Genomic DNA, 288,358 nt, shown 5'->3' with positions numbered 1-288,358 from the left:
TTGGAGCTTTCAGGTTTGTGCATTTTAGGAATACTCTATACCTGTTGAGGACCTCCAAATAAAACAGAAATCCTTAGCTTTGAGGAGATGGCTCTTTTGCCATAGGATAAAAAGATGCTCATTGCATATAGCATTAAGGCTACCAAAATGGGGAAAAAATCAAAATATAATCATATGCCTTGGTCGGCAGATGTTTTCAGCCTCTTTAAGTTACGCTGCAACCTCCCACTGTCTTTACTATTGTCCTGCTAGCCAGCCAGCTGCCGCCATTAACCTAAAGGGTGAAGAAGACTGAATTTTTGTGTCCCTAAGCTCAATTAAAACACCTGGTACAATTAACTGATGCGGGCCCTAGAAACTAAAGTAAGACTCTTCAATTATGACCTAAAATTGCTTTGAAGTTAAAAGGGAAAAGATACTGGAAAGATAAAATACCCAGATATGGTTAAGGGTGCAGCTAGAGGAGATGCACTTTGTTTTGTTTTTGGTCAACCCTCGCATACAAGCCCACAAAAAATATTGAAAATAGAAGAAATGTATACAGCAGGTAAGTTCTCTCACAGGACCTCCTGGTTCTTCAAGGACAGCATTGGTAAGCATCAAGACAAATCCTAGTTGTCTTTTAAAGCTCCAAGTTCATTTTGTCCTCTGTGTATTTTTCTCTAACTACCTCTTTGGGGAGTGGTTGGTTTCTTGGTGTGGGGGTACCTGCTCTTTAGGAAAGTTTTAGATTATGTGATTATATAATTGTATGCTATGCTTTTCCATGTAGTGTACATTGATATAGTCATTTGAAAGTAAATGGAGCTTGGGAAAATAATTTATTTCCCAAGCCTCCCAATCCAAATGCTTAATGCCAGTAAGGTAAAAAAGGTAAAGGACCCCTGTATGGTTAAGTCCAGTCAAAGGCGACTATGGGGTTGCAGCGTTCATCTCACTTTCAGGCCGAGGGAGCCAGCATTTGTCCACAGACAGCTTTCCGGGTCATGTGGCCAGCATGACTAAACCACTTCTGGTGCAACGGGACACTGTGATGAGTGCCAGAGCGCACAAAAATGCTGTTTACCTTCCCGCCACAGCGGTGCCTATTTATCTACTTGCACTGGCATGCTTTCGAACTGCTAGCTTGGCAGATGTGAGTGGTGCTGTGGTCTAAACCACTGAGCCTCTTGGGCTTGCCAATCAGAAGGTTGGCGGTTCGAATCCCCGCAATGGGGTGAGCTCCCGTTGCTCTGTTAATGCTAATATGATCCTTAAAACACACAGTAAACAAAGGCACTTCTTTTTATGAGTAATAATATATTACTCTATATAGTCACCAGGATTATTCAAGAAGCATTTACTCAGGCTTTATTCTTAATTTTGCTTGTTGGTGCTCTTGGCCATCACTTAATAGGCAGAAAGTCCACCAGCGAACCTCTCAAACAAAACTTTATATTTTGTAAACCGCTTTGAGGGTGTTTTATTTTACAGTCAAGCGGTGTATAAATTTTATGAAATAAGTAAAACAAATAAATAAAACAAGGAAGTAGGACCAAGCAACCAGAACTTGGAGGCCAGTTTTATCTTTACCTTTGCCTTCTGCGGGTGCCATTGGCTGTTACAACTCAGGTAGCAGAATATCTTGGGCCATCCCTACATCTCAGTGCAATTCAAGAAGTTTTCAAAAGTCTGGATTAGTGAGCATTAGTTGAGTTCTCAAAGTTTGTGCTGTTTCTCTGTGGGAACCATATTTCCAGTTATCAGAAATCCAGCAAACAGCTGCTTTGGCTCCCTCTCAAGCTTCAGTAATAGCACTGAAAACAGAAAGCACACAAGGAAAGTGCCATTATGCTTTTCCAAAGAAGTCATTATTCTCAATGTGCTATATCAAAATGTGCTGCTTAAATAGAATTTCACAACGGAATCAAGAAACAACAACCCCAGACCCCAGAATGCCCTTTAATTCCTGAACAAATGGAGAGGCAGGGATTTTCACATCACACTGTTGAAATAATCACTGCAACCCAATTCTCACATTTATTTTTGATGTGGCAAGGTCGCTGCCATGTGTCTGGATTTAGCCTCAGTTGACTTGTGCTCTTCCTGTTCCCTTAAATGTACCAAGGTTGCAGACTCTGGCCAACTGAAGAAAGGGAATGCTCAGGCTGATGGCACCTTAGTCCAAGCTTGCATGCCATCTTCCTTCCTTAATTTATTTTATCCATTCATTCATATACTCTTACACAGAGTTCAACGCACAACATGAAACGGCACCACAGAAATCCTTTGATTGGCTTTATAGACAAGCTTGACATGGGGGGACATGTATCACCAAAATAGTTGAGGCAAGATTGGTGTGGTCTTTGTAAGATTTCCCCGCAGAGCAAATAGAAGTTTGGGCAGAGCTGGGACAAAAAGCAAACAGACAACAGAAAGGTTTCCAATCTGTCTCTACAGCTGCTTTTAATCCTTTCTATTGTGTGGCTGGAAAACAAAACACCCCCCAAAATTCACTGCTCCATTTCGTGCACTCTTTGAGGGGGGTTTGGAGATAAGGAGGAAATCTGGGGTGGGGTTGAAATGCTGGTGGCTGCTGGATGGCATCTGCCTCTCTTCTACCACCACCCATACAGATCAGCACTGTGTGGTGACATAGAGGGGTGAAGCTACCTGCCCTGGCACCCGGAGCGGTGTGGGGGTGGGGCTAGCCAGTCTGTGCGGCAAGTGGGGGGGGCGCTGCTAGCTGCCCACAGCAGCATCGTCCCTAGTGGTCCGCCGCTCACGCAGCGAGTGGGGGGCGCCGTCTGCGCAGCAAGGGTGGTGGCACAGCGATGTCACCCACTCTCACAGCTGACACCTGGTGTGCACCACACACCTTGTGTTGGATTTTTTGAATAGTCAAGTTACTTTAGAGCTGGTCTAATATAAATACTGTCTGTTTAAGAGAAACAGGTGCCGGTGTTTCTGTTAATTGCCCACAGGCGTGGGCTCTGCTTCTTGTATATAAGGCTCTGCCAGAAAGCCTTCTGTATCTCTTAGTTAGATCTTTCGGTTTGATTCATCTCTAAGTAGATCACTCTCTCAGTTGTTCTCAGTTTAAGATATTCCAAGTTGAATCTTAGTAAGAGAGACTCTCAGTTTAAAAGATTCCTTAGTTGAATCTTAGTATTTAGAGTTGCTTAGTTATAATGCTAGTTTGCTGTTAATTCTCGGATAGTTTAATGGGAGTTTTGTGGGAGGTTTGGAAAGTGGGTAGATAACATTGCTAAGAGAGAAAGGATTTATCTTTGGTTTAAAGTCTCTTTAGAGTCAGTTTGTTTTTCAGTTAAAGAAACCCAACCATTTGTATTTTCATCTGCATACTTTTACAAGTGTGCAGCTAGTAAGGGGTTTGATATAAGGGAGATAATTCCCTACGCTCTTGGTGGTGTTTTCTTAGCCAGGTCAACTTCTGACTGCGTATACTCTGTGTGAAGCATACTTTAAAGGCCCGCTGTAAAACTGGGATATATGATTTAGATTAAGAAAGTTTCAATACCCAGTTTTCTCCAATATTATTCTTATCATATATATATTATTTCCAAGACCCCGCACCCGCCTTCCTGTGCCAGTGGTGACATAGCATCACTCTGACAGGACTTCTGGGTTTTTAAAAAGTGTTGAGCCACTGCACTGCAAAACATAATGTGAGGAGAATGCCTGAGACAGTGGAAGCCTACATGGGGGGGGGGCAGGGCTCCTGATGTAGACAGTTGTTATTGAACTGCAACTCCCATCAGCACTAGCAAGCATGGCCAATGCCCAGGGATAATGGAAGCTGCAGTTCAGCAACACCTGAAGGGCCAAAGGTTCCCTACAGCTGATGTGGGTTTTACAAGACATGCTGCCAAATCCTTCACATTTTGCATCTCCCTCTGGCTGCAGCTACATGGACAAAATTGTGCTTAGCTTGGATGAGCCTATGTATAGGTGCTGCTTCCCAATGGTGGTACTTTCTTTAGTTTCCATGCTCACACAAATCATTACTAGGAAACAGCAGTGTGTGTGTGGCAGGCTCTGAGTGCTACACTCTGCTCTCTTCAGACCGTCTTTACCCTTTTGGACTGCAGGGTATAGGACAACTTAAGCACTATGATTCATAGGGCTGCGCAGAAATACAGAAGCTTGATTCCTAGTTACTTCCCGGAAGCCCTCTGTAACTCAAGAAAGTTTCCTTTTCTCTTGTTCTTCTTCTTGGTGATACAGACTGACATAAGGCAGAGACCTACATCAACTCCAGTCAATGGCAGACTAACTGGGCAACTGTACTGTTAAAGTGGTGGCACACAACATCCTGACCTTTCTGAGAGTTGGCCAAAACAGCTGTTCTAATCCATCACAATTTCTAGTCTGTGGGAAATACTTCCAGCTCATAGATTGTTCTCTAGTTCAGGTGTTGGGAACTTCTGGCTCTCTAGATGCTCCTGAACTACAACTCTCATTGTTGCTGGCCGCTGGCCATGCTTGCCTAGGGCTGGCTGTTGCCCAGAAATATCTGAAGGGCCACAGGTTCACATAGCTGTCAACTTTCGGATTTGAAAATAAGGGATCAGCAGCAGCCTCACCTGTCCCGGGGACAGTCTACGGTATATCTAACAATCCAGGATAGCAGCGGGAAACGGCGCTGTAATAAGGGAATTTCCAGCAAAAAAAGAAGGAGGGTTGACAGCTGTGGCTTGGAATAATGGAGTTTCCCACAAAAAAGGGAGGGTTGACAGCTATGCAGGTTCATTATCCATGCACTAGAGTAGGAGTGAGGAACCTTTGACTCCCCAGACGTTTCGGAGCTACAAGTTCCATAATTTCTGATCGCCGGCCTTGCTTGCTGGGCCTGATGAGAGTTGGAGACCAACATCTGGAGGACAGCAACATCTAGTTCCTCTGAGGAACAGTATGATCACTCCACATGGACTTCCCTGTGGAAGTGCTAAGTGTTCCCTTGCATCCTTTCTCATCTGGGTTCTTTCTGCCAAGTCTCGGGGACAAGCATATCTTGTGCAGCTCTCTTGCTGCTGGCAGGATCAGAGTGCTCCTTAGCTTTCACCATTGTCCAGTCTCCTCTCAAATTTAATCCCCCAGAAGCTGGAGCAGCTGCTCGCTCTCTCTCCCTCTCCCCCTCTCCTTCTCCCTTTCGTCCTGTGTTATGTCTCCAGAGGCTCTTCCTTCTCCAGCTGTTTTAACTCAACCCCCCCCCAACAGTTTGCATAGCTCCCTATATCTTTCTGTAGCTAGAACACCAAGCTGGATTGAGTGGACTGTATAACAGAGACTAAGCTAGGTTGGCGGAAGAGAGTCCAGGTGCAATCACCAACCTGTAAACATGCCTTCAGTGGTTTGATGTTGCTTCCACTCTCTGGATGTGCCCATGCTGGAGGATTTTCCAGCATCTGTTGATAACTCAATATGAACAGTTGCCTGATCTTCAGCTGTCTGCAAAAAAAATAAAAGTAAAAATAAAAATCTCCATTTCCCAAACTCTGAACATTTGTTTTCCTTGGCGGAGTTGATCATGCAGAATGCCAGAACTTGCATTAAAATGCTCCATGCTGACAGTGATTTGGTTTTTTAATAATCCAGAAAGGTACATTAGTTTTCAGAAGAATTTGAGGTAAGAACTTATTTAGTGCTAAATGGACCCTGTAAGAAATTAAGACAATTTAATCAATTATGTAATTATGCACAGGGAGAACAAAAATTCAGGGAAGTAGCATTCTGACCAGTATAAATATTTACTACATACCTGGAATATATTTGCTAAATCCTACTCCCAATGAGTTTGACCAAACTGCGGGAGGCAGTGCAAGACAGGAGTGCCTGGCGTGCTCTGGTCCATGGGGTCACAAAGAGTCGGACACGACTAAACGACTAAACAACAACAACTCCCAATGTAGCAGTGCACAGAAACAATCAATGTGTGAAGGCTAAGGGTGGGGAGATAGCAGGCGTAGTCCTGCTTCCCCACCCAATATTTTGAAAATACGCGTTTGAGGAAGTCTTCAAAGGTACTATAAATGTATCTTGTTAAATAAGAAAACAGTAGATGGGTTGATAACCTAGCCTACAACAAAGCCTAGGTTGATGCAGACAGACAGTAATGTGGAATCCCAACAGCATTGACACTTGGCCTTCAGGTGAAATGAATTTGTCGCTACATTGCAATCAGTTTGAAACTTGAGCACTGAAATATAGCACATCCCGAAAGAGATTCTCAGTAGAACATTGATTTCCTGTAGAGAATATACTACCAGCAGAAGCTGAAATGGAACAAAAGTGATTTTAAAAATGGGTTCGTGAAGTAGGTATAATGAAATGGTGGTATGTACACAAAGTTTCAGGCTAGGTAGTAGAAGTGGGAATAGTTGGTAGGCCAGAGTCCATTCCCCGACAGACTGGGAAAATAGAGAGGAGAACCATGTACACCCGCTTTTGAGCTCCTTGGAGGCGTAAAGGTAAAGGGACCCCTGGCCATTAGGTCCCGTTGCAGATGACTCTGGGGTTGTGGCACTCATCTTGCATTATTGGCCGAGGGAGCCAGCATACAGTTTCCGGGTCATGTGGCCAGCATGACTAAGCCGCTTTTGGCGAACCAGAGCAGCACATAGAAACGCCGTTTACCTTCCCGCTGGAGTGGTACCTATTGCACTTTGACGTGCTTTCGAACTGCTAGTTTGGCAGGAGCAGGGACCGAACAACGGGAGCTCACCCCATCGCAGGAATTCGAACCGCCGACCTTCCGATTGGCAAGCCCTAGACTCTGTGGTTTAGACCACAGTGCCACCCGCGTGCCATCCTTGGAGGCAAAGTAGGATATAAATGTAGGGTGCATCAGGGTCCCCTCAGCAAAAGGTTTAGTCATAGTGAAACAGGACTTTCCTCTCTTCCCTCAGCCCCACATCTGTTCTAAGATTTCCCCTAATTCCCCAGAGCAGATTTGGGTAGGGTGAAGCGTATGCAGGAAGAGATGAGATGAGGGAAAGTCCTTTGGTGTAGTGGTAATCCTTGCACTGACAGGACAAGTTAACAGAATAACACACACACACACACACACACACACACACACACAATCAATCACATCATATCTGATATGTGTGTGTGTGTGTGTGTGTCATATCTGACTCTAGACCTTGAAAAGGTTTGGCTACCATTATTGGAGAGATAAGTAAGAGGTGATAATGTAATGGGGAAGGGACTCACTGGTTGAGCTTGCTATATGGAAAGTTCCAGATTCGGTTCCTAACATCTCCTATTAAAAGGATCTGGTAAAACAGGCAGGCAGGGATAGACCCGTGCCAGAGAGCAACTACTGGTCTTAGTATACAATGCTCATCTAGAAGGACTCTTTGTTTTCTAAGAAGGCTGTGCAACTCTGCATTGAACATAAAATTAGGTGTTCATTGGAAATTTAGTGAAGGTTGGCTTTTACATGTGAATAATAGCATTCACTTTGTGTACATTCCTGCACACCAGTTATGCCCAAATAAATGCTAGACTGACTTTCAGTTAGATTGACTTTCAACATTCATAGCTCCATTTTTGCATTTTTACATGTTACCAAATTCACCCGAGATTGTTGTCGTCTACCTAAATTTGGACATTTGCTGTAACGTGATATAGTATTTACCCAAACATGCCTTGCTACAGATTATTTTATTTTTTTAGATGTGTTACTATTGTTGTTATTTAGAATTTGAATTCAGCCCTTGACAATTGTATCTAGAGCTCTTTGTGGTTCCTGCTAGAATGTCTGTAGCACAGACACTGTAATAATAGCACTTGTATAGGATATTGGAAAAACAGATGCCCTTCAGTCTGATCAAAATTAGGATGCAATGTGTTCCAAGAGGATTCCAGTAGGAATAGCTTTCCTTGCTCAGTTGATAGAAAACGCAGATTTCCTGGTCTGATGTTACTTTAGAAATGTTTCTACTAATCCTCTTTTCTAAACCAGTAGAGCCTGTGCATCTGTCTGTTAGGTGCTTACAGCATGAATGAACGCTTGCCAGATGTTACACCAAGTATGAGGAACGCAAACTTTCTGAAGGAGAAACATCTGCTTTAAAGTTACAATTAGAAGATCTGTTCAAGACATCCTTCATAGAAGCAAGCAAAATGTGGTTTACTGAGAAAAGGATACCCATCTCTTAATTTGGGGTACATTCACAGTAGGAAAGACTTTGTGGAAGTAGAAGATCTTGAGAAATGGTCAGGTTTTATGCATCAGGGCAGATGCATAACTTGCAGGCTACAAAATATTCCCAAACATGGCAATTCTATTCTTGCTATTCAAGACAGGCAGCAAGGATAGGAGATTTAGCCTTGGCTTGGTAATCATATATGGCTGGTGGGCCACATGTTGAGCAGGCCTGCACTGATGACCACCATGTGGAATCACTCTAAATTACTCCTGTTTGCACTTACTGAGCTCTCTGTGCAGCTGCTTGCCATGTGGATCATCCAGTCTTCGTCACACCACTGCAAAAGGTCATAACGAAAGGTCTGTGGTGCTCTGGTGAATGTTCCTTGATCCTTGCGGTAAGCTACTGCACATGATTAGATCACACCATACAAGAACCTTCAATTAACTAACTCATCATTTGATGACTTATCACCGAATGCTTTGCAGCAGACACACAAATGGCTTCTCCTGAAAATAGATACGCTTGTAAGTATGCAAGTACATTTTTGAGGTCATGATGTGTCACAAAACCTCTCTCTTTGGTATTTATACCTCATGGCATTTTCACAGATCCATCATATTTGAGTCATCACTTTGTTTTTTGCAACCATGAAGCAATGAATATACATGCACAAACTATCCCTGTTAAACCTGAATTAGTCACATCTAGGTTCTTACGGCGGGAGTGGAATATAGCCCATTTATTTCAACAGGATTATAGACTCACCGTCGTCTCATGCGTGGGACCCTATGCTGTATGGGAGTGCATGGGAATTAAGGAACCATGTAGATTAGACAATTCACATGACTCTTTCCCACATGTTTGGCACTGACCCTCTGAGTGGAGTGTCAACTGAATTCAAAACACTGACACAATTGCCTCTGTCAACCATGCAATTTTAAAATTCATTTTTGTACTCCTGTGTGGAGTACAAAAGAAAGAAAGAAAGAAAGAAAGAAAGAAAGAAAGAAAGAAAGAAAGAAAGAAAGAAAGGGGACTTGCGTTCTCTGCATTTAGAGGGGGCATAAGTTTGCCAGTTTAGAGTTTTAGAAACTACTGTAGATATATATGAGAGAGTGGCATAAATTATATGATATTATTTATTGTCTCCAAGACTAGTATCAGAGGTCAGCATCACTAGGTACCTGCTGAGGCCCAAACTCTCCATTAGGAGGCCCAATCCTGAGAGCTTTCTAGCCCTGTTTTTCCTCTTCCTTGTGACTGCTACCTCTTCACCTGCCCTCTCTAAGCAACCCAGTAGTAAGAGGAGCAAGGAGAAAACTTAACCTTTGAATGCCTTGTCCTTTCTCAGTCTCAGAAGTGGTGCCTACTGCAAGAGGAAAACAACTGGATGGTAGGAGTGAGGCGCACTCATGAGGATGGCCCACTGAGAGCATGTTTCCCAAATCCAACAAAAAACAACCTGGAACCAGCAGTGGTTGTTTCACTTTTGGCTTCCACATATTTCTCAACCATCTTGGGAAAACAGGGACATCTCATTTTTTTCCACACAAGAGCAACATTTTGGGTGTTGTGATCTTGTGTTGCAATCTTGACCCACACCCCCGGTACTTTTTTCAGGCTGCAATCTCACACAGCCCCCCAAAATGCATGGTTTGGGGTGCCTTGCTTATGTGAGCTTCCCAAAAAGTGCTATTCCAGGGCCGCAAACTCATGCCAGTCACATGACTCATGCGGGAGCATGGCCCCAGAAGACAGGATCCTGATTTTTGCCTCAGTGTGTTGGAGGGTATGCTTCCATGACTGATTATAATGCCACTGGTTCATAAAGCTGGAACGCACCTGATATTTGTATAACCAAAAGCAGGAAAGCAGAAAAAGAGGATATTTAAATGGATGACTATTACTTCATTTGCTGCTTCGTTTATTGCAGGCATGTCCAACAGGTAGATCGTGATCTACCGGTGGATCACTGGACAATTGTGGTAGATCACTGGCAGATCACTGGCTCCCCCCAAACAGGCCTTCTTCCTCCCTAAAAAGCTCAGTAACTTAGCCCTGAACCCCAAAACCAGGGCTTTTCTTCCCCAAAAAAGCTCAACAACTTTCACCTGAACCCCCCCAAAAAGGGGGTAGATCACTGCCAGTTTTTAACTCTGTGAGTAGATCGCAGTCTCTTGGGAGTTGGCCACTCCTGGTTTATTGTATAAATAGCCTAGCGGTTTTTGTTCTTGTTTATTTTGAACATAGGCAAAAACATAAGAACACACAGTATATACTTTTCTTTATTTAGAGCATTTGTACCCTGCTCTTCAGCCAGAAAAGCTACCAGAATGGATTACATATGAACAAAAGAAGGCAGTCCCTACACACAGACTTTTAATCTAAAATAAAATAAAAATTCAAAACTCAGGCACAGATTTCTAAACAGTTGACTGGATGGCACAGTTCAGGGGCAAGAGTTGCCTGATGGAGGTGGGCTTCCAACAAAGCTGATACAATGGGCCCTGCTGCTTCCTCAGACTCTCCCACTGAATCTGTCTGATAGAATGGCTGCCCCCTGGTGACACTTAAGGGCAGAGGAGGCCTGATGGAGCTGGCCTGCCAAAGCACAGCTGATGGACGGAGCCCTGCTTCCCAGTACTCCCCGCTGAGGAAGTCTGATGGAATCTTCAATGCTCCCCCCCTGCAGGCTGAGGAGAGCATAAGATAAGCCTGCTGGATCAGGTCAGCGGCATCCTGTTCTCATGAGTGCAACAGCACTCTCACCACCTGTGATTCCCAACAACTGGTATTTAGAAGCATTACCGTCTCCAGCTGTGGAGGCAGAGCATAGCCATCATGGGTTCTCCATGAATTTGCCCAATCCAAGCTGGAGGTCATTACTGCCTCCTGGGGGAGCAGGTTGCATAGTTTAACTATGCACTGCCTGCAGAAGCACTTTCTTTTATTTGTCCTGAACCTCCCAACATTCAGCTTCACAGGATCTTAGGTTATGAGAAACGGAGGGGGGAAAGTTTCACTATCCACTTTCTCCATGCCTTGCAAAAAAATTTAAAAGTAAATTTCTATTGCACCATCTTTTTTCTCTAAACTAAGAAGTCCCCAACACTGCAGGCGTTCCTCACAAGGGGAGTCATTCCAGCAAAGAGTTTAAAACTTGCAGATCACTCTGAGAAATTTAATCATTACATAAAGTTAATCACATGACTGGCTTTTGAAGGACTTTCAGTACAAATATTTAATGCCTTGTCCTTCTCATGGGAAGATCCAGGAACCATTTCCTTTTGTAACTAAAGGGATTTCTGGGTTCTCAGATGGAAGAGTGAGATTTAGAACTCTGCACAAGCCCTAATGGGACAACATGGCTTTTCCAGCATTAAAATCTATCCTGTTTTATTAAATTAACTTTGCTTTGGATTTTGAGGGACAAGGGCCCATTGCCAGAAAAAATAAACAATGTGCATGCTCCTGTTAATGGCTGACTGGAAAATCTCTCTCTCTTCAGCAAAGGTCTGCCATTTTTCATTTTAAGGCATATGGAAAGATAATTAGGCTGGGTTTCTCATTAATAATAGAGTATTTGAAATGAGAGAAAATGAGGCCACCTTCAAATTGTTATACTACAACAGTCATGATTTGAAAATTGGTGCATTTGTCTCCACACACACACGAAATAGAGGAAGAGAGAATGAGATCCAAGAGTGAGGTAAAATCATTTGGATTAAATGCACTCCAACTGTTAGGCATATTAGCCAGTCTCTTTGAGGCATATTATACCCCCCCTCCAGAATTCCTTTTAAAATGAAGAATTCTTTGCATTTCACCAGCAACTTTAGCCACAACTCCTGCCACCAGAGGCCTGGTGGTAGTTCTGACTGCTGCAGCCGGTCATCAAAGACCACTTTGGCTGAGGAGTAACTTGGGTTTGTTGTTGTTTAGTCGTTTAGTCGTGTCCGACTCTTCGTGACCCCATGGACCATAGCACGCCAGGCACTCCTGTCTTGCACTGCCTTTTTAAGCCAATTTTAAGCCAATTTAAGTCAGCAGCTTAGTTTGTGAATCAGGCAGCTTGTAGAAAACACCATCCTATGTACTTAAAGGCACATCCTGGAAGGTTCCACCTGATGGTTCTCAAACAGGGACTTCCGGCAGCACACAAGACTGGCAGACTAAGCTCCATGTTGTGAGTTGGAGTTCATGCATATTGGCATCTGCCATCAGTCAGGGGGCCAAGAGTCACTGGGAGCTGTGCCCTCTGCCTGCCAGGAAGAATACCATGGCAAGAGGGAGACTGATCTGGTCCCATTAATCAATGAAAGAAGGAATAGCTGCAGGGGGCTCACTATCTCCCCCACCCGTTCCCTGCTAGAAGGAACACTCTGCTCCAGCTGCTATTTGCCTTGGGACTGCAGAAGGCAAGGGGAAAGGACACTCTGGCCCCACCCATCAGTCTAAGGAACATAAGCCACCAAGACCAGCAGGGGAAAAACATAAGAAGAATGGCCCATGGTTGACCAGATGCCTATCCAAAACTAGCAAGCAGAATTTGAGCACAATAGCACTCTTCCATCCTGTGGTTTCCAGCAGTTGGTATTTGGAAGCATTGCTACCTTGAGCTATGGAGGCAGAGCATAGTTGTCATGGCTAGAGGCCATTGATGGGCCTCTCCTCCATGAAATCGACTAATCCTCTTTTAAAGCCATCCAGTTTGGAGGCCATCACTGTCCCCTGTGGGAGCAAGTTCCATAGTTCAACCATGTGATTAGTCCAACCACCTGCAATATAGGAATGACAGCTAAAGAATCTGACCTGACAAATGGTCATCCAGCCTCTGTTTAGAAACCTCCCATGTATAAGTGTCCACCACCTTCCAAATCCTACACCCGCAGGGATCTACCTGTGGGGAACCTGCACATGTACACCGGGCTCTATATTTCAGAACGTCCCTCCAAAATGTGGATGGCAGAATGCAGGGCGAACAAGGATATGGTGGAGGAGGTGGGGCCAGCAAGTGTCACAGCATGAAAGGAAGATGCCTGAAAAGTGCTTCTGAGATACTCAGATTCTTTTGCATGATGCTCAGCGGATAACCTCAGACAAGTCAACGTCTCTCAGTCTAATCTACTTGACAATGTCATTTCAAAGAAGACATAGACTGTAATCCAGCCTTAGGGCTTTGTGATGGTGGAGAAATATCAGTTTGCAAAGTAATGAATCTAGCAAGTATAAGGATTGAGCCATAGGTCATATGCCTTCGTGTATGTTAGCATATATTTGGGGATCACTTCCTTCCGAAGAAATACGCTTTAAAGTGCATTTGTCTCATTTGCTTTGCTGTCACTGATGCTTATGCTCTCCTTGAGAATGTCTTCAAGCTTGCACATTTCCCCCCATCATAGTTTAACTAAACCTTAACCACATCCACATTGCACCTGCTTATTTATGTGAGGCAATGCCAAACTGAGATTTATTTTTTTTGCAAACGCAATTGCTGTTCATGGAGCAGACATTGTATGGAATACCATACTAAATGCCCTTTGTTTATGGTGCGAGTCCCTGCTGCTAGATGCCCCTGGGAAGCACAATAAAAAGTGGGAGGATCTATGTGATGTTTGAAATGTCTAAAAAACCAAAGAAACACAGACACAGACCCGCACATTGACACTTGCACAGGAAGCGAGTTTTTCTCTCCGCTCTGGTCATTTTCTCTCATCCACTCAGCTTCAGAAATGCATTTTTGCTGAATCCAGACATGCACAACACTTCCAAAAGAACCCTGTGGGATTGTCTTCACCTTGTACAATGTCCATTCCTCCTTGGTCAATAAGTAACACCCAGGCTGTATCTGATTCCCACCCCAATGGTCCCTGTGGGAGCCAGCCCCCCCCCCATCCAGTAAAAATGCACAATGTGAACTCCACACAGAATGAGTGAATAATTCCTGTAATGGAACTGAAATGGTCAGAAGAGAGTTAGGGGGACTGTGAGTTACAATAGTAAAGGCAGAAGCAGTCAGCTATATCAGAGGCTTTTAGCAGACCCTTCACAAGTTCCACTGTCCATTCCTGACACTGAGAGAAGCAGAGCATATACAAATGTGAGTCAGAAAAGGTACACCTTGAATGCACATAGGCCTGGTTTTAATGGAACACTGAAACCGTGAGGTTGGGTTGGGTTTGGCAGGTGTAATGCTGCTACCTTACCTGCATTGATTATTTCCAGTGCAAAGATTATCAATTATCACGGAAAGGTCTGTTTCCCATTCACAGACGAATTTGCTCTGGTTCTGTGGGGGAATTTCCACACACAAAAGGGGCTGCCCAGTGACTGTTCGATTTGGGGTCACAGTCATTTCTCATAGGTCCACGAAGAAAATTCTCAAAGGTGCAGTGAAAGTTGTTTTGATCCAAAAAAAATACCATAGCAAATCCACTCTCCGTAATTCAGTGCTTGTAGATTTCTTTGAGGGCAGTCAAAGTAGCACTAAGCTTCTCCAGTTGTTTAATCAAGGGAAAGTGTCTGATGTTGATTTCTTATATTTAAGAAAAAAGGGGCATTTTGTGCTTATCCAGCTGCTGCTGCTGCTGCTGCTGCTAGGATTCTTTTATGCTAAGTCAGCAGGCCTCCAAGCAGTGCATCTTCTTAGTCCCTGACACAAAGTCCTGTTTCTTGCCCTGCTGACTCAGCGCTGCGGGCTACAGACATTTCAGAAGGAGGCGGAATTTGTCATGCAGTTGGCAGTTCAGGGGATTCAGATTAAAGTGTTTCTTGGATCAGAAAACTGAGAGCAACTGACTCATTTAGGCTGAAAAATGCATGTGTAGCTTCCTTTCTCTTCTTGTCCTTGCTTATATGGTCTGCATATGTGTCTGTAATTTCTCCATTAGCAATAAGCAAATGCATCTAGCTGACCTAGAGTCTGCGGCTGGGGGACAGGGTGGTAGAACTTTAGCATATGAATCAAAGCTATTTGGAAATAGTATTTCTTAAGGTGTGCATGTACAAAAGCAGCTTGTTGCATCCATATCCATGTCTGCGCATGGCCAGTAACCATGCATGCAAAGAGGTGCTGTGTGTGTGGTTCCATCAGTTAAGCATTGGCTTGACTCCAAAGGCATAGGGTCCAACTAAGTTTAAGAACATAATAAGAGCCTGCTGGATCAGGCCATTGGCCCATCTAGTCCAGCGTCCTGTTCTCACAGTGGGCAACTAGATGGCACTGGGAAACCTGCAAGCAGGACCCGAACACTAGAGCACTGTCTCTCTGACTGGTGACAGAGCATAGCCATCATGGTAAGTAGCATTGATAGCTTTTGGAAACTGGAGGATGGAAATATAAGAATAAAGAAACAACAACACAACAAAAGAAGTGCAACTGTTCCCTGCTAGCTGCATCCTCACCACTCACCCTTTCTATGGGCTATTTGAAAAGGGCTAAGGATCTTGGCAGATAAAGATATTTCTGTCTGTTGTAGCAAGTATCATACACTGTGCAACATGGGCAGGATATAAATAATAAAATTATTTATTATTATTATTATTATTATTATTATTATTATTATTATGGCTTCTTTTATTTCTTGCATATTTTATTTTTATTTTAATATAATAAAAGAAGCAATGAAAATGCAATTAAAGATCAATAGATATTTAATGGATGTCCTGTTTCCAGTCTCCTACCACAAATCCACAGGTGTGCTGTGGGTCATCTGAATGAAGCAGTCATTCATGGAGCACAGTTTGGGAGCCCCAAAACAATCAGGACAATGCAATCAATGGAACAGTAGTTTTTGTATTGCTGGATAATTCACAGCAAGACAAAAGCTAATTTTAGCCTTTCTAAGTGAGAACAATGAATGCACACTGAGGTGGGCTTGGATGAGCAGTCCAGTGACAGGCTGGACAGGACCCAGACGCTGCAACCATCATCTGAGGCCCTTCTTTGTATGCCTGCTTCACACCCTTCAGCTAAGACTCATCCTGGTCATCCTTGAATCCCCTAAAGCATGGGTTCCCAAAAAATTTTTCTCGAGGACCCCTCATCGAGCCGCTATTGTGACAAGGACCCCCATTAATTCCTAATCCTAAAATTAAAAAGTGAGAGCCAAATTAAGAGTCTTTTTATAAGAGTCCAGGGAGGAGGGAGGGGAATGGAGAAGACAGGGTACCTGCGCAGTAGCGCACAAATGAAGCCGACGCGCGCAAAGCATCTTGGGGAGGTGAGCGTTAGTAGAATGCGCGCGCTGCCTCTTTGCAAAACAGTAGTGTTTGTAAAGCGCCACCTAACGGCATACAGCAGAACTACTGCCTCATCTAATTCTAGTTTTGCGCTAGACTCTGCTCATGCAGGAAGCGGCCAAAACAAAAAATCTGTTATACGAAATATATTTAATATATTTTTATTCTAATAGCATCTTGCGGACCCCTCTGGCATAGCTCGCAGACCCCTGGGGGTCCGCGGACCACCTGTTGGGAACCACTGCCCTAAAGAAAAAAATGGGGGGAAATGGAGGAAGATTAATGGATGCCACAAATGACTGGTTCATATCTTCCTAAAGAAAGATATGATGAGTGTCACATCCTGAATTGTATGTGCATGCTCAACCCAACCCAGCCTAATGCACACTTTCAGATGAATCCACATCCTACTTAAACCAAAGTAAGCTGATACACTCAGTTCATCATGCCCAATACTTTCATTTCATTGTGGGCTGGGCTGCAATTCCCTTTCTCCTGGCAAGCTTCCTGCTTCACCTGCAAGTGCCCTTGTCAGGAAAGGGTAGAGAGGTGTGAAGCTGTGGTCTAAAGCACTGAGTCTCTTGGGCTTGCTGATCAGAAGATCAGTGGTTCGAATCCCCACGACAGGCTTAGCTTCCGCTGTTCTGTCCCAGCTCCTGCCAACCTAGCAGTTCGAAAGCATGCCAGTGCAAGTAGATAAACAGGTACCACTGCGGCAGGAAGGTAAACAGCATTTCCGTGTGCTCTGGTTTCCGGCACGGTGTTCCGTTGCACCAGAAGCGGTTTAGTCATGCTGGCCACATGAGCTGGAAAGCTGTCTGTGCACAAACACCAGCTCCCTTGGCCTGAAAGTGAGATAGTCGCCTTTGGCTGGACTTAACTGTCCAGGGGTCCTTTACCTTTAGTGGTGAGGACTTGAGCACCAGACCAGCCAGCTACAATAAAAGCGGAGCAATGTTTGGAGAAGGGTGTGTGACTATGGTGGTGAGAAGGAGTTTCATCAACAGCTGGCACTAGCAGCAGCTACCCCCCTCTCCCTCTGGTCTAGTTCCCACCAACAGACCCTAGCAAAGTGCAGCTAAACACCAGTGTGACTAACCTGTTATTGCCATGAGCTGAGGTAGTTGTGTGAATAGGTGCTTATAGAGAAGAAACTGAATTTTCAGAGCAAGAGAACAGCACCCAGTAGAGGTTGACAAGTCAGAATTTAAGACAGAAGGACAAAGAGGCACAACTAGGCCCAGTCACTTGAAGCCATTGTGGGAGTATTTAAATACTTTGTCTAGAGTACCAGAACGCTTAAAGCTGACCCTGCAATGCTTGTGTTCCAACTGAAAAAGCTCACTTATTGCTACAAGCTATAGCAATAATACACTCTAATGCATTTCTCCTGATTTCCTCAGTCTTACATTATTCTATTGCATATTTTCAAGGCAATAACTAAGCGGACCATGAAATTGCCACTGTAATGTATGGTCTTGATACAAAGAATGTTGGCATGCTCCCATGACATAGTTGTTAAAAGATGGATGTTTATGTTTTCACCAGTGGGGTTTGGGAAGTAGGGCTATAGGCTGGACTGGATGTAAGGAGCATGGTTGTGAAAGGAAAATCGAGGATAGGGAACAAATCCCAACTGCAAGCTGTTAAGAAAAAAAAATACCACCATTTATTTGACAACTGGGGTCACCATGCTCTTGTGAACCAAGAGACATTCTTTAAAGCAGATCATAAGAAAACACAAGTCTGAAAGGAAAACACTTTAAATTGTGGAAGGGGGTCTAAATCAGCCAATCATGCAGCACTATTGGGCTGTTGAAGTCAGCAAGGCTGAAATGAGTGAATAGGCAGCTATCAAGGTGCATTTATGCGAACCTCACACTGATGTGAAGATGGATAATATATCCATGAGATTACTATAGTGCCAGTCTTCATTGTACCCTTGATTGACTGCCTGGGTGGCTAGCTATTCTGATCTGCCTCTTATCACATACACCATTCGAGCAGCAGGCCTGCCAGTGAAAGATGGATTATTATTTTTGTGAGCCAAACCAGTCATTTGTGGCAATAAGAGATAAAGAATCCAAATAAACAGAGTTTGGGATACTTGGCCTTAGCGGTTTTTCAGCTCTAACAAGAAGCAGCCACTATGGAACAAAATCAGAATTTTGTCGGAACATTCAACACACACACACACACGCACACACACACACACACACCAGTCATCCAGGCTACCCTGTCCCATGTTGCAGCTTGATATGATAAGCAAGGAATGGAGATCCTGTGGTCACTCTGCCTGTATTTGCAGGCTGCAGCACTGTTTCCATTCCACTGGAATCAGTCTCCCACCCAAAACCATGTGCTCTGTCTCACCATCTGCTGTGGAAGAATTACATAATTTATATTCTTAACTACCTAATTACATAAACTATGTTGCCATTATGTTACTGCACCCCATTCATTTCTGTGCAATTCATTTCAGCATAGTATGCTTCTGTTCAGGGCACCAAGCAAAACAGTGACAAAACAAAATTATTATTATTTATTTAGTATCTGAAGAAGTGTGCATGCACACGAAAGCTCATACCGATGACAAACCTAGTTGGTCTCTAAGGTGCTACTGGAAGGAATTTATTTATTTATTTATTTATTTTGTTTCAACTACGGCAGACCAACACAGCTACCTACCTGGAAAGGTAAAGGTAAAGGGACTCCTGACCATTGGGTCCAGTCACAGATGATTATAGGGTTGTGAGGCTCATCTCACTTTACTGGCCAAGGGAGCTGGCGTACAGCTTCCGGGTCATGTGGCCAGCATGACTAAGCCGCTTCTGGCGAACGAGAGCAGAGCATAGAAACAGCATTTACCTTCCCGCCGGAGTGGTACCTATTTATCTACTTGCACTTTGACGTGCTTTCGAACTGCTAGGTTGGCAGGAGCAGGGACTGAGCAACGGGAACTACCTGTAACTAGTGACAAAACTGTTTTTAAAAAGGGGCATTGACGTTAGCATGGTACTGGCAATTGCTCTTACACATAGCTGCCAAGTATCCCGTATCCGCCGGGAAAACCCCTTTTTTCTTACTGTTTCCCGGCGGTCTCCCGTTTGGTGATGAATCCCGGCATTCTCCCTTAAATTCGCTTCTTCCCGGCGGCCATTTTTCTGGTGCCGCTTTGCCCTTCTATGGGCACCAGAAAATGGCGACGCCGGCGCCGGAAGTCGCTTCCGCGCATGACCGGAAGTTGTGTGACACGACTTCCGGTGGCGCTTCGCCCTTCTATGGGCATCAGAAAATGCCGGCGCCGGTGCCGGAAGTCGCTTTTACGTGTTTCCGGTGATGCGCGGAAGCGACTTCCGGCACTGGCACCGCCATTTTCTGATGCCCATAGAAGGGCGAAGCGCCACCGGAAGTTGCGTCACGCAACTTCCGGTCATGCGCGCGCTGCCGATCCCGGATCTTTACGACCCGGACTTGGCAGCTATGCTCTTACATGCTGGGTACTGGCACCAGGTCTCTGTGTTCTTTTGAGGATATGATTGGAACTATCGTCAAATTGGGGGGGGGGCAACTATACGAGTGTCAAAATTTGAGCGAAGCTTTGATTGAACCTGGATTAGTTGCAAGAGTTTTAAACCCACCAGTTTCATTCAAGGTAATGAAAAGTGCTGCAATTAGAGCTGGAGGGAGTGTGAATCCTTGCTGTCAAAACAAGAAGAAGACAAGACAAGATAAGGAATGTAACATGCACTATTCCTGCCCTAGTCTCTTCTCTCAACTCCTCCATTCAGAGAAAAGACAGTTTCTGCAGCCCAAGAACTGTGATTGCCTCATGCAGGACTGCTTTTACTGATAATACTGTGATAAGATTGGCATGTTTCAAGTCTAGAAAATGAAAGATTTTACCCAGAAGGGAAAGTCAACATTTGGGGCAGGAAAAATTGCATTTGTTGATATACCGTGCTATGATTAAGACCTGAACTTCTTAATGAGATCTCAACAGAAAGCATTAGTTTTACCCATTTCTATTTTGTGTGTGTGTGTGTGTGTATGTGTGTGTGTGTGTGTGTGGTTTTTCAGTTAAAAGTTTTACAGTCAGTTATCCAACAACCAACATAAAAACAAGATTCCAAAGAATCTCCTGAACTTCCCTGCTCCCCTTTGTGGGTCCTTTGGTTAACCATTTCCTCCTCAATCTTTTATAATAATCCAAATCTTTTACATCTCCGTTATATCCAAAATTCACCATTAAACTACAAGTGATATTCCAATCCTACTAATGATTTTAGCTGTTTACAATGGTTTTTAAGATAAATTATAAATTTTCCCCACTCCTTATTAAAAATTTGGTCTTCGTGATTTCTAATTCTTCCAGTCATTTTTGCCATTTTGTCATAAATTGGCAACTTATTTAGCCAGTCTTCTCTGGTAGGGAATTTGTCTTCTTTCCATCTCTGGGCCATTAACATCTGAGCAGCTGTGGTCACTACATAAATAACCTTTTCTGCTCCGTTGGGATTTCAGCACCTTACTTTTACCCATTTCTATACTAAATACTCTGTAATGTTGGGGAAATCTACCCTAAGTGTAAACAAACCAATTATTCAATGGAGTATGAGAATGGAAGCTGCCTTAATTCCCAATAACAAACACAAGCTCCATTGCACTCACCCTCAGGTAATCAACACTGGTTTCAGGTTGACCTTCCCAAGGGAGAGATGCTATGCAGATGCCAGTTGTGGGCAGCATTCCTGACCTGTCAGTACATTTGTGGGTGTCAGTAGGGCTTAGGCAAAAAGAATGTTTATAGACCAGAGCAGTCACAAGTATAATTAGAACCTATGGAGCAGTCTACCATTCTTTGGCAAAGCAACCCCACATTATGTACCTGCTGTTTTGCTGTGATCAATCTATGTAGGAGGTTTCCCCCCATTCATTGATTGCAGTAGGAGGTAATTTCCTATGCCAGTCCAAGGACTGGCACAAGGCATGCCCATTTTAGCACATGTCAGGTGAATGAGCAGCCTTTGGATTTGAGTGACCCACACATTGCCCACGACACCTCCTTTTAAGTTAGCTACTGAGCCAAGTTTTAGGTTTTATTGCACATATATAAAGCCCCAAACAGCCTAAGGAGAGACCACCTTTCCCCAAGTCTTCCTTCTTGAACACCCTCTTGTGGGTGTTACACTTTGTTGAATGAGCAGCCAGTTAGAGCATTGAGTGTAGTAGCACCCACACTTTGGAAACTTTTTTCTACACCACCATAATGTTTTCAAATGTTGGTGGTTTATATATTCTTTAAGTAAATAAATATGAAGAAATAATGGTTTGGAAGGAGGAAAAAAGCATACTCCTTGGTTTGCGGATGTTGTATGCATAGGTTGTGACAAGGGCTTTCTTAATGGTGGCATTCTTCCTATGTGTGAGAGAAGGGTAAATGTTTCTTCAAAGATATGGTCTGCTATCAGCAGTTTTATTAAATGTGTTGCCCTGATGAGGGTGCTTTTGTTGGTCAGCTAAAACACTTAATCCAGGGGCAGAGATGGGGTAAACATTTGATTCGGTTCTCATTTAACAGTGAGTCTACCTAATGCACACATTTTGAAGCCACATGCAAACAAAAACACTTGTCGCCCTTCAAAATTCACATTTCTCTGAATTTTGCAATGCAGTTCTCCAGAAAAGTAATGTGTACAAAAATGCATATAGTAGGGTACAGTGTGCACAAAAGGTGTGCATTTGTGAATATAATGTACAAAAATGCATTATATTATGGGGAATTGCTTTTTTTAAATGTGCATATTGGGCAAAATCATATACACAAATGTCAATTAGGAGAAATTGACATTAAAATTCTGATGAATTTTCATGACTTTTTCCAAAAATAGCAGGCTGTAGAGGACTGAACTTAAGTTTGGGAAAAGGAGGAATTGTGAGAAACTGAAAGTTCACCCATTCCTATCCTTGTGTCATCAATATGGTGCTTTCAGGATATTGAACCACAACTCCCATTGCTCCTGTCCATTGACCATGCAGGCTGGGGCTAATGGGAGCTAGGAATCCAGCAACAGCTGGAGAGTAAATTCTAATCCAACTGATAAATTCATAGTAAGTTGCAACCCTGCTTCAAACTTGTAAAAATGAACATTGTGAAAGAGGCCACATAAAGAGTTAGTTTGGAAAAGTAAAACAGTTAAAGTGGATGGGTGGTGAATAATAAAGAAGAGAAGAGAAGAGAAGAGAAGAGAAGAGAAGAGAAGAGAAGGAAAGAAAGCATTAATGCGACAGGAAGGATGATAATGTCCTACAAGCAAGAAAGGAAGAGGGACATAATTCACATTTGCTGAGGGTACATGGAGCAATTACAAAAGGAAAGAGACTGCCAAAAGATACTGAGTAAGCTGTCAGTCAAGGAAGCTAAAAATGTAAAGGGAAGCATCAGAAATACAGCCTGGAAGCCAAAACACAGAGAAGAATGGGATGGTGCAGGGGAGGCATAGCTAAAAGAGGCTACAGAAGGAGAAGAGAATTGTGAGCATCATTTGAAATGATAGTGATAACAGGGAAGAAGAAAGTATAGAAAATGTCTAGAAAATAGCAGTAATAGTAGAGTAAAGCCTACAGCAATTGGGCAAGAATAATCTCATCGAGGTTGTGTGGAATATTTTTATACGCATATTTTAATAGGTTTTTTTTTAAAGTACAGTACCATCTTCAGAGCGAGATACAGTACATACAAAGGCCCTGAAATGTACAACATCCCATCTAGTTTCCAGGCAGACTAATGCACATTGGGGTGGAGGGTAGGGTTGGTGGTTCAGTATTAAAGAGAAATTACATTTTCTGTAGAGGGTCAGATTGCTACAGACCTATGGACAAGGACAAAAACTGGTGTTTTGAACAACAACAGCAACACAAACCTCTTTCTTTGGAAGTTTAATTGTTACGAAAAATTAATAGATTGGTATATGCCAGGTTTTGTGAACTTTTCTCCTATAAGCAATGAGGTGGAATGATTGCATATGTTTCCCCCCTGCATGTACAGATAAGGAACCTAGTACCTGCCGTGCACATCACTTTGCTCTATGTTTTCTTGCATTGCAAAATGACATGGAAATGCAGAAACATGCACTTAAGATTTTTCTAACCTCAGGTTCATTTGTTTGTTTAAAAATATCTTCACCAGAATGTTAGTGCAAATTTCTAATATACATATTTTTGTATGCAATTTTCCCCAATAGACAGATTTTTTTAAAATTTCCCTAATATGTTATTTTTCACCAATATATGAGTTTCCACACACAATTTAGCCTAGTATATGCATTTTTGTGCACATTACTTGGCAGGAGATATGCATTGCAAAATTCAGAGAAGTGCAAATTTCAAACGATGGGTGTTTTAATTTGTATATATTGTTTTGAAAAGTGTGTATTCAGAATGTCTCCCACATCTCTACTTCGTACCAATGGTGGGAAGTGTTCATGCATGCCTTCTCTTCCACCATTTATAATAGGATCCCAGCCAATGATTATGGCAGCTAATCTACCGTTAGACCCAAAGCTTCCCTTTCCTTAACAGGAGGAGATTGCCCTGTAACAGAAAAGTTCTCTCCTTTGGAGGAAGAGAACATTTGGATCCAGCTCTGTGTGTTCACAATAGTGCCACCATGACACAATGCTTTCATGTTGGTGTCTCCAGGAAAGGGCAATGCTGTATTCTCACTTGTATCTGAACCACCAGCGAACCTCAGTAGGAAGTCTGATACATTCCAGGTTTTACAGTTAGTCCAGCATTTAATAGCAGCTAATTACTTATGACATGAGCTTGCCTGATTTGTAGTTAAACTTGGAAAATTCACTACTCTCCGTTCATTCTGGAAATATTACTTGATTAATCAGCAACGAATAAACTCGTTTATTAACTTTGCACAAACAGTGGGTTGCTCTCATTAAAACAGTAGAAACAGAGCCAAACCGAAGTCCTCTTGGAGAGCATTTGAACTACTGTTGCCACATCAAACCTCTCTTGATTCTTCTCATGTTGACAAATTTGTGCATTCGGAATCTTAACCGGGGAACAAATTCTACCAAATAAAGCATGGCAGTTTTGTTTAAATGAGAATTCATTTGAACAAGGGTTTCTTTTGCAGTGGTATCTCTACCATGGAGGGTAACACCCAAAGTGGACTCTGGTGTGCAAGCAAACAAGTTTGTAACAGAAAATGTAGAAATTGCTTTTCTACCACAACCTCATCATAATCCTCATTAGCTTCCATGGATTAGAAGGCAATTGCATGGAGCCCTGATTTTAAGCCCAGGGAATCTCCACAAGTAGAGGAGGCTCTCTGCTTCACACAAGTTGAAGGGCAACAAGTTAACAAGGGGCGGTGATGCTACACTTAGCTCTGCAACAGCCCCATGTGTGACTGTTCAATGCAGATCAGAATATGGTTGGTGTTTGAGGTGTGATACAAGTACAAGGCAGACACCCCAGATCCTAAAGCCATTCCAATTACCACAGAGCCTCCGGTGTTGCAATGAACTCATGAATCTGCATCTGTTCATCACAAATATTGTTAAGGAGAAAATTGTAAGTGCTAATTGTGGAACAACAATATGAATTCATAGAGAGGTTTCCCTCTCCTAAGAGTAAAAAGGAAATTTCTGGTGGTTATTTTAATGGATACTGAGAAATGCTGTTGGCAGAGAAATGAAAACACTGCGTCTAAGGAAGAGCAACGAACAGAGTTCAAGAGAAGGAAATGCAATAAATCACTTGAGCTAGATGGTAATCATCCATATGGAGCTCTAAAGAACCTGGAAAGCAAATAAGCTAATGAAAGTGATGCTCCCAAATCCTGGAAGAGAGCCATTATTGTGCTTATGGAATAAAAGGAGAAAGGTGATGCAAGGATACCAGGCGAGAGGACTTCATTACATTACAAAAGGTCTTGTAAAACCCGAGAAAGAATTCTCTGTATCAATGCAGTCTTATAAATGTTTGTGCAGCAGTAAGTCCCATTGTGTTCCATGGATCTTACTTGTAGACACTCCTTCTTAGTTAATTTATAATGACAGTGTCTTTAATCTGCATTTTTCACACACACGTTTACTGTTTCTGCAGAAAAGCAGGGCAAAAATACATTTGAACGAATAATAGAAGTTTGGGACTGTTAACTCAGACTCTGGCGTTTACAGTACCTTAGTATTGTATTTCACATTACCCCTTTTTGCTAGTAAAGCCCCTGAATTTTGAAAAAGAGAAATAAACTTAAGCTCACATTGCCTTTATGCTCAGGAGCAGATCCCCTGATGAGAGGAGTGGCTCGCCTGGTGAGGTAGAATTGCAACAATAGCCTTCTGGCAACAGTGCCATTGCTGCTTAGTGGGAGGGGGGATGAGTGAGGAGGTACTGAGACTAGGGCCATGGGGATGTGCCGGTGGAAGCGCTGGATTGGGTCTTTCAGTGCATCCACACAGTTCTGACTTCTCTGCTGCATTGTCCCTCCTGGTATACAGCACACTGCTGGGAAGCTGTTGCTGTGCCTTTGCTCCACTAGGCTTGCTGTAACTATCATTGAGGAGCCAAATGATTTTTACAAATTCATCTGGGCAGCTATTTTACACCTCACTTGGGAAGACAGGCGAACTAATATCAGTGTACTGGAAGAAGCAAAGATCACCAGTGTTGAAGCAATGATTCCTCAACATCAACTTCGTTGGACTGGTCATGTTGTGCGGATGCCTGATGATTGTCTTCCAAAGCAACTACTCTATTCTGAGCTTTAAAATGCCAGTGTAATGCCAGTGGTCAACAAAAGAGGTTTAAAGACTGTCTCAAGGCATTTTTTTAAAAAAATGTAGTATAAACACTGACAACTGGGAAGCACTGTCCTGTGAGCGCTCCAGTTGGAGAACAGCCTTTACCAAAGGCGTCATGGGCTTTGAATACACTCAAACTCAGGACGAAAGGGAGAAATGTGCTAAGAGGAAGGCATGCTTGGCAAATCCACACTGTGATCAACTCCTGCCCGGAAACCAATGTCCCCACTGTGGAAGGACATGTGGATCCAGAATTGGTCTCCACAGTTACTTACGGACTCATTGTTAAAACCGTGTTTATGGAAGACAATCTCAGCTATGAAGAAGACGAAGAAGAAGAAGAAGAGGCTTGCCATAAACTGCTTTGAGGGTAGTTAAAAAGCAACAGTTAAAAAGGTAGTTAAAAAGCAATTATGGTGCTGGAGGAGACTCTTGAGAGTCCCATGGACTGCAAGAAGATCAAACCTATCCATTCTTAAGGAAATCAGCCCTGAGTGCTCCCTGGAAGGACAGATCCTGAAGCTGAGGCTCCAATACTTTGGCCACCTCATGAGAAGAGAAGAATCCTTGGAAAAGACCCTGATGTTGGGAAAGATTGAGGGCACTAGGAGAAGGGGACGACAGAGGACAAGATGGTTGGACAGTGTTCTCGAAGCTACGAACATGAGTTTGACCAAACTGCGGGAGGCAGTGCAAGACAGGAGTGCCTGGCGTGCTATGGTCCATGGGGTCACGAAGAGTCGGACACGACTAAACGACTAAACAACAACAAAAAGCAACAACAACCCAAAATCAAGCAGTGTATAAATTTTATGAAATAAAACCAACCAATCAATAGCATCAAACACTGTTTGGAACAATGGGGGAATGTTCCCTGGTCTGCCAAAGACACAGTCAGTGAAAATCAGTGACAACTACACACACACTCACCACATACAAGATGGCAGCCATTGCAACCTAAACCATTTTGCCTAATGGTAGGGCCAGCCCTGCTTTGCACACATTCTATGAATGCATGGATGGAGAAGAGCAGGATTGTGCATGTCCTATGGCTTCATGTTATGCTTTTCTCTATTTGCGTAAATTATCCCTCCCCCTTCAGGACATATATTTTCAGAAGTAGCTATGGTCAGAATAGAGTCGTGTCCCCACCTCCCCTGCAGTATAGACCTAGGGCCTCTGCTTCCACATCTGGGAACTTTGCTACTTAGTCTTACAAATCCTGACAGAGCGTGGGGAGGAAGAGGATCCATTAAAAAAAGAGAGGTTGTAGGTAAGGAGTAGAACAGCCCATGCCACTTATTTATTATATATAATTTCTGTCTGGGGACATCTTCCTTCTTTAGCTGTTTTCACTTTTCACATGTCCCATTGCTTTGCTATCATGATTATACATTTGTGCTATTGAAAGTGGAAACATTTTCAATGACTTCTATATAAAGAGAGAGGGGGGGATCTAAAAAAGTAATTAGAAATAACTTTGTCTTAACTCATGAGCAAAGAGAGAAATACTACAGATTCCTAGAATGTGGTTGTGTGAATAGGTCGCCCTGTTCTTTTCTTGTATACCATTTGCTTGGCACAGAAATATTGGCTGTTTTTTGAATTTCATGGGACTTCACTCTTTATAAATGTTTTTCTCTGTAGCTGTGTACAGTGGTGCCTCACTAGACGAACGCCCTGTAAGATGAATTTTTCACTTAACAAAATGATTTTTCGAGCGGATGTTGCCTCGCTAGACGAATTCGTTTTATGAAAAATTCATCTAGCGAATCGCGGTTTCCCATAGGAATGCATTGAAATTCAATTAATGTGTTCCTATGGGCAATTTTTTTAAAAAAAATTCAATGCATTCCTATGGGATTCGCTAGATGAATTTTTCGTTATAAGAATTGACCTGTGGAACGAATTAAATTCGTCTAGCGAGGCACCACTGTACATAGACTATCACAAGGCACATTGTGAGGATGGTTTACTTTACAGCCATCTATTGTAAATGCTTGCAAAGGACAGTCTTCTATTTGAAGGGTCTCTCACTGCAAATTGCAGAGGGCCTTCTCAGTAGTGGTGCTCTCTCATCTGATGTCAAGGAGATAAGTAGATATATAATCTTTGAGAAGAGATTTGAAGCCCGCCCTGTATAGGCAAGTTTTTAAAATGCTTTATTATGTTTTTATATATGTTGGAAGCCACCCAGAGTGGCTGGGGCAACCCAGTCAGATGGGCGGGGTACAAATGTTGTTGTTGTTGTTGTTGTTGTTGTTGTTGTTGTTGTTGTCTAGTCCAGAATTCTGTTCCTACCATGGGCAACTAGACAACTATAGGGAAGCCTTCAAAGAGGACATAAGACCAACATCCCTGTAGCAAAAGAACTATGCACTTAGAAACACAAAGCTCGAATATTGAGCATGGTTCTTTGCAGAAAGCTACTTGATTGCTTGCATTATCCCTTAAAAGTGAATTCTGCAATAGTGTGATCTAAAGGAATAGCATCTACCAGTCTCCCTTGAGACTGGAGTTCCTTGAAAGGGTAATTAGACGTCAAGTAAGTTAATGGTAAATGCAGGCCCTTTTAGCAGAAGGGATGATTTATGGTTAAAAAGGCTTATTTAGCAAAGGGAGGCCCTATAGCAACTTGGGTTTCAGTGTACAAAGAGAATATTGTAGATAAATGCTGCAGTAATGTAAAAGGAAACCATTGATTTCTAATGAATAAAAAAAAGAGGGATTCAGCCATCACTGCAGCACTAGTGCCATATTTTTATGGATAACTGTAAATAAATAAATACTGTGGAATAATCTCGACTCTATGCTATGCATGCACCCAGAGACGGATGGAGACATATTGGTGATTGAGACAGAACATCTAAATGGTGCCCTCAGGTGGTTAAAAGAGAGAGAGAGAGAGTAATAAAATAAATAATTGACATTTCAATTATAATGCTTCTGGGCTCTACATAACCAGCTGGATAGCCAATATTGGAAAGAGAAGGATGGATTGGGTGAGATATCCAGCAGGACTATTTTTATAATGTGAAAACTAGATTTTACAGCTTCAGTTTGCAATGAGATGACTGCCGGATGAGGTCAAAGACTCTTTGGCTCCGCTTTCCCCTTTCTAGTACTGACTAGCCAGATAGTTCTGTGGGCCCCACCCTCACTCCAAAGCAGGGTCTGAACTAGGAAACATCCTTCTTCCATGGGTTAGTCCACAATAGGTTATATTTAGCTATCATGTCTAATAGCATGAGACCTATCCGTCAATGAGTTTGCTTAATTATTGACAGGACTTTCTCAGTGGTAGCACCACTGCTACAGAACTCCTTACCTGGTATGATCTTATAGGTTCCCTTTCTTCACATTTTTAGTCAGCTTTTAAAACTCGTCCCAATAGGAATTTTATGTATAAGTCTTCTGCTTTTTCTTTGCTGCTTTTTAAAGCATTGCTCCATAATTTGATTATTGATAGATTTTTTTGATGCTTATTAGTTGTCACGAAGAGTCGGACATGACTAAACAACAACAACAAGAAGAAGTTATTTTCATATTTTGTGTTGCACTTCAAACACGTCTGTAGAAAAGCAGGGTAGCACTTGGGGAATATATCACTGTCAGCCAAAGACACATTGTGTGGTTGAGGCCTATCAAAATTAATGTGTGATTAGTGTAATTCACATTGGGTTGGATCTTAAGAGCCAGGTTCAAGTAATCCAGTGCACCGGCAGAATCCTGCGTAAGGACTCACACTAACACCATGGGGCTTTCCATCTCCCCCCCCCCCGTGTGTCCCTGAGCCTCCCCCAAATCTGCTCTGGAGGGTCAGGAGAACCCCAGAACACTGCATGGGGAGAGAAGCAAGCATTTCCAGCAAGCAGAAATGGAAGACATCCTTGTGTTCATTGAGGGTTCTGGCAACCAGTGGGAACTCTTTCTGAAGTATGGGGTGGAATTTCTTGTTTATCTCCTCTTCAATCTTCAGCCCCCTGCAGCCTCAGGCCTCACCTGTCATGCTGCTTTGCAAGTTTCCCCAACTGCCCAGAACAGATGTTTTCTTTTGAAAATTGGCAAATGGCCTATGGGAGTAAGAGGAGACCGATAAACAATAACACACTGGCCCATTTTGCTAGCAGGAGAATTGTGTGTACGGAACTTCGGGGCTGGAGAAGAGATTGATGAATATCACCTCCCCACTTTTGCAGGTGGAGCATTCCATGCATGGGACACTGCTGAGAGGATGCGCCCACCAATGGATGGTTTAGGTAGGATCTAAACCATTGAATTAAATGGGTGTGTGCAAGTGGCTATCATACTTTGGATTAGAGTCTTTGTGTAGAGATTTACTGTTTTTTGAAGCAAATTTATCTAGTATTTCTTTTTGATTCCCTGTCTTCCTCCCACTCATTCATGCCCTTTTAAAATGATTTGTTTTTGAAATAAAGAGTTATGGATGCTTTCTGCTTCTCCGGAGCAGCAAAGGTGGCGTCAGAGAATTGCTTACCTCTCCCACGTTTTTCCTGGAAGGATTTGTAGAGAACCTCTGGATTATTGGTTTTAGCTTCTTTTGTAATTTACTTTGTGTTGACATTTCTTTTCCTCCTGTGATTTGAATATGCTATTATATAGCTTCTTGGTACCACTCTCATAGTTTCTTGTTGCAGTGAGAGAAATTTCCCCTGTGCTGTTTGCTTCAAAATACATTTTTGGCTTTTCCTTTTGTATATTTTGTGTGTGAAGAAGCAGGCTATTAACCCTCCCCTGGGGGTGGCATGAAGAATGAGGTTCCAAAACTTTGTTCACAAATTGACATACAGCCTTCGCTGGTCATATACCCTAGACTTGAAGAAAGAACATTATTTAATAGAGGTTTGCAACTGACAAATGCTTGGATCTCCAATGCTGCTTCATACACAGAAATGAACATAAAATGAAATGAAAATAAAAACTGTTGGGCTTCATCTTCCAGTCAGTTTTGCCACAACATACAGGCTTTTTATGCAGTGGTCTGAATTTTTGGCTGAGCATTTTGAGCTAGACAAGAAGAAGCAGGATTCTGCTGGAGATTTCCCCATTGGTCTGGCTTGCCAACAGAAAACCTGAGATATATTAGTATTTACCCTAAAGACTGAACTGTATATAAATTCAAAAGTAAACACTGTTTTAGTGTTTCACTACTAACAGGTTCCTGAACTAGTTTTAGCATTAGGAAACTGCCTATGGTAAGGGGAGAAAAGAGATATTATAGTTCAGAAAAAGCTACTCTGATCTAGGAATGTCAGAGAATTCTGACAGCAACAGGAGTGCAAATGTCCACTTATTCATCCCATCATAGCTGCCAGTATTCCCCGGGAAACCCCCGTTTTTCCAGCTGTCCCCAGCTGAAAAAAACGGATTTTTTTTTTGTTTCCCCCCGGTTTATTCTGGCGCGACGACCATTTTGGAACTGGGCGGAGCATGCTCAGAAGCGACTTTTGATGCTGCTTTGCCCAGTTCCAAAATGGCCGCAGCGCGACTTCTGGTGCGACGGCCATTTTGGAACAGGGCAGAGCAGCATCTAAAGTCGCTTCTGAGCATGCTCCGCCCAGTTCCAAAATGGCAGCAGCGCCACTTCCGGTCTGCTACTTCCGGTCCAGTCCCTTATTTCTCAGGCCGGAACTTGGCAGCTATGCATCCCATGTTCCGAATATAAATAATTCCAGTGAATGAGATTGATATTTGCTGCTGTTGTTTTAAGTCTGCAAATGATATGTATTTGATGACTTCCCTCCTGCCCCCTGACCATTTACATAGAGTTTCATTTGCAATGAAATGAACCTTCCTTTGCATTGAAATGTACGATGTGGAATAATTGTAATGTCAATAATTATAAAATTACATAATATTCCACTACAGCAAACAGAGAGACTAATTATGTCAGTTTTGTCAGAAGCTGAATTGCAGTGGAATGGAAACAGAGCTGCATGTGACATATCTGGGACAGAGTGGAAGCCACAGAATTGAAAGGGACCGTGAGTGTCATCTAATCCAACCCCTGCAATGCAGGAATCTTTTGTATAACTTGGGGCTCAAACCCACGACCCTGAATTTCGTGCTATACCAACTGAGCTAGATGTTTTCTTACATCATTATTATTTATTGCACAGCCACAGACCCACTAAAACAGACCTGTGTTGTTGTGGTTGTTTAGTCATTTAGTCATGTCTGACTCTTCATGACCCCATGGACCAGAGCATGCCAGGCACTCCTGTCTTCCATTGCCTCCCGCAGCTTGGTCAAACTCATGTTTGTAGCTTCGAGTACACTGTCCAACCATCTCGTCCTCTGTGTGCCTTTCTCCTAGTGCCCTCAATCTTTCCCAACGCCAGGGTATTTTCCAGGGAGTCTTCTTTTCTCATGAGGTGGCCAAGGTATTAGAGCCTCAGCTTCAGGATCTGTCCTTCCAGTGAGCACTCAGGGCTCGTTTCCTTAAGAATTGATAGGTTTGATCGTCTCACAGTCCATGGGACTCTCAAAGAATAAGAAACATGTGCTTATTATTTCCAGGTTCAATCCTCAGCTTCCCCAGGTAGTTCTGTGGAAAGACTTCTGCCTGCACCCTGGAGAACTGCTGCCAGTCAGTGTCGAAAATACTGAGCTTGACATACCAATTGTCTGTCTCGGTAAAAGACGGCTTCCTTTATTCCTTGTCACAAATCTCTCCTTACTTGCCAGTGGCTCTGAGAAGCATATATAGTCAGTCAAAGTTACTGAATTCCTATTTGGATGCAGGGTGTCCTGGGGACAAGGAATTGCTCAGAAAACCATGTGGGACATATTGGACAAAATTCATCAATCTAGAAGACTGCAGGTGTAGGGATCTGTTACATAGGTTTCTGGAAGAAATCACTGGAAGTGGTTATTATCTTTGAGGAAGGGCACACAGTGAGCTAGGATAAATTATAGGCAATTGGTTCCAGTCTTGATTTTCTGCTTTGATGACAACTTTTTAATCAGCTGTATCTGAGGGAAGGGTTGGAGAATCCTCCATCTTTTCCAAGTTAATGAGGAAGGTAACAGAGGAAGAATAAAGGCAGGCTATCAAAGAACATGAGATAGTGTCTATAATAATAATAAGCCTCCATTGAAACCATGATGTCAAATGGTGATTTCAGGAGAAGGGATTGTTCCTAATGAGGTGCCACCACAGTGGAAAGAGATAAGAAAACAAGGAGGGATTTGACATCTGCGCATCTGCCAAGGAGCAGCACGCGCTGTGCTGAAAATAACCTTAGAAAGTGGGTGAGTTTATTATGCAAGTATAGGGCTGTGTAAGCAAGCATGTTATAATTCTCAACCCCAGTAATTGTGGAGGAACTGGACATGTTGTTGACAGAGGCAAGCAGGACGCCTCTATCAACAGTTTTTCGAATAAAGCTAATCATGCTCTTAAAAAGAAAACAGAGGCTACACAACATTTCAGAATACTCCGTCGGGATAAATTTTATGAGTAACAGACATCAATAATGGCCAGTAAACAAAGTGCAATAAGAACATAATGGAACCATTTGTGGTAATTTGGACTTCAAGGCAACCATAATTATACCCAAAGGCGTCTCGCTGTGAATTGGTGCATCCAAGAAAATAACACTGTATCCTAGAGTTGACCCAAAACTTCCCAGGATACTTTTTAAAGAAAACGTCTGAAGTAAATTAATCAACCCAGGCTCTCCATCCTTTTGCACATTGGAAAACCAGATAAACTGTTGTGGACACCACATACATACTGCAAACAAGCACACCTCACCATGTATTCTATTTGCTAGAACGTAAAACTTCTGTCAAGCTTAATTTTAGGAAATGGAGGGTACCCTCTGGGCACTACAGTAGATGCACTTATGGGGGTCTTGTTTTTGACCCCTGAAATAGGCAGTCTAATTAGAGGATGTAGCAGGAGGAAGTCTTCAGTATTCACCCTTCCCTACATTCAGTCAAGGAAAGTGATTTGAGCACTGGTGCTCATCTTGTCCACAGTGCTGATTTTATTCAAAGGAAACCAGTAAGATTTTAAAATCAAATTCTTTGATGTCTATACTTTGTATTACAGCTTAAAAACAGCAAATGCTCAAAGAATGCCTTCTATTGTGTTTGCTTCCTGCTGAGACTCTTTATGAAAGAAAATGATGGTGATACTCGGAGCTCTCTTTTCCCCCCAGTGAACTATTTGGCTGAAGGTCTTGTCATGGGGAGACCAAAGCAAAACAGATGGGTGGATGAAATAGTTCTTGGACAGCAGTATCAGTAGACATGGCTTTGGATTTGCTATTATCACTCCTCTTACTAGATCCTGATGATCAGATTGTGGACACTGTTGACCAGAGGATCACATCCAAGAGACAGACATGTTCCAATTGATGAAATGTTTCTGTCTCTCTCGGAAATTATGCCACTGTGGAAACCTCTCCACAAATACTAAAGTAATGATTAAGTGTGAACGGAAGAACAGCTATTGAGCAGGTAAATTGCAAGTGTATGAAAAATGTCCCAAATGGGTTATGCCTGTCATTGGAGAAAGCAGTAGCTCATTGGCAGGGCATGTGCTTTGCATACAAAGTGTCCCAAGTTCATATCCTTACATCTCCAGGTATAGAGTTGAGAAAGATTCTTATCTAGAATCCTGGAAAAAACAATGGGCATAAACAAGGTATAAGATATAAGGAGACCTTCTGCATCGCACCTGGGGAAGTGAAGCAGCGATCCTAGCATCCTGGCAGTGGTGTCGCTGTGGCTTATTTCTTGCAATGAAGCTAGCAATAACATAACATTAAATCAACATATAACAACAATATATAAAGCATTATAATAAAATACAGAAAATCAGTACAGGGTGCTCAAGAGCATAATACTGGGACACAAAATTAATGTGTGTTTGGCTGCTACTGGGTTGCATGGTGACTAACCCTGAATGAAAGGATGCATTTCACATACAGTGGTACCTCAGGTTACAGACGCTTCAGGTTACAGACACTTCAGGTTACAGACACCACTAACCCAGAAATAGTACCTCGGGTTAAGAACTTTGTTTCAGGATGAGAACAGAAATCGTGCTGCGGCGGTGCGGCAGCAGCAGGAGGCCCCATTAGCTAAAGTGGTACCTCAGGTTAAGAACAGTTTCAGGTTAAGAACGGACCTCCAGAACTAATTAAGTTTTTAACCCGAGGTACCACTGTATTCTTTTCAAACTTACAAAATAATTATACCATCCGTATAACTACAGACAGCATTTGACATGTCCATCCTAGTGGGGCGTGTATGCTAAATATAATGTAGACTATCCTAAGAACACCCTACATAAATGAATAAAAGTATGAAAAACAAAGAGTGTCTTTTAAAAAATGTAACCAAGGGGGAAATGCCACCACAAGAGGTACAGAAAATGGAAATTAACATTTGAAACCCTTTAAGTAAAACTATCCCAAGCACCTGAGTTATGGTGTACCTCTTCCTTTAGATCTGAATTCCTAATCTCAGGAACTTTCAAAGGTATGAGGAAATGTTATGAGCCTCAGTACCTTTCTATCATCTCCATGACAAATGAGCATAAAGGGCAACACAAATGGAGCTATCTGAGTTGACCTTCCAATCTGAGTTCCAATACCGTACCAAGATGTTGCCCCTCTCAGTAACCAGCCACATTGCACAGCACTGGGAAGCCAGGTCAGCTGGCTGCCAAAAGGGCAGTCATATTAGTCTGTTGCGCCAAACGGAGCCACAAATCTTTGGCACCTTAAAGAATCGCACATGTACTATGGCATAAGCTACCTTTCAATTATCCCCCCTTCCTTTTTTATTGTTCTGAATCGTCAGATAAGTAAAACATAGTTGTGTCATGGAAGTGCCAATCTAATAAAAAAAAAGCCAAAAATAAAAGGAGGGGGGAAGAGATAATATTAAGTAAAGGGGGTAATATAAACAGGTATCATTGATCCACCTGTTAGTAATATATACCTAATGATAACTGAGCAAAGTATAAAGATAAACATGAAAAAGAAAAGAGGGGAAGAAAGAAAACCCATCGAAATCAATTATTTTTCACTTTGGTATAAAAAATATGTGGTATTCAGCCTTAGCTGGAAAAAATAACTCATAAATTCTCTGTTGCTGTTTGGCGGGATTTATGTTATATACAACAAATACAGAACTCCCCCTCCACAATATAACATGAAATATGGCATTCCTAATGGTCAACCAACCTAGTATTAAGTCCTTTCCATACGTACTGCACTGCTTTCTTTGTGAGTCTATTACTTTCTTTTATTGATTTGTAAACATGTTTTATAAATATATTTAGATCTATAGATAGTCTAAAAAGAAAGTAATAAAAATATAGGGAGAGGGAATTTCACAGCTTTGGGGATAACACAGAAAATGCTCTCTTCCAGGCCACCAGCCCTCCAAATTTCCAAGGGCAGCAGAACCAGCAAGAGCGACCCACCTGCTGATCTTAGCACCTGAAAGCCCATCAGTTATTTGCTCAGAAATGACAGAAACTTGTCGGATGGACTTGATTGCTCTTCCGCTCCCCCTCATCATAGACTTACAAGATTAATAGATGGAAGGGAAAGCAAGGTTATTAATGCATTCAGATCTGCATAAAGCATTTGAAAAGGGAAATAATTGGAGACTTTCATGTAAAGCTCATCCTAATTGCTGTGGATCGTAGAGCACTGTGAGGCTGATTGAAAAGTGGGAGATTGTCATAAACAAAATGTAATGATGAAGAGCAAAGTATCAAGCAAGGTGGAGATGGCCAGTAGGGCGCTGATTGAATCAGTGTTTGGTTGCCCCAGTCATATTTCACATCCTCATTAATGTTCTGGCAACCAGGAATGAATAGCACATTAAATGGGCATGCATAGCAGACAACAGCATTGTAGCTTAAAGGTGATCTGGATGTGTGTGTGTGTGTGTGTGTGTGTGTGTGTGTGTGTGTGCGCCTGTCTGTCTGTCTGTCTGTCTGTCTGTCTGTGTCTGTGTCTGTGTGTCTGTGTCTGTCTGTGTGTCTGTCTGTCTGTCTGTCTGTCTGTCTGTCTGTCTGTCTGTCTGTGTCTGTCTGTTTGTCTGTGCAATCTGAAGCACAAGCAGAAAAACAGGGAAACATTAGCTTGAAGAAAATGCAAACCATTATCAGAACAGTAATCAGAACACAGATTTACCGGAAAAGGAAAGAAGGAAGGTTCAAGGAAAACCTGTAATCACATTCAATTTGCATCATATTCCTAGGGAGAATTGTTTTATTTACAAACTGAAAAGAAGGAGCTTTTTACAAACTGAAAAGAAGGGTATAACCAGCATGACATTTGTGTTGCAGCTAATACCATTAGAATCACTGTTACTTTTCTAGGGAAAACAATAGATGCCGGAACTCACCATGAACACCTCCCTTGGTCTCTTATAATGGCAAATGGGATCCTCCTTTTTGAGGGTCATGGTTGCGCAGGGGCCCCTAGAACACCCCTGCAGGGTTAATTTTGTTAGGGGTGTAGCCTAAGCCTTAGCTTCGGCCCCGGGATCACGCCAGGCTGTTTGGGCCAATTGCGTGAGGCGGCGTGATTCCCGGGGTCTATAAATGCGGCAGCGCGATGTACTTTGGGGCACTTGCTTCATGCTGCCGGACACCCTCCCTCCCTCCCTAATGTTAGGCAGTGCTGCTTTGGCTGTGCTCTGGATTGGGTCGCCTGTTTTGGAACAGGGGCTGGGTAGGAATTTTTCCAATTGGCAGATTGGCTTTGGCCACTGGTTTTCATCTGCCCCCTAAGCAATCATCACAACTTGTAAGGTTTGGCCGTTAGGCATTGGTTTATTGAAATGTGGCGGAGGTGCAGTGCAGTGCGGCCATCACCTGCCCCTCCAGGAATAGGGTATTCCGGTAAAGGAATCTGGGGTCCTGGACCTCGTCTGAAGCCCACTTGAGGGGCTAGGGCCATGCCAGGACCACAGGAATCCTGGGGTGAGCTTGTGGCCTAAAATTTGCCCAATAACTTAAGCTAAAATTTATGTGCCAGTGTGAAGTTATTTTAGGGAAGGGCTTGGGGGCCTCGAAGCGCAACATCATTTATTTGTATGCCACCTCAACCATGCTCAAGGCAGCTCACATGGACCAGTGCAAGGGCTTCCATTAGAGCAATGGGGTTCCCCGCCCTACTAAAATACAAGATTACTGAGACAGACAAAAAGCTTTTGTGCAAGAAAATAGATATATAAGAGGGCAAAGGATGAAAACTATTAAGCTTAGTGAGGGCTTAGCATGCTTAGTGCCCACAGAATGCTGTGTGCCTGTTGCTGGGGATGGAAATGGAGTGTCCTCAAAGAAGCCACAGCTGGCTGAATCAGTGATCAGGAACACTCTACTTGTTTATCACTATGTATTTAGCAGCAAGACACATTGGGATAAATATACACTGGGATACAGTTTAAGTCCATACAGCATTCCATGGCACTTTGTGGTGATCAGCAATGGCATGTACATCTATATATAAATTGTAAGCATATCACTTATCACTGGCCTTCAAAGAGATAATGGATGAGTGATTAGACTGCAGCTCTTTTGAGTCTTTCCTCTGATATCCCGAAGGATTCACAATGATGGAAGAATTACCACAGGTCATCTACTCCAATCCCCTTCCATATGGCCGGATACCTTACAACAAATAAAAAGCCATCTCTGTGCAGCCTTTTCATGAAAATCTCCAAGGGAAGAGTTTTCACAACCTCCCTAGGCAAGTTGTTCCAAATCTGAACTGCTCTTAAACATCTGGGAATTTATTTCCTGTAATTTAACCTAGTTTCATCTTCCTACTGGCAACAAAGCAGAATACTATGGAAATTATGCTGTAAATAGACAAGAGAGAGAGAAAGAAAGAAAACAGTGGAAATTGTGAGAATGAGCAGAAACAGTGGGGTTTTGCCAGCTAAGTTTTATTCAGAGTAGACCCATTAAAATTAATTGACCTAAGTGAGCCTTTCCAGTTAATTTCAACGTGTTTAATCTGAATGTGACTAGCATTGGATACAAACCAGTGTACTCTGTTCCCATTGTAATCTAAACCAGATCATAGCTATTCTTCAAAACTAGAGCTGAGCCAAAAATTTCTCCAAAAAGGGTTTTTTCTGATTTCTTTCTTTTTAAAAATAAATAAAACCATTTTCAAACTTTTCCTTCACTTGCTGGAGAATTTCAGTTCTTCTCTGGAAATAGGTTTACAAACACCATTTTCCTCTCAGTTACCGCTACCCCTACTTGCTCAAACTTCTGTCCTTATTTTAAACCACCACTTTCCTCCTCTCACTGTCCCTTTTTTCTTTGGGGTTTTCATTTTTGCTCAGTTCTGTAAAGCCATTTATAACACCATCTTCAATATACGCTTCACAAATAACCCAAATCACTGCCAGCTCAGTGCCAATTGTAAAATGCATATTGTAATCATCGTTGTTTTTTTCAGCCAGAACTCACCAGAACTCAATTCCAGCACCCCTCAGGTGGCTGCCATTGCGCTTCGAGGCCCCCAAGCCCTTCCCTAAAATAACTTCACACTGACACATAAATTTTAGCTTAAGTTATTGGGCAAATTTTAGGCCACAACTTTATTGATTACAACAAAGTGAGTGGTATTGGCTTAGGCAGTGGCAACAGACCATAACTGACTCCTGCCTCTCTGGCTGATAGTCTGAAGGGTAAACACCAAACGAGGGAGCAACATTGGTGAAGATCAATCAAAATTCACCCTGGGGTTCCTGTGGTCCTGGCATAGCCCTAGCAGACTTCGGATGAGATCCAGGACCCCCAGATTCCTTTACTGGAATACCCTATTCCTGGAGGGGCAGGTGATGGCTGCATCTCCCCTCCTACACATTTCAATAAGCCAATGCCTAACCGCCAAACCGTACAGTTGTGGCGATTGCTAAGGGGGTAGGCGAAAACCAAGTGGCTGCATCCAATCTGCCAAGTGGAAAAATTCATACCCAGCCCCTGTTCCAAAACAGGCGACCCAATCCTAAGCAAGGCCAAAGCAGCACAACCTACTAAAATTAGGGAGGGAGGGTGCGTATTCGGCAGCGCAAAGTAAGTGCCCTGATTGTGTCATGCTGCCGCTTGCCACGATTGGCCACAAAGGCCTGCACGATCAAGGGGGCCAATTGAGAGGGGTGTAAGAAGCCTGGGAAGCCTAACTTGATGGAGGGGGGGTCTCAGGGGCCCATGCGCAACCAGCACCCTCCCTAAAGAGGATCCCATTTGTTGTTGTTGATGATGATGAAGACAGCAAACACATTAGTTTCCCAGTTATAGGTATGGAGCACCATGTGGTCAGATTGTGAGCATAAAGATGCACAGTAAGAATTGAGTTACTTCTTAGTCATTCATGTGTACTTCATTTGCTTTGCAGAAATGATTCTTTAGCTTCTACAAGACGATAATGTGACAAATTATATATGTACATATCTAACATAGGATATGTAATAGCAGACTTGGCACCTTCCCAACTCTGTGGGCTTTATGATTGTATGAACAATGTGCAATGAGAAATCTGCTTGAAATTGCATCCATATGGCAGCAGTTCCATGAGCTAAACCATTTGCAGTCACCATGTGTTTTCTCATTTTGATCTGGAGACGGAACATATGATAGGTGGTGAACATAGATAGGTTGTTGAATCGTGATGACGTGGATGCAGTGTCAAGCATTTTTCATGGCCCCATTCGGTTGTTCTAGAGTGAGAAAGAGTGTGTTAACCTCTGCCCCCCTGACACTCTACAGGTTTCCTTCCACAAATTGGAGGGCTATCTTCTGCGATGGGAACCTTTTCTATCCATGTAGGCTTTCCATGTGTTTTCGGTCCTGGTTTTTCTAGGTTCTGAATCATGTGGGAAGCCTACATGAGTAGAGCCAACTCCCCACCACAAAAAGTATACCTACAACTCATGGAAAGTGGGGGAGCCAAAGGAGGCTGAAGTTAGTCTCTTTCGCGCATCCTTTTAGTGGTGGTGGGTTGAGTTGAATCTGGCCTTTTCTACGTAAGGGTTGGCTTTTTTACTCTTGTTTTTAATATTTTTATCTGTAAACCACTTTGAGTCACTTCTGGAGGAAACACAACTAATACAGGCTACCAATGACAGGAAAAAATGAGGCGGCAATACTCTATACCAGTGAGTGCCATCACAAGATGATGATAACGGTGATAGGGTCATCCTCATCATTTTAAACAATGAGCAGAGCCAATCCTATCAAAGATCCTGTGGGTGTTTTGTAATTCAGTCTATTTTATTTGCAGCACAAATACCAGAAAGAAGTTCTAGTTACTGGTAGGTAGCTGTGTTGGTCTGGTGTAGTCGAAACAAAATTTTAATTTTTTTTTTAAAATTCTTCCAGTAGCACCTTAGAGACCAACTAAGTTTGTCATTGGTATGAGCTTTCATGTGCATACCAATGACAAACTTAGTTGGTCTCTAAGGTGCTACTGGAAGAATTTTGTAAAAAAAATAAAAATGTTTCGACCAGAAAGAAGGTGAGAGGGATCCTAGTAAATTTATATAAGAAAGGAAGGGAGCTAGAAAGAGGTTTGGGCTGGGCATTCACTGAGCTTAGACAGTTAAAAAAAAAATACAAATTAAAAGAGCAAGATGGAGTACAACTGAAAATACTTCCCTGGAGATTGAGCGTGTCTGTCTGTATAATGGATATCATTTGCCTAATGGCTTGTCTTGAAACTCATGGCTCAGTTTCAGGCAGTTTTAATCAGTCCTTAGTGAAATTTTGCCAATCTTATTTGATGCAGGTTGCAGTTCTTAGCCCTTCATCTTTCACCACACAAAATCCCTGTTGCTTTAAGGTCTCTGCAGTGACTTTGCGCCAGTTGGGAGCTTATAAACAAGTAGGTGGAAGAATATAGCATTGAGGTATGCATGCTGGCTTTTAATCATGTCAAATATCTTGTGGTAGGGAACTGACCTGGTATCCAAGAGGGAAACAGCATTTAAAAGAGTGCTTTAAATGTATTGACACCACAGAATGCTGACTTTTGGGGGAGAAGGGACAGAAAGCCGAATGACTGGGGCAATAAATTGGACTATCCTGGGGGAGGACATGACTGACTAGCTGGCTGAATCCTTGAACATGAGCACCCCACACTTCAACATTTTGTACAGGCCCCACACAGAACATTGCAATTACCTATCTGTAAAACTATTTGGTGCCTTACTGACCTTAGCTCATTTGTTCTCTCAACAAAACTTACAAATCTCTCTCCCTCTCCCTCACCCCCTCTTTTACACACCCCTCCACATGTCCAAGGTGAAGTGGACACATGAAAGTGTCTCCCATTCCCAAACAAAACACATTCTTTCTTACAGCATAGTAGTATCCCTGTTTCTGACCTCACAATAAAGTTGCTGATCCCCAAAAGTACCAGACTGACAAGCCTGGGGATGAGTTTAATTTGTGTGTGTGTGTCTGTGTGTGTGTGTGTGTGTGTGTGTGTGTACGCATGCACCATGGCGATTCCAAAGCAATCTGTATCATTCTGTGGTTCTTTGTCTGTCCCCCACCCCTCCGCCTTCCTCTCATCCTTCCACCCACTCATCCACCTTGAAGTGCAAGCTCTTTTAATCAAGAACTTTCTGATCTTTCCTCAGCTTGAAAATTCTCCTTGTCGCTCAGTGAAAAATAACAGCTCCTCTCAAAACACATACCTCATTCCATTCCATGGTCTTGGGTCTTAAGGGGCGGCTAGCTCCTAAACCTCAGTAATATCTTGGTATCAAGTGCAGTTGACAGGTAATGGAGAACTTGAAAGAGCTGCTGATATTATACACTGCAGCTCTGTTATTTACGAAGGCACAGTTATCAGGCTGACAATGAATGGAGCAGAAGGAAGGAAAAGTAGAACCTCAGCTCCTCAAGGAATCTTTTAACTGTTTTCCACTCCTCTGGGTTTGAAGAAAGGCAGTGGAGAGACAGCCGCAGAGACTAGCCCTTTATAAGACATATTTTAATTGGCCGTACAAAGTGTGGGGAAAGAAAGGGAAAAGGCGAAAGAATGAGCCCTCAAAGGGTACTTTTGTGGTTTTGTGTGTTGGAGAATTTTTATTTAGACTTGGATATTTGCCAGAGTGTTCCATCTGACACCTAGTTAAAGCTCCTTCTATCTCTGCATTGAACTTCACAGCCTGAAATATTTGTTGTTATATTTCTCGTACAAAATAAATATGGCCCTTAAGCTTGATTTTGTCTTAAGTGAAATGCATTTACAGTGGTACGGGATATGATCCATTCCGGGGTGCTGTTTGCACCCCGAAAAGTCTGCAACCAGAGCGGCACTTCTGTGCACACATGAAGCGCAATAGAGTGCTTCTGCGCATGCACGAAGTGTGCAGAACGCTTCTGCACGTGCGTGGCAAAACCCGGAAATAAACACTTCCGGGTTTGCCGTGTTCGCAAGTTGAAAAAACACAACCTGAACCTGATGCAACATGAGATAGGACTGTAGAAGCAGAAGTTCTAGTGAAGGCTGCTCTCTACTCCTTTGCTCCCAAAAATAAGGTGGGGATAATTGCTCATGCTCAGCAAAAGTGGGACCCAAATGTCACTTGGCTAATGTATTCATATGAACTTATCAAGACACCTGGATTCAAAGGGAATGTAGGAACATAATAGGCATCCTTATCCCGAGTCAGTCATAAGAACATGCTGGATCAAGCCAAAGGCCCATCTAGTCCAGCATCCTGTTCTCACAGTGGCTGACCAGAAGTTTGTGAGAAGCCTCCAATATGAACCTGTGATTCACAGCAACTGGTATTCAGAGGCATAATGCCTCTGATGGTCGAGGCAGAACATAGCTATTGTGGCTAGTCCATCTAACTCAACATTGTCTGCATTGAATGGCAGTCGCTGTCCAGGGTTTCAGGCAGAGGTTTCTTCCAGCCCACCCTGGAGATACCAGGGACCTTCAGCATGCAAAGTAGACATTCTCCTATGGAGCTATGGCCCTTCTCCATAGGAAGCTTCCGCCTCCTATCAATGGCTACTAGGCACAATGGCTATCCTCTGCTTCCATGGCCGGAGGCAGCAATGCTTCTGCATATCAGTTGCTAGAAACAGCAGGAGGAGACAATGCAAGCTGTGTGAGCAGGAGTAATCAAGGAGAAGGGTGTCTGCAAGGTTTTCAGAATGCCTGGCTGCAGATAACACTGGATTACGGGGAGTAGCACACACCACATAGTGGTGCACACCACATTCTTTGGACAGAATGCCTGGCAGTTTTGTGACAGTTCTCCATTTAGTTCATTTCAGCTGGGATTCCAATTCCAACCTAAACTACGTTTTGTTATTGGCGGGCTAACATGCAGTGACAGTTCTGTAACAGTTACAGATCTAATCCTCAAAGAGTAAAAGTAGCAAAAGAAGATAAAGTGCCTGCAATCCTGGCAAACTGCCTCAGCTCATTGGAAAAAGAATCACCTCTCTCTTTTTCTCCTAGAAGGCTGTCAGTGATACACATTGATCCTTGGAGATGGATTGTGGGTCACTAACAACTTCAGTCTCTTGTTTTCTGCCCAGGGGGACATGGTTAACCCTATGTGGCACGGCATGGACAGAAGGGCCTACAAAACAAAACAGTGACTAAGGGAACACTCCAAAGAGTGAACTGATGTCCCTAGGATGCTTCCTCAATGTTGCTGCAATCAGCGAAGATAGTGCACAAACAGAAACAGCAGGAAATGCTGCAGAGTTACTTCCTGTTGTGGTTTAAAACTACCTTGCTTTGTGCATTAAAGGTCCCAGCTTCAATCTTTCCGCATCACCATCTTGAGGTGGGGCCAGTGTAGGCAGCACTGAGCAAGATGAACCAATGGTCCCATTTAGAATAAGATAGCTTTCTGTGTTTCTTCACTGTTTTGGTGCTTTGGGTCCTATGTCTATCCTCCTAGCTGGTCCATCTGGGTATTTATTTTCTGAAGATGTGATTGTTGCGAGTGACTATATCACAGCTGGGATTGCAACCCCACGCTCCACTGCCAGCCTTCTTGTATTGATTGGCTTTTCATAATCCCCTGCCACATTTTGATGCCAAGCACAAGTCAGAAAATGGCTAAAATAGACTAGTCCTCAGACATTTTCTAGCTGCTTTGCCTACATAGCAGAAGTGAATTGTGTGTGTGTGTACTCCCACCTCATTGTTTAGACCAGAGGTGGCCCTCCAGATGTTGCTGGACTCGCAATCAATCAATCAATATACTTTATTCGACCGATAGTCAGAACAATGTTGCTGGACTCTAATTTTCATCATCTTTGATTCTGCCAGTTGGGACTGGTGGGAGTTGGAGTTCATCAACATCTGAGAGACCACAAGCAACCCACCCCTGGCTTAGATGGGAGACTACTGGCATGAGGCATATTGTCACAAGTCTTTCTTCTACCCTGAGGGAAAAGAGCAGCTGCTTTAGAAAAGTCAAACTCCTCCTCCTCCTCCTCCTCCTCCTCCTTCTACATAAACCAACAGGTACTATACTTTGGTTCCAATCAATAGCTTCAAATCCTTCTGTGTAGGAAAGTATAAAGGATTTATTCTGACTATTGTATGAGACAGTTGCCTCAAACTAATTTGTTTAGGCATTGGATTCTCTCACAGGAGCAATGTACAGACAATCAATAATTAACTCTGTCAGATGGCTAGAGGCCAGAACCAATTATGCTGCAATGCAGACATGTTCAGACTCTTATAAATAAAAAGCAAACCTGGAAAAAGTAAATTAAAGCATTATTTACTAACATGATAAATAACCACTCTCTATTCAGCAAGCTTTCACCTACACTGTGTTGTCTTGCTGATTGCAAATAATCAATAAAATAAAACAAGAAAAACAAGACAGGATGGCCTATGCTGTATCTCATCTATGTCTATGGTACACTGATCTAGTCATTAAATATTTTCTCTCATCGGGCTTTTTTTAAAAAAGCTTTTAATGCTTTCCCCATTTAACAATAGGTGATAAAAACCTCTTTATCATTGTTTGGGCTGGAGGTTGAGATTGGGCCTATGCTACAACCCTAAAACTGATAAATGGCCTACTGATGCAACAAGTGATAATTCTCATTTTTCATGGAGCACCTGAGAAGATCAGGGGCAACAAGAAAAAAGATCTCTCTGCCCTCCCAAAGTATTGATAAAACCTGAAAAGATGTATTCGATGGAAGAAGGGAGAGTTCTATATTATATCTATGCACATGTGAGAGAAAAAGGAGGTTCGTATGTCAGGTCTGTGGTGGTGAGAGAGCTGCACATGGACAGAAAGGGAGAGATGTGTGGGGTGGGGGGCTGTTTGTGTGTGAGTGAGGGGGAGAGCTATGTATGCATCCGCAGTGTGTGAGGAAAGGAGAGATGCACCTGGGTAGGTGAAACATATATACATGGTTGCGAATCTATGACGTGTGTGAGAGAAACAGGAAGATAATCTGTGTCTGTGGTATGAATGATGAGTACAAGTGTGCGCTGTGTGCATACAACAGAGAATGTGGTTGGCCACCAGGTATATTTTCGCTGCTGACAAGGAATGCTTCTTGTTACTAGACAGTGAGAATTCCCCCTCTCTGTGTGGCTGTCCTCCTGGAAAAAGAGTATTGTTTGAGTTCCACAAACAGCTCCAGCAGGTCTTATCACCGATTTCCCATGGTAAGCCTGAGGTGGGATAGGGGCAAGCACGAATGACTCTATTCTCTCTCTCCTTTTGTACTTATGCCACACCGCAACAACAGGTAGTGTGTGCAAAGCCACACACCCCACAGAGGCCTGTTTGGTTCAGGATATGTGGGTAAGATCTATAGCTGACCTGCTAAAAACAGGACCTTAATTCAAATCAAGACTGGGTATGTAGCTGCCTCTTCTCCCCACCCCACCCCACCCCACCCCACCCCACCCCACCCCACCCCACCCCTTTTTGACTGACACTTTTTTTTCTAATAAGATGTTATTTTGCTTTCCCTGCATGACAGTCTTACTTTTAAAGCAAAGCATGCTTCTTTGCTCAACTGACTTTAAACCTGAAGCTTCCAGCCCATGTTTTCTTCCACTGGGAAGTAAAATGAAGCTCATTCCAGTCTGATTGATAAATAGAATGCACAGGTATTTGAAGCTTAAAGAATCCACCACACATTGTTTTCAGAAAAAGAGATTCAGGGAGAACACACCTATATTTCTTCTATCCATTCAGGCTTGTCTGCCTCTCTCCATTTTTTGATGCTCTTCTCTTTTTTTTGTTCTTGTTCATCTCCATGCCTATTAGGAACCATTGCTAAAAAATTGACTGAGATGGGGAGTTCTTAGAAGAGAGGTGTGGGTGTAAGGAAGATAATTTTTAGTTTAATATAGTATAAAAGCAGATTAAGAATTTTATAATATGAGTTAAATGAAGAAGTATGTTTAAGGCAGAAATATAATATGTAAGGAAAGAGGAGTATGATGTTGTCATAGATGATAAATATGTAATCTATAATGAAAAGGATAATTATAGAATTTTGGTGTAAAATTTAAAAGGTATAAACATGTTTAAGATAGAAAGAAACAATGTTCAGATGATGATTATGAAATTGCCAAAGAGAGTATAAGATGAACCACAGTAAGGGGGGCTGAGGAGGTCAACCTACAATGTCAGAAAAGATGGATGGTTTTTGAACTATATATGTATGTTTATTATTATTATTATTATTATTATTATTATTATTATTTTTAGATATGTTAATGTTTTTATTTGTGTTTCTTGTTTTCTATTTTAGGTAATGCCAGGGTTGGTGTGTGGGTGATGTATGTTTTGTTGTCAAAAAATCAATAAAATTTTTTTTTTAAAGGAACCATTGCTAAAAAATACTCTGCCCCACAGCCAATAGGTGCTCTGCTCAATGTTCGTATTACTCATTATCCTTTCCAGAAAATTAACCAGGAATAGATCTGCCCAGGAATGCAGAACTACCACACCAGATGCTGTCCAAAAAGCTGGATAAGCCTTTGGTTCCTTAATCCTATCATGCAATACAGAAAAAAAAAGAGAAAACTTCCACTGTAAGAAAACCACTGTGTCCAGTACAGTTCCCATACTGTCATTTGGCAGGTAGCAGAATTTATGTTCAGGACAGCATTAACTTAAACACAACAATTGCTCAAAGTGTGGGTGGGGTCAGGGGATCACATGCAAGCCCTACCCAAAATATTGCAACATCTATCATCTCAATTCCTAGCCTTCCCCATCTTACAAGGGAGTTTGTAGAGGGCTTCTACTTGCATTTGCTCCTATACACAGTGATACTGCTTCCTGCAGCGACCCTCTTTATGAGGGTCCTGGATTGCACAAACTTAATGGGGTACAGATGTTCCCCGTGCAACAGGGGTTGCAGTAGGGTTGTGGATGGACTTAATGGACGTGCAGACATTGTGGGTGGGGGTTGCATTAATATACCTATAGTGTATCCACAAAGTCTTCCTGATACTTTGAAAGTGGAGCTGTGAAAAGAAAGAGATTTCAAGAAGGCATGGAGAAATGCTCGAAACATTTTCGTCAATGCCTCCTATGTTGCATTCACTTTTTAGTTACTACTAGCTGGCTCTGCCACATGTTGCAGTGGCTTTTTGTGTTAAATGGACCTTTTTGTGTTAAATGGAGCTTCAGAGTCTTCCTTCAGAGTCCCCTGACCTTCAGAGTCCACCTTCATTTTGCACACGCGTGTTCTGTAAAATTTTGCCCTGTCCCAAACCTGACACCCATACCCACACATGTTATGGGAAATCCCCCCACTCTGCCCTGACACATTTACCCTACCCAAAGGCATGGCCCTGTAAATTTGCTGGAAGGAAGGAAGACAGAAGTCAGAGATAGAAAATATAATTCTGGGTCAGTTAGAGCAGCCACCAGATAGAAACTGGCTCAGTGTAATGTTTGAAATGGGTAAAGCAACATTTAGCCTGGGGATGGGGAATCTGTGACCTTCCAGATGTTTTTAGACTCCAGCTCCCATCTCTCTCGACCACTGGACAGACCAGCTAAGACTGATGGAAGTTGATGCACAGCATCACCTGAAGGTCACGTGTTTCCTACCCCTGCTTTAGTCTGTTAGTATAGCCCTGCCTCTCGTTCCGTCATCCTTGCTATATGAGAAGTGGTCTCTTTCTCTTTTTATGTCTATCCCGGTGGGTGAGGAGCAGCTGTGCCAAACAGAACCACCCCCTCCAGCTGCACACTTTCCAAACAATGTATAAGCAAGCCAATCTGTTTTCATCTCATTTGATTGAATTATTATCAGTTATGAGGTATTGTGGATTGAGACAAATTGCTGTTATCTTTAGCAGGAGATAGGAACTGATACTGAAATCCCGAGGTGGGGTGTTCCAATGAGGCTGAATATTGGAAGATTCAGGACAGGCAAAAGTAATTACCTTTTCACACACTGCATAGTTATGTGAGGAGGTGTGTGTGAATCTGAACTTATGATATGGTTTATCTCTGTAGTTCATGGCATAAGAGTGACATAACTCTAATCTGACATGAGAGCCTCCATGATGAGCTTTGGTGTCAGGAGTGGAGAGTCCTCCCCTCTCATTGGTAACTTCAAAAACAAGAATTAACGAGCAGTTTATATTTATAGTCCTTCAGTCATCTGGTTGCAAGAAAAAATCCACATCTCTCCACAAGGAGAGCAGTTGACTACTCTGAACCCTCCCCCTTCGGTCACCCACAATATCCTGGGTGCCAACGGGAAGTTCTTCCTCCTCTCTGCATTCTCTGTTCTCTAATATGGATGGACCTCTTAGTCTTTGGGGAGGGAGTGTCTTCCACACTGTCCAATGACGTCTCTGCTAATTGTTCCCTCCCTCCTGGTTCTCTTCTCATTATCTCGTAGCTAGGTAACTCCTTTCTAAGCTGCTCTGTGTCTCTCTCCCTATTTCTGAATCGCTGGAGACAGGGGGGGGGCAGGGACGGTGAATATAAGAGGAGCTGATCTGTCTGAGAATGCATTCCCCAATCCTCTGATTCAGACCATTCTCTAACATTTGGTGAACATGGACCAAGCCAGATTACAGCCCCTTGCTGAAAAGCATTTGGGCATATCCAGAGTTCACACATTAACCTAAAATATCAACATGTGCAATTTAGACAGTTGCTAAGTACAGGATACTCAGCTCTTCAGTAGGATCCACCCACCCAATGGTAAGGCAGATAGCAGACAGGGATACCTAGGTTCAGAAGTCTTTCACCCTTTTGTTAAGCAAACAGGATGGCCAGTTTTTAGCATTTCCCACTATTCCGGAAGGAGTTATGGAAATTGTAGAATTCACTCAGTCCACAGCCCCCTCTCCACTGGCATAGCTTGGGGGGGGGGGGAGTATAAAAAACCCAATAGTCCAAAGTTAGTTAGCTCTTCTAACTCCAACAGGACACAACTTACCCAGTGCTCCCCAGGACTCAGCACACTTCTGCTTCACTCCAATGGTTTGACTTCACCCCTGACAGCTTACTCTTCCATTGTCTCTTGAGACAGATGGAAGCCAACAACTTTTGAGTATTTTGCTGCATGCTGTTACACATGTATGCTCATTTCAAACCTCATCATTTTCAGATAGGAAAACTGATATTTCAGAGATAAAGTGCAAGATCTCCCCCAAAGTGCTGAAAGCACAGATGGGCAGATCTGGCTTCCTCTCACAGCATTTGAGGAATTTTACGGAGAGGCTAGACCTTCAAATAACAAATGACAAAAGGGGACCCAGTGGACCATGATTAGAAGATGAAAGAGAGAAAGAAAAAGGTTACATGTTATTAAACTGAAAACTTTCTAACATTTATAGGTCTGTGATGTTAAATCTAATTCTCAGTGTAATGCTGGTCATAGCAGTTCAATTGATATTTCTGGCTTTGTGGGTTGAAATGTAAAATCGTGGGTGAAGAAAAGATCCCCTAAGCTCACCTGATATAACCTTATTTATAAACAAGGCAATGTGGCCCACAAAATAATATTTGTGCAGTCACTCTGTAATAATATTCTTTGTGACATATGCAAGTCCTATTGAAATTAATGGGAAGTGTATGTGGCTGCAATAGTCTTGCATAGTCTATTAATTTCATGGTTATCCAATACAAGTATCTAGATGGCAATGAAAGAATATTGTGCCCATTTTCATCTGTCCATAGCCCCAGTCCACAGCTTGGGCTTCTGTATAGAGAGCTTTCCCTGCTCATTTTGAAGGGAAGAGGTGGCTCTGTGCATTGCCGTCCTGGTCTTCTGCAGCACATCACCAAAAAGAAGCCCATCAGCCAACTGATGAAGTTAAGGGAGACAGAAGACAGCGAAATGAAAATGCTAACATCCACTTTTACTGATCAAAGCTGCTACAGCACATTTCTAATTGTAGCAATGTTAAGTCATAAGAAAATTAGATTTCTTATTTCTAGCTAATGGCTCAGCTCCATAATGTGTTCTAGTTGTAAGCAGCTTTGGTTCCAGCCCATCAATTCCTCCCATCTGATTAATATTTAAATTCAATAACGATTTTAATACTGATGATTTATGAACATTCCATATATCACATTGATTCCCTGGTGTAAATGTAAATTACATGTTTCCCTCCCTATTTGCAAGCCAACCTAATTCATTGGCAAGATTACATAAGCGAAAAGCAGAGACCCAATTTATTAAGCTTTGAAGTCAATGAGGTTTTTTTTAAAGAACAACTGGGCATGATATTTAGATATATGGATAGCTGAGCTGCTGTGAAGATACTCCAGTGTTTCCTTCCAAACAGAAATTCTTTTTCTGTCGAATCACAATGCCGTTTCTTGATGGGCACAAAATCATTATCCCATTTTACCTTTATGCATTGTCATTGTTGCAAAATCTCCATTTTCTGTAATTTCCCTAGCATGCTTCACACATTTGGCTTAAGTAACTGTTTTATAGAAATGCTTCTAATATTCTCCTCCTTTGGATTAATAGAGCGTTGCAAAAAAAGCAATCTATATGTAATCTATGGTTGCAACAAGATCCTCTCTCTGTGTGTGTGCATGTGGAATTTTACCAATGCAAATATCCACTTGTGTGTGTTGATGAACACTGCAAAACAAACAAACAAACGTGATGTGGTTATATGTAGGACTGCATTTTTTAAAAAATGGTGCTGTGTTTTACTGATGGCCAGAGTCGCACCTGCCTACTATAAATCACCAAGCAGTAGTGAACTGAGCATGCTCAGACTTAATTGAGTTACTTAGAGGGATTCCCATTTAAATGTCTTTTGGAAAGTACTTCTCCAAAACCTTAAGAGTTTGCCTAAGCCTGCCAGACATTCTCCTTGTGCATGGGAGGTGCTGTTTTGGCTCAGAGGATGAGTTGCAAAGAGGATACATAAAAGAAATAAAGGAAAAGGGAGTGTGCCTCTTGAGGTAGAGGATTCCATGCTTTCTTCCTCCATCATGCATGCATATGCAGCACTATTAAAAGCTGTGACATAAATCTCTGCAGCTTGTGGTAATGGTAACTCATCGGTAATAGAAAGCAGGAGCATTGCACAATCCACCAAGGGATCTTCCTGCATAATCTCATCATTTCAACTAGATTTCCATGTGAACAACACTCAGCAGACTGAACCAGAAACATAAAGTTGAAGGGAATGCATGGAGTCCAAAAGGCATGTGGGGTAGTGTTCATGTTATGCAGCTACATTATTATTATTTTTTGGAAAAGCCTTTAAATAATAAATTAAAAGTCCAGGCAATTTAAATAGATGGCAATAATTTCTGGAAGTCCTTTAAACTGAATTTTCTACCACTTTTCCTGTGAAAAGTGCCACTTTCAACCTATAGGAAGGCAGTCAGAACTTTCTGCAGTATTAAGAAAGTCTGCTGTTTATTCAAAGTGCTGCAAGGCCTTCTGTGAATTAGTTTTACCTTGCCATGGTTTTAGAGAATATTCAGGAATGGAAAATCATTTGGTAGCTTTGAGGTATGAGTTATGATTCATACTTTTAATTTCAAATCCTAAAGCATGGGAAATTAAAGAATGAATGTGTTGTGTTGGAGAAGATAAGTAGTGGTGAGTGGCTCTGGGTCCACTGCCAGTTGGCAAGGGCTAGATGGCTATTGATCAGACCGGTGTTGTTACAATGTATTATTCATATGATTTGCATCCTCAGTGTTTGCTATGAATTCATTTCCCCCCCAATAAAATGGTGGAAGTGGAGATTTTATAGCTGCCTTTGAGAGACCTAAATTTCAGAGATATGTGTGTGCTCCTCTCCATCCCTCTCCCATACCAGAGAGCCATCTTGGCAGCTTATTGGCAAAAGGCTACCAGTGTGGTCCCCTTTGGGATACATTCTCTCTCATTCATTCTGATTGCCACAGCAGTTGTAGCTTTTATGTAGCTTTTGGCCCTTCCCCTTTTTTACTTATTATATTTTAGAATCTTGACTTCCTTCCAAAAAAAGCCCAAGGTAGCATACATTATTTTGCCATAGCTGCCAAGTTATCCCTTTTTTAAGGGATTTTCCCTTATGTTGAATAGGCTTCCTCGCGAGAAAAGGGAAAACTTGGCAGCTATGTATTTTGTACATCCAAGTGAAGTGGGTTAGGCTGAGAAAGAGTGGTTACCCAGTGAGCTTCTTCTTCTTCTTCTTTTTAAATAATATTTTTTATTGATTTTATACATTCAGAGATAGAAAAAGGAACAAAAAAATACAAACACTATAAAAATATACATAAAAAGAAAAAAGAAAACATACTGCACACAAAAAATAAACACAATAACAATACCTATAATCATTTTAACTTTCTTCTAACTTTCAAACCATTGTTTCTGGGACTTCCCCAAGTCTCCCCTAACTGATTTCCTTTTCGAATCTTCTTTAGCAGTTTCCTAATCATTCTTTTAAACATTTTCCAACGCTATCCCATATCCTTACATCAAATCAACTATATTAAATTCATCTATACTTTCTTTCTAACATCTTCTTTCATCCCTAATGCCTAGTAAAAAAAAAATCCATAGAAATTCAAATTTTTATACACCACAATGTTTCCCTAAATAAACTTTGAACTTCTTCCAGTCTTCTTCCACCGTCTCCTCTGTCTGGTCTTGGAGTCTCCCCGTCAGTTCAGCGAGTTCCGTAAAGTCCATCATCTTCATCTGCCATTCTTCTATAGTTGGTAATTCTGGTCACCCAGTGAGCTGCATGGCTGATTAGACCTCCCTTGCCTTAAATCAGCACTCCAACACTGACTCGATTCTTCCAGAAAGAGCCAATGCATAGATGTGGGTGTCCCCACATCAAACTCCAGATAAGGTTAGGAAGGACTCCTGCCTGAAACCCTGGAAAGCCATTGGCATTCAGTGTCAGTAATACTGAGTAAGATGGACCAATGGGCTGAGATCCTATGTTCCAAAGACTAACAACAAAGGGCAAATTTTGGGAGGACCCCAAAACCAAGAAAGCGGAGACACCCAAATATTGCCACATTTTCATGGGACACATATCTCTATCACATATCATACCCCACTTACCTAATGGAACAGAAACCATATATGTGAATATGAGCAATATGGGTTGCTTTTTGGGGTCTGGAAATGTGATATAAATAATTATATTATTTTATGCATTGTTTTTGACATTTCGCTTCTAATGAAACGTATTGAAGCTAACTATTAAATTATTTAAATTGCACAATTAATTAAATTAGTTTCCGCCATAGCCGATAGAAAGAGGGACAGTGTAGGTTTCAGCAGAAACTGAGCTGTAGTGGAATGGAAATGGCACTGGTTGCGACAAACACGGGACAGGATGGAAATCTTTGCCTCCTTACATCCCTAAGAACAAGACAATGCTTCAAATGGCATTATAAAATGTATCTTTATTGAAGGAAATGTGGAACATACATGAAACAAAGAAAATGTAACAGTTCTTGGGAAAGTTCTGAGGAGTATAAAACAAACTTTGATGAGAAACAGAATAGCATCTACTCTAAGACTCAGTTTTCAAACTTCCTCTGAAATGTGCAGAAGGGTCTCTGTCATTTTTGTTTTTAATGCTCTTCCAATGACTGGCTCCCTCTTGAGACGAGAAACTACATTTTTGGCTAGCTGTAACCTCTCCCTCAAGAGATCAGGCAAAGGAAAATCTATTTTTTAAAAGGATTTATTTTTTGGTTTTATAGGTTTGAGCGTTCCACTAAGGGATTTTCCAACTTCCTCCACTTATTACACTGAAAGCTCTCTAAATATCAGCATTTCCATGGGGAAGCCCAAACCGTATTGCTCATCAGTTCTGGAAAATGGTGGGGCATTTTTCATTATCGGTCTCTCCCTACCATGTCCTCTTAAAACAACATCAACAACAATAACTAGAAATGGCAGAGCTTCTCTAATTAAAACCTGTGGCAACAAGACACTCATGAATGAGAAAAAGCAGAGGCTTTTCTTATCCTAGAAAGACAAAAATCCATCAAATATCCCTTTCCGATCAAGGAGACTAGAAAGATTAGCGTGAAACTAACAGGACAACCCAATATTTTTATGTTACTTTCCTCATCTACATGGGCAGGCTCTGTAGCTGCCAGAACCTCAGGATGAAGTGCAATGTAGGAACCACTTCCCATTTTGACCCCTAGACTGAATTTATATGCTCATTTCTCGCCACTGATGACATTTTTAAGAGCCAGAAAAAAAACTTGCATTTCCATTTTTCTTCTTTCTTATGTTGTGTCAAGTATTTTTCTGCAAACAGAAACAAAGGAGCTACTCAGAGAACCATACTGAGGCCCATTTTTATGCTCTCTGAATGAAAAATAAGACTAATCAAGGGGCTCCCCCTCTTCAATGGGGAAAAAACAACAATGAGAGCAGAATACCCATTGAAACAATTGATTATTCAGTGGCTTGAATCAAAGCACGTGGGGTTTATCTGCAAAGCCATCAAAAAGATTTTTTTATTGAGACACTAAGTAGATAAGAGCATTATTTAATGTCTGAAAATGTAGCAAGCCATTTTTTCTTTTTTAGTGTGTAACTAAACAAACAAATGAACTTACAGCTTGTATAACAGAGTACCTCTGATTCTTAATGCAGACCGAAAGTTCAAAAACAGCTGCTTATGGAATAAATCTAAGATTGCTGTGCCAAACACACTTTATTGGGGAGTAAGCCTCATTGAACTCAGTAGGGCTTAGTTCTGAGTAGGCACAGAGATAGTAAGAAAATAGGAAGTACCCTGCTGGACCAGCCCATCGAGTCCAGCATCCTGTTCTCTTGGTGGCCAATCAGGTGCCCATGGAAAGTCTGGAAGCAGGACCTGAGTACAAGTCCCCCTAATGGACTTCCCATAGGCAGCTGTATAGAATGTATACATGCAAAGTCTGGAATCAGGCCCTACTAGTGCCGTGATCCCCATTGAGATATATTGGAAAGGATGTGTGGCTCCTGAGGAGGTGGGGGGAAGAGTTCAAAGAGTTGGAGCCAGATGACCATGGGGAATGGGGCAAGGGAGATACAACTGGGGACTTGAGAAATGTCTGAGCTGCAGAGGAAGCCAGTGATCAAGAAAGGCAGGAGTTGGATCCTGGGGAATGTTCAGGTGGTTTGTCAGAAAGGTGTTCCGCCCTGCAATATCAGACACTTTTAGTCAGGTACCACCTAAAGGGCCACTGCTGATACCAGCCCCTCCTGTAAGTAGGGAGCCTCCTCCAGGGGAGGGAAAGGGGCACCTGAGAGTAAGTTGAACATGAAGCCAGCACCTCCATTGCCCAGGACATGGAGAGGCCAGCACTGTCACATTCAACCCTCACAAGCCCAGCCCACTTGCAGAAGCATACCATAGCAGAGAGACCTGTTGTTTGCATGGGTATTTGTTGGGTCAGTGTCTCAGCTTGCACATAGCCATGCAATTCACTTGCTGTGCCTTCAACCCTTGCTTTGCCTATGCCTCACACAGATTTATGCATTAAAGAATTTAGCAGAATCAGAAATCCAAGTTTGAATTTTTCATCCACTAGTGAGGAGAATTAGCAGAGACATACAAAGGCAAAGTGCATTCCAAAATCAGGGCATCACCACAGAATGAGCCCCCTTTCCCTTGGGTGTGGAACAACTAGGATAATTTAAGCTGCTGTAGAGCAAAGGACCAAAAAGGGAATGCAGAACATTTCTTGCCCTTGAAGTCAGATCACTGCGCTGTGAGATGGTAATGATCATTGTGGTATCAATATACTGGCTGTCTCAAAACAGAGAGTCACATGTCAAGGTCATCAGAAAAAATGGTTCATAGTCTCTCATCAAAGCTCATTTCCATTCTAAATCAAGGGTCTGAATATTATTCCTATTAGTGGCATTTAAGCAGCAGAATAATTTCTCACGTGTTTGTGGACACTTTTTAGAGACTGTCTACATTCTCTACTGCAACTGTTTTCCCAAGAGAGTCAGAAGAAAGCTGAGAGTGAAAGGAAGGGTAATAGATTGCACTGGTGAACTTGGCGCCCTTCACTTGAGAGAAAAGACTCCCAAATGCTTCCATCCATGGAAGCAGCAACAAGAAAAATGTTCTTTCAATGCAGGGCTATGGCCATTGTGACATGAGTAGCTGGTTTACTAATCCACTCTCACAGCCACCTCCTCAATTTGCATATTTGAAAATTTCAAACTCACTAGCTGGGTCCGTGCTATCTGAGCCAGGCTGCAGAATTAATGTGCCCAATCATTTGGTGAAAATTTCCCTAGTTTATTCTGCTAAAGTTGCCAAAATACTCCTGTACCACTGACCCAATCTTTATTTGCTTCCCAACTAGCATAAACACAATAAGTCAGTTCCTGTTCAGAAAGTTGTGCTGTTTTATGAACTGTCATGTCATGTCTATCGACAGATGGCTTTGTTTGAGAAAGGCTTCATTAGCAGACCTTTCCTATTCAAAAAGTCCATATGGTGTTTTATACTCACAGGGGTATAAAACTTGTTCCCTTTTCATTTTCAAACAGCTCTTCATGATCTTTTTCTATGAAGAGATGATACATAAATCCTACAGTAACATTAAGTGTCTGGTTAACTAAGAGTTTGGGCCTTTAGCAATACAATGATATGCAGCATATGGTAGATAAGGGGACATGCAAAGATATGATATTTCAAATACTGTTGTTGTTGTTGTTGTTGTTGTTGTTGTTGTTGTTGTTACTACTACTATTTCTATCCCACCTCACTGCCCATTTATCACAAAACAGAACAGTAGCATGTATTTTAACACAGAATCACCAGGAACCCTGGAAGTGTTTTTACGGTGAATGGGCTCAAGGCAGTCCAAGAGTCAATTAAAAAATTAATCCAGAAGACAACTGAAAATACACAGTTCATGAATATTATAGGATTGCTCAGTGTTCAGAACTTGGCCTTGCCACTGTCAGTTTCAGCTCTGTCCTGCTGAAGCTCAACTTGGATCATCAAAACACAGCTGAGCTTTCATCCCAAGGCACAGCAAGCTAGACCATGCAGTCAACTGTCAAACCCTAAAAAATGGATTGAACCTCTCCCTCTTCTTTATAACTTCGTTTGACTGCAATAGCAGTCCCCTTTGCCTGATTGTGGCTAGTGGATTCAGCACCACCTGGCCAATTTTAGGAGGGATTTTAGCCCCTCTATCCTTACAGGGCCGTAGCTAGGGGGTGGTGAGGAAGGCCCCCACCAGGGGTGCATGCGAGGAGGGGGCACAAAATTGGCAAAAAAATAGGTCCATAAATATTTTCTGTGAAAGAGTTCATTACAAGGTGAAGCGCGTGAGGAATTGAATGGGTGGAGGGGGGGAGGAGAGGTGGAAAGAAGAGCTAATTTGTCCCTGGCTAGGGGGCACAACGGTTCTGCCAGGGGTGCAAGATCACCTAGCTATGGTTCTGTATCCTTACAGGGTCCCTGAATATTAAAGAACAACTTAAGCACAGTCCCTCTCAATAAGAAGTTATTAGCAAGGTCTTCATGGAAGTTATTAGCAAAGTCTTCATGGAAGAACATAAAAGCATTGGCTAACTTCTTGTTAACAGGTCCGTATAGTTAAAGCTATGGTTTTCCCAGTAGTGATGTATGGAAGTGAGAGCTGGACCATAAAGAAGGCTGATCGCCGAAGAATTGATGCTTTTGAATTATGGTGCTGGAGGAGACTCTTGAGAGTCCCATGGACTGCAAGAAGATCAAACCTATCCATTCTTAAGGAAATCAGCCCTGAGTGCTCACTGGAAGGACAGATCGTGAAGCTGAGGCACCAATACTTTGGCCACCTCATGAGAAGAGAAGACTCCCTGGAAAAGACCCTGATGTTGGGAAATATTGAGGGCACTAGGAGAAGGGGACGACAGAGGACGAGATGGTTGGACAGTGTTCTCGAAGCTACGAACATGAGTTTGACCAAACTGTGGGAGGCAGTGGAAGACAGGAGTGCCTGGCGTGCTATGGTCCATGGGGTCACGAAGAGTCGGACATGACTAAACGACTAAACAACAACAACAACAATTTCTTGAAGCCCAACAGAGACTTGACCTTGTCTCTCTTCCTGTCTCTCTTCCTTAGAAGGGCATGACTTTGCTTGTGCAGTGAGCAAAAAGGGTTTAATGGAGAGATACGTATGGCTTGCTGTGAAAAGGTTTGCTTCCTGATTGTGTCTCAGTAAATACTGCACTCGCTGTGCTCAAAAGAGAAACAAAAATGGATCTTGAAGTCTGCCAAATATAGCTACTCATTAAGAACATTCACAGGGATCCATGTCACTTGTGACGACACATTGCTAGAAAGATGAGCTCTCAGTCAGATGTAAAACGTACCATTTTATTTTGTTTTGTTTTAAAGCAGGAGATGACTTTAGAAAACAATGACTTATTCAAATGTCAGCCTAATTCCAGGCACAAAAGATATTTCCTATTTTCAGGGCAAAAAGAAAAGACAGAACAAGGCAAAAAGGAGAGAAAAATAAAAATAATGAGCAGGTCGAGAGTAGGTAATATATATATGATTAATCTAAAAGCAAAGCAAGAAATAAAGCTGTAAAAATAAAAGTTTCTCCCCCCTCTTTTTAATCATTGAAAATATTAGCTGTTAGACATATTGCTGATGTCAGTTACCCTGAAGATGGAGGGCTGCCCTGGCTGTCTTCAGTGAGCACTTGCTGCAGTGAAGCAGAGTTCATTAGGAGATCTGCCAACCTCACTTCATTTGATCTAAATAGGGATTTATAAGTAGCAGGAAAATGTGGAGGAATCACCCTGAGCAGTCTTCTAGCTCCTCTGTGCATTTTTTTTCATATTGCAAGGTCTCCTTTGGACCACCACCCCACAAAAAAGAAAATGTATGTAAAAGAATGAGAAAATAATAACCTGTATTGTCAGATTTTTGAACCTTGTCAGACAGAATATATTAAGAATGAGTAGGGTGGGAAAGTATGTTTCAGAGCCGTGGGGAGAGTATTTCCACTTATTTTAAAGGAAGAGTAGCCTGCTGCATTTCTCAATGTGTCTTATGGTTTAGGGTATCCATATACAGTAGCTGTGTGTGGAATCTGTGCTTCTATTTTGGATTAATGGACTTCTTACTTTCCTAATGCATGTCATAGAGAAAAGTCTTTTCCTGAACCAAATATGATTCCTTCCCGAAAACAAATACTAGCTTAGAATTTACCTTGCTTAGAGAAACAGCCATAGATATAGTCTCTCTTTCTATAAATATCAAGGCACAGGAGATGGTTAACATTTGCATGAACTACAATATGCTTGACAGATAGCCATCCCACCCCTGCTTGAATACTCACAATGGAAGAGAAACCACCACCTTGAGAGGCAGTCTATTCTCCTGTTGAACAGCTCTTACCATTAGGAAGTATTTAGCTTCAATTTCCACCCTCTGGTTCTAGATGGACCAGGTTCTAGAACTCTGGTTCTAGAGTTAGGGCAGTGCAACTGGTTGTGCCTCACTGTGCGCCAAGCCTAGGTGGTGCCACAGGGCATTGCAACTATGATATAGTGAATTGAGCAGGACAGAAGTTGAGAGGCAGGGGAATGACAAATTTTGGCCTCACACAGAACAACGCTGAAATTTGAAAGACCCAACTCTGTCCCTGTTTTAGACCTTCTTTCTGTAGCAACAGAGGACAGCCCTTCAGAAAATTGAAAATCTTTATCACCCCCTTTTCGCAACAGTATATTTTGATGCAAAGCACAATTTTGAGAGGTCCGTACTACATTAGCTGATGAAAACTGACCTCCCTTTATCAAACACAATGCTCCCCAGGTGTTCTTGGACTTGTAACTCATCACTCTTGACCAATCACCATGTTGTCCAGGGGTGATGTTAGTCCAAAAACACCTTGGAGGGCACCACATGAGTTTAAAATCTGGACGAGTACTTCCATAATCGAGTATCCAAGTAGCAGAATTTTTAAGAGCTAGTGGTTGTTGTTTCATTACTGCCACCTGAAGAATCCAAAAATGGTGCTTGAATGTTTTGTCATAGTGCTGTAAATGCTCTTGGCACTTTGCAGAGTTACACAAACCAATTATAGAGAGCGCCCCCCTGCCCCCATGAAGCTCCCAATCTAAACAGTAGGGAATGACACAAAGGAGGAGAAATGAGGGAACAAGTGTTACGATAAAACTTGGCTTGTAGTTAACAATTTCTTTCTCTCAGACTGTCTGAAGAATCATATAGTGTTGTAGGTAAGTGAACTGACATATGCTAATGCTTAATTTTCCAACCACTTTCTGCTGGGATCTCTGTGGCATTTTGGTGGCTCCTGCACATTAGTCTGGGCTAAACCAAGGTTTATAAATCAAGCAGAGACATTGGCTAACAAGCACCATGGTTAAGCTGTGGGGATGGGGGCATAGCTGCCAAGTTTTCCTTTTTCTCGCGAGGAAGCCTATTCAGCATAATGGAAAATCCCTTAAAAAAGGGATAACTTGGCAGCTATTGATGGGGGTCAGAAGATCTTTTGAATATAAACCATGGTTTGTAAACCATGGCTTAACATGTCATGCAAACTGGACCAATGCATAACTTCTAGACATTTTAAAACCCAGAGTGCATAACCTTAAGCATAAGGTTATTACCAAGCTTAAAACCATGGAGAGACCAGGTCTGAATAAAGACATTGGATTCTTATCTCATGATATATGATAAAGCTATCTTTAGCCATCTCACCCCTTACTTTTTCCTGTAAGACCAATTGCAGTTGTTAACAGTCATCAACAGCTATCAGTCAGTCAATCACCCACTCCCACCACAAGGAGGGAGTAATACCCCTCCCCACCCTCTCACTATATATAAGCACCTGGTGTTTCAGTGTATCTGAAGAAATGTGCATGCACACGAAAGCTCATACCAATGACAAACTTAGTTGGTCTCTAAGGTGCTGCTGGAAGGAATTTTTTTTTATTTTGTTTCGACTACGTCAGACCAACACGGCTACCTACCTGTAACTTAAGCATAAGGACTGCATGCCACCATCAGCCTAATTTTCCATAGCCCTCAGCTTAGTTTTATAACTCCACACACTTCATAGCACCCACTTGGGGCTCTGGCTCCACCCATCTTTGAATATGTTGAATATGGCTCCACTCATCATCAGCTGTGCCCCCTGAAGGAAATGTGTCTCTTATCTTAAGAGGAAAAAATGTTCCTAACTTCTGTTTAAAACCATAGTTGCAAATGATGGTGATGAATTTTAAAAAGTATAAATGAAATCTACAACCACTGGTGTAGTCAGTCTTTCCAGCATTACAAACATTACAAACATGCAAGCAAGCAAGCACCTTGTTTCCTTAAATACAATACTGAAGATCAGCATTCAGACCTTTTCACAAAATTAAGTACTTCTGTTGCCTCAGAACATACAGCTGCTAGCGGCTCAGGTAGCGTTGAGAATTTTGCACAGCATGCTTTGAAGAACACAAGGTTGTATTTACTCAAGATAGGAATCACAATAGAGCTATCAATCTTCAAAAATCTGTTGAAGTAAGCGCATTAAGGGAAATTGTGCTGTATGGCTACACATTTTACTTTCAGAATAATATGAGCATTTTAAAGTTCAGATTGGCTCATAGCATGCCATTATGCTGCTTTTTCTCGTCAAAGTTGCTGGAGCAAAAAGCACATGTTAAAAAATAGAATTTGTAGAGAGATGATAAGGCTCTAGTCTTATATTGCCTTAGAAGGCAAACTTTATCACAGTTAGGCATTTTTCATACCTTCCCAGTAGTTGAACCAAGCCATTTGAAATGCCTAGGCAAGTTTCAAAATATATGTGTATGTCAAAAGGAATGGGAGAGCCAAGTATTTGGGATATAATCAACAAGGCAGCTCAACCACGGTATTCAGGTTAAGGTCACTTTCCATGTTATCATGCATCCAACTCAGAAAATATACAGTTAGGTTGAAGAGTAGTATAAACAGTACAAAGTGCAATGTTAACTCATTATCTTAAGTTTGTCTATATTCTCTCTGTTTATTGTAGGTTTCACGCTATAGATAATATACAGTAGAAAAGGGCAGAACAAATTGATGAGCTGAAGCGTTACAAAAACCAGACATTGTCAGGCATCCAGATAGACAGGCACACTAGTATCTAGAAGTGATTTAATATATATATAAATCACAACATGTTTTGCCTGGAACATGGCCACAGAAGGGGGACCAATTAACATTAATCCTAATCTTCAAAAGAGTGGAATGGGAACGTGTGTCCTCCAGAACTTGTTGAACTTAACTCCAAACAAAATTAAAAAATCCTTCCAGTAGCACCTTAGAGACGAACTAAGTTTGTCATAGGTATGAGCTTTCGCACGCACACAAAAGCTCATACCTATGACAAGCTTAGTTTGTCTCTAAGGTGCTACTGGAAGGATTTTTTTATTTTGTTTTGACGACGTCAGACCAACACGGCTACCTACCTATAACTTAACTCCAACCATCAGCCTCAAGCTAGCATGGCCAATGATAAAAGATGTTGTAGTCCAGCAACATTTGGAGGGCCATAAAAATTTCCATTCCTGGTTGAAAAGTCATTTTTGAAAGCATGGAGAATGGGAAGTGTGCTAGACTTCTTAAAAGAAGAGGTCTCCTATTAACCAGGGGTTACCTAATCTAGTCTCCCTATTTCCCACAATGGCCAACCACAAGTCACAAGCAGGACAAGGGTGTAATAGCCTGGTAGTTGGCATTCAGAGGCATATTGCCTGTAATTCTGGTGGTAGCATATATGACCATGTCAGGGACTGGGCAGAGGAGGAATGCTGGAGACCGCCTCCCCATCCTGACCCCTCCAGGGAGGAGGAAGAGGAAGACGTTATAGATTTACAACAGTGGTTTGAGGGAGGTCACAGCTCAGAGGCAAATGAGGAGAAAGGTTGGGAAATAATGAGAGAGAAAGAGGCAGGACCGGAATGGCAGCTGGCTGACTCGGTGTCTTTAGAAAGCATTCCAAGACCCTCCATCTCCCAGAACCAGGCGGACCTTTAAAGTAGGAGAGCAAAGAGCTCAAAGACAGAGGGCATGTAGCAGCACCCATAGAAGTGATGAATGAAGAAGTGGGAAAGACAGGGAGGGGTGGAGATTCACTTGGGACAAAGCCATTATCCAAGAGGCTGGGTTCTACCATGTTTCTCATATTATAAGACACGTCTTATATTTATTTTTTCCTCAAAAAACACACTATGGCTTATTTTCAAGGGATGTCTTATTTTTTCCTCCTCCTCCTGCCGCGGCCGGCATTGCTGCTGCGCCTATCACTATGTCTTATTTTCAGGGTATGGCTTATATTCCTTGAATGCTTAAAAATCCTGCTATGGCTTATTTTATGGGTATGTCTTAAAATATGAGAAACAGGGTACAGCCTCTCTCTGTAATATTGAAATAAAAAAGGACGGTAAGAAACTTTTTCTTATGTTTATACTTTCCTGGGCAACCAGCCGGGAGCTACTGACAACTTCATAGTCAAGTGGGTATACCAAGAAAATGATGAAGTTATTTCTCTTTTTCTTCTCTAACTCATGAAAAACTTGTTTAACATCTCTCAAAAAGTTTAACGAAATATATGAAATAATGGAAATGAATTCCATTACTGTCTGGTATGGTATAGCCTCTAAGCTGGATAAGAAGAGTCTCCAACGAGCAGTAAGAAATTACTGCAGAGAGGGTAATTGGTGTTAGTTTGCCTCCAATAGAGACACTTTATGGCACTTGAGTCAGGAAGAGAGCAGAGAGAAATGCTGTAGACCCTTCGCATCCTGGTCATTACCTGTTTGATTTACTCCCATCCGGACATCGGTACACGACTCTATATAAAAAAACGTCTAGGCACAGGAATAGCCTTTTTCCTTGTGCCATCAAATTGTTGAATCTGTAGTTGTGGGCAAGGGAGGCCAGTTGGTGGCATGGAGTTTTTTCGCTGTTGTATTGTGAGGGGAATAGTATTTGTATGAGGTACGTTTTTTCTTTACATTGCAATGTAGTCAAAGCAAAATTCCAAGTATGGTTGATACTTGGCCAATAAATTATTCTATTCTATTCTATTCTACACTTTAAAAAAATCAAATAGAAATAGGAAGAACTTTGGTTGTAAACAGCGCCTTCTTTCCTATTGAAATAGCTATTTGTGGGGAGCTGATTTTCACTGGGGAAATTGTGTGGAGGAATTTGCATGCTGAAGTCTGGACCAGAAACACAATCATACATTTAACAGATTTTCATTTGACCCCGACCTTACCATCACAGTGTGGGAAAGAGCCTTTCTGTAGTGGCTCTGATGCTGGGAATGACTCTGGTGCCATAAAAGCATGAGATAGCATGTCATGTAACATGAACCGGGGTCTTCAGTAATAGTAGTTGTTTTTTTCAAAAAGGCAAGCTTTCAAGTGTTGAGAAATTAGTTTTTTGAGTCTGTTCTTGGAATAAAATAAAATAATTTGCACTCAACCATTTATCACATTACCAGTTTTTTTTCCTTCTGGATTCTCCAGTCATCTGTATTATAGCAAGTTCCTCTTCTATCAACCTAACTTTTTTTCCCAAGAAGCCCACACATATGGTGTTTATAAAATAGGTTTCTTTGACTTCATATGATTTCACTTTATTCTGGACTTCCTGCAGGGCACATATTCTTTCTTTTCAATTGCTGAAGATAATTCAATAATGTTGCCTTTCCAAACAATGAGCAATTTATTGCTTAAATGTCAAAAATTGCCAGGCTGACTTAAAGTAGGACATGAGGTTAAGCTTGGAAGATGCTGCTGTATTTAATAAAATAAAATAAATAAAATAAAATAGCGTAGACAGTTTTCTGAGAAAATAAACTTTGCACTGGTGTGGTCCACACGTACTAAAGGAAAGGATACATAATTCTGTATTTAATGGGCTTGTATCTTTTCATGAAGGGATGCGGGTGACTCTGTGGTCTAAACCGATCAGAAGGTTGGCAGTTCGAATCCCCGTGATGGGGTGAGCTCCCGTTGTTCGGTTCCTGCTCCTACTCACCTAGCAGATCAAAAGCACATCAAGTGCAAGTAGATAAATATCGGTAGGTACCACTCCGGCGGGAAGGTAAACGCCGTTTCTGTGTGCTGCTCTGGTTTGCCAGAAGCGGTTTAGTCATGCTGGCCACATGACCTGGAAGTTGTCTGCGGACAAACGCCAGCTCCCTTGGCCTAGAGAGCAAGTTGAGCGTGTCAGGGGTACCTTTACCTTTATCTTTTCATGAACTGAAAAATACCATACTATATTATAGCTGAAAGAAATACGCAAAATTAAAACACATCTAAATAGCAAATGTTAGTTTAACATGTAAACAATTTGCAAGATGCTACGAAAGCAACATCAAAAATACCCAAACCCCGGTCTCTGGAATAAAAATGGAAGCTGAAGTTTCAGAGTGCCTGGTGAGTATTTCTGTGAAGCAGATTCCAGTTACATCACTGCTAGCATAGAAAAGGCCTTTGAGTGTATGCCACAATTGACCTAATTTCCTTGAATAGTATTTATTGGTTCAGAAAACTGCTTTGCTTAATATAACAATTTAAAGACTCTTGAAGTGGTTTACACAGAAGGTAATAGATGTACAAGCAACAACTTTCAATAAAATTCCTGAAAGCTAAGCAAGAGTCTGGAAATATACTACGCCATAACCATCACAACTCATGAGCCACCCCTGGAAGTTCCCCAGATGTGCCAAAATGTAATGATTCCAGTTCCAATCAGCTGCCATTGAGAGGAACCTGACCACCAACAGCAGAGCCCACTAGAGACCCGTGATGAACAAACACTGAGGCATACTAATGAGAAGATTAAAATTCCCAGAACAACTTATAGACACATGCTAATAAGTGCAGTGTAATTAACTGGCAAAGTAACCTATTTTCTAGGGATAACACATTTTAATCAGTAATTTCAAGCTGTGTTTTTCTGTTATCATTTCCCCGTGTTCCCCTTTTTGGGGCTTGAAACAACTTTATACTCCAAAGCCTCTAAAACTTCTGCAACAACTTCTAGGCCTTTGGAACTATCTACCTGGGTCATGTAAACTTAGGGCAAGTCCTCAAGTTATTCACTTTTTAATACAAAGGGTATATTTCAAAATTAGAAACTCTGTCATCTCACAGCCTTTAACTCCTCATAATCTCATACGGAAAGAGTTGCAGAGTGTTTTGGCTTTGTGACCCTTATCTATATGTTCTGTTTTGTTCTGAAGAAGATGGGGCTGCTATTAATAGGAGCAGTCTTATAACTAGACAATTGTCAACAAGGGCAATGTTCTGCACAAGTCCTAGGGTTCTCTATCACAGAGGAACAGAACATAATTTGGGGGTGAATATGGTGCTACAATTGTGCAGTGGAGAGCTGTCCTAAACATCATAGCATTAAACAATATATATATATATATATATATGTACCTCTCGGTTGACTTTGCTAAATCACACATTTTAAAATGGAAGAATAAACTGAAGGAACAGATGGCATAGATGTGATTTTTTAAAAAACTGAAGTTCATAGCAATAGAGCATTTTATAAAGAGAAAAGAAAGCAAAAAACAATGAACAGTAAACCATAGCAATATTATGTCATTAGAGTTTGGGGGGCATTTAGATCTGCAGTAATATGTGTCCTTCAGCTAACAAAAGCAGCAAGGGTAACACATTTTGTACCGGTGGGCAAAGCAAGTGATATATATTTAGCCATCACATTGTGAACTGATGATGGAAGCTCTGGTAGAGATGTCTCATTTACTGGAACAATACTATCAAGACTAGCAGGGATGCCAAGGCAACACAGCTGTGAAACTCCACTGGCACCTTGGAATGATTCAGTCCAAGAAAATAAACCCCAAGCAATGTAGTATCTCAAGGAGTCTTTAAAAAAAGAAGAAGCAACTTTGTAAACTTTTTTTTTCAAAACTAACCAACCAATACTACCAAAGGCTCTTAGGAAGATTGGGGACAATGCTGATTTTTTTAGAACTTTCGCACAAGAAGCAAACAAAAGGTTCATATTGGAAAGGACATGGGAACATTTTCTGCCATATTTAGCTTCTCAAATTCCCACTGAAGTACTATTGATGTGTTCCTTTGCTTCAGAACTAGTTTTGGAAGGAGAACGTCAATTTGAAATTCTGGAACAGAAGATGTGAAATTTGCCACAGTTTGATTCCTTTAATTCATTTGAACCCCTTCCTCCCCTTCTCCCATGTTAAGTGATGTACATGGGCAAAAATCCTATCTTAATATGAAGGTGTATATGATTGCATAAAAATCATCTGTGGACAATGTTAACCAACATACTCCTGTGTTACATGGCATTGTAAGACACCGTATACAAAAGAATCTTAATACAATTATACATAATCCAGGCTTCCTCAACCTCGGCCCTCCATATGTTTTGAGACTACAATTCCTATCATCCCTGACCTCTGGTCCTGCTACCTAGCAATCATGGGAGTTGTAGGCCAAAAATATCTGGAGGGCTGAGGTTGAGGAAGCCGGTACATAATCACATCAATCTTTCATGTTTTTACATGAGTAGAATGTGTCCTTTTATTTAAAATGCATCCCTGGGTTATAATATGGAATTCGTCCATATATTTTTTTTCAAAATATAGTCCGGCCAACCACAAGGTCTGAAAAAGTTTGCTGACCCCTGATCTGGATGAACTAAGAAAACATAAAGCTCCAGGAAACAATAAAGCATGTTTCAATGGAATACTCCTAATACATCCAAGTTTGGAAACAGGACCACACAATCAATCCCTCCAAAATATAGAACATACTTAGTATGTTTGCAGACCATTCCTGGAAGATTTCCAGATTCCATTAAGTCTTCCTGAGAAAAGTCTCAAGAGGGTCAGGACAAGCCATCGTCTGAGCACTCCAATGATCGTTAAGCACTCTGCAAGTGCTCCCATGAAGATTCCCAGGTGCTTCTCAGAACAATGAAAGTGCAATTGTATTCCAACAAAATTTATGAGAATACCCTAGAACAGGCATCCCCAAACTTCGGCCCTCCAGATGTTTTGGACTACAATTCCCATCATCCCTGACCACTGGTCCTCTTAGCTAGGGATCATGGGAGTTGTAGGCCAAAACATCTGGAGGGCCGCAGTTTGGGGATGCCTGCCCTAGAATGATGGAAGTACCCAAGCACTACCAACCCAACCCCCCCTGTAAGTTATGCACTTATTTCCACTCCCCCAAGGATTGCCACCACCACCACTAGCACGATCCTTCTTACCCCACCTCGGATCTGAATATTTCTGCAGCAGTAATGCCACAGCTGGACTCTGGCAATGCTGCACCCACCACCAGCTAGGGAAGGAGGATGGTGGGCCAGTTAGGCAGCGTTTTGAAGCCTCTTTTGGGGTCACGGGGCACTGGTTCACCATCCGATCTTGCGTGAAAGCATTTACCAATATCTGTAAGGGCACAATCTAGAATCCACCCTCTCACCAGCTAGTATGAGAAGTTTTTATCTGCGCCATGGGTGGGCCATAGTGAATTCTTCTACTCAACTATTCGTGGTTTTACCATAATCTCATATTTTCAATGAAGATAGAAACTTGATTCGGATCCTTCCTTCCTTCCTTCCTTCCTTCCTTCCTTCCTTCCTTCCTTCCTTCCTTCCTTCCTTCCTTCCTCACTCTCTCAAACCTAGGTAGCCTTTTGCAAATAAGGAACAGACACTATTTTTTCTCTTATACATTTATGTTAAACAGAAAGCATTCTGATCCAGTAACACATTCCAGTAGGGTTGCTTAAAATCACATATCTCTCAGTTGTTGGGGAACCGATGAAAATGTGTTGATGGAACACCCAACTTCAGTTTTTTTATGTTATATGACAAAGAGTAATTGTCAGTTTTTTTGTCTCTACTTGGAAGACTCAAAAGAAAATATATATGCCCTTGAATCATGAAATATTAATTTTTGCCATCTGGGTTTTGTTCTCCTAGATATCCCATAAGGTTTATAAATCTGAAAACGGGGCCAGACATTTGGAAACTGATCCCTAAGTCAGGGAATGGTCCCTGCATTTTGCAGTCACATAGAAAATGAAAACCACCCAAAACTTGCTACTCCTTGGCTATCGTTTCATGCAGTCAGCTAGTTTGGACACACTAGCCTGCCATATGGATCAATCTCTCCCCCCCCCCCAGAGCAACATTTGTCTTCAAATTGATAACAAACATTTCTGAAAGCTGTATGCATGGAAGGCACACCCTGAGGGCCATTCCATGCAGTGAGAGAGATATAATTGCGCTGCCAAGATATGGCGGCCCTGTTGCGAGAATCGGTCTTTTATTTCATCTCCTTAAGATGAAATCTTCACACCAGATGTGAATGAATGTAAACAAAAATGAGAGGTTGGTTTTTGTAGGACTTCATTAATCATGTTAGGCATTATTAATCTTTCCACATGTGTCACTTGCTTAAAATCAGTATGCTAACGGAATTCTTTTTTTCCCCTTTTTACACACTCCGAATTTGCCTTTTTGAACAAATTGAATGCCGTGTTGTAATTTTGGATAGTTGGAGATCTGGTGGCGTACATGTGTGAGAGCTCACAAAATACTGAAGCAGAGTGTGATGCACACCCACCACCTAGGTCACATCCACACAATACATTTAAAGCTCTCTTATACCACTTTGTTAAGGGGCCTAGAACTGTAGCCCCAAGAGGTCGGCACCCTTAACAAACTACAGCTCACAGGATTCTTTGGGGGAACACATGACTGTTTAAAGTGGTATCGTCACACTTTAAATGTAGGGTGTGGAATTTCCATCTTGGTGGATTAATATATGGGCAAACAATTGTTTTTAGGCTCAATTATCCACTTCATCATTTGATGACAAGATCAGGCCAAACTATAGATAGGGGATTGGACAAGGTTACCTTTGAAGTCCCCTCCAACTCTATGAACCTATGATTCTTCCGCTGGTGTGGAATCTTTGTTGTCAGGCAAAGGTTCAAACTCATGTTCCACCTGGTAAGCTGGTCATGTGCATACAGACATAGGACAAACCATGATTACAGCTTGTAGTTTGTCTGGAGAGAGCTAAGACATAAGCCCAAATTCAGATGGCACGCTAAACCAAACTATGTCTTTGCTCAGAGCAGCAGAGCTACAAATCAACTGGGGAGAGATGAAGTGGATTTCCTCTTCAGAAGCCTCTGCACTCATGCATTCACACTTAAGTCATGGTTTGATCTCATGTGACATGGAAACCTGGCCAATGTCATCTGCCATGGATTGCTAATACACATGAATGAAGATGGCCAGAAGCAAGGGAGGGCAAGGTCCCTGCACTTTCCATAGTTGCCTACCTGCTGAGCTTTCCTCTTCTATGCCATTGTTAATGGTACAGGAGCTGCAGGAAAAATTCAGGGTCACGCGGTTACAAATGTTCAATCAGTGCAAGCATTTCTGTGTGCATGATGGAACCATCTTTCCCGCACACCATTCCAGAAGTTCTTCCAACCATCTCAAGCCAATGGAGGTGGCACAGGCAGAGGAGGAAGAAAGTCTTGAGGTGCTGATAGAAGTCCCTACATGGGCTTTGGCTAGTTTGAACCAGTTAGCTGAATCTGATTTCAGCCCCCTCCCTTTATACATCTGGGGACCCTATAGGAAGCCATTCTTCACCACACATTACAATCTGTGCAGCGAGGCGGGAGGGGGATCACACCATATTTTAATCAAAACGGAGGACACATCAAAAGTGGAGCAACTGTTCCAGTTGTTAAGTTGGTTGCCTGTTTGGCTAGAAGGAGGGCAACATCTGGTTTATGGACACCTTAAAAAGGCCCAGAAGACTACGGTGATGAGGCTTGCCCCTTGTCACAATCCCCTATCATTGATGATGATGGCAACTCTTTGACTGCTTTCAAATTGTATCTTTATAAGGAAAGAGCAAAAAAAATCCCAGCCACAAGGCTGACAACTTGTTGAAGGGAAAGGAACAACAAAAGGCTTTGCTTAATGATTTCAAAACTTTGAAACAGTTCCAGAGCAGTGTTAAAGGGGGGTGGGGTGTCTCAAAAACTTAGTTCTAAGCCAACACAGTATTTTTTTCCAAATGGTTCACACATCTGCAGATCCAATTACGTGAATATTGTTCTTTGTAGGATGCAATTTTGTTTTATTGCCAACAGAAACTGAAAAGCTATTTCAGCTGGGTCTGTATCAAGCAAATATGGGGTCTGAACTCTATTGGCCTACAGAATGGAGGTGTTTATTCCAAGGTGTCCTGTGATGGAGTAGTTTGAAACTGAAAACTATATTGTATCTCTAATGGACACCCCCACCCTTTTTTTAACTGCTTGCCTATTTGGTTTATGGTGGGTGGGAGGGGGGAACCCAATAATAATTAGTTACAACCCCTGTTTAATCATTTTTCAACCCATGACATGCCCTTTGAATCATCATACTCTACGTATCCCTTGGGCGCTTAATCCATAAAATGAAAACAATGAAGGAAATGGAGAAACTGACATAGTGTGTGGGGTGGTTTTTTTCTTTTCTTTCCAGGAGGAGAGACGGCAAAGGAAACCTGGGAAACCAAAGCAGCTGAAAACAAAGGAAGTGAGACAATGGAAGAAACAGTTACTGCAGATATATATAAAGAATGATATGAATATAGCAATATAACCACCTCATATTTACCCAAATTGATGAAGAAAACTTTAGGGTTTTTGTTGGTTGGTTTTTAATTTTTTAAAATGTATTTTTAAAGTGTTTTTATTTTGTTAAGTGTGGCATACAGCTGATCTTCCGTTGTTCTCCACTTGATAAATAAATAAAGGCACTGAACCTGCAGACTTCTTGGGCTTCCAAGAGGCATAAAATGATGACTATTACTACTGCCTAAATGAAAGCATACTTGGGAGGAAGTCAGGCTGGGGAGATCGGAATCAGTGGGAAAGACCTCCTTGAAGGTCTTTGAAAAGTGGGACGTGCTTTGCAAGGAGAGAAGGTGTTCCCAAAATATGTCCTGCTGCTCCTGTTTCAGATGAGTTCCAGTTTCTAGGTCCAAAACTTTGCTGGAGTTTAAGATCGGTAAGTCAGGAATTCAACATGCTTCCTGTAACTTCCTTTTCCACACTCCAGAGCCAGATAGTTGAAAAATCTGATGCAATAATACAACTTAACATGAGGGAGGGCCACACGGAAATGCCAACTGGATCAGCCTTAGGGCTCATCTACACTTCCGCTTGACCCATGCCTAAAAAGCACAGGTCTGAGCAGTTTTCCTCTTGCCCTGCTACTTTCCCAGGGAAAACCTGCTCTCTAGCTCTAAATCAGAGCAAGCTTCAAACCAGAATTGCCCCCCACCACCACCATTGAGTGCTAAAGAGATGTTTTCCTTCAGGGGGGAAGTGGGGGGGGATCAGTGGGACAAGAGGAAGTGTGGCTAAGCCCTTAATTGCCCTTTTAATTGTATCCAGCCTGTTACCAACAATGACTAGTCAACTGCTAGTACTGTAGTAGGATTTGCAAGCAAACATAAAGAAAACAGCGCTCCATATTGTTGGTTCCTAGCATCTGGTACTCAAAGGTATACTTTCATTCCACAATCGTAGGTGATGGCCACGGACCAAACTTTCACTAATTTGTCTAATGGTGACATCTAAGCTGCAGTCCTAAACCCTCTTACCTCAGAATTCAGTAGTACTTACTTCTGAATAGCTATAGTGCTTGGATTGTGAGGTTAAGTCTGAGTAGTTAAACCTTGGGTCCTCATCTGCTTTTGGACTACAAATCCCACCATTCTCTGACAAATTAGCCAATAGTCAGGGATGATGGGAGTTGCTGTCCAACATCTGGGGACCTAAGGTTGAAGAAGGCTTATTTAAGAGAGTGACCACACCATTTGGGAGTGCAGAAACAGTTAACAGGTATATGCTGTTGAAACTGCTGTTTACCTAATGAGGTAGAATTGGAGTACAGTGGTACCTCAGGTTACAAATGCTTCAGGTTACAAACACTTCAGGTTACAAACTCCGCTAACCCAGAAATAGTACCTCATGTTAAGAACTTTGCTTCAGGATGAGAACAGAAATCGTGCTCCGGCGGCGCGGCAGCAGCAGGAGGCCCCATTAGCTAAAGTGGTACCTCAGGTTAAGAACAGTTTCAGGTTAAGAACAGACCTCCGGAACGAATTAAGTTCTTAACCAGAGGTACCACTGTATTGTAAAACTCCCCATGTGGAGTGACCCAAGTAACACATACAAATGGGATCAATGAAGCCTGGCAGTCCTTACACATGTGTAGCCATCACCAGAATTATTTATGTACTGTACGTGCATTTTGTGGTTAAAAAAACATGCTGCTGTACTCAGGTGAAACTGCTGACAGGAAGCAAAAACTCTACTCAGTCATTATTTCCATGTGCTTATGATGGGCCTGAGGCCAGTTGGGCCATTATGCATGCAGTAAAATGGAAATGGCTAAACCCTGAGTATTCTTCATGTGTAACCTACTGTATTTGGTTTTTAAAAAAATCTGTGGGGGATACTACCTCTCCCCCATTGTTGTTCCCATCACCCTCTAACTCTGGAGAGCAACTCTGCGAAGCAGGGAGACTTCTGTACCTATGGACAGTGCCAGATTACCAAATAGGCAGAGAAGGCACTGGCCTATAGGCCCCACACCTTTTAGGGGCCCCACAACAATAGATCAAAATAATATTGATTTGATCTTGAAAGAAAATTACAATCAAGCCTTCTTAGTTCAATGCTATCCCACTAGAGCATGCATGAGAAACCTCTAGAAGGGAAGCTTTCTGGGAATCAGTATGTTGTGAGTTCCCACTGACTCCAGATCCTAGTAGAATTTTCACAAGTATTAGGAGATAATTTGCGAGGAGCCTCTGAGATTTTGACTGCCTAGGGTTTAATCTGGCACTGCCCATGGAAGCTTCACATGCATTTTGGGACCCTAGTTTTTCAGGCTTCCCAAATGTGTTGGAAGCCTCCACAAATACAGCGGACTTCCCACAGTCACCTAGTGTGCACTCACCACCCCTAGCTGATATTTTTTCTGAACCCAAAGAGGTATTGTCAATTTATTACAAAAAGGAAGACCTCCTAAGACTTTGTAAAAGAAGCTAGAGAGATTTCTTGAAGACATAAGCCAAGTCCAATAAGATCTTCAGATACGTTCAGAACACTTTGTAATGGCTTCTTTCCATTTAAGAGGAATTTTTTGGAATTAGCCCAGGCTAATTCATGGGGCCATTTCAAGCAGCATTTACACCTGACTAGCAGAGTGCCTAATTCACTTGGCTCTCTAGTAAACGGCTTACAGTATTGTTTGATACAGTACATTGGTTGGTGCTTTTGAGGACTATGGCATGACGGCTGCTGTGCCTGAATTAACTAGAGCAGAAATTTCCTAAGTTCAATACAGAGCAGAGCAATTGAAACCCACCCTGCATAGCCAGCTAAAAGAGTGTAAGCTCTCTTTGTCTGCATCTCAGGCCGCCTGCTTTGAAGTAAAATCCTATCAAGTAAAGCCCTTGAGGCCTTGTCGACAGAGGAGATCAATTGTAGGCTGGTAGATTAGTTAAAGGTAATTTCGTTGGAAGGAATTTTCAGCAGGATTCATCATGGTACCTTTTATTATGATTATTATTGGTGCTCCAAAATATTTCAACACCAAATCCTTCAGCCACATAACCACTTAATATTCATGTGTTTGTTTGTTTTTATCAGGTTCTTCAGTGGGATGACTACACTGCATGTGAAACATAAATGCTACCTTATATACTACATACAGTAACCCAAAGAGGTAGCAGGTGGGACACTCGGAACATTTTCCCTCTAAAGAACGAAATGCAAGCAAAACACACCTAACAAGATGCTCATCAAGATTAGGCCACATTGTCCCACAAAGTGAATTCAGACATACTCTATTGGAGCAGTGAAACTCATTCAGTCTGTTTTGACCACAGGCTGGTCGGGCATCAGGACTCACCTGTCAAAAGTGATATTGACAGTCTCCTAGTCATGATGCTCCTCCTCCTTCTCCTTGGTTAGCGTAGAGAAATTAAAAAGAGGACAGAGCTCCTACACCTTCAAGAGTTATGCAGAAGAGGGGATTCCAGAAAGTTTAGCTGACTATATAAGTTACAGCTGCTGGATTCCCTCTTCCAGAAACCACTCCCAACAGATGGGTTATTGTTCTTTACTGGGGGTTAGAGAGAGAGGGGGGTGAAGTGATGTGGTGGTTGTCGCAGTGCAAACAGGCTGGCGAGAGCTCTGGATGGGCTTCGCTGGTGCATCTGCACTACAACAACCTCTCCGCCATCTTGCCCCTCCTCCTCCTCAAGAATGGCCCGTTTGCTGGGAAGCTAGTGTAGTGGCTCCATGCCACCCAGCAACCTGTTTCTGCCCTCTTCTACATAACTGTTGAAGGTGCAGAATCCCTGCCCCCCTTTTCTTCTGACTACCCCATACTCCTTGCTCTCCTTGCCTGTTTACTTGTTGTCACCGAGTGTAAAAGGAATGACAAGAGTGTAGGTGTCAATCGGTGTACTGCACTTTCCTTGTGCTCTTATTTTGGAAGGATGTGCCAGTAGTGGCTAGCGGGGAGAGGGGTCGCCATGCACCTAACCTCCTGGCAGTGGAACTGCTGCCATTTACTGGGGTTGGGGGAGGGAGATGGGGGAGGAAGTGGGAAGGACAATGCTATTTAGCTATGTGGACAGGAACATCATATTGGCTCTGTAGGTGCATGTGGAGAACAACTGTCTCCTCACCACCTTCTTCACCAAGCAAGCTGCAGTGCGCTGCTGCTGGGAGGTCAGGTATGTGGTGCAACCTCTCCCCACTGGTCACTACTGTACTGTGCAGATTAGGCTGGGAGGAAGAGTGCAAGCAAAAAGGCACTAGATCAGGCTTCCTCAAACTTGGCCTTCCAGATGTTTTTGAGACTACAGTTCCCATCATCCCTGACCACTGGGTCCTGCTAGCTAAGGATCATGGGAATTGTGGGCCAAAAACATTTGGAGGGCCGAGGTTGAGGAAGCCTGCACTAGAGGGTTGGTTGAAAAGGAATGTGTCCACTTGAATGAAAAAAGCTATCTGTACCTTTGGATGGAATAATTTTGCCGCCGGTTTGAATGTGTATAGAGAACAGGAGGGCTTTGGCGTGTGCAGATCCAAGGTGTCTCCTGTTCTATCCCTGACACAACCATTTTAATCCTCTCCCACTGTCAAAGAAGTGATGGCAACAGAGCTTGTGACCCCCTGCAATAAGCTTTCATAAGAACATAAGAAGGGCCTGCTGGATCAGACCCATCGTCTTCTCACAGTGGTCAACCAGATGCCTATGAGGAGCCAAAAGCAAGAGCACTTTCTCTTGCTGCAGATCCCAGCAAGTGGCACTCAAAAGCATTTCCGCAGAACATAGCTGTCATGGCTATGTTTACGGTTATCTAATCCTCTTTTAAAGCCATTCAAGTTGGTGGCCATATCACAGCCCCCAGTGGGAGCAAGTTCCATAGTTTAACTATGTGCTGCATGTGCTTGAATCGTCCAACATTCTGGACCTCTCCAGGGCTGGGCCCCCTTTTCTGACCATTGGATCTCCTCACTCCCTAATAAGGGAGTTCTGCAGCATCCTGTGGTCATCCTGCTACCCTGAACGTGAGTCTAGGATTCCTCACTATGTGTGCATCCTCTGCTGCCAGGGCTTTGCAGAATAATGGAACCACCACCACATCTACAGCTCATGGTTCTCATGCTAGCTTCAGGCTGATGCAATGATTGAGTCCAATGCTGTCACATGATAGCGGTGAGACCACCTCAGGATCCAGTGCAGCCCAGCCCCTTCTCACCCCCAGAACACACAATTTGGGGGGGGGGGTTCTGCTGGCCTCCACCAACTGGGATACCATCAGCAGATCTTTCACCTGCATGTTCCGTGGGTGATGAGAAGCTGGTTCAGTTTGGAGAGCTAAGGAGGATACCTCGGCTTAGCTCAACCCACCCACCCAGTGCCTGCAAGGTGTATATGGGGGCTGTTTTGAATTGCTCTGTAAATGTGTTAGGAAATCGTGTAATTAGATCACAATGTAGCAGTCAGCAGAAGTATTACCCTCATTTAGAATACGGAATATTTCAAATAGATGGTGTTTTATTGGCTGTGACACTTCTGAACCATAATTCTCACTTTGTGTGGCAAACATTTATGGACATTTATATTCAAGGATTTTGAAAATGACAAAAAAGCCTGATTGACTTTAGAGTCCCATAATTGTATGAAAATTAGTCTGATTGCAAAATACTGGCTTTTTACTTAAGCTGTGTTGATTGCCAGAGCAATTTCTTCAACCCCTTTTGGGGACAAATTGCTTCTCTTATTATAAAAGTAATTGCTTTTAACATGTTTCAGTGTACCCCCCCCCCCAATGATTTTGTCTGAAAAAGATTTGGGACTGAGCTGTGTGATATGTACCAAGATGCATACAGATTTCTGAACATATCTTACATGTTTGCCTCAAATATGCAAGCATGTGCTGACGTAGTGTGTAGCCTTGCTTATAGATTTTATGTTGTTTAAGTGAGAATGTCATTTTGAAACTTACCCAAGGGCTTGAACTTCACAACAACCCAAATTTTATTAAACAGTCCAAATAGGAAGAGAGCTGGACTGGGTGGGATTTATCACAGAAGCAATGAAAAAAGCATGTAAAGGTTAATAACTGTAGGATTACCAATAAAATAAAATTAACTATGGCACTGAATGTAAATCTCAATATTGCTTCCTCTACAAATACCTGTTGGCACTAAATGGCTAATTTTGTAACATTTGCTCATCCCAAGATGCATAATTTTTTTTCATCAGCATAGAATTGTCATTTTAGAGTAGCTTCTTTCTTACTCAGGAATAGAGTATATACCAGTGGTGGCAAACCTATGGCACACGTGCCGGAGAGGGCACTCAAGCCCTCTCTGTGGGCGGGCATGCATGCCGTCGCCCCAGCAGGGCTGTAGCTTCTGTGCTGGGGTGAGGGAGGAGGAGAGGAGGGCTCACGCCTATTGGAATTTTCCATTCCACCTTTAGTTGCAGACATGGGATTCTTCTGTGTCATATGTCTGTTTACAGTCCAACACTGTTTGCTGGAACAAGCAGCACTTCCGCTGTATTGCTTTTGCTTTGAAGACTCTCTCATCGAGAAGACAAAGAGAGAGAGATGACATGTTTCTTTTTTATGATTTATGATTAATAAATCCATAGTAGTAGTATGCTTCCACAAGCCTCACGCCTATTCTGTTTGTGCAGTTTCCTCTGCTGATAAAGTGTGTCCAGTGTCTGGGAGGCCTTGGTCACTGATTTATGTCGGAGCCAGAGGCCGATGTGTCTGGCACAGCGGGACGGCTGGAAGGAGAAGACCCAGCTGGGGGCTAGCCAGCTGGCCTTTCGACCCTCTGCATGCCGACAGCGCCGTCCAAAGCCAGTGGCACCAGGGCCTGGCGAGTGAGCAGGCATTGACTTTTGATGCGCCAGGGCCTCCCGCGAGTCTGTTTTTCCTACTCGGGAGTAAGTCACCTTGAGTTCAGCAGGGCTTAACTCCCAGGTCAGTAAGCATATAAAGATGGCAACCTAAGAAGGGGCTGCTGGGTTTACATGTTTGCTGGGCTTTCCCATGGAAGCCAACAGAGAAATTCATTCCGTGGAGGCTGCGATCAAACGGCAGCCAAAGAAACGGCAAATAAAAACTAAATAAATGAATAAATAATATATTCTTTATGCCCCACCCATCTGGCTGGGTTTATTTATTTATAATTATTTGTATGTAGGCACACAATCATTATTATCTCATATTAAAAATTGGGAGAGGTTGGCTCTTAGTACAGCCCTCCAGTGTACACTAGTGGAACCTTCTGCAAAAAAAATGTTTCCAAGGTTTGATGGCTCATAACACCACTTTGTTTTGGAGTAATACCAGTGCTTTTTTCTGTGGGGACACAGGGGAATGCATACCCCTAAACATTTTGTGGATTTAATGGGAGAAGAAATTTATTTTTCCCAATTTGAACTGTATTTATTTTTCCCAGGTGGTGATTTTCTTGAGTCAAAATGAGAGTACCCCTAAACGTTTTTTTAAAAGAAAAAAAGCACTGAGTTGTACCATAAAATTATATATCAATGGAAAGATAATGTATTGAAGAATGAAATGCAATAATTTTTATGAAGGATTATTTATTACAACATCAGTCATAAAGAAGAAACGTGAAACACACAGAAAAGATGAGCTATACAGGTTAAATTGCCGTGTTGGCACTTTGCAATAAGTGGGTTTTGGGTTGCAGTTTGGGCACTCGGTCTCTAAAAGGTTTGCCATCACTGGTATATACAATCAATCAATCAAGGGTATTAAGACCTCCAAACTGGAAACTTTATATTTCAGAATGTTGGTTTGGCTCTAAAACCTTGAGAGACGTCTCCTATGGAGCAGGGACTCCAAGGGCCCTTTCTGTTAAGAATGGAGGAGCAGACAGCTGGCTATTTTAGTCAGCTCTGCCCTTTGTTTCAGCCTTATTTCCAGCACCCATCCCGAAAGTGTCAACACTTACTTTATAGAGCTATGTAGAATAACACCATGGCTAAGTATTCTTTGAGCACTTCCCAGGCTGCACTCTTGCTGCCTTTGGTATCCAGCCCCTGGTGGTTACACAAACACTTTCCCTTGCATTACAGCAACTACTGCCACACCTTGCTAGTATGTTACCTTTAATATTAGCCAACCACTATCTAATTCTGCTGCATGAAATCCAAGTGGTTTGCCTATTTTGTGTCTTGAGCATTTTTGTTTTCTTTGCAGCTTGGGAATTGATTCATGAATTATGTAGTCACAGATGCATTCTCAGATCACTGAGATAATGGGCAATATCCTGAACTGAATGATTACTTACTGAAGGATGTGAGAAAATTACAGAGGAAAGCTATTTTTGGTTTATAGCTGGAAGGCCATATATATATATATATATATATATATATATATATATATATATATATATATAGCACTGTGTCTGGCCACATCACACTTTTGTCTATTGTGCATCAGCAAGCTTTAATAGTGACAAAAAAGAGCAACCACGAAATATCTTGATCTCCTGATAAAAAGGAAAGAAAATGACCTGAAAACAACCTGACCTGTGAAACATTCATGCCTATCTTGTGTCATTCATCTCCTGCGATCAACATGGCAATGCAAGTGTGCATGCACACGAAAGCTCATACCTATGACAAACTTAGTTGGTCTCTAAGGTGCTACTGGAAGGATTTTTTTTATTTTGTTCTATGCCAATTAGTATGCATATTAACACTCTGTGATTCAGTTGCTTTGGCAGTGATTTAAAAATGTTTAGTTGTTGAGGTCTAAGAGTGTGTGTTTGTTTGAGGGAGGGAGAAAGAACGAGACTTTTCACTTGCATCCTCAGTCAGTTCCCAATTAAAACTTAAAAAAAAAACCAGCACAAAACTGTAAACATGGTAGTTGTCACTTGCCACACTCCCCACAGACTTTTCTTTAATCCTCAAGCTATTTGGGGATGGCTTGCTTTCTCATTGACAGTCAAAACATCTGCTTATCAGTAGCGTATAAAACGAGCAAGTTAAACAGGGCTTAAATTTAGAGGCAAACTAGTGAAAGAGACAAAACAAAAGTGGAAATTGCAAGAAAATGTTGTTCAGATTAATTTAAGAGTCTCATGCCACACAAAGCCTCATTCATCTCTATCTCCCTCTTGCATCCCCTCACCTGTCACTACATTTCTGGCTTATTCGCTACCCACTACACCACCCAGTTTGTATCTTCCTCCTCCTCCACATACACTTGTGCTCCTGCCCCCTCTGTTCTTAGTTGCTCCTTTGCCTCTCTCCACCACATTTTTGCAGGCAATTTCCCCTACTTTAATGCATTCCTGTAAGCAATTTTTACTAATATATACAGTTTTATGCACACTTCCTCGTGTTCTTTGCTTGGGGAGCTGCATTGCAAAATTCAGCATAATGCACATCTCCATTTCTGCTCCTGTATTGTTTCCTGAAGTAGGTCTGCAAAGGAATGCCAAATGAATCAAGCTTCTTCCACATCCCTGCCTCCTCCTTCCTGTTGCCTCCTCCCAGTGCACATAGCCAGGGGCCCAAGCAATGGCTTTAGAAACTCTGCAACACAAGCCCTGGTCCAAATGGATCATTACAGGAATGGAGCAGGTGGAGGTTTGCATGTTTACGCAATGGTGCTGTAAGCCTTTGAGCAGAAATTTGTTGCCTTTGTTTCTCCCACTCATTTTTGATACCACTACATACCTCAGGATTCTCCCACACCCATTGAGACCTTCTCATGGTCGCATTTTAACCCAACCACAGTGGAACTGAGTTCATCATTAGAGGGAGTGATATGTTTATTAATTAGGCAATGAGAATCACGTGGCATCCAAACAATTCTTTTTTAAAAAGAGAAGAAGATATTTCTAAATTTGGCTAAAAAGCTTTGTTGTAGTTTTTGTTCCCACATGAAGCATTAAGCAGCAGTGGGCAGTACGGTAGGGTTGTGCTGTTTACTTGACATGACCTCTTTCTAGCCAACTTGCTGCTGCTTAAAATGATGTGGGCGGGGGAGCAGAGGCAAGTTCAGCTTGGTGCAAATGCATCGGCGGAGCCCATCCAGAGCTCCTGCTGGTATTTTTGCTCCACTCTGACTTGGCCTTCTAAGTGTGCAGCAGACTCCCAGCCAGAGGAAGGTCATCTAAGTGATGCAGTCCCAATACATAATCCACTACTGACATTAAGGAATGTAAAAGGTAAAGGGACCATTAGGTCCAGTCGTGACTGACTCTGGGGTTGCGGTGCTCATCTCCCGTTACTGGCCAAGGGAGCCAGCATACAGCTTCCAGGTCATGTGGCCAGCATGACTAAGCCGCTTCTGGTGAACCAGAGCAGCACACAGAAATGCCGTTTACCTTCCCGCTGTAGCAGTACCTTTTTATCTACTTGCACTTTGACGTGCTTTTGAACTGCTAGGTTGGCAGGAGCAGGGACCGAGCAACGGGAGCTCACCCCGTCGCGGGGATTCGAACCGCTGACCTTCTGATCGGCAAGCCCTAGGCTTTGTGGTTTAACCCACAGCGCCACCTGCCACCTGACTATGGAATGTAGTCAGCTTCATTTACAACCCAACTGCACATTTCTCTGGGAGTAACCCCCCCCCCCAGAAGAAGGTAGGAGCTAGTTCTGAGTTGTTGTTGTGTTGTTGATAACGTTGCACTGCATGTTGCCTAGTTTCTTTTCAGACCATTTCGAAATGCCTCGAGCGACATTGTCCGCATATTTCCTAAGTCACCCTCAACTTACATGAGATCCATCCAGACTATGTGCGCTTCGTGCAAGGATGCAGTTGAATGAACACAAGTTAGACACTCGAGTCTGCCTCCCCCCCCTTCAAAACTCCCAGAGCCTTCAGGATTGTCAAGATGTCAGGACTAGGCTAGACTTACAGAAAAACAATTCTGGAAGCTTACGCTAACAGGAGCTTCCTATTCCGCACAGTAATGAAGGCTGAACTGGATAACTAGTTTCTGCTTACTATCAAAAGCATTCGCACATACGCAGAGAAAACACGAGGACAGGGCAAACCAGAGAACCCAAACACTTACTGGAAAGACTGGATCAAGGGGAAAGACGCAACAGTCTCTTCTCTGTGTGTGAAAAACAGAATATCCGTAAAACAGACTAGCTTTGCTGATGGTCCCAACTGGAGTTTGTGGCTTCTGAAAAATAGATGCCTGAATATCAAGCTGTTGAAATCTTAGCTTTTTGTGGCTAATAGGACTCTAGTGTATCGTGTTACCATTTCTTTTCTTTTTACCTGACTATATTGGGTGGGGGCTGTATATCCTTCCCCTACAGTTGGATTTTTTAAAAAATATATATATTCCTCTTGAACTTGAATACTATTTAGCATTTACAGAGTGCAGTTCAGGTAGGGATGGAGGAGAACTGAAATCCGTTTTGCATTTGAAGGCAAAACTACCTAATTTGCACTTTCCGAAATAATATGTAAACCCAAATACAGCTTTCCTTTGAAATCCGTGCTTCTCCATATTTTCCATCCAAGTTATATGTACAAAAACACATATATTAGGATAACTTGTGCGTAGAAATGCATATATTAATGAAAATAATAAATCAGGGAATGTTGCTTTGCAACAATATGCATGTTAGGCAAAATTGCATATTTTTAATTGCATATAACTGATATGGAAATGTGGAGAACTCAACTTAATATTGGAAAAATGAGAAACTGAAACTAGCAGAGTCACTCATCCCTAATTTCAGGTGATCATGGGACTTCATTAAAAACAACAACAAAGAATAGCTTGTTTGAGGCTGTATTTTCCAGCCAAACTGAACCAAACATGTCATGAATCACCCCATATGCTCTTAATCATTGCTCTGCTTATTAAGAAATATGTATTGGAAAATTGCAAGGAATAATACAACATTACACAAAACATCAATGAACGTGAATGTTGTCCCATCTTAATGGGTTCCTGCTGTTAGATAAACAACAAGGAATCTATCAAAAAACCCAACCAAAGCAAGGCATTGGGAAGCTGATACATTGACCCTGTAACAATGTTTCATTTCAGTGTTTGTTTTCACTTGTGTCAAATGATTGACACCATTTTAATTATTTCATCTGATGGATGGTGGTACAAGGGAATGAAAGTATTTCATTGTAGCATTATTGACTTGCTTCACTCTGATTGGCTTAGGGGGCAGATGAATTAGATGCTTCAGGCAATCAAAAGGCAGTTTTTCATTATAGCTACTTGGGAAGGCAAACAGCTAATTATTAATACAATGGGATACTAATCAGATTGTTACTTGCAATGGATTAATGTGACACTTGAAAGACTGGAGTTCAACAACATTATTTTTTACAAGGCTCGGAGAGCTATTCAGACAGGCACAAATAAAGCTGCCATTCTTTTCATATATTGACTAGCAATTAAACCATGTCCTTGACCTTTAGGGACTACAAGTTGCAACTGCCAATCAAATGAAGCACAAAGACTGAAATCAAAAGAAACCACATCTTGCCTTCCCTAATAATAAACTATATTTATCCACCAACAATACAACACACATACACACATTATACATATTGTACAATATAGAAAAGAAATGAAACAAAAACATATAACATCAAATATTTGAAGGCTGTAACATGGACAATGGAGCAAGCTTGTTTTCTGCTGCTCCAGAGGGAAGGACCCAAAGCAATGGCTTCAAATAACCTGAGGTGGTTGCCTCACCTTGCCTCATGGGTGGGCTGGTCCTGGGAAAGGCACAAATCAGGATGGCAACTGAAAGTGGGATTTCATGCTGATCAAAAGGGTAAGACACTTGACTCTGGATGAAGAGTACTTGACTCTGGATGGGCATGTTGCCATGCTAGTTGATATGAGAACGTAGGGTTCTCAGGAATGGTAAGGTGTTCTCTTCATTGCATTAGGACAGGCACGTCCAACAGGTAGATCGTGATCACTGGACATCTGTGGTAGATCACTGGTAGATCACTGGCTCCCCCCAAAGCAGCTCAACAACTTTAGCTCCCCTAAAAAAAAGCTCAACATTTTTGCCCTGCACCCCCCAAAATGTGGCTTTCTTTCACCCTAAAAGAAGGTCAACAACTTTGACCTGAACCCCAAAAAACAGGGCTTTCCTCCTCCCTAAAAAGCTCAACAACTTCGACCTGAACCCCCCCCCCCAAAACAGGGCTTTCCTTCATAGAAAAAGTTCAATAACCTTGACCTGAAGCCTCCACGAGGGGGTAGATCACTGCCAGTTTTTACCTCTGTGAGTAGATCACAGTCTCTTGGGAGTTGGCCACTTTCAGAAGCTCCTTATCCCATGGCTTAGAGGACCAGGATGTTCTTTGTTCATATCAGAACAATAAGGATGGGGAACCAGCAGCCTTACAGATGTTATTGGATTCCAATCAGCCCCAGCCAGCATGGCCAATGATCGGATAAGATGGGAGATGCAGCCAGACAGTATCTGGAGGGTCACAGATCCCCTACCCCTGTGATAGAGGATGGTGACTAGTCCTGCAAATACTCCCAGAGCACATTTCAGGCCAGGACAAAACACTTGAGGACAGTGTGATGGGTTCAGTCTGGGGAGACAATGTGTCTTTGCAGTCTGGGGAGAGTCCCAACAGCCAGATAGAGGCCAGGAGGCCCACACTCCTGCAGTGTGGGCTTTCTCTTGCACTAACAAGATTCATCACTATGGCCAGGGGCATAGTGACTTTCCTACTCACTTAGGACCTCTCTTGTTTCTGATACACATTCTGCTTCACAGTCTTGCACATTCAAGTCCATTTCCACAAGTGAAGAAAGTGTCAAGGATTGATTTGCCTTGAGGGACCAATAAGATCAACTTAAATCTGCTGTGTTTGTCTCTATGAATAGAGTTGAGAAGGGCGGATAATAAAGTTATTCTAAAAAAATTAGGTAGGGGGGGGGAAGCTGTTCTCGTCTCCATTTCCCCCCACTACATTTTACCACTTCACAAATACATGATAAGAATGCAGATTCCTCATAATATTTCATACATTTTCATTACTTTTTGTATAAACCTCACCCGTTTCAGGTTTTAAAATGACAACACTCTCTCCACTTACCATGGAAGCCATAATATTTTTCTCTGCAATTTTTCCTTCTGCTCCTACAAAGCGTTTAAAGAATTGTGCTTTTTTAATGCTTCCCCTATATACTTACTGTAGGTATATCTAAGCTACTGCAGTTTGCTGAGAGCCACAGTGCAAAATGAACCTTGCGAACATTTCTCCAGTACAGCAATATCAAGGTGGAGAAATCAAATAATTTTTGAAGTCATTATATTCCTTTTGAGAAGTCGTTCACAAGCGTATGGTATGACCTCTTTCCTCAGCAAAGGCTAAGTTGAAAGTCCCTCCTTCAGTCAGCTTGGGCTTAGTTCCAGATAACTTCCTCAGTGCTGAAGTTTTCAGGAATTTTCAGAAGGCCAGTAACCCTGGAGTGATCCTATGGTGTCAATTTCAAACATGGTAAGTGAGACTCTGAGGCTCTACAGACCATTTTATAGTCTCCTTGATCTTTAGAGTTATAGTGAACTTAATAACAGTTGACTGAACAGGTCCAGGAACTTGTTTTTTAAAAGTGTGCAAAGACCTAAGAATTTAGTGAAACTTGAGGCATTAATACACATTGCTTTGCATACAGCCACAATAATTCCCAATAATTTAGTTTCTTCCACTCATTTCCCTCTTTCTTTCTCCCATCTCCTGGGTTTAAGCTTATTTCTCGGCATCTTGGATGGCCTTGATAAGGTTGCTGTATTTGACAATGTCAACCATGTTGGTCATTTCCTCTGGTATGGCCATTCACCTTTTTTTTGCATAGGGGATTTTACATATAAGATGCTCCTCAGCTGAACTACTCAGCTGAACATTGATAGATGTGGGTTGAAGGTTGCAATATTTCTCTAATTCATCAATGCAGATGGAGATGGAGATGAGCAATGACCACTCACTGTGTTCAGTGCACATCACTAGAGTACTGTAATATAAAGAAGCAAACTAACCATGTAAGCCCCAGTTCAGCTCTCACCATCTAGCCTGGGAATGTGCTAAGGAGCCGGATTTATATCATTCTTTTTTGGAATGACCATTTCCCTTTGTTCTGATTTGCTTTAAGGTTATATTCTTTGAAACCATGAATGCTCCATATATCCTTGCTGGACAAAAAGAAAATCTTCTTCCATTTCCTCAGGCAGGAGGTCAATCAACTTCTGTATAGGTTGCTGCAACAGGCAATTTAATAATGCTCTAAAGTTACCAAAAAGAAATGTTGGGTACTAAGGGAATATCTTTAATAATAATAACCATTAAAGTCTCTGCAAACCAAGTGAAATCTAATAAATTAAAGACTAGACTGTGACCTCTCCTGGTTGCTCAGCAGTAATAAGAGCCATTGGACTTCTCTTATTCCAGCTACAAACACCATTTTTATTATTAGATCCATACCACTTTAGAGTGTGTGAACTGCTTTACAGTAATTATCTCCTTCAACCTGCTGCCGTCTGTGAGTGGATCCAGCTTTGCTTTATTGAGTGTGAGATCTGGGTTCTAGCCCCGCTGCCTATTTGTAGGATAATTTTTTCCTACTGCCTTGACTCTTCTGTGAAATTATAATAAAGAGAAGGGTGGAGGCCACAGCTAAGTGGAAGGGCATATATTTTGCATGCATTTGAGGGCTAGCTTCAGTGCCTGTTATATCCACATTGTTGTTGTCGTTGTTTAGTCATTTAGTCGTGTCCGACTCTTCGTGACCCCATGGACCAGAGCACGGCAGGCACTCTTGTTACCACTGCCTCCCGCAGTTTGGTCAGACTCATGTTGGTGGCTTCGAGAACACTATTCAACCATCTCATCCTCTGTTGTCCCCTTCTCCTAGTGCCCTCCATCTTTCCCAACATCAGGGTCTTTTCCAGGGAGTTTTCTCTTCTCATGAGCTGGCCAAAGTATTGGAGCCTCAGCTTCACGATCTGTCCTTCCAGCGAGCACTCAGGGCTGATTTCCTTCAGAATGGATAGGTTTGATCTTCTTGCAGTCCATAGCTTTAACTATACGGACCTTTGTCGGCAAGGTGATGTCTCTGTTTTTTAAGATGCTGTCTAGGTTAGTCATTGCTTTTCTCCCAAGAAGCAGGCATCTTTTAATTTCGTGACTGCTGTCACCATCTGCAGTGATCATGGAACCCAAGAAAGTAAAATCTCTCACTGCTTCCATTTCTTCCCCTTCTATTTGCCAGGAGGTGATGGGACCAGTGGCCATGATCTTAGTTTTTTTGATGTTGAGCTACAGACCCTATTTTGCGCTCTCCTCTTTCACCCTCATTAAAAGGTTCTTTAATTCCTCCTCACTTTCTGCCATCAAGGTTGTGTCATCAGCATATCTGAGGTTGCTGATATTTCTTCCAGCAATCTTAATTCTGGTTTGGGATTCATCCAGTCCAGCCTTTCGCATGATGAATTCTGCATATAAGCTAAATAAGCAGGGAGATCTCCACATTAAAGGCCCTCTAAGAGAAATGGGGATTGCTATTGCCCAAGATTTTAAAAAGCACCTGCCAATCTGAAGTATGTGTATGTGCATGTTTTGGGTGTGTGTGTGTGTGTGTGTGTGTGTGTGCGCGCGCGCGCATGCATGTGTGAGATGTAGGGTGTTCATGTCCAGTCTTGGTTACAACCCACCACTTGCAAGTGGCCTCTTGGAGGGTTGAAGTGATTCAACATGGCTCCAGCGCACAAAAATGTTAATAGCCCCAGCAATAGGCAGTACTGGGCTAAATTGATCAGATAATGTAAAGCAGACATTTGCATCTTCACCACAAATATGTGAGAAGGTCATAGGTTCATAGAATAAAAGAATACAAGGGCCCCCCAGGTCCAACCCCATGCAATGCAGGAATCTCACATTTCTTTGGCAAGGGCCAAAACCACACACAAATACCCACTATTACATAAAATAGTTAATGCAGAAAGAAACACTGGTCACTTAAAATGCCAGAAAAAGTAGGAAGTACGCCACTGAGTGGCATCAAATGACTCAATGTATCTGACATTTTCATTGACTGCTTTTGTGCCCACAGTGACACGCATGATAACCTTAATTCCATGGAACCGGTGAGGTATTAAATGACAAATAAACTCCCTCACTTTTTTTTTTTACCACAATGTGACCTTTTAACACGATCTAAAAGTATCTGATCCCATCTTCATATTTCAGCAGGACTCTCTAAGGCGCACTTTGCATAGCCCAACAATACAAATTTCACATTAAAAACTGACCAATATTACCACTGCTGCTGCTGCTGCTACTCCTACTTCCAATTATTATTACTATTCCACATTGCATAATTAAGCAAAATAAATAAATACCTCAGAACAATGTCCGTAAGTATTTAACTACTTTATGTTACATTGCCAATGAAGTGACTTGGCCCATTTTGTAGAAGTCCCAAATCTATCCCTTTTTCCTACCTCAGGCATAGCTGCCAAGTTTTCCCTTTTCTCGCGAGGAAGCCTATTCAGCATAAGGGAAAATCCCTTTAAAAAAGGGATAACTTGGCAGCTATGACCTCAGGTTGTTGCAACACAGAGTGAAGGCTGGTTCATTTTGCAGTTCCATCCTTTGGGTGTTTAAATTGTTCTAACCTCATTCCTCGACTCTGCACTTAACCCAGCCTTGGGCTGTTGAGTTTCTCTGAGCCTTTTCCAGCCATCAGACAGTAATGGCACATTCACACTATAATCAAGTGTTTCCAGGTGATGGCATACAGCTAAATTGGAGATACTATCTTGCCCTGAAAAAGAAAAAGAAACCACAGGCTGTCAGCTGAGCTATTGTTTCCCTTTCACTCTTTCTCTCTCCCACATCCCACAATGCTTTCCCCTCCTTCTCCACTACTCTCATTCCAGTTCCACTGGAAATCCTTTCTGTACGTGTTATTCTTGTTAAAAGGATACTCTCCCCCTGCCTTCCTGCAAACCCACAGCCCTTCCCCTACCTGAATACAGCAATTTGTTCCATTGCTATGTTCTCAGCGCTCCCTATCTAAATCCAATTTTGTTCTCTTTTTAAAAGTGCACTTCAAACAACATCTTTTATGAACAAAATAAATAAATAAATTTGTTTTGATGTAGAACGGGCAGTGTGCACTCCGAGAGCAAAACAGACTATCAGATGTCTATCTTTGTCCCATCTCATGTACAGGTTGTAGGCTGATCTACAAAGCAGTAGGAACACAGAGTTCAGTGAAAAGGAAACATAGCAGTGCATTCTGCTCCTTGTTCCTACCAGTTCCCATAAGATGCAACAAGGGAATTTGTAGCCGACACATGCATGTTCAAATTGAACCCTGGATTGCCTTATTGTACTTTTAGTTTGGCAGGATTTCTAGTGCTATTGTTGTTATTATTATTATTATTATTATTATTATTATTATTATTATTATTATTATTAGGGCAATGTTTCAAAAGAAGTCTTTTTGCTTTAAATAAACATTTTGCCTTTTATAATTCTCCCATTCAACTATATTGGCATTCTTTTGTTGTTGTTGTTGTTTAGTCGTTTAGTCGTGTCCGACTCTTCATGACCCCATGGACCATAGCACTCCAGGCACCCTTGTCTACAAATTGGTAGTTTGCTGAGATTGTAGAATAGCTAGTCCACTTGAGCCAGAAGGTAGACATTATATTTTTCGGTGTTCTCCCAGCATTTAAAACTCAGTGCATGAAACAGGCGCAATAAGCACTAGAATCAACTAGAGCAGAGGTGGCCAATGAGGTGCCCTGCATCATCCCAGGCCACTGCCCATGCTACCTGGCGCTGATGGGAGTTGTGGTCCAACAACCCCTGAAGGGCTCAGTGTGGGATTTACGTTGCAGCTTTCCCCGCTGCAGGGTATGAGCAATTCTAGTTTGAGCACACCTTCTCAGTGAAATAGAAGCATATGTGTGGATTTTTGTTGATCAATACCGCTAGCAAGAGACTTCCTGGTTGCAAGAGCCACACGATGATAATTTAGGCAGTTTATTTGGCCATGGAATCTATGAATCAAAGGCTAACATAACAGCTTAGCTCCAATGCTGTATGGCAGGCTTCCCTTTTAGCTTGTTGTTGTTGTTTAGTCGTTTAGTCGTGTCCGACTCTTCGTGACCCCATGGACCACAGCACGCCAGGCGCTCCTGTCTTGCACTGCCTCCCACAGTTTGGTCAAACTCATGTTCGTAGCTTCGAGAACACTGTCCAATCATCTCATCCTCTGTCGTCCCCTTCTCCTTGTGCCCTCCATCTTTCCCAACATCAGGGTCTTTTCCAGAGAGTCTTCTCTTCTCATGAGGTGGCCAAAATATTGGAGCCTCAGCTTCACGATCTGTCCTTCCGGTGAGCACTCAGGGCTGATTTCCTTCAGAATGGATAGGTTAGATCTTCTTGCGGTCCATGGGACTCTCAAGAGTCTCCTCCAGCACCATAATTCAAAAGCATCAATTCTTCGGCGATCAGCCTTCTTTATGGTCCAGCTCTCACTTCCATACATCACTACTGGGAAAACCATAGCTTTAACTATACGGACCTTTGTCGGCAAGGTGGTGTCTCTGCTTTTTAAGATGCTGTCTAGGTTTGTCATTGCTTTTCTCCCAAGAAGCAGGCGTCTTTTAATTTCGTGACTGCTGTCACCATCTGCAGTGATCAAGGAGCCCAGGAAAGTAAAATCTCTCACTGCCTCCATTCCTTCCCCTTCTATTTGCCAGGAGGTGATGGGACCAGTGGCCATGATTTTGGTTTTTTTGATGTTGAGCTTCAGACCCTATTTTGCGCTCTCCTCTTTCACCCTCATTAAAAGGTTCTTTAATTCCTCCTCACTTTCTGCCATCAAGGTTGTGTCATCTGCATATCTGAGGTTGTTGATATTTCTTCCGGCAATCTTAATTCCAGTTTGGGATTAATCTAGTCCAGCCTTTCGCATTCTTTTGGACTTATAGTAATAAATTTGCTTTGTCTATATATAAGATTTAAGCTGCCTATTGTAAAAATCAAACTGTCAAGATCTGAATCTCCTAACTATACCTTTCAAGTCACTTTTACAGAGGCTGAATCATGTACACTTTCCTGTGAACAAACTCATTAAGCATATTGGGGCTTCAGTACAGTAGTGGTTAGGGTTGTGGTGTGGGAAGGGTAGCATTGCTCCCCTGGCTTCCCAAATCTGAGTGCCACTTCCGGTTACCAGAGGGAGTGATGGAGGGGAGCTCAGCATCACATGGAAGCACCAGTGAGAGGATCCAATTGGCCCTGCCGCCATGGCCACACAAAGCTCCCTGCCACCTCACACTTCCCCATCTCCCTCTCAGTAACTGGTTGCGATGCTCAGCTTTGAAATGCCAGGTGAGCCTCACTGCCACACCTGCACTGCCCTGCTGACCTTTACTGTCCTCTTTTTAAAGAGCTTCCAGAAGATATTCCTCCATTTGACCGAGTCTGGTCCAAGTCTGGCTTAAACAATTAGATGAAGGTGAGCAGGTGCCTTGAAGTTGCCCATTAACAGTTAGCACACAAACAAAGCCTGAACAGGCAATACAGGTCAGCTGGTCATAATAATAATAATAATAATAATAATAATAATAATAATAATAATAATAATAATTTATTATTTATTATTTATACCCCGCCCATCTGGCCGGGTTCCCCCAGCCACTCTGGGCGGCTTCCAACAAAACATTAAAATACAGAAATCCATCAAACATTAAAAGCTTCCCTAAACAGGGCTGCCTTGAGATGCCTTCTAAAGGTCTTGTAATTGTTGTTCTCTTTGACCTCTGCTGGGAGGGCATTCCACAGGGTGGGTGCTACTACCGAGAAGGCCCTCTGGTCACAGATTCCTCCCACTATGGTGAGACGTATTCTATTTCTATTTAAATCACAGAAATCATTTCTAAATTTGCATCCCTACATATAAACTGACATGTGCAAATCGTATACAGTAAGCCTGCAACTTATGCAAGGGGTTACGTTTCAGGCTCCAATACTTTGGCCACCTCATGAGAAGAGAAGAATCGTTGGAAAAGACCCTGATGTTGGGAAAGATGGAGGGCACAAGGAGAAGGGGACGACAGAGGCCGAGATGGTTGGACAGTGTTCTCGAAGCTACGAACATGAGTTTGACCAAACTGTGGGAGGCAGTGCAAGACAGGAGTGCCTGGCGTGCTATGGTCCATGGGGTCACGAAGAGTCGGACACGACTAAACTACTAAACAACAACAACAACAACGTTTCAGGGATTGCACCTAAAACCTAAATCACATATAGCCAAAACACATTGGGTTCAATGGTGGGTGGGATTGCCAAAGTCTTTTTCCCAAATGGCTACCACCTTTCTGCCCCCTATTTATTTATTTATTTATTTAGCCAAGCATGTAAATCTGAATGTGCATAAGTTGCAGGCTTACTGTACAAATGTGTACCTTCTTTTATTCTCTTTTGGTAATACCCTGTTGCTCAAAAAAATAAGACGTAGCCATAAAATAAGCTGTAGCAGGATTTTTAAGTATTCAAGGAATATAAGCCATACCCTGAAAATAAGACATAGTGATAGGCACAGCAGCAATGCCAGCTGCGGCAGGAGGAGGAGGAGGAGGAGGAAAAAAATAAGACACCCCCTGAAAATAAGCCATATTGTGGTTTTTAGAGGAAAAATAAATATAAGACGGTGTCTTATTTTCAGAGAAACATGGTATATAAGTGGCCAGCCAAAAAATCAGAAGTAGGCTGTAATGGTTTCATTATAATTATAATTATAATTATAATTGTGTGTGTATCCCCAATCCTTTCTGAAAGTAAACGCTACTCTGATGGATCTTTACAACAATCATCCAGTCTCATACATATTTATATATTTAATTTGGTTGTACTGTCACAGCTGAGTGGCTTAGCCAGCATGTCTGTTTTACGTGCTCCATGGTCCCATTTACATTTCCACTTTCTCCTTAGCTTTCTGTTTGATTGCTCGCGGGTGCAATTATTTCTGTCATGCGACACCCCCCTGCCCCGCCCAGGCCTTTCTTCTGCCCCTAATTGCCACTGTCCCAGTCAATCCAATTCCTGTGACTGGGAAATAGTACTTTATCCATTAACTCTGTTTCTTTAAATTTCTGGCCAGAGAAAAAATAACAATCTCGGGGGGGGGGGGTGGATAAAAATCTCCACTTTCAAAAATCTGGGATTCAGGTTTCTTTATAGACAATGCTTAGATCAATATCTCAGCCCTAAGTACATTGTGAGGTCCTTTACCAAGAGCTCTTATTGGCTTGGCAGATTATGAAGTGAACTTGTAGAAAGACAGTCAGCTACTTTTGTCCACTCACTAGAGCAATTATTAAATGACTCTGCTAAACCACTCACTCTGAATGCTAATCTTTTTAATGCTTCACTTGCATTTTGCAAGGCAGCACATTCCTAGATCTGTTGGACATAGGTGACAGCTTCCTATGGAAACTACCTAGACATCCAAAATTGGCCTTTTATTGAAACCAGAGATGGGGAACCACCAGCCCAAGGACCAAATGTGGCCATCTAGCCCTCACTATCTGGTCTGCAGCTTATATCCCAAGCCACGCCCCTCACCAGACTTGATTTGCACCCTCCTTTTGTGTTTGCCTGGCTAGAATGTGGCCTTGAACTGGGACAATACTTCTTTCCAACGAGGAACTGCACACAGAGGATGGAGTCAGGCCTCTTTAAATAGTCAAGGAGCAGACCCAAGTGAAGCATGTATGCCTTCCCACACTGGGACAGCATCTAGGGTGGTGGCAGCTAGCATGAAATGCCACTGATCCTCAAAGGAGTTAAGCATACTTCCTGTCTTGATTCAGCTTAGAGAGTGGTGTGTGTACATATATATATACAACTCTGTTGTACAAAGGTAAAATTAACATTCATTGCTCCACTCACCCACCACCATGTGGCCCTCAGAAGTTTGCCCCAATGGGAATATGGCCCTGAGTGCACAACTCTGATTAATATCATTTGATACTTTCATATTGTGAACAATGTGATAAGTAAAATTTCACCTTTGGTGATTTCATGCAAGTCTACGGATGGTGATCCTTGTGTGCAAGCCTGGATGAATTAATATTTTGTGCATCTGAAGTTATTAATAGTGTAAATTCATTGTCTCAAAGACTGGAGAGTAAGGAATTTTCAAGCAAATGCTTGATGCATGCAGTTTATGTCTGCAGATGCAAAATTGCAGGCTGGGGCTTATAAAAATAACATCTAATTGATTCAGCTGCTTACAGCCATAATATGAAAGGTTACAATTAAATGTCCTATAAGACTTCACCAAAAATGAGAAATAAATCCTTAAAGATCCTCGCGTCAGTCCTTAGCATGTCTACTTGGAAGCCAACAGGACAATCCTATACAAAATCCCTGCTCAGAAGTAAGTTCCACGGAGTTCAGCAAGATTTCCTTAAAGATTCATAGGATTGAAGCCATATTTGCTTGATAGCTAAAAACAGCCCCAATGATAACTTCTTCAAGCACAAGGAAAGCACTCTGCAGTAATTCAGTCATAAAGTAACTAGTGCAGGGACTACTGTGGGCAGCCTCTCTTAGTCCACGAATGGCCAGAGCTGTCACAGCTGCTAAAAGGCACATCTAGCCACTGAGGCTACCTGATATTCCCGTGACAGAGCTGGATCCAGAATCACCTGCAAACCGAGAACCTGATCCTTCACATGGAGAGCAACCCCATCCAGGGTAGGCAACTGACCAATTTCTCAGTCACAGGAACTTCTCACCCATAGTGCCTCCTGTCCTGCATGTAATGCGTGTGTTCTCAGTAAGCAACAGACTTTCACTTAAAACGTAAACTTTCATATGGCCATTCCACAAAAACCATTACAGTGATGTGAATGGACACAGGTGCTGTCTTCCAAATACCAGTAATACCAGTAATAATATATTTTATTTATTCATTCATTAAATTTGCATACCACCCTTCATCAAAAGATCTCAGAAAAAGACTTTTTTAAAAGCAAAAAGCAAAATACATAATAAAAACAAGAACAAAACAAACCCATAACTGTCACCACAAGCACCTTTAAAAGGACATAGAACGCTAATCAGCCAAAGGCCTGGTTGAAGAGGAATGCTCTTGCCGGGCACTTAAAGTTGTTTAATGAAGGGACCAGGCAAGCCTCCCTGGAGAGAGCATTCCACAAAAGGGGGAAGTCACGATCTGTATTCACCTGGTAAAATATTACAATTTCAGAATTAGGCAGTTTTCAGTGCCTTAACATTAATTATTATGATAAAAAAAATTCCTTCAGTAGCACCTTAAAGACCAACTAAGTTTTTATTTTGGTATGAGCTTTCGTGTGCATGCACACTTCTTCAGATACACTGAAGAATGATTTTATTGATCAAAATCATTTCACCCTAGATGATAGATAGATAGATAGATGCATCAGTGCAAAGTTTGTGAATTCCAGATTTACATCTGCATGATGACAGCTCGAAATAAATGTTATGAATACCGTACCTCCACTTTTCAGTGAATGCTGTCAATCACATTTAGCTGGTTGTCACTGCTCATCAGTGTATCACTGAGCTTGGGAATATTGTGGAACTTGTCAACATTCATATGTGAACATCAACCATCATAACATTTTGGACATTCTCTGTATCATAGGACTGGACTGAAAGACATGCATAATAATAATAATAATAATAATAATAATAATAATAATAATAATAATTTATTATTTATACCCCGCCCATCTGACTGGGTTTCCCCAGCCACTCTGGGCAGCTTCCAACAGAAATATTAAAATACACTAATTTCTTAAAGATTAAAAGCTTCCCTAAACAGGGCTGCCTTCAGATGTCCTCTAAAAGTCTGGTAGTTGTTTTTCTTTTTGACATCTGGTGGAAGGGCATTCCACAGGGCGGGTGCCACTACTGAGCAGGCCCTCTGCCTGGTTCCCTGTAACTTGGCTTCTCGCAGCGAGGGAACCGCCAGAAGGCCCTCGGCATTGGACCTCAGTGTCCGGGCAGAGCGATGGAGGTGGAGACGCTCCTTCAGGTATACTGGACCGAGGCCGTTTGGGCTTTAAAGGTCAGCACCAACACTTTGAATTGTGCTCGGAAACGTACTGGGAGCCAATGCAGGTCTTTCATTATGTGGTCTCGGCGGCTGCTCCCAGTCACCAGTCTAGCTGCTGCATTCTGTATTAATTGTAGTTTCCAGGTCAGATCCATAACCCTACATATGCTTTGAAGCAGAAGCATACCTACCCTGCCAACACACACACGAGAGAGAGAGGGAGAGGGAGAGGGAGAGGGAGAGGGAGAGGGAGAGGGAGAGGGAGAGGGAGAGAGAGAGAGAGAGAGAGAGAGAGAGAGAGAGAACCTGCCTATTTATAACATCACCAATGTCCATGCTTGTGTGTAATGTTCAAATAGAGCATATGGTTGTATAATCACATGTACATAGACCACATATACCTATCCCAGGAACTGTGTGACCTGAATCAATGTGTGTTGGGCTTTATTTGAATGTGCCTATAAGAACTTGACGGGATGCATGTGGCGCTGTGGGTTAAACCACAGAGCCTAGGGCTTGCCGATCAGAAGGTCGGCAGTTCAAATCCCCGCGTCGGGGTGAGCTCCCGTTGCTCGGTCCCAGCTCCTGCCAACCTAGCAGTTCAAAAACACATCAAAGTGCGAGTAGATAAATAGGTACTGCTCCAGCGGGAAGGTAAACAGCGTTTCCGTGTGCTGCTCTGGTTTGCCAGAAGCGGCTTTCTCATGCTGGCCACATGACCTGGAAGCTGTACGCTGGCTCCCTCGGCCAATAACGGGAGATGAGCACCGCAACCCCAGAGTCAGTCATGACTGGACTTAATGGTCAGGGGTCCCTTTACCTATAAGAACTTGGCATCCATTTGTGGATGCTCAGTACCATTGGAAGTGGGGCAGATGCCCACACGGGTAAGGCTCCCCGTCATCCCATAATTCTCTCCAAAATCCCATCAGTGTCAGGTCTCAGTGTCCATTTTCATGTGATTTAATTTTGGAGTTGATCATTTATCACTTGCAATGTTGTAAGGGGACATCACTTGGGAACAGTGATACAACCTCGTTTTCTGATCCTTCCTACTATGTTTTTAACCTATCTTTCCATCTCCGACAAGTCTCTCAGAATCCCTGTGAAAGTGGTATGTTTCTTCACACTATTAAAATGAAAGATGCAGCGACTTTGTTAGAATGCGACACCTTTGATTCATTCACTTATTCTCAGCCCACTGGACTATCTTTGCTGAGCCACTGTTTACAAATGTTTTCATTCTTTACAGAAATGATCTGTTTGTTTGCTGCTGTTGTTATGCCTCTAGAAAGACAGCCCAAAATGAATCCTAACCATTTTCTCTGAATTACAAACAAAAATACAATTTAACAAAGTAAGAGTAAAAAAAAGATAAGCCACATTATTAACTAGCTCATTCTGATGCACTTAGCTCTGTCATGTTTGGGGGGGCATAGTCATGCTTATTTAGGTGAACGAACAGGGGCCTCTCAAAAAGGTTTGCACAAGGACCCCCTGATCATAAATCCACCAATTGCTTTCAACTGGCTCATTTAATCTCATGGTTAAGAACCAGGGAACGAAGAAGACAAATAGAGAGCCACAAAGCAAGTACTTCTTAAATGGGACCAACCATGTGGACTTTACAGAACCCTGTTAGAAAATGCCAGACCCCCCAAAAAAGAATGATTCAACAAGATTGGACAATGTTCAAACAAGGCCAGCCAATGAACTTTGGCACAGTAAGAGATTGGATTTTTTTTTTTTAACGTATGATTATGGCCTAACTCAAATGTTAAACTTCATATTATAAATTAAAAATATACAATTCTAATATTCAAATACTGCCCTCCTATCTGCTACAATTGTATTTAAAAGCATTACGTTTTAATTTATTGTTTAATTGCAATAAATTGCAAATTTTATTAAACAAAACCCAATGATTCAACAGAGGGGCAATAACAAGTCATGTCATTGTAAAGGGGTTCCGCTTCTAACGACGGAGATTAAATATTTTAACTGTATCAGTTTCATTTTCTAACTACTCCAAACCCCACCATATAATTTGGCACAATGAAGCCTCTTTGGCAGCAACTGGCTCAGACAAATAACCAGAAATAAAATACCAGGGAATCTTTCAGACTGAGCCTGGGGGTTCTCTGAAATACAAGAAAATTCCTGCTGAGAAACCACAAGATAATATGGGTTGAGGCTAGAATTGTTTATTGCTGTTCATGAGCACTTGATTTTGTCTGATGAGCATTGGCAATAATGCTAAATCAAAGCATTGTGTCAGAATGTCAAGTCTCTCTCTCTCTCTCTCTCTCTCTCTCTCTCTCTCTCTCTCTCTCTCTCACACACACACACACACACAGAGCTATCATCTCTCTCTCTCTCTCTCTCTCTCTCTCTCTCTCTCTCTCTCACACACACACACACACACAGAGAGAGCTATCTATCTCTATCTATCTATCTGTCTATCTACCTACCTATCTATCTATCTATCTATCTATCTATCTATCTATCTATCTATCTATCTATCTTCTATCTATCGATCATCTATGACCTATATCCAGTGCTTTTTCCCCTCAAAAAATGTTTAGGGTTACTCTCATTTCCCTACTCATATCAAAATACTGCCCCTGAATGAGGCCAAACTTAGATTTAGTTTAGGGATATGTGTGCCCCTGCGTCTCCCCCCCCCAGAAAAAAAGCACTATCTATCTAACATGGAAGGTATGGGGTTGTCTGTGTTTTCTAGTCCCTGTATCAGGCTGATTCAAGGTTGAAGACAACAATATGAGGCATTAGACAACGTTTGCATGTTGATGTCACATGATTCCATTATTCCATGTGTACAGTATATAAAAGAATAGCCAGGGGAAGTTGCACAGGTACAAATTGTATTCAGGCCAGTGTGTTTATTGAACGTAAACAAATGTGTAATCACCAACCATTTACCTGTTGCCGTGGCAACCATTTTCAGAGCTTCGGAAGAGATACAGTCAGTAATCTCCTTCACTAGACAATTTAGGAGAAACTACTAAGAGGAAAGCCTGCCATACAGCATTGGAGCTAAGTTCTTATGTTAGCCTTTGATTCATAGATTCCATGGCCAAATAAACTGCCTTAATTATCATCGTGTAGCTCTTGCAACCAGGAAGTCTAAGGCAATCTCTTGCTAGCGGTATTGATCAACAAAAATCCACACATATGCTTCTATTTCACTGAGAAGGTGTGCTCAAACTAGAATCGCTCATCCCCTGCAGCGGGGAAAGCTGCAACGTAACTCCAACACTGAGCCCTTCAGGTGTTGTTGGACCACAACTCCCATCAGCCCCAGGTAGCATGGGCAGTGGCCTGGGATGATGCAGGTCACCTCATTGGCCACCTCTGCTCTAGTTGACTCTAGTGCTTATTGTGCCTGTTTCATGCACTGAGTTTTAAATGCTGGGAGGACACCGAAAAATATAACCTCTACCTTCTGGCTCAAGTGGACTGGCTATTCTACAATCTCAGCAAACTACCAACTCATTCCACTGTGTGCCCCACAGGCTGAGGAGAACATGAGATGAACCTGCTGGATCAGGACAGTAGCCCATCTAGTGTGGCATCCTGTTTTCACAGTGGGCACCAAAGTTCCTATGGGAAGCCTGCAAGCAGAACCTAAGAGCAACAGCACTTTCCCCTTCTGTGGTTTCCAGCAACTGGCATTCAGAATCATACTGCCTCCAACTGTTGGCAGAACATCTGTAGCCATCATGGCTGTTAGCCATGGATAGGTTGGTCCTCCATGAATTTGTCTAATTCTCATTTGAAACCATCCCAATTAAATGGTTGGATTATGCCGAAATGGCAAAACTGACCGGAAAGCTCAGGAACGAGGCAGACCAAAGCTTTAATAAGGAATGGGAATTTTTTAAATTTATATTGGAGACCACTCTAAGCCGTTGATAACACTAGCAGGATTGCAATAACACTTGTAATGTAACAAGAGCTATGGACATAAAGGAGATATATATATATGTATATATATAACTTGGACTACTGAAAAAAAGATGCAGTAGAAAAGGTTAACAACAGAACCCATGGAGGGGAAGGTGGGAAATCCAGAGATTCAGAGGAATCTTCTAATTGTGGATGTGTTATGGCATTACTATAATTTTACTGTAAATTTGTAAAACCAAATACAGTGGTACCTCGGGTTACAGACGCTTCAGGTTACAGACACTTCAGGTTACAGACTCCGCTAACCCAGAAATAGTACCTCGGGTTAAGAACTTTGCTTCAGGATGAGAACAGAAATCGTGTGGCTGCGGCGTAGCGGCAGTGGGAGGCCCCATTAGCTAAAGTGGCACCTCAGTTTAAGAACAGTTTCAGGTTAAGAACGGACCTCCAGAATGAATTAAGTTCTTAACCCGAGGTACCACTGTAAAAATTACTTTGAAGAAACAACAACAATAAAACCATCTACGTTGGTGACCATCAATGCCTCCTGTGTGGGTGAGTTTCATAGCTTAGGTATGCACTGTGTGAAGAAATACTTTCTTTCATCTATATTGAATCTCCCAACATTCAGTTTCATTGGATGTCCCCATGAGTTCTAGGGTTATGAAATAAGGAGAAAAACTTTATTCTATCCACTTTCTTCATGGCATGCATAATGTAATATACTTCTATCATGTCACCTATTACTCATCTTTTCTCTAAAAGTACAAATACTGCAACCTTTCCTCATAGTGTTTGAAGAGAAACTTGTTTGAAGCAATGGCACCCTGCAAGATATCACAATGCAAGTGCTTCCTTCCTCTCAGTTTTGCACTTTCTTGTTGTGTATGTCTGTTGCTGTGCAGGGGAGGGAATCCACCCACCTCCAGTGTCTTGCTGCCCTCATTGCTTCTAGTCTCACTGTTGTCCTCATTGCCTCTGTATTAGGTTTCGATGTCCTGAAGAAACAAATATATATGTATATGTATTTAGCAACAACAAAAGTAAAATACCTAGTAAGGCTTCATTTTTTAATGCATATTTTATTAGGAGTAAGTACACTGAACTCAGTGGGATGGACTAAAGTCTAAAGAACAGAGGATCAAGATGCAAAGTATTTAACACATGGAACTCACAGCCGCAGGACATAGCCACTACTTAGATGACTCTGAAAAGGGTTAGACTTTCAGGGGTGGTGTGGCCCTCCAGGTGTGTTTGCAACACAACTCCTGCCATCCCTGATGATTGGGGCTGACCGGAGTTGGAATCTAAGAACATCTGAAGGCCATAGGTTCCCCACTTCCAGGCTGGATAATTTCCTGGATCATAGATGTTTCGAAGGCTATCAAGCCATGATAACTAAAATGGAATCTCCATATATATTTCTGCATATTGAATGTTAGGGACCTAGAATGGGAAAGAACCATGCCTTTCTGCCATGCCCATGGACTCCCTGGAGGCATCTTGCTGGCCTATGTGTGAAATCCTGAGCAAGATGGTTTGTTGCCTTCATTGTTTATGCAGAATCTCACTACAAACTGAGTTGAAGGTTAACAAACTTTGCTTCTGATGAAGTTTGGGAGCCTGCATAAAGTAATCAACTTCACCAGCCAGACCACACCGCTGAGCTAGCCTCCAGGACCATAGCTATTTCTCTTAAATGCATTATATATGGATGATTAGTCTGTTCCATCAGGTTACTCTACAATCCTAAATCCACTGGATATAGAGTAACTCCACTGAACACAGTGGAATTACCTCTCAGTAAACATTCATAGGATTTCACTGCACACTATATGTTTTTAAATTCTTCTAAATGGAAGATGAAAGAATGGATGTTGTTTTCAAATCATTTCGGAAGATTTAGTACAATGAGCACTTGAGTTTTGGATATGTGAGTTAAATGCAAAACAGATGGGGCAATTTGTATATGGAAAGAAAAAGTGGAGAAAGTGTTACATCTTAGTTAAAGGTTACCAAACACTGAATATGCAAATATTTACCCCAGAAAAGGTTTTAGTTTATCTAATCCAGATGTTTCATAGTTTATGTAGTTCACAAGATATATCAAAGAGAGAGAACATAATTTCAAGAAACGGAAGCAGCGTTTCAGTGGGGGAAAGATTATGATGATGAGACACCATACAAAGTATGGTGTCTCTTTTCTAATGCATAAACAAACAGGCAAAATCTAAGGAATAGTGGCAACCTATTTTGGGTGATGTAAACTCTCACAGTTCTTTTTCTGGTTCCCCAGGAATTATCACTTATGAGATCATAACAGGTGACAATTGGTGGCTGTGCAAAGATTCCCCATAAGTTCTGAATTTGTTTGCTTTTATCAATACTCCCCACCCTGCCATAACATTTTCTACTCATCTTTGATCACATATTCTTCCAGACATGACTGTCCATGGATGGATCTGATTCCCACATAGTTCAAGTTATGACTTGATGCTTTGATTTCAATGCCTCATAAAAAATATTCTCTAACATGGTGTTGTGTCCATTAGTGGTGTTTCACCAGAGCAGGATTAGGGGATCTTTGGCCTCCAGAGGTTTCTGAACTACAACTCCCAACAGCATTAAGAAGGATGGCCAATAGCCAGTGATTGTGAGAGCTGTAATGCAGCAACACATGGCGAACCAAATATTCCTCACATCTGCCCTAGAAGAAAGTACTAGTGTTTGCTACAAGTGGGGCATCTGGTTTTTTTATTATCTCCCCTAGCCACTGTAGCTTAGTATGCCTCCCAAAAAGGACCTCCTGAACTTGGGGAAACCTCTGAAACAGATGGGAGATGGTGCATATGGCTGCAGTAGAAGATTGTGTGAAGCCACCATTGGTCACAACCCAGTGTTTATAAGAGGGGTGGCCCTCCAGATGTTGCAGGATTCCAGGCATGGTTTTCTCCTGGCCCTATCTGGAGATGTTGGGAGTTGAACCTGGCACCTTCTGTATGCAAATCAGAGGCTCTACCCAGCACCAGATTTAGGGAGGTACAGGAGGTTTCCCTGCACAGACCCTAAGCTGGGGGAGGGCATGATGATGATGATGATGATGATGATGATGATGATGATATATTTAGGGAGGGGTGCCAATTTTTGTCCTCGCTCAGAGCACCATATTACCAAAGTCTACCCCTGAGCTCTACCACTTCACCAACAACCTCTGGAGAGCCACATCTCTGGTTTTAAAGGGTGTTAAATATGCCTGTACAACTTTATTCTCTAGCTATTTATCCCATACAAAGCCAGCCAAGTTTTCTAGAAGGTTCCACCAAAAAATCTTCCCCAGGGGGCTGATCACATCACATGTGAAGGTGAGATTTACATTCACCTTTGCAACACTGCAATCTCCAAGAAGATATCCCATTTGATTCTGCAATTTACGACTTGGATTCGGGAGACAACGGAATGTAGAAAAGTGGTTTTGATGTTGCCTGTTTCCTGGACGCTTGCCAAATTCAGAACATCTTTTGGAAGTGCAGTAGAGATTTTTTGATTTCTGCTGCTTTTTATGGTTGGAGTGCAGCTTGTTTCACACATGTGTGTGTCACTGTCCCTCCCTCCTCCTGCTGTGTTGCACCTGTTCTTGTTGGGTCCTTGAGTTAATTAGACACTGTTGCATCCTGCCTTGCATGGATCCAGCCTTCCTGTAGCCAGGCATAAAGAAGCACAGTAGAAGGTAGATGCTGGGAGATGGATCCAACAATTTTTTCCAGCCTTGGACTCCAGTCCTTGCTCTGCTTGACAGTACAGAGTACCAGCACCTTTTGAGAGGCCTCTGGCTACTGTGGTAGAGGAGCATGAAGAGGAGGCAAGCTTTTAATGGGATGGAATGTAATGGACTCAATTCAGCCCTGAAGTATGCTGGGGAAAAGGTATCTATAAAATGATTAAACTTTTATTTTTATTATGTTTTTTATTATCAGCTTTTTAATTAAAAGTTCATCACATATTCAATAGAGGAAGGGCACAGGAAGAGAGGAAGGGTGAGGCATTATACAATGTATCAGTACTGTGCCAGCACCTCGTTTAAAAGATAAAGACCACTGAGCTGCCTTGAACCACTGAGCTGGTTCATGATTTTTTTGGGGGGGGATTCTCCTTTTAATTAAATGTCTTTGCTTAGCCCATTCTGATGGCACATGTCTCTTTGCCCATCCAGCCCTCCTGAAGGAGTTCTTCCTATGGCATACTCAAGAAAGAAGTGCCCGTCCTGCTGACCTAGCACTTTGCAGCACATTGTAGTAATAATAATAATAATAATAATAATAATAATAATAATAATAATAATAAATTTATTCATTCATACCCCACCCATCTGGCTGGGTTTCCCCAGCCACTCTGGGTGCCTTCTAACAGAAGGTTGTGGGAAATTTAAATTTTTATTTATTTTTTAGTACTTGCCACTCATGTTTTAAACCAGAGTTTTCAGACAAGAAGTGTTCCCTTCTGATTTGAAACCTGAAAAAAGAATCAGCGAGCACCAACTGTCCTGTGAAGCCTCACATACCAACCGTACTGTAGGCCTCTTCCTCACAACAAGCAGATAAAGGGGCCGTTCTTTGCAGGTAGAAGCTCACACAACTGATTTTTCCCTCTGTACTCCCTGCAAAATAAAACCCTTAGGCGCGTGCACACACACACACGTGCACACACACACGCAAACCCTAGACATAAAGGTGGAAGGTTCTAACGCTGCTTTATTTATTTAAAAATAATGGAGAATCTTTGGTTCTCCAGACATTCCTGGACTTTGATTCCCATCATCCCTCACTCAGCAGCAGACAGCATGATGGGGCTGCAGGGCTTACCGGACCTCTCTCCATCAGAGGCGCTGCTGCATACTGGGTCAGAGAGTGGAAGGGGTAAGCTGGAGGGGTGAGGTCAGCATGGTGCAAGCACACTGGCAGAATCACTGGATTGTCTCGGCTAGCACATTTGCACCACACCAACCACACCTCCTCCAATTCTTCATCTTAATATGCAGCTCCTTGAACAGAAGGAGATCAGAAAGGCAGTGCAGCCCCACCATGATGTCTGCTGCTGACCTCACCATCTATCATGCTGGCAGGAGATAATGGGAGCTGGAGTCCAAAAACATCCAGAGGCTAAAGGGTGTTCCATTCCTGATTTAAATATTTTATAGCCTGCCTTTAAGAGTAAAGACTCTCTCAAGGTGGTGCCTATCATAAAATACTAAAATACAACATAATATAAGCAAAGTTATCACCGACTAATAAACTAGCAGTAACCGAAATGCATCCAGCCCCAAACTAAATAATGGTGTATAGCTATAACTAGAAATAATCAGCAACAGAGAAGGCTGTGGAATACACAAGAAAGCACCCTCATCCCTGAGAAACTGCTTAATATACTGCTTTTCTATATGTAGGAATGCTTTTGCTTTTTTAAAGGAGGGGCAGGTTAAGTATTCAATCATCTGATCCTGCAGTCTGGATTGGTGCAGTCCAGTAAGAGGTTTGGAACCTTGTCTTGAGGCTGCAATCCTCGCCCCATTTACCTGGGAGTAAGTCACATTGAATTCAATAAAGCCTACAACTGATTAGTCAAGGTTTGGACTGCACTGTTAGTCTGGACTTCTGTGTAATACTTACTTAGGAGTAAGTCCTGTTGAACTCAGCAGGGTTTACTTCTGAGAAGGCATGCATAGGATTGTGCTGCTGTTAATGCCTTGGTTTTTTTTGCAAAAAAATAATGATCCGGACTTTTATGGCTAGATCGAGGCAGAGTCCTGACAACATGCAGTAATTAAGCTTCTGAGGACAGAAGGAGCCCTCAGGAGAGAGGGGGTGACTCAGGTACAGACATGAATCACAATCCCTCACTCACCTTCATCATTGATCCAGCAGCAATTTACAGCACACCCACATACTGGCCGAGATGCATTTCATCAGCTGCTCTTGTAAAATGGAAGGTGTGGGGGTGGAAACATGTCACTGTGGCCAAAGATCAGCAAAGTGTGATGGAGAGCTCAAGCAGACACATAAAACTGTTTGTTCCCGTTTGCTGATGTTCTGCTGCGATTTGTCAGGATACACATATAAACTCTAAAAAGATGTTATAAAAAATCAGTTTCATACATGGGAGGTACATGTACTATTTATTTCAGTAAGCTATTTGTTCTCTATGCATTTGGACACTGTTTAATCTATTGCAATCAAATTTGGTGTGATGGTTCCCGAATTCAATGAGCAGGCTTTTGCCTATGCTTAGAAACAATCGAACACCATTTTGAATCAAGATGGTGGACTGAAACTTTCAAAACGATACTGATTTTTACCACTGATTTCAGAAGTTTTTTAGAGCTTCCAGGGAATGCTGGGCATGAGGCTGCTAGTATTTTATATATCTGAAAATCCTACTACTTGCCCTACCACTTTATCTAGAGTGTCTGACACAAACTGTTCTTGTAATAGCTGTCTCACACACTCCCTCTGAAATGCTCGATAATTCTATTGGTTTTCATGCACAGCATCAGCATACTACAAAGCTGGGCAAATGCCAACCACAGGTCAATTCCAGCACCCTTTTATTTCATTTTTTAAACAAGTGCCAAGGGAGGCAGCTATGGCCACTGCCAGCTACATTATCACTAGTCTCTAGGCACTACCCATAACAAACACTACATGCGGGCATGGCAGCATTCTAGAGGAAGAAAGATGGCGGCGTCTACAGCTACCTTACTAATTGTTTTTCAGGACTGGACTAAGGGAGTCCCAGACCATAGGAACTGTGTTTCTGCCCATCTCTACTGCTATCTGCCATAGCCCAACTCTGCTGTAGGCAGCAGTATCAGAGCAGTGGCAAACGGTCCCACTTGGCTGCTCGGGGTGGCACCCCCTGGGGGGGTGTTATTCCACAGCGCGTATGCGTCGTGATGTCACGGCGCATACGCGCTGTGGGACAGACTGCGCATGTCCGCACATGCACGGTCTGTACGGGTTGACGCTGCTGCTCTGCTCGGCCAGCGTGCTCTGAAGCAGATTTGGAACAGAAATCAATACAGTAAATACAACTGGTATCTGCTTTGGTTGCTTTCAGTCCATAAAATAATACATAATTGATTCTCTCTCTCTCTCTCTCTCTCTCTCTCTCTCTCTCTCTCTCTCTCTCTCTCACACACACACACACACACACACACACACACCCCACACAATTTGCATTGCATTTCCTTTGCACTGAAATGAATGGAGCAGAAAAAAAACATGACAACATAACTTGTATAGGTTACAGAATCTCACCACAGTGGAAAGCGAGGCAAATAACCTTTTCAGTGAAAGAATCTACTGTCCCAATCAAGCGAAGCAATAGTACCTTGGTCAGACCACACCTGGGCTGCTGTGTCCAGTTCTGGGCACCACAATTTAAGGAGGATATTGACAAGCTGGAGCATGTTTAGAGGAGGGCGACCAAGATGATCAAGGGTCTGGAAACCAAGCCCTGTGAGGAACAGTTGGGTGAGCTGGGTGTACTGAGAAGAGGAGACTGAGAGGAGATGTGATGGCCATCTTCAAATACCTAAAAGGCTGTCACATGAAAGATGCAACATGTTTTCTGCTGCTCCAGAGGGTAGTTGAGAATCCTGCATTGCAGGGGTTTGGACTTCAGGGTTGCTTTCTAATTCTACAATGCTGCGATCCTGTGTGGTGGGCTAGTCTGTGAGAGGTCAACCAGTAGTGGCCATGATGGCAAGGTGCAAGAGATTTCCCCAATACTGGTGTCACTACAGCTTACAGGAACAGGACTGAGGCAGGGCAGCAATGAGGTTGGCTACATGGACACATCAGCAAGAGATTGGTGCCATGAGTGTGTTCACACAGTCCTGGCCTTATCAACATCCTGTTTCAACCCTAGCCAGATAAACTGCAGCAATGCCGGTGTTGGGAGAACAGCAATGCCCCATCACACTGGCTGCCGCCTATTGTGATTCACTCAATATGTGGCAAACAATATCAGATCACATATCCTAGCCTCTCGCCTGGCCTATCACACAGGATTATAGTCATAGCTGCCAAGTTATCCCTTTTTTAAAGGGATTTTCCCTTATGCTGAATAGGCTTCCTCGTGAGAAAAGGAAAAACTTGACAGCTATGATTATAGTGGTGGGGATGCTGTTTTTGCTCTGGTAGCCTCTTTGATGGAAAGGCAGGCTTCCTTAGCACAATGGGCTCAGCTCTAACCTCTTAGCTGAACTCCATGTTCCCATCATTCAGCACTTTTGTGGTTGAAAGGATTTGAAGCAAACACACTCTTTAGGAGAGAAAAAAAATTGTGCTCACACAATATGCTTGCCCCTCTTTAAAATATCCTCTGTCCCGTTCATTCTTCTTCTCTCTCCATTCTCTTATTTGCTGAAGGAATGACTCTGCCCTCTTCAGTCATCTCATCTCTCAGTAGGCATTCTCCATTCCCGATAATTATATTGGCAACCAAGCTGACGAAACTACGAGCTCCACTTGCCAACTGCCCAATTTGGGAGCGCTGCCTGACAGTCCGGCAGCAAGTGATACTGCTCTTCCTAATGAAGCGTTCAGCTATAAGCAGGCCGTAAAAGCTGAGGATGCTGTTCTCCTGGCCTTCTGTCCCCCTAGAAAATCTCCCAGTGAGTCCCCCTCAGATGAAATAAAGGGAACATGATGGTCCTCAAGAAAATAAGCATTGGACCTGGTGGAACTTTGATGAGGCACATTCCTGTGTAACATGCTTTCCATAATGAGCAGTAAACAAGTCATCTTTGCAGGAGGGTGATTTGGAGGCAATCATAAAGGTTAATGAATATGCTCAGGTGTCAGCACTCTCTTGCCTTTATCCTGTGGCAAGTGGCCACTCTGTGCATTTGATCAAAATGCAGGGTCTTGTATTGAAAGCACATAAGGGAAACCCATCACCCCCCCTCAAAAGAAACTCTTTGAAAAATGCATTAGCAGACATTCACGGAAACCCCAAGGCAACAGTTTCTTCCTTCCCTCTCACACTCCCATGAACTTTAAAGCTGCCCCAGTAAGTTGCAGGATGCTATCTGCAGCATGCAGATAGACCCTTTCAGTGCCAGTGTGACCTTGCGCAGGGTATTCTTGTCAAAATCCAAGGAGACGTGTGTGTGTGTGTGTGTGTGTGTGTGTGTGTGTGTGTGTGTGTGGTATTCTTTGGCGGTGCTTCGTTTTAATAATTCATAAGATGTACTTAACTTGCAAGATTTTAATTATACCTTTATCAGTTCCCCCCATTTAAAATTCCAATATAGCAGAACAAGGAGACAGTAAACTCTACATTTTAAGCTCCAGCATTCAAGGGATAAAGCCTCTTTGGAAATGGATTTCATGTCCTGGGTGACAAAATGACTGAGATTTTTTTTGTGTGCATATACACGCATGCATACACAGTCTCACGTGTATGTATGCACAGGTTTCTCTTGGTAATATGCATTTGCACCCTTCTCATACAAAGAGTACGCGATCATGTTACCACCCCATCCCACTGACAGACAAAAGGAAAGGGCTGTGACCCGCCAAGGTCACAATAGCTGAACCATAAACAGCAGTCTGCAGTTTCCCACTTCATAGTCCTTATTTATGACAGCTGAAATAAGATTCCCAGGATGTTTAAGACAGTTCCTTTTCTCTTTCTCTTTGATTTTGTTGCGTCCCACCAGCCACAACTAGCCTTCTTTCCTCTGGACATTGATTCTCTTCCCAAACTAGCCTTTATGTTTGTGTATTTTAAAAGAGAGTTGAAAATGCACCTGTTCAGAATTGCATTCCCTGATTGATTTTTCTTGTTTTATCATCGTGGATTTTTTCCCATTTTTTTATGTTGTCAGCCTCTCTCTCCTCCACTCCCCTTTCCCCTTCTTTCATTTATTTTTGCTTTTTAGACTGTAAGCCTGCAGGCAAGATTCATTATCTTTTTAATGTACTCTATAAAGCAACGGTGGGCAGACTTCAGGATAGCAAGACCACATTCTTCTTCTTCTTCTTCTTCTTCTTCTTCTTCTTCTTCTTCTTCTTCTTCTTCTTCTTCTTCTTCTTCTTCTTCTTCGTACCCGAGATCCACTAACTGGAGTCTAGGTGCAAAAACATAACACTGAGATTTAAAGAATATGAAGCCCTGTGAAGGAATTTGCTCTGAGTACCAGAACAGAACTCACAGCACAAAAATCCACTCCACCACCTTGTCATGCCTGCCATATTTCTTCATGTTTTTTGGTGGTTAGAGGGAGTCATTATGTTGCCACCATTGAATAGTAGAGCATTAGACTTAATCTCAGGGTTGCAGGGCAGTCTCGAGCAGGTCGCGCGCCCTGGTGCTGAGGGGCGGAGATCGCTCCGGCGCCCCCGCCCTCGCAGGGCGCAGCATGGTTTCCGCGTGGCTTTGCCGCGTGGCGCCCGGCCTACTGGCCCGGCGCCCTGGCGTACCACGCCACCGGGGGTCTACCTAGAGCCGGCCCTGCAGGGTTGTGGGTTTGAGCTCTACCCTGGGTGAAAGAATCCTGCACTGCAGGGGGTTCGACAAGATGACGCTTGTGGTCCCTTCCAACTCTACAATTCTATGGTTCTATGAATAATCCAGACAGAAATCTGAGCGAATCTATTTCATTTCATTGAGTTCCATGACCACATTGGTGTTTGCCACCCTGGGCTCCTTTGGAAAGTATGGTGGGATAGGCATTTACGTAATCATCGCCCATTTACCAGTAAATCCCAATCTTCTTCCTGCCCACCTTGCTATAAAGCATTTGAATACAAATAATAATAATTTGAAGACTGAACACTTGGCTCACACAGCTTCTACGCAAGCCCATTGGGCTCATGTGCACCCCAGACGCATGGAAGACATGTGTAATGCAAAAGGTCACTCATACAAGTGCACATATCATAGCTGGAGTCATTTTAACCCTTGTTTAAAATCCCATTTACTTCCAGTTATGATTCTACATATCTGTCCTGCGCACTTCCCAGCCAAAGGAATGCATATGGCAGAGAGTTAAGCATTTCTTATCAAAGGTAACACTTATAGTTGCTTCTACAGCTCTGCATATCAGTGCACACCATTCTAATGTCTAGCCAGCTACTCCTAGGTCGACGCTCTGTGGAGCAGTTGCAGCAACAGGGACCACTCCCCTTCCCACCAGTTTGTATGTACCTTTCCCCGATGGGCTGCGTACAAGCAGCCAATACTGCATCTGCACAGAAACTTCCTCTGCTCCTCCCTTTACAATTCCCTCCTGGTTCTAGGGGACAGTGGTGCAGGCAGGGCCAGGGCTGGGTGGCGCAAGGCGCCAGGGCACCTGGCCACCAGGGGCGCGGAAGGGGCGCCAAATGGGAGCAGCTGCTGCCGGCGCCCCCCCACCCCCACGGCAGCAGTAGCACGCAGCCATTGAGCTTCCTCCATGAAGCAGAATCAGTGAGACTCCTGCCTAGAGTGGCACCACACGCCTGCTGCCACTCTAGGCAGGAGTCTCACTGATTCTGCTTCATGGAAGAAGAAGAAGAAGAAGAAGGAGAGGAGGAGGAGGAGGAGGAGGAGGAGGAGGAGGAGGAGGAGGAGGAGGAGGAGGAGGAGGAGTTTGGATTTGATATCCCGCTTTATCACTACCCGAAGGAGTCTCAAAGCGGCTAACAATCTCCTTTCCCCTCCTCCCCTACAACAGACACCCTGTCAGATGGGTGGGGCTGAGAGACTTCAGAGAAGTGTGACTAGCCCAAGGTCACCCAGCAGCTGCATGTGGAGGAGCGGAGACGCGAACCCGGTTCCCCAGATTACGAGTCTACCGCTCTTAACCACTACACCACACTGGCTCTCATGGAGGAAGCTCAATGGCCGCGCGCCACCACCACGTCCCGGAGTGGCCGCTGGAGGGAGGCGCCAATGAGGGGGCAGTTCAGGGCGGGAGGCCGAGCAGCCCCCTCTGCCAGAGGTGGGCTCTGCACCCAAGCCAGCCCCCTGCAAGGTGGTGCACACCATCCAGGCTCCGCCATCCTCCATCTCCGCCCCTCAGCTGTGTGCTACTGCCACCATGGGGGGGGGCGCCAGAGGATTCTTGAACCACGGCGCTGGATATCCTTAAGACGTTACTGGGTGCAGGAATGGGTGGGGAAGCACCTGGTCCTTCATTTGCCTGACCTGCCTCTTCTTCCAACCCATCCTGTGCTCCACCCTCCTGTTCCAAATCTTCTCCTGCTTCTGATTCTTACCCCCTGACTGGTACAGGCCACCACAAACCATTGTCTCCCTCTTCTGAGTCAGACGTCAAGAGCCCGCCCATGTACCTATGATGACCCTCTGAGATTGCAGCCAATATATGATATGGGCCCTGTCTTGATCAGAGTAGTAGCTGCAGCTGGATTTCATTAGCTTCTAGCTCACATAAGAACACCACTACACCTGTGAGCAATAAACGTGTCCAGGAGGAACATATAAAGGGGCTCAAAAGACTCAGCTTTTCGCTTGTCAAATTCAGCAGGGATTTATCTCCAGCAAAACGCCTTCATCTACTCTTGGGGTTATCTGACCCTTGAGCTTAGTTCACAGCAGTAGCCAGATGTGAGCCACAGCAGCGCTGTAGATGAACCTCACACTGCCCAGAGAGCAGCCTCTCCACTCCCACTTCTTCCTGGAAATGACAAATGAAAGAAAACACTTCACACAATTAGGCCTAGGTTTTTTCCTCCCCTCCCCCCCCTTTTTTTTTTTGCTAGACTAGCCTTTCCTGTGAGGTTTTCATCAGCTTGTGGCTTGGGGCTGAACCAGGAATACAGTGAGAACTGCCTCTCTCATGGTTTCTTAGCCAATGCACCAAAGTGCATGAAACAGACTAGTCGGGGTGGGTGGGGGCGGGAGAGTCGAAGAAACAAAAACAGAAGAAGGAAGAAAAACATTATCCAGACATGGCCAAGGCTTAAGTAAAGTTTCAATTCGAAAGAGGACCAAAGGTTTAAACTTATTTGTATTGTACTGGAATCTCTGAGGAATCAAGCTGTAGTTACCCAAGTAGTAGTGCAGGCCAAATTTTGGAACTGGAAAGTAAGAAGAGGAAATGGGCCATAGTTCATAGATGTAGCAAAGTAATATGATATAATTCCCTTTACTGTACATGCTTAACAGCCAGACTTTCCAAACTGGTGTCATCTAGACTACAATTCCCATCAGCCCCAGTCATCAGGGGCTGGTTTTATTCATCCATTTGAGTATTTCTAGCCTTCCATTTTCATATATCCCAGGGTAGGATACAGTGCAGTAAAACATTACAGTTAAACCAATGAGACATTGCAGATAATAATAAAAAGCAGCATATCCTCTAAAACACCGAGGGAGCTCCTCAGTTGCAGCAGTGACAAAATTGCCAATAAAAATAAGTAAGTTCAAGGAAACAGATGAGATTTCACTTATGCAGACATGGCTAAAGCTTTGACACCAGCCTTCTAGGATAAAGGTAAAGGGACCCCTGACCATTAGGTCCAGTCGTGACCGACTCTGGGGTTGCGGCGCTCATCTCGCATTTTGGGGCGAGGAAGCTGGCGTACAGCTTCCAGGTCATGTGGCCAGCATGACTAAGCCGCTTCTGGCGAACCAGAGCAGCACACAGAAATGCTGTTTACCTTCCTGCTGTAGCAGAACCTATCTATCTACTTGCACTTTGATGTGCTTTCGAACTGCTAGGTGGGCAGGAGCTGGGACCGAGAAACAGGAGCTCACCCCATCTCAGGGATTTGAACCGCCGACCTTCTGATTGGCAAGCCCTAGGCCCTGTGGTTTAACCCACAGCGCCACCTGTGTTCTGAATAGTGGTGGCCAATAAGGGAGATACCAACAGAATATACTTCCTAAATAAAAGTAAATTGGCTCCTGTTGTATAACTTGATATTTTTTTTCCCTTTCTCAATGTGCTGGCAAACCAGAGCAGCACATGGAAACGCCGTTTACCTTCCCGCTGTAGCAATACCTATTTATCTACTTGCACTTTGACGTGCTTTTGAACTGCTAGGTTGGCAGGAGCAGGGACCAAACAATGGGAGCTCACCCTGTCGTGGGGATTCAAACCGCCGACCTTCTGATCGGCAAACCCTAGGCTCAGTGGTATAATAATAATAATAATAATAATAATAATAATAATAATAATAATATTATTTATACCCCGCCCATCTGGCCGGGTTCCCCCAGCCACTCTGGGCGGCTTCCAACAAAACACTAAAATACAGAAATCCATCAGATATTAAAAGCTTCCCTAAACAGGGCTGCCTTGAGATGCCTTCTAAAGGTCTGGTAATTGTTGTTCTCTTTGACCTCTAGTGGGAGGGCATTCCACAGGGTGGGTGCCACTACCAAGAAGGCCCTCTGCCTGGTTCCCTGTAACTTGGCTTCTCATAGCGAGGGAACCGCCAGAAGGCCCTCAGAGCTGGACCTCAGTGTCCGGGCAGAACGATGGGGGTGGAGACGCTCCTTCAGGTATACCGGACCGAGGCCGTTTAGGGCTTTAAAGGTCAACACCAACACTTTGAATTGTGCTCGGAAACGTACTGGGAGCCAATGTAGGTCTTTCAGGACCGGTGTTATGTGGTCTCGGCGGCCGCTCCCAGTCACCAGTCTAGCTGCCGCATTCTGGATTAGTTGTAGTTTCCGGGTCACCTTCAAAGGTAGCCCCACGTAGAGCGCATTGCAGTAGTCCAAGCGAGAGATAACTAGAGCATGCACCACTCTGGAGAGACAGTCAGTGGGCAGGTAGGGACTCAGCCTGCGTACCAGATGGAGCTGATAAACAGCTGCCCTGGACACAGAGTTGACCTGTGCCTCCATGGACAGCTGTGAGTCTAAAATGACTCCCAGGCTGCGCACCTGGTCTTTCAGGGGCACAGTTACCCCATTCAGGACCAGGGAGTCCTCCACACCCGCCCGCCTCCTGTCCCCCACAAACAGTACTTCTGTCTTATCAGAATTCAATCTCAATCTGTTAGCCGCCATCCATCCACCAATCACCTCCAGACACTCACACAGGACCTTCACTGCCTTCACTGGTTCTGATTTAAAAGAGAGGTAGAGCTGGGTATCATCAGCATACTGATGGACACCCAGCCCAAACCCCCTGATGATCTCTCCCAGCGGCTTCATATAGATGTTAAAAAGCATGGGGGAGAGGACAGAACCCTGAGGCACCCCACAAGTGAGAGCCCAGGGGTCTGAACACTCATCCCCCACCACCACTTTCTGAACACGGCCCAGGAGGAAGGAGCAGAACCACTGCATAACAGTGCCCCCAGCTCCCAAGCCCTCTAGACGGTCCAGAAGGATGTTATGGTCGATGGTGTCAAAAGCCGCTGGGAGATCCAGCAGAACAAGGAAACAGCTCTCACCTTTGTCCCTAGTCCGCCGGAGATCATCGACCAGTGCAACCAAGGCAGTTTCAGTCCCATGATGAGGCCTGAATCCTGACTGGAAGGGATCCAAATGGTCCGCTTCTTCCAGGCGTTTAACCCACAGCACCACCCATGTCCCTCATTCTAGGATAGGGATGGGCAAATTAGCTGGTTTCTATTTCTCTCAGTGTCTCACCTTTTGCCCATTCTGTTCCTGAAAACCTATCTTCAAGTGGTTATAAAGAAAAATGAGGGCTGCAGGAACTCTTCCCTCTTACAGGAGTGTCTTCTCTCACCAATGACTAGATATACCATTCCTGGTGGGAACGTGATGCTGGCTATACCATTCTCACCTTGAATAAGACCTTAAATAATCCAAAATATGGGCACTTGAGATTCACTGGTCTGTAATTGGAAATAACCAGGTGGTACTGCAATACTGGACAAGCAACAGAAGTAGGATGAACTGGAACTGTTCATACCCCATAGATTCCCTTTGGTTCAAGGAAAGAAAAGATGATCTATTGACATTTGATCTAGGAATTTGTGTGACTCAAAGGCAAAATGACCCTGGAAACATGACATTCATGTCATGTTTGAAAACTAAAACATACATTTTTGCTATATGTTACATATTTAGCACGTGAAAGAAAGAAAAAAATGAAATGAGGAATGAAAAAGGTCCTTAAAATCCATTTTAAATGCCTCAGCAATAAAAAAACATTGAGTGTAGTTGGTATGAACAACAACAACAACAACAACAACCTTTGATGAATTATAGTCACCACTGTTTATATTGTACAGTATAAGCTACAGACTTTTGACAGAGCTAATTAAACATGTTTGAAGTAATGGAGCCATTTCATCTGAGTGCATAATGTATGGCACACAGTTTGTATATTATTTAAAAGTCACAGCTCTAATAAACCAAATTAATGTTCTGACTTATTATATATCCAGTCAGTATATCATATGAAATGCATGCACCATTAAGCCAATGAGTCACTCAGCTCTTAAGCTGCACAAACCTGCTATAAGACTGGTTAGATGTGAGTGTGAGCCAGATCAGAAACACTCTGAATGCTGATCAACAGCTTTTACTTTAACTAGACATTGTCATCTCAACCTATGTTGAATTAAGCCAGCACTGGGCTCCTGTGAAACATAGGAGACCAGTGCTTAAGATCAAAATGCCGTGGCCTTCATAATTTGCAGTAAATGGGCTTGAGCTATATACACGTGCATGCACGCACACACAAATTATTCCTCAATGAAGAAAAAACTAGTACTTACTAATCAACCTCATCTCTACAATGCTAAAGAAAATGTGGGGAAAGACCATAAGAATAGCTCAGATGGATCTCACTAGTGGCCCATCTTGTCCACCATCCTGTTCTCACAACATCCATCCAGAGCCCCATATGTACCCCACCCCTACTGAATAGCCTTTATCAGTCATTGTGGCTTGATTTCTGTTCCCTTCCCCTCCAAGCTTCCAAAGGCACAAGGCCACAACACCAATACAAGCTTCAAAATAAAACTTTGATCAATCAACCAATCAATTAAAAGGTATAGTGTCAACATTCTGCTGCGCTACCATTCTGCGCGTAATTGCAATCTGCTAGCGATGCAAGCTGTAATAATCGTTAGGGCAAGACCCTACCTTCTCAACCATCGAAGAAGAAAAAAAGCAGAACATCAGCATTAGATACACATTTTTTAAAGGATTTGTGTCACTCAAAATTTTGTGTCTTAAATGGTATCCATTTATTCTACTATGAAATTGTAAGCATACATAATTATATGTTTGTGTCAGAGGGCCTGGTATGGCTACTCTAGAGTAACGACTCCAGCATGGTCTTTTAAGGTTTTTATTAAGTGCTGATTATTTACAGTGTTCAGAGCAGTAAAAATGCATCCTTAAGGTGAGGTGTCTGAACTCCCGAATGGCGATTGGCGCGTTTTCTTCCAGCACCACAGCTTTGGCAGACCCAACCTCTTCCCCCTACGTTTGCGTCGCAATTCGGGAGTTGGGGGAATTGGCCTCCCCCCTGTGCGTCCTACTTCCTGTCCCACCTGCTGCCTGGGCTCCACAACCTTGCCTGAGCCTCGGACACCACTTCCTGACTCTCCGCTGGAGGCAGAGCTCTCCTTACTCTCTCCCGCGCTTGGGGATGGGCTGGAACTTAAGATGGGAGGGACTTCCCTGTATCCCTCGTCCCTCACATCCATCCCCCTCCCAGGCTCCTCTCCCCCCCTTCCTAGTGGCTCTCCGCTTGCTGGGGACGAGTGAAACCCCAAGAAGTCTGTGGCATCCGAGCCTGTGGGTGTAAAAATTTCCCCCCAATCCTGCGATCTTTCTCCTTCCCCCTGAGAAGACTGGAATCCCAAGAAGTCAGTGGCGTCAGAGCTGGTGGGAGTAAAAATGTTCTGCCAGTCCTCTCCTGCCTCTGACGTCGTTGACCTCGGTGAAACCCACACCTCTTCTTCCGTGTCCTCAAATTCCGCTTCCCATCTCCATGGAGAGCTGCTGCCTGCTATCCCTTCCTCCTGCCCCTCCCCCTCTCCCTCCCTTTCCATGTGCCAGGGCTTGGGCCTGTGGGGGAACAGGGCGTGGAACTCTTCCACTAAAAATTCCTCAGGTACTTCTGTGGCCGGTATCCACTCATTGTGGGACGGCGGAGTGTCCTCCCATGCTATCAGGTACTCCAGTCCTCTCACCCCTCTCCTTGAGTCTAAAATCTCAGTTGCCTCATTGAGCTGTCGGGCGTCTCCCGTCTCCCCCCCTCCCTCTGGAGGCTGATCGCTGTCCCTGAACCTGGTACTTTCCCTGTACGGCGACAGCAGCGATCTATGAAACACTGGGTGCACTCTCATGTCCTCTGGCAGTGCTAGCCTGAAGGCTACCGGGTTGACCTGTTGCGTGACCGTGAAGGGGCCCAGCCTCCTGGGTGCTAACTTCTTGCATCGCCCCCTGGTGGGAAGACCTTCCGAGGATAACCAAACCTTGTCCCCCACCCTGATGACCTCTCCCGGTCGCCTGTGGCGATCTGCCCCCTTCTTGTACGCTTCCTTGGCCCTCTCCAAGTGTTCTCTGAGCTGCTGGTGCACCGTCTCCAGGTCCTCTGCCCAATCCTCTGCCTGTGGGCCCTCTTCCTCCTCCTCCCCCTCCCTCTCCGGGAAAGATCTGAGGTCACGCCCGTAGTTGGCCTTAAAGGGCGACACCCCTGTGGAGACGTGCACCGCATTGTTGTAGGCAAATTCTGCCAGTGGCAGGCGATCCACCCAGTCCGTTTGCCTCTGGCTGACGTAACATCTCAGGTACTGCTGCAGAATGGCGTTGACCTGCTCCGCCTGTCCATTGGTTTGCGGGTGCCTAGCCGTCGACAAGCTGACCTCCACCTGCAGGAGGTTCATGAGCCGCCGCCAGAACCTGGAAACAAATTGGCGGCCACGATCCGAAATAACCCTTAAAGGCAATCCATGCAGTCTGAATACGTGGTCCACAAACAGTTTGGCCGTCTCTTCTGCCGAGACCGCCCTGGCACACGGTATAAAATGGCACATTTTGGACATGAGGTCCACCACCACCAACACTGCGGTCTTGCCCCTGGACGACGGCAGGTCTGTGATGAAGTCCATGGACACTACTTCCCACGGCCTGTGCGGTGTGGCTAAGGGCTCCAGCAAACCAGCTGGTGGCGCTCTGACCACCTTTGCTCGCTGGCAGGTGTCACATCCCCTTACATAATCCCGAACATCCTCCCGCACCCCTGGCCACCAGAAGTGTCTCATGACTAGGTGAGTGGTTTTGTCCCTTCCAAAATGACCCGCCGTTGGGTTGTCGTGCATCTGCTTGAGGGCCTTACCTCTCAGCTGTTTGGTTGGCAGGTACAGGGCTCCCTTGTAAAAAAGCAAACCCCTCCTTTCCTCAAAGTCTTTGGCCTGCTCCCCCCCCTCTCAGTTCTCTGAAGATGCGGGTGGCAAATTCATCAGCTGCTGTCAGTGCTGTGAGTTCTGCCTCGCTCACCACTGTTGCTCCGCAGGACCATGCTGATGGGGGGAAAATATGCCTGGGTGCCGGTGGCAACTCCTCCTCCATGTACTCTGGCTTGCGGGAGAGGGCATCCGCCCTGACATTCTGCTCTCCCGGGATGTAGTGGATGGAGAAGTTGAAGTTCGAGAAGAACTCTGCCCACCGTATCTGCCGCTGGTTGAGCACCCTGGCAGTTCTCCAGAACTCCAGGTTCTTGTGGTCTGTGCACACCTGGATGGGGTGCTTGGCGCCCACCAGGAAGTGTCGCCAGTGCTGGAACGCAGCGTGGATCGCGAGAAGTTCCCTGTCAAACACTGTGTAGTTGCGTTCCGGCTGGGTCAGCTTCCTGGAGAAGAAGGCACAGGGTCTCCACTCTCTGTTGGCGTCCAGTTGCAACAGAATCGCTCCCAGAGCCTTGTCCGAAGCATCTGTCTCCAGGCGTAGGGGCGCATCCTGCACCACGTGGAACAGGTGCTGGTCTGAAGCGAATACCCTCTTGAGGCTTTCGAACGCTGCTTGCGCCTCTGGTGTCCACCGGAACTTCTGCTTGCCTCTCAGGCAGTCGGTGATAGGAGCCGTGACGCGAGAGAAGTTCTTGATGAACTTCCTGTAGAAGTTCGCGAAGCCTAGTAGGCGTTGGGCATCTTTGCGCGTCCTGGGGCTGTGCCAGTCCAGGATGGCCTGCACCTTGTCCTTGTCCATCGCCAGCCCCTTGTCTGACAGCTTGTAGCCTAGGAAGTCCACTTCTTTGGTGTGAAACTTGCACTTCTCCAGCTTCACATACAGGTGGTTGTCCTTCAGGCGCTGCAACACCTCCCTGACATCCTTCACATGCTGCACTGGGTCATTGGAGTAGATAAGGATGTCATCCAGAAAGACCAAGCAGTTCTTGAAGAGGAGGGACCCCAGGACGTGGTGCATGAAGGCCTGGAAGCATGCTGAGCCCCCTTGCAACCCGAAGGGCATCACCAGATATTCAAAAGAGCCCAGAGGCGTGAACATCGTGGTTTTCCATTCATCACCCTCCCGGATCCTAATCAAGTTGTACGCCCCTCTTAGGTCGAGCTTGGTGAAGATCTTGCCCCTGCGTGCCGCTGTCAGGAGATCATCCACTCTGGGCATGGGGAAAGCCATTGGCTCTGTCACCGAATTCAGCCGTCTAAAATCCACCACCAGACGGCGCTGTTGCGTGTCTTTCTTGTCTACCCAGAAGACCGGGCTGCCCCCTGCTGCCTTGCTTTCTCTGATGAACCCCCGCTTGAGGTTCTTGTCGATGAAAGCGCGCAGATCCTCCAGTTCCTGGTCTGACATGGCGTACAGCTTGGCTGGGGGTATAGTTGCCCCTGGCACCAGGTTGATCTGGCAGTCAAAAGGCCTGTGTGGGGGTAGGTGGTCGGACTCCGCTTCGCTGAAGACCTCCTGCAGGTCCCAGTACGGCTTGGGTATTGCCTCACCCCCCTTGACGTGCATGGTGGCCACCGTGGCTATCGGAGGCCCCTCCCCTGGTTGGTGCTGCATGCAATGTTCCAGACAAAAGTCCGATCCAAAAGTGATGCATCTCTGGTGCCAACTTATGGAGGGGTCGTGGCGCGTCAGCCAGCTCATGCCCAAGACGATGGGGGGGTCTGAGATGGTTGTGACGTTGAAAGCCAGTGTCTCTGAGTGCCTTCCCACCGTCATTCTCATGGGGGGGGGGTTGATGCGTGATGGCCCCTCCCAGCAGCTCTCTGCCGTCAATGGTGGCCACGTGCAGGGGAAAATCCAGCTGCAGAAGTTGGATCTGGTGCTCTTCCGCAAAGTTTCTCGAGAAGAAGTTGGCTGAGGCACCACTGTCAATTAAGGCGAGGACTGTCAGGGGATAGCCATTTGGGAGCGTGAGCGTGACTTCTAGAACCACTCCTGCTCTGGGAGGGGTGGGCTGGCTGTGCTCCTCTCTGTGCGGGTGGGCGGGCGGGGGCTGTTGTCTGCTGACTGTGCCTGGCCGCTCCCCCTTGTCTCCTGCAGCCAGGCTGTCTCGTTTCCCTGCTGTGGTGCTGCGTCAGCTGGGGAAGGTACAACCGTTCCCGCCTTTCCTTGCCACTCTCTGCGATGAGGGCAGTCTCTGACGCGATGCCTGGGGGAGTTGCAGAGAAAGCAATTCCCGCCTCTTCCCTCCTTGCGTCTTGGCGCCGCCGGGGTTTGAAAAGCCCGCGCGCGCGCTCCTCCGATCTCCATCGGTTCCGGCTCTGGGCTTGGCCTGGGCGGGTGTGGGGGCGGGCCCTGGGGTGGGGTTTGGTGATGTGGTCTGTCCTGGGAGCGTGGGAACCAAGGTTTTGCTGCGCGCGTCGCTTGTTTGTCATTCCATCTGGATTCCTGTCTCACCCCCACCGCTAGCGCCGCTTTGCTTAACTCATCCATAGTTCACGGTTTGGGACCTCTTGCCAGCTCATCCTTAACGTCTGCGTGCAAACCCATGTAGAAGGCTGATTTCACTGGCTCACTTTGCAGATCCCACCCCAGTTTGTGCACCAGCATGGTGAATCTCGCCCAGTAGTCCCTAACTGTCGATTTTCCTTGTGTTAAGTTATGAAGCTCCTCTTTAGTGGCCTCCATTTCACTGTCACTAGCGTACATTATTTTTAAAGCTTCTAGAAATAATTTTGCGTTCTTCATGCAAGGATTTTTTTGCGCGATGAGCGGTCTTACCCATTCTCGGGCGGCCCCCGTCAAATGCTCTATGATAAAGGAGACTCTGTGCGTGTCATCTGGGAATTCTGCTGCATGCAATTCCAGCGCATAATTTATTTCTGTCTCGAATCCTAGGTACTCCCTAGGGTCGCCGCTAAACTTGGTGACTAGGCTCTGTCCCCTTCTCACTTGGACTAGCTGCGGCTGGGGCACCCCCCCACCTCTAGCGGCTTTCTCCTCTTCCAACTTCTTCTGTAGGTCCAAAACCATCACCCTTAGCTGTTTCTCAGTCTCCTCTTTTGTCCTCACCTGGTCCACCAGCTTGTTCAGCTCCTCCTGCGCCCCTCGCGCTTCCTCCTGAGCGGCATGCAATTGCTGCTGTGCGTGCGCTGTGAGGTTCTGCAGCTCCTGCTTCGCTGCTTCGGCCTCCAGCCTCCAATGCTCAGCCTCTTGAGCGCTCATCGCTGCACTCCAAAGTAGCCAAAAAAAAGATTCGGGAGTTGCTGTCAGAGGGCCTGGTATGGCTACTCTAGAGTAACGACTCCAGCATGGTCTTTTAAGGTTTTTATTAAGTGCTGATTATTTACAGTGTTCAGAGCAGTAAAAATGCATCCTTAAGGTGAGGTGTCTGAACTCCCGAATGGCGATTGGCGCGTTTTCTTCCAGCACCACAGCTTTGGCAGACCCAACCTCTTCCCCCTACATTTGCGTCGCAATTCGGGAGTTGGGGGAATTGGCCTCCCCCCTGTGCGTCCTACTTCCTGTCCCACCTGCTGCCTGGGCTCCACAACCTCGCCTGAGCCTCGGACACCACTTCCTGACTCTCCGCTGGAGGCAGAGCTCTCCTTACTCTCTCCCGCGCTTGGGGATGGGCTGGAACTTAAGATGGGAGGGACTTCCCTGTATCCCTCGTCCCTCACAGTTTGCTTCAAGGGTACTTAAGGGTATTTTAAAAAAAACAATCCACTAGAACACGGTGGGGGGTGTCTGTGTGGCCCTCCAGATGTTATTGAACCCCAACTCCCATCAACTCCAGCCTGTGTAGGCAATGGTCAAATTATGTGAGATGCAGCCCAACACATGAAAGGCCACAGGTTCCCCACTCCTGCACTTGAAGAACGAAGGCAAAAATCAATGCTAAAAGTGTCACACCATCATATCACAGCACAGACCTATCATATATGCTGTGAATGTGCAACGGTGAGAAATGGTCTTCTGTGCACAGGCCAAATCAGGTCTATGGTTCAGAAAATGTTGGGCTCTTAGGAGAATGAGAACAATGTGTACAGGAAGGTCATGTTTTGATCTGAGCATTTTAATTTCATCTTGCTGGGATTATTTAGGCCCCAGACACTTGGAACCGTTGCATTTCATTTCAAGCCCTTTCTGCTGAAATTTTACGCTGAACAAAAACTAGAGTTGGTGGTATGGTGAAGCCAGCACAGAACAATTGACCTCATTCACGTTTGAGAGTACTCAATGGATGAAGCAGCTCAAGCTTGTTTGGGGGGGGGGGAGAGATGTTATTACATTTCCCCACCCCACTTTTTTAAGCCTCTCATTTTTTCAACTGATGAAGACACTTATGGATCCTTCCCAGCCAGTCATGAAATAGCAGTTACATTCCTACAGATATAGCAGTCTCTTTTGACTTTTCCTACCCATTTTACCACACTAACTCCATGAGAGAACCGATGTAAGTTAATTTAACACTTTTAATGCTACTATACAAACAAAAGCCCCCCCCAAAATAATAATAATAAGAAGAAGTGTCTCACTATAGATATGAAATCCCCACAGCCCAAGTTGTGACAAGTTACTTTACAAACTGAGAAGGAGCAAGTCTCTTGGCCAGATGTCCGACTGAATTCTACCGTCGTCTGCCGCTATCAATCATTGTTAAGACTGCCACCTTTGTTCTAAGAAGCTTGTCAACATCCAGGGTGCTCTTGCAGGGTTACCGTGTGTTATCCTCCTGATGGTGGAAGAGTACTAGAGGGAGGCAAGATGTTAGATTCAATTTCTGAGGTGTGCATAAAACATAATTATGAATATAAATGTTCTTACGCCTACTTAAGCTGTGAACACAATGCCCTGGGGGTGTGGTATACAGTACAGTATCCATAAAAGGATGGTTTGTTGTCCAAATGTGCGACTCTCAATACAAATTAAAATACTCAGATTGGCTGTTTCCCAGGGGTCACCTTTGTGCAATTAATCCAGACTGTGCCCTGAAGTCCTGCATCTGCTGGTTGCACAACTTTACATGGCAATCATGTTTTCTAATGAGTTCCCTGTTTAGGGAAGCTTTTAATGTTTAATAAATTATTGTATTTTAATATTTCTGTTGTAAGCAACCCAGTGGCTGGGGAAACCCAGCCAGATGGGTGGGGTATAAATATTATTATTATTTATTTATTACCATACCAGTGCCATTCCGGTACTTCCCAAAGCAAACATGTAAAGCATGGACAATAGATGTACATGGGATGGGCAGTTGTGATCCAATTAGGGCACTTGGATGTGAGTATATGAATCTGCCATTCGCAGACATGTTGGATATGGGAAATGCTGTTGCCATGTAAGGAGTAGAGCCACTTACAGATGGGCACAATGAAGGGAATCGCAGCAGTATTTGGGTCTGCACTGCCACAACGAATACATCAGCAAAATGTTTTCTCTCTCTTAAGACCTCTAATGACCTAGGTCTGTCACGGAATGTTGCCTTGTTCTGATGTTTGATTCCTTGTGATCCCAGCCAACAGACAATAAGGAAAGATATAAATTAGAGAGCCCAAACTATGCCACATTGCGAGCCAAGACCCCCCAGAAATTCCCAACCAATAACTCAGACAGACACGTTATTTTAGGTTTTTGTTTTGGCATAATTTTGGCCACAACTTTATTTAAAATTACAATTAATTTTGAGTGTTGGCCTTAGGCTTTGGTTAATCTTCTGCCCCACGGTGGGACAGGACCAGGTCTGACTTCCTGCAATAGGAAAGTCAAGTAAACACTGCATGGTGGAGGAGATAACTGAGCAACAGGCAATCTCCCCCTCCAGAAATGTTCCCCAAGGCTCGTGCTCTGTATAGGCCCCAGCCCCGCACCATGCGGGGGTGTAAAGACTAGAGCCCCGGAGCCCCAGGATTCCTTTAACGGAATACTTCTATAAGAGCAACCACTGAGGGGCATGCACCTCCATGCGATGCCCCTCCCAAACTCATCAACCAAAGCCTAACCTGCCAACCTAACAAGCTGTGACTATTGCTAAGCAGTAGGCGAAAAACCAAGTGGCAACAGCCAATCACCCAAATGGAAAAAATTCCTACTGACCCCTGAATACAGGCAGTACCATAGCAAGGTCAACCTAAACCTGCAGGAAAAAAGGAGGTGGGCGGGAGGGAGATCAAATTCACTAGCAGGAATGGAGCTGAACCCCAGGGACGCTGATTATTTAAAAGATCCCCTTGTCAATCAAAATTGGATACATGCCATTCTCCCCAGAGACAGCCAGCCCCTCCAATCAGGTTCTCCCAATTAGCTTAAGCCCACCCCACACACACACCGTCATTTCTGATAGGCCTGTTCGCAACTCTCACTAAATCCCTATGCGGGTTAATGAGTTTTGCCACAGTATTCACTTGGTTCCTGTAGCTGAGGAAAGCTTCACAGCAAAGACTCTGCTCTGCTGCAAAGTGCTGCAGACATAAATGCTCCTTGGAGTCCTCTAAGTTGCTGTGTGACATCACCCATGGAGATGAATAAATGGAAAGCATTTCAACTAGTGGCTGATGAGGTTCAGTATAGAAACTAAAAGAAATGAGCCTAGGAATAGAGCAAGAAAAGGGGGGAAAGAGCAGGAAAGGATGGAAGAAGGAGGGGGGAAAGGGAAGAAGGAAGAAGTTGCTGCCTTGTCGCTATGGAGATGGACTAAGGCAGAAAATGGGTTGCATTTTACTAATTGTTTTGAAATATTTGGCCGGATCCATAGCTGCCAAGTTTTCGCTTTTCTCGCGAGGAAGCCTATTCAGCATAAGGGAAAATCCCTGTAAAAAAGGGATAACTTGGCAGCTATGGCCGGATCTTTTGGATGAAAGTTCCTAAAAGGAAGTCAATGGTGGTGTCACAAGATTCTGTTACTGTGCTTTCTCAGGGCCAGAGGCACTGACTCCTAGGTGCTGAACCCCTTTGGGCCCCCAATATTTGTAATGGAGGGCTGATTCTCCTTTTAAATAACACCTGCTGGGAAGCTCAGGTGTGGAGCATGTTCCTTCACTCAGAGCCAGTTGGTGTGCTTCCTGGTTGGCCACTGTAAGAATAGGATGTTGGATTGACTGGACCTTTAATCTGTTGCACCAGGGCTTCTGTTACGTACACAATATTTAGCAGGGGTAAAATATTTATTTATTTGGTAATCACAATATTTCAGAGGCTCCTCCACCAATATTCCAGATGTCCCTTCCCTTGTTCTCTTGATAAGTGATCATTTTTTTAAAAAAGTGTTGCTTGCAAATGCTGCAATAACAAATCTGGTGAAAGCATGGATGGTAGCAGTTGCTTTTGCAGAGACGATACTGTCTGCAGAATGGTGCCTCTCCTCTCCTTCCACTCTGAGCAGCAAAAGTGGAATAGGCCGTACAAATGTCAGGGGTAGCTGGGCCCTTGGGGGCAGCCAGAAGTCAGTGCTCTAAGTCATGTTTCGGTTGACAATAAAAAGACGTCTTTTCTTGAGCAGTTCATCCAGGTTAGAAAGGACCATACGAGGATGGATTTGGCACAAGGCCTTGACAGAGATGGATTGTGACTCCTCCAGGCTGCTGTGTGCCTATTAATTAAATGGTAAAAGATTTTCCCATGAAAGCTAGTAAAAACACCGCGGCCACTTCCAAAGCAACAGAGAAATAAACACCACAGACAGTGAAATGCTTTTAGCTAGCACATGTGAAAGTACTTATCAAGAGGAAATGAAAATGTATCATTTGATGCCATTCTCTAGGCTTCATCTATGGCTTTGCTGGCAATTTGATGTCAGAAAACACACAATCACACGCAGACAAAAAAAAAAAGGTTACAGTAACGGCTAAGTAGCACGGACCTGACACAAGCCAGAACATCTGTGCTCCATGTGTTTAAACAACACTGTTGGAGGGAAACTAGAAAGCCAAGAACGTTTGCGTCAGAGGTCTTGGTGAGAAAATCTCAGTCCTGCCGCTTACAATACTGTGTTCAGTTGGGGACAACTTTGGGAACAATTTGCCTTAACTAACCTTTGCCTGTGCATTGTGATTTTCTGGGATATTATATATTCAAACCTATTGTTATTGCTGTAAGAAGCAAGGGCTAGGGACAACAGACGGAGGAAAGCAAGTGTCGCTATCCTGACAATATTAGCAATGCATACCCTCCAACATTTCTCCAACAAAAATAGGAACATCCCATTCCATAATGAGAATTTATACCACACATATCTTACTAAATAAAAAAATTCCTTCAGTAGCACCTTAAAGACCAACTAAGTTTATATTTTGGTATGAGATTTCGTGTGCATGCACACTTCTTCAGATATCTTACTAGGTTGCCCCAGCCACTTTGGGCACCTTCCAACATATATAAAAATATAATAAAACATTAAACATTTTTAAAACTTCCCTATGGCAGGATTGCCTTCGGACAGCTCAAGGGTTGGACAATCCCATACCCTCAAATATTTCTCAAATGAAAATAGGGACATCCTAGCCGGCACTGCTTCTCTAAATCAAGGACGTCCCTGGAAAATAGGGGCACTTGGAGGGTCTGGTGCTGTGCTTGCAACTAACTCTGGGCTGGGGCTTGTAACTAACTGTGGACCCACCTCACTCACCTCACTCACTGCCTCCCCACCCTCCACTCACTGCTGCTTCAGCCATAGCCCCAACTACCCCAACACAGGGATAGTAGCTGGTTCTTCTCTCCTCTCCACCCCACTGATTCTAGGGTTATGCCTCCTCTTCCCACCTTGGGAACCCTTGAGAGCCAGCGTGGTGTAGTGGTTAAGAGCGGTGATCTTGTAATCTGGTGAACCGGGTTTGCTTCCCCACTCCTCCACATGCAGCTGCTGGGTGACCTTGGGCTATTCACACTTCTCTGAAGTCTCTCAGCCTCACTCACCTCACAGAGTGTTTGTTGTGGGGGAGTTACAGGTAGGTAGCCGTGTTGGTCTGCCGTAGTCAAAACAAAATAAAAAAAATTCCTTCCAGTAGCACCTTAGAGACCAACTAAGTTTGTCGTTGGTATGAGCTTTCATGTGCATGCACACTTCGTCAGATGGTATTTATGTTGTGGGGGAGGAAGGGAAAGGAGATTGTTAGCTGCTTTGAGACTCCTTAAGGGGAGTGAAAGGTGGGATATCAAGTCCAAACTCCTCCTCCTCCTCCTCTTCATCTTCTGTGATCTTGTCCATTCACATTTCAATCCTGCTGGGGTCTGCTTCCCCAGTGTACAGGAAACACACTGATGAAGAAGACCACAGCAAGAACTGGGGGGTGGAGGGTTCAATTCTTCTCAGTTTGACTGCATGCAAGGAAGACACATGCAACCAAAACACAGTGTGGGGCTGTTTAAAAGCCCTCTTGCAAACATCCCTGCCTGCCACTCCCCTCCCCCCTCCCCAATGCTCTGCCCCCTGACATCCCCACCCAAGGTGTTCCAGTGCTGCCTCAACCTGACTCAGTTGAAGCCAAGATTGGCCTAGAATGTCCTGATTAGGTTTGCAATTTGGGGCGTGGCCAAATTCAGTCAACAGCCTGGATTTAACTGGCCAAATTTTGTTGAAATCAGTGCACTTTGGAAAAGTTCAGTACACAATTTTGATTCAGAATAGTATCTAATGGTATCCAAAAGTAGAGCAAAATCACCCCTTATGTCTAAAGAACCATTGTGCCTAATTGGGTGATGATATTTTCAGAGGTGTCCAAATCAGTGCAGTTTGGAATGGCTTGGTCTGCCATCTTGATTCAAAATGGCACCTGATAGCACCCAAACATAGGCCTAAGCATCCTCCTCCATCACACCAAATTCGGCAACAATATCTTCAGAGGAGTCCAAATTGGCAAAGTTTGGAGCCCTTAGGTCAATTGAGCAACCATATCACACCACCATATTGGATGACAGTATCTTCAGATGCATCCAGATTGGTACAGTTTGGAAATGTTCAATCCCAGCCAAAGCTGGGAATTTCTAGAGAAACAAAGTGCATATTTAAAATTGAACACACAGAGGCCACCGTCTAGGAGAGAGTTATGAGCATTTAAGCCCCATTGATTTTAATTGCTCCTAAGTGTGCACAACAGTGCATGGGATTGTGGCCAGAGGTAATAGCAGAAGTAGCCAATTTCAGAAGCTCAAGATATCATAAAGTTGCTACAAGGGAACATGTGCCAAATTGTCCACCACCCAAAAAGAATAAAGAGGGTGGGCAGGAGGTGGAATAGTTTTAAGAGTTCATATATGAGTGCATTCAATATTATTGCATGATGATCCTGGACTCCATATTCTGAATCCCCAAATGTCAGCATAATGCAGGGGATTGTTTGCCGATCTAACACCAATGTGCTGATTGTTAACTGCATACAATAATGATGATTTTTAAGAACTTGGGATTCATCTTGGTCAGAAAGAAGAGCGCATTTTCACAGTGAAGCTAAGGATGGGCAAATCTATCACTTTCGGTTCTCTTGGTTTCTCATTTTTCCAGTCTTAAGCTCAATTCTCCACATTGCCACATCAGTTTACAAATTTCGTTTTTAAAAAGTCACCATGAAATTCACCAGCATTTTGCTGTGAATCTCTCCTAATGTACACATTTGAATGTAATTTTGCCAAACAGACATGTTTTTGCAAAGCAATTTTCTATAACGAAATGCATTTTTGCATTTCATTTTCATGAATGTATGCATTTTCATTCACACTTTACCTTAATATATGCATTTTGGCTGGAGAACTGCACTGAAAAATTCAGTAAATGGCGAATTTCTGGGGATGGCTGTGTCTCAATTCACATATAGGTTTGGAAAGTGCAAAACAAGTAGGTTCACTTTTAAATGTGAACTAAATTAAATTTCTCTCCTAGTCCCTACTAACAGCCCTCCAAACTCCCTGCTTATGAATGCCAAACTACACATGATAATCAGAAGACCAGCACAGAGGAGAGGGGTTCTCACCCTTGCCCCCTTGTGCTGTTTTTTTCACTAAAAACTACCCTCTCTGTGGGTGCTTCCAGGCTGCCACTATTTTGCAGGAAAGCTTCTATTACATACCAGCAAATTCAGGTTGTGTACGGTAATTAAATTGGACACACGCAAAAACTGCTTCTAAAATAAAGATCAGACTTTTTTGTAGGCAAGAAAAATGGAAGGGAATTGCATTGGAAAGTGTGGGATAACAATTGCTTGGTGCAATGTCATGTGACATCCCTTTACTCAGATTGGGATGAATGTTCAACAAACAGGTCATCTGGAAGCAACCTGTGTCCTTGTGTAACAAAATATGGCACAGCAGAGCTAAAAAACATCCCCCCCCATCATGCAACTGATGGAGCATAATATGTAGTTCAGGCCTGAAATAGCACACAGCCTCATGTATAGAGGTCCATGGTAGTTTGGATAAAGCTCCGTCAGCTTAATTCAAAGTATTTTATTAGAAAAGAAGACAGTGAATGGATTGTACTCGCATTTCCATCTACTTATGTATTGGTTTGGAATAAATGAGTCAGCTTTCAAGGTTATACAGCCTTTTGATCCCTTGTTTTTGTTTTTGTTTTGAGTGTATCATCTGTTCACTGGAGGCACTTTGCAACAGATTGAACGCCAAGTACATCTTGGGATCCTATGTTCCACTAGTCTGAAGTAAGCTGCAGATTATATCATCCTTAGGTCATCATATCAGCAACTGGCCAACTCATACTGTAATATATGAAACGACAGGCTGATATTAAACACACATCCCCAAAATTGAGTCTTTTGCCTCTGTGCATTGGGGTTTAAGTGTCCACAGAGAAACACTTTAAACCAAAACTTTTGTAGCAACTGAGAACATCTAATGAAGAAAACAGGACACCAAGTCTCAAATGGTACATTCTGTTCTCCTCTCCATTTCCTTGTCATTCATGTCATGATACTTGCATTTAATTAAAAGTGCTTATTCATTAGCTCGGTTTCCTCCTCATTCGCTGAATCATCCCATGTTGTTACGACCCCATGTGCGTCATTGTTCCTTATCACTACACTAAATAGGAAAGCAGGGGTGTAAAAGCAGCTTTGGGTGGATGATTTTGAACTGACATGTAATTGGAGGGGGGAGCATTGAGTAACCTTTCTCCACCTGGCACATGGTCTTATCCTACACAGGCCAGTTTCGGCTTATATTTGAATAAACAAATAAAAACACCCTGTTGACTCCCCTCCAATGTGTAAATCAAGCTTTCCAAAACCCAGAGGACATAAGAAGACATAAGAAAGCATCTGTTTCTGTTCCAGAGCATGCTTATTGCATACAGCACTGTTTCCATTCTGCTGCAGTTCAGCTTCCAACAAAAACTATGTTGTTTGTCTCACTGTCCACTGTGGCACAAGTTTACATAATTAATTACATTACTGTCATGTTATTCCACACCCTCAATTCAATGCAAAGGTCATTCATTTCCATGCGAAAGAAATGTGATACAAATGAAAAGAAAGGTTATCAATTACCTATTGTTTGTTGCTGGAAAACAATAGTGAATACTGATCATATTCACTGGATTGCTTCCCAATCGGGACATGGAACATGTAAGTGAACACCAGAAATTTCTGCTTCTATTTCCATTGAAATTATCCATCACCCCCAACCTTGGATGATGCAAGATTTGAAGTGGGACCTTCCTAAATCACAGTTCATTCTGTTAGCTACTATGCTAAACTGGAATTTAAGCACGAACACGTCAGTTACCTTCATCATCTTATTTCTAGACTGTCCTTCCTCATGTGGGCACCCAGAGTGGTTTGCAACAAATAACACATTAAAACAATGAATTTAAAATATGTAAAACTGTATACCTAAAATTGTTTGACCACATAATTTTTATGACACAGGAGGAGACAAAGAACGACAAGTTTAAGGCACAGAATCACTTTCAACCATGAAAAGCCCAAAGATCTATCATTAGGTGATGCTGAAAAATCACCAACAAGGGAGCAAAGTGCTGTTTCACAGGAGGGAATTCCACAAGCAGGGTGCTGCCCCAGAGAAGGCCCTGCCCTGAGTTGCTGCACAAAGCAACTGGGGACCAATAATTGGGCTTCCCCTGCAGATGTGAAAGCATAAAAGGTGGTGTGTCACATTTCACTGCCTGAGGTGAAACAGGAAGGTAACAGCCTACCCTGCCTCTGCAAAACCTCTCTCTTACTTGTGTTGTGTGGTAGTGTCCATGCAGTGATGTTGACAATAGCAAGTTCTGGCAAGATCTCACAGAGCTCTCACGGCAAGATCTCATGGAACACGTGGCATCTTGACGAGATCACTCTGGAAACCACTACCACTGCTAGTGTCAATTTGACAGGGGTAGGGTGGGTGGGGCACCAGCAGGGGCATGACCTCTGGGGCTTCCACTGCCCAAGGCGGCTACCCCAGTCTGCCTCATGGGCATGTTGGCTCTGGGTATTGAAGAATTTTAGCCCCTTCTTATGAAGGAGGAGAAAACAGATATGCAATGGGCTCAAGAGAAAATATGAGTAAGCGTCCATACAAAGAGCAGTAACATGGCTTTGCAGGAGCTAAGGCTTAGTAAAAGTGGGCTAAATTAGCTGTGCTTTAGTTAACCAGAATGTGAGATCAAGATTTGACCCAAGCTAAAATGTGATTTTTGTAAGATCTAGTTCAAAAAAAATCTAATATATTTGCAACGCAATAGTTGTGTACTCGTGTGTGTGTGTGTGTGTGTGTGTGAGAGAGAGAGAGAGAGAGAGAGAGAGAGAGAATGTGGATGGATGGATAGACAGACAGACACCCTCCATACCCAAATTGCCAGTAAATGTTGTAGCACTCAAGCACTTAAGAAAGGCAAAGCTGGTAAACAAGATTTTTGAATGAGTCTAAAGCAGAACATTAGATTTCTGAATAGGGACTTGTGACCTGGCAACAGAAAGCTATTTTCCCTTCAGAGAGGCTGTCTGCATTGTATGCCAATCCATGCCATTTGGGTTGTTTAAAAAAGGAAATTGAAATGAAGCAATTCAATTCTATCAGGAGGGGGAACTCCTCAAGGTAAAAATGCATGGCTTTTTGCTACAAAAACAAGCTTGTTAGGTTGATGTATGGCCAGCAAAGGTTTCAAAGTACCCATTTGACCAGGTTGTTCTTTAGCATTTGAGGATGGATTTTTCTCTCCGTCTCCGGTATTTCAGAGGCATTTATCCTCTTCTTTTTTTTAAGTGAACACTAAAGCAGCAGAAGTGAAATGATCCCACTATTTTGTGCTTGTCTTACTATCATGAGAGTTTGGAGCGGGCCAAGAAGCTTATTCTGTCAGACAGTCTTATGCTTAATTGATCTGTCTGATAGATGATTCAGTTTTGCCATGTACTTTAATAGGATGTGGGTGGATTGCTTTTGTTTGCTGGTATATGTGCAATGGATCGTTACCATGCCATGCACATATTTAGAAATGCCCGCTCTCTCGATAAGCAAGTATTGATGCACTCACTGGAGGAATGAAATGTCCTTCTGCTAGATTGCCCTAGAGGCAAGCTGCCATATGCCACTCAGGGCTTACCTGGAAATAACCAAAGGCACTTATCCCTGAGTTGTGCTCACTTAACATGGGCTGGTTCAAGATATTTTGCTGCCTGAGGTGAAGGGCAAGATGCTGCAATTGAGTCTCACTTCATCATTGTTGATGGGGCAGGTTCTTCCACCGTACCAGAGGGTATTGTGCTAGGATAGGAGGTGCAGAACAGGTTAGCTTAGGGGAGTTGGAGGGAAATGGGGGGGGTGGATCGTGGATGGCCTTGGCATCTGCTGCTTGGAACAGCTGCCACATTTTGTCTAATGGTAGGGACCTGGTTTTCCTTGGATATAGTCACAAGTGTTTGTACACAGTCATTGCAATTAGGGCTGCAAGCTCTATTCAGCTTAACTACTGGTAGTAGATCAATCGGCTTGGTTGATTAGCTTATAGAATTGCAATGCAGGAATCTTTTGCTCAATGCGGGACTCAAACCCACAACCCTGAGATTAAGAGTCTCATGCTCTACCGACTGAGCTATCCATTTGGATTGGTTGATTAGCTTATGAGGTTCAATTTTCACAACATGGCACCCTGTGCGAGGTCAACATTTGGCACCTCCAATCGGATCTTCTCAATTTTGAATTTTCTCGATTTTGTGCCCCCTTGACTCGGTGCCCTTCTGCTAGAGAACCACCTGCACCACCATAAATATAGCACTGAGCCTACGTCAGGCATTTGGCTGAAAAAGGAAGGTTGAAACTGTGTGGAGGAACATTTGGATAAGGCACACAAAGCATGTTCTAAGCGTGTTCACCCAAATGCGCATAGAAGCCCCCTTCAGAACATCATGTGCAAGGTCTGAGAGGAGCCTCCACATGTGGAGACAATTGGGTGCAGGGCTTGCATCCACACACTGCCTTTGTCTATACAGTTTTAACCCTCATGTGCTCAGGCAAATGCTTACAAAGCATAGCATGATTGTAAATCTGTGAGCAGAGACTATCTAAAAGACATGGCACGCAAGGAAAGAGGGAGGGGGAGAAAGGAGGGGGAAACACACTCAGGCACCAGTTCTTAGCTACAGTTGTTATGCCCACCAGCTGGGATGGAAACAGTTCAGGCAGCCTGTTAGAATCGTGCTGTTAGAATACTCCTTTATTTGTTGACAAATGTGTATTATTCATTTCAAAATATGCATCTAAATAAGTAGTTTGATACAAGATTGTGATGAACATTCAAGGATGTGAGAAATATTGGGGGTGGGGAGGGTCATCTCATTATTCCAAGAGCTGCAGATCAGGTCATGTAGGAATTTGCAAATTCAAACTCTTAGTCTCAGTGCTATTCTTCTACCAACAGAAATGTGTATTGTTTTCTCCCTACCATCAATGCCTGTGATGAGAATAGAACGCCTTTACAAATGAGGAGTGAAACAGTTGGGGATCCCTGGAGGTGAAATGTGATTATAACTTCTGGTCCTTAAGGCTAATGAACCCTACCAGTGCCTTTTTATCCCCGCCAGTTTCATCATAAAACTTTCCCTTGCACTCAGCCATTTGTTGAAATTAACTCCCAAACCCTCCAATATTCCATTACATCCCACACGGATGTTTGCTGGCAGCTGAGAGGTATCAGACATATGAGAGGACTAAACCCCACAGGAGATTTTACACCTTAGCTGGAGCTGTCCCTGTTTGCCAAGCAACACATCAATTTCCTCTTCTGTGACAATATGTTTAACCTGTGTTTTTTCACAGTAGGCTTTAAAATAAGCAATTAGAAGACACAGTGTTTTCTTCAGGTTGATGTATTATGTACCAAGACACAATTGACCTTCAAGGCATGAGGAGAATCAGTGAAAACAGCAACTATTCTTAAGCCCTAAAGCACTGTGGGATGATGGTTAAAGTGCCAAATCATTTTTAACTGTTACTTTACTTTGCTATTATGGATATGTTTGCTTGCAACGGAACAACTGAAAGCAGACAGCTTATGATCTATCCATAGTGAATCTGGAAAGTAAGGTGTTTTTATGATAAGACTAAAACTTATGGATTTATGTCCAAGGCTTTTTCATGCCTCCATAATTTATGAAATTCTTATCAGTTTGAAACAATGTTTTCCCTTTCTCCTTCTCCCTGGAGCTCATTTTTATTGACATCTGGGCACTTGTGGAAATGAAGAGATAGTAATGTGAGCCTTCCCCCCCCCCCCAAAAAGGCACACATTTATGGGTAGGCAGCTTTCCAAGAAATTTCATGTCTACATGAATGCCAAATCATCACTCAAGATTATTGGTAGAAGTGCCTATTCCTTTGGAGAAGTGAATTTCAAAAACTCCGTATTCTATGGCTAGAGTAAACAAACTTAAGATGGTGGAGATAGTCACACAAACAGTTTACATAGCCTCAAAGCTCCCAATACTTTCCTTCCTATTAATGGTTGGGGAAATGCTGCAATGGCTCCCAGAGCTGTGAGGATCAGGAGGAGACCTGGCTGTTTTTTTGAGGGGGTTTTTATGGGGGGACTAAGGCCCCCATCTGCAGGATATATTTAAAGCAGTATCATGTCACTTTAAACAATCATGGCTTCCCCAAAAGGATCCTGGGAATTATAGTTTCTAAAGGGCACTGGGGTGGTTAGGAAGCTCCTATTCCTGTCACAGAGGTATAATTCTTAGAGTGGTTTTACCATCAATCCTTCTTCTCAGAGAACATTCATGTGATTATGCTCTCTTACACACATTTAGTGCAACCTCCTCCTTTGTAACCAGCACTGAAGCTGAGGTTGTGTCCAGACAGCCCGTTTATTGAGCATTCATCTTCATTTGTTTGCACAAAGTTTCCGTGGAGGTTGTATTATATCAGCTGTCTCATAAGCATTCACTTTGATTTGCTTGTGAGGAAGTGAGACCATGTCAAGTTACAGAATTGTGATAAATTTCCCTAATCACTTTCCTTACTTTGAAAAAGTATCAGTTTCCTTGGTAAAGACACATTCAAAATGGGCTGGGAGCATAACACTCCTTGCAGCTGTGTTTTCTGTCCTGTGAACTGTTTGCAGCTGTTTTGGGTCCCCTTCCTTCTTTGTGTTTGACTTTGTCATGCGGCCAACTCTGATTAGCTGCATGATGATGTCACTGTTGCTAGGAGGAAGGAGCCTGGGTTAAAAGAAAAGGTTACTCAAGCAATAGCAAGTTGGGCTTGTGTGAACAGCAGTAGAGGCTCCCCCTCCCTGCCCTCCCCCTCCAAAAGGATTTGGGGAGTATTTGAGGAAACATTACAGATTTTTCCCAAACACCTCTTGAAAATCAATTTAGTGATGCATAAGAATCACACTCTTTTTGCAGATGAGCATTTTATCAGTCTCTCAATTCTGTTTCTTCTTCGCTTGGTTTCTATACAAACATAGCTGCCATTAGCTGAGCACCTTTGGGCAGCCTTACATTTGTACAAACCAGAGAATAATATTACTTGGACTTCTCTGTCATTTAACGGTTTGGAATTGGTGGGTATTTATAGAAATCTGTAATAAATCTCCTCTTGGGACCAAGGCCTTTGTAGAAATTGGGCAATAGGTCTAGCTATTGACATACCTATTACAGAATGGAACTCCTGCTGTGTCTCATTACCTCTGATGTTACACTGCGCTTATCTAAAGGGAATGCAATATAATCTGTTTTGCAGGATGGATTTCACATCATATCAGTTGTTTATAATGAAGTTTAGGCCAGATGCATTGTACTGGCGTCATGGTGACTATGAAGGATTTGGGATATCTGATGGAGTATAATCCAGTCATATACACTTTTTCGATCTGAAGTTTTCATTTATACTGTATCTTGCCCTTCTCGGCATTGCATTCAGCCAAATTCCTCAGGAAGCAATTGCTTTGCTTCTTTGGGGATATGCACAATTTTTGCTCGGGTCTGTTTTATGCATTCTCTATACGTTGCAAACTAGGAGGAGTCAAATCTGCAATCAGCAGCTAATGGAAGAGACCTGCTGTCGCAATGTCTTTACAATCAGAAACACAGTAAGTTTCTGGGTGAACAGACATAATAATAATATCAACTATCTTCTGGAGGAGCTTCCTAAAAGTGCTCTCTGTGAAGTCAGTTAAAACAGCAAGGGAGGAGTTAGAAGTGCAGAGAGGTATTCTTGATGCCTGATAACCAGCTTGGGAACTCTCTTCCACCCAAGATCTAAGAAATTCAAAGCTTCTCTTGAGGATCTTCCAGAAGTGCTGCAAGGCACTGTTATTCAGGCAAGCATCATGAGCAGGTTTTTTCTTTTAGCAATGATACTTCTTCAAAAAGGTGGGTTAGCCATGCCCCCATCATGATTCAGGATGAGCTTGGACTTTCTGAGCCTTATACTTCCTCGGTGTTGGTCCCACAGCCTATCAACACATGCTTTTTCTTCTCCACTTTTCTTCAACATGGCTTGTTAGATTATTGGCGTAGGTATGGGATTCTTTTGGAAATCTTCATGTGGAGCTTATCTGCACAGATTTTTTTCTTTCTAATTCCCATTTTACTCTTTAATCTCCATTCTACTAAAAACATGAACAATTCTCACACATTATATGCTGTATTATATACAATCGTACCTTGGATCTCGAACGCCTTGCCAGTCAGACGTTTTGGCTCCAGAACGGCCCAAACCCGGAAGTGACTGTTCCAGTTTGTGAACTATTTTTAGAAGCCAAACGTCTGATTGGCTTCCTGCAGCCAACCAGAAGCCGTGCTTTGGTTTCCAAATGTTTTGGAAGTCGAACGGACTTCCGGAACGGATTCCATTCAACTTCCAAGTACGACCATATATAATACTACAGAAAGAGTATGTGCATATAGGAATTCCTTTTCCTTGAGTTGCTTGGCATCCGTCTGTCTCAGGAGACAGTGGAGGAGTACACCTTTGGGGGTGAAGTCAAACTGTTGGAGAGTTACAGCACCTGCTGTGGCTGTAGAGACTGACATGGGAGAGACATGTCTTGCTGCAGCTGGGGCAGATGAAGGTGTCTGGTTGAGCTGATGCAGATGTACTATGGTGTTTTTCTTCATTCTGTGCGTCTCCCTGTCATCAGGGACCATCTTAATACTGATTTTCATAAGCCTCTCTGAGATCCTTTTTGGTTAAAGGGTGGGCTACAAATGAAATAAATAAATAAATAAATAAATAGACAAATTTCCTAAAGTAACCTAAAGCACATACCAGTAGGTAGATACAAAAATGTATACATATAAAAATATGTAAGTCTGAATATAAAACTATGCTGCAGAAATATAATACAGCATAGGGCTTGAATCTGACTCATTCTCTCATATATATCACATATGCATTAATCCTTTGCAAAATTACTTGCAATTTTTTAAAAAATGCTTTTTTTGTCTCAGACTGCTTTTGTTCCCTCTTTTAATGATGCCCCATATTATTTTATACCATGGAACTCAATGACATAGGTCAGGAGTCACCGACATGGCACTTGGAAGCCCAAGTATCTTCAATGGTGACCACAAAAAGCCCAGTAAATTCCCCCTCAAAAATCCACAGTGCACAAGCCCCCTTAAACATTCCCATATTTCACTGGATGCCAGGATTTGACACCCAGTCTCTCTCCTGTTCTGAACAGAGGAAAGTTGCAAAGAGAATTTTCATCTCATACACTAACTTGGTTCTGTTTCTTTGTCACATACCAGTGTGACAAACCAAGAGAACTTAGCAACAGGCTTATGTATATATTGATGGTTTTGAACATCTTAGAATTGATGTTCTATACTCTGAAACATTATCTGTCATGTAACAAAACAATTTTATGTTGCATCTCTATTGAGCCAATGGAATTAATGGGAGTTGATGTCTATTAATTTAACTGTAATACATGGCCTTGCTACAAGGCATTTTATTTACATCCCTATTACAGTTTCTTCTGCATTAACATGACTCACATCTATGCCATTTCCTAACAGCAATGTCTCACAGCATAAATTAATGTATGATACCCTGTTCCATTCTGCAAACAAGATATGAATTCAGAAAGATATGAATACAGCACTATAGATTATTAAAACATACTTTTGCCTTTACAAATGAAATAAATGCATAATATGGTATTAAATCAGCAATCAATTTCAGCCTAGCAATCTCTAGCCCGTAAAGATTATGAGATGGTGCAAATAAAAAAGGTTCTCTTATATAAAAGCTTCCAAGATTAGATGTCATTTTGAGAAGAGTTGAGAAGACCCATACAATGATAATTTCAGAACCACTTGTTTTATTTAGTGGTTACATTTTCAACATTTTATGCATTATAATAATACTTTATTATTTATACCCCGCCCATCTGGTCGGGTTCCCCCAGCCACTCTGGGCGGCTTCCAACAAAACATTAAAATACAGAAATCCATCAAACATTAAAAGTTTCCCTAAACAGGGCTGCCTTGAGATGCCTTCTAAAGGTCTGGTAATTTTTGTTCTCTTTGACCTCTGTTGGGAGGGTGTTCCACAGGGCAGACGCCACCACCGAGAAGGCCCTCTGCCTAGTTCCCTGCAACTTGGCTTCTCACAACGAGGGAAATGCCAGAAGTTCCTCGGTCGTGGACCTCAGTGTCCGGGCAGAATGATGGAGGTGGAGAAGCTCCTTCAGGTATACAGGACCGAGGCCATTTAGGGCTTTAAAGGTCAACACCAACACTTTGAATTGTATTTGGAAACGTACTGGGGAGCCAATGTAGATCTTTCAAGACTGGTGTTATGTGGTCTCGGCGGCCGCTCCCAGTCACCAGTCTAGCTGCCGCATTCTGGATTAGTTGTAGTTTCCGAGTCACCTTCAAAGGTAGCCCCACGTAGAGCGCATTGCAGTAGTCCAAGCGGGAGATAACTAGAGCATGCACCACTCTGGCAAGACAGTCTGTGGGCAGGTAGGGTCTCAGCCTGCGTACCAGATGCAGCTGATACAGCTGCCCTGGACACAGAATTGACCTGTGCCTCCATGTACAGCTATGAGTCCAAAATGACTCCCAGGCTGCGCACCTGGTCCTTCAGGGGCACAGTTACCCCATTCAGAACCAGGGAATCCTCCACACCTGCCCTCCTCCTGTCCCCCATGAACAGTACTTCTGTCTTGTCAGGATTCATCCTCAATCTGTTAGCCTCCATCCATCTTCCAACCGCCTCCAGGCACTCACACAGGACCTTCACTCCCTTCACTGGTTCTGATTTGAAAGAGAGGTAGAACTGGGTATCATCCGCATACTGATGAACACCCAGCCCAAACCCCGTGTTGATCTCTGCCAGCAGGTGCATGTAGATGTTAAAAAGCATGGGGGAGAGGACAGAACCCTGAGGCACCCCACAAGTGAGAGCCCAGGGGTCTGAACACTCATCCCCACCACCACTTTCTGAACATGGCCCAGGAGGAAGGAGCGGAACCACTGTATGACAGTGCCCCCCAAAAGCCGCTGAGAGATCCAGCAGGACTAGGAAACAGCTCTCACCTTTGTCCCTAGCCCGCCGGAGATCATGTCGCTTTTTATTGTCCGATTATTCAAAGAAGTAGTTTCTTGGATTATCTATGCCACTTGTGTCGTACGCATACGACCTTTAATATGGATGAGCTGAAATCACTCTGGTGATTTTTATTTCATTTATACTTTGGTTGAAAAACACCTTTTGTTACTGGTAATTTTCAGCACCCCTCTTCAGGGTCTTTCATTGTCTCTTTAAGGGAGATTGTGTTTAATTTAGTCTCAAATATTTCACTGCAATGTGTGAAAAGATACAGACCTCGTTGTTGAATAGCTTATGGAAACTGATGGAAATTAAGTACATAGGGTGGCCATCTCATGCAATGAATAATGGACAGAAAGCAAGGAAAGCTCTCTGGGACTATGAGCACGATCATTTGAATCACACTGGGGAATAAATGCACTGATCACATCATTGGCTTCTGCAGCATTCCATGGAAAACACTGGGGAAACATGAAAAGCTAGACTTTTGGTTGTGGTGGACCAATAACCATAGATGACTACAAAGTTGTAGTCCATCCAGCAACATCAAGAAGGCACCACATTGTCTACCCCTACTTTAAGGCCAAAAAAGTGTGAGGCACATATCCCTTTTCCCTATTCCCCCCCCCTTGTTATTTAATTTCTATATAAATGATGTGATAGAGATTTTGAAAGAAAGCTAAAACTGTACTCCAAGTTAAGAAATTGTCCTCTGGCTACTTTAATTATATGTTGATGACCACCTGCTGTTATTTCAGCTAAGGTAAGTTGCAGGGACGGGGGACAGGATAGACTGTTACCATGATCCAGTAGTTACTGTTGTGAAGACTTTCTGACCAGCAATTGGATGGAAACAAAATATTCAGAATTTAATTCCCACCGTTTAAAAATAGCTGGACTTTGAATGGTCACAAAGCAGTTCAAATAATTTGTCTGGCCTGGCCTGGCCTCATCATAGTGCCTCTGTGTTAACAGACTCTCTTAATAACCAAGACGATAAGAAAGAAAATACAAAACCAAGATTCACCAGAATCTGAGATGGAAAGGAAACTCAGTGCATCTCTCCAACAGGCAAAAAGCTTTGGTCTAGTTTCTTTACAATTAGAGGAAGAAACTCTTAAGACTGCCAAAAGCTGGAGGTTTTTTTTTGGGGGGGGTCTTACAAAATGATAGTAGAAACACAAGCCACAGTTGGGCAAGTGTTGTCCCCACAATTGATTTACTTTCAAAATTATGCATGGAGGAAGTGTAGTAATCCTCAAGCCTTCTGTGGCTAAAGTAAAGCATAATGATGTCTAATCAATTGGGTTTAAAGAGGAAAAGTTCTAATCCACATAGCAAAGAATTCATCAAGGTTGGAAATATGGACACTGCAATGCAGGATGATCTTGCATCCCATTAGTGCATCTAGGATTTCACCTTTTTTTGCACCAGTGGGGTCTTTTGTTTTTCAATGCTACCTGAGCCAAGCCTCTCTCTTTTTTTCAAAGTTAAGTCACCTTCAACATGCTGGAAGTGCAGCAGTAGAGATCATTCAGTTTGTAATTCAAGGGTTAACTCTGTTGTCAGTAGGTCAATTAGCCAAGAGGGGGCAGGTGCAGGTGTTGCAAAGCAACCAGGGAAGAGGATATGATCTTTAGTGAAGCAGCACACACTCTCATAGGCTATCTAGTCATGAGGGAGTTTTCTTGTAAATGTTAAGTTGAATCATGGTCTCGACATGGCCTGTCAAAGAGCCCCCCTCCCATTTGTGTGTGTGTGTGTGTTGTGTTGTGTTGTGTTGTGTTGTGTTTAAGTTGTATAATCCCCCTTTATTCACAATTTTTTTTATTAGGATGCTCTCTCTGGATTCTGTCTGTAATATTCAAATGCCTCTGCTAACACACCAGGATCCAAACAATAATGAAAATATGCTAATTATTATGCAAGCTGGTTTGATGGACTCATCAGAAGGAAATGTCTTTACCCATTTCCAAAAACATGTTGAAGATCCAACTCATGGCATGCTTGAATGTGAACTGTATTCATTCTTGTTTTGTTTTGTTTTTTGTTTTATAAGGATCATTCCTCCTTTAAAGCACAGCTTATTTACCACTTTCCATATACCAAGGAAATGATTTTTTCCCCTATTAGGTAATAGATGTGCAATGATTGTCTACTCTGTTGCTACTTTTGCTTACCTCGCTCATTCTTCTTGCTTGTAATGGAAATAATATTGGGCACAGTTTGTGGCTTGAAGTCCTCCCATTTTTTGCAACACTGGCAGTTTTATCTTTGCTTGTTACATTGATTTTATGTTCAAGTTAATAGGGAAAGCTGAATGAGTCAAAGGAACATAACACTGAATCTTATAAGCACATGCCCTTCAGACTTGAGAAGAGGGTGCATATGTACACAAGGGGGTCACCAGTCTGGTACCCCTAGGCACCATGGTTCCTGTAAGGGCATCCAGTGGTGCCCTTGGTAGATGTCCCAGACTCTGACTTCTTTTCTTTTTGAACTAAGTCTCTATCCCTCCTCGAGAGTTAAAAGGTAAGAGCATTGCAAGTCACATGACACTTGCAGCTCCTCCTTATCTCCAGCTGTGGAGAATGTCTATGCCTGGTTTACAGTTAGCTGTCCATTTGCTCATCCTGTCCCCACCATGAGCATCATATGAGATGACTTGAGGCCGTTTTTTTTTCTTCAAGATCTGGCTTCAATCATTCTTCACTCCCTTTCTCTGTCTCAAATAGAGAGAGCGAAGGAGATCACGTAAATTGGGGGAAATCACATGTAGTATGGACCTCTACATGGAATGTCCACATCAAAAACTATTTTATGTTTCAGAGAGGGGAACCCATCCACTAAATATGCCCCAAATTTGAATGTTTAGACAGGACCTTAGGGCCATAATATAAAAACAACATTGTCCATCTTATTTCACACAGCAACTATTTTCTAGACAATGCAAGATTCCCAGTATTTCTCTGCTTAGTTATTTGTATCCTTTGTACTTCAAAAGAGTGTGAGTTACTCCTGTGTTACTTCTGTGTCCAATTAGTAGTAGTAATAGCAGTCCTCACCCTTCACCAGCAACTCCCAGGGCAGGATATAACAAATTACCATTGCAGGAATAGGGCAGGCCCAGAAAACACACCTCTCAGATAACAAAGAGCAAACAAAGGACTGCATCTTCAGCATTCACCAAAAGCCATAAAGAAGCTAGGGTATTCTACAGTTTATGGGACTGCCACAGAGAATGCCCTCACACAGGCCACCATAACCTCTAAGCATCTAAGGCAGATGGAATTACCAAGATGCTGGAGGGGTCTGTTGGAAGGAAGCAGTCTTTCAGATATTTAGGGCCCAAGTAATTTAAGGCTTTGAACACTAACGTGAATACCTTGAATTAGGTCCTGAAATGAACTGGCAGCCAATGCAGCTCTTTTAGAACAGGGGTTATATGAGCGTGCAAATTATAATGTGTAAATGTAGCAGAAGCATGATTAATGGCTAGAACCAGTGCTTTCCCCCCTGGTGTTACTCAACAGTACGCGGTACTGGCACCTTTGCTTTCTCTTTCAGATATTGCACTGACCCTCATGGCCCCTTCCAACTCTATGATTCAACTATTCCCTAACCCTGTGCCCAGTTCCTAAGAATAGGCTGATTAGATGGAAATGGAAAGCATCAATGTTTTATCCCCTTGCCCTTCCCAGCTCTGCAACAGGGCAAGGCTTCAGAGGCGCCTACAGCACAGGCGCATGGCTGTCATGCATATGCACTGCCTTCCGAACCTTTAGCTACCACCACCACTGGTGGGCAGGGCCTGGAGCTTTTGGTGGGCATGGAAGGAGGGAAAAAGAAGAAGCCTGGCTAGAACATCTATCTATCTATCTATCTATCTATCTATCTATCTATCTATCTATCTATCTATCTATATACCTACCTACCTACCTGAAAACAAGCTTCTTTCTTTGTGCAATCCCATCCCTGGATATAGAATTAAATGGATAAATCAGTACATTCATTCACTCTATGGTGCTTCTCATGAATCACAGTGGATCCAAAAAGTACTATTCTTTCCATAGAAACTTGGGGGAGGAATGTGTGCACTGCTCGTAGGAGTCAAAATGTGCTCCTCCAGGTGATCCTCTGTGCCAGAATCAAAGTCACATGGAGAAAGGAGGACCTTGTTTTTTGGTATTCCAAGCATCTCCCTGGCTTGCAGCCACTTTCAAGACAAACACATAAATGGGAGCTCTGTATGACTTCTGCCACAGACGTGAGAGGCATGAGAGCTCAGTGGACTCTGTTTTGTTCATACCACAAGTGTCTAGTCACAGTCTTTGAGGTCAGAAAGGAATTAAGTCAGAATTACAGAGGGATCTGAGGGATTACATGTGGGGTGGCTCATCTGGGAGACACAGACCTGGTATTACTTTGTGTTTCTATCTCATTGTGTACATAATACCTATTTAAGACCATGTGTGACATAATATCACACCGTGTTGACGCACCTCAACTACCAACAGTTAATGATGTGAGATAATAGATATATACCCAAAGTCACATAATTTACAAGCATTCTGTAAAAATCTGTTTGTGCTTTTACTGGGTGGTATTCAATTAAGTTTTACTCAGAAGAGGCCCGTTGAAATTAATGGACATAACTGTTCACCAACCTAGATGGATTTTTTTTTTAAAAAAAGAGGATTGGATAAATTCATGGAGGAGAAGGCTATCAATAGCTACTAGCCATGATGACTATGATCCCCATCCACAGCTGGATGTGTCAGTGCTTCAGAATGCCACTTACTGAAAACCATTGAAGGGTTAGAGCAGGCATCCCCAAACTTCGGCCCTCCAGATATTTTGGACTACAATTCCCATCATCCCTAACCACTGGTCCTGTTAGCTAGGGATCATGGGAGTTGTAGGCCAAAACATCTGGAGGGCCGCAGTTTGGGGATGCCTGGGTTAGAGTGATCTTGTGCTTAAATCTTGCCTCTGAGTTTCCTATAGGCATCTGGTCATCTGCTGTGAGAACAGGATACTGGACTAGATGGGCCATTGGCCTGATCCAGCAGGCTCCTTAATGTTCTTAATTAAATAAATCAATTAACACCTAAAACAAATTCATTACACTACATACCAACATAATTTTATGTTTAGGGTCTTAGTCCATTTTTTCTTTACGTGTGTGTGTGTGTGTGTGTTTTAAAAAATAAGAAAACCCAGTTTAATTAAATATGGGGAATGGTGATCCAGAAAGCTGTTGACCCTGACATTTTCCACAGTATTTTTCAGGATAACTAAATTATTCTAAACGGAATAAGCTTTCCTACTGTTATTATTATTGAAAATGAACTGAAATGGGAACATTAAATGGTTTTATAATACAGAAATCAAGAGGAGATGGACAAAGGAAAGGATACCACAAAGAAATGAATAACAGTAGCACACTGGGCTATTGACAGGAGTGAATAGGAAACAGAAGTAATTTTGAAAAAAAAGCCACAAGGACAACAGAAGAGTGGAGGGAGGAAATAAGCAATGGCTACACTGTTAGTTTACACTGAATATCCATGTTGTTTTACAGAAATCATCTATAGGTAGAAATGTGGGCATCCTCTTGATTCTTTTTCTCACGCCAATTGGAAATCAGATGTTTGTGTTTCCATTTTCCGACACCAGGACAAATGCCATTATAGAACAATGCATCTTTCAATATGATATCCTGATAATAGGGAGAAAAATATTGGATATTAAAACCTAACAACCAGGACTTCAATATCTGGTAAGCAATCATAATATAGGCTACTCACAGGATGGTTCCAGTAACTCCATTCACTTCAGTAAGCAAGAAACAGCATTTATTGATTCATATTGTTTGAACAGTGGACTGCAACTGATGGAAATTATTTAACCTTAAAAAACCCAGTGTCCTATTAGGAGTAATCAATGCAATGTTTTCCTTCCCAAGGCTGTTCAAAATGTTCTCCATTATTTTATTACCTTTGTATGCTCCCATTCCTTTTCTGTCTCTTTTTTAATATATTTAAACTTGAGATCATCCTGCAAAGAAAGAGAGAACAATGGTGAATAGTTTAAACCCAATGTTTTTTCAATTATCTAGCCTTTGGTGGCCTAACTTCAAGAACTACCTAATTTTATAATCCCTCCAAGACTTCATGATTTAATTTATATGATTTTACATAAAATACCTCATTTCTAAACAACATGTCATGGAATATTATCACTGCAGGACACATTAGGATTCAATAACTGTTCTCAAATAAGAAGAATAGTGTTCCCTGCATAAGGAGGCTACTATCAAAACACTGGCATATGTTTCTCTCAGAACCACCCAGCTTTTTTGAACAACTGTCTCTTTCACTCAGTCAGATATGCATATATATACACACACACACACACACACACACACACACACACACACCAAGTTGGTTTTCATTTGTAGGAGGCAAAGACCCTGTACTAAGATACACAAATGAAAACTGCATGTAACTAATGAACACATTAATTATAGCCCTAAATTAAACATTTTCCTTACTAACGCTCCTCAAACTCTATAGACCAGACTGTGCTTTAGGAAGAGCTTCTAAAACAAAAAAAAACACTCTCTGGTTTGACTACCATGAATGGACAAAAGGGCAGCTTGTTGTAACTGATCTGATTAAAGGTGCAGTAAGTAAGGTATTTATCATTGTTGTAAGGAAACACCTGGGGCCAATTCTTGAGCTAGTACGCAGCATAAAGCAATATACCTATTTAAGGGATATTTACAGGAACCAAACGGGTTATGAGTTTTATTCCACAAAACGCTTCTTGGGGGGAAGCCTACATAAAATCCAACTATTACACCTCCTGTGTTCAGCTCCTGGATAAGTGCCTTGACCCACAACGGAAAAAAAGAAAATGCACACAACCTGCGGACTGCCACACAATGTGATCCGCGTTGCTATGAAACTAATAATGGCTGGGAGTCGGAAAGTGACAAGTGAGAAGAGATGGAAGTAGGAGAAAGCAGAAACTTTCAGGGTCAGTCACTTTAGAAGCAGCCGTTTAAATTCAATAAAAGACAGCATTCCAGAATAAACAAAGTAAAATCCCGTGAGTTCACTTGGAGCAGAATTATGCAAATTAAGACCATTCGTGCAAAACATTCTGATGTTTCCCACACATTGAAACTCAGTTCCCCAAACTGAAGTTATAGCTCATATATACACTCTCCTGAAACATAATATTAGCAAACCCAATTCAATGAAAATTGGGCAAGAGGGTGTCATCATCTAAGGAAGGCAAGGGTGTGTGACATCCTAGAAATGAGAAGCTCTAACTGCCACCCTACCAATAGTACTTAACTGCAGGATTGCAACAGTGAATCGTCTTAATCCAAAAGAGGCAATATGTATGAAGAAACATAAATCTCTATGAGATCACAAAGCTTTCCACCAGGAACTTGAAAGCACAACTGGGGACACAACTGGAATTGTGTGTGAGCTGCACAGCAGCATACCATACCATATCAACAGTAAGATGAACTGTTCTCCAATTGGAGAGAGCCAATCTGATTCATGTCTGAGCTCATCCAATTAAGATAGTTTCCTTTGTGGAAAGTAACTTCTGCTCAAGCACTGGAGAGGATAAGTGTGCCAACAGTGAAGGGAGGGGGATGCAAAGATAGGGGGAGAACAAAATGGCCGTCAGGTGCTGGAAGGACTAGTAGCACACCTTGTTATAATACAGCTGACATTGCCCCTTCCAGATGTTGCTGAACTCCAGCTCCCATCAGTTGCAGCCAGAATGATCAGGGATGGTGGGAGCTGTAGTCCAACAACATCTAGAGATCACTATGTTGACCACCTTAAAAGACACATCAGCAGCACAGGCAAATGTCAACAATAGTTCTGTTTTATGTATCAAGAAAAGTACTGTATTTTTCCATGTATAAGACGACCCCATGTATAAGACGACCCCTATTTTTTTGAACCCAAAATTAAGAAAATGAAAGCTTAAAATAGAAGTGAAAATCTGGATGATTGGCAGCAGCAAGTTGTTGATCTTTGGGGGGGGGCGATCGCCCTCAAAGTTCCCAGCATGAGGTGCATGCAGTGCCCTGTGGTGCAGAAGAAAGGCAGCAACTGGCGTACCACACACTTCCCCTCGGTGGCAGCTGCTGCAGGGAAGCAAGGGGAAGGAGGCTCCCAAGCAGGAAACTGAGGAAGAGCCAGGGGAAGGCAGCGCCCACTCTGCGCTCGGCCATGCCGTCAAGCAAACTGAGCTGAGGAAGGTGGTGAGCAGGCCGGGGGCATGATGGGAGTTTGAGAGGGGAAGAGGAAAAACAGGAAAGAAGGGCAAGGAGAGGTAGCTGAGGCAGCTCAGCACCACGGTCAAACATTAAAACAACCCAGACTGCATGAACACTACCCCAAGCTGTTCAAAGTGGTGCTCAGACATTCTCAAGGAACTAATCTAGTATACCTTGTGGGTGTCACAAGCTCTACAGAATTTGATTATTTGTGGGAAATTGCATATGAATTAAAAGAAAGCATGTTACCGTTAAGAGAATAATAGTCAATACTTTCTCATTAGAAAGTTAGCATAACCTGTTCACCATTTCTGCTCTTCATATATATGACCCAGAATGAGGGTGGATGACTCGGAATATCTTATGCTCTTCCCATAAATTGCTATTCAACAAAAAATTATCCAAGATTAATAAGCACACAGTTTTCCCTCCAGCATTCATAAAACTAATGAGGAATATTGAGTGCAAGGTAGGGAGTATTAATTCTAAGGGTTTAAAAAAATAATAATTCCACATTAAAATGATGTTAATGAATATATATATCAAAATCCCAATGGGAAAATTAAAATGCCACCAGCCCGAGAAAATTACGGTGCCATCAGCAGTCATCTCAAGTCATTTAACATCGCCATTTAAGAAGTTCCTAGTGGTCACAAAGGAGCTGTCAATCACTGGAAACAATTCCAAATCAGCTGCAGAATTCTAAAAGATGGAAAACAATACAACACAAATGCAATGCAATAATATTCGAAAGCCACACAAGTTAGCTCAATGTTTTATATTAAGAGTCCCCCCCAAACCATCTAAATAACAAGTGTGACATGATAAATTCACTCACCTTTGCCACCTGAGATATATATGTTTAGGACCCACCCTGTTTTTAGGAGGATGGCAAGTTGTTTTAAACTGTGTATAATGTTAGATTTTACATTGTTGTAAAACCTTAAGGTAAACAGTAGGGATATAATAATTATTATTTTCAAAGAGACAATTGTCACAATCCAAAGAATGCTAATGTGATTCTTCTTGTGAGCTAGAGTTTCTGGGCTTTATTTTCCAACTACATACCTCCCAAGGGCCCAGGAAAAAAAAAGGACATCCAATTATTGTGTGAGACCTCAGCAGCCATTTTGGGTGCCGCAATTGTGCTCTTGCTCCCCCAAAAAGTACTTTTTCGGGGCTTTTTGGTTGAATGACTTAAGGGAAAAGTGACTCTTCTCAATTTATGAATTAATCCATGTGTTTATGTACATTTTAAATCTGCAATTATTACATTCATCTATATTTCCCCTGATTATTACATCTTAATTATATGTTCTGAGCAGGATTTATTTATATTGGATAGCAGAAATCAGCAAATAGATTGTATTTTACAAAGAACTGCAATATGGTTTATCTGTGCTCTAAATTAAGACTAGATGCCTGTCATGTTTAGGCAACAATATATACCTTTCTATAAAGGCTTCAGTAAAGTGCCATAATATTCTGTATTCTGAATTTTGTCATATTTACAGCCCATATAAATATAACCAACCCAAAATTATTTCATGGTGCAAATTTATTGGCAGATTACTTGTAATCAATTTCCTCCCTGTTCATTTCAAATCTGGATTTCAAAACATCACGATTCCCCAGCTACAGAGATACTGGTTCCTTAGAGAAGCAGCTCAACTTACTATGCACACAAATTATGCAGCACCCAAAGCCACCTAAGGATGGTCATAGGAAAAGAATGCAGCCTTTTCCTAGATCTGGCCACTCCTTAGCTCTTCAGAAACATCTGTGATTATGAGCAGGGAGATTTTTATTAAATGTATTATTCTTATTTAGGATGGATTCCAAAAGATTGAAATAGATGTTATGAGATCACTGGAAGCCTATTCATCTTTTCGGGTGGGAACAGGGATACTGTGTTAATCTGAGGGCATGTTAGCCGTGCAAATGTTAACTGATAGAATGCTAGCTTTCCACAGGTAATCAGTGATATACTGTAGCCAACTTTCATTTTTCCTGGACAAATCTCAGCAACTTGCAATGTTCACAGTCAAATACAATATGAGCACTATGGCTCCAAAAGTTACTTACTAGCTTGGATTTTAAACCAAGACAGAGAAGGGAAAGCCAAGCCCTTAAATAAATGAATGTTAATTCCAGGGAATGACATTCAGATTTTAATTTGCCCTGGATCACTGCTGTATTTACTGTTGATTTGTTGATTTCTGTTGATGTTTTAATGTTTTAAATTTCTTTAAATCAATGGGTTTTTTGTTGTTGTTGTTGTTCTGCACCATCTTGGAATGTGAATAAATCTTTAAATAAAGCACTTAAATATACAGTATATAATAAGTCGTTGCGCCTCCAATCACTCACGCATCAGCCTTCAAGCCACCTGTCACCCATCACCTTACATTCCTTGCTATGCTGGTGGTGGTACAGGTGAGACAGAGGTAAGTAGGTGCTTGAAGTCAGTAAGACTTCATCAAACTTCCTCACACCTGGAGTTGACCTGTATCTCTGTCCCTTCCTTCAAAGGTGAAATGAGCATCTTTCTCTTCAGTTCCGTCTGACCAGTTTTCAGCAGGGTTTGTCTCTACAGAGGAGTCCAGTTGGGAGTTCCCAAGTAGATTCATTCCCAGCAGCACTTGCATTTGGCCTCAAATTAAAAAAAAAGATGTCTAATACAAGCCCCAGGGAACAATCCAGAATGTTCTTTAAAGTTCCCAGTTGTTCCTTTGAAACTGCAGGGACATTCCAGTACACATCAGGAAGCGTCTCCTGCATTTGATATCACCACACGCATCTATCATATGAACATGTGCATCTGTCACCTTGAGCCAATTACAGGGTCTTTGTCTATGTCACAGGACTGTTGTAAAGAAAAAGTGCAACTGTTGTAAACAAAAACACCTTCAACAGATAAATGGAATGAAATAAAATTTTAGCTGTAAGCTGTCTTAAGTCCCTGTCATGGAAAAAGTCGAGATACAACAATAAAAACAACAACAACAGAAATGGAAACTGTGAGAATGATCAGGAACATAGGTAAAGGGACCCCTGACCATTAGGTCCAGTCGTGACCGACTCTGGGGTTGCGGCACTCATCTTGCGTTATTGGCCGAGGGAGCCGGCGTATAGCTTCCAGGTCATGTGGCCAGCATGACAAAGCTGCTTCTGGCAAACCAGAGCAGCACATGGAAACGCCATTTACCTTCCCGCTGCAGCGGTACCTATTTATCTACTTGCACTTTGACGTGCTTTTGAACTGCTAGGTGGGCAGGAGCTGGGACCGAGCAACGGGAGCTCACCCCATCGCGGGGATTCGAACCGCCGACCTTCTGATTGGCAAGCCCTAGGCTCTGTGGTTTAACCCACAGCACCACCCGTGTCCCTTGATCAGGAACATACCAGAGAGTATGAGTAAAAGAGTGTGAGTTCTGAGTAAAAATGCTTAGGATTGCATTGTAAGGCTTAACAGTCTTTACCCAGTTACTTGAAAGTAAACTCCGTTGAATATAATGGGATTTACATCCGAGTAGACAGTATCAGGCTCCATTTACAACAAAGGAATAAACACTCCATGGGTTTCCTTAAAAAATGACTGGCTGCTGAAGTAGTGCAATTAAAGAATTTAAAATGGATTTTCTTCAAAATTATAGGAAGGGCTTCATATGCCGGCTTGACAATTTCCTTCATTTGGTGAAGGTATTTTATTTTCATTATAAACAGGACTCTATTTATGCCCACACACACACACACCACTTTTAATTGTTCTCCAAGACGTGGAGGGAGAAAAAAAGGAAAACCGGAACATCCTGGGATCAAATCAGAAACCAGGATGGCTTCTGTAGTTCTGGGACTGTCCCTAGAAAATCAGGACACTTGGAGGGTATGTAGGAGCTGGTCACGGGAGTTACAGTGCTTGTTGATTTATTTATTTTGGGGGAGGCAGGGGAGGAATAATAGCATTTTCTGTAGGGGGGGAAATAAAGTGAGAAAGTTTTGTGTTTCCCTGGTTATGCTAAATGCATCTTCTACTGTATCTTGATAGCAAGAAGGGAGCCAGACAGCATCATTTTATCCACAGCTCAAGCACTCTAGGACTGGACTATTAACTTCCTTTTCTGCTACCATGGCAACATGTTTTGCAAGAGTCTTGGTTTGGAGAGAGTTTTTTTCTTTCTTTCTAAATCCTCTTGTTGCTTTTTTCCTCATAGTTTTTTGCTAGTAACCTCATCTTTCTAAGCTTTAAGTGTCTTGACCTTGGATGCTTATTTGGAAGTAATTTCCACTGAAACAATGGCCACAATCCAGCACATGCTTAGGTACACTTAAGCCAATAAATGCCAAAAGCGTAAGCACATAAAACTCTGTTCAGTGTTTGTTTGTTTGTTTGTTTAGGATTGGATTGTTGAGCTGTCAATCAAATGATGTTCATGATTGTACATGTACAGAGAGGATACCGTTTTTGATAGAAAAAAGCTAGTATTATTGAAACTCAGTTTGGTGCACCATTGTGAGATGTTTTCCAATAGCCTGTTGTGTACTTTATTACGGTAAAAGGAATAACATTAAGTGAAAATTTAAAAGGAACCATTTTAAAGGTGTCTTCATACATTATAGCAAAGGTGAACAGTACAAATCCCATCTTTCAAATAAAAATACTTGTTCTAGATAATACATTCAACTTCTGAAGGAGAATTTTCAAATGCCAAAATGACTATAAACTAATCTTTATCTAGTTTCAGAAAATATTGCTATTAACATGCAGAAGAAATTAATAATATTAATTATTAGTCCTGGAGATTTGTGTGCTTGTGTGTGTGTTTACATTAGAGCCAGAAAATAGGATAATACTGAAATGTGTATGAGTTATTTTATTGAGGATGCTAATTACAAAGATACTAATTAAAACCAAGGTTAGGCTGGGAACAGTGGTTTACCACTTGGAACAAGACTTTGTGAAAATCCTCATTATGCTGGGGAAAAAAGGTTCCAGTTCACCAGTTTGACTGACTCACTGCTCTTGTGGAATATTTTATAAATATGCATATTCACTATTACTGTCCTTGGTAGCTTGCTTTCGTAGACAGGCAGCCTCTGTTTGAAACTTTTGTCATATTTAGCCCTTAGAAACACCTGATAACCTGCACCATAACCTGCCCTTTAGAATGATATTTCCATATCTACCAAACCAGGCATAGAGGAAAATGCACACATTAAGAGCAAGTACATTTTCTGGTGAAGGTAACATACAAGAAGCAGCATTATCAAATAAATCAAGTTTCTAGGGTAATAGGCAATGTTATATTCTTGTTGTGGGGTGAATGGGGTGATAGGGGAAGGGCATTACCTCTGGTTGGGGTAGTTTGTCCACCTTTCATCTCCACCCTGCACTCAGATCTCACCTGTGACTCCACTGTCCAGCAAGTGACAGTGATCACACCCCAGGAATGGCCTCGACTGGCTGGCTAAACCAGGTGAAGATAGTTGATGAGTCTCAAACCCTTGGTGAGTTAGAGACTTGCCCTGCATGTCAATACAGGATCCAGTGGATTGAATGTACAGGACCAATAGTGGGTCCAACAGTCAAGAAGGTGGTTTCTGCACGTGCCTTAGAGCGAAGTGATGGGCAGATGGGGCTCGGCAAGCTAGGAAGGTAGCCTATCTAAGACAAGGAAAACTCTGGTCCGCAACCTCCACTGCCTTGTGGGATATCTTTGGGAGAATATTAGGCTAAGGAGTAAACCCTACACCAATCCAGAGTGGAGTTTCTAAGACATTTGGATGGCACTTAGTACACCACCTTCCACAAGTCCTGGTGCCAGATGTATTGCTCTGCTTCCCTTTGGACCACATCAGGGAGGCCGAGAGTGGGATCTTGTCATTAGGGCAGCCTAGGACCTCCATTCATAGTACCCAGGCTTGTGCCCCAGGAAGGTCACTTATGGGCTGCTAATGTAGCAGTTTGACTTCGCCCCTGGAGGAGCACTCCACTGTCTCTTGAGACAGATGGATGCCAACAATCCTAGTTGTGAATTTACATCATGTGTACTATCTCTAAGAGAAATAGTTTTGCATGTTCATGACTGTGTGCATGTTAAGGGTGCATGGTTATGTGTGGGTCTGGCCCCATCCACTACTGCAGTGTGACAGCTCTTCATGCTGAAAAATGTTCCCGCACCTGATTTTAATGTACATATCTGCATTCCTACATAACTAGAGAGCGCTCCAAATATGTAGGAATCACTAACTTAGATTTCCCTGTGCTGATTTAATTTGCTTATTTCCAATATTTATAGGCTGCATTTCTCCAGAGATGACCACAAAGCAGTTTACACAACAGTCATGAAAATAATCTATCAAAATAATGTGGCATTAAAACAAACAGACAAAAAAATCAGTTCCATAAACAGGCATAGTGTAACTTATCTAAAATATCTGCTGAAATAGGATGGTTTGGTCAAGTGCCTGCAATTCAACAGGGAGGAGGCCTTTCTGATCTCAACTGGGTGGGAGTTCCAAAGAACTAAGGCCACAATAACTGAAGGCACAGCTCCTGCTGGATACGAATCACATCTGAGCCACAAGGGACCACTAACAGAGACTCTCACAAAAATCTCAGTGGTGAGGCAGGGATATAAGGCATTGTGTGGGCTTTAAGGTATACTGGAGCTGAGGGGTTAAAGAACCTTGAACTTGGCTTGCTAACATGTGGGCAGTCCGTGCAATCCTTTAAGCACCAGAGTTATGTGTTGTCTGTCCCCAACAATGGTTCAGCCACAACATCTTACATCAGATGAAGTGTCTAGATTTGCTTCTTCCAAATAGATAGGCACTCAGTCATCCTGAGCTACCTTTTTAAAGAGAATGATTATGTTTTGCTAAATTAATTCAAATGACTACATGATTTTAAGAGTGCATCACCCTGACATTCTGGGACAGGCAGATTTCACGTGAAACAAAATAGATATTCTCCACTCAGCTTCATGGCTTGACAAGACCCGCAACACATCCTACACATAGCAGCTAAATGCACCGAGTTCTTTACAGTTCTTCAGTATGTTGAAGACTTGGTTCACCAGCCTCACAGTATTCTTCACAGACTCTTTCAGGCAATCGAAACACAATAAAGCAGAGCATGAAACACAGGCTAGAATGGTAGGATTGTTCTGTATGATCCAGATGAGGTTGAAAAGTATTTATTGTGGGGGGGGGAATGAATGTTGCTTGCTTAATTAATAAAACATTAAATTTTAACCACACTGAATTATGCAATATTTAAGGGAAATATGAATATTTGATGGTATGGAAGTTGCAGGAACTTCATAAAAATAGAGTTCAAACATTGACAGTCTCTGCGGCAAAGTTATGTTGACTTTATTTTAGGTCAGTTTTCATTTTTCATATGAAAAATTGCTTACTTAAGAAAACAGTAATATGCCTGCTGGCACAGGACCACCTAAGCCCACAGCGGCCAACCAGATAGATGCCTATGAGAAGCCCACCAGCTTCCTGCTATTGTTCCCTGGAAACTGGTATTCAGAGTCAGACAGCCTCTGATCCAGGAGGTATTATCTAGCCATAATTACTACCGGTAGTAGCTGCTGGAGGCTTCCCCATCCATGAATTTGTCCAATCTCTTTGAAAGTCACCTAAGTCTATGACCACTTCCCCATTATGCATTGCATGATTAACAACTTTCTTTGGTCTGTCCTGAACCTTCCTCACATTCGGCTTCATTGGATGAACCCATGCTATAGCATTATGAGAAGAGAGACAAGAAACATTTCTCTTTATCCACATTTTATAAACCACACATCTCTCCATACTCACCCTTTTGTCTAAACAAATCCTAAAAGTTGTTGCATAATCTTTTCTTTTGACTTGTGGTCATTCTGGTCTTTTCCACACCTTTTCTATTTCTGTAATTTCTCTTTTGAGATAGTTACCAGAACTATACACAATATTTGCCAAGTACTTAGTATTCCACTCTCAGCACTCCTTGGCTTATATCTCAACTAGCCTCTCCTGTCAGTCTGCCTGCCTGCCAGCTGATCAGTCAAGTTTTGATGCTTCTCAGACTTCCAGCCAACTAGCCCACTCCATTTCCTCCCCACCTCCTTTACTTTTCTAACTAACTCGACATTTCATGGCTACTAAAATGCTCAGTGTTTATTGGGCAATTTCTGAGTTTCCTCCCCTAAGCCTGCTGATACCTCTCCTGTGTGCAAATGTCACCATTTTGGCCACATAAAGATTGGTACTCACCCCTGCACTTTGCAGACAGAATGAACTAATGTGACCTGCACAAAAATGCTACAGTAGTGTTCCTGTTAAGTGTTGCAGCCTGCCAGGTACTTTTCCAGTACACTCGGTTTCATTCCGCCCTCAAAAGTCAGTCAGCATTCCATAGCATCTGAGCATGCTCATTCTTGTGGGGCTATATTAGGAGCTCCCCCCCCCCCAATATTTCACCTTTTGTACTTCTGCAAGGTTTGGAACAGAAGAAGAGCCTGCTAGTTCTGCATTCAGCCCCCACATTGGGCAACCAGAAGTCTGAGTGCCAATAGAAAAAAATGAACTGAGCTATAATCATACTAAATACTATGATCTCCTGGACAATTTGGGGTCTAATACCAAAAGCACAAACTCTGCAACAGTCGCCGTAACACAGGGCTTTTCTAATGTATGCTCTTTCCATCCTGTTGCAAAGTTTCCTTTCTCCCTTTGCAAAATTTCAAAATATTTTACTTACAAATGTGACATTTTCAAACGATGGCTGTATTGTCTGTTCAAATAGCATCAGAATCTCTGGATCTAAACCTGCAATGTAATGAAGGGGGAGGAAAGACCCTGTTACCTTTTGTAGGAAAGCTAAGGAAAGAAACAGAATAAAGTGCAGTCCAAGTATTATCATTCCTGAAGTAAATAGATTCCAGGGCAACAATGACTATTGTTATATTTCCTTGGAATGGGGTTTTCCTTAGTGTTGTATGCTGACAAATGTATGTTGTGCTTGCTTTATGTAGCAAATGCTTTCTACTATTATATTAGACTTGCGGCCGTAAAGAACTATTAAATTATGGAGCCACATTCATGCCCCCAATGCTAAACCTGAGTCGGCTGAATTGCATTCCTCAAGGCCAATGACATGAACAAACACTGCAGTATTATGAAGAGCTACTCTCTCCCAATCCCAGTCCTTACATATGACTTGGGACCTTATCATATCACGCCACTTTAAGCAATACCACACTACTTTAAGCAGGGCCGTCTTAAGCATATCTGGCGCCCTGGCGCCGTGGTGCGAAGAACCCTCCGGCGCCTGCCCCGCCCTGCCCCGCCCCATTTTCCAGTGCAGCTGCCTGGCGGGCGCAGTGCAGGTATCTGGCGGGTGTAGCGCAGCTGCCGCAGGCACAGCAGCGCACAGCGTCCCCCTGGCAGCCCGGCGGCCTGGCGCCCTGCGCCACCCAGCCTTGCCGTAGGGCCGGCCCTGACTTCAAGCAGTCATGGCTTCCCCCAAATAATCTTGGGAAATGTAGTTTATTAAGGGTGCTGGAGGCAACCATTAAAACCACTCTGCAAATCGTAGCTCTGTGAAGGGAATAGGGGTCTAACAACTCTCAGAACCCTTAACTAACTACAGTTCCCAGGATTCTTTGGAGGAAGATATGGCTGTTTAAAGTGGTATACAACTCCTAATACAGATATGGTCTTACACTTAACTAAGTTTGCATATAGTTATAGTGTTGGAGCAATGATTCTTCAACATCAACTTTGTTGGATTGGTAATGCGATTCGGATGCCTGATTATCGTCTTCCAAAGCAACTACTCTATTCCCAATTTAAGAATGGAAAGCGAACAGTGGACAACAAAAGAGGTTTAAAGACGCTCTCAAGCCAAGAGCCAGGTGTAGTGGTTAAGAGTGGTAGATTCGTAATCTGGGGAACCAGGTTCGCATCTCCGCTCCTCCACATGCAGCTGCTGGGTGACCTTAGGCTAGTCACACTTCTTTGAAGTCTCTCAGCCCCACCCACCTCACAGGGTGTTTGTTGTGGGGGAGGAAGGGAAAGGAGAATGTTAGCCGCTTTGAGACTCCTTCGGGTAGTGATAAAGCGGGATATCAAATCCAAACTCCTCTTCTTCAAATCTTTAAAAAAATGCAGTGTGAGCATGGGAAATTGGGAAACACTGGCCTGCAAACAGTCCAATTGGAGAAGAGCCTTTACCAAAGGTGTCTTGGACTTTGAAGAAGCACGAACTCAGGACAAAAGGGAGAAACGAGGTAAGAGGAAGGCATGCTTGGCAAACCCTCACCATGATCAACTCCTGCCAGAAACCTCTGTCTCCACTGTGGAAGGACGTGTGGATCCAGAATTGGCCTCCACAGTCACTTCCAGACACACTGTTAAGACCGTGTTCATGGAAGACAATCTTACTCGGCTATGAGTGATCGCCAGAGAAGAAGAAAAGAGTCATAGTGCAGTTCAGAAATCTAACTCTTCCCTATGCCATAAACCCAAAAAGTGTTTAAGGCACACTTTTTCTCTCTTTCTTGGGTTTTTTTTTTATAACTATTTATTAAATTTTCCAATTAAACACATTTAAAACAATATACAAAACAAACAAACAAACAAACATTCAAAATACATACATCACTCTTTTAACAATTCTCATTACTCATTACAAAATACTCCGCCGAGTTTGACTTCCCTCCCTCCCCTCAATAGGTTTTCTAATCCGCTCTTATCTCGCAGTTCCTTTATATCTAGTCTTTAAAGTCAATTCGTAGGATTTATTTCAAGCCTGCAAGTGTCTTTAAACCTCTACAATTCTTTTCCATATAATCCACAAATTTACTCCAATCCCTTAGAAACCTTGTCTCCCTCTGGTTTCGAATCCTGCTAGTCAGTCTCGCTAATTCTGCATATTCAATCATCTTTGTCTGCCAGTCTCCGATTGTCGGTAAGTCCTGGGTCTTCCATTTTTGGGCCAATAATGTCCTTGCCGCGGTTGTCGCATACAAAAATAAGGTATTATCCTCCTTGGTTATCTCTTGACCTATCATTCCTAACAAAAAGGCTTCCGGTCTCTTGGGAAAGGTATACTTTTTCAGTTCATTATATATCATTTCCCAATAGCCTTTAACCTTTTCACATTTCCACCACATATGATAAAAGTCCCCTTCCTTTTCATTGCATTTCCAGCACATTCTATTACTCATTCTATACATTTTTGCTAATTTCACCGGGGTTAAATGCCATCTATACATCATCTTCCAAACATTCTCTTTCAAAGCAGTACATGCTGTGAATTTTATTGTTTGGTTCCATAGTTTCAACCACGCATCGTATTCAATATTATGCCCAAAATCCTTAGCCCATTTTATCATTACCTCTTTCGTCAATTCATCTTTAGTATACCATTCTAACAGCAAATTGTACATTTTGGACAACAGTTTTATTCTGCCCCCTAGCAACTCTATTTGGAATTTGGACCTTCTCTCCTCAAAACCAGTTTTTTTGTCTTTTACAAATATATCATTGATTTGATGATATTGCAGCCAGCTCGTCAGGTATACTTTAACCTCTTCATACGGTTTTACTTGCCAGCCTTGTTCTGATTGTCTTAAAAATTCTTCATATGTTGGTCTCTCCCCTTCCATATTCACTTTCTTCACTATGATTACATCCATTGGTGAAATCCACCATGGAGTCTTAGTCTCTAACAAGGCTTTGTTTCTTTCCCATACTTCAAATAACGACCTTCTTATCACATGATTTGTAAATCCTTTATGGGTTTTTTTTCTTATCGTACCATAGATATGAATGCCAGCCCGCTCTGTTGTCGAATCCTTCTAAATCCAACAAGTCCGTATTCTCCAATGTTATCCAATCTTTTATCCAACAGAGACATGACGCTTCAAAGTATAATTTCAAGTCTGGCATGGAGAATCCACCTCTTTCTGTCTTATCTACCAATATTTTATATTTTATTCTTGGTTTCTTCCCCTGCCAGACAAATCTTTGTAAATCTTTTTGCCACTCTTTGAATTGTCTCGTCCCCTTTATAATAGGTATTGTTTGAAACAAGAATAACATTTTGGGTAATACGTTCATCTTTATTGCTGCTATTCTACCAAGGAACGACAACTTCTTCCTATTCCATATTTCTAAATCCTTCTTTATTTCTTTCCATACCAGTTCATAATTGTCATTAAACAGATTTATATTTTTTGTTGTCATCCATATTCCAAGGTACTGTACCTTTTTTTACAATTGCAATACCGTGTCTTTGCTGCAACTCTTCTTTCTCTTTCTTATCCAGGTTTTTTGTCATCATTTTCGTCTTTTGTTTATTCATTTTAAATCCCGCCAATTGTCCAAATTCTTCCTCTTTCTTGGGTTTTTAGCTCATTCTGTACTCTGCTGAAATCCTAACCTACCATGCAGGATTTTTGCTTCCAGGGGACCCTCAAGGTCCTTCCAATTCTATTTGGATGGGATTGGTTGCCAGTTGGTTACTTGGAACGGTAGCTTCAGTAGTAGCACAGAATCCATGCGTCTATTCCAGTGAACAGACAAATCAGGACCACCCCTCTGCTAATGACAACCATTCAGCTCCAAAAAGTAACCACACGATAGCATACCATACCGTATCAATATTGACTAAGTAGCACATCTGTTTAGGGCCACATGCTAAAAGAGATGGAAATTTGCAGCAATTTGGAGCTTGAGCTTTTGCAGGACTCCAACTCCCATCATCCCTGAACACTGGACATGCCAGGAAAGCCAGCCCCAGACAGCTTGGCCAGTGTTCAGGGATCTTTTAAGAGAATGCTGCTTTCTTTTGATATGGCCGTGTGCAGTGTCCTGTCAGACATGACTTTGTATACCACAGATAGCATTCTATATCCAAGACAGGAAAAGCTTCAGATAACAACAATTATTAAACTATTAGGTGTCCAAACCTAAGAAAATGAAGAGAGAATAATTAGCATTTATATAAGCAACGAAGAAGAGAAGGAGGGGGGGGGGGGATAAGCAGTGATTACAGCCAAAGGCCGGAAGAATAATGGGCAAAGGACACAGCTGCTACAGTTTAACAAGTCAGCAAAATAATAATATGGATGGGCTTTGGGGTCCAGATTGCTAATTACTTAAACTCCCATTTATGGAGCATGCTTAGCATCTGGCTGTCAGAAATATAAAGGAAGTTGTTGGGTACTGAATATGTCTGATAATCTGCTGGTTGGGAGCAACTGAGTTACAGCTGCGATTTTTAGAAAACCAGGGCCAAAGTTTCCAAAATAGGTGGTTGGGGGGTCTTGGGGGGGGTAGGAAAGAAGTACCATCTATTTATCGGATAAGCTAATGTCTCCAGTAAGGATGGGGGAGAAATTCAATTTGATTCACATTTTAAGCTGAACCTACCTAATTCGTATTCCTGAAACATGAACTGAAATGCAGCTATCCTTCAAAATGTGAACTTTTTCCAATTTTGCAATGCAACCCACCCAAAAATGTTCACAAAGGATGTGTACATTAGGGGAAAGTGTGCCTATTGATACATATATTAGTGAAGCTGACATATAAAAGTGTACTCTTCAGGAAAATTGTTTTCAGAGGAATGAACACTACAATGCTGCTGAAGTCTCATGACGGCTTTGAAACCAAGAACTGCAAATGTGTAAAAGCAAGTACCAGTTCAGAAATTACTTTTGAGTGAACAGATCCTGCTTTACCCTTTAAATGTACAATGCACGTTGTCCTGCTCAAACAAGAAGGAATTCTAAGTAGACATGCATAGGATTGCATTGTTTAAAATTTATTTATTTAAAAACAAATAAATGAGATGGGGGAATCTAGATTTGAGTAAGAACTGGAATTCATTCAAATATTGGAATTATTGGGTCACTATTGTGGTTGTGCTAAAAAAAAAAACCTATATGCCAGGATAATAAGTAATAAGAACCCACAGTTATGTCACCTTTAACACATACTTGTACATTCCATTACCACTGGCAGTTTTCCTGCTTTCCCTCTCTGTTTAATTTCATATTCTAGCAGCAGCAGCAGCAGCAGCAGCAGCAGCAGCAGCAGCAGCAGCAGCAGCAGCAGTTCCATAGCTGGTTGATTACTTGAATGGCGGCTTGTGCCAGAGAACTGGGAGCAGGGTGTTGGTTGCAGGAGGTGGGACTCATATTGGATCACCATGGATGCTCTGGCTGTACTTTCCAATACACTAATGCTAGCATTACCAGCTGCATCCTGTCAGAGAATTACTATTTTTTTTAATCAGCCAAGCAATCTGCCATGCTTTAAAAATACAATGTGTGTGAAATCAAGAGAGAAGAAAAATATAATCTCATGATGAGAACACTTCTTGGAAGAATCAGTGTTGATGCGCCGGTGAATTTCTCTGCCCCCTCCTTTGAAACACATGGCAAATGAAGCAAGGCTTAAAATGGATAGATTCATGACAGTGTGATCTCCAAATGGAAACCACAACCCCTCTACACACACAAAAGGAGAGAGAGAGGGGGGAGGGAGGGAGGGAGGGAGGGAGGGAGGGAGGGAGGGAGAGAGAGAGAAAGAGAAAGAGAAAGAGAGAGAGAGAGAGAGTTCTTCTTCTTCCGGCTCTTTTCACGTTTCTCCTCTGACCAACATGATTCTGTCAATTTGGAAGTGGGTGGAGGAATGAATCATGCATTCCAAATGGGCATTTCTCAAAACTACCAGCTAAAGCAGCCAGAGAGACCTATTTAGGAAGTAAAGCTACTTTCTTGCATCACATACACCAGGGGTAGGGATACTATGGCACTCCTGGTATTGTTGAATTCCTACCCCCATCATCTCCCATTTTGGCTGGGACTGGAATTGGAGTTACTGTAGTTATAGGAGAGGAATTCAATTCACTTTGCATTAAAATGCAAACTTTCAGAATGTGCACTTTCGGAAACAGTACACAAACCAAAGCGTTCTTCAAAATTCGCATTTCTCTGAATTTTGTAATGCAGTTCTCCAGCCAAATAATGGGGACAAAAATGCATATATAAAGTGTGCCTATAAATGCATACATTAGTGAAAATAATATACAAAATGCATTATATTAGGGAATCATAGAGTTGGAAAAGACCACAAGGGCCATCCAGTCCAACCCCCTGCCAAGCAGGAAACACCATCAAAGCATTCCTGAGGGATTTGTTGCTTTGCATAAATATGCATAGTAGGAAAAATGTGTAGTAAAATGCCAATAAATTTTCATAACTACTTTTTTCACACAAACACAAAAATCATAAGCTAATGTGGAAAACAAAGCTTAAATGTATGGTATAGAGCAGGCTTCCTCAAACTCGGCCCTCCAGATGTTTTTGGCCTACAACTCCCATGATCCCTAGCTAGCAGGACCAGTGGTCAGGGATGGTGGGAATTGTAGTCTCAAAACATCTGGAGGGCCAAGTTTGAGGAAGCCTGGTATACAGCCACTCTCTCACCCTAAGCTACTTCAAAGATTAGATTGATGTACACTGCTACGTAGGGACGCGGGTGGCGCTGCAGGTTAAACCACAGAGCCTAGGGCTTGCCGATCAGAAGGTCGGCAGTTTGAATCCCCGCGATGGGGTGAGCTCCCGTTGCTCGGTCCCTACTCCTGCCAACCTAGCAGTTCAAAAGCACGTCAAAGTGCAAGTAGATAAATAGGTACTGCTCTGGCAGGAAGGTAAACGGCGTTTCCGTGTGCTGCTCTGGTTCACCAGAAGCAGCTTAGTCATGCTCGCCACATGACCCAGAAGCTGTACGCCGACTCCCTCGGCCAATAAAGCGAGATGAGCGCAGCAACCCCAGAGTCATCCACGACTGGACCTAATGGTCAGGGGTCCCCTTTAACCCCTTTACCTTACGCTGCTACAAGTTCATTAGAGGAAGAGTGAAATTTAGAGAATAAGCGGGGAGGAAGAGAAGGAGAATTCTAGTGGACCATAGTTGAAATGGCTTCTGTTGGCCAATAATGTTGAGAGAAAAAGTGCCCCTCTTCAATGACATGCCTAACTCTAGATTAAAAGACAGCGTTCTCCAGAGGACAAAAAATGTGGCTTGTCCTTACTCAGATTCTAATAAACAACAACAGAAGAGTAAGAATAGTTTTCATCTATTGATAAATCTTAGAAAATGCAGCAGAATAAACCAACATTCACACTCACACTGAGTTCCAAGTACATAAGACTTGCTGCCACCTCAGACCAACAGCATTTCATATTATGCACACAAGGGCAATGTAAGCTGGAAAGCCAATTTTTTACTGGGTCTAAAAAAGATATCTGCATATAAAGCATAATAAAATCAAGACCTATAATCATCCAAAGATTTAGAGAAGTTAAGGGGATTAGGAAAAGCAGACTGCTACCAAAATTGGGGGGAAGACCCCTCTTTTTATCTGCATCTAGCACATTTATCTTCATTTCAAGCTTTGCTTTTTTTAAGTCTAAAAATACAGAGAACACATCTGCCAGTCCTTGAAAGGAAACAGAATTATGAGCAGTAAATAGAGTGAAGATCCAGGATATAAAAAGAACAAATGATGCAAAGTGGATTGCAGTTCACTAGAGCAAATGTACCTCCTGCAAAAATATCCCCATTTTCCTCTCCCATATCCTCTGTACTGCCACCATTCGCACATTCATTCAATAGACATGTGAGGTTAAAATTCATTTACTTATCAACTCTATATACATCACTTCATATTTTCTTGCGCTGTATGGCATTCACCATTTTGTGCCCATTTGCCCATTTTGGAGAACTGTTCCTAGCTCTTTTGGATTTCCAGTACTTTGAATAATCCACAAACAAGGCCCCCTCACCACTCATCCTTGACGCCGAGTTTAAAAGTCCTGGTCTCAGGGAGCCCACGTATTTCTCCCCTCCACTGTGAGATCTGCCCATTTATTCCTTAAAGAAAATGAATATGGATTACTCTTGATTTTTAAGAATCATTTTTTATTATTATTCTCATAAGGAGAAAGTGAGCAGTTCATTTTATGTAATGCGTTACAGCCAGAAGAGGGATAAAGTGTTTCAGTGTATATAAATATAAAGCACCACAATATTTATCCTGTTACTTATATGGCTTTAAATCTGCTCTCTTTATCTCCTCCCCAAAGAGCAGAAATATGTGCAGAAGAGTATGTGCAGAAATAAAATTATGAAACGTGAAGTTATCCTTAGTTTCAACATCAGCATGATGTCAAGTTTCTTACTTATTTCTTCCCAGGGACCTCTCGCAATAATTAAGCAAATCAACTGTATTGTAAATCAGTCATTCATTTGTCTGAAAATCATGTAAGAAAAACTGGAAGAAAAAAATTAACCTCTGTTTTAAGAAAGGGCACATTTATTTGCAAGCTGGATTCAGTTCAGTCTTTTAAAATTATGTGACTTGGGTAAAGTTCAGGATAAGAAGCTTGTAGTTTTGACTTATATGCAAATGTATCCTACAGCAACACACACCCATGACTAGCTGCAATTATTTACTATAGTAGATTATATAAGATATTTGCCATTACCCAGAGAAGTGAACAACCAACTCTGTGTCCTGTTCTAGCAGGGTACTAGGCAAGGGGATGTCTGAAGCAATTATCATCATAATCATCATCATCCAGATAATTGCATGTACCAGCTGGGGCAACAAGTCGCCAGGTACTGGTATCGAGAGCAGTTAGGACAAGCATGGGGAATTTTTTTGAGTCTGGGGACCATATTTCCTTCGGGCAACCATCTGGGGGCCACATGCCAGTAGTGAGCAGGGCCAAAGGCAAAATGGGCAGAACAAAAAATGTGAATCTTACCTTTGTATAGCAGAGTGTTTTACACACACACCCACCCACACACACACACACACACACACGAGTTCAGGCAACTCATTTACAGTTGTACCTTGGTTTTTGAACAGCTTAGTTCTCAAACGTTTTGTCTCCCGAATGCTGCAAACTCGGAAGTGACTGTTCCGGTTTGCAAACTATTTTTGGAAGCCAAACTTCCGATGGTGCTTCCACGGCTTCCGATTGGCTGCAGGAGCTTCCCGAAGCCAATCAGAAGCCGTGCTTTGGTTTTTGAACATTTTGGAAGACGAAGAGACTTCCGGAATGGATTTCGTTCAATTTCCAAGGTACGACCGCAGTTCAAGACACTGGATTCAGAGTCTTGGGAATGCACACACAAACACTGTAGACAATTCCTCTTCTCAGGGATGACAACTTGAATAAAATACTGGGGGGCCCTATATAGTCAGTCTCATGATGTGGCACAGGTTGTGGACTCTCCTTCCTTGATGGTTTTTAAGCAGAGGTTTGATGGCCATCTGTCATGAATGCTTTAGCTGAGATTCCTGCATTGCGGGGGGTTGGACTAGATCAGGCATCCCCAAACTTCGGCCCTCCAGATGTTTTGGACTACCATTCCCATCTTCCCCGACCACTGGTCCTGTTAACTAGGGATCATGGGAGTTGTAGGCCAAAACATCTGGAGGGCCGCAGTTTGGGGATGCCTGGACTAGATGAACCTTGGGGTCCCTTCCAACTCTACAATTCTATGATCCCCTCTGGCCAAGCGGAGTTTATATACTCAAGATAAGGTCACATACAAATAATTTTCCTCTTAAACCACTTTAACCGCCATCATTATTTAGCACGTGGTCATAAGGGCAACTGTTTTGTACATAAAGGACCACCTTCAGTAGTTTGCTTCATTTATTTATACACAATATTTTACTATATAGTTGTAAAGAAGAGGGAAGTTCAGTTTGTGTTATTCAAGGCCACAGGGGGAAAGAAATTCCAGACAACCCTTAAAGTTAGTGAAGCAATGTCCTGTGCTACAACTGGCAATATTCATTACTTTGCATTTCTTTGTCTGAGGGGCGGGAAACAACCGCCACCATCCTTTCAAAGCCCTAATGTTCTTTCTGTGTTTTTGAAATCGGTGGCATTTTTCAGATCCTGCCTAGCTGAGAGGAAATCTGAGCACATTTCTTTTTATGATGATGATTATTATTCCGCACAAGGACTGATGGCTCCTAACCTCTTGGTCTCTCTTTACTCTGCCTTCTCTTTTATGTTACATTAGAGCACATGGTGCCATTAGACTTCAATTGAAAGAAATGAAAAATCAAAAGGGGGCACTTGCTTCAGGTAAAAGCTACAAAGACACCCAAAGCTTTTTGCAAATCTTAAGCAAACTCCATTCACCCTTGACAATGTTTAAATAAACAATCTTTATGACATCCTTTTTATTTGACTTTGCTTCAATAAATACCAAGACCTCCTGGGGCATTTCTGCTTCTGCAAAATACTGATAAGTCTCATCAGCATTTTTGTTTAAATGTACAGGATTTAGAAAGTAAAGGTTTAGTATTAAAACAAAATCCAAACAACAAAAAGGTGATTTACATTCCAACAAGCACTTCCTTTTCTTTTCTTTTTAAATATATATATATATTTCAAACTAAGATTTTCACATATTCCTGTATGGTTTAGAAAGTAGCCTTCGGCCTGCCTCATGGGAGAAGTCAGGGATTAATTGACACAACTTTACCGACACAGCAGCCTTGGGACTAGAGCAGTTTACAACAACAGTTTAAGAGAACAACCAAGGAAAACAGCTTCCAATTCAATCTGCAAATGGAATTGAGAGAGGAAGAATGCAATCATTGGTATTGGATTTTAGCCAGGGCATGAAAGGTTAACAACTCAAATGTTATAAGATGTTATTATTGCCAGGCCCAAGGCACAGCTGGTTAAGAACTTTATGAAATAACTACCTGAAAGGACATCACTACCAGTGCTGCCTTTCCTAAGTAACTGTTTTGGTCCTAGCTTAGGCTTCCCCACAAGCTGCAATTTCTAACACAGAGATTAATCTAGTGATCTAATGGCTGTGTATATTTATAGCCTATGTATGGCAGAGCAATTTCTTCTTTCATGTGGCTATGGATTGGAGAACTGATACAAAATCCCAAAGGGTCTTACACCACCATAGCTCAGTGGCAGAGCACAAATTTCCCACACAGAGCCCAGGGTTCAATTCCCAAGCTGCTTTTTACCACATCAAAACATGTATGCAAATGAGGTGCCGCAGAGCATTGTGGGGCAGCACATTCTGTGCTGTGCTCACTGTGACTTGAAGGAGTGTGGGCTGAAGTTAGCCCAGGTCCAGGTCCAGGTTTTTTCCAACGGAGGCAGCTTCGCTGCCGCTGCTGCCGTTTTGCTTCAGCCAAGCAGGCTGAGGCGGAGCACAGCAGGCAGCGTCCCTGCCTGTCCTCTCCAGCTGCCCTGCTTCCAGGGGGCAGCTGCCCCCCCTGCCTCATGCTGGGTACGCCCATGTTGGACAGTGTTCTCGAAGCTACCGGTACAAACATGAGTTTGACCAAGCTGCGGGAGGCAGTGCAAGACAGGAGTGCCTAGCGTGCTCTGGTCCATGGGTCACGAAGAGTCGGACACGACTAAATGACTAAACAACAAATGCCTCCGCATAGAACTAATATCTCACACTTACATGGGCTCCCTGTGTTCTCCTAGGCATGTAGACTTATCAAGTTTCAACAAATGCCTGGGAGCATCCAGAGCAGCAACAATTCATTAGGACCATTTTCATATAAGCTTCCTGTGAGTGCAGTCTAATTTCCAGCATCTTTTAAATCTAGGGATGCTTCTCAAATTCTCCTCCTTTGAATTTCTGTCCAGATTTTGGAATTCTGAATTATCTGGCCTCATTTCCATAGGCAAACTGATACATTAGGAACTCGCCATCATCTTGAATTTTATACAAAGTGCATAGTTTGCTACAGCTATCAGTTCCTTCACATCCCTTCCAATCCCTTCTACATTTCCAATGTTCATGAGACCACTGAAAAAATGCTGTGATTGTGATGCAATTATTGACCAATCATTCACAAACACTTCTATGCAGTTGGAAACCTCTCTCCTTAAAAAAAAAAATCAAGGTAAGCAAAGGTAAGCTTTTTTGTCAGGATGTATCAAGATCCTGTTGCAGAGTGTTTAACAACACTGGTAAAACACCACACACAAATAATTTTGATGAGACAGCGATTAACAACGTATTATTATTACTTTTCTGTTCTTTCAATGCACATATGTAGGACAGGGGGGAAATGTAAAGTAACTGCAAACTTTATCAAAGAGTGTGTGCGTTCCAGTTCTGAAATTAATTTCAGAAATTATCCTCATTAAACCAAAATTTAAAAGGAGTGCATGGATGCAGAACACAATGAACCAGAAAAACAATAAAGGAATGGAATATGGAAAATGTTTTTATTCCTAACTAGATAAAACATAAAAGACAAAGAGGAGTGAAGGGAAAAGGCTCAGGGCACTTCCAGACTGTTGCTATTTTCTAGTGGGATATACTGAAAAGTGGGATATGACTTTCATGATACTTCATCTATCTTACTTCATCTATCTGCTCCCACAAACAAACAGAATGCATGCTCAAAAAATAGCTTACATCGTCTAATCTCCCTGCAAACTCTGTGCAAACACAACAAGATGAGTACTTAAAGCAACTATATTAAAAGAAAGGAAAGCATACCATGTATGTCTGCAGCATCAATAATTCCTAGTTCAACAGGCGTTCCTGCTTTCAGAGTACATGTAGATGGGGTCTGATGGAGAACGCTTACTTCTCCAAAGGAGTCTCCTGGATGCAGTCGGCCAATGAGGACTTGTTTCATATGCTTCATCTGTTTTGAAACATGAACCCATACTGTGTTTCTTCAGCACATATTTAGGACTAGAAAATGCACAGCATACAATGTATATGATAAATCGCAAAAACTGTATGGGCTGATTGCCCTTGGTATGGTGCAAAATTCTGGCTGAGAAGCTAATGGAAGTGTTTGTCTGAAACTTTTAGGAACACATGGGGGCTTTTTATAACATTTGCAAAGTGCTTTAGGCTGTGTGCGCACATCTTATCCTAGAATCAATGGAGCCTTAGTACTCCCCACACCATCTAGATCTAAGTTTCTCCTCTCCCTGAAAAGCCCTTCTTGAGAAACTGGCTTCATTCTGAAAATAAATGCTCGATGCAGATTAATTCTGCATCACCCCGTAGTATCTCCTTTTGAAAACAGATGTAGGAAGTCCCAGCAATATGGTATTTGTATCCACATCCACCCAAGGACATTGTGGATGGGGGTCTAGCAAGACTTCAATCACCACTTCCTACTTTCTTCTTCCATTGGCTGGCGCATGTACAGGGAAGAAAAGGTATGGATAACTCAATCAAGGGGAGGTTTCCAAACTTGTCAAGCGACCACATTCATCACTTGTGAACAGCAGGACTTAGAATCAATGTAGACTGAAAGAAGCATGTTTACAGGTAGGTAGCCGTGTTGGTCTGAGTCGAAGCAAAATAAGAAAATTCCTTCAGTAGCACCTTAAAGACCAAGTTTATATTTTGGTATGAGCTTTCGTGTGCATGCACACTTCTTCAGATACACTAGAAACAGAAGTGTCAGACCCTATATATATACAGAGGGTGGTGGGTGGGAATGGGAGATGGGCTGATGGGAGTGGTAAACCTGTAGATGGGTGTTAATGGCTGCTGATGGCTGCAATTAGTCCTGGGCTGAGGTGCTAAAGAAAGCTTGATCATGCATAATGAGATAAGAATCCGATATCTCTATTCATCCCAGGTGCTTCCATGGTTTTAAGCTTGGTAATGATTTCCAATTCAGCAACTTCCCTGAATTGGAAATTGCTGAATTGGAAGTTGCTGAATTGGAAATCATTACCAAGCTTAAAACCATGGAAGCACCTGGGATGAATAGAGATATCGGATTCTTATCTCATTATGCATGATCAAGCTTTCTTTAGCACCTCAGCCCAGGACTAATTGCAGCCATCAGCAGCCATTAACACCCATCTACAGGTTTACCACTCCCATCAGCCCATCTCCCATTCCCACCCACCCCCACCACCCTCTGTATATATATAGGGTCTGACACTTCTGTTTCTAGTGTATCTGAAGAAGTGTGCATGCACACGAAAGCTCATACCAAAATATAAACTTAGTTGGTCTTTAAGGTGCTACTGAAGGAATTTTCTTATTTTGAAAGAAGCATGTTGAGGATGAGCATGAACGATTCTGGATCGAGAAGAATTACATTTTAGCAATGTAAACATAGCCATGGTTATCACTGGATCCCCAAAAATCTTTTGGGAAAGACCTGTTGTCCTGACTCATTTGATCTTCAATTTCATTATCATTTGAAACATTTAACTATATTCCTGTGAGAATATTCTCTCCCCAGATGACTCATTTCCTGTACAAATGATAGACACCAAGTTTGGGGGTGGTTGCATTTTATTGTCACCACAAATATAACATTTTTTAATACCTAGACAGAAAGTTACAGATATATAATGCAAAATATGCACAAAAATGTACAAAATGCACAAAAAAGTGCTGTCACAATTAAGCACTTATAAGTGCCAGGGACTTCAGCATAAGAATTAAGCACATCCTTAGCTCTCTCCCCTGAAATTACAGAGCTTCAATGGGTCATACCCAACACTGTTGGATTTTGGTATAATTTGGTTAGAGAATAAAAGGAAAATTCCCTGGATGTCTAGATCCAGGTTCAGGGCACGTACACTATGGTGACAGGGAACCAGCAGAGATTTAAAAACACAAAATATGTTCTTAAGAAATTGTGAATGTTTAGAAGCTAGGCTATTTTTTATTTGCAGCATGATTCCACACAATAACTGACATTCCCTGAGCAATGTGCCTTAAAAGTCATATTAAAATAACAATAATAAATCAAGCAAACAAAAAAAGCAATCACAAGGGGGGGGGGAGAAAAGATAGAAAAGGGGTTGGCAAACTAAGGCCCGGGGGCCAGATCCGACCCAATTGCCTTCTAAATTCGGGAATAAGTGTGATTTTACATCAGTAGAATGTGTCCTTTTATTTAAAATGCATCTCTGGGTTATTTGTGGGGCATAGGGATTTGTTCATTCCCCCCCCACAAAAAAATATAGTGTTATATCCCAAGGTCTGAAAAAGTTTGCTGACCCCTGAGATAGAACCACCAGCAACAAACAGTATGAGACAGGAGGAAAAAACAGTAAGATTATTTTTGTACTTTTGCAATAATAAAAGAAGAATTTAAAATGCCTGGAAAAAATGGAAACATCCTCATATGCATTGAAAGGATCATAGTGTGAGTGTACTGCATCAAGCCTTAGCAGAGAAAAGAGAAGAGTGGAGCTGTTGTAGTTTGCCTGGGTGCCTGTGTAAGTGAAGCTACTGCCCTCAAGTGCCGCTGACGATGCTGAACCAGTGTTGAGGTTAAGATTCAGCTGCCAGTCCAGTCAGCTTCTGTATGTGAAATTGAGGGTGGGTGGGTGGGTGAAACTTTGTCCTTTGTGTCAGGCAGCAAGATGACTTTGGCTCACTGACAGTAGCACTTTAGAGACCAACTTAGTTTGCCATAGGTATGAGCTTTCGTGTGCATGCACACTTCTTCAGATACACTGAAACAGAAGTCACCAGACCCTTATGTATAGTCAGAGGGTGGGGAGGGGTATTACTCAGAAGGGTGGTGGGAATGGGTGATTGGCTGATAGGAGTGGTAAACCTGTTGATGACTGTTAAAGACTGTTAATGACTGCAATTGGTCTTGTAGGAAAAAGCAAGGGGTGAGGTGCTAAAGAAAGCTTTATCATGTATAATGAGATAAGAATCCAATGTCCTTATTCAGACCAGGTCTCTCCATGGTTTTAAGCTTGGTTGTTGTTGTTGTTGTTGTTTAGTCGTTTAGTCGTGTCCGACTCTTTGTGACCCCATGGACCATAGCACGCCAGGCACTCCTGTCTTGCACTGCCTCCCGCAGGTTGCAATTCAGCAATTTGGCTCACTGAGTAAGTAATCCAACAAAAAACAAAACAAAAGGATTTCCAGAACTGATATTATGGATGAAAATGTAATTCCTCACCATTTTCCCCAAAGGTCGCTTCACAAGGGCCGGGATGATTTGGTAAGCATTGCAAATTCCAGACTTAATGAATCCAACATATTCACTTAATTCTCCTTCTTTCATAAGCACTGCAAGAAAAATAGCAAATATATATATATATATATATATATATATATATATATATATATATGGTTTTCTCCACCAACAATTTTTTTTGCTAAATGATATTTTGAATTATGCCAAATGAAGCAAACTTTATATGATATTTTGCCCTAAGGAGTGAATGCTGACCTCACAAACCTTAGATGTATCTGTTCCCAAGGTGAATCAAGGATGAGTGATGCAGGAAAGTTCTTTAGCACCCCCCCCCACCCCCACTATTATTTCTCTGCTATGGATGAAATCCATTCACATATTATTCTGTTTTTCTTGAAACTAAATACTTTCTGGAGGGCACACTCAAGATTACTTAACATATTTGTTTTCCCTTCAATATATTTACATAGCGATAACAGAAAGATAAAGAAAATGTTCTCTACACATTCTGCATTCAAGTCCAGTTTCAAATCTGCATGAGTGAATAGAACCCAGGATGGAAGTCTTTCCAGATTAACAGGGTAAGCCTATATATGTTTTCACCTGGATGTAAGTCCTCCTGTGTTCATTGGGGATTACTCCCAAGTAAATGCATAGGGTTGCAGATGAATGGGTCCTAATTATATTTGGTCCATTTATATATTAAAGCATGTTTTATGCTGCCTTTCGGGGTGGAGCCTTAAATTAGGCAGGGATGGCCAACAATACATAAAACACAAAACAAGTGTATCATGTATGCTCCCTAGACTTCTTTATTTAATCAAGTTTTATTATGCTCCAACCTGAAGACTACTGTTTCAAATTTGCCTGTTCTATCCAGTAATAATAATAATAATAATAATAATAATAATAATAATAATAATAATATACTATTTATACCCCACCCATTTCACTGGGTCTCCCCAGTCACTCTAGGCGGCTCGCAGCAGAATATTAAAAACAAGATAAAACATCAAACATTAAAAACTTCCCTAAACAGGGGCTGCCTTCAGATGACTTCTAAAAGTCAGATAGTTGTTTATTTCCTTGACATCTGATGGGAGGGCGTTCCACAGGGCGGGCGCCACTACTGAGAAGGCCTTTGGCCTGGTTCCCTGTAACCTCACTTCTTGCAATGAGGGAACCGCCAGAAGGCCCTTCGGCGCTGGATCTCAGTGTCCGGGCTGAACGAGTAGCATGCACTCACATACCTATATGCGCACAGGCTTCTGAATCATTCCACTTTGAATGAAATGGTATGCTAGATGTCAAGCAGTGACTGCAAGTTCCTACTCTACTGTTATAATCCATTCCATTATATTTACACCTGCGCAACAGAACTTGCCCCTTCCTTCCCCAAGGAAGATTTGGGGTGGGTAGGGCACATGCAGGGAGATGAGGGAGAAGTTCTGTTGCACAACTGTACATTCTTGCATCAACAGAATGATTGCACCCTTAAACCATACTTCTTTTTTTTCGCTCTGTACCTACCCTGAATAGCAGGGGGGGAAACAGGCAAGGGAAGCGAAGAAGGAAAAGGGAAAGCCAGGCTTTTGCAATTAGAAATTGAGTATATATGGCCTTCAGGAAAAGAACTATTGACATTGGCTCTTGCAAAAGAACCCTGACATTTTGCTACAATGAAAACAGTGACACAAACACCACATTGTCACTAGATCAGTACAAATGGAAACCAAGGGCAGGACATAAGGTAGGGAGACCGAACAGCTGGGAAGAAGGCAGACTCCATGGAATTGGCGTAGTGCAAAGTCACTGCAGACTTTTATTTGATGTGGGCATACAAGAGCAAAGCTCTATTGAAGTCAACGAAGCTATGAATCTGCCTGCTCGACACCAGCTGGAATGCTCAGCTTGAGTTGGCACCTAACATTTTTCCGTGGCTGGAAAAAAATAGCAATAATAAACGCAGATGCTTTCAAAGTGTAATGCTGCCATTATATGCTCCTTTGTGACAGCCTATTGATGCAAAGTGGCTGTGAACTGAGCACCACTCATCATTTAACCCAGATTTATGGATAACTTATAACAAAAATACTGGCTGTGCCATGAAGTCCAAGGTGACTCTAAGATTCAAACAGACTTCTTAAAAAGAAAGAATGCCATTAAAAAAAAGTAATAACAATTTTTATGTAACGCACCCCAACTCTCTCTGTAAAACAACACCATAAAACACAATTCAGTAATATAAGATGCCCAGCATGAAAAAGAATGTGTGTCATTTACACTTTCTTTATCTCTGCTTCAGGATAATACACAAAGCGGTCCTTATCCTCCCAAGTACTGCATGGTCTGAAACAAAATTTCTGTTCCTTCTGTCAAGCCATAAATAATGTTTAACATATCCAGGAATAAACACTGATGTCATCCTGAATTTGGAACTAGGAATGTGCAGTGGCTTGTGATAAATTATAAACTGGAGTGCTTGGAGAGATTCTGGGCTTGACCAAGATGAAGTGGGATCTGTACAAGGCACCCTGAATTGAAGTGGGGATCCCTCCTTCCCTTGTATCTCAGAGACTCAGATATAGAAAAGAGCTCCAGCCAAGTTTCTTCTAAAAGTGAAAGTAATGTCTCTAACATATAAAGGGCAAACTGGGCTAGAGGGTAGAGGTAAATACCAGGATGCAGACATGAAAAGGACAAAGCTCCACTGTAACTGAGAGGTCAAGCTTACAAACAGACGAGGTTCTTTTATCAGCCTTTCCAAACCCAGTGCCTTTTGGGAAGGTAAATTATCTACCCCAAAATTAAATGTGTGCCTTGTAAACAACTGCTGAGCAGCTTTATCTTCATTTCTGCAATTTTCAAACCAATTTCCCACCAAACACATGTGGAGATTAAGTGAGTTCCATTCTGAAACTGTTAGCAGCTGTCCTTGCAGGAAAATCACTGCAGATCTCTTTCTGAAATTTGGCCTCCTCAGAATGGATGAGCTTGCCTGCAAATGTCACCCAATTCTACCTTAAAAAGTTTAAAAGGTATAGACATTTCCTTTAAACAAAAAACAAGCAAACTTTAAAGGTGACTGGGACAAAAAGGGACACGGGTGGCTCTGTGGTCTAAACCACAGAGCCTAGGGCTTGTCGATCAGAAGGTCGGCGGTTCGAATCCCCGCGATGGGGTGAGCTCCTGTTGCTTGGTTCCTGCTCCTGCCAACCTAGCAGTTCAAAAGCACATCGAAGTGCAAGTAAATAGGTACCGCTCCGGCAGGAAGGTAAACAGCATTTCTGTGTGCTGCTCTGGTTCGCCAGAAGCGGCTTAGTCCTGCTGGCCACATGACCTGGAAGCTGCCTGTGGACAAACGCTGGCTCCCTCGGCCAATAACGCGAGATGAGCACCACAACACCAGAGTCGTCCGCGACTGGACCTAACGGTCAGGGGTCCCTTTACCTTTAGGACAAACACAAACAAAAAGGAAGAAAAGACCTGGACTGGTTTGCCTGCAATTTTGGCAAGCTTTATCCACTCTGGAGAGGTGAACTATGCCTCCAAAATCTCTTCCACTTTTGTCAAAAGGTTATGGCCATTTAGATAAAAAATTCCCAATAATATATTGGGGGGGGGAGTGAAGTCTCACCACCCCCATAGTGGCCTCTGTCTCAGACCCAAAGCTGATCAGGAAGCCTCCAAAGTGTTTTCTGAAGTGCTGGATCTAGGTGTGAACCAAACCTTGTGGCCAGTGCACCACGACTTATGATTCTGGCATGCTACCAGAGACATTTGTGAGCAAAATGAGCTGCTGCCTTAAGACAAATGCCTGATGCTCTTAAACAAAGGTGAAGGGAAATGTGGGGATATATAAGTCAATGGGTTTTCCCACCAGAAGAACTAATGAGCTGCACCACGGCGGAATTCCAACAGACAGCTTATCTGCAGGTTTAAATAAAACTTGTCATAAAATCTATTTCTTTCCCCCATAGACTCTATAACTTTTTGTTGCACAGCCCTGAAATGCCATGTAGCCAGGAAGAAGAACCTGGTTTTGAACAGCTAAATACATGGAACATTTTCATTAATAGCAACCCCTTTCACAGCTGCATAATTAACACCTTGAACAACAGAGGGAAAGGGCAAGAAAGTTAATTTTTGTAGGCATTCCTGTAGCCTGTTTCTGCAGCGGTGATGGGCTCACTTGGTTCTTTTATTCCTTGTTCTTCATTTTCTGTAGGCTCTAATCAGCACGTACCTTTGCAGCAGGTGTCTCATTGCTGAAGGTACCGTGCATGGGAGCAAAAACCCGTCAAAAGCGGAACACAAATCAGGGCAGGGTAGCTAAGAAAATAAAGCATGCAATAATTGGCTGGCATGGACATCCTTTAATGTTCTTTATCTTGTGTTATGCTATGGAATGCTCTCCCTAGGGATGCTCGCCTGGTGCCCATATGGTTGTGTCTTCACTACAAGTATAAGGGTTAATCCATTCTAGGCACAGGTCTGGGCTTTAAAGCTCCACGTCAAACTGGTTGTTTTTTTCCCCTGTCGCAAAACTTTCCCTGGGAAAACCTGCATTTTACCGCTGAATCATAACAAATGCCAACCAGTGGGTGGTTTTTTAATTCCATGTCTGGCAGCAATTGCCACGCGTTTGCTTTTTATCGCCTTCTATGTGCTGGTTTTTTTATATACTTGGCTTTTATGCTCGCTGGGTTTTTAAACCTATTGCAGATTTTTACTGTATCTTTGTTTTATCGTTACGTTTTATTTTTCTGTACTAGGCCCAAAGCATTTATTTCATGGGGTATCTTATGAGCATAATAATGAATAAATAAATGGAATTAGAATTCAGACTCGAAGATGCCAGATTTGACCTTGTTGGCAATTACCGCCAGGGAAGTTTGCAGTCCTGAACAAAAGTGGGGATTAACTTCAACTTCATTCAGAAAATGCACACACACGATCTCTGTATACATTTGGTTAGAGCTACTGGGAAGTTCTCCTGCACAACCTGCCTTGGAAGGAAAGGGAGCAGTGAAAAATCACAGCAATGCACTTTCCCGGCTCACTTTCCCCCTGTCCCAAGTAGGATTTCTGCTGTTCATTTATATTAATGGCCAAAGCCTAGAACAGGCCTCCCCAAACTTTGGCCCTCCAGATGTTTTGGCCTACAACTCCCATGACCCCTAGCTAACAGGACCAGTGGTCGGGGAAGATGGGAATTGTAGTCCAAAACATCTGGAGGGCCGAAGTTTAGGGATGCCTGGCCTAGAACCAACCATTATTAATTTCTACTCTAATTTTGAGCACAACAGATAGGGCTTCTCCAGTGACTTGTCAATACATTCACAAGCACATTCCTTTCTTAAACCAGAGTGGGGGAATTCTTCCCCCTCCATTTTTGTCTGAACTCTTGCTGAGCCCTTTAAAAGCAGTTGGTGATTTAAAATAAACTAGTATTTTACAGCTCCTTCACAAAACAACGTGAGTTCTGCCAGAAGCTCTGAAGCAAGATGAAGAAGTAGAGAACAATCATTTCCACATAATGAAATTGTTTGAAAGGCTTTCCCTCGACGTACCTATATAAGTACTATTTTGCTAGGAATTCTTGTTCCCGTGCCAATGATGTGACACACAATACTGTGGCTTGGCAGCTATACCACCACTACAGCTGAGAGGGTTACTGAAGGCTGCAATCATAAACACACCAGGTCTCTTTTGACATCATAGAATTCACTTCAAAGCAGACGTACCTAGAAATGTCCTGCACAACTTTGTTGAATTGTGACCACTAATTATTAACTGGTAGTCGCCACTACCCTATGAACATTAAGCTGCTTTAAATGTATTTTGGCACCCTGTGTTTGGGATTCCCCACATCTTTCCAAAGGCAACCCAACATTCTCTTTGCACAAGCACATCTACTTGCAATGTACTGTTTTGAAGTTCTCCTTCCCCTGCAAGCCAACTGTAGGGGGTGCAGGGGAGGAGATGGGGGGAAACCCCATTACATGAGTGGAAACCCTTGTGTGTGGCTTCCACTGATGGGATCCATTGGTGCATTCCACCCAATGTGTTTATTCACAAATGTACAGGTTTAGCTGGTGTTACTGGGTGTGCAGAAACAAACACGGTACTTAATGTACAGCAACGTTCAGTTTCCTACCATCAAAATCAGTTCCAAGTGAAGTGAAAATCTTCCATATACCTCCTAGCTTTTCTTTCAACTCCTAAGACTGTCCCTCCCAGGTGAAACCAGTTCAGTCATTACGCTGGCATATGGGTGTGGGTTAGATTCCAAAAATCTGGAACAAAGGGTTACTTTCCATAGCCAATTGTCCATTGTCCCCTGTTAGTGTGGGGAACAAAAGGCCTCATGCCGAGCAAACTGAAGAACTCCCATTATTTCTTTACTTTGGCTGGAATGTCAAACATCTTCTGGGATTTAACAGAGAAGGGAATGTAATCTCAGTGTCTACTGGAAGTGCTCGAAACAAGGGCACAGGCACATATTTCTAAGGAAAGTAATAAGGTGTGAAAGAAGTGTTGTAAGCCATGAGCACACAAACAGACCTAGACCCTGCCAGTGTTCCCCTAAGTCTATCAGAGCAGCACCATCTCCATATCTGCACAATGAAGTCACTGTCAGCAAAAGAGTGTGTCACTCCATGTACTGCACACACCCACGAAAGTCGGGCACGGACTGCAATGTTCCCACATCTTTCTATTGGGGTCCCTGTGATCTGCTCTCAATTACAGTGACGGCACAATAATTTTATCTGTTATTTTTCTGAACGCACTGACATTTGCTAAATTTACAGGCCCGTGGCTTTCTCAAAGGTGGAACTTTCAACTTCCTAAAACTTTTCAATTTAGGAATGATTTCGCTGTTGCTCGCACCTCTGCCCATTTTGTAGAGATTGATACCTAAACCAGGGTTGAGATCGGGGTGGGGATTGGGGAACACCAAACTGGCTGAGTTCAGGATTTTGTGTGTCGATCTTATTTTTAAAAAGCCAATGTATTCTGAATAGTGGTGGCCAATAAGGGAGATACCAAGAGAAGATACTTCCTAAATAAAAGTAAATTGGTTCCTATTGTATAATTTGACTTTTTTTTTCCTTTCTCAATGTGGTTCATATCTATATAATTTAAGATTAACTGTAAATGTTTTGGAGCAGTTTTCTGCTATCACCCACTGCCATTTGTATCATTTGCGGTTGTGTTCATAAAGCCAAATACTTTGTAGCTACAGACGCAGGCAGGGAGATGACACAGGCAGCAAATGCTGCTTTCTTCCACTGTTCTTTAATGTTGCAATTTTGTAGATCCTTTAATCATTGGCTGTATTTATTTTATGCTGTGTAATACCTTAGGCATTTTTAAGAGGAACGGCAGTAATTAAATGGAATAAGCAAACAAATAAATTCCAGGTAGATGCTACATGTCCAGAGGTCATGTGCCTTTTTATATTGTAAGCCTCCATATGATCTTCAGTGATGTATGGAAGCGAGAGCTGGACCATAAAGAAGGCTGATCGTCGAAGAATTGATGCTTTTGAATTATGGTGCTGGAGGAGACTCTTGGGAGTCCCATGGACTGCAAGAAGATCAAACCTATCCTATTCTTAAGGAAATCAGCCCTGAGTGCTCCCTGGAAGGACAGATCGTGAAGCTGAGGCTCCAATACTTTGGCCACCTCATGAGAAGAGAAGACTCCCTGGAAAAGACCCTGATGTTGGGAAAGATTGAGGGCACAAGGAGAAGGGGATGACAGAGGATAAGATGGTTGGACAGTGTTCTCGAAGCTACGAACATGAGTTTGACCAAACTGCGGGAGGCAGTGCAAGACAGGAGTGTCTGGCGTGCTCTGGTCCATGGGGCATAGCTGCCAAGTTATCCCTTTTTTTAAGGGATTTTCCCTTATGCTGAATAGGCTTCCTCGCGAGAAAAGGGAAAACTTGGCAGCTATGCCATGGGGTCATGAAGAGTCGGACACGACTAAATGACTAAACATGATCTTCAGATGAAGGACAGTATGGAAATTTAGTATGAATGTTCAGGATTGGACTCATTTTACACCTATTTTTTCTCCTGCAGCAAACAACAAGAACACCTTTTCCCCATGTTGATCAGTCCCTTTTCTAAGTTCAGCAGATGAGGCCTTCCTGGTGTTTCCTACATGGGATGAGATACATGGTGTGAGGGCCCAAGAAATGACTTTTTCAGTGGTGGGTCATTGCATGTAGATTCTTTCTCTACTACTGAGATGTTTTAGGACCACAATTCCCACCATCCCTGACTACTGGTCCTGTTAGCCAGGGATGGTGGGAGTTGTAGTCCCAAAACAGCTGGAGGGCCAAGTTTGGTCATGCCTGTTTTAAAATATATACTGTAGCTATTCGGTTTTATTGCAGATCATCCTGTGGCCTATGCAGTGGTATATAAATCATCTAAATAAGTAAATGCTTAGGCATGTGTTTGAATTCTTTTAAACATTCAGTTACACTAGTGAAAATGTGAAGTTTCATTGCCCACCCACTCAATTTCATTGGGGGGGGAATGCTTCATTAAAACATGTCCCTCAGACAGCATTGGTCAGAAGAAGACATACTATGAACAACTTAATCTTAATTCAAATATTTTAACTGATGACGGAGCACTATGCTCCCCACCCCCACCCCTCACAAGAGTGAATTTCTCTATCTTCAAACCGCTGGTTCATACATATATATGAGCAGCATCAAAGAAATCTATGAGTAGACGAATGACCTTCTTGAATACCAAAGGGGATGAGGCAGCACTGCCATTTCGTGGAATTAAGAATTCCAGCTGCTTCAAAGCAGGCAATCCATGCTTATTAAAAGGAATCGTTGTGGCTTATCATGTAAATAAGAGGCTGGATTAAAAACGGTTTAAAGGCCTTTTTTACATGTTAAACCAGTGGGGAGGAAAGATGAGTTCGTGACATTTGAATGTTATTTGGGAGAATATTTAATCAGTATATGAGCCTAACATATCAGGCCGGACATCGTTGCCACCAAGTGTTTCTCTCCCCGCCCCCTACTCTTTTTATTATGTCACTATAAAGGAAATTTAGTTGCATCACAAAAAAGGAGAGTAGTTTTACTGATATAGCTGCATTTAGATTTCATACTTCACCTTCAAAGCATGTACTCCAGAAACTACTTGCTCCAAAGGTGCCCTGAGGAAAACTACAGGCAGAACTGTAAGAGCATGTTGTTGAGGCTGGGGACCTAGAGAGCTTTCACACCTCTTTTCTATCCAGTTTGCAATATATCACAACCTCTCAACAAATCCCAACTTGTCACCCCCATTTGTTTGCTCCACCTGACCCAAAGTTTCCTGGCGAGTCACAGGCAATGCAAACATGACAATATTAGCTCTGGCTGCCCACAAAAGGAAACGAACAGGCTCACTAGAGCCCAGCAGATGCAACCGATCTTCAGTGATGAGAAAAATACAGTCAATAGCACTTCTGCATAAATCACTTTGTGAAAGATAAGAACTTTGGTGCAGCAGGAGATATCATCCTAGGTGGGTAAAGCAAAAGGTAAAGGACCCCTGGATGGTTAAGTTCAGTCGACTGTGGGGTGGGGTGTTCATCTTCATTTTTAGGCTGATTTCAAACTGCTAGGATGGCATGAGCTGGAACAGAGCAACAGGAGCTCATCCCATCACACGGATTCGAACTGCTGACCTTACGATCATCAAGCCCAAGAGGCTCGGTGGTTTAGACCACAGCACCACCTGAATCTCAATAGATGTCATCCTATAGCAATGGGAGTGATGGAGACTCCATGGTGGGGGGTTTGAAAAGCCACAGACTCACAGGGGTCAGCAACCTTTTTCACCGTCCCTCAGACCATGTGGTGGGCCGGACTATATTTTGAAGGAAAAAATAGGAATGAATTCTTATGCTCCACAAATAACCCAGAGACGCATTTTAAATAAAAACACACATTCTATTCATGTAAAAACACACTGATTCCAGGACCGGATTGAGAAGGCGATTGGGCCGCATCTGGCCCACGGGCCTTAGGTTGCCTACCCCTGCCACAGAGTCCAATGAGGCAGGGCAGAAAGGCTCAACTCCTCATGATAAAAGGATGAGAAAGGATGCCATTTTTGTATATTGCATAGGTTGCCAGCTCACCAGAGACCAGCTCTTGAAATGAAACAGGAAACGGGGGTGGATTGTAATATCATATATTATATTATGAATACTAGCCTTGCTATGTGTAATAATTTAAGAGTAATCCCACCTCAGTAGTCCACCTTAGAAGAGGCACTGTTCATTTCAACCCATTCACAATAAGGAAAAAGTAAGCAATTAGGATTGGAACTTAAAACAAGCTAATTCATACTATTAAGATAATTTTAAAAGTGCTGCTCACAAGGGGAGATGTGGTTTGTTTTAATACCACTATGTCTTATTTTAAATAAATGTTAAATAGCTCTGATGTGATGTCTCCAATGACTGTTTAAATTAAGGAAATAATCACCAAAGTTAATTTTTCAAGGGATGGGGAGAATCTTGGCACATATACTTTTGTATTACTCCACACACACACACACACACACACACCCTTTGGGCCAATAGCCAAAGGTCACTACAATTATATATATGAAGATATAAACATAATTTGTTCCACTTAGCTGAGGTTACTTTTTGGAAGCTATCATTAATCTGATTTATAAGGCCTTTAAGAAAAGAAGCAACACACTACATCATTTCTGACAGCAGATTTTGATATCTTAGAACAATGAGATAGCAAAACTAGAACATTGGTCAATTCCCCTTCTATTTTGTGACAACCAGCTGAGACCTAGTTTGCTCTTTATCTGCCCTCTGCTGCAGTCAAAAGCCAATAATGTTTTTAAAGTAGTTTATGAATTCTATTTGTACACTCTATTTCCTGCCCTTTATTTTGAACTTGTGTTCTAAAGCAATGAAAATATATAATTCCCCAAACCTTCCTACTAAATGCGACCTTTTTACCAACCAGGTGACAGCAGAACCAGCTGTATTAGCTGGAAGATTAAACCAGATTAACTCAGGCTGAAAATGAAATGCATGTTTTGAAAGCATGCGTAAGAGAGAGGTGGTTAACTCCCTTTGGATTATAATCAGTAAACAAAGCTTTTTAAATAATATTTTTTTATTAAAAACTGCCATAGCTTAACCTCAAATTATTGGCTACCTGCAGGAGTGTCAAGTCAGTCCTTGACTGACAATATTTTTGTCTCAGCCTAAAAATACGCAAAGCTATCATGTAAACTGATTTTACAGCTGAAAATATTTATGACAGATAAAGCATAATCCCCTAATCTGCCTTCTGTGCTTTTATAGTAATTAATGAGTAACCATATATATACTCTGTTGCTCAACACACCTGTATCACTAATCCAGGCTTATGCTGTCTGGCAAGGATGAATTGGTTAAATTGCTCATGAAGAATCTTGGAATTTTTATTATCAGATCTCTCAAGACAACCTTAAGCACTCGGGTGCCTGGCCCAGGCCCATTCTGTTGTGCTTCTCCTCTGATATCAAAGCAGCTAAGCCAATGGCAGCCTGAAAGGCCATGACATTCCTTACCTATAAATTCTACTACAGCAGAATTATCACTGCCATCCACACAGATGTGCTAAGCCAAAAGGGCCAGAGACAGAAGGGTGAAAAGCAGGTTCACAGAAAAAAAGATGGCCTGGGCATTCAAGTCTTACACCAGTGTTTCTCAGACAATGAGCTGGGACCCATCCTTGGGTCACTTTCAGGTGGGCCTCAGTGCCTCCTCACTTGCCTGCCTTATTCCCTACCCACTCATAGCCTTTTTGGTGGACCTTTTGGTGGACCTTCCAAGCATCCCTATTTTCCAAGGACACCCCTGATTTAAAGAAGCCACCCCAGTTTCTGATTTGATCTCAGAATGTCCCCCTTTTCCTTAGGATGTCCCTATTTTCATTGGATAAATGCTGGAGGCTATGGAGTTATCCAACCCCTGAGCCATCTGAAGGCAATCCTGTATAGTGTTGTTGTTGTTGTTGTTTACATTATCGTTATGGAATGGGACATCCTCATTTTCATTGGATAAATGTTGGAGGGTGGGTGAATGTTTCTGCATGCTGAGTAAAAGTGTCCAGGAGGAAAAGAACGCTGAGAGATGGGGGTGAGTAAAAAGGAAGAAAAGTCTCCAAATGAGGCGTTGAAGGAAATAAAAAGCTGAGATAAAAAGAGGATGGAGAGAATAACAGGGAGGGAGAGAATATGAAAAGATAAGTGAAGAGAGATGGGGGGAAATTGACAGTTGCAAGGCAGGGCTCAGGTACAAGTGGAGAGTGAAAGGAGAGCAGGGGAAGAAATTGCAGGAGATGAATAAAAATACTTTTAGAGGCAAGTGGGAGAGGGGAGAGGGAAAACTTCAATTTAGAGCGGTCATCCCATGATGGCTGGGGCTGATGGGATTTGGACAAGCCACAAGCCAAGCAGTGGTTCTTCAGTTAGAAGATTAGTAATGGAAGAAGCTTTCCAGAATTACAGTTTGCAAATGGCTACCAATCACACTGTGTGTGGAGCGCAGCTGTAGGTGAAGTGTGATCTTGGATGCGTTTGTTGTTCATGTAGAGTAAAAGGAAAACCATACTGGTCTGGTCAGAATATCCTAGAAATGCTTCCCAAAATCACCAGCAAAATGCAAGAGCAACTTGGCAAATAACCTGGAAAGGACTCCACAAAGGCAGAATTAAAACCTCTGCAATAAAGGATGAGAAGATGGGTGTTGTCATGTTTGGTCATGCAGCATAATAAGCACACCTCTGCTCATATTTTGTTCAGTTAAAATCCACAGAATCACATGAATGTTAAAAAGCTGGGCTTCAGTGGTTCAGTTTGATTGGACAACTATTAAGCAACATTGAAGCCAGCCTGGAAGTTACTTGAGTTTTCTTCACTGAGAGTTAAAAAAAGAAGAAGAAGACATTTGCCTGCACGCATGAGGATTTACATTCAGTTCCCCTTATACACCACATTATTATATATTACTGTACTTCTTGAAATGGAGTTAAGTCAAATAATATAAAACAAGTAAAAAAAACCCCTGCTATGCCTTATCTTAATGAAAACATTATATTTTGAGGGAAACTACATGACAAAAGTTTCCAAGGGAAATTATTCAAATTTTTATGAGACATAAAGAAGATATTGTTTCTACGTCATATACTAAATTTTCTAGTGATTTTATTTTAAAGCATATGTGGGGAATTATGCACTGCAGTCATTTATGGAGCATAATGGCCTAACAGAATATAAAAGGAAAGGGGGGGAGAGAGAGAAAGACTCCCCTAAGAGGTGATGAGAATGTATAATTATATTTTTAAAACTTTCATAGTAAAGACATTCCACAACAGTCATAATTTTATTAAGATGTAACCAGATTAAGTAACCAGAATTCTGGGGACGGATTCAAAGCAATTCATCATACAGTGGTACCTCGGTGTGAGGGACAGAAGTTACAGGCAAGTCCCTCCCATCTTAAGTAGCAGCTCGTCTCCCAGCGCGAGTGCTAGTGGAGAGGGAGAGGTCTCCAGCGGAGATTCAGGAAGTGGTGACCGAGGCTCAGGCAAGGTAGCGGAGCCCATGTCCAGTGTGGGAAGGGAAGTGGGAGGCAAGGGAAGAAGGCCGATCCCGCTGACCCCGGAATTGCGCAGGAAACGACGGGGGCGGAGATTCAGTATGCCTAGACTACTTTGCTGGAAGAAAACACACGAATCTCCATTCGGAGGTTCTGACCCCTAACTGACAACATGTACATAGTACTGTTCTGCACTGTAAATAATCAGCACTAAATAAAAGAATGAAAAGACAATGCCTGGAGGAGTCGTTACTCTAGAGTAGCCGCTACCGCGCCTGTGACACTCGGTTTAAACAGCCCTGTTTAAGAACTATTCGGTTTACAAACTCTTCAAAACCGGAAGCAGTGTCCTGGTTTGCAAACTTTACCTTGGTCTAAGAATGGAATCCAAACGGTGGAAGGGTACCATAAGCAGGAGGCCTCATTAGGGAAAGCGTGCCTCAATTTAAGAACGGTTTCAATTTAAGAACAGATTTCCTGAACGGATTAAGTTCATAAACCGAGGTACCACTGTACTGATAGGACCTCTTCATAACTGGTGTTTTATTGCAGGTGTATCCTGCAACATTTTTCCTGACATAGTAATAGTGCATTAGTGGTGGGTTTATTCTGCTGTAGTTTGTTCTGAGGTGCTTCTTCAATGCTGTCTAGAGGGGCTATGGCAGAACAAAAGCAGGACAAGTATATACTACTTGTGATATAACTGTGAATGCCCAAAAGACTTTTGCAGCCTTGTGCAACCACATCATGAGCACAAATCATCAAGAATATGCAATAAGGAGGACATATTGAGGGGCACACACACACACACACACACACACACACACAAACGAATCAATATATCATACCCTCCAATATGAAGCGGCCCCAAACTGGGATGCCATCTTCCAGGGTCGCACTCCTGTATGGGTTTCATGAGCTGTGCAAGTTTGCAGCTCTCCCCCCTCCAAGTGCACCCCAAAACACACATTTTGGCGAACCACACATTTTGCCCTAGAAAGAACACTTTATGAGGTGAGAGTGCAGCCCGAAATCATGGTGGCCATTTTGGCCACCATCCTCTCAGAAGAAAAAAAAATGAGACATCCCTTTTTCCCAGGACAATTGACAGGTTTGACATAGTGGTGGGTAAACTCACCCATTTAGACTTGGAATGGGCTGGATCTTTCAAGCTTTTTTTTTTTAAAGAGCTTCTGTCATAAAATAATATACAGTATCTTAGAAGTCCACCTGGTTCAGCAACATTTAATTACTGGGTGTGCACGGAATCACTCTCTGTTATTCACAATTTATGCTAATGCAGCCCCCTTAAGGCTCAACCATAAACAGGCAGCTATCATTAGGCTAAACCGGCTTCCTGGGAGATTTACAATTAAGCAGCTGTCCCAATTAAGCAGAGTGAGGTACAGTAATATTTTACAGTTACGCAGCACCTTTCATCCCAAAGCATTTTTACCAATTAAAAGTACATAATGCTCTGTAATGGATGCCTCTGTGAAGTGTTCTCATGCAAGAGTGAAAAAAAAAGGATTTAAGCCACGACAATGCGACAAACACCTGTTCTTAAATAACACAAGATGAGCTTGTAAATTTCAAAGGGGTTGGGGTTGGGATGGAATCCTGTCGTCAGTGAATTCATTGGAACAAATGCTTAAGAAGCTGTCTGAAAGATCCATGTGGCAAATCACGATGGCTGTTCAGACCATCTTAGTAAAAATGCAAAGCATCCGAGCTGAACATATTGCAACACTTCTTCATTAGTCCAGCATTTATGACCAGATGACAGGGCTGCAGGCTGAAGGATTGGGAACATGCCACAGACTTATGAGCTGCCTTTCCTCTTCAGGTGCCCAGATTCAATTAGTAATTTCCTCTTTGGTACAAACCATAATTTACCGTTATATGGTTTATGCATAATCTCCAAACCAGGTTTGTAAGCCAGGATCAGACCATGGTTTGCGATTCTAGTTTGGAGATTCAGCTTCATGTACAAAAAAACAAGTCAACTTTGGGGACCTGCTTTCCAATGCAACTCTTAAGAGAACCAAAGTATAATATTCTGTTGCTTCACATCGTTTTTGTATGGCTCTCCATGTTTAGAAATGTAGGGTTGCCATACCTCCATGAAAATCCGGACATATGGCAGCCGATGTAGGCAGTGTCGCTTTTGCCTATTTCCCTTATTCCCTTATTTCCCATTTCTTTGCTCAACAACTTGCCCCTCCCCTCAATAAAAAAGCTCAACAACTTTTCCGTCCAGATTTTCATTGCTTTAAATATGGCAACCCTAAGAAATGTAATGTCAGAGTCAGCCCAGAGGCTCTCCACCTACATTGCATAAATAGTAGCACGTCACTGTAAACCATTATGAAATTCTGCAGAGTCAAGATACATCAATTTATAGTACCTGTCTGAACTGTAATTTGCTTAGTCTTACAAATCTGTGTTCCAGCAGTTAATGGAAGCAGCTGAAACCATGATCTCAGTAGGATCAGCCAAAAGAGTAATTATATAAATCATGTGAACAAAAAAAGGGGGAGGAAAAAGGGGGAGATTTCTAATGAGATTATGTAGCAGATAATATATGGAATTTAGCTGGCTTTTATATTTTTTAAAACTGCTTTTATCAGCTAACACAGCTAAGTATTGAAACACATGCTGTGGCACAATCAGATAATCAAACTGTGCGCCACTCATGGCAAAGAAATGGATAATAAGCATTTTTAAACAACTAATTAATCAAAAGAATTTGATAAAGTCATTGCTTTTCTTTTCCAATGCAGTTTATGCATCTAATTCATTCCAGTATCAACTGGTTAATTAAAAGGTTTTGTAATTTAGTTTCTTTAATAACTTAAATAGATAAGTCTGCAGGAATAAATATTTAGCGGGATCCTCCCTTAATCGTATGAAAATGTTGCACCACCTTTGCACATACCCCCACGCACACTCCAAAAGGCCAAAGCTAAATGGCACAGCACTAAAAATGACAGGCCTGCGTCCAATTTCCCCGTTTGCTTCCTGAAATGAACGGCAAGGTGCAATCACATTGCGTGTTTCCCTGTCCCAACCCCACATTAACAACCCCCGCACCCCCGTGAAAATGCATTATGCTATGACAGCATGTCACATATCTCAGGAGCTAAATGTTGAAGGGAGACAGGATGGCTGCAAGGTTACATATTTGCTGGCAAACCCATATTTATTTGTTTAATTTTCTATCCCACCCTTCTTCACAAATGAGCCCCATGCAGTGAACGAGAAATCGGCAAAACAGTTAGGGCAAAACTAAAAACATTTCAACACAGTCAAATATCTCATAGCTAATAATTTCAAGTTTGCCAGGAACAGTATCTTTCAGCCATCAAATGCCTGGGTGCACAGGGTTTCATTTTAATTTCTCCTGGATGTTAATTCTGAGGGTGATGGATGCATCTCACCAGAGAGAGCATTCCACAAATGGGGAATGGACACCAAGAAGGTCCTATCATTGGTCAGCACCAATCCGCCAGTAACACTACCACCATGACCTCCCCTACTGATCAATTATGTTCATGTGTCTAGTTATACACACAACCATCCTTGGGCATTATTGATCTGAGCTGGACCAGGGTAGATTTTTTTCCTATTTTCCAAACTATAAAAACCCAGATCCTGAAGATGATTGTTAGAGTTTAAAGTGAAATGACGCTCACCATGGTCTGCTGGAAATTTCCTCCATTTTAACTGAGCAGCCAGCTGAAATAAAAATACCGTAGGCCAGTGTCGATAATTTGCACAGGCATGGATTAATTCTTCTTTGGCAATCTTTCCACGCTTTGCTACTTCCTGAAAGACAGTTTCATGCTTAAAAGTAGCAATGGAAAGGTATACTGTATATATGTGTGTATTTTAAAAAGGAAGGAAACAAATAAAGAGCAGGGAAAGGGCAGTTGCAGAAATGGAATAAGATGCTAAGAAATACGTAGCTCATGAATAGTAGGGGTTTCAGCACAATACACTTTGAATCTAATTTATTAACAAATTGGAAACAAATCGGAATGAATGGAAGATAGATTCATCCATTATAAACACTGACTGGCTGTAACATTATATTCAGAAATATCAGTTGCATGTCTGATAACCTAAATGTTTACAGAGCTCCTGAACTGTGTATTGACATAATGGCAATCCATGTTTATTTTTTACCATAGTCCTGTACTGTACTCAGTAATTTAATACACAAGTGCTGGAATACACCATTAAATTAATACTTTAACCTTAAAAAAAGCTTTGCACAAACTTTCCCTTCCTGTCACTCATACCAACTATCTATCAAGGACTTCCCACTGATCGGCCAAAGCAAGGAAGAGGAACCTGTAGCCCTCCGGATGTTGTTGGAATCTGCTCTCAGCAGCCCCAGCCAACATGGCCAGGGGTCAGGGATGGTAGGAGTTCAGCAACATCTGGAGGGTCGTGGGTTCCCCACCTGATACATACATTTCAATGCACATTTGCCTAGATCTTGTACATTTCTCCACATGCCAGTGGGTGCATGTTCTTCGAAGTACGACTGCATGCCACATGTTGGCAATCTATGAGCCTGTCCACATTCCAGCAATCCATTAAAATGATCAATTGGATAACTTACACTATCACCACCAAAGGATGCAAGTAGATTTATTTGATTCTTTGTCTGCATCTCAGGAATTTGTCCCCCCCCCTCCCACATTGTATTTTTTTAAAAAGATAATGTTCAGGCTGTGTGTTTTTTTAATGAACACATTCAATTATTTTTCTAATATACACTGTGTCTGTAGCATAAATTAGACTCAAAGTCAATCCTGCCAGTGTCCACAAAGCGGTACGGATTGTTTGAAGTGTAAGCTGCTGCTTAGCAAAATCAAAAGCATCTGAGTTGTGAATCAACAAGAAGAACCCTTCAAGGAGATGTGGTTCCAATCTGAGATTAATAGGATCTGGTTTCTGCTCACACAATACACACATCAAGTATATTTAAGAGAGCATTTAGCTAGCAGGCATTATAGGGTTTAACACTTCAGTCTTGTAACTTTTAAAAAAATGTAATTCTGTCCAAAAATGAGATCAGAGTAGTCTGACATGACTTATTTTTCAGAAACCCATGCTGACTTTTAGTGTTCACAGCGTTCCTTTCTAGGTGCTCACAGACTGTTTGCTTAATGATCTGCTCTAGAATCTTTCCTGGTATTGATGTCAGGCTGACTGGGCGGTAATTGTTTGGGTCCTCCCTTTCCCCCTTTTTGAAAATAGGGACAACATTTGCCCTCCTCCAGTCTGCTGGGACTTTGCCTGTTCTCCAGGAATTCTCAAAGATTATTGCCAGTGGTTCTGAAATCACCTCTGCCAGTTCTTTTAATACTCTTGGATGTAGTTCATCTGGCCCTGGAGACTTGAATACATCTAAATTAGTCAAGTATTCTTGTATTACCTCCTTACTTATTCTGGGCTGTGTTTCCCCTGCTGAATCATCTGCTCCATATTCTTCAGGTTGGGCATTGTTGTCTTTTTTGGAGAAGACTGAGGCAAAGAAGGCATTGAGGAGTTCTGCCCTTTCTCTGTCCCCTGTTCGCATTTCACCATCTTCTCCCCTAAGTGACCCCACTGTTTCCTTGTTCTTCCTTTTGCTACGGACATACCCATAAAAGCCCTTTTTGTTGCTTTTAACCTCTCTGGCGAGCCTGAGTTCATTCTGTGCTTTAGCTTTGCTGACTTTGTCTCTACACGTGCTGGCTATTTGTTTGAATTCCTCTCTGGTGATTTCCCCCTTTTTTCCATTTTTGGTACATATCCCTTTTAAATCTTAACTCAGTTAAAAGTTCTTTAGATAGCCACCCTGGCTTCTTTAGGCACCTTCCATGTTTCCGTCTCATTGGTATTGCCTGAAGTTGTGCTTTTAATATCTCCCTTTTAACAAACTCCCAACCATCATGAACTCCCTTCCCTTTTAGTATTTCTGTCCATGGGATCTCACCCAGCATTTCCCTATGTTTTCTGAAGTCGGCTTTCTTAAAGTCTAGGATTTGAGTCTTAGTATGCTTGGTTGCTCCTTTCCTCTGAATAATAAACTCCAGAAGAGCATGGTCACTCCCACCTAAGGATCCTGCCACTTCTACCCCACTAACCAGGTCAACACTATTGGTTAGGACCAGATCTAAAATGGCTGATCCTCTTGTTGCTTCTCCCACTTTTTGGACAATGTAATTGTCTGCAAGGGCAGTGAGGAATCTGTTCGACCTTATGCTCTTGGCTGAGTTTGACATCCAACAAATACCAGGATAGTTGAAATCCCCCATTACTACTATCTCACTTCCTTTTGAATGCTTGGCCATCAGTTCCAGGAAGGCATCATCTGTGTCCTCAGTTTGGCTTGGGGATCTATAGTAAACCATAGCTGCCAAGTTTTCCCTTTTCTCGTGAGGAAGCCTATTCAGCATAAGGGAAAATCCCTTTAAAAAAGGGATAACTTGGCAGCTATGTAGTAAACTCCCACAATGAGATCACTGTTATTTTTCAATAACAGCAGCTTCTACATACAGGTAGGTAGCCGTGTTGGTCTGAGTCGAAGCAAAATAAAAAAATTCCTTCAGTAGCACCTTAAAGACCAACTAAGTTTATATTTTGGTATGAGCTTTCGTGTGCATGCACACTTCTTCACACTTCTTCAGCTTCTACATATATACACACAATATTTTTTTGTTCTTGCCAGGTGCATTTAAGATTTTTTAAAGATTGCTTACCTCTTTTACTCTTAAGTAATCTGTTGATGAGATTTTGAGAAATTCACAGTTTTCTTCTGTAACAATTGTGAGGACGTTGTGATGCATCTTTGGAGGGAGAGGTTCCAAAGTCCCAAAGCAACTTCCTATACCAAACTTCAAAAATATTTTAAAGAGAAGAAAAGAAGTGCAGTAAATTCTAGCACCCCTTTGTGTTTCTTTTAATTGGGCAAATCATACAACATAAAATATTACCAGTGCATTTTCCTTCATGTTGCTTTATATCACAAGCAAAATAAAATTACACACTCCCCGAAAATTAAGTTTTATAATAATGTCTAGGGATGACAGGTATATTTTGCACAAAACACAGAATAGCATTATTACTTGGCTTAGAGATGTGGAGATAATAAAGCAGAAATTGGAATATGTTTTATGATCATTCATCTATCACACCTACTGATACCATTATAAGCATTATTTGCTACAATATCATTTTGTATCTTTCATTGTATAGTATAAACAAATCTGAGAATATTCATATTGAAGCCTAGCATAGACATTCATTCATTTATTAAATGTATTAAATTTAAATTAAATTCATATATCCCACCCTTCTTCCCCAAAGTGTCCAAGTGGGTAACAACCTAAAATCCCATAAGATCGTATCCAAAAGCAATAATTAAAAATGACAGTTTAAAAATGTATCAAGCATGAATGTTCCTACCCCCTTCCAAAGCTCAGGCCAAGTGAAAGCACCTTTTCCATCTGAACTATGCTAAGGAAGGGAATTGCCTGATCTTCTCTAGGAGACAGTCCCATAGACACACTGCTTATGTGAAGAAAGCCCTCAGTGACATTTTGCTTCCCCCCCCCCCCGCCATCTGTGGCAGTGCTACTCAGCAGTGGTCAGCAGTGGACAGTGCACCGCTCACCTGAGTTCTGTTCGAATAAGTTGCTGCAGCAAACTGGGATAGAAATGAGGAGTGGCAAGGTTGGTTCTGAAGGAAATCAGCCCTGAGTGCTCACTGGAAGGACAGATCGTGAAGCTGAGGCTCCAATACTTTGGCCACCTCATGAGAAGGGAAGACTCCCTGGAAAAGAACCTGATGTTGGGAAAGATTGAGGGCACTAGGAGAAGGGGACGACAGAGGACGAGATGGTTGGACAGTGTTCTCGAAGCTACGAACATGAGTTTGACCAAACTGCGGGAGGCAGTGCAAGACAGGAGTGCCTGGCGTGCTATGGTCCATGGGGTCATGAAAAGTCGGACATGACTAAACGACTAAACAACAAGAAGAAGAAGAGTCTACTGAAAACAGTAAGGAAAGGAATTGGTTTGTTATCTAAAAAGGGCTCAATTAAGTATCCTTCCATATCAAAGATGACCTTTATCAACCCACTATTAAGTACCTTTCAGCATTTCCATTACAGAAGTCTACATTCTGAAGGAATAGGTTGTTTGGAAGACTCCTGCAGGCTGAGACACAGTATACAAGCCATCTTGGCCTAAACCTCCATAGAATCATAGAATCGTAGAGTTGGAAGAGACCACAAGGGCCATCCAGTCCAACCCCCTGCCGAGCAGGAAACACCATCAAAGCATTCTTGACATATGCCTGTCAAGCCTCTGCTTAAAGACCTCCAAAGAAGGAGACTCCACCATACTCCTTGGTAGCAAATTCCACTGCCGAACAGCTCTTACTGTCAGGAAGTTCTTCCTAATGTTTAGGTGGAATCTTCTTTCTTGAAGTTTGAATACATTGCTCTGTGTCCGCTTCTCTGGAGTAGCAGAAAACAACCTTTTTCCCTCCTCTATATGGCATCCTTTTATATATTTGAACATGGCTATCATATCACCCCTTAACCTTCTCTTCTCCCCCATCCTGCCTTCTTTTTTTAATCAAACAAAATCCATTCTTTTATGTGGTAGTGAACAGCATGACAAAGCAAAACTTGAATGCATGAGAGTGCATTTTGGTCTTTTTCCTTAAACATTTCTAGGAAGTAGAAATTACTGATACATTGCTAATTATGAAAAATCTGTTTATGCTCAGATAGGAAAATCGAGGCAAATGCCAGGAAACTCAGCTCTCTCTCTCTCTCTCTCTCTCTCTCTCTGTGTGTGTGTGTGTGTGTATGTGTGTGTTGCTTCCTCTGCTTATCTAGGATAATTTTATCTCAACATGCTCTGTCAGTCTCGTATGGCTGCATAAAATTGTTGCCCAGGAAAAGACTCATTCTCATTTAGACAATTAAATGCAGTATACTTTGGAGGGATTGGATAACTAATATTATACTTTGCCTACAGTAACAAAAACTTCAGCAAAAGCTGTCACCGAGAAACACATTAAAAATGGGATTTTCTTTCTGTTCTTAGAAAACAGCTCTGGCGCACCTCTGGCAATCTGTAAGAAAGATCCAATTTAGACAGAAAGAATAAAAGGAGAATTAATCTTTTCTCCTTGTCATTCTTGCCCAAGGTCAGCTATCTTATTTTGGTGAGCTAGCAGGAAGAATTCTCAAAGACCCTCTCTTTTTGTGTGCCATTTGCTCCTGGATCCCTGAGGCTTTTGGAATTTGTTCATTGTTTGTTTGGATGAGACCCTGCATGAGACACAATAGTTTTAAATGCTTGAAAGGTAAGCCTGGTGGCATCAATTCCAGCTGGCTGATGTAAGCTTATTGTCTGTGATTGTAAGTGACAACACCAACCACACAAAAATCAAACAACTTCCTCTAACCTCTTCATGCCAATCAGAGCAATTCACCTCACAAAAGAAGACAGGAGCGAGGCTCACAGCTTTCTACATAATACCAGATGACTAAAAAAAAAGTCTTGTGCAAATCCCCCCCCCAAGTTTCCTGTATGACTTTCAAGCTCCCCTCAATTGTTTTAAAAGGGATTGATCAGGAACCTGCAGCCCTCCAGATATTGGTAGACTCTGACTTCCGCCAGCCTCAGCCAATAACCAGGGATGATGGGGAGTTGTAATTCAGCCAGGAATGCTGCTAGGGCCATAGCACTGCATGACCCCAAATGTAAGTGCAGTACTACAATGGCTGTCAGCTCCTTCAACCAATCTTCTTCTCTCTTTTTTAACCTTTTAGAGAAAATCTGCTTCAGAGGGTTGGGGAGAAACTCAGAACAGGTTTGAGGAGTGCACAAGGGGAGGAGTGGGGAAAATTTTCCATTATGCAAGCATGAATCCTTGCATGGATAGAATATTACTTAGTGCTACATTGGGTACAAACCCAAGACCTGCGGTTGCCACTACTTTCACTTGCTTACTGGCAATGCGGCTGTTATAACTCACCAACGTTTGGGGTTTTGATTGAGGTACTTTAGCTGAACCACCGCTCTCAGCACTAGCTGAAACAAAATCACCTGCAATTGTTCTCTTGTAATACTTTGTCAGTGGTCGAAAGGAGCCTCTAAGTACTGTGTAGAACTCTTGGCTTGCATCCACTAGAATTGTTAAAAAAAAAAAGACTATGATTTTCCAGGTTAGTATAGAAAAGCAAACAAACTGGCATGCCCACAACATGATACAAACACAACTCATCACATTTGCAGTTTAGCAAACGTACTTAAACATTTTGGTACTAGCTCATCTTCCTGCTGTTGCTTCCAAAAATAGAACATACATGTACATCATTTGGGGACACTGCCATCTAAATCAGTGATGGGGAACCTTTTCCAACCCAAGAGCTACGCTTCCCCATGGGCAACCTTTAGGAGGCCACATACCAGTGCTGGGTGTAGCCAGAGACAAAAAAGGGAGGAGCAATATCCATGATGCTTATGTTTGTACAGTCAGAGATTTACACACACACACACACACACACACACACACACACACACACTCATCAATCCTTCATCCAGCCAAATATCAAGGATTCAGTCCTGCTAGGCAAAATCAAATGGGGGGGGGGGCATAGAACAAAGTTGATAAGCAGTGTGGTTGGAGAAGATGGCACTGCCTGGAAAGAGCCCTAAGTGCTAGACCAGGCACCCCCAAACTCAACCCTCCAGATGTTTTGGGACTACAATTCTCATCATCCCTAACCACTGGTCCTGTTAGCTAGTTGGGAATTGTAGTCCCAAAACATCTGGAGGGCTGAGTTTGGGGATGACTGTGCTAGACAGACAGCCTGAGGGCCACATTCATCTGAGGGCCTGATGTTCCCCACTCCTGATCTAAATTAAGGATATATATGACCCACAGTATGGAAAGGTCTAGCCTAAATTGACACATCATGTGACACAAGCTGACTGTAGTCTACTTGCCATATACTATGGCCTGCCAGATTCTCAGGGCTTCCTGTCTGGGCTGTTAGGCTATAATACATGGTTGGTGGGTTGTGTTTGGCCTGGAGGGCCACAGTTTGGGTGGGCTTGGGCAAATCTCTTGCTCATTCACATGCAAATGTGAAGGTATATTGGCTTCAATTCAACACCCAAGCACTATGTGTCCTTTTCAGCTCAACTGCCCCTCATACTGAGCTTCAAGTTGTATTTGAATCTTAAAACCATAGTTTGTAAGGTGTGAATGATTAAATGGAAAAGACATGAAGTCCTCAAGGCTGCATTGGGGTGCCATTTATATGGGGCTCAGAATCTCCATTAACTTGCCTCATGTCTTTTTTCCAGGTTCATAGAGTCCTATCTATGTTTGAACTCTCCCTGTTTAACCATGGACAGCTCCTTTTTAAAAACTCTTTCAGCTGAATCTATGTCCTTCTTTTGCCCCTCCCCCCTTTTGTCTTCTAAGGTAGCCCGGTTAAAATTCTGTTGCTGTGAGCCACTAGAGTTGTCATTGTTCTGGGTTCAGCTCTGCCTCCAGGGTTTCCCAGAAATTTGACTTTTCCGTGGCAGGTGAATCCATCTTGTCTCTAGTATGCATGCATATAAATGCATACACATGTATACTAAGGCATCATGCAGCATGCAGTCTGGTCTGTCATGCACCAGTGAGGTTCACTGTGAAGTATTAATAGCAGATTAGAGTATACACTTGTGGTTTTCTAAGCTATCTTTAAAAAAAACAGTGCAGGATAGGCTATTGCAAAACAGATAAATGGTTTTTAGGATCGTGTGCATGTTTGCATGAAATTTTAAACTACTACTATTATTTACTGATTATGTTAGGCCCCATTTGCACTATACAGTACATGTAAACAGTATTGTGCCACTTTAAATAGGTCATCACTTACTGCAGAGAATCCTGGGAAGTGTAGCTTATTAATGAGGGAGGAATTCCTCTAAGTGAGGAATTCGGTGCATGCATTTCTGCTTGCCAAGCGAAACAATCTCCCTTCTCTCCCTCCCATAATGTTGTGGGGGTTCTCCTGACCCCCCAGAGCCAATTTTGGGTGTGCGGGGTGGGGAGAGAGCCCCATTGAGACTTGCTGCCTTGGCTCCTGCTAGCACAACTCTTCAGCTGAATCAGGCTCTGGGGGTTGTTAGAAGACCTCTATTCCTATTACAAAGCCACAGTTCCCAGAATTCCTTAGGAAAAGGGATTTATTGTTAAGTCACTGTGAGAATTGCAGTAGTGGTGGGGAATCATGAATCTCTGAGTAACTCTCAGCACCCTTAACAAACTTCCGTTCCCAGGTTTCTCTGGGGAAATTTGTGACTGTTTAAAGTGTCGTGGTACTGCTTCAATTGCATAGTACAGTGGTACCTCTACTTACGAATAACTCTACTTACGAATGGAGCTCCGTCCGCCATCTTGGATGTGGTTTAGATAGGATTTTTTCTACTTACGAATTTTTAGATAGGGTTGCTTCTACTTACGAATTTTTTCTCCCAATGCATTCCTATGGGATTCGACTTACAATTTTTTTCAACTTACAAATGTGCGTTCGGAACGCATTAAATTCGTAAGTAGAGGTACCACTGTAGATGGAATCTTAATTTCCTTAAAATTCTGCATAAAGTAAAAGCCAAACACATTATATATTTGTATTTTAGAGAGGTTTGGAGAAAATAAAGCTGAGAGCAATCAGTGAAATACAAAAAGAATTTTTTTTGGTATGATGGTTTAGCATATAGTTCAGCTATAGTTTCTTACCTGAAAAAATGGAACATGTTTGAAGTAAATCACTGCCCATGTCCCCCGCCCCCTTTGAGGACACCTTGTTAAAATTGCATTAGTGCAAGTTGCAGGAGGTGTCCTTCTTCAGAGATCAACTTCATTTCGTCCCAAAGTCAGTAAAAGGGAAATATTTTCACAAATATATCTTGTCGCGAATACTTATGTGTGCATTTAAAAGCATGCTGTACCAAGTAGTCTGCCATTTCACATGTTTGTAAGGTTCATTTGAATGGCTGATAACAGAATGTATGACAATTCTGGTTTTTTCTATAATGTCTTTAATATAAAGACAACTGCAGAGTTGAGTGAATATAGCACAGCATCCATGGAGCAATGTGTGATGGGGGAAAGGAAGTAATATGAAAGGGTGGGTGTAAAAAGCACTTTCCTGATTTCCATCTTTTGAAATGAGGTCTGGTTTAGGGCCAGTTTCGAACTCCCTGTCGTGACATTAAGGTGTCTTTGGTTTAATATATGCAAGACCTTCTTTCTGCCAGTTGCAAAACAAATCAGAAAACTATTGCTCTCGACATTTCAAAAAGATATCAAATTAGGGAGAAGACCCTTATTACACAACATTATTACAACAACAACATAGCCCCAATTTTTCATGCATTTTGGCTTTCCTGAAGCTGTGCCTGTACAATGTACTTGGGAGATTAAAGACTTGTCTGGCGTGTATTATTTTTATCAAGTCAGTTTTACTTAGTCAAAAATCAATTTTGTGTTTATTTTTAGCTTGCTGAATCAGATGAGATTGAAAATATTGCTTAACCAGGTTCAAAGAACTGGAAAAGATTGCACATTGATGCAAAGCAGCTTTTTCTTTAAAGGCACGATGTGACAGACTGAGTCATTAAGATTAGCTTTTATCTCATGCACACATTGGCGCTCAGCAATTTTAGACCTCTTTCTGCATTGCCATACTGTGTTTTTAACGGAAAGTATATTAAATCAACAGAGCACCTAATCCAACAGAACAAGACTGGCCCAGTGGCCAAGATACCAAAGGAGATTTGGATGGAGTCATTTTGTTTCCCCAAACTTACACCCGTGCAAGCAAGATGCCAGTATTCATCACTATCAAATCAGGCACAAGCTTTGACCTTAAAATTGTCCTTTTTATTATCTCAGCTTAATTTATGCTAATGTAGTCTTTGCCTGCTTAGCTTACAATTCAGTCTATTAATAACATGTCCTTCAGTTGCTATATTCCCTTTAGGTGACCTGTTTCTGATAAAGGTAAAGGATCAGCACAATCTTAGCCATTACGATTCAACATTTTTGGGTGGATTCAAACTAAAATGATACTAGTGGAAGCGTTGCTGTGTAATCCTTGCTGAATGATAAACACCTGAACTTAACAAGGATGGTGTACAAGACTCCAGTGACACTGTAGGAGACCACAGAGGACAGGTGAAAAATTCTGAATGACCTTGATAGGCTGGGAGAGGGTTATAAATGAGCTGGGAGTACTGGCATTAAATTGAAGAAGCTGAATAGTTGCACAATGTGAATCAATTTAAGCACGTTAACACAAAAGTGGACATAATTGGCTGAATTTAAAACTGACTTTAGAGTCCACCTACATGGTGCCAGTTTGGTGGGAAAGGGAAGGAACTTCTTGGTGCCTACTGAAGACATAAAAAAAATCTAGCAGGCATTTTAATCAAAGTTTGAATTTATAGTTCTAACTGATTTTAACTTTTTTAAAAAATATTATAGCCTCGTACAGTAAACTGCTTAGAGATTATTGCAGATAAGCAATATATAAATTGTTTAAATGAGTAAATTACAAAGTGGCTTTCACTGGTCTCCCTTCCCTCAGAGGGCCCACCTCCTCCTGCTGCCTCTGACCATTCATGTGCCTCCTCCTCTGGGCCCAGTGAGCACCACCTCCAAGAGAGAGACAAAGTGTATATGAGGTTATTGCTTCTTTTCCTTGCTGACTTCCTTGCAGAGGGCAGATGAGCAGGCAACAAGAGAAAGGGAAGGAGAAGGAGGGCCACAAAGGGTGGGGGGACAACAGTGGGACAAGAAGGTGCCGAATGAATCCTGATGCAGCTATCACTGCCCATATATTTCAGCTTCTTAAGTCAAGACTCTCCACTTGGTCATCCTTCACCATCTTCCTTTATCTACAGAAGCAAAATGTCATAGTTCTTCTAATAACAAAGGGCCCCTGCGGACTGCTGTGTGACTGCCCCAAATCTTTTGCAGGAGCAAACAGTATTGAAATATGAATCATGTATGACTGCCCCAACAGCACAAATCGACCTGAATGCACAATAAAAAGCATTTCTGGAGGGGGCCCAAAATCTGAAAGATGAGCTTTATAACAGGACTCAATATCAGCAGTGCCATATCATGTGATGGTACCTCAGTGAGGAGGAATGTTTTTGTCGTCGATCTTGCCATGTAATCAGTGCACACAGTGCCTTACTGAGTTCCGTAAGAAACAGACAGGTTCCTGCCTCCCATGAGCTTACAAGATCAAATGGATAGAAGAAAAGCAAGAAAGAGAGGAAAGGACAGACTAAGGGCGGGAGGGAGGGAGGAATCAGGGGCATATATTAAAGGCCACATAGAAAAGGAAGGTTTTGGAGTGGAATCTGAAGGAAGGGGGAAAGGCGGTTAATTTATATGAAAGAAAAGGTTTCAATAATGGGAAGGGGAGAGATTACCTCATAAGTAAAAGAAAATTGCAGAATCTAATCACAAAGGGATATATATGATATCTGAACTTTCCTTTAAGCTGTTTTTCACATGCGTAAGCAGTTTTTCCACATGCATCCTTCCCATAGAATAATGACAATTCTCTTTAGATTTGGGGGAGGAGGGAGGACTTAAAGACTGCTGCAGACATTTGAGTCAATGTTACAAGAGAAAACATTAGACTAAAAGATGTTGGAGGGAAGGGACCTGGCATATCTAGAAGTCTGGAGTGAAAGTCAGGAGCTCTTCCTACAATTGCTGTTTACACAAAAAGAGCTCTGAAATCACAATACCAAAAACTTACTGATATAAGTAAAATGTACATCCAGCTCAACCTTCAAAGGAGCAAGCTGTTTGGTTAGCAGACTTTTAAAAGTGGAAAGATTTACAGTAAGTGGCTGTGTTTATCCTACCTGTGCTTCCTTTCAACCAGTATTCCCTTATGACAGTTTTACTAAGTTGCTTCAGCTCTGCATCAGAAAGTTGATCACTAATGCCAGTAATTACTTTCATTGTCTTATATACGATCTCATGTTCTTCTGGAGATCTTCGAATAGGGCTGCAAAAACAGAGTTACATGGAAGAGAGAATATCATCGGTTTTGCATATGTTCAAGCCATCCATCAGTTGCATAGAAGGGATAATTTCATCAGGTACAGATGTCTGAACTTGTGAAGTTTTAAGAAGGCTGTGAGGAGCCCAAGGTGGTATGCTGGGGGGGGGGGGTTATAGGTGCTGTGGTTCACAAATTCGTTTGGATTAACCTATTCATTTATGCCAGGCATCCCTAAACTGCGGCCCTCCAGTTGTTTTGGCCTACAACTCCCATGATCCCTAGCTAACAGAACCAGTGGTCGGGGATGATGGGAATTGTACTCCAAAACTTCTGGAGGGCCAAAGTTTGGGGATGCCTGAGTTATGCTATGAGGTAGGGATGGGGTGGGGATATAAATAAAGCCCTTGCTTTAAAAGGACTCTCCCCAAAGTTACTGTTAGAGAGAGGGAGAGAGAACGCTCACTGCCAAGGCTTGTTTTGTCTGACAAAAAGTCACACAAATTACAAATAGCAAATAATGTGTTCCAAAGAGACAGTGTGTTTTACAATTTCAATATGTGTACTGGAGGCAACAGGTCGATGCCACTTACTACAAAGGCAGTATTCCTCTAAATAAGGTAAAAGGCAAAAGGGAGAAAGTAAAGGACCCCTGGACGGTTAAGTCCAGTCAAAGGCGACTATGGGGTTGCGGCGCTCATTTCGCTTTCAGGCCGAGGGAGCCGGCTTTTGTCCACAGACAGCTTTCTGGGCCATGTGGTCAGCATGACTAAATCGCTTCTGGTGCAACGGAACACCATGACGGACGCCAGAGCGCACAGAAACACCATTTACCTTCCCGCTGCAGTGGTACTTATTTATCTACTTGCACTGGCATGCTTTCGAACTGCTAGGTTGGCAGGAGCTGGGACAGAGCAATGGGAGCTCACCCCATCATGGGGATTTGAACCACCAACCTTGTGATCGGCAAGCCCAAGAGGCTCAGTGGTTTAGATGTCTAAAGGCTCGTTGCTGGGAGACACAATGGGGAGAGCTGTTGCACTGGGGTCCTGCTTGCAGGATTCCCATTGGCAGCTGGTGGGCTGCTGTGAGAGCAAGATCGGTAGACCATTGCCCTGATCGAGCAAGAGTCTTCTGGTGTTCATAGACACAATGGGACTGTTTAGAAGCAGTGCCACTGCACCATTCAGAATTTAATTCATTTAGTCCATTTTTATCCCTCTTGCAATGCTTTCTTGGCACATTTATTGTCAACGCCCACCGCCCACCTCCTGCCTCACCCCTGTCAAGGTTTCCATGGATGTCCTGGCTGAAGAGTTTTCAGAAGGTAGAACCAACTTGTCAGCAGAATTCTGCCAGCTCAGCTAACAGAGGCAGCTCGAAGCAGAATAATTGCAGTAATACCAAAATGAGCAAGAGGTAAGATGTAGCAATTTAATGCTCCAAATTATAGTATTTAGGGCTCTACACTGGACATTTCCCAAGGAATTCGGAGGAACGGCTTGTACAGTTCCCAGCTGCCAATAAGGCAACTTTTGCCGTCCTTAATGATAAGCCCTTGAAACACCGCAGTGCTTTTCAATTATAGGATGTGTACCCTGAGTGTGTGCTGTCCATCCCTGGAGTCTCTGAAGGCCATAGGCTAAACTGCTGCTCACTGACTATAGACCGAAAGGCTGTGAAATGGCAAGAAATGGAATTGCTTATAGGGAAGCTCAACTATGCAGCACTTCAAAGACCAGGCAGCAGCCTTAGAGGATCTAGTTTGAGACAAACCAACACCAGAATCAAGTGAGCTATAATAATATGCTTCCCTTATGGTCTTGGAACAGACCATCTGCAATACATATTTCTGGAAGGAGTGTATCAGTAAATACTGGAGGATAAAATACGGAATCTATGCCCTGTGCCCTCTGCTCAGCATAGTGGAAACGTCTCCCACCCCACCCGATGGCAAGACATCGCAAGAAATTATAAGAGACAGCTGGCTACTTCGTTGCTGCTGTTTTTAATATTTTTGGAGGGAGAGGGGGACATGATTCTTTGTGCTGTTTTAAAATTGATGCTTGCGAGACTTTGGAGCTGAAAGGTGGGGGCATAAAAATGTTGCAATAAATAAAGCTCTGCATCTGGCTGCAACCTGCTTGAGACACAATTCTGACCTAGATAGCTTTTTGGTTAATCCAGTGTGGCATTTCTACTGTTTCTGTATGCATACAATTTTCTTGTTGACTGCATATACACCATGCATTTAAAGAACATCTAAAGCATGCCCCCCCCCAAAAAAAGAATCCTGAGAACTATTAAGACTGCTGGGAATTGTAGCTCTGTGAAGGGTTAACTACAGTTCCCAGGAATCTTTGGGAGATGATGTGCTTCAAATGCATGATACGTATACAGTGAAATTTTGGAAGTGTGACTTACCACTACTGTACTAATACAAGGATGTATTTCTTTTTCCTTGACCAGTGATGGGCAGCCATCTTCTTTCCAACAATTCCCATCGGAATGGCACTACATCAAGTGCCATCCTCACTGGGCTATTCTCTTCAACTTTAAGAAGGAGCACAGGTGGTCTGTTTCACAGCTGCTTGAAGTGGCAGCAAATCATTTTTTAATTATTATTGTAAAAGGGGGTAACTTCAACAAGGACGCCTCCAATCCACCATACTTTTGCTAGAGATGGACAGTTCCACAAAAACAGGAATATTCAGCCCTGCTCTGCAACTCCCAAAGTCTCAATTTGGTGATGTTTATCAGTACCAGCACTTTGGGTTTTATGAGAGGTCCTCCTGCAAGATATTTTCAATAGGACCACTTCTGAGTGTGCTCTTGCAACTATTACCTGTGAAGGTAGCTCCTCCTGTTTGTTACTGGACCCAGAGAGCTGGTGGATGAGCAACCAAGCAAAGCAATGGTAGTGATCAGGAGGACCAGTCAATGGCTCAGCTTTGGGTAGGAAAGGGCAGGTGAGCAAGCAGTGAATACTGACCTTTGCTGTTGCCACTTGCCTCCCCATCTAGCAGATCCATAGGTGCCAACTCCCAGATTGAAAAATCCGGGATCAGCACCGGAAGTCGCGCTGCGGCCATTTTGGAACTGGGCAGAGCAGCACCGGAAGTTGCTTCTACGCATGATCTGCCCATTTCCAAAATGGCTGCAGCACTAGAAGTCGCCCTGCGGCCATTTTGGAACTGGGCAGAGCAGCACCAGAAGTCACTTCTATGCATGCTCTGCCCATTTCCAAAATGGCTGCAGCGCCAGAAATCGCTTCTGCGCATGTCCAGAGACTCCAGACATGCGCAGAAGGAGCCTCCCCGGGCCAGTAAGAATCTGGGGGATTTACGGGAGGGTTTTAAATCCGAGCTGCCAGCGGGAAATGGCTGGGAAAACGGGGGTTTCCCGGGGAATACGGGAGACTTGGCAGCTATGAGCAGATCACATCAACAGTGAAGAAGAGTAGCAGGGAGCTCTTATTTCTTATGGGTGCTTCTGGATCATGGGGCCTTTGACAGATGTTTGAGGATGCTGGTCTTTAAACTGAATCTCATGTGTGTCCAGTCTAAGGTAGACCCACTAAAACTAATGTTACAGTACCTAAGCTAGCCATGCCCATTGATTTCAACAGGTCTGCTCTGAATATGACTAACTTTGGATAACAGACACACTTTCCTCTTTGACAGACAACTGGACGAAGGCAAAAATTGGCCTGGCCAAAGGAGATTTCAAACTAGTTCAGTGAAATTTCTCCAGGCTTTGGGAACCAGGTTTTAGACACAGAAACACTTCCAAAAGTTGTATCTTGTGAAATAAAGGGAGGCTGGTATGTGTTATAAATGGGAAAGTGTGCAAATACATGTAATACCCTCTGACACAAAGAATCACATAGTCAACAGCACTGGTTGGTCCTAGTCAGCATGAAAGTTCATAGTAGAAAACACAAGCATGGCTTGTGCATCCTAAACCATTTCTTAATCCCTTGTGGTCATTTCTACTTTGTGACTCCCCTGTGAGTCCAGACAAGTCCATTTTTCACCTGCTAGTGTTTAAAAGATTATGTGGGTTAAGCAGAGAAGACAAATGCTTGGCAAAAAAATGCCCAATGTGTTGTTTCATTTGACACCATGTCATCAGATTGCAAATTTTGCAGGAAAAGCACTTAGTAATGTCCTCCTAGCCTGCTATTTTTTAAAAAACCAAGGAACAATTACAGGTAAGTAATTTTCTCTTCCCTGAAATATAGCAATGCATTTTGCCATCATAACCTTTTGGCATTTTATCTTTCGACTAGCAGCCAGACTTAGTGGGGCTGTCAACAAAGGAGTGGAACAGCTAACCAGCCATATATAAAATAAGATATGAATAAATGAAGGCACAATTCCACACCATGGTAACAGTAGAGAAAATTGCAGGTCCTAGCATAGTCACACATCACTGTTGAGACAAAGCCTGTGTATATCAAGTTCTTGAAATTTTCTTGCCTCTGTCCAATATTTTATTTATTGGAAATGGTTTAGCCTGGACTATTGCTTTCATGAAGAATTGTGTTAGGGTGAAACCCCCAAAGGAGACAATGATGCTGAAACATTAACACAATATCCTGTAACTAAAAAGGCCTACACTGTAAAGTAGTGGGGAAACACTATAGACAAAGGAATGAGATAAGTTTGTCACCTCTATTTCAGCATTATTTGCAATATGCACCACACCCTTTTCCAATCAATGTTAGGGATGACACCAACACGGAAGGGATAAGAGCAGAGCTCAAGGACACTAAATTATGAGGAATGCAGATAGTATCAAATGGGGAACAGATAGTAATATAACATTACAATGCAAGGTTGTTTTTCTTAAATATGACCTTGAATTTTATGCACATAAATTGAATGCACAGCAACATTTTCATGGTTTGATTTGATTTGGTATTTGTTTTCTGCTTTTCCAACAATGATGTTGAGCTCAAACTGTCTCACAATAAAAACAGCATTAAAATTAACAAACATTTCAATCATTATAATACAAACTCAAAGGGATTGTAACATATCTCTCATGATACAAGTTGTTGTTGTTGTTGTTTAGTCATTTAGTCGTGTCCGACTCTTTGTGACCCCATGGACCAGAGCACGCCAGGCACTCCTGTCTTCCACTGCCTCCTGCAGTTTGGTCAGACTCATGTTGGTAGCTTCGAGAACACTGTCCAACCATCTCATCCTCTGTGGTCCCCTACTCCTTGTGCTCTCAATCTTTCCCAGCATCAGGGTTTTTTCCAGGGAGTCTTCTCTTCTCATAAGGTGGCCAAAGTATTGCATGAACCCAAATCAGGCGCTTTTCATGGCTAAACAAAATACTTTTGATAAATACAATTGTATTTGCCTTCCGTTTCAGTATGGGAGGTAGGAAAACATTCATACACATATTAAATAATAATAATTTATTATTTATACCCCACCCATCTGGCTGGGTTTCCCCAGCCACTCTGGGCGGCTTCCAACAGAAATATTAAAATACACTAATTTCTTAAAGATTAAAAGCTTCCCTAAACAGGGCTGCCTTCAGAAAGAAAGATTGAAAGCTGTTATACAATAAGGACTTAAAGCTTATTGGATGACTTTGGCCCAGCCACTCATTCAGGGCAAAATTGCCAATTTTATTTTCCCAAACTTGGGTTGTATCCAGTGCTAATCCTAATTTCATTAGACCCACTGGATTTAATACAAATAAAAATACTAATTTACGTCCATTCATTTCAATGCATGTACCTTCTAAGTAAAACCTAGCCCTTATGGAAATTTGTCAGCATTTTAGTTTGCATTTATTCTAACAGACATATTTTATAAGCATTTTTGCCGATATAACCTACACGTGTTGAAAATATATATTAATAGTTACTAAACTTTTTATTGTAACAAATGTAATGTATTCAAATAGCTAGGTTTACAAGGTTTACAAATCCCAGCATGCATTATCAGGGCAATATTATGTAATTGCATTTGACTCAAAGTGTGACGACAGGTACTGCGGAAATAGTTGGAGAACTAGTAAAAATCTCACTGCCTAATTTTGCAGTGATAGAATATGAGGTGAGCCATAAAACCATGTTAAACATCTGATCTAAATTGTGTTTGACTAGTATACTTTGGAAACTGTCAACCATTATTCACACATTAGTGGCAGTTCTAACGGTATTAAGCCTGACTCATAAATATGCAGTAATGACATTTTAAGCTTTTCCCCTGGCTGTGGAAAGAGACTCAGGCAGCCCAATCCTATGAATGCTTGCATTGAAGGATGCTCCAAGGGAAATTAAACCCAAATAAGCATTCATAGGATTGCATGTATAGGATGGCATGTTACCGAATAATATAGACAAGTGGGAGGACCTGCAACAAAATATTGCAGTGTAGACAGCTCCTGCTTCAGCCCACTTTGTATTTATTCAGAGTGCTCCATTCCATTCCACCTCATCTTGGTTTTCCCTCCCTTAGTACAGAACATGCTGAGACCACTAAGCAGGCTCAGTCTTGATGGTGGAATTTACGATTTCTCCCCAAATATTTTTTTCTACTTCTTCAAATCCTCAGAGCAGGGTCAGGGCCAATTCTGGGAGTGTGTATGAGGTGGGGGTCATCATTCGGTCTAGGCCTTATGCTCCAAAGGGGCTTCAAATGTAGACATGTCTTAATTTTTTGGTGTTCGATATATTTTGCCAGTTACTTTTATGAACATCAGACCAAAATGTGGCACACACACTATCAGCTACAAAAGTCTTTGTTAAATAAAAAATAAAAAACCCAAATTAACATTTATTTGAAGGGGTACCATTTTTGTGTGTTGTCATTTGTAATTTTTATTATAGCTAGGGAATCTCAAAGGTTGGACATGGCCAAGTCCACTCTGAACCTCTGAGAGGGCCTGCTATTAGTAAGTATGATTTGCACCTCAGTTTAGGTTCGTCTGACATGGGGAACTGGCAGGAGCTGATCTCTGCAATCTCTCTACAATCATTCTCTCTCCCTCCCTCTCTCTCTCTACTAAATAAATAGACCTACATATATGATCAGCTTGGATTTATATTCAAGGAAGCAAACTATAAAGATATGGCTGAATGAATTATGTTCAAAATGGGTGGCAGGGCCAATGTAACTAATATTAAGCACAACACATTTCAGGAGGTTTGGTGGTCCATTGGAAGTTGCTTGGTGCAAATCTGATTCTGAGACCAGGAAAACAAAATATACGGCCATTTTACTGTACTGTCTTCATTCTTCATCAACCTGGTGCCTTCCAGATGCTTTGGATTACAACTCCCATCAGCCCCAGCTGAAGGGCTCCAGGTTGGTGAAGCCTGTCTTAATTCAAAGAACAGTCCGCATTGCTGTCCAGACATAAGCTTCCACTATATATGGGATTCCTCGTTCACTTCAGTGATAGTAACAGCAGCTTGGTACCTGTACCTGAGACCTAGTGAGCTCAAATAGCCATTGTCCTGGGGCTCAGTTTATGTACCGTACCAATTTCTGGTGCATATATCAAATATGTACCTCTTGGTAAAGAAACAGTTCACAACCAAGAAGCTAAGCAAATCATTTCCCTCTAGCTGACACTTAAATGTTTAGTATGTTTTTAAGAGAGAGCAACAAGAGATTTCTAATCGGGGGGAAAACTTGCTCTATTAATCTGCAGTTTTATGAGCTAAATTATTACTGCTGCATGCTATTATAATGATTTGGAAATGCCTCGCTGCTACTGTAAACTGCCTACCAAGGCTTCATGTCAGTGAGAAGTTGCAAAGGTACAATTACAATAAGTGTAAATGGAGGCACTAGGACTAATTTACAAAGGTACTCTAGTCATGCTTGTAGCGCCCTGTCACATTCGTGACCAGATTTCCATCTGACCTTATGCACAGTAGATTCTAGGTTAACTTTAATGTTTTTGGCATATAAGAAATATTCCTCTTTAAAGTTTTATAACCCTCAGAGCTCGAAATTCTCTCCTCATATGTTTTTAACATCAGTCTTGTGTATAATTTGGAGAATGGATTCATAAAACCTGGGAAACCCATCTGGCTGTAAACTTTCCCCTGCTGGCTCACCTCTGCTCCTTTTGCTGGCGGAATTTAAATATGAAAAGATGGCTCCAGCTCCAATGTCATTTCAGAACTCCTTCTATCAACTTAGGTTTCCTGCTTTCTCCCCCCAACACAACAAACTTTTCATTGTTTGCTTTGCAAGGCAGCATTAACATCCCAAAGGCAAATGTCTATATATTTTGTGCATCTGTTGGCTGGACTGCTGGGCTCCAGGATTTTCTGAGCTCTTGGTCTCCCCACCCCCATTTGGGTCCCCTAACCTGTAAGGGGCAGGATGTACAAACTGAGAATGCTCTTAGTTCTCATCTAATCTCCTTGAATAGACTGTGCTAAAGGGAAATAGCAGCACAGTCAGGGCAGTGGGCCCACTGCTTCTCTTTTGGCACTCTGGCAAATGCTCGACCTTACTCCATCCTCTGGAGCAAAAATGGCTTACCCATTGGAATGGAGCCACAACGCTAGCTTCTTGGCAGTGGGGGTCACTGCCACTTACCAATCCCTCTCCTGTCCAGTAAATGGCAGCGAGCCCTCTGCTGAGAAGCTAGCATTGTGGTTCTACCCTACCAGGAAAGCTTATTTTGCTCTGGAGTCAGCCTCTGTGGCACATTTTCTAGCGTTGCATTGGGACAAAAATCCACACACCATTCTAGAAATCTTAGAATGCCCTGAAAGAACTTCCTTGATGTTTTTTTTCTTTGCTTCAGATGACAAATAAATAGCCAAACCAATTCTCCCTGTTGTTTTCTATTTTAAATCTGAAGCTAGTGTTTGCTTTGTTTGAGCAGATGAACAGAAGTTACAATATCTTGTTGTTTTAGGATATAAGATCATGAAAGATAAGATTCTCGTGAACAAATGTATCATTGATCAGAGCTGGTGCAGAGCACTGAATGAGTAGGGAAGTCTCTGGTTCAAAAAACGTTTGAAGGCTTGAAATGAGCTATAAGGAATTCTATGTTTAATTTATTACATATACCTTTCCATGAAGGGACTGGGAGTAGCATGGTAGCCTCACACAAATCATATGAAGCAGCCTGGGCAGGAAGATAATATAGAGCCAAATAAATTATCCACAGGCACTTTGGGAGACTCTGACAACAAGGCAAAGGTTCTGAGGAACTGAAGTCCCCTTCTCCAGTAGGATAAGCCTAAAAAATGAGCTAAGCCTTAAAAAGCCTTTAAAAGCCCCATTCCCCAGTAGGATAAGCCTAAAAACCAGCCTAACAAGCCCATATTTTAGAGATCTTTAAAGACCATTACAATTATGAAGCTAGATTGTTAGGGTCTTGGGCCCTAACAATCCAGCATTTTGCACTCACATGGTGGCTGTCTGCCTACTAGGCAGAAGTTGTGGCTGGGTGCTCTGTGAAATGACTTACTATTTTAGGGATCAAGCTCATTCCCATAAGGTGGCTTGCCCAAAAAGAGTGAGAGATGAAGAGAGGTGTGCAGAGAAGCCATTTTAAGCCCTATGATTGCTGCTCCTTTGTTGTTATGTAGAATGAAGGTTTTGAGGCAGGAGGGTTTCATACTGTGGAAGAGGAAACAGCTTCCTTGAGAGGAACTTGTAGCCCTCCAGATTATGTTGTCCTCCAGCATAGCCAATGGGGATTCTGGTAATAGAGATGCCATCATAAGGAACATAGAGAGATGGATGTGTTATGGGTGTGTTGATGGTATGGTGACTTTCCTGTCTAGTGTTCAATGAATATGGACATAATGTGCTGTGGGAACAGCCTGATAACAAAAGCAGGGTAGGAATCAGTGACTGTGGTATATGTTGACACCCACAACACCACAACAGACATTATTGAGGTCCTGAAAGAAAAAATGGAGTTGCTTGATAAGGCAAAGTTCAGAATCTCCAAGGTAGTATCTAAAGAAATGCTACCTGTTGGACCCTGTTCCATACATGCACAGGGTCACCCCGAAATGCAGAGCTGTAGGGTCTCAATGTATAGAGGAGATGGTGGTATTGGGAGGGAAGATTAGATAAAGAAGACAATGGGCAAAAAAGCCTATACAAAATAATATATACTTCCATACACATTTCCATTATTTGCAATGAGCCTTCTGCTTATCTCTAGTGACTAAGGCTGCAGTCTTATATCCATTTACCTGAAATATGTCCTACTGTGCTCAAAAGAGCTTACTTTACTTCTGAGTATAGGGTTGTGCTGTAAGCATACAGGAAGTTGCATATACTGTAGAAGCATTTTGGAAATGAATGCAGAAGCCTCTATTCATGTCTGTGGAACCTGTACATGAGGACTTCAAGGTGAATTGTGCCCTCTAAATTCATGCACAAATAGTAGTCTTCCCATAGCTGAGAAGTAGCTTCTTTTTCCTGATGTGGGCTGCAAGACCTACTGAACTCAAAATGAGTAGACATGAGTTGGATTGCACTGTAAGTATTCCACGGGAATCAAAGCTTTCAAATTCTTACATAATCATGCTTTGGCCCAGTAAAATATATTATCACCATATATGTTTTCATCTCTTTTCTTTTTCCAGAGCAAACATGAGCTGCGTATTAGCCAATCTAGTAAATATCATTTCTACAGAACATTTGAGTGTATGTGTATTAAACACTTAATTCATACATGATTCCAGCATTTCAATTTCCTATGCACTATCTTCCATCAAAGCTAGCTTAAATACCACAGTTTTCCCCAGGCTCCTTTCAGGTAATTGACTGGCTAGTTACACCAACATATATTATCTGCATTATGCCTCCAACCAAGCATTCTGATCTAAAGTTTAGGCAATGGATTCCCAGAGGTTCTTCCTTCCAACAGGCCTGCTATTCCCTTTAGTATAGGGGTTCCCAAACTATGGTCCAGGGACTAGCAGTGGTCCATGAGTTTCAATCAGGTGGTCCTTGGCATGTCTGTGAAGAACACTCAGGTACAGAATTCTATGGAATTCAAATTCTAATACAATAAAATAGAATATAAGATGTAAAAGAAGCAAATCAAATACTGGCATATTTTCAAGCTTTCCCTTTCTGACACCATACTTTTCAATGCACCAGACTCCTAAAAGTAAAGGTAAAGGAACCCCTGACCATTAGGTCCAGTCGTGACTGACTCTGAGGTTGCGGCGCTCATCTCGCATTATTGGCCAAGGGAGCCGACGTACAGCTTCCAGGTCATGTGGCCAGCATGACAAAGCCGCTTCTGGCAAACCAGAGCAGCACACGGAAACACCATTTACCTTCCCGCTGTAGCAGTACCTATTTATCTACTTGCACTTTGCCGTACTTTTGAACTGCTAGGTTGGCAGGAGCTGGAACCGAGCAACAGGAGCTCACCCTGTCTCAGGGATTTGAACCGCCGACCTTCTGATGGGCAAGCTGTAGGCTTGGTGGTTTAACCCACAGCGCCACCTGCGTCCCGCACCACACTCCTAATTCATATGGAAATTGTCTGTATGGAAATGGCACACACCCTTCCACACACTGTCTCCCTAAGGCCTATGAGGACCATCACTGTTACCTTCAAAACGAAGAAAGTTAAAATGTTAGAGTTAAAAGCAAACCCATGAAAGATGCTACTTAAACTGAGGAGGGTGTAGATTCTACAGTCTGGCTACATACCAACGAAAAGGGGGGGCAGAAGAACTTGCTAGCAGCAAAACCTAACTAAGTAATGTGTTATTGATTTGGATAATGGCTTAGATCTAAAACATAATCCAAGTCTACAACAGAGGCCCAAATGCTACATGAAAAAGGTTCCAACAGGGGGTCTTTTATTTATTGTCTAAATGTATAGCAATACTTTCCCCAGCTTAAGGGAAAGCTCATAATGCCCAGATCTGGGCTCTTTAACCCTAAAAAGATTAAATAGGTATAATGATAATAATTTTATTATCTATATCCCAGCCATCTGGCTGCATATAGTTGCATATAGTTCCATGTGTACTTATAAAACAAGAAGTAATTAAGAGGGCAACCCTGTACATGGCTAAGTCCTTTGAATTGAACGGAACTTATTTTTTATTTTATTATTTATTGAACTTATATCCCACCCTTTCTCCCAAATGAGTCCAGGTTAGCAAACACATCTACATTTTTCAAGCATTCTAAAAACAGTTAGAGTTAAAAACATGATTCATTTGGTGATATCAGGGTTGCCAAGAACAGTATTCTTCAAAACCACCAAATAAATGCATGTGTGAACAGAAATGTATTCAGATTCTTCCTGAAAACCAACAGCATTCCACAAACGGGGAACTACCACTGAAAAAGCCCTGTCACAGATCACCCCAGTGCTGGCACCAGCAACCAAGGCTTCACCTGCACATTGTGGAATCCAAGATGGTTGATACTGGGGAAGGCAACCTTTTAGTTGACAGCATGTGTTGGTTATTTCTGAATGCAGAGCCCAGAGCCCACCCTTAGGCTCAAAGAAGGCAATATTGGTTCAAACTGGTATTTCATGAGTAGTGCAGTCCTGTGTGTATTCAATGAGTTTAATGGGGTTTACTCCCCAAAAGTACTGTATATGTATCAAGCGCTGTAAACTAAGATACAGTTAAACAGCTAAAAGGGGCAGGGGGGAGCATAGGCATCTACTAGCCCAACTAGCCCAAGTAATAAATATTTTAGAAAATAGAAAAATTTTTGGAAAATATTTGCCACCACTGCACAGTATTAATATTAACTAAAAATTGATATTGATTTTTTTTATTTAAAAAAAGCCATGATGGACTTGAAAGAAGGGACATGCAATCTGAGCAATAAGACATAGATAGATAGATTCTTTATTGCGGCTAAAAGCCCACACAAGCGAAATATATCAAACACAAAAGGCAAAAAAAACCCCTGCATTTCAGAAACACAACAAAGACAAACAAAGACAGCATCTCTATAAAAGTTACACCACAGCCGATAAGACATAATTTTCTCAAGTTTCTAATGCCCTCCCATATCTGGGATGGAGTATAAGGTTGAACACATTTGTATTTAAATATAAGCCACGCTTTCAAAAAAAATACTCAAACCACAACACACCCATCCTTCAAAATCCATGCATCTCCGAATTTTGCAGTTCAGTTCTCCAGCCAACAATGTACACACTAAGATAAAGTGTGCATAAAAAGTGCATGTACTAGGGGAAATTACATACAAAAATGCATTATATGACAAGATAACGCTTTACATAAATGTGTATATTAGGCAAACCACACAAATATGTGTTTAGTAGGGGGAAATAGCACTAAAATGCTGATGATTTTTCGTCTGGAGTTTTTTAAGGAGGCTCACAAATTGCTGCAGAATTTTGGGAGAACTGAATTTTTAGACTGGAAAAATGAGAAACAGAGAGGCTCAAAATTCATCTACCTACAGTCTCATAACCCATCAGCAACCTCAAAAGTAAAATAAAAAACAAAAACTCACCCTTCTTTGATTATTTTTATTGCAACTTCTTTTCTCATTAATTGACAGAGAATCGCTTTTAAAAGTTGAATCATTTTTTTCACAGAGCAATAGCATTCTTTTCACAACACCCACACAATGGAGTGGCAAGGAAACTGATTGTGGAGAAAGGTATACATATGTCTGTTTATGTTTTAACAGAATATCTATTCTGTGACCTCTGTGACTGCCATGAGGCCTTATATCCATGATGGCTAAAAGCTTGTTAGCAGTGGTTGTTAGGTGACAGGTTCCAAAGGAGGAGAGTGACTGCTTCAAGACTTGGTAGGTGGGGCTCAGGAAGATTTCATTCACAATGACTGCAGGCTCTAGTTAGCTGGACAGTTAACAGTCAGTTGCAGGGGATCAATAGTCACTGAAAGAGGAGATGGGAAGGAAATTGGCTGGGGTGGGGTAGGAATATTAGGAAAAATGGCTTGAGGGAAAAGCCATTTGGCGGCTAGAGTCAGTACCAATGGCTCTTGGGTCTGTGGAATCTGCCATATAACACCTTAAGTCTCCAATACAGTGGTACCTCTGGTTAAGAACTTATTTCATTCCGGAGGTCTGTTCTTAACCTGAAACTGTTCTTAACCTGAAGCACCACTTTAGCTAATGGGGCCTCCTGCTGCCGCCATTCCATGATTTCTGTTCTCATCCTGAAGCAAAGTTCTCAACCTGAGGTACTATTTCTGGGTTAGCGGAGTTTGTAATCTGATGCGTTTTGTAACCTGAAGCGTTTGTAACCCGAGGTACCACTGTATGTGTATCTGTTCTCTCCATGTGTATAAAAAATCATCACAATAAAGGAGCCCATCTCACATCCAAGTCTACTAGCAGGTTGTAAAGTCTTCTGAGGGAATCGGTGGGAGCGAAGGAATTAAAGATAGGTCTTTATGGATGTAGACAAGTGAGGATGAGGACAGGGATTCCAGATGGGGATGAGTAAAGTATCTCTGCACAACCTTGAAAGCTCTTCCTCATATCATTCTTTCTTGGTATTCCATCATTATAGCCTTCCATTCTCACAGCATCCATCCCTTTGCCTCCGCTTCTGCTTCTCTCCAGCCACAGCTCAAAGCAAGACTGTACGTGGCTCCCTCTTTCCAGCTAACTCACTGGTTCTCCTCCTCCTAGCTTAAGCCTTCTGGTAAAGCACCGAGCCAATTCAAAAGCAAATTGGTAGGGAAACGAGGCCAATCTGTTCCGAAAACCTCAATTGAGGCGACACGAAAGCTCAAGAATGAAATACTTGCTGTGTACTATAAACTTCAGCATAGTCGTGTCCTGAAGGCATTCTTCATTTCCAAGCCACAGTTCCAAAAATACATAGACAAATGAGAGAATTTGGGGGGAAAGGGACACAGAGGGTGAGCTGTGGCCTGTAATGACTAGCTGAGGAAGAGGGAACTGTAGCAGAACACATATAATTTGATTGACACTGGGAAAATGTTTGCTAATTAAATGCCTATATATTCCCACTACTGTAGTTTCCTTCCAGGAAACTATTTAGTGTGACCCTTCTGTGACACCGTGTCTGATTTAAAAGGACATCTGTCCCACGGCTATTCCTACCCTCACTTGTAGTGATTGTGAAGGATGCAGACACTTCCAGGAAGTAAGCAAAAAATAACTTAATAATGATAGTACAATTATTATTTGCCTTACTTCTGAGTATTGCTGTTTCACCCTTTTCACCACTCCCTTACTCTCACACACATCCATTTTCCACTTCTTAATTGGGGATGGATGAATCTGTAAAGTATGATTTCTCTGTTACTTATTTTCCAGTGTTAAGTTCAGTTCACTACATTTCCGCATCTGATTGTGTGTGTGTGTGTGTGTGTGTGTGTGTTTAACTCCACATGAACATCCATATGCACATTTCTAATATATGCATTTTTTAAACAAAATATTGCCATTTTTGCAAGCAGTTTTCCTTTGATAGAATGCCTGTTCCTCTGTGTGTTTTACTAATATGCATTTCTGTATGCATTCTCTGGTTTGAGAACTGCATCGCAAAATTCAGAGAAATGTGAATTTCAATCGAAGGTTGAATTTCAGTTCACCTATTGGTTCTGGAACTGTGAATTTGGTAGATTTGCATTAAATTGCATACTGAAGAAATTTATCCACCATCACTATTCTTACTGAGTGTAGCTTCCTATCCCTTGTCACAGACTCTAGTATACCTGGCCCCTTCTGACATGACAACTTCTAACCTGATGACATAGAAGTGCCTGCTCAGTTTCTCACTTGACTTGTACCTTGTCCATCTTACAGGTACTCATGCTATGGCAAAGCAGTGTGGGGATTCATCTCACAGGATATAGTTTGGAAAATGAAAAGCAGAATACAGTTTGCAATGATGACATAAAAACACATTACACCCTAAAATTGATGACTTTATTAAGGTAAAATGTCAGTACAGTATGATGGAATTTTAATTCACCCAAATCCTGGAACACGAGAATGCTATAGAGTAATGATTAAAATATGCCTGTGTCTGGTCCTGGAAAGAAATTGCATTTTGAGTTATACATGTGTATCATTTAATAGAAGGGAGAAAAAATGTTTAATAATAAAGTGGTGCTAAGCTGCACTATGCCAACTAGACTTCAGAAAGTATATGAAAACTGGAATGACATCACTTGGCTTTCCATAGGAGAGTATGAATGAGCCAAAACAAGAGAATTTAAATTAAGACCATGAATGCCTTGGGAGATCCAGCATATGTCCAGGGGAAGAAGAAGAAAAAGAAAGAGCTTTTAGGTGCGCCTGTGTACTGACAGCCAACTTTTTTACAATGTGAGGACGCCATATGGTATGCAGTCAATAAAACATAAGCCTTACTAATTTTTAATTTTTTTAAAAAAAAACATTTCCTGAATGTTTCAGACTTTCCCAGGTTAAGGCCAAAAAGGCTGACTATGATCATCTCACCTGATTGACACACACTCATAAATTTTTGGCTGTTGGGTTCTTGGAGCAAATGTGAGAGAACAGATCATTCCATTATTGCACTGTGAGTCTTATGCACTCCCTCTATAACATCTGGCGTTAGTGAAGATATACTGAGTTAGGGTGACCTTTGGTCCAGGAAAGTTGTTCTGGAACTATAAAGATGGGCTCATCTCGATTTACAGACTCCAGAGAGTAGCACCCCAACCCAACAAGAAAAGCTGGGTATTTGCATCACTAACAGACTTTCGCCACTGCTGTGGTTGAACTTGATGAAATTCAATACGCAACCACAGGTCTTATTATTTGGATGCCTGGAAGATGGAAGAACTTACTATGGTAAAATTGCTTTTCCATCTGTGTGCTTTGTGTAAATCTTGAGCTTCAGTCATTAAAGCACTCTCAAGTTCCCGAATCTGGGTGAGGTGAAATTACATTACACCACACTGACATTTTACCTTTTACCTTCCAAATGCAAGTATGGATACACCATGTTTACCCCCTAACTCAAACAGGTAACAGTGACCAGTATAGTGCAATAAGCAGGAGCTCTCGAACATCAGTACCTCTGGCCTTGTACTTACAATGCAGACCCAATGCAGAAATATTATCTATGCCATACTGCAGCTCGAAAGACATTGATCAAAATTAGTAGAAGTATAAATATACTTCTTTGCACCCTGCAAATTGTCATTTTATTCACACCCCAAAAGTCAGTTATCTAAGACAGACGACAGACTTTCCAGAATCTTTGATTTCATAAGCAGACATATAGGACCATATATATATGGACTCATCCTATTTCAGTCTTTTTAAAAAAATATTGCAATACAGTGGTGCATCTGGTTGCGAATGGGATCCGTTCCGGAGGCCCATTCACAACATGAAAAGGCTGCATCCTGAAGCGCCGCATCCACAATTCGGCACTTCTGTGCATGCGCAAAGCGCAATTTAGTGCTTCTGCGCATGCACCAAACCCTGAAGTAACCCGTTCCGGGACTTCCGGGTTGGGTGCGTCCGTAACCTGAAAAGACATAACCCGCAGCGGACGTAACATGAGGTATGACTGTAGAGGATTCCTTTGTGGCTGTTTTTTAACAGTACAAAAATGGGATTTTTAATCCTGCCATATACGTTCAATTAAATATCTCCAGGATTAAGCTGCTTTTCCTGACTGCTGTGCCATAGCTGTGACCTCTCCACCCTGTAAATCGGTCTCACAAATTGCACTGGATAATATCAGACTGTATCATCCGGAACAGTTTTGGAATTAAGACAGAAAGTTACTGTCAGCAATATGCTGGATCTTGCTGTGATTCATTCATTCGAAGGCCATCCTTTGACAGTTACAGAGCACAATGGTGAAAATTGGGGGGGGGGAGAAGCAATGCCATCAGATTTCAAAATGGCAAATGATGCACACACGTTAAGGGAATCTAACACAGGGCCATCCATCAGAAATATTAAAATAAATAAAATAAGAACACAGCCAAAAAATAGGAAAGGCTAAGAAAACTTCCTTAGGCAGCAAACCTAACCTTACCTACTTACTTAGGTGTGAGCCCCATTGAATTTAATCAGATCTAAATGTAGAGAAATTTGATTCAGGTCACATTTAAAGGAGACCCTACCTAATTTATACTTTCTGAAGACATACACCTACTGAAACACAGCTGTCCTTTGAAAGTTGCACTTCTCTGAATTTTGCAAAGCAGTTCGCTGGCCAAGAAATGTATTCAAAAATGCATCTAATAGAGTAAAGTATGTATAAAGATGCATATATTACCGAGAACACCACACAACAATGCATTATATTAGGGGAAATGTGTATATCAGGAAAAATTAACACTGAAATGCTTATAAATTTTCATGAGGTCTTTTTTAAACACACACACACACACACACACACACACACACACACACACACTGATGTAGAAATGTGGAAAAATGAACTTGAAAATGGAAAGTAAGAATCTGAGAGAATGCAGGGTGACACAACACCCCAGCATAACATTTTCTGATGAGACACTTTTTGAACTGGATGGAGTGTACTTGTTGGTTGCAGGCAACAAACTCTACTTGCAGGACAGAGCTACGGAATGTTTGCAGGTGTGAGTGGTTTGGTAGTGAGCCATCCCTGACAGGGGCCAGTTTGAATGGCAGATAAAGGCACTAGGCTCCAGCCTTAGTTAAGCAGGTACCCTTTTAAAGGGGTTCAGGAGGGGTGACTCAGTCCAGGAGTCCACATGGGGACCAATGGGCCAAAACACCTATCCCCAAGGTGGCCTTTGTGGGATCGTGGCACCTCCCCCATGTTGGGGGAGCCAGCATGTGGTCTCCCTGATTATACATGCCCAGTACCTTAGCCAAACCTACTCTCATCTGCAATCAGTAAAGCTGGGGCCTAATTCGACCAATGCCAATATCATGTGTTCATTTCCTTGGTCTGCCCTGTGCTGGGCTGTGGATATCATGCACCTGTGTGTTGGGGGGGGGTGCCATCAACAGCTCACTGGCAGTCTCCACCACTCCTCCTCAACTGCCCAGTCCCTGACACTATGATGGCAAGGAGAAAGAAAAAGGAAAGCAAATGGCAGAAGTTCTTGCAAGCAAGAAACTTCAACCCTTAGTATGCAGTCTCATTGAATAGGATTGGCATTATGTCTGAGAAAGCAGGCATTGCCTGTCTGTAAATAAGGTAAAATGAGATAACTGAAGCAAACTTTTCTGCAGCGTATACTTTAAAGGAAGGCAGAATTCAAAATACAGCTCTACCAATCAAATGAATGTTGGGGAGGGGTGTATTGCATTTTATCAGTTGTTTGTGCCAAACACGAAGATGCAAGGCAGACCTTTTTGAGGCAAGGGGCCATAACTCACTGATAGACCAACCACTTTGCCAACTTTTTCAGGTAAAGTTGGGAAAGGCCCCGACTGGAAAACATGGAGAGCTCTTGCCAGTCAGTGTGGACAAGACTGAGCCTGATTTGTCCACCTGTCTGACACAATACAAGGCAGCTCTGTGTTCCTATTCTAATGCTACCTCCTCAAAAATATTCCTACATCAAAAAGACTAGCATGTAAGAAATAAGAGTGAGTCATAACCCTTCTTCCCACTTCCAGTTTTCAATGTTGAAGGTTTTTTAGATAGTTAGATGATAGATAGATAGATGATAGATGATAGATGATAGATAGATAGATAGATGATAGATAGATAGATAGATAGATAGATAGATAGATAGATAGATAGATAGATAGAAAAATAGATAGAGATGATAGATAGATAGATGATAGATAGATGGTGGAGAAAGAAAGAAAGAAAGAAAGAAAGAAAGAAAGAAAGAAAGAAAGAAAGAAAGAAAGAAAGAAAGAAAGAGTTGTATGGATGGATATTCTCATGTGAGCCACCATCTGCATGTTGATATATTACAGCCCAAACACAGGTTTACCCTCAAGGAAAGCTAGGGTTACTTTGGCTATATAACGGGGATTAGTAGATGCTGTCTGTGTCAGCAATTTGGTCAGTGAATCTGATTAGATGACAGATGGAACTGTTCAGTCCTGGAAAGTTTTGACTCACCCAGATGGGTGGGGTAAGTGTTCTCCTGCCAAACCTGCCTATAGTCAGCTGTTGTAGATAATTAGTGGTTATACAAGTTACTTTCCCTTCTCCTTCAGCTTAGCAATCATACTTTTGTTGTTAAATTTCCTTACACAATTGCATCATCATTATTTTTTGAGAAACACAGTGAGCTGTGGACACTGTTGAGCCTCTGAGATGTTTCAAGTGTGTGTTCTTTCTCCACTTCCTTCACAGTCTCTTCTGGAGTCCCTCACTAAACCTCTTCACAGTCCATCAAAGACTTCCAGATTTATTTTCCCTTCAGCTAGGACCTTCTAGTCCAGGCATCCCCAACCTTTGGCCCTCCAGATGTTTTGGCCTACAACTCCCATGATCCCTAGCTAACAGGACCAGTGGTCAGGGATGATGGGAATTGTAGTCCAAAACATCTGGAGGGCCAAAGGTTGGGGATTCCTGCTCTAGTCACTCAGTTGGCTTCTGTGGGAATTCCAAGCTCCCATTGGCTTATAATTATGGACCAATATATTTGAATAGAATGTCCATCAAATAACCATTCATAAACTGACCACTTTGGGATGCTACTGCTCTTACATAAAAATGGAAACCCAGCTTGAGCACTTAGCAACAGTGAGAAACTGTGGTGGTTTAACTGCCACTAGGCCAACAGCTAGCAGACTTTGTCTGCTTTGGATCTTCCCACTGGTTCGAGACAGGTGTGAAACACAAGGTTTTCCTTCTTCTCACAGTTAACTATTTACATTCCGATCAGCAGTGGTGGTTGGTGCATATTGGGACTGGAATGGCAGAAGTCACCTCCAGTAGGTGGAGCCAGAGCTAATGATGGACAGAACCCGTGCCGCACCCTGGACTGGATGTAAGTAAGAAGGCAAGCAAGTGAGGGCTGGCTCGGGCCAGACCGAGGTTGGTGGGGCAGCACCCCATTCACCCCATTGAAAAACATCCAATACTGATCAGTGTTTAAATCATTAAAATATTCCTACAATAAAACTCAACCTTGTGGTTTCTCCACACACACCTACTGACTGTGGCTACTCTAGCTCTGAAAGAACCTACTCCTTTGGTTTTGACCCGACCTGATGATTAATTTCTGGTATCTCTTGAGAACATCCTAGCATTGACTGCAATTTGGCCATTTACAAACTATGATGGAAGGTCCATATCTAGAAATTCATTTATCAACAAAAGCAGGCAATAGGAATTAATCATAATTATTAAAAGATGCTTCATTGTGTTAGGGTGGTTGATCCCCCCCCTTGAGCTTGTATAAATATTCAAGATTATACGGATGAATGTTGCGTTGTATGTCATTTTCAATAATCTAAAACTTTTTAATTAACCTTTTTTTACCCAGCAGGAGAAGTACTTTGCAGTTCTGTTATAATTATCCCATTTACAGATTTTAATGGGAAACTGTGGAGGCAGTTTTCCATTGTTTGTGTAAAATTTTTACAGGAACTGTAGTATTCACTATATAATTATTGATTTACCCATCAGAACACAGGGGGTTTGAATGATAAAGAAGAGGGATAAATTTGGATAAGCCTGTGCTATGTCAATCTAGGAGCAGGCTCTTCCTTTGAAAACTACACAGACTCACAAAATCACCTTTTCAAAAGCTAGAAAATTAAGTGACAGATTTTGTTTTAGTTGAGGAATGGAAGAAAAATCAGACTAAGTTTGTGCATACATTAGGGAGCAGGGCTGGAATCCTGACAGTGTAATCTTATGCATTCCTACCCAGAAGCAAGTCCTATTAAGTTCAATGGGCTTCTTCCCAGGTAAATGTGTACAAGATTACAGCCTGAGGTGCTATTTAACATCAATATGAAACCACTGAGAGCTGTCAGCAGGAGATTTGGAGTGAAGTGTCATCAATATGCAGGGGACACCAAGCTCTATCTCTCTTTTCCATCTGAATCAGAAGTGGTTAAGGTGTTGGACCAGTGCATGGATGTAGTGATGGCCTGGATGTGGGCATATAAATGGAAGCTGAAACCTGAAAACAAAGGAAGCATTATGTGTCCCATGTTCTCATATCTAAGAGTTGTTTTGCACAAGGTTGCACTCTCCTGAAAGCAGCGAGTCTGCAGCTTGGGGGTTGCTCCTGAATTCAGCACTCACTGCCAGGTGGCCAATTCCAGGCCCGTTTGCACAGAAATGACTTGGCCATTGCTCTTCATGCTCTGGAAACTTCCAGATTAGATTGCTGCAGTGTGCTCTATGTGGGACTGCCCTTGAAGATGACTTTGAAACTTCAATTGGTCCAAAATGCAACAGTCCCTCTCCTCAAAAATGAAATGTAAAGTATGTTTGATTCTAATTCAGTACAGTTAGGGTCTTTGTTTACCCTTGACCATAACAAAACATAAAATAAAATAACAAAAATACATTAAACCAAACCAATCAGGCAGCAAACACACACAAAACGGAGCACCACAATGAAACAGCAGACCTATGCTAACTGAGCAACAGACATAGTGATTACCATCTACAAACTGTGAATCAAAGTATTTTGGGCTTCTTTTCCTGAAGTCACCAAAGCAAAAGGCGCAACCTTGCAAGAAATGACATTGTTGCTATTGGCCAGGACAAGCTCTCATTTCTGTTGGGACTAGTGTTTTTAATCTCACTGAAGAAGCTGTATTCTGGACATTCTCATAAATGGCACAGGGGGAAATATGGAGAGGAATGCTTTCCTCTGCCTTTTCCCCACAAACACAATAACGCAGATTAAAAGAGACATTGCAATGCCAGCCATCTGTAATTGCCAAGGGCATTTGTTGGAAACTCAAGAAGGTTAAAGTGTGTTCCTTGCATCAAATTCTGACAGATCTGGTAAATAAATCTTAATTCAGAAAAAGAGTACCTCCAAATGTCACTTTCCTAAGCAACCTCACTTGGAAATAAGATGAAGTTGGAAAATATATATTTCTAAGACAGCAGTATAGGAATTGATATATCCCTAAGAGAACAATATGAAGCATTAACCATTTCTGCTGGTTTTCTTAAAATAGAAGATGCCCAAATGCTTGGTCAGAATGACTTTTTCAAATTAAACAGGCATACATCCTGGAGTTGTGCACATATAATGGTGTAAAAGTGAAGTTTATAACAAATAAGTATTAGCTTTCACGCTTCAGTGTAGCTTACATTTCAGGCTGCAATCAGTACACCATAGAATCATTGTCCACCATTATTGCTCATTATTGTACCATAAGGTATATAGTTAGTCATTCTGGTATTGTATTTGCTTTAACAAATGCCTGCAAATCCAACATGGAAGGACATTGGGCGAGATCCAAAAGAGACCCATACCTTAAGTATAAGGGGAAAGTTTAATACATTGCTTCTCTAGCTTTGGGATTGATCTGGGTATCCAGTTGCATTGAGGATAGGAAGTGACTTTAGCCAAACAAATGAAGATTTCGTATTCAGATCTTCCTGCTCAACCAATGAAGGATTGAGAATGAAATGGGGGGGGGGAGGTGTTTAGGAGGATGGGGATGTTGGGGGCAGGACTCCTCCCCAACATGTTCTGACTGAGTATCTGAATTTGGCTGACAATGGAAATTGCCCCCGCAATCAGGACACTTCAGATGTCTTGGCTTAAAATAAGAACACTTCTGATGTGTAACCAATGCAACACAGACCCACATAGGCTGCTTGCAGTTTAGTGCTATTTTAATACAGTATGTAGAAATCCATAATTTGTTACAAAATGAATTATGTACTATAGTACCAGTAACTAAACAAGCTACACTAAAACTATACTACATTACACTATAGACATGCTATAGTAACTGAACTAGAACTAGCCATTAACTTTCCCTACTGTGTTCTTATGTATGATCTACTGGATTACGTCAACACTGAGTGAAACAGAGCTATGATTTAACAAACTTTGATAACATCGCTGTGAGCTGAAAGGCAATCATTAGTGAGAACTCCAACAGCTAGAAGATAAACTGGAGGTATTGTGCATCATAAACAGAAAATGAATTTGTGGTCTCATGGCATGCCTTAATGGAGACCAAGGATACTGCAGGGCCCATTACACTGGCCTTGTTCAGTGCACAATCAGGTGAAACAATGTTTGAGGACTCATGTGCATCTCCATCTCCCCTCTGTCCTTCCTGCTCATGAGAAGACCTTGTTTTTCCATGGTTTGTTCAATCTTTGGGCAAACTGTGGTTAGTGCTAATCAGCCTGTCAGAAAAACAATGGTCTAAGACATGGTTTGCAAATCAGAGTCCAAGCAAACCCATAAAGAGAGGTAGGAATCCACTTCCGGTCTACTGCCAGTGCTGATCAGCGAGGAATCCTCGAGCTTCGAGGTTCCTGGCGCTGTGAGGGAGGGGGAGAGCCACGAGAGCAATGCAGTGCCCCCAAAAGAACCCCAGATTGAGCTTCCTGGGGGCATGAGAGCTCGGCTGCGCCCAAAGGTGACTTCTCTGCTCACCGGCAAGCTCTCCTTGAGAGCTCCGAGATAGAGCAGAGTTGCAGTTGTGTGCGCCATTTTTGAGTCTACTGCTACCCTCACAGAGCGAAGCTCCAAGCCAGCAGCGGAGAGCAGTGGATTTTAATTTTTTTTTTTAAGGATTTGGAAGACATTGGACACCGTGAGTAACAGAAAGGATTAAAAAAAATTCAATTGGAAAGAATTGGCCATGGGAGGAGATTTAAGCAGGAAGTCAGTCTCCCCCATTGAGAGAACAGCGATGCAGCCAGAGAGTTTGACAGGGCTTTAATAACTTCCAAGGACTGGACTTAAAACCTTCCCCCTTAGGAAGGGTAGAGGGGAGAAGGATTGACTACAGTAAAATCCCTGCAAAATTATTTAAGTGGGACTAGTGAAAACCCCCCGGGAACTGGAGTCGGGTCCCTGGAGGGATCAGCCAGCCACCATTATGACATCACAGTAGGAAGGAATTTGTTTACCTCTTTGAGGCTGAGAACTGTTAACTTTGAATAGAGAGCAAATATAAGGCTGTGTACAAGAAGTTTGATAATGCTCTTTTCAGAAATGGACACAAGATTTTTAAAATATGAACAAGAATTAAAAATGAGAGTTGATAACCAGATCGGACGTAAACTTTTTTCCTGAGGTTTGGAAATACGAACAGCGCCACTTCCTGTAGTGTAATCTGTGCAGCTCCCATGGAATTTGAGATAAACAGGATATCAGTAGACACAACATGGTTCTTTAGACTTTGTGGATTTACCAAAAACTCCTGGAACTGATTTTGGACGTGAGAGATGAATTGATAAATCTGGGAGATCCGGAGTCCAGGGGAAGGGGGGTAGAATTAGATAAATGTGGTTAAAGGTTATTACGATAGAAGAAATAATATTTGAATGTATGGAAAAATTTTGGGTATAAATTGTGAGGCTAAAGGAACAATTAGAGATGGATGGGGAAATAAAGTTAGATTTGGATTAATTAATGAATTATAGGTTGAGTAATGAATTATAGGTTGAGGATAGTCGATGTCTTTTCTTCTTTGAGCAGATTAGAATTGGTTGGGGGGGAGGAAAAATTGTGTCAGAATGATTTAAGATGATAAAGGAAAATTGTTTAATTTAGATTTAATAAATCGACCCAGTGTGAGGGGAATCGAGGAAGTCCACAATGTCAAGTTAATGTAATGAATTGATATGGGGTTTTTTGTTTTGTTTTTTGATTATGTTTTATTTTTGCTTTTTTGCTTTTTGTTTTTGTGTTGAAATGTTTGAAAATTAATAAATATTATTTGAGGGGGGGAAGAGAGAGGTAGGAATCCAGATGTGAAAGAGAAGACAGGAGAAGGAAGGAACTCATGAGCCAACAGTATTTCCAACTATGAGATGCTGGCAAATGAACATTTCAAATAACCACTACAGTATTGTCTTGCCCACCTAAAATGAGCCACTTAGTCTAATCCCTACCACACTGTCTGTCTCATCTACATCCTTGTTAGATTCCCACCTACGTGATTCAATCATGAATATTACGGGAATTTCACCAGTCATGTTCTATTAACTTAAGTTCAGTTGACAGCTGAGGGATTTTATTGTTTTTTCACTTTAATGTGTACTTAGAAATTTTTTCATTTTTCTAACATTTTCTATCTCTAATACCAGACTCTAGGAAACAGCTTGGGAGATACCATGGGTAAATTATATTGCGATTAATTATCCCCTCATAACAGATTTTTTCTCCATTAAAAAAAAATGCTGAAAGTTAAGGAAATGCTTTCTAAACAGAGAGCGTAACTGGTGGGTGTGGGGACTGCACTAAGCCTTCGATAGAAAATCCGAAACAATCACACTGAAAGACAAATAGACAGTTTATGAAAAGTAATAAAAATATCCTGCAGGGAACTGCTACCAGCACAAATATCCAGTGTCGAAGGAATTACTTATAAACACTAAGAGAAAGAGTGAGATGCATATAGTTCATTAAATAATGTTCTGTCTCGTGACAACAAGTTTAATGAAGATGTATGATAGAAACAGGAGGGGTGGGTGGGAATGTTCTTCTGCAGCACTTTCTAATCCATGAAAGTATTACAGAGAAGAACTGATCTTACATACATAAACAGGTTTCTACATACATCAATAGGTTCTAAATAGGTTTTCTGCCTCCTTAATCATACCCAGAAGGTATTTCATTATTAGAACAATTCATTCGTCCGTTCATTTAATTTCTTCACCGCCCTTCCTCCAAGGATCACAAGGCAGTTTGCAGTATAAAAATACAAAAATGCATAACATAATAACAAACAAAACAATACCCTCCTAGTTTTCTATATAAAATTTAAAAATTAAGAAAATGTTTGACTCCTGAGGTCAAACATTATAAATATGATGAGGCTGACCATGTACTTTAGCAGCGTATTTTAATACCAAACAGCATGGACATTTATTTTGTATCTCTTGAAGAAGTACTGTTTTGACCATATAGCATTCCTTCTAGAAAGCTAGACACTTGGGCCACTGTCTAGTAGACCTGACTCTGCATTGGATCGCCTTGAAGAAGGAAACCATTGCTTAGCCTCTTTACATATGGAGAGCCAAATAGGAATCCATTGATTTCACAATTATTCTCTGCCCCACCGCTTGCCCATTTTCTAAGCTGCTACCAATTGTGTAAAAAAAAAAAAAGCTAAATAGGATGCATGTCCATAGTTTTGGATAAATGGTCCTAGGTAGTTTAAATATTTCGAGTTGTATTCTACCTAATCAGAGCAGACTTACTTATATTCATTTTAGTGATTTCTCTGGGTCCATGCCGAGTATAATTTAGGTAGACAAAAGCCCTTTAGTTGAAAGCAACATTTTTAATTTGTTATAGGACCCAAAGATGATGTACTCTTGATGATGAAATGCACTAAAGTTGATTTATACCCATTGTTCAAATAAGTATTTTTCTTGATGATTAATATCAAAATGAAAATCATTATTTAAATTGTATTGATTTAAATCAACCTATCACGAAGTGCACTACGTACCTGAAAATATGGAAGATAATCTGTGCATAGATTCCAATGACTAAAAGCCAGAAGGACTTTGAGGGAATCTTCCCCTCCATTTTAAAGTTTAAAAGATTGCTCCATTTCTTTCTCAGTTCATATTGCTTTGTAACATCCCATAAATATCCGCAGAACACTCCAAACCTTTATATACATAATGTAAGACCAGTAATAGTTTCCTATAAAGTGACATCTTGAAAGGTCTGATCTGCTGGGTTTGGATTCAATATATAGAGACGTAATTAAAGTATTTGTTTTAAAGGTTCAAAAGTTTATGACATAACAAAGAAAACTTTTTGAAACAAAAATTACGGATATAAACAGTTCATTAACCAAGTATGTTTCACTGCAGCATTTACAGTCAAATTAAGGCGGCTTCAGCTGTGCAGACAAGTTGTCTGATCAAGTTAGCTTTAATGATAAGCAGAAATTAGATTCCCTTTGTGAATGGTTGGCACCCAGCTGCATCCAGCTATAAAAGAGTTATCAAAGAAAGCTTCCCATTAGTTTTAAAGTTAAAATGATTTTTAAAAGTAATCTTTCCAGCTCAACTGGCATCCTCTCAATAGCTACACAGTCTTTATGGGATAGGGGTGGAAATGTCACCACCATCCGTCAATGTGCTCTTCTCGTAATTTAAATAGATGCCGATCAAATAATCAGGCAGGAGAAACAGAGAAATGTTCTCTGGAGAGAACGGAGACGGGAGATTAATCTAATTCGCAGGCCTACTCTTTTCCAACATGCAAATGTCACATACTTTTTCAAAATGTTGCCTTGGGAGACAGGATATCGCAATACTGCAAATTCAGTTCACTCATAGTAGCTCCGGAGCGACACCTGAAGATAGATGGCAATCAAGGGGTATGAACCTGGAAGTGGGGGTGCCCTTTGTAATTCTTTGACTTAGAATGTGAACCTAGGAGAGTCATAATACTTGCCTTAAAAATGAGGCAAGTCATGGGTGCAGGTGGCAGATCCAGAGGTGTCCTCCTATTAGCAGTGCTTCCTGTGGCAGTGATGGGGTGGGGTGAGGCAAGGGGAGCTCTGGGTTGACAGTGGCAGGTCTCTAGGTATGCCTACAGAGCCATTACCATCAACCCAGAGCTTCTCTGGCCTTAGCACCATTGCACCCTGTGCATTAATGCTGCCCAAAGGACGCCACTACTTCCATCTTTCCCCCTGTGAGCTACCACCGAGTTAAACATTTTGAACCCCTGAATACTTGGACAATAACTCCTCTCTCCCACCCACTCACATACCAATCCACTTCCTTGGTTCTTGTTCCATCATAAGTTGTCCCTTTAGCATCAGCTACCGTGTTTCTCCTAAAATAAGACGTGCCTCTAAAATAAGCCATGGCACGATCTTTTAAAGCCAAAAAAATAAGACATCCCCCCAAAATAAGACGTGTTGGGGGGTACGTTCGCGGGACCCTCCTGGGCAGGAGGAAATGCTGTGAGGCCGTAGCAGGAGACCCGGGAACTCCCCTGCGGAAGAATCGGGCACGCGCGCAAAAAACAAGTAAGCGGCGGCTGATCCTTCTGGCCCCGATGCCGTCCGACGCCACAAAGGAGCCTCAAATGAAAGGGGGAGCGTGAGCGCTCCAACGCAGCCGTTGCTGGAGTTAGCCCCCAGGCGTCTCCAACCGAGAAGAAGCTCCGCAGAAAGCCCCCTCGGAGGTCAGAGAAAAGGCAGCTTCGTTGCTGAAGCCGCACACACCACCGCTCTCCAGCTGATCGGCGGAGAAGTGCCCGCCCAGGCGATGTAGGGGCGGACTCCAAGCACAGCTTCCTGAGCGCTCACGGCTTCTCGAGCACTGGCGGGGTGGCCGCGCAGGCAGGGGACTCCCAGCAGCTCGGAGCTGCTGCTGAAGAGAGCGCACACGCCACACAAAAACAGCACCCCACGTTTTTGTGCGGCGTGTGCGCTCTCTTCAGCAGCAGCTCCGAGCTGCTGGGAGTCCCCTGCCTGCGCGGCCACCCCGCCAGTGCTCGAGAAGCCGTGAGCGCTCGCGGCACTGTGCTCTTGCTCCACGGATGCCTGTAAAAAAACGCTGCAAAAACAAAACAAATGGAAGAGAGGTGAAGGTAAGGGCTGGTGGAGGAAGGAGAGAGAGCTAAAAGGGGAGAGGGAATCGTCCAGTGACGCGGTCGACCAATGATCCGAATGCTTCAGGTGCCGGGGCAAAGCCCCAGCCGCGCCGCGCCGTGCTGCACCGTGTGAAGCCCAGGGACCCGGCAGCGGGCGGCGCGCGAAGCTGCAGGACCCGGCAGGACCCGGCAGCAGCCTCAGCCGTGCCGCATGAAGCCCTGGGACCCAGCAGCAGGCTCACCGGGCGGCGCAAGAAAGCCCCGTACTTAATAATGCTGTACCATGCTTACCGGTAATAATAAAAAAAGACATCCCCCGAAAATAAGCCGTGATGTGTTTTTTTAGAGGAAAAATAAATATAAGACGTGTCTTATTTTAGGAGAAACACGGTACTGCTGATCCAACCATAGTGACAATGTTAGGGGCAGAGAAGGAGAGAGAGACCTCTGTTTCTGTCACTCTGTAACACCTGAAACACTAGGAAATAGAATTTCCCCAAGGCCCCTGTTCACATTTCAGGAGCCATGGCAAATGAAGAGGGACAAAGAGAGGGATGGAGAGAGAGGAGGGTGAGAGAAAGAGGAACAGAGGGGATGAAAAAGGGAAGGAGATTTCCCAGATTTCCTCCCTGCTACCACATCGACAGTGGAAAGGAGCTTTGGTGCTACTTTTTTACAATCAGCAGGCATCTTGCTGGAAGGTGCTTTGGCAATCGTAAGGGTCGTGCCAAAGCACCTCTAGGAGGCCATGTCTGCAGCCTCAGGAAATGGCAGCAGCAGAAAAAGCAGCAAGGTGCGCGGGGGGAGGAGCAAGCGGGTGGGTGAGCAGGCAGGCAGTGGCAAGATGGTGGCGGGGGGGTGATGGTACGGCATACTGGCACTTGCCACCTCAAAAAAAAGCATGTTGTGTATCATCAACCAATATAGCTTACATCTTTTATTTTAGAACTGAATTCTAATTCCTAGTGACACCTAATACATTCACTATGGGAGATTATCCTGCAAACTGAGGTCCTAAAAGAAAGACATATCCCTATACAGTGGTACCTCAGTTTATGAACACAATTGGTTCCGGAAGTCTGTTCATAAACTGAAGCGTTCATAAACTGAAGCAAACTTTCCCATTGAAAATAATGGAAAGTGGATTAATCCGTTCCAGACGGTCCGCAGAGTAACCGTTCATAAACTGAAGCGAACTTTTCCATTGAAAGTAATGGAAAGTGGATTAATCCGTTCCAGACGGGTCCGTGAAGTACTTAAATTGAAGCGTTCATAAACTGAAACATGGGTGTAATTGGTTCCGGAAGTCTGTTCATAAACTGAAGCGTTCATAAACTGAAGCGAACTTTCCCATTAAAAGTAATGGAAAGTGAATTAATCCGTTCCAGATGGGTCTGCGGCGTTCATAAACCGAAAATTCATAAACCGAGGTGTTCATAAACCGAGGTTCCACTGTACAGTGGTACCTCGGTTTATGAACACAATTAGTTCCGGAGGTCTGTTCATAAACTGAAGCGTTCATAAACTGAAGCGAACTTTCCCATTGAAAGTAATGGAAAGTGGATTAATCTGTTCCAGACGGTACACGGAGTACTTAAACTGAAGCGTTCATAAACTGAAGCGAACTTTCCCATTGAAAGTAATGGAAAGTGGATTAATCCGTTCCAGACGGGTCCACGGAGTACTCAACCTGAAGCGTACTTAACCCGAAGCATGGGTGTAATTTGTTCTGGACGTTTGTTCATAAACTGAAGTGTCCATAAACTGAAGCAAACTTTCCCATTGAAAGTAATGGAAAGTGAATTAATCCGTTCCAGATGGGTCCGCGGCATTCGTAAACTGAAAATTCATAAACCGAGGTGTTCATAAACCGAGGTTCCACTGTATTGGGTGCTAAAAGCAACCCTGTTTTCCTTTAGTAGCATATTAGCCATTTAAGCCTTTTGATAACAGGTGAAAAGAAACTACTACTTCAAGGCTACATGAGAGATCTATTTAAGGCTGTAACCCCATCAGTACTTAAATGTGAGTAAGGCCCACATATCTCTGTGGTACTTACTTCTGAGTAAAGATGCAACGTGTAAAGAAAAGCACACTATTTGAAAGGCATATTTCTCTCACAAACTTGATAATGTAGATAACACCCACCCTTATAATCCAAATACAAATATCCATGTACATTAACCGGGGCTGAATGAGGAAGTAAACAACCTTTCTGACTTATTTGTTCCTGTGCTTTGTCTTAATATTGTCCCCCCTACAAACTACCACTGTCACAGAAGTGCTATAACTGTCATAAGATGATAAATTAGATAGCAGAAAAGAAGGTGGATTCCTACATGGTGTGCAGCTCTGAGCAAATTAATATTAGTCTTCTCAGAAAATAATGCATGAAGGTGAAAAGCATACTTTTTTAAGAGAGAGAATATAAGTTTCAGGTTGTTATATTTTCCTATACTGCCCACCCACCCCCACAAAAAAGAATGAAGCAAAATGGAAATCAGATGGTTATGCTCCATTAATATTCTACAAACACAGTTAAACTTTCCAGCAAGTAAGGAAATTGGTGGAGATGAGAAGGAAGGAAAAGGGAGAGGAAGAGAATATTAATCAAACAAAATCAATATGAACATTAATATGAAAAGTTTATGCCACTTCAGAGTTTCCTGCCTTTACAGAACAGATCAATAAGCTGCAACGGAATATCTTACGATTATCAATAAAAAATAATCTAATATGAGATAGTGGCTTCAAACAGAAAAGCAATGGAAATTGGAGTATTTTTAAAATCCCTCAAATGTGACAGCATAGCCTCTCATATAAATTGGTGCAGCTTTGCTAAAGAAAATTGGACTAGACAATCCACTGCGGCTATGTGTGTGCTGAAACTCCCCAAAGTCACCCCTGTGATGGCTCCTATTTTTTAACCATCAGCCTCTAAAATGTGCACCCTAGATGCATAGAAAAGAAAACAGGAAGAAATCAATCAATGTAAACACCAGGTAACCAAAGTTCTTTCCAACTGTGCTGATCCATAAAACGCAGCAGTGGTGTGGCAAATGAGCAGTAGAAATATACTTGCTAAATACTCATTAGCAGCATGTTCTTAGAATAAATGACAGTGTTAAGTCTAAAAGAAAATGAGATGTACATCACATTCTAGAAAAGAAAATGGAAAGAAAAGATGGCAGGTTTGGGAGGGTGTGGTATAATTCATATATTTATATTTATCATGATGAGTGTGTCTCTTGTGCCTCTTGGTGTATCTGAAGAAGTGTGCATGCACACGAAAGCTCATACCAAAATATAAACTTAGTCTTTAAGGTGCTACTGAAGGAATTTTTTTATTTCTCTTGTGCCTGTGCAGCTCGTTTGTGTGGTGCTGTATCACACTTTAGCATTTTGTCCAAACGCAGCCACAATTTTCACATGAGGCTTCTGCACCACATTATTTTAAGCGGATAGTGGAGGGGCAGATGATGTCTTTACCAAGAAAGTTGCATGACCACCAGTTAAGTTTGAACAGAGCCAACGCAGTGGTGGACTTTGGACTCTCAAATTTCAGCAGCGTCCTGTGTGGCACTAAAATTTGCAGATATTAAAAGCAATATTTGCTAATGAAATAAACAAGGTGTTTAGAGTCCTGAGAAAGCATGTGCAAGTAAAGATGCTGTGAGACCTAAGACCTCAGTCAGTTAAAAGACCGGGTCACAAAGTAACACCCTCTCTTTTCTGAGAATGGGAGACTAAGGTGATTTCTATCTCTGACCAGTGTGCTATATATGTGTCAATGTGAGATTTAATTCCAGAATATGTCCATGTGATTTCAATGGTTGATGCTACAATTATATATTGTATATAAGAATGTCACTTATCAGGGAAAACAAGCAAACTAAGTAGCCAAAGGAAATTGTTTTCAGGGCCTTAAAGGAATGTAGACAAGCAACTCCATTAATCCTACTCAGCATTTCCTCACTTAAATCAATGTAAGCCTTCCTTTGGTGCCTTCCTGTTCGAATGCCTCATGTTCCTCCTATGAAGAAAATGGTAAACATCAACAAAGAACAGCCTTTGCCCTCTTCTAATCCTTTTAATGAATCATTTCACAGGTCAGAGGTATATGTTAGAACATGATAATCTTGTGGGAACATGTGCTTGGGGAGGAAGTGGTTTCTATAACAGACACTTCCATGTCTCCTTCCCCCCCTGAATGTCAGCCTGGGCACACACCCATCACCACTGCATTCTGGCATACATTCAAAGGCTAACATTATCTTTGAGACCTAACAGAAAGTAGATCCCTGCCCAGAAAATAAGTAGATAAATGTAGCATTTCAAAACTTTGATGATACAATTGTATCACAAGTTAAATTATCTGGGGTTTTCTTGGCGTGGGGGAGGGGCAGTTTAGTGCAACAAAGCAAATGCTTGACGTGCCATGTATATTATTTGTTCAGTGGGTACTGCTGATAGTATTTGGCAGCTGAAAATCTGATACATCAAAATAATCTCAAAGGATGGAGTTGGAATGGCAGAAGCAGCAACGGCCAAATTGGGGGTTTGGCTGTTGGATCCAAACATCAGGCCTGCTTATTCCCCTCCATCCTGTCTTTGCACGATCTTACCAGAACCATCAGCTGGTACAGTTTCTCTTCATATCATATATGCTTTACATAACATGACTGAAAAATTGGGAAGCCATCGTTGGATCATGAATCCAGGGTACGACTTTCAGATACCCTCATATCTTAGGAACTTGTCTGTACCAACCTATCAGTGTTTATTTACCAAAGCCAGACTAAATGTATTTCCATCGGAAGTGCTAAATGGTAGACAGAGAGGGATCCCTTATCAGAATAGGCTTTGTTTATGTTCTCAGGACATTGATTGAATGAAGCATATTTTACTGCATTGCGGGCAGTACGAGCAAGCAAGGGACCAACTGATCAAACCCCTACTGGAAAATCTGCTGGGGAAATCCGAAGCCTCCCATATTAAATGTCTTTTGGATGACAGGTCTAATGATATTACACTGGCCGTGCCAAAGTTTCTCTCGGAAGTTAAAAGAAACAAGGATCATCATGCTTGAGACAAAACAAAATGACTGCCTTGGTTCCTCTCTCTTTTGTGGTTGGCTGTCTTAACTGAATTTTGTTCTGAAATTGTTCAATGAGTCTTTGGACTACAACAACAACAATTTATTATTTATACCCCGTCCATCTGGCTGGGTTTCCCCAGCCACTCTGGGTGGCTTCCAACAGAAAAATAAAATACAGCAATCTATTAAACATCAAAAGCCTCCCTGAACAGGGCTGCCTTCAGACGTCTTCTAAAAATCTGGTAGCTGTTTTTCTCTTTGACATCTGATGGGAGGGCATTCCACAGGGCGGGCGCCACTACCAAGAAGGCCCTCTGCCTGGTTCCCTGCAACTTGGCTTCTCGCAACAAGGGAACCACCAGAAGGCCCTAGATGCTGGACCTCAGTGTCCGGGCAGAACGATGGGGGTGGAGATGCTCCTTTAGGTATACTGGACCAAGGCTATTTAATAATAATAAAGATTTATTATTATTATTATACATGTCTGTTCAAAATTAAGTTTAGGGCTTGTAAACACTTCTGCTTGCCCCATGCCTAGAAAGCACTGGTCCAAAGAGTTTCCCCCCTGCCCTGCTGCTTTCTCAGGGAAGACCTTCTCTTTAGTTTTAAACTGGAACAAGCAGCAATCCAAAGAAAACCCCATTGCTGTTTGCTCCAACTGAGCACTAAAGAGAGATTTTCCCCTGGGGGAAGCAGCACAACCAGGGAAAGTGTGGACAAGCCCTTAGTGGGAGCTATTTCTTGGGAAGTGGTTACAGGACTGCAGTCTTACTGTAATTTATCCCATTGTCTGCAACTTCTTAGTATAAAAGTGTACATTCATCTCATTATTATTAATTTTTTCCTATTTGTGGTCAGATTTAGATCAGCCAGTCTTAAACACAGCTGCATAGCAATAATGTTTCCTTGGAAACTTTGCAGATTTACTTTCAAGTGAAGTTGGGGTCAGGGTGTAAGTGAAAAATCTAGAGGGGGCTTTTGTTGCAGACTGTGTTAAATAATATGGCAACCTATTTATCTCGAGCATTTCTGCTTGGAATCTAGCACTCTTAATTCAAACTGCCACACTAGTCGAGCATCACCTCATGTGAATGTGCTCTAGTGACACCTAGTGAAGAAGTGCACAAAAACCAAGGACGGAGCTACAAGGACTCAAAACTAGCGGACTGTTCCTTAAAAAAACAAAAACAAAAAACTGTTCAGAATTATTTCTTTGAAACACACACATACACAAATGCAAAAAAAACCCCTAAAGTTCTGTTTATGCTTTGTGACCTGTTGATTCAATGTCCGTGAGGTTGAAAGGAAACACAACAAGTCATTTGTAGTTCATATGTACATACTTTCCAGCATAAGACCTGCTCCTGAGTTTCTTAATCAGAGTCATCTTTGCTCTCCTCCTCCTCTATCTGAATGGAATGTTTGTGGGTGGGAAGCTACTGCACATCATCTTGCACATTGTATTCTTCAGGGTCATGTGCTTACAGGCCAAGGAGCACTTATGGATTTCTGACCAATTAATTGGTCCCGAACCTTGAACAGAATGAAATACGGTGAAGGACCTTTAGGGAAAGGCGTAAAGGCATTTGGCTGCCTGAGTCAGAATACAAGGTGGCACTCCATCCTATTCTGGGTGCAAAAGCTAACTGAACCGGCAGTTTAATATTAATTCAATCAATAATGGTAGGGAACACAGGGCAGGTTAAGTGAGACACACTGCCTTCCAACACCATGCTACAGATCACTGCCTTTCAGCACCTGTCATCTAAGGTGGCTGTCTCCCTCTTCCTAATGGTAGGACTGTCCCTGGAGTACAATGCCAGACAAATGGGGTGTGAAAATTCTACAGAACTAGGCATGTTCTAGATTATTTGGTTCAGTTCCTGTTATTTGGTTCTGTTTCTGTTATTTGGTTATAAAAGGTAAAGGTAGCCCTGACCGTTAGGTCCAGTCATGGACGACTCTGGGGTTGCGGCGCTCGTCTCGCTCTATAGGCCTAGGGAGCTGGCGTTTGTCTGCAGACAGCTTCCGGGTCATGTGGCCAGCATGACTAAGCCACTTCTGGCGAACCAGAGCAGCGCACGGAAATGCCGTTTACCTTCCCGCTGCAGCAGTACCTATTTATCTACTTGCACTTTGACGTGCTTTTGAACTGCTAGGTTGGCAGGAGCTGGGACCGAGCAACGGGAGCTCACCCCGTCGCGGGGATTCAAACCGCCGACCTTCTGATTGGCAAGCCCTAGGCTCTGTGGTTTAGACCACAGCGCCACATGCATTTTATTTGAGATTTTAAAATTGTTTGTATTGTACACCATCTTGAAGGTCATCACGTCTAAAAAAAGTACACAAAATAGACAGATGATAGATGATAGATAGATAGATAGATTGCTATAAGTATAGAATGAGCTCCATGTGAATGTACTAGTGGGATGCTTTCATCCTGCTCCCAGAATTAACAAAGGCTGGTATGTGTCTACCTGAAGTACATGTAGAGTGATATGAATCCAAGGTCTCCACAAGAGGCAGAAGCAGGCTCACACATAGAATTGGTCCTTTATATTGAGAGCAGAAGGCAACAAAGCTATTTTAGCCATGGCATGGTAAAGCTTCTGGCTACAGACCACATTATATCAGATGGCTATATCACGGTAAAACAGTTTTGTTGTAAAGGGGAAAAAAGCATTGGTCCAAAATATGTCCTATGATTTTAATATTAAAGGATATGCTCTGTTGCTGCTGCCTTGTCTCCTGAATGTACAGGTAGAATCCAGGTTTCAACCTGATTGTTCAATTTATTTGCCTTTTGTGAACCACTAGGTCTCCTAAAACAGTAAAAAAATAAAAAAGGAGAGGGGAAGGTAAAGGGCCCCTAGATGGTTAAGTCCAGTCAAAGGTGACTGACTATGGGGACTAAACAGCTTCTGGTGCAACGGAACATGACGGAAGCCAGAGCATATGGAAATGCCCTTTACCTTCCTGCTACAGTAGTACCTATTTATCTACTTGCACTGGCGTGCTTTCAAACTGCTAGGTTAGGCAGGAGCTGTGACAGAGCAACAAGCGCTCACCCTGTTGTGGGGATTCGAACCGCCAACCTTCTGATCAGCAAGCCCAAGAGGCTCAGTGGTTTAGACCACAGCACCACCCGCATCCCTTTTACCTTCCTAGAACAGTAGGCATGTTCTGACATTGGAAGCTTTGGCTTCAGTTCTAAATTAACCACAGTTTAGCATGTTGTCTGAACACTAAACTGTGATTAATCTGAACAATATTTAGTTGGAACATGCCTACTCCAGAAATTATTGAAGTTTAACTGCTGCAAACTACAGATAATCTAAAACAGAAAGAGAACTTCCAAGATTCTTCTCACAGCTGTACCAGAGAATGAAGGGGTGTGTGTAAGTCCACACCTCACAGTAGCTTATTCTCATTACAATAAACTATGGTCTCCTATTTCATCCAAACCATCTCACTTTTACCCATTTGGGTATACTCCTTATTACGTATGTTCCAGATTGCAGCTTGTATCATTTGTTTTTGAAAGGCTTCATCATTTTTACCCAATATCTCAAGGCCACAAAGGATTTTGTCCTGTGCAATATTTCACCAAACCTTTCTTCCTGTTTTAATATTTGCTGGAATTATGTAAATATGAAGCTGCCTATGATTGCGTGTCTTGATATATAATAATGAGCACTCCACAGTATTTGTTATTTCAGAAACACGACTGTGGAAGAAGCTCGTTTTTTAGTTTCATTATTCTTGTTTGTAGAAGAACGAGAATTCATAAAAGTCAGTCACTTCCATCCCTCTAATGGCAAAGCAATGCAGCCACGCAGTAACTAGCCAGCGGCAAAGCTAAGCCTGTTTAATGGAGCAATAAGATTGATCAGCAGATGTTAATGTATGTTTCTTGGAGCCCCACTGCTTTCAGATAACATTATGTATGTTTTATTTTATTGTTTGTGAATTAATAAACAGCAGCCCTATCTGCAATATTCTTTTTTTCAGTGAATGGGGAAATTGTGACAAAAGTTTAGGCTTGGAATCATGCAGATGTGGTGATCAGAGAGCCATACAGCTGAATTCCTCACTTCCCAGAGAATATGGTCTCAGCAATCAACGGCTGGATGCAATTGTTTTCTAAAATAGCCGTAGTCACCATTCGTGGCAAATCTGTTCATGACAAAACCTTGCCCAGTATTTTGCTGCAATCTATGGGCTACAGTGCCGCTGGGCAAAGGCACCCCATGCTTATTGCACACAGAACAGGGCTTCTCTTCGTATGTCTTGCTTTCTTATCCCACCTTCCCACCAAAAGCTCTTTCCAAAGTCCTAGGTCTTGTGTAGAGAAAGAAGTCTGTGACCAAACTGCTGCACTAGCAGTGTGAAAACAGCAGGTGCATTTCTTTGGCTTATCTAACTTCCCTCTTTACACAAGACCTGGAAACATGAAGAGAGAAGTTGTTAATCACTTGTGCATTCTCTGTCTCTAGAAGCATGATAAGCCACACCAACAGGTTAAAGAACAGCTTCTACCCATGGGCCGTGAAGCTGCTGAATGGAACACAGCAACATTGCAGCTGACATTCAGGGTTGGTGGTCGTACGACAGCACACAGAGCGTAACAAGGACTGAGAGATTGTGGGGGGGGAGGGGGCTCATTTAATCTCACTGTAAACAAGTGGTACAGTGACAATAAAGTATTTCTATTTCTATTTCTATTACATCAATACCATACATCTGAAGCACCTCCCCCCCCCAAAAAAAAGGATTCTGGGAACTGTAGAATGTTATGGATGTGAAGGGTTGTTAAGAGATTCTCATTCCTCTTACAAAGCTACAGTTCCCAAAGTTCCCTGGGAAGAGGGATTGACTACTAAAACACTCTGTAAACTGTAATTTTAAGATACAAACTGCCCTTATTGACATCAAAGCCTGCTTCCCTGAACCAGATCTGACTTAAGGGTTAAGGGTTAATCTGACTGAAAGGATCCAGCACATGTTCATGTGTATTCTAAAGCAGTGTTTCTCAACCTTTTTTGGGCCACGGCACACTTGTTCCGTGAAAAAAATCACGAGGCACACCACCATTAAAAAAGTTAAAAAATTTAACTCTGTGCCGCCCTATATTGACTATAATTATGACTTGCCAATTGCTGTGTTGGTTGCAATCTCCTGTAATAAGGCTTCACAAGCCATCCGGTGGGTCAGTACTGTGTATTGGCGGCCGCCAGGCTCGTTTGCACTGAGCTTTGGGAAAGAGGAGGAGAAATATTGCTTTCCAGCGGGTCAGCGCTGTATATTGGCGGCCGCCAGGCACGTGACAATGCAAATTGCCCTCCTCGTCGCTGCACGTCGCGGCACACCAGCCAGCGTCTCGCGGCACACTAGTGTGCCGCGGAACAGCGGTTGAGAAACGCTGTTCTAAAGCAACACATATATATTTCACATCTGATGCAGGATTCCTGTCGTTTACATTCAAACCAAACCTCAGATTGTGGAAGGACTCACAAGTGGATTGGCAGGTTCATGTCAGAGGAGATGGATAATAAATATGGAGAGTTATGCAGGAAGATAGCATTTCCCCACCCATCCCTCACTGGGGAGGGATGCTACCATGTATTCTTTCATTATTAGTATTGCTGCATATTCTGCCAGCATGCTCCTTGTGGTCTGTTTTAAGGATCACATTAAACCTTAATAATAGTTCTGTGCCATCATGACTTATTTCAGCTTGCCATCAAAATACTAATGGTGATTCTGGGATGATAAATATAGAGTGACTATATTGAGAACTTTGGTTAATCAGAAAGATGCTGGTTTGAGTGTGCCTTTAAATGGCCTTGAGGGCGGAAGATGGAAGAAAAAAGGAATGCCAGACCCACTGTTGTGCTGTGGTTCAAAGCTGTCCTATACAAATGCAAGAATTTTTTCTTTAGCTAGAGGTATAATTTCGATGTTAAGATTTTCCTTCACAGTGGAACCCCTGGGCAAAAACACATTTTTTTAAAAAAACACCATAATATGGAATGCAAAATCCACATGGATTTTGAAAACGGGATCTGTGAACAGGAAGCTAGATTCCAATCCCTCCACACAGTGCTCAAAAGCTGCACAATAGAAGAAGAAGAAGAGTTTGGATTTGATACCCCGCTTTATCACTACCCAAAGGAGTCTAAAAGCGGCTAACATTCTCCTTTCCCTTCCTCTTCCTCAACAAACACTCTGTGAGGTGAGTGGGGCTGAGAGACTTCAAAGAAGTGTGACTAGGCCAAGGTCACCTAGCAGCTGCATGTGGAGGAACGGCTCAATAATTCCATTCCAGTGTAGACAGAGAGTGTCAGAATGCAGAAAGAGATCAAATGCAAGGAGCTGGTTAGCCATGCTGCCATCACTCAGCATCACCACATTTTAACCATCCCTTCTCAGATGAAGAGGCTGTTTTCCCTTGCAGCAGCCACCTTGCCCGAAAAAGCAATGGTTTGAATGCACAGATTGGGCTGGCTGATAACCAGAGCCTTGACAGCTCCCAGCTGCCATCCTCAGGCAGAAAGGCTTTCCTACTCTCGACAGCCACCCCACCTGAGAAGGCAAAGCTCCAAAGGCCACCTGAGAAGGCAAAGCTCTGAGAAATAGCTCCATGGGGGTAAGCCCCGTTTAATGCCCAATGAGCACGGGACGCCTTAGCCCAGCAGATACAGGTAGCAGCAAAATACTGGGCAATATCTTCTCTGTGTGATGGGCTCCTGGGGAAAAGCTGTCCCATGGGCCCTTGCTGCAGAGGAGAGGGGAAAGCCTATATAAGGCTGCTTTGCCAGGAGCTCACAGCCATTTTGCATTGAGAGCTTCCAGCACACCCACCCTTGGGTTAGAGCCTTCGCTGAGCAATTTTGGGTCACTGGTTGACAGCTAGAAAGGATTCCTCCCCTCCTAACCTGATTGACACTTGGTTGGGGGGGTTCCACCTTTCCCTCAGTGAAATTATGGCTTTCCTTTGTTAGGCGGAGGAACATTGTTTGTATGAGGGTGGAAATGGCATTGAGCAGGATCAACATAGTACCCCTCCATAAGGGGCCTGAGGCAAACCCAAGCGTGGGTTCAGTATCTGCCTGGTTGGAATCTGCATCCTGGCTCCCCAGTGAGACCTTGCTTGCTTGGTTTGCACCACGGCAAGGTTCAACACTGGCTGACTCCCATCGTACTGGTTTGGAGCGATCCAAACCCAGCGGATCCATTCCATCAACATGGGGTTTGTGGAATGATGAAATAATCCTGGGACCCAATGCCATGCCAACCCTTGCCCTGCCTGCTGCTGTCAATAAAGGTTTGGCATGATTTTTACCGTCTGGTTATTTTGCTGCTATCATGGGTCGCATAATGTGCCTGCCTGGGCAAATCCAGAGGATGGAAACGTCTACATCCACACACACTAGGGTTGCCATATTTTGAAGAGTAAAAAAGAGGACCCATTTGCCGACTTCTGCTTTTAACTATGGATTGCTATGGTGACTCTCATTTTACATACCCATGAAAAAGAGGACGTGTCCTGGAAAAAGAGGACATATGGCAACCCTAACACACACACACACACACACACACACACACACACACACACACACACACACCATTTTTCTGGGGGCTATCACTTGTTCATTTTATTTCTTGTACACCAGGCCAACAGGAATGATTCCCAAGAAAACAGTATTGACATCATGACTACAGGTTTTGCATGATGGTGACTCTGACTTAACAACTGACTAAATCTTACAGCCTAGGGAGAAAAGCAAACAAGAGAAAGGACTGTGATCAAACAGATTTGCTTTGATTTTTCTGATACGCCTAAGACACCAAGCCACATTAAGAAAACATGTTCACTAATTAGAACAGTAGTTATGAATTTCAACTTGCTGCATGATTAAAACTGTTTGTTATTCATCAGCCTATAAAAAGGTGGTTAAAATGTTAATTTGATTCTGGAACTATAATTTGACTAACAAAATTTATCTTTTTAGTAGTGTATATTTGCATAAGTAAGTAGTTACAAGAGCCCACTCTGGTAGGTAATGCAGAAACATTGTCAAAGTGCCAGAATTTTACTTTGACAGGTGACAATCAAAATGCTTAGGAGCTAGCCCCATCCTATTACAGTACAAATTAAACAAATAGGAAGCTGCTTATGTGCAGATCAAGGAAGGTTATCTTTTTAGAAACATTGAAAATTGTTAAGAATTTCAGAAAGGCTGGATTAATCACTGTACAAAGCAGGCTATAGAACTGGACTTCAGATGACATGGGGCTACTACTGCTGTTATGTTATCTTGTGGTTCTGCAGTTTGGAAATTAAGCCCCTTCTGCAATTTATACTCCATGACTCTGGGCCAGAATGCATTATCCATTCAACCCAATTCAGACCACTGCCATAAAGAGAAGAATGTAATTGGCATTTCCACATAAGCAACAACTCTAATGTATCCACACTATTCATACATTGTCACATTTGAATGCAACCTATGTACATATTGTTGCATGCTATCTCAATCTCCAAGTGGTGCAAAATCCCAGGGGTTCTGGGCATGCTTACCCAGGGTTGTGTTTCCTGGTGTCTTTATGAAATATCATTTATTTACACATAAATAAATGCCACAGGGTTCTGTCTTGGGCCCAGTCTTATTCAACATCTTTATCAATACCACACTAGATCTGTACATCGAATGCTTCCGCCACAGAATCCAAACGGATGTGACCAGAAAACACCATCGCTTACAACAAAATCTAAACCATGCTGAAAGGAGAGCCATAGAAAATCTCAGGAACAACCCAGACATTATAATTAAAGAGGCAGACAAGGGTGGAGCTGTCGTCATCATGAACAAAACTGATTACATCCAAGAGGCCCACAGACAACTTTCCAATACTGCCTTTTACATGAAATTGGACTCAGACCCCACACAAGCATACAAAAAAGAACTGAACAAGATTATTAAGGAGCTACCCCTACACATCCAAGAACAGATCCTCACAAACACACCAGCGGAACCTCGGCCAGGAACTTTCTATCTTCTACCCAAAATACACAAACCAGGAAACCCAGGACGCCCCATCATCTCAGGTATTGGCACCATTACAGTGGGTGTTTCCGGCTATATGGACTCTGTTCTGAAACCATATGCTATCAGTGCTCCCAGCTACGTACGTGACACCACAGATTTTCTGAGGAAAATACAATATTTGAACAATCTTCCTAACAATACTATACTAGCCACTATGGATGTGGAATCTCTATATACCAACATCCCACACAATGATGGTTTACAAGCCATAAGGAACACCATTTCAGATAAAACCACAGCGGACTTTGCTACCAAACTCTGCCACTTTGTCCTTACCCACAACCACTTCAAATTTGGTGATGACCTGTTCCTCCAGATCAGCGGCACAGCCATGGGCACCCGCATGGCCCCACAGTATGCCAACATCTTCATGGCAGATTTAGAACAACGTTTCCTTAACTCCTACCCACTCAAACCTCTCCTGTACCTGCGATACATTGACGATATTTTTATTATCTGGACACATGGACAACAGACCCTGGAAACCTTCCACCAGACATTCAATGACTTTCACCCCACCATCAACCTAACAATGAACCAATCTATGCAAGAAATACATTTTTTGGACACTACTATAAAAATACAGGATGGACGTATAGACACCACCTTATACAGAAAACCAACTGACCGACAAACATATCTACATGCTTCTAGCTACCATCCCAAACATACCAAACAATCCATCGTATACAGCCAGGCCTTACGTTACAACCGCATCTGTTCCAACTCTACAGACAGAGAATCTCACCTAAGAGATCTACAGCAAACCTTTTTAGAACTAAAATATCCACCTGATGAAGTTAAACAACAGATCAACAGAGCCAGACAGATACCTAGAGAGAACCTGCTGCAAGACAGACCCAAAAAAGAAAATAACAGAACACCACTAGTCATCACATACAGCTCCCAAGCTAAAACAGTACAACGCATCATCAGAGATCTACAGCCTCTCCTGGACAATGACCGCTCCCTTTCTCAAGCTCTGGGAGGAAGACCTTTCATTGCCTACAGACAGCCACCCAATCTTAAACAACTCCTCACCCACAATAATACAACCACCAGACTTAACATGGACACTGGTACCAGAGCCTGCAATAAACCCAGATGCCAACTTTGCTGCCACATACACCCAGACAACACCATTACTGGCCCCAACAACATCCAACATACCATCTCAGGACTATTTAATTGCTCATCCTCTAACATTGTGTATGCCATCAAATGCCAACAGTGCCCTTCAGCTCTCTATATTGGACAAACAGGCCAAACCCTACGCCAAAGGATAAATGGACATAAATCTGACATCAGGAACCAGAAGACAGAAAAACCAGTAGGAGAACACTTCAATCTCCCAGGACATTCTATACAAGATCTCAAAGTAGCTGTCTTACTACAAAAGAATTTCAGAAATAGACTGGAAAGAGAAGTTGCTGAATTGCAACTTATCACCAAGCTCAAAACCATGGAGGGACCTGGTTTGAACAGAGATATCGGGTTCTTATCTCATTATACATGATAAGCGATCTTCAGCCATCTCAACCCTTGCTTTTTCATGCAAAACCATTTGCAGTCGTTTGCGGTCATCAACAGCTATCAGTCAGTCAATCACCCATTTCCACCACCCTTCTGAGTGATCCCCCCTCCCCCTCCCCACCCCTCCCCACCCCTTCTCTACATAAGTGCCTGGAAACTTCCATTTCACTGTATCTGAAGAAGTGTGCATGCACACGAAAGCTCATACCAAAATAAAAACTTAGTTGGTCTTTAAGGTGCTACTGAAGGAATTTTTTTATTTTACTTCGATCCAGACCAACACGGCTACCTACCTGTAACCATCTTTATCAATGACTTGGATGATGGGCTTGAGGGCATCCTGAGCAAGTTTGCAGATGACACCAAATTGGGAAGGGTGGCTAATACTCCAGAGGACAGGAACAAAATGACCTTAACAGATTAGACAACTGGGCCAAAGCAAACAAGATGAATTTTAACAAGGAGAAATGTAAATTACTACACTTGGGCAAAAAAAATGAAAGGCACAAATACAGGATGGGAGACACCTGGCTTGAGAGCAGTACATGTGAAAAGGATCTAGGAGTCTTGGTAGACCACAAACTTGACATGAGTCAAAAGTGTGATGCAGCAGCTAAAAAAGCCAATGCAATTCTGGGCTGCATCAATAGGAGTATAGCATCTAGATCAAGGGAAGTAATAGTACCACTGTATTCTGCTCTGGTCAGACCTCACCTGTGAGTACTGTGTCGAGTTCTGGGCACCACAGTTCAAGAAGGATACAGACAAGCTGGAACGTGTCCAGAATAGGGCAACCAAAATGGTCAAAGGCCTGGAAACTATGCCTTATGAGGAATGGCTTAGGGAGCTGGGTATGTTTAGCCTGGAGAAGAGAACATTAAGGGGTGATATGATAGCCATCTTCAAATATATAAAAGGATGTCATATAGAGGAGGGTGAAAGGTTGTTTTCTGCTGCTCCAGAGAAGCAGAAATGGAGCAATGGATTCAAACTACAAGAAAGAAGATTCCACCTAAACATTAGGAAGAACTTCCTGACAGTAAGAGCTATTCGGCAGTGGAATTTGCTGCCAAGGAGTGTGGTGGAGTCTCATTCTTTGGAGGTCTTTAAGCAGAGGCTTCAAAGGCATATGTCAAGAATGCTTTGGTGGTGTTTCCTGCTTGGCAGGGGGTTGGACTGGATGGCCCTTGTGGTCTCTTCCAACTCTATGATTCTATATTTCTATGATTCTATGACATACAACCTGAGCCTGTTTTTTCTCCAGCTTCTAGCTCACATAACCACAAACTCTGCCCTCAAACTCAGGCTTTGTCCTAACTATTTGAGAACTAAAGGATGGCCCCCACCCATTTGTTGTCCAGCACAAAACCCCATTTCCTTTCCTTTGTTCTATTAATGACCCAACCCCAAGGCTGTTACCGCATCAGGAAGCTACCCTGGTTAGATTACCTTTTAAAACATTGCAAGAAAAGCCAACCAAGTAATTTTTTTGTCTTTCAATTTTAGACATGTAAAATCTTAACATGCTACTTCTGACTGGTCAATGGTAAACTAGTCATGATGACCATGTTCTACCCCCACTGTCTGAGGCAGCAGGTCTCTCAATGTCAGTTGCTGAGGAACACAAGTAGGGAGGGAGCTGTTGAGCTCAGGTGGTAGAACTTAAGGATATCCTTAGCCACTGTTGAAACAAGAAGCTGTACTATAATGGGCAGTTGGCCTGATTCAGCAGACACTTCCCATGTACTTATGATATTAAATATAGGTGGCTTTTGAAATGATTATATGTATATTTATTATCAATGGTAGCACCTTAAAGGCCAACTAAGTTTTTATTTTGGTATGAGCTTTCGTGTGCATGCACACTTCTTCAGATACACTGTGCATGCACACGGAAGCTCATACCAAAATAAAAACTTAGTTGGTCTTTAAGGTGCTACTGAAGGAATTTTTTTATTTTGCTTCGACTCAGACCAACACGGCTACCTACCTGTAACTATTATCAATGGGTTGTTGTTTTTTTGTTGACATGGTGGTGAGGAAAATGTTATTGACCCATGATAGAGTGTAAAGAGGGGGGTTCAAATGACCAAACAGCCCCTGAGCTTTTCAGAATTTTCAAAAGGGTCCGATTATAACTTAACATGCTGTTTTAGCAGTATTATTATTTTTATAAAAAAAATAATTAAAACAAAACTGACTTGTCAACAGAAGTGTAGGACAAGCTGAACAGAATGATTATGTGAACTGAAGAGTGAATATTTGTCTTTTACTAGGACATGGAAATGTAGATAAAACCTGCTTCTTTACACATAATGAAACACCACTGAGTTCAAAAGCAATTTGGGAAAGATAGCACTGATCAATAGGGGGAAATAAAGAGATACCACCTAAGGATAGAGCAAAGTTCACACCTCATCAGAAATCAAATGGAATGCAATTTTCTTAACCTACTACCGAGCCAAGAAATGGATTCAGTGCACCATTCCAATAAAAAAAACTATTGTTCAAGAAGCACTAAAAATGCAAATGACAACAAAGCTTATTCATAAGATGCACAAATAGAGTCAAACATAAGTGGTCAAAGGTTTGGACAGCAGAGGAAGTAAGTATGCAGTGAAGGATGGGCCTTTGGAAAGGGGCAGTCTACAGGTTAGCAGTGGGTCACTACAGGGGTGAGGGCCTCTACAAGTGCCCAATGACCCTTACCTTTGATGCCAGGCCTGCATATGAGAAAAAAAAACATTTTGAAAGGGGGGTAAACCATTTTTTGATGATGCATATGTTCAGCAGGCATCAGCTTAAAAGGCAGAATTCCTTTGGTTTTCTTTTCATGTTGGATGACCCAATCCAACGCTCTCAAACATGCTTGTGAGCTGGAACACCTCCCAGTTGGATTATAAACTTCTTTGGGGTTTGTAATGCAAAATTTTTACATTCAAGAGAAATGAAGAGATCAGGAAGGTATTGATCAGTAATAATAATAATAATAATAATAATAATAATAATAATAATAATAATAATAATAATATATATTATTTATACCCCGCCCATCTGGCTGGGTTTCCCCAGCCACTCTGGGCGGCTTCCAACCGAATATTAAAAACAGTACAGTATCAAACATTAAAAACTTCCCTAAACAAGGCCGCCTTCAGTTGTCTTCTAAATGTAAAATAGTTGTTTATTGCCTTGACATCTACTGGGAGGGCGTTCCACAGGGCGGGTGCCACTACTGAGAAAGCCCTCTGTCTGGTTCCCTGTAACCTCACTTCTCGCGATGAGGGAGCTGCCAGAAGGCCCTCGGTGCTGGATCTCAGTGTCTGGGCTAAATGGTCGGGGTGGAGACGCTCCTTCAGGTATACAGGACCAAGGCCATTTAGGGCTTTAAAGGTCAGTACCAACACTTTGAATTGTGCTTGGAAACGTAACTTACGCTCAGACTTTATTTCAACCAACATGGGGCCAACAAGTTTTAAACCAGGTTTGGCAAGAGCCAGGGCATTCATATGTGTCGATTGCTACTCAACTTCCCCGCCCTCCTGGTGGGGAGGGGAGCCAATCAGCAACACTTGGAGGACCAGGAGACAGCAATTCTCATTTTGCCTCTGGTGGCAAAATGGGATGGGCCACCCCAACCTGCAGCAAGACTTGACAGCAACCCAACTACAACAGAAATGCCTTCCTTCTCCCAATGTACGTCTAGTAGACTCTGTCTAAACCCCCTATACCAATGTACTTCTTCTCCCCGCAGGTAAGCTTTAGGAGATATGAAGGTGATAATTTTAAATAGAAGCATTCTACTATTAAACATTTCAAAATTTGTTTACAACAAAAGCCACTAAAAGCAAAGCCGTATTAAATGCAACAGCAGATTTTTTAAAATCACATCAGTTCATTAAATAAACGAACTAGAAACGAAAGATTGAGTGGTGGGTCAACTGGTGGTCACACACAGGCTGGATGTGACACAGAGCCTACAAGGTGCCGGCCGCTAGATGCAGTCCCTCTGCATAATTTGCTCCAGTTCTTGGAGAAAAGCTGCACGCTTGACAACAGTTAACATGTGAAATCACTAATAAGAATCTGCCAGTCCTGTGTGCCGCTTGAAAGATGAAAGAGAAATGTGATTAAAGGCAAGCAAATGAAATGAAAAAAGCAGCAATAATAAGGGCTGCTTAAAATGTACTGCGTGGTTTCTTTCTGCTTGAAAAGGATGGAGCTGCATAGCAAGGACATCAGCTTCATAGTTGCAATTCTAGAGACATCATCATTATCCTTTTCCTTCTTAGAAATTGCTGATGCCTTCATGCCCGGATCTCCCATCCCAAGCCTCTTTCTGCAAAGAGTGCCAATCACTGTTTAGGAATTTCGTGATTACATGGCAATTCTAGAGGATTATGGTTTTCTCAATTGTATTTGATACGAATGTTGGTGCTTACATTATTACAGAGTATCTGGAACTATTCTGGTGCATTTTATATTATGAGGAGTACTAAATGAACGGTCTTGGTTTTCCAGAAATGGTTTTTTAACAAGACCCTTGCTCCCTACTGAGCTTCCCGCCTCTGCTGAATACCTTTTTCCGTATTCCCATAGGCAATTTAATTGCTAATTTAGTTTTTTTTAGTTTTTTTTTAATTTCTTTGTATTGTAAACCACTTAGAGACTAAGCAGTATATGAATTGCTTAAATAAATAAATAAATAAATTGAATACATAAGTCTAGGTTTCGTTATTGGTTGGTTCAATCTTATGGTTGGGATTTTCTTTAGTCTTATGTATTGCAATATTGTAATATCTAGTTTAAATAACAACTTTGAGTTGGAGGGTGTTAACTAGAATTATGTCTGGGATAATCTATTGATGCTGAGGTAAAACAACCTCCTTTTCACCACCACATTCACAGATAGCAAAATGGGGGAAGGATTTAAGTTGATTTCAGGGTAGGTATGTTTCTGTGCTCACTGGAAGGACAGATCCTGAAGCTGAGGCTCCAATACTTTGGCCACCTCATGAGAAGAGAAGACTCCCTGGAAAAGACCCTGATGTTGGGAAAGATTGAGGGCACAAGGAGAAGGGGACGACAGAGGACGAGATGGTTGGATAGTGTTCTCGAAGCCACCAACATGAGTCTGATCAACCTGCGGGAGGCAGTGGAAGACAGGAGTGCCTGGCGTGCTCTGGTCCATGGGGTCACGAAGAATCGGACACGACTAAACAACAACAACGTTTCAGGGAACTTGCCACTGCTGCCAGAGCTACTGTATATTCCTGCGTATAAGACTACTTTTTAACCCAGGAAAATCTTCTCAAAAGTTGGGGGTCGTCTTATACGCCAGGTCATATTTCGTTGTCTTATACGCCCAGTCGTCTTATACACCGGAATATACGATACTTCTTGTGACCTGCAGCTACAGATCACTTTTCCTCCCCCTCTCAGAAGCCCCCGTCAAAATAATGTTTCATCATCATCCAAATCCCCAAAGTCAAGGTAAAAGTTCTATATGGAAAACTTTAAGCTCAGACTCTGCTACACTAGGCTTATTTCAGTCCAAGCTCAAAACATTATTCTGTACAGTGGTACCTCTAGTTATGAACTTAATTCATTCCGGAGGTGCGTTCTTAACCTGAAACCGTTCTTAACTAGAGGCGTGCTTCAGCTAATGGGGCCTCTTGCTGCCGCTGTGCTGCCGGCACACGATTTCCGTTCTCGTCCTGGGACAACCCGTTCTCAACTTGAGGTAACTCTTCCAGGTTAGCCGAGTTTGTAACCTGAAGCGTTTGTAACTCGAGGTACCACTGTACTTTGCTCTGAATGGATTCATTGGCACTGCATATCAAATTGGTGGCGAATGATTTTTGAAAGTTGACTGTGTTTGTCATGATATTATCCATTCTGGATAAGACAGATCTTGATTTATCTTTGCAATTCTACTTTTGTCTGTCTCTGTGAATGCTCATACCTGTATATATTTTTGATAGTTATTGATACCAGTGGCACAGTCCTGAATGGCAGAAATGGTTTTGCTTTAAGCTGAAAAGCTTTTATCCACTTCAGTTCTGAAGTTACATTCACATTTTGGGTATTAAAGGTTGTGTTCAACTCAGCCACAGAAATTAATGAACCTAAGTTAGCCATAAGTGAGTATGACGAATAATGGATACAACCCCAAATCTTCATTATTGTTATTACTGCAACCATTGTATGCCCTCTCCAGTCTTAAATTTAGTTCTCCACATTTCTGCAGGAGCTTACATTTTTTAAAGAAGTCCTCATGAAAATTCACCAGCATTTTAATGCACATTTTCCCTAATATATGCATTTTTTAAAAGAAATTTTGCTATTTATGTACACTTTTTCAAGTGATTGCCCCTCAGACAGTGCAATTCTGTATGCTTGCTTTCACTAATACCCTGTTTCTCATATTTTAAGACATACCCATAAAATAAGCCATAGCAGGATTTTTAAGCATTCAAGGAATATAAGCCATACCCCGAAAATAAGACATAGTGATAGGCGCAGCAGCAATGCCGGCCGCGGCAGGAGGAGGAGGAAAAAAATAAGACATCCCTTGAAAATAAGCCATAGTGTGTTTTTTTGAGGAAAAAATAAATATAAGACGTGTCTTATAATATGAGAAACACGGTATATGCATTCACTAATGTGTGAATTTTATCCTAGCATGTGGATTTTTATACATGTTTTGGGGGTTGGAGAATTGCATCACAAAATTTGCATGAGCTGAATTTCACAGGATAGCTGTGTTTCAGCTTGTGTATTGTTTGGGAGAAGTGAGTCACTTTGCATCAGAAAGCAAATGGAATGGAATTGCTCTCCCATCCCTACTTTGACACAGCTGCTGCCTAACAGACCTCCCTGCTTTGCATGCAGAAGGTCCCAGATTCAATCCCTTGCATCTCCAGCTATGGCTGGGAGGGATCCCTTGTCTGAAATCCTGGAGAGCTGCTGCCAGTCAGTTTAGCCAGTACTGTGCTAGATGGACCAATGGCCTGACTCCCTACTCCATCCCTTAAAATGTGAATAAAGTGGGACGCAGGTGGCGCTGTGGGTTAAACCACAGCGCCTAGGGCTTGCTGATCAGAAGGTCGGCGGTTCGAATCCCTGCGACAGGGTGAGCTCCCGTTGCTCGGTCCCAGCTCCTGCCAACGTAGCAGTTCAAAAGCACATCAAAGTGCAAGTAGATAAATAGGTACCACTCCAACGGGAAGGTAAACGGCGTTTCCGTGTGCTGCTCTGGTTCACCAGAAGCAGCTTTGTCCTGCTGGCCACATGATCTGGAAGCTGTACGCTGGCTCCCTCGGCCAATAATGCGAGATGAGCGTCGCAACCCCAGAGTCGGTCACGACTGGACCTAATGGTCTGGGGTCCCTTTACCTTTACCTTTTACCATCCCTTAAAATGTGAATAAAGGCAGTCTCCAGCACAGGACGTTGAACCGAGGGGGTGCAAAACTGAGAAGATCCATAACTGAGAAGATCCATTTGGGGGCACCAAATTTTGGCCTCGCTCAGGACTTCATGTTACCAAAGATTATCAAAGTCCATCCCTTCCTCCTCTGACTCTGCGCTTGAGGCTGGAGCCATAACTGTAGGAAGCTGGACTACTGTAGATGGGCACCTGAGGACTCTTCTTATGTTCTGTACACACACACACACACACACACACACACACACACACACACACACAGGGCCCATAGAAGATTTTTTTAATGTGAAAAAGTGATTATTTTAACGGCACTAATCTTCCTCTCCAGCTGGCTTCAAATGGCTGAACCCAGAGTTACAACTCTCACTTGTCCCACACTATGGAGAGAAAGATTTTCACAGCTTAATAACTTGGCCAATTAAATTTTAAACAATTCAAAAGGGTCTTGTTATCACTGCAGAATAATAGACTACAAAATGTTAGTGTTGCAGGGATAAAATATGAAAGACTCTTTCTCATGCTGTTCTTAAACCTCTCTCCTTTGATTACGGAATAAATTCTAAAGGAATTAAAAAATAATGCTTCCCCTAACAAGCATCTTGTGGGTGGCATGTAATATTTTTTTTTTCATCCTGTAGATTAAAGACATACAATATAGTAATTATGGGTTCCTTTTGAAGTCAATTCTTTGCATACTAAAGGCTGGAACAAAAGTCACTGGAATGTCATGAAACAAAAAGCATTGTTTGTGTTTTTTTCATGCAAGAACTACATTCTTCAGCTGGCAGTTCTCACTGAATTAAAATGTGGGAAATAGGGCCTCCTTTTGGGGGGAGCAGAGTAAAGTTGTCCTGGGTTACAAACACTTAGGGGAAAGGAAATGGCCCACCAAGAAACTAGTGCAGCAACTCCCCCTCACCCAGAAATCCATGCCTGCTACCTTACCGATGGAAATATCACTTTATAAAAAAAGCATTGTTTTGTTTTGAATTATTCAGAAGCTCTTGCCAACTGGAGACACAAAAGTTGTTTGCCTATTGGAGGCATGTTACTCTTGAATTGCTTTTATTTTAATAGGAAAAGAATAATTTGGAAAGCCACTGATAGTAAGTAAAGCAAGCATGCATAAAATTACATTACTTCTGCTGCTTTCTGTTGCAACTCCCATTTCTACTATAAAATAGGTGGAAGCTGTCTTGGTTTGGCAGATAGTGTGCATACTGGTGCTGCTCTAATACTGTACATGTATACACACACACACACACACACACACACACAGGTACACACGTACACACACACTGTCTCTGCTATTACAAAACTTGGTGTTTGTTTTATTCTGCAACCAGAAGTGTCAATGTAGGAAATGTTTTCCACTGTCTTCCCATTCATTTCAATGACCACAAAGGAATCCAGATAAACGAGCTCAGCAGAGACCACAACTAGATGAGATGCTTCCAAAGTTCTCTCCAGATATCCAGTGAAATCATTTACTTACTTCATTTCAAAGATATGTATACTGCTTAATCGCAGTAGCCTCTAAAGTGCTGCACAGGAGACCCAATACAGTAAGACTGAAAATGAAATAAAACTATAATCTGGTTGAAGAAGTCTTCAATAACCACCAGAGGTTCTGCGGGGAGGGGGCCTGCCTGACCTCAACTGTCTGGCAACAAGATTGGGTCCACAATGCCGAATGCATAGCTTCTTGTGGATCCAAGCTGTGCACCTGAGCCATGGAAGACCACTAACAGTGACTTCCCCCAAAAAACTTCAGTGATTAAGCAGGGATATAAGCAGTGCTATTTTTCTAGAAAAAGAAGTGCCAGAACTCTCCATGAACTCCTCCCTTGTTCTCTTATAATGGCAATGGCGCCTACCTGAGAGGTGCCGGAACTGAGTTCCAGTGGGTTCTGGCTGAAAAAAAGCCCTAGATATATGAAATCAGGCAGTCCCTGAGGGCTGTACCCAAGTTGTTAAAGGTCTTATACATAAATACAAGAACCTTGAAATCTCGGAATGTTGCTCATGGTCCTGCACTACTCCTCTCTAGGCCATCAAATAATGTTTGAGGAATTCATTTTTGGTGAACTCCAGTACAAACTTAGAAGACTCACAGACTACTGTATTTTAATATTTTGTTGGAAACCGTCCAGAGTGGGTGGGGTATAAATAATAAATTATTAATTATTATTATTATTAGTAGTAGTATTATCAAAGGTAAAGGGACCCCTGACCGTTAGGTCCAGTCACGGACGACTCTGGGGTTGCGACGCTCATCTCGCTTTATTGGTCAAGGGAGCCGGCGTACAGCTTCTGGGTCATGTGGCCAGCATGACTAAGCCGTTTCTGGCAAACCAGAGCAGCGCACGGAAAAGCTGTTTACCTTCCTGCTGTAGCGGTACCTATTTATCTACTTGTACTTTGACGTGCTTTCAGGAGCAGGAGCATGGACCAAGCAACAGGAGCTCACCCCGTCGCGGGGATTCAAACCGCCGACCTTCCTATCGGCAAACCTTGGGCTCAGTGGTTTAGACCAGTGTTTCTCAACCAGTGTGCCTCCAGATGTTTTGGGGCTACAACTCCCATCATTCCTGACCACTGGTCTTGCTAGCTAGGGATGATGGGAGTTGTAGTCCCAAAACATCTGGAGGCACACTGGTTGAGAAACACTGGTTTAGACCACAGCGCCACCCGCTGACTTAATGCGCTGATCAGAACACATTTGTCCTTCAGAATATGCCCTTCTCTAATTTTTGTGATGTAGCTCTCTGCTCAAAAACATACTAAATGTACATCAAAATGTGTATTTGGGGGATAAAATGTATCTAGAAATGCTAACGGCAAAATAAAATATACTTAGAAATGCATGTTGTGAGAAAATACACCCAGAATACTTGTGAATTCGCACAAATTTTGTTTTTAATGCATAAACTGGGAGAGAATTAACAGATGGGGGAAAGACAAAGGGCAGCACGTTCTCTCCGCCAGTACCCCACCTAATTCTGCACAGGGTTTTCCCCCAATTATATGGAACAGATGGGGGCATGTGGAGTATGGGGTAAGGGTGGGGAGGCCATTGCACTTCTCATTGGATACCACCCACAGACCATCCATTCCTTGGGCTATCTGCATTTAAAAAAAAAAAAAAAACCCGGTCCCAAAATCCTAAAACAAAAAAAGATTCTTGTTCCTTTAAATGCTGCAACTCCAGCAAAAAAATAATGATTCAAGTTTAAGCCACAGCATTATTATTTTGAAGGGAAAACTCATTGAAGTCTTTTTTTGTGTGCCTGAAAAAGCTTTGCATCCACATGGCAGAGAATTATCTTCAGTTCCACCATATTCTCAGAGGGAAACCTGTTAATTGATGGGAGCAGGGAAGAAATCATGTTCCAGGCATCACTCTCTGGAGGGCCTGAAATTCTCTGGCAGATGGATGAGGCAAGGGAATTCGCAGCACATGATGTGCTGAAAGCTCAAGCTGAATTTTGTTCACAGCTAGTTATGAGTTCATCTCTGTAGAGAGGATGGTTGGGGGAGGGGATTCAAATAGACTTCTGGATTTTTTTTTAAAGCATTTCACTTGACCAAATCTTTTTCTTTCTTTTTAAGGACTTCACACACACCATACATTTAAAGCACTTTCTGCCAGACTCCTGGGAACTGTAATTTGTTATGGGTGCTGAGAACTGTAGCTTTGTGAGGAGTAAACTACCTTTGCAAGGATTATTAAAGGGGGTGGACACATGCTTTTCAACATATGATGCGTACTCGGTCTCTGAGCCATTGGGTTGGATCCTGACTGTGGAAAGAACTCTACCCACAAGTTTCTCCACAAGAGGAAAGGAAAAGTAAATTTGGCCAATTCCTTTAGCCTCCTTCGCTCCCACAAGAGTTGCTTCTGAGGGCCAGAGAATGGCTGCTGCAGGGAAAAGGTGGCAATCAGCTATATCAGGCATAGGCAAACTTGGCCCTCCAGATATTTTGGGACTACAACTCCCATCATCCCTAGCTAACAGAACCAGTGGTCAGGGATGATGGGAGCTGTACTCCTAAAACATCTGGAGGGCCAAGTTTGCCTATGCCTGAGCTCTATTCACCTCTCCTCCAGTGGATCAAGGTTCCTTCCATAAATGGAAACCCATGGAAAGGCAAGTCTGGTTCCAACCCAGAGTTTTAGATCTGTGGTTTTATGGTGATCTGCTGCACCTGGTGATCTGCTTCTATAAAACAGAATATAAACTCAGGAGCGCAGAAAAGAAATGGGTGATTAAAGAACATTAAGCAGCTTAAAGCATTTCTAGCCCACATTTCTTCTGGTGTTTGCCAAGCACATTTCTCACCCCAGCAAGCGCTGACCAGGTCCCAACCTGCGTAGCTCAGCAAAGTGGCTGCATCTTGTGTAGGGCTGATCCAACTATTAGGCAGAGTAAGGCAGTCGCCTCAGGCGCCAGATGTTCGGAGGCAGATTGATTTATAGACCTGATCTTGGTGGGGCGCTTCTGTCAGTTTTAGTTTCCTTCACGTTCCCATTTTTCTAAACTTAAATTCGGTTTCCCCCATCACTTTGCAATTTGTTTTTAAAGTCCTTGTGACCATTCACCAGCATTTTAGAGCTCGTTTCTCCTCACATATGCATTTCTTTCCTATGTATATATGCAATTCTATGTCGTTTCTTACGCTAGTATACAAATTTTTGTACCAATTACTGGGCTGGAGGACCACACCGCAGAATTCAGAGAAACTCGAATATCAAAGGATGACTGTGTTTTGGGTCTCACACTCAGGAAGTATAAATCAGGGTCACCTTTAAATGCAAAGTAAATCAATTTTCTCCTCCATCCCTACTTTAGACCATGCCATATTAGCCTTTTTGTCCTGTTCTTCCCTCCCATCCATACAGCCCCACTAAACAAAAAAGAAACACACATCCACAGAAGAAAAATATGTACTTCTGGAAGTTCTTTTTAATTGATTTCCTAATGAAAAATATAATTATTTTTTTTTAAAAAAAATACTATGGGATAAAGATGAGCAAATAAAGAAGATACCTATTTTAATTCCAATAGATATAATAGGCTAGGTATGTTATCAATTATGCTTCATTGACTCTGCAAAAGCCTTTGACTGTGTCGACCACAGCAAACTATGGCAAGTTCTTAAAGAAATGGGAGTGCCTGATCACCTCATCTGTCTCCTGAGAAATCTCTATGTGGGACAAGAAGCTACAGTTAGAACTGGATATGGAACAACTGATTGGTTCAAAATTGGGAAAGGAGTACGACAAGGTTGTATATTGTCTCCCTGCTTATTTAACTTATATGCAGAATTCATCATGCGAAAGGCTGGACTAGATGAATCCCAAGCCGGAATTAAGATTGCTGGAAGAAATATCAACAACCTCAGATATGCAGATGACACAACCTTGATGGCAGAAAGCGAGGAGGAATTAAAGAACCTTTTAATGAGGGTGAAAGAGGAGAGCGCAAAATATGGTCTGAAGGTCAACATCAAAAAAACCAAGATCATGGCCACTGGTCCCATCACCTCCTGGCAAATAGAAGGGGAAGAAATGGAGGCAGTGAGAGATTTTACTTTCTTGGGCTCCTTGATCACTGCAGATGGTGACAGCAGTCACGAAATTAAAAGACGCCTGCTTCTTGGGAGAAAAGCAATGACAAACCTAGACAGCATCTTAAAAAGCAGAGACATCACCTTGCCGACAAAGGTCCGTATAGTTAAAGCTATGGTTTTCCCAGTAGTGATGTATGGAAGTGAGAGTTGGACCATAAAGAAGGCTGATCGCCGAAGAATTGATGCTTTTGAATTATGGTGCTGGAGGAGACTCTTGAGAGTCCCATGGACTGCAAGAAGATCAAACCTATCCATTCTTAAGGAAATCAGCCCTGAGTGCTCCCTGGAAGGACAGATCGTGAAGCTGAGGCTCCAATACTTTGGCCACCTCATGAGAAGAGAAGAATCCTTGGAAAAGACCCTGATGTTGGGAAAGATTGAGGGCACTAGGAGAAGGGGACGACAGAGGACAAGATGGTTGGACAGTGTTCTCGAAGCTACGAACATGAGTTTGACCAAACTGCGGGAGGCAGTGCGAGACAGGAGTGCCTGGCGTGCTATGGTCCATGGGGTCACGAAGAGTCGGACATGACTAAACGACTAAACAACAACAAATGTTATCAATTGGGGAGGGGGGAATCCCCATTTAACTGAATTATAGGTATCTCAAAATGGCTTCCCTTTGACAGCTGTAGTACAGTTCTGAAATTAAGCAGAGTATGCTTTATGGCTTCCCATGTGCCTCTATAATCATAGCCACCATTCAGCAAGCCCCCCCCCAAAAAAACCCTCTATCTCAAACTCCGACCTAATAACTGTTAACACCTTATTTTGGCACCTAAAGCTGAAGCACAGCATGGAGACAACATATGTGCCCAAGCGCTGACAGACTGATGCTGCATCCCCCACCGCTGGCACCGAGGCAGACAGACAAGCTGGCTGCAGCAGTGGTGGCAGCAACAGCAGCTGACATTACTGGAGGGCAGGTTAATTAACATTTGGAAATTAAACAGTACAACATGACTTGCAAGCATGAAAATAGAGATTGCTCCGTCATTTACTGTTGAGAGAGAAATTTGAGAGAGAGAAACCTTCAAGAATCACAGGTAGTGATGCTCAGGGCCGTCTTACCCATAGGTGCTAGGGGTGCGGGGCACCCGGGCGCCGGGCTCTCAGGGGCGCCAGGCCGAGAGTCCGGGGCCCAAGAGTTGAGTCCGGGGAAGAGCCCGCCCGTCAGTCAGAGCGCTGCAGCAGGCTCTTCTGCTGCGGGCAGCTCTGCGCCGTGAGTTTGGGGGTGACTGAGCCAGCGAGATACTGAGGTGGCCAGCTGGCTCTGTCCTCCTGCACGCCTGGGCAACCTGGGGGGGGGGTGCTGAGCAGATCTTTGCACCCCAGCGCCACATATGCTTAAGACAGTCCTGGTGATGCTACAACACATACAGGACAGGACAAATGTTAGAATAAACACCTACAAAAGGAAACGACATCAGAGCTATGGCATGATATAGTACTATTCACAATCAGATCTAAGGGCAAAGTTGTTCCTTGATTATCTAGTCGGCATAGATGTGTGATCTAGTGGTGGAACTACAGTGGTACCTTGGTTTAAGTACACAATTGGTTCTGGAAGTCTGTACTTAACCTGAAGCATACTTAACCTGAAGCGAGCTTTCCCATTGAAAGTAATGGAAAGTGGATTAATCCGTTCCAGACGGTCCTTGGAGTACTTAACCTGAAGCGTACTTAACCTGAAGCGAACTTTCCTATTGAAAGTAATGAAAAGTGGATTAATCCGTTCCAGGCGGGTCCACGGAGTACTTAACCTGAAGCGTACTTAATCCAAAAAATGAGTGTAATTGGTTCTGGAAGTCCGTAGTTAACCTGAAGCGTACTTAACCTGAAGCGAACTTTCCCATTGAAAGTAATGGAAAGTGGATTAATCTGTTCCAGATGGGTCCGCAGAGTACTTAAACTGAAAGTACTCAAACCAAAGTGTACTTAAACCAAGGTATGACTGTATTATGATTGCCTATTCACCATTATCCTTTACTTGTATATTTCCACCCCACATTCAGACCCCAAAATATCAAAAGGCAACTCACATAAAATAATAGAACACAAGCAAACTGTTCAAACCATCCTACTGAAATATTGAACTACAATCATGAAAACTGCTCAGCTATAATGAGACAATGAATGCCACAAAGAAACCAGTAAACAAGAGCACACAGATACTTCCTATTGGCAGTCATGCCATCCCATCAAAGGCTTTGCGCGCGCGCACACACACACACACACACACACACACACACACACACACAAGTCTCTTGGAGCGTGAGACCTGTGACTGAATCTCCTGCCACTTTTTAACAATTGAAAAGGAGCTGCGGCAGTGGTGAGATCTGACAGGACTTGGGAGGTTTAACACTTGATGCCCCTGTGTCATTTTCTTGGTTAAAATCACCCTCCAAACTGCTATTTGCCCCACAAGGAGGACAATGCTTGTATTTGCAGGTCCGCCCCGCCCCGCCCTTTGCAGGGCAAATAGCTTTCAGGGTGCTCTTCCCTTGGGGCCATGACCCTGGGGGAAAGGGTAACTTTCCATCATCCAGCGTCACAATCCTGATCAGTTCTCCCCACACACTTTGGCTGCTTAACTTCATTAAACAGTGGTGATCTAATTTTTGGATCTTCTGCTGTCATGGTTGCCCTGTCAGCCTTCTAAAAAGCCACAAGGGGGGTACATAGCTTTGCTTCACACCAACATTGCTCACCTTTGTTGTAGAAACAAACCAGACAAATCTAATAAAAGGGGGGAACATGGTATACACACTGGGGTAACTGCTTTTCTCCTCAGACAGTATAAAAACATAGGATGCTTCATGAATTTGTGTGTCATCTTTACACCAGGACCAAGCTAATCTCCTCAGGATCCTTCCTATTTTAGTATATGTGTCACCCAAGCAAGTGCATTGCAGATGAGACGATAACTACACAACAAGGGCTTGAATCGTAAAGCAGCAGTGAAGAGGTATGCTGTGAAACTTTGCCACTTGGCATCTCCACAGAAGCTTGAGAACTAAAAATGAGGGGACCTTGCTGAGGAATGAGTAAATCCTCTCCCCCACCTCCACCCCATCTCAAAGCTGTTGATGCAGACATTTTGGATTTGCATGCCAAATAGCTCCTCCCTATGTTAGAAGAAAGAAACAATTTACAATCATAGGGCTGACGGTAGTTGGAGTCCAACAACATCTGGAGGGCCACAGGTTCCCTATCCCTGCCATATAAGTTTCACTGCTAACTTTCCAGGCCAGTTCATGATGTATATTTGAAAGATCTTAGAACTGAGCTGGAAAGGGCAGAAGGCCAAGAATGAATTTAATACTTACATCTTCCTGAGTATCTTTATTAGGATGTTCAACTTCTCTATGAATTCTGGAGAACCAGCACGTATTTTGCATTTTTTAATCGCATTTAAATAGATGGATATGTTGTGAGAACGTTTGGCACCTACAGTGCCTTTGCCGAGCTCACAGGAATGTAACCTGGGGACAAAGAGGAGAAACGGAATGTTAAATTTACTGTAGAGCAAACTCATCATGTAACTTCTAGGAAAATAGGGCACGATTTATTAGGTTAATAGGCTCACCTGCTTATACCTTGCCACTTGTGAGGAACCAACAGTTGCCACAGAAATGCTACTAATCATTCAAAGCAAAATTGGGAGTTCCTCCTCAGGCAAAACTTCTGAGGCATTCTGAGGCAAGCCAGAAGAGTTTAAGTAAGAGACACAAAACTTTTCCAGGCATTCTGCACATCACTCCATTATCACTGGGTTTTGCCCAAAGCAAAATCTGAAGCAAATATTGTGTTTCTTTCTTATGCAAATCATCTGAAGAATTTTGAGGAAAGCCAAAATAATGTTGGCATGGTTAGCAACCTTTTTCCAGAGGCATTTCACACATTCCATCTCCCCACAGCCCGGTAGAACACCAACAGGAACTTGGCCTTTTGGAGAATGACCCATATCTCAGTGGTGGAGTGTGTGTTTTGTGTGCACAAGTTCCTAAATTTATTCCCTGGAATCTCTAATTTTTAAAAAAATAAGAATTCAGGTAGCAAAGCTGAGAAACCCTGCCTTTTTGGAGATCTGCTACTAGTCTGACTCCATCTGCACTATACATTTAAAGCAGTATCACACTACTTCAAACTGTTGTGCCATCCCTCAGAGGATCTTGGGAACTGGCATTTTTTAAGGTTGCTAAGAGTTGTAAGGAGATTACCCATTCCCCTCACAATGCTACAAAACTCAGAGTAGTTTAATAGTCACTCCCTTTCTAGGGAACTCTGAGAATTATAAGGGTTCTCATAACAACTCTCAGCACCCTTAGCAAACAATAGTTCCCAGAATTCCCAGAATTAAAGTGCCATGATATTGCTTTGAATGTTCTTACAGATGGCGCCTCAGAGCAGACCAGGGCTACCGTAGATGGACCAGCAGTCTAACTCAATATAAGGCGGGCTTACATGTGTATATCTCTAATAATTTTCTATAATTCATCTAACCGTACTCCAATTTCTCTTCCTTTGGTCCAGCATAAACATTTACATATTTCACAAAATCCAAGCGTAGGTTTCCTTCGTATCTGCTACGAAGGAAAATCTGTTATTGCAGTAGACTTTTGAGTTAGCAGATTACTCTTGCTATCACTGCAGCACTGATAAATTTATCAGATGGATTATTTGTTAAGAAAACATTTGAATACAATATCACATAGGCAATCAAATAGCAAATTCAAGTAAAAAGGACATGTTGGAACAGCATTAATTATAATTATACACCAGCTGAAAATGAGCTTCTCCTTTGCTTTGGTCTTTTAGTATGGATAAAAATGCCACCAGCCTGTGAAATCACAGAACACGAGTCCCAGCTTGTGAGCTTGTGAAGTTATCTACCTCACCTTTCCAGGTCTTGATGATGGAAAGAGTAGCCCAGGTTTAATCAAACTTGCTGGAGGACCTTGGGCCATTCAGCAGCTCTCAGCCTAACCTACCTCACAGAGCTAATAATAATAATAATAATAATAATAATAATAATAATAATAATAATAATTTATTATTTATACCCCACCCATCTGGCCGGATAATGGGGATAATAGGGAGAGGGAAAAGGCATGTGTGCCAACTTGAAGGTATCTCAAGCATTGTAGATTTTTGAGGTGGTATTTACTGAGACCTTGTGTGTGTCATAGGAAGTACTAAGAGGCACACTGGTGCCCAAGGGCACCATACTGGCAACTGCTGTACGTAGGTCAACATAACCAAAGTTTCGTTGGGGGGGGGAAGAGGGGGAGGAGGGAGGGGGGAGGGGGGAGGTCAAACCCAGCTCACAATGGAACCCCTTTGATTCTCAAAGCGCACGGGTTTCACTGGTGGCAGAGGTGGACCAGTGGGTGGAGGGAAGACGAAGGGACAGTGTTGTATTGTATGTTTGTGTAGTTGTGTAGTCTGTTTAGTTTTGTTTGAAAATTAATAAAAATTATTATAAAAAAAAAAGTTTCGTTGAACTGCAGAAGTATGAATCTGAAGAGGAGCACTAACTACAGAGGCAAACCTTTGGGGTCAGTACTGTGTTTCCCTCCCCTTCCCATCATTCTGCTTTGATACAAACCATGCTGCTCAACTTGGTACCAAACTAAACTCCTGCATCCTAGGATGGGCAGAACACTACATTAGTGCACTGTTTCTTCATTGTAAATTTCTGTAAAAGGGTAGCAGTGGTGATGGGATAACATTGACTCTTCTCAGATGGTCTGCTGCAGTTTGCCTTCAGTGCATGTTGTCCCATTCCTCCCCCCCCCGTGTGTGTGTGTGTAAACCGGCCATGTGGGTTTACTTTTCTCTGAAACTGCTTGACCGATTGCGTTCAAAGTTTGACACAATGTCCCAAGCAAATATGCAAGTGACCCCATACCATTTGCATAGACAGATGTTGCACCTGGGCCAGGTAAAACCCAAAAAACCACGTGTTCCAGAACTCAAAACTCAGACGAAAGTGCATGCTGGGAGCACAGGAAAGGTTGCAAAACAGCACCCTCTAGTGACAGCTACACTGGTACTGCACCTAGGAAAGCTTCCCTCTCCACAGCATCTCAGCTCGGCTTTCCAGACTGGGCCGAGTGGAGGTGGGGGCTCGCCTGGGTGAGGGATGGGGGAAGGAGGGGGCGGGATAGGTTATGGGTCGCGACAGGGTGGGCACAACCACAGGGATGAGCCAAGGTGGGGGGAGGAGGGGATGGGATAGCTCATGGGTCAGGACAGGGTGGGGGGAGTCACAAGGATGAGCCTGTGTAAACAGAACACATGTAAAACATTTCAACAAAATGAGGGGGGACTCTGAAGGTGAGGGGAGTCTGAAGGGGGACTCTGAGGGTCCATTTAAAAGACTGAGCCACAGCAACGCATGGCCGGGCCAGCTAGTGTGTATACACATGTATACACACAGAGAAAGAGAGAGAAAGAGAGAGAGAGACAAAGACACACACAGAATTCCAGAAAAATAAAAATTTTAAAACCCCCAGAACATTACTGCAACAGTGAATCAGGCTAGTCATTCAATCTTGTATGCATCTGCCTTGTTCCCTTACAGCATATTGCTTTACAGTTAATGTGTATAATCTTATTAGCTGATTGCATTGATCCTCATCTCACTTGTAAGCAAAATTACTCTGAGTGCATGGCGGTACTTAAAAGTAATTCAAAGTATCTATTAAAATAAGAATTTTGGTGCATCAGCAAGGAAGAAAATCTAAGCTGCTAAAATATTTCGCCCATATAAAGATTGGGCAATTTGCTGATCTGTAAAACTTACTTTTCTGTTAAAAAATAAGGAGAGGAAATTTTTAAGTGCCGTAATTTACTGAATGCTTTCCTGAAAGCAAAGAGATTGACTTTCTGTCCACAGTAACCTAGAAATCCTATCTCTGCAAACACTGGGCTAGATTAAACTTTAAATGATAAATTCCCAGGAAAGGAAGGTCATATTGTTGTGTAATCATCTTCTTCCAAAGCATTCCTGTTTGCTAAATAATATTGACCGATGTGAGTGGTGGCAAATATATAACCCTCCTTGATTCTTTCCCCAAGGACCTGAAAGTAAATTGAAATTTACAATGGCATCACCAGATTTATCATACCTACCTCTTTTGGGAGGCATTTTACCACTATTAGAGCTGAACTGCAACCTAACCACTGTTGCACCTGAGCTCTTTCGTGGCAGTTTCCTGTCCTCCTGGCATATTTCATCTTGCGTTATAAGACTGCCGACTGTAAAATTACCTAGACAAATAGAGCTTCTATAGCATAGGGCATGTATAGATTGTCATGTGTGAGGAATGAACACACATAGGGGTGGGTGTTTCCCCCCTGCAATTGCACGCAGCGGACATTTATTTTATTATTAATAATAATGACCCATCACAGCTGGGCTCTGAGTCTATAAGGAAGCGAAAGATAACTTTCCTGAGACCAGCACCTAGTTTTGACAAAGTTCTTCTGCCAGATGAGCCAGACAATTGCCAAGTAATCAGGAAAAGAGAGTAGTCAGCAATCCTCATATTATCAAGGCTTAGTGATTAAATGGAAACTAGCTGTATGCAGCCAAAGCTAGAGTTTCACCTCCGCACACACCAAAATTATGTAAAACTAGTCATGAAGCCTGTTAAATTAACGAGTGCTAGAACAGACCTGTTGCTCTAGCAACCTCAGGGACATGTGCAGACATTGCTCGCCCGCCGCCACTTGTAACGGCCACTGCCGCTTAGAAGTAAGTCCACACGAGAAGTAAATGGCCTCGCGAGTGCGCCTGCATGGAGACAGAGCGCGCTAGCTTGCGAGCACGGGGCTATCTTGCGCGTCCTCTGGATTCTCTCGCGAGAGCTGCTCTGAACACCGAGAGGCTGAGCTCCCTTACGCGCCAGCCAACACACTCCGTCTCTGCGCTCCAAGTCCCAACGGCTGTCCGTGGGGCACATGCGCAGTAGCGTAATCCCACAGACACAGGGACTGGACGCAGAGACACTTGCACTTTATTATATAGGCTACATCTTCCACATCCTGCTTCCCATTCTTCCTCTTTCCTTCTGAATCTATCTGGCTCACGAGCTTCCCATCCATTAACATCACAAAGGACGGATGAATGATCCCCCTGCAAGCCCTACCAGCTTTTCATTCTGCTTATAACATGGGTTGCCACCAGTCAATGTAGAGCAGGCATCCCCAACCTTCGGCCCTCCAGATGTTTTGGACTACAATTCCCATCATCCCTGACCACTGGTCCTGTTAGCTAGGGGTCATGGGAGTTGTAGGCCAAAACATCTGGAGGGTCACAGGTTGGGTGTGCCTGATGTAGAGGATATAAGCAGGATAGAGAGAAGTATGGGAGAAGGATCATGGGAGGCAAATTTCCTTGACAATGTTACACAGCTACACAGGGTAGACTGACGTCAAGAAGTACCATGGGTGAGTGGCAGAGCACAATTTCTGCAAGCAAAGGGACAAAACTTTACTCCCTGGCGTATTCAGTTAGATCTATCATGAAGTTAGATCAGAGATAGTCGAATTTGTTAATCCCTAAATGTTATAGTTCACCTTAGCTCCAGACAGCATGCCTAATGGTCAGGGATGGTGGAAGTTTTAGTCCAACAGCAACTGGAGGGGCATAGGTTCCCCATCCTTGCTGTAGGCAGTCGCTGGATGCATAGTATAAGCTGTTGGTGGGTTAAATGGGGCAAAAGAAAGAGGAGAGAAAGAGCCCAAAACCAATAAGAAGAAAGGGGAAGAAAGCAGCGTCTCAACTAGCAGATTCGCTCTTGGCAATCCTGGAAATGCTTCACTATGATGTGCAGTTGTATAATTCATGTCTAATGCTTCAATATCACACAACTATTTAATGAAATGTAACAGCATGAATTAACTCCCCAAAGTAAAGAAGCCCAAAACTTGAGCAATTTCTGCTCTCAATTTCTGGTCCACATTTTCAGTATCCTTCATTCCCAGCTGCAGCATCTCCAACACCACACCACACCGCAAGAAATCTCATAGGAACTCTTCTGGGTTCTCCTGAGATTGCTCAGTTGCTTCACTTGAGAAGGAATGTCTAAATTCTCATCTCATTTTCACTTCAGGCCAGATACAGCAATAGCTTCAATAATTACATGATTTAAACATGTTTAGGTCCCCTCAAAATTCCTCAGGTGGTTTGTTTTTCCTCAGAAGTTTTCCCCAACCTCACATGGAATGTTGCTTTACATTAAATTTAGAAGCACGGGAATCTGCTTTATACTGAGTCAGACCACTGGCCTGTTGGGCTCTCTACTGCTAACATCTACTAGAAATGGCTCTCCAGGGTTTCAGGCACTCCCAGTAGTACCTAGAGATGCCTGGGATTGAACCTGGGACCTGCTGCTTGTGGAGCAGATGTTCTGCACTGGGTGATGTCCCTCCCCCCCCCAATCCCCCATAAAAAGTTAGCTGGAAAAGGTGACACTCTCTAAACCCCGTAAAAGCTTCTAGAAGTGGCATGAACATCTACTCCTTCTAAATTGCATATTGTCTTCAGCTTTTTGTTTTCTCCTACACTCAGTTGCACTGCAGGAGAATCTGAAAGCCAGCAATATGGAAGATTTAATTAATTTGGATAACAAAAAAAAGTATGCATGGCTATAGAACAACCACTATCCATGGATTGAATTTTAGCCAGCACTGAAGAAAAACATTTGCCATCATTATCCTTTTCAGAAAATTGCAGCGCACTTGGACTATGAACAGGGTGCATGCAACCAATCACTTTCTGAAAGGCAGGACAAACGTATTTTGAAGCAACAAACAGATGTTTCTGCTCAAGCAGAAAATGAATTTACCACTAGCTACTAATCTTTGTGTTCCACAGCTAGTCTGTGGCATGTGGTGGCGATGACTAACCTCATATCCTCATCGACTTACCCAGCCTTCATTTTTCCCCCCACATGAAATACAGAATTGTTTAAAATCTGAATTACCCTTTTGTTCTTCTTTCAGGAATCCCTGGCAATATGGCCTTTTCTTTAATGAATATTTTGGGATAAGTTTCCAAGAACTTTTGATGAGCATCTTCAGTGGTATAAGGATTCTTCCTAAAGAGAAATAGGGAAACAGTGATTATTTTGTTCAGGAGTAAAGTTCTAGGCCAGGGGTCAGCAAACTTTTTCAGCAGGGGGGCGGTCCACTGTCCCTCAGACCTTGTGGGGGGGGCGAACTATATTTGGGGTGTGTGTGAATGGATTCCTATGCCCCACAAATAACCCAGAGATGCATTTTAAATAAAAAGACACATTCGAATGTAAAAACACGCTGATTCCTGGACCATCCGCGGGCTGGATTTAGAAGGCGATTAGGCCGGATTCCGCCCCTGGGCCTTAGTTTGCCTACCCATGTTCTAGGCAATGCTGTTACTTGCCTCAGGCTTGCACTTCAACTAGAATAAGATCCAGCTGACATGATCCAACATCCTGCTTACTACCTGAAGGTGGTGTAAGGTTGCGCTGGCCATTGAGTCAACAACCATCCACATCAATGACAAGCAAATACTCAGACCATAGTACTGTGCAGTATTGGAGTCTTTGCTTATACAGCAGTGCCTAAAATCACAATCCTATGCTTGCCTACTCAGAAGCAAGCCACGCTGAGTTCCGTGGGCTTCATGAGAGTGTCTGAGCCACTGTCATGGTTTGCTGCTGTGACTAAAAATGCTGCCTAAACTTTAGGGGGCAGCAGTTGGGAAATGGCAGGACCAGCTAGTGAAGGCAAGTAGTACAAAGAGATTTCCACTCCCCATGCTTGCCACCTGAAGCAATTGCCTCCATTTGCCTCATGAAAGGGCCAGCTGTCTATATAAAGCTTCATATAATAGTGCAATAATGACTAGTACTTGAAAAGCAGTTCTTCAGATGTCATGCTACAATCTCTTTTGCATTTGTGTGCCACGGACTGTACATTTGTTTTCAGTTGTCTGCTTGTTTTGCTCTTATGATTCCTGCAGCCCTAATGTATCAGTGCATATGTTCCATGTTCTAAAGGTTTATTGGCTTGTTTTTCTTTGATATGGGAAGTTCTCAATAAAATGTTCTTAAAATGGATGGAGGGGGTTGAATTACAGCATGATGTTCTGAATGTAGATTCCATTTTTTTTCACTCCATTGTATCGGTCTTCAAGCAAATTACATTGCACCGCGTTCCGCATGTGTTCAGCTTCCTTGAGAATGTGTGTGGGTTCTATGAAAAGTAAAATTCATTCCGGTGTCACAATCATCAAAGCTTTCATTCCGGTGTCACAATCATCAAAGGGAAACATCACACTGCATTGTGTTTTCCACCTTTTTTGTCAGCCTTGAAAATGGAGGCTGAGGTTGAGCTGAGGTTCATACTTAAAATAAAGAATGTTGTTTTGAGCATGCACAGCAAGTCTCATTCAGCTGTCTTGATGTGGCAATCTTCAGTCTCTCACATTGCATTTTCAATCTTTCCTCCTGCCCCACTTTGAAAATGGGCATGAGGCTCAACCTGATATTGAGTGTGAAAGAAATCTGACATTTGAATTTGTAAGAGAGAGTGGTGCCCTGAATGCATCGCCACATTTCATTCCAACATCTTGTATTTAAATGGAGTTATTAAACTATTCTGTTGTGCATACTGCTTATTGGCTTGTAATCCAATTACAACAGCATCACAACAGGCTAGTTAAACGAAAGGCCTTGCTTCACTCAACCAAGAATAACTAAGATTAGATACAGCCTAAAAACTATCAACATAAAACCAGGGCAATACCCCTGTCAAATTAGATACATCTTAAAGATCACAAACATAAAACAATTTATACCAAGCAATACCACTGTCAAAATAAAAACAATGAAGCATTTAAACGAGAAGTTGTGTTAAAGAAATCAAAAAATAGAGTGATGGAAGCATATTAGCTAAAAGAATTATGACTAGTCATTTCCCCGATCTAGTGGTTCTAAATTTAACAACAGCGGGGGCAATGTTCAGAGCCTTTGTGTGTCGAGGCTTACCAGAAATTACCTTAAATAACTCACAACTGACACCAGAATTATGGTTTGGTTTTTGGCAATTAATTTAGGCCACAGCTTTATTTAATTACACCAATTTTAATCCGAGTGTTGGCTTAGGCTTTTGGTTATCCACTCATCCTTTCTTAAGAAGGACTATCACCATCTGTCCACTGAGGACAGGACTCAACTCATCTGTCCACTTGGGACAGGACTCAATCAGCTGTCCCCTTCAGACAGGACTCACCTCATCTGCCCACCTTGGGGCAGGACTCACTTCAGCTGTCACCATGGGACAGGACTCACCACTGTCCGCTTGGACAGTACCCGCTCCGACTTCCTGAAGGGAAGTCAAGTGAACATACCTGGGAGAGGAGGTGGCTGAGCCCAGACATTCCCTCCTCTCTTTGCCCAAGAATGTTCCCCAAGGCTCTTACTCTTATAATTGGGCCCACCATCCCCGCCAATGGCGGGATGGTAAGGACAAGAGCGTAAGCCCCGAGATTCCTTTAACGGAATACTTCTTTATGGAGCAAACGGTGGGGGGGGGTAGGCATCTGGATGCCACACCCCTCTACCAACCGATTAACCAACCAAAAGCCTAACCGCCAACCTAACAAGTTGTGACAATTTGCTAACGCAGTAGGCGAAAACCAAGAGGCAAAGCCAATCAGCCAATTGGAAAAATTCCTACTGGCCCCTGAATACAGGTGGCCCCGAAGGCAATAGCAATGTCATGCTAACCTGCAAGAAAAAAAGGGCGGGTGGGAGGGGATTCAAACGCCAAAGCAAAAGTGATTCCAAAATGGAGGGCAAGATCTTTAAAAGGGGGACCCTTCAACCAATTAAAACTTCCCGATTTGCATACCCACTCCCCCATTACTCAGCATGACCTGTGGCCTATACAAGAACCCAAACCCTATATTAAATTTCCTAGCAGCCCTACCACAATCCGCTTTATATTGGATGATTATAAAGCGCTTTTTGGTTAGCTCAGAAATTAGTCGAGCAAAACTTGATGAGTGTGCGAACTCATTTAGTAACACCTGGAGGGCTCTGTCCCCCTGCTTCTCCATTCATCAACCTGTTCAACGTTGAGACCCCATACAAACATTGGGACATATTCTCCTGTAAATCACTCCTCCACTTTCGAAACAAGTGATTAGTCAGTTTGAGTACCTTTTCATAATCATAAGCTGAGGGAGTTAAAGCGGAGCAAAAGGTACATGATTAACCTTTCCCAATGCTTCCTGTGGGTAGAGTGCAATCCTATGTTATCAATTTTGACAAATTTTGCCTCTGCCCTTCCAGCAACTGGAATGCTGCGCACACAGAGAGAGAACATTCCCATGATAAGGTGCCCCTCAGTCTCAATAATATTCCCCATCCCTGGTCTAATTTATATATATGATCTGGGTTTGGGGTTACATGTCTCTTACCATACAAAACAGAAAGAGAATGTTGTATGTTTCAGAAACATGCCAGAAAGTGAGAAACTGAAGCAAGAGTTCCGGTTTTGCATTTTTCATTCATTTTGTTTTGTTTGTACAGTTTCTCGGATTAATAAAAGTTGGCAATATATTCTATCACCTTTAAATGTTTTAGCTTTCTCTTAGGGCCGGAGAAGAATGTAAATCTCTGCCTTCCATATTAGAAAAAGGCAGCAGGTGCAGTCTGATATGCGCCTAACTAATGTCACCATCATCTAAATATACCCCAAGTGAATTTTCCTCTTTAATTATGTTCTATCTTGAAGAAAATTGCCCTTAATTATGCAGAAATGCAGTTCTGAAATGTCCTGAATTCAAAGGTTATGCCATCAATAAATTATTCAGGCTCACATCCTTCAGCCCATCTACCTCACTGTGATTTTAAAGTCAGTTTTTAAATTCAAACTCCATAGACAGACATTTGCACAACAGGTAATTCCTTGTAGCTCTCTTGAGGCAATGATTTATCAAAGGGTCACGGCAACTCAGAAATCACGTTTTTTACTAACATGATTACAGAGGGGACGTATTTGTGAAAGCATCTCATCATAGTTAGAGCTGATTTTCTAGCAGGTCAGGCAACTATTTTGGAGGGGGCCCCAAGCAGTTGATTGATTATACCGAAGAGCTCTCTTGAGTTATTATCTTCCAGATAAATGTACATTCCAGATAACACTAAAACAAACAGATCACTGGAAGATGGAGTTACATGAAATATGAACTGATCTAGAACTAGGGATCACATCAAGGGAAATGAAGTGTCACCCTGGCTCCTACCATGGAAATCTACACCACAGAAACGGTTTACTACCCTTGGTCACCATTGTCCAAGAACAGTGCATCCTATATATTCCAAGAAATATGGTACAATTTGCATAAGTCATTAGAACATCTACTTATCTTAGTATTATATTACAGTGGTACCTCAGAAGTTGAACAGAATCTGTTCCGGAAGTTCGTTCAACTTCCAAAATGTTCGGAAACCAAGGTGCAGCTTCCGATTGGCTGCAGGAAGCTCCTGCAACCAATTGGAAGCCGCAGAAGTCACGCTGGACGATCAGGTCCCAAAGAACATTCAGAAACCGGAACACTCACTTCCGGGTTTGCAGCATTCGGGAGCCAAAACGTTCGACTCACAAGGCATTCAGGATCCAAGGTACGACTGTACTTTCAAAATTCATTTTTGAGCAGGTTCAGTATTTGGTAGGTTTCTCATGTGGACTATTTACATCACCATTTAGCAAAGGAGATCTGCACACAGGGGGCGGGAAGTGTTGTGTGTGCAGCTGATGCAGAGTCAAATCTAGAGACTTGTGTACCTCCATGTTTCAATGCCCATTGAACTTACTGTATCCATGTTCTTAATAAGCATTCCCTTCCTGGCCCTGAAGGCACTGCGTGCAACTCAAGTTAGGTTGTTTGAATAGATATACTGTAGGCCTGTGCTCCCAACCTGGTGCCCTCCAGATGTTTTCAACTGCAGCTCCGGTCAATCCCATCCAGCATGGCTACTGTTGGGGATTACGGGAGTTGTAATCCAAAAATGCACTAAATTGGGGAAGGCTTTGTTTTTAAAAAGCAACAAAAGCAGTGTTTACTGATTAGCAGGGTTTGTGCATGGGTACACTTTCACCTCTTGCGTAGAAAAAGAAGCCCCAAACTATGTATCCACCCAGAGGTGCCAACTTGAATAAAATATGGGGGCGGTGGCAGGTAAGCCCCACCCTGCATAATTGACCCAAAGAAATGGCACACACACCATTTGAATGGAATGCCCATCAACTTTGGTGGGTGGCCCCTCAAATATTTCATGGGGTGCAGTGAAAAGACCCTGGTTCCTATGTATCCACCAAAGAGATTTGGGCTGTTATGTTCAACAGCCAATCAGTGCAGCAGAAGGTTTCTATTAATCTACACAGGCGTAGGAACGTTCCCTGTAAATAATCAAAACTAGTCCCATTTCCATAGAAGCATGAACAGAATGGATGCATTTGTTACCCCAAGTCCCTTACTATTTTATTATTATTATTATTATTATTATTATTATTATTATTATTTATTTGCAACTACAGCATTTCAGGAAGACCTATCTCCTTGGGCTTCAGAAATTTTGAGCAAACTGTCAGGCTTTGTGCTTGCAGCCTGAGGGGAAAGCTGTGTCAGAGCAAAGCAACAGACAACATCCTTTTTAAAGAGATCCAGCGCACTAATCTTCTTCAGACTTGTCTTGATTGATCCATCTGAAAATGTTCAGGCTTTCTCATTGCTAGTCACATTCCTCAATGATCTGTGCAGCCTACTCATCGCAAAGTGCTTTAAATCTCCATTTTCCATTTTAGTGGTTGCTTTTAGCAAACAATGTAGCTTACTGGGTTTGTGCCTCCCTTCAAGACATTTCAATCGAATTGTGCCACATTGTTTGATAAGCAGCCTCAAACACTCAGTGCCAGCCTTCATGTTGATGCTGCTGCTTGTTAAACTGATGGCCAGGAAAAAAAAGACTAAGACCAAACTAGAGGAGACATTGAGAGTTCTTTAATTTTTTTAACAAACAGCAGCCACAGAGAACTCCAAATTGGATTGAGATCACAGCAGTGGAGGAAGGTGCCATTTCCCCAGTGAATATTGTCATTGAATGTTCCATTCCAGCAATTTTGTAAATTAAAAATGCATGCATGCTGTGTATGTAACAGAGCTACAATTCCCAGAGTCCTCTGGGAAGAGGGATGGATTGTTAAATCACTGTGGGGGGGGGGGGTTGTAGCTCTGTGAGGGGCTACAATTCTCAACACCCTTAATAATGGACATTTCCCAGGATTCTTTAAGGGAATCTACCCCATTTTAACAGTCCTGTTTTTACACAGACCTTCCATATCAAACTATATTTTTGCTTTCATAATAAGAGGTTCAGGTTAACGCCCTCCTCAAAAATCACTGGATAACTTACCAGCTCTGAAGACCCTTGATGCTCAATAATGCGTCCAACTGGACATAGTTCACTTTCTGAAGACCTACGACATTGTTACAAATATTTATTTTGAAAAATGTATACATAGCTAACATTTTAAAAATACAGAACAATGTACAAAAGATGAAAACACTGGAGGCATGATAGCATGCTTGAGTAGACCTAGGGCAGCAACGCAGTATAGGGTAGCATTAACTGCTTGGTCCTCCAACAGACAGGAATGGCCAATGAGTTTAAGAAGAATGGACAAGGAGTTCCTTCTGCTGTCCACCCAGGATCTATGACCTGAGGCAGTCACCTCACTTTGCCTAATAGTAGGGCCAGCCCTGAGTCTAGCATCTGGCTAACAGACTGTGTTCCCTATACTGGATTAAAAATTGTAGCAAAATCCATCTGACTTTGCCCTGTCCCATTCTCCACCATAGTCTTTCCTTTTGCAATACAACAACAACATTACTGACCTATTTTGTAGATCTTGTTAGAGATGTGAAATGCCTTCAGCACTCTAAATCTCCATATAAATACTAAATCTTATTGTTTGAACTTTAGTGTTTCCTAATGATATGGTAAATATCATCTCATTGCATCAGCATGTGAAATGCTGGCCAGTGAAATTCACAATATTATGCACACACAGGGGCGTAGCTAGCCGCCTGGCTGCCCGGGGTGGCAAACCCAAAGCCAGGGGACGGGGTGTCCGTGGCGCGCATGTGTCACATGTCATGATGCATGATGCATGACACATGCGTTGCGGCGCATGCGTCTTGGCGCACTGCGCACACGGCGCATGCGTGCACAGGAGGCATGCGACGCAGCGACGCGGCAAACCCCGTGAGCAAGCCGTGGAGTGAGGCAGTCTTGGTTGCATTGGGGCTTCTCCTCCATGGCAGCGGCAGTGGCGGCCGTTGGAGGTGGTCAGCCCCATCCAGCCTGCTGACCCCTGCCCAGCCTGCTGCCCAGGGCGGCGCGCCCCCGCCCCCTATTACTACGCCACTGTGCACACATGTAAATGTGGACGTGTAATCTGGGAGCTCTGTACTTCTGCGCCATGAATGTTTTCAGTGTTGACAAAATGTGCCATTTTGCACATTTAGCACACAGATGAACAAAAAAGTCTTTTGGAAACAATACAGCCTGTCCTTCAGTATTACACTCAATTTGCAAAGAACCATTTGGAATCCTCCGCACTGTGAACAGAGCAAGTCCTAAGGGACTTGAGGACTAAAGACAGAATGCTTCTGAGACCAGAACTGGGAGGAGAGGGAAATGTAAAAATGTTCAAAGAAAAGTTTTGGAAAGCCTGGAAGAATGAATGGGCACAGAAGCTTAATTGTCTCAGGTGCTCTGGGCATGCAGCATGCATCTAATGAAGCAATGCAAGTGTAGCCTTTGAATTTTTGCAACATGTTTGGCTGCTCCAAATCATTGCTGAAAATAACTGGATCGCTATAAATGACACAGAATAATTGCCAGAGATGTGTGTCATTCAGGGTGCACCCAATTGAAAACAAGCATTTTCATCGGGTGAAAGAATGACAAAAGAATCATAACCATGCCTTTAAGAGTCCCTTGTTCAATAGCATCTGCAATTTCAGAGTTACTGCTTTTTCTACTGATGTTGAAACCAACGTTTCCTGTTCACATTCACAATTCCTTGCCAGGCACGAATTAAATTCATTTTAATTCCAGTAAATTAGTTTTATTTCCTAATCCTTCTTAGCAGCTCCATGTGACAGATGGAAGACTATCAGCATCTGAGCTGAGTTTTTTTTTATGTTTTCATAGAGCTTTCTGAACAAAAATGAATTTGATAATTGTTCAAGCTCATGCTTGACAAAGAAAAAATGTGGTTCTTCCCTGAGCCTACTGGGTCTACTTAAGAATATAAAAAGAAGAGCAGTTCTCCTGATGTTTGCCAACAGGCACAATTAAGGCTCAATCCTTATATATATATATATATATATATATATATATGGTCCAGAGAGCATATAAAATTATATGAGTCCCTTTGCACACTGTAACTTTCTCTCTCTCCAAAATTAGGTATACAATTTAAATTTACAAAAATGGGGAAAATGGAAATGGAACTCAGAGGAGGAGTGTGGAGAAGTTAAGGGCAAAATCTAAGGGAAAAAAGCATCAAGAACCAGTAGATATCTTGGACACAACACAAGAAACGATGCAGAAAGGTAACAAGATTCTCAGAAACCAGATAGTGACAGACATCACCACTCAAATGGACAAAGCAATTTCAGAGATCAAAGTAAGAATAGATAAAGTGGAAGCTAAGATGGACCAAAGCCAAGAGAAAGTAGAAAACAATGATGAAAAGATAAAGCAACATAATGTGAAAATTGAGCAATGGGATCTGAGAATGATCGATATCCAAGATTGAGAGCGCAGGGTTAATGTCCACCTGTGTGGCTTTGTTGAAGCATCAGGTGAGAACCCCAAAACTCTTTGTGAGAATATGGTGAGGTGTTTGGAAGAGATAGTTCCTGAAGCATAATGGGAAGAAGTGGACATAGAACGGACTCACAGTCACCTACAGAAGAAGGGGCTTGACACCTAGAAATATAGTCATGAGACTTGCAAGTTATTATAAGGGGGGAATTATGAGAGCAGCAAAATAGATCGCCGACCAGCTGATGTACAAATCAGTACCAATTCAAGTATTCAATGACTTATGCCTAGAAATTATAAGATGGAGAAGGAGCGTGGAACCCTGGCACTGCAGCATTGAAAAATGCCGGAATTATTTATAGCTGGGGCTACCCAGTAACTCTGAATTTTCAACGGGCAAGAAAAGGGTACAAAATAACATCTTTGGAGCAGGGGATGTACCTACTTCAGGAAATGAAGCTGGAACCACAAGGAGACGAGAAGCAAGAAGAGGAACTGGGGTGGCAGGGGACCAAAAAAAGACTATCGAGGGCTGAAAGTAAAGGCTGAGCGAAATTATATCAGAATGAAGAAAAGAAACACACCCCAGAACACACAAACAAACAAATTGGTCCTAAGCAAATGGATATTTTCCAAACAAAAGTATATTCTTGTCTCAAAGTAACTTCCAAAGAGTAAATGGGAAGTGCATAAGCTTTAGCCACACTAGTTTCTTCCAGCAAGTCTCAGATGTTTTCTGAATGTGGGTCTCAGGCAGATAGAATGGAAAGAGAGCTTAAAGGAAATAACTAAGTATGTAAGTCAAATACCAAAAATGGGTTTGGGCTGGCAGCTTTTGCATCTCACTTCCAAAGCGATGTATCATCTTTCTGCTCAGGCCTACAACCTCTTAACACAGTACTGTCCAAACTGCTGATTAGCAGTGGCTACCTGACCTGAACTTTCAGATATATTTGCAGCTGATCTGCCAATTTCCACTAGAGATGTGATATGTACTTCTGAAAAGCTTTTGATAAAATCCCTCACTAAACACACCTAAGAGAACTGAGAAGGTCTGCTTATAAAAAAAAAGTTAACAAGTTTTGAAACAGAAAGCAGAACATGGAATTTAGCAAACCACTTTCACAATGGGAAAAAAGTAAACAGAGAGAGAGGAAGTGGGGAGGTCCCTAAAGATCTGTACTGGGACTAGTTTAATTAATGTTGGGCAGTTAAGATTACTGATGATACCAAGCTGGGGGGGGGATGCTTCCACTGGCTTTAATACTTTGAACTACAACTTCACTATTGGCATATGTTCAGTTTGTTATTTTATCCATTATAACCTCTAGCCACCTGCTTTGGAGATGCTTGCTGTCTGATCAATTGTTTCTTATGTATGCACAAGCATTTCATTATTATTTCCTAGGAGTTGTTGTTGTTGTTGTTTAGTCGTTTAGTCGTGTCCGACTCTTCGTGACCCCATGGACCATAGCACGCCAGGCACTCCTGTCTTCCACTGCCTCCCGCAGTTTGGTCAAACTCATGTTCGTAGCTTCGAGAACACTGTCCAACCATCTTGTCCTCTGTCGTCCCCTTCTCCTAGTGCCCTCCATCTTTCCCAACATCAGGGTCTTTTCCAAGGATTCTTCTCTTCTCATGAAGTGGCCAAAGTATTGGAGCCTCAGCTTCACGATCTGTCCTTCCAGGGAGCACTCAGGGCTGATTTCCTTAAGAATGGATAGGTTTGATCTTCTTGCAGTCCATGGGACTCTCAAGAGTCTCCTCCAGCACCATAATTCAAAAGCATCAATTCTTCGGCGATCAGCCTTCTTTATGGTCCAGCTCTCACTTCCATACATCACTACTGGGAAAACCATAGCTTTAACTATACGGACCTTTGTCGGCAAGGTGATGTCTCTGCTTTTTAACATGCTGTCTAGGTTTGTCATTGCTTTTCTCCCAAGAAGCAGGCATCTTTTAATTTCGTGACTGCTGTCACCATCTGCAGTGATCAAGGAGCCCAAGAAGGTAAAATCTCTCACTGCCTCCATTTCTTCCCCTTCTATTTGCCAGGAGGTGATGGGACCAGTGGCCATGATCTTGGTTTTTTTTTATGTTGAGCTTCAGACCATATTTTGCGCTCTCCTCTTTCACCCTCATTAAAATGCCTTGTCGTGGCGAAGGGGCTTGAATAACTCAGAGAAGCTATGAGCTATGCCATGCAGGGCCACCCAAGATGGACAGGTCATAGTGGAGAGTTTTGACTAAACATGATCCACCTGGAGAAGGAACTGGCAAGCCACTCCAGTATCCCTGCCAAGAAAACTCCATGGACAAAGACAATAGGCATATTTCCTAGGAGTAGTGCCTTGCAATTGTCATTGCCAACTTTTATTTTATTTTATAAATATGTGTCCAGCTTTCCTGTTTACTGAGATCGCTGAATTTTCAACCTGTTCCCTAGAGTATTTGTAGCCACTTGTATCTTGCCTCCACAGACGTGATGTGTTCTACCCTCTCCCATGTACGATCAAAATCATGGGGTCATCTCTACATAATATGTCCCAATGACTCCCTTGGGCACAAATACATAGATGATATAATATGACGTTGCTCATCAAATTTATAAGGTTCCTTGGCTCAGAGATATATATAAGGCACCACACACATTGATGGCATAGAATGTATAAATAAGTAAGGAAATGATCTAGTAATATAGCCCCAGAAATTTATTAGCAATTCTCTTTAAGTGGCAGTGTGAATCATAATGCTGTAGAAATCCCTGATGGATCACTGTGGTCGAAATCCATGTGTGGGCTGGATCACCCAGTACACCCATCTCATAACTGCAGGCAAACATGGCTCAGAGACCATATTGTAGTCTTTGGCATTGCATGATACAACCTGTTGGGAATGCTCCCAGATGGAGGCTTAATATCACAAATAGGTTGTTCAGAAATCACAAACAAGTTACTGGCCAGAGTTTTTATTTTAACTTTTCAGATTTTCCATGGGAAGTGCAAATCCAGATTAAATTGGGGTGGGGTGGGGTGGGGGTATGGGCTGGCATTTCTATGCCAATGATATTATGTGGGCACTGCAAAAAGTCTGCATGTAATAAATAATAATAATAATAATAATAATAATAATAATAATAATAATAATAATAATAATTTATTTATAGCCTGTCCACTCTGGGCAGCTCCCAACAAAATATTAAAGAGAATAAAACTTCAAACAGATGTCTTCTAAAAGTCAGGTAGTTGTTTATTTCTTTGACGTCTGATAGGAGGATGTTCCACAGGGCCAGGGCCACTACCAAGAAGGCCCTCTGCCTGGTTCCCTGTCACAGTGAGGGAACCGCCAGAAGGCCCTCGGCGCTGGACCTCAGTGTCGGGGCTGAACTATGGGGGTGCAGATGCTCATTCAGGTATATTGGGCCAAGGCCATGCCCAAATGCTGTAGAAGCAGCACTGATCCCACAATGCACACACACCTGGGAGCACCCAAAATCTTCTCAATTATTGCTTAGCAATTGCAAACCCATGTAGAGCACTTTCTTTTAGTCTACATTTCTTTGTAGACTATGACTATGTTTCACTCTGATTCTTTCACACAGGGATAGGTCAAATTTATGACTGAAGCCCTGAAATATTATGCCAACAAAATTCTCCTGCTACCATAGAAAGGAAAAGAAGTTATTTGGTCTCAGGGCCAGCTCTAAGGCAAGGCTGGGTGGCGCAATGCACCAGGGCGCTGGGCCGCCAGACGGGCGCCGCGCTGCTGTGCCCGTGGCAGCCGCGCTGCGAAACGGGGCGGGGGGGCACCGGAGGGATCTTTGCACCACGGCGCCAATGCGCCAGATATGCTTAAGACGGCCCTGTTTGGTCTTCATATCAATCCATACTGTTTGCTAAAAATCACTCTTTCATTCTGTTTCAGACTAGCAGAACTTGTGACCACCAAGGTTCTCAATAAATATCCAGTTTTTGATCAGAAAACAGGATTCTTAAGCCTGCCAAGTGCTAGCGGTGGTCTGACTTCA

At 42.5% G+C, this 288,358-nt stretch overlaps 1 protein-coding gene and 1 non-coding gene across 2 annotated transcripts; both read right to left on the bottom strand.

The window, feature by feature from the left end:
• Positions 1-149,368: 149,368 nt before the first annotated feature.
• CNBD1 (cyclic nucleotide binding domain containing 1) lies at positions 149,369-282,014 on the bottom strand. The gene is made up of 12 exons (XM_035125618.3): positions 281,908-282,014; positions 275,428-275,541; positions 268,759-268,914; positions 206,783-206,928; positions 200,868-201,019; positions 197,572-197,706; positions 194,509-194,641; positions 177,149-177,258; positions 173,734-173,884; positions 160,889-160,956; positions 149,820-149,879; positions 149,369-149,541 (listed from the first exon to the last, which is right to left on the bottom strand). The coding sequence occupies exons 1-12, from the start codon at positions 282,012-282,014 to the stop codon at positions 149,407-149,409; spliced, it is 1,467 nt and encodes a 488-aa protein (XP_034981509.3). The 3' UTR covers positions 149,369-149,406.
• LOC118090577 (U6 spliceosomal RNA) lies at positions 268,231-268,339 on the bottom strand. The gene has a single exon (XR_004693273.2). It is a non-coding gene; the product is annotated as a U6 spliceosomal RNA (small nuclear RNA).
• Positions 282,015-288,358: the final 6,344 nt, after the last annotated feature.

Source organism: Zootoca vivipara, chromosome 8 (assembly GCF_965207765.1).
Source record: "Zootoca vivipara chromosome 8, rZooViv2.hap1.1, whole genome shotgun sequence".
Taxonomy (NCBI): Eukaryota; Metazoa; Chordata; class Lepidosauria; order Squamata; family Lacertidae; genus Zootoca; species Zootoca vivipara.
Note: the sequence above shows the minus strand (reverse complement) of the source record. Positions and strands in the feature narration are given on the sequence as shown.

Bases quoted from the DNA above. Each gene is read 5' to 3' on its own strand.
- CNBD1 (XM_035125618.3), bottom strand. From the start codon at position 282,014: ATGTATACATTTTTCAAAATAAATATTTGTAACAATGTCGTAGGTCTT. The intron at 201,020-206,782 runs GTAGGATAAACA...TAACAATTCTAG, and splicing joins CTGGTTGAAAGGAAGCACAG to TGGATGCAAGCCAAGAGTTC. The intron at 197,707-200,867 runs GTGAGTTATAAC...ATATTTTTGAAG, and splicing joins AATCAAAACCCCAAACGTTG to TTTGGTATAGGAAGTTGCTT.